The sequence below is a fragment of the Melozone crissalis genome, unplaced genomic scaffold, assembly GCF_028551555.1.
Source record: "Melozone crissalis strain CALT ecotype California unplaced genomic scaffold, PUWL_Pcris_2 ptg000002l_1, whole genome shotgun sequence".
In the NCBI taxonomy this organism is placed as follows: domain Eukaryota; kingdom Metazoa; phylum Chordata; class Aves; order Passeriformes; family Passerellidae; genus Melozone; species Melozone crissalis.
In genome coordinates, this window is record NW_026535780.1 from 23,431,118 (window position 1) to 23,719,475 (window position 288,358).

The following is a 288,358-nucleotide window of genomic DNA, read 5'->3' on the forward strand; positions in this document are numbered from 1 at the left end:
TCCCTGATGGCTGTAGATTCCTTTCCCACATTTTCAATATTTGTACATTTAAATGCATTGGCATTCATGAGATTTGATGAAAATAATTCCATTTAATACAGCATCCAAAGGTAAAGAACACTTCTCTGTAAAGGCGTAGTTTCACATTCCAGCTTACCTTTTCCAATACAGCTAGAGAAAGTGTCTGAAAAATTATATAAGCAATTGTAATTGAAAAATCCTTTGTCTAATATTTTCTTTGAGTGCTGGTCTCTTAGGGCACAGGCAGGTCAACAGGCCCTGACAGAAGACAATACTTATATATGTATTATCTCACACATTCTATGTACAATTTCTCGAGCTGTATGAGAGTCAATTACAGTTATTAGAAAAACACAAAATAATGATGCACATAGCAATGGCAAAACATTGTCTAAATGTTTTCCTTCTCTTAGAAATGGCTTTTCTGGGCCTCAAAGCAAGAAATCAAACACATGATTGCTGGAGAGCATGGAGAGAAAGAATGCTTCGAGCAAGACAAAAGGTAAATGGCATTTGTTTCCATGTCATCCACTGAGCAGGTGGAAAATCCAAAATATCCACTGAAGTGGAAAGGCAAGAGTTGTGTTGTGTCTCTACTTTATTGCTTAAATATTTTCATGCTAATGAACCCCAGATGACAAGCAGTGCAGATAATTCATGAGTGAATTGATTGCTTGTGACCCTTCAACACCAGGGAGGCATCAGCACTGCTTTCTGGAAAGCTCACCATAAGCAATGGAGATTTGCAATCTCCAGAGACCAATAAACACTTTGGCAAAATTTAGGATAAGATATTTCACATAATTAATAGGCAGAGAAAATGTCACCAGCTTCTCACCTACCCAGAAACTTGTCATGAACAGTCAATTTCACATCTTGATTTACTGAAGAAAGGTCCAAAGATTTATTAAGGAATTCTGTATTTCTGCCTCCCCAGAGGAAAACTACTTCTTAAGAAACCAGAGGACAGCATCTTTAGCTAACCACAATTGCAGAACAGCCATTGATTTAGGTTCTGCACAGGAGCAACTGTGGCTGCTTGCTGTTTATCATCCTGCAAAGAACTGATGTCTGTTGCCCTGAGCTACAGAAAAAGGCCAATGAGAATTAATTTGACATCAAAAGAAGAAGAGCCAAGCCATATAAGCCCTCATCAAAGGAGTAAAGCAGACGTGTAATTGGGAGCTCAGAGTGAGTTGGGTCTCTGCTCACTCACCACAACGCTGCAGTGGATGGATATGCCCGTGTACCCAGCCCTGGAGCAACCAGCACAGGGGGTTCCTACCTACCCCCTTCTCGTTTCCTTTCTTCTCACCAAACAGAAGCAATCCAGCCCTTGTGGTGTCTACACTGTTATTCATGGCTTGACTTCCTTGGGGTTCCTTATCAGCGGGAATAATTAGTGTGAACACTAAAAGCCCCTCAGTGGGAATAAAGGGTCAACCCCACGTCCCCTAGCACAGAGCAGAAGCTCATTATCTTGCATGAATTCTCCATAAATTGTGGAAGCATATTCAGCATATGGCCTTGTTCTGCTTTTCTCCCCAAACAGGAGCAAAAACTGTATATTTTTGTTGAAAATTTTCTCATATAAATTTGATTGGAAGTAAGAACATTTTTTTAATGGACTGTGTATTCTGCATCTGTATTTCATGCTTTAAAGAGAAAATGCAGTCATTTCAGTGCAATTGTTTTATTTACACCAGTTTAACCAGAAAATAAATAGCTACAGTAATCTTCTTCTGAGTAAGAAATTGTGCAGTTCACACCAGGAGGGTAATCAGCAATGAAAAAAGTTGTATTTTCCTGACAAAGCTGGTAATTCATGAATGCTTCCATGATGGGCAAGAAACTAAACATTGAAATTACCTCAAGTCACTTCACATGACAAAATAACAATATTTTATTCATCTTCCCCTTTGTCTTTTCACTTCAAACAAATGTAGGCCAGATGATTAACTTGCATTCAAAATCCTGGCCTCAGCAACAGAAGTCCTTACTCCAACTAAGCCCGACACCACGAGGTCTCAGGGATGCATGTTGGTTCTCTTGTAGGGTTTGAAGAGGAAAAATTACTGAAGGAGCTCAGTGAGAGGGAATCTGAATGTCAGTTGTGTCTTGCCATTTGATAAATTTGCTAAAAGAAGGACTTGATTAGACACCACATAATAACAGTTTATGATTGGCAGGCTGAGGAGGAAGCAGGCATGGCCACAGCAGCACTGATGCCCAGTCCCCGTAGCTGTGGTGACCTCTCAGCCCAGCCCCTCACTGCGTACTGCCCATGGAGTGTGTGCCCTGCCACTCCCTTGCTTCTCAAATCACCTTCCAAAACAGCCACTCACCAGATCCTGGTGTCTAATGCTACAAACCCTTCCTGTGACTTTGGAATGGCAGCCAAGCATTTCCTGGGATGCACCAAAGGGACTCCAGACTGGGCAGGAAGGAGAATTCCAGAACCAGAGCTCTGGGGATAGCTCCATGATCATATTTGACTTAATACAGAGGAATGAGAAGTATTCTCTTCTGGGTATTTTCTTTTTTTCTAGAAATTATCTACCTATGAAGGACGTGTGCAGTGAGGCAGGGATTAACTAAAATAACCCACTCAGACCTGTTTAATAATGTGGCCACCCAACAAGAGACTCCTTTTGTTGAAGGCCAGGATGCTGTCCTGCAACAATGAGCAAGGTCAGAAACCTGCAGCTGCCCATGGGAAAGGTGGAAACAGCAAAAAAGGGACACTGTCACCTCCTGTGGCACCTGTCCGTCCTGCACTGCACAGGGACAATTCCTCAAAAGCAGCAACTGTCCAGTTGCCACTGCTGAGGCTTCAGCAGGAGGTGAGCATGGTACCACAGGTGGGAAGGTGCAATGGCCAGGCCAGCACAGAGGCACCAGCACAATGTGGGCACATACCTGACTCCTGAGCCCCAGCATTTTCCAGGGCCTTTCTCAAGGAAGTCTGAATGCTTTACTTTGCTTTCAGCTTTCAGAGAACAGCTTCTAAAAAAAGCCAGAGAAATCAATGTAAGTCGCTCAATGGTACCTCTGGAGTAGCTGTAAAACTAATTCAGCAATATTATAACCTTGAAAATCCACCTTATCTGAAGTGGGATGGGTTATAGCCAACACTTTAATGACTTCAGACATTTCCTTAGTACAGCAGAGAGCAGTACTGCAGAACAGAGCTGGCTCAGGGGTGTATACACTGCCAGTGCCTCACAGCTAAAAAAAGGTTTCCATCTGCTTTGTTAAAATAAGGTTGTTTACTGAAAATGCCTTTGAAACAGAGATGAGGAGTAGTACAAATTGCTCTAGAAAGGAGCACTGCTATTTATAATAAATCTGGATGGAAATAAAGGTGATGACAAATGCTAGTGATTACACTTGAACCATGTGGACAGGTAGAACTGCAATGAGTTTGAATGTCCCTGCAAAGAGCAGTTTTCAGGAAAGAATTTGCTTTGCATCCACAGACCTTAGAATAGCTTTATGACTTAATTTTATTACCATTCTTCAACGGTAGGATATCAAAATCATGGTCCAGAGAAGACCTGGAAGAAGGCAAAGAGTGGCTGTGCAAAGTAAGGTTGTGTGGACACTTTTTGTGTCAGGGCAACCTGAAGAAAAATGCAGTGCTGAGAGGTCCCACCAACACTGATTTTTTAAAGGTTACAAATATCCCAAATGAAAGAAGCTTTGCAAGGCTTGAAACCTGTCCCTTGCACTAGGCCTGGCTGAAGGGCTTGGTTGGGTCAACAAGTGGAAGGTCACTTGTATGGTCCAGGCAGTTGAAACATGCAGTATCAAAGCCAATGAGCTCCTGTGTGCAGCTGTGCAGAAACCCTGCTCCCCACTGCCTGTGACTGAGCACGGAAAACAAGGTGCTAGTACCTAAAAATTGGGCTATGCACTCCCTGAACCTCTCAAAAGCACCTCCCTACCATAACTCCATCTGCATGAGATGTGTAGGAGCTTACAGGGTTTTCATATCCGTACATCCAGATGTCAAAATGCGTTTTAAAAACTGAACCTCTGCCACACTGTAATTAATATCCTTATTAGTGAAATAGCACAGGAACAACTACTGATGAGATTGCAGTGGCTCTGCACAGCTCTCCCACAGGAGGTGCTACTGCATTCTGTATTATGAGGTGCAAGATCCACAAATTTGCAAAACCAGCATCCTGCCCCTGGGAGCACTTAACAAAAGGCTTTAAAGAAGAATCCAGGAAAGTATTTGAAATAAAAACTCAAAAAAATGTTCTGAAGTGTCCTTGCTGTTTTACTCCTACATTTGCCATGCTGCATATCCAACTTGTTTCATGCTTAAGCAAAATAAATTAATCGGTAGGGCTGCAAAGAAAACATTTCTAATTGAAAGATAAATAGACTCCAGAGAAACCTCCTCCAGGAAAGAACTGACAAAATAGGAAATAGCAGCATAGGAGTAACCAACACTTGGGGAATAAAAATAACAGAAACATCAACAGTGTTGTAACAAAAACAACACATCCAAACATTATGTGAATGACACAACCATTCAGAAGTCATCATTTTTTTCATCTATTTAGGAAGAACTAAGATGTAAGCATGCAATGCCTATTTGCAGGGAAGCAAACTGACTCTAACCTAGTTTTAGCAGATGAACATGATACATACCAAATTTTAGATCTGCAACAGTTTAACCAAGGAAAAACAGTTAGTGGCAATTACAAAAAGTGAAGGATTCGCTGCAAGGTTGTTTCTTTCACATTCTCTCTTTCCTGTTCCCCTCCAAAGAGGAAGCATACCACCTTAACTTTATTTTTCCAGACACTGATACTCTCAAGCTTCAAGTCCTGTCAGTGGTTTTTGTACACACCTTGTTAGTTAACAGACCCATTCACACAGATGAAGGATACTGTTCATATTTTGCTGACTTAGAATTCTTCCTGCACATTGCTGAAGCTGTACAAGAGGAGTTGTGATTCCCCACAAGGCTGCCATCAGCACACCCATGGGCAAGGATCCTATAATCAGGACAGTAATCACAGAGGGTCAGCACCTCATCAAAAAAATATCTTTTTAAACTGTATCTTAAAGGAACATATGACAAACATCCAACACACAGCATTTTTCACCAGTCTAGAGCTAGAATAGGATTCTCTGCCAATTTTTGAGTTTCCAGCACCTGCTACGGAAACAGAAAGATTGTTCATAAAACATCTGTGAGAGAAAACTCAGCTTCAGTTTTCAGTTCAGAAAGTCAGAGAAGTCTTCCTTCCTTACCAGTATTTCTGCAGCTATGGCTTTGGGATGTACGCACACTTCAGAAGGAGCATCCACTCTTGTGATAGGAGAAAATGTGCAAATAAAATAAAAAAGAACTAAAAAAGAGATTGGATGACGAAATGAGAGTGACCTATTGGACTAATGACTAATCACAGCATCTATAGCTTAGAAAGGCTGACAGATGTGACGCCAGAGTACTCAGCAGTGTTGGCCAGTGAGCATTGTTTAAAAGTAATACAGGATGTGGTTACCCTTCCTTCTTGTCAGCCAGAGAGTGTTACAAAAGCTGAGTATTTATTACTGCAGAAGAAAGACACTCGATTAAGCAGATAGGGAGTTAAAATTCTCTGACACTAATGACAAACATGTAAACATTTGCAGTGGCAGTATCCTTCAATTCTCATCCTCTACACAGACAGATGCATACATCCACACACACATTTACCTATAGAGGGAAGGCAAGAGATGCCATCACACACTGTATGGTAGAACATGCAGATATACAGGCACAATTAGTGTGTAAATACATTAATTATTTGCAGTTTAAAAACATAAACTGTATGACTGAAAGGGATCAGCTTAGCAAGTCTGCTGCCTTGCACTGCAGCTTCGACCCTGTAAAAATCCTTGTTGCATTGTTAATGGTTTGGGCAGCTTGCTCTGATACTCACCCACTCGCCTCTAGTATCTGCTTTATTTACAACAGCTCATACACAGATGCTCTTGGGCCAGCCTTGTCCTTTCCCAAATAATTGCTGCTCACTGTGATCTCTGATGTCTATTTATGGACATCATCAGTGTCCCTGTTACTTTCTGGTCTCAGTGTGACTGAGCATTTGACTTGATTCCCTCTCTAGGTAAATGTGTGTGTGGATATATGCACATATCTGAGGACATTAATCCAAAATGATTGTTTAGTTGCTTGGTTTTCTTGCTCCTGAGGTGGAAAACAATATCCTCTGCAGACGGTTCAGAACTGAGAGTGAGCTTTATCACTGTCACCAAGCACTGCCTGGGCTCTCATATTGCTCTGCAGGCTGGGATCTCTGGCCAGATTTCATCCCCCACACACCTGAGTGGGAACCATGTGGATGTCAAAGGATGCTTCCCTCCAGCAGAAATGGCATATACTTTTCATAATTATAATAAAGTCATGACTAAACAGATCTTCCATCTAACTTTACAGATAAAAATAATATCTTGAACTCTGTTAGCAGCATTCCCTATAGTCATGTGGTAGAGCTACCTGTGCACTGGGGAAGTAGACAGCAAAGAGTTTTGGCTACAGTTATGCCAAAACATTCACTTTTAGACCAAATTATCTCCTCCTTCCTATTCATACATCAGTTAACTAATAAATACCTTCCTTGTCATGTGCTGATGGTTTTGTTAGCTTCTTTCTATAAGAAACTAAACTTTGTCTATAAGTTGAATAAAAAGAAATAAGTTGTGAGAGATGGGAAGTTCTGTTTTGGGAAGATAATTACTTGAAGTTGACTTTGTGGAAAAAAAACTTAGTTAAAGAGAAGATGCTGTGAGGAAACTTGATAGGGTTCTACCAAAGATTGATGCTTCTGGAAATTACTGTAAACAACAACAACAAAAAAAAAGATTCTCAGGTTTTATAGATGCTTTCACAGTTCAAGAACACTTCTAAAATCTAAAGCAGATGATACGCAAGTCCCCAGGCAGGACTGGGATGGAAATGATTCATACCTGTTGCAGCCACTTGCAGTAGCGTGGTCTGCTGCTGGGCTGCCACCCAGCAGGAACCTTCCCTCAGCTCCTCATTGCTGGCTGCTGCCTGCATGGGAAACAACATTTCTGTGCCAGCGTTATCGTCGGTAGAACCCCGGCCCCAGGTGGGAGGAAGCCCTGGAGCTTGCATTCCCCCGGCTCTGGAGCCTGCATCCTGCCGGACCCCGAGCCTGCACCCCCCGGATCCTGAGCCTGCATCCCCCGGCCCCGGAGTCTGCACCCCCCCGGATCCTGAGCCTGCATCCCCCCGGCCCTGGAGCCTGCATCCCCCCGGAGCCTGCATCCCCCGGAGCCTGCATCCCCCGGCCCCGGAGCCTGCATCCCCCCGAGCCGGAGCCTGCATACCCCCGGAGCCGCCCGGCGCGGGCGGGAGGGCGCTCCGGGACGGACAGGGATGCGCTCTCTGCGGCCCATTAAATCCTTCTGAGACCTTGTTCCCCTGCCGGGAAGAGAGGCACCATTTTTGTCTAATAGATCTGCTTTATCCTGCTGTTTTCTCTCTGGTCCCAGCCTGGCTTCCAGTGAATCAGCAGTGATGTGCACTCTTATCCCCAGGAGCAGGATGCTCACAGTGTTTTGTAACTCATGTGGCTACACTGGCCCTGTGCTGCTCAGGAGCTATTTGCAGAGACAGGAAAGCTAACACAAATCTATGTAGGGCTACAAACATAGGTCTAGTTTATGAAAAACTACAAACAATTTTTCTGCTTGATGCTGTACACAATAGATAAACAGATGCCACTTCTCAGGTGTGGTTATGGAAAGGTGAAAATTCAGGGTTGCAAGTCTTTTCATCAGCAGGCCTCCAACACAGCCTCAGGGGTGACTGCACACTGTCAATTGCTTTTAAAACACAAAATGTAAGAGCTTCTCTTGTCCCCATCAAGAACTCCTGGGAAGAGATTTCCCCTTGCTTTCCACCTTCTGATATACAGTGTGGCATTAGAGAAATATGCTTTTATTTACCTATTTTGACCAGACAAATTTGTCATTCCTGCAGTCATTCTGCATTTCTGCAAATCAGTTGGCAAATCTTTGGCCTTGTGCCTTGATGGCACCGAGGGTGAGCACCCAAGCAGGGAATTTGGGGCCATGGGCATTTGTGTTGGAAACCTCTGTAGTTCTCCTGCAGCTGCAGCAGCTGCAAACAGCAGAGCCAGAGTGCAGCATTGTGCTTTGTGCTGTGCCCCTCTCTCTGCTGGGTGTGCTTTCATCTGCAGCTGTCCTCTTCTTCAGAAACAAGGTCAAAATCAACACAGCAACCTGAGAGCTACCAGCAGAACAGAGCATGGTTTCCCCTACCCTCCCTCCTTATCCACTTTATACCCCTTCTCAAATGGCATTTAATGCTTTTTTTTTTACTTCTTTCAACTTAGTTATCAGGGTCTTTTCTTTAGAAAAGATTCTCTCTAAATAAAAAACCATAGTAGGAAAAAAGGATTACATCTTTTTGTTGCTAAAGAAAATTTTTAGTTCTTAGCTCTAATAATGCCAGGTATCTTCTTTCTGATTTTGCTCAATCAATAGACACAAAAAATTTTCTATTTGAATTAGGAACTTTTTTTTACTTATGGAGGAGAAGCCCAGTCCCAAACTGTAGTAGCACTGATGTAGTGATTATACCTTAAAAAGAGAGAGAATAACAAAAATAATTAAATTCTACAAAAAACTAAAAATCTGGGCCCATTTTCTTTAACACATACTGTTAGCAGCTTGAAGCCTGACTGGATTGGTGGATTGGTCCCTTCCATTAATTTAGGTAAATTTAAGCAACAGTGTGAAGAAGGACATTATGGAATTTTGCCAGTCACAGAGACTGGTAAAAACTTTATTCCCCTAAAGCCATTATTAACTGTTCTTTCTATAATTACTCTTCATCCTTTGGGTGGAAAAAGGATGCATTTTTGACATGTGCAAACATGATTTTATGTACGAGCAGAGAAATCTTTTTCTAGCAAAATAAATTACGATATTGTTTAATTGCTGGAAAAATCAAATTATATATGGCAATAATTGTATACAGCCATTCAGCAATCACAGGTACAGAGAAAAGTAAAATTGCCTGAAAACATTCAGGAAAACATTCACAAAATGCCATTTCACTTAGTGTGTTACAGTCTGCAGTATTAATTATTGAGGTCTGCTTGGGAAAATTCTTGAAAGAATATAAATTGCCTTTTTTTTGTCTACCACAAGAAACAAATTATCATTATCAAAGAGAATTCATTCCCTCTCACATGGCTGCAGTGGCTGCTCATTAAAAATAGCAACCAAAATCAAGCAGTGGAAACCAAGAATAAATTAGAAGATGTCAGGAGCATTTCCAAAGGAGCTTTTAGCCAAGTCTGAAATTGCTTTTATTACATGCACCAGGTCAAGAGCATCTGAGCTTGATGATGCTTCAGCAAAGGCATCAGCAGAGTTCTTCACTGTGGCTGTGCTGGGGTTCCAGGTATGTGCCTGTCCCAGGCTGGGCCAGGCAGGTGGCACGGGCAGCTCTGGGGATGGCACCCAGGCAGGGGCAGGAGGGGATGGGCAGGAGCCTGCATCCCCTCCTCTGTGCAGGAGCCTGCATCCCCTACATCCCCCACATCCCCTACATCCCCTCCCCTGAGCAGGAGCCCACATCCCCCACATCCCCTACATCCCCTCCTCTGTGCAGGAGCCTGCATCCCCTACATCCCCTGCATCCCCCACATCCCCCACATCCCCCACATCCCCCACATCCCCTGCATCCCCTACATCCCCTGCATCCCCCACATCCCCCACATCCCCCACATCCCCCGCATCCCCTACATCCCCTGCATCCCCCACATCCCCCACATCCCCCACATCCCCCACATCCCCCACATCCCCTCCTCTGTGCAGGAGCCCACGTCCCCTCCCCTGTGCACTGATGGCTGATGCACACAGAAGAGAGAACCCCGGGGCTGGAAGGCTCAGCAAGGGCTTCCCTCTGGCACCAGAAGGGCTCAGGCCCCAGCTAAGAATCAACTTCTTAGCCTGGAGAGCTGATGTGGGGAGAGCTAAATGAAATATTCTTGACTAAGAGACTCTGCTTTACAAACTATAAAAGACACATGAGTTATCACAGAGGGAGAAGCTTTTACACACACCCTGAAAGTGTGGGAGATCTCTCCCCAGAGCCTGGACTCAGGTTCTGTGGTCACTTCTCTGGGGATTGGGGGAAAGGATTTGATGTGTGCCCTACCAAACATTGGATGGTAAGGTACATTGAATCCTAAGTTATGTTATTTCTTCACTAGCTGTAACATTAATAGGTACCTTTAACCCCATGCTGTATATATCTACTAGTAGTTTCTCCTTTTTTGGTTTTATTCCTATGTAGAATTAGTTTGTTTTAAGTCTCATGTCTGTGAGTTTTCTGTCTATTAAAGAAATAATTTATTCTATAATAGAATATTCTGTAATATTCCATTATGTAGAATATATGGTATTATATAATACAATTATATATAATTCTAATATAATTAGAATTATAGAATATATAATATTCTACTATTCTATAATAGAATAGAATAGAATATTCTATAATAGACCAAATCATTTATGAAAAACTACAAACAATTTTTCTGCTTGGTGCTGCACACAATGGAAGAACAGATGCCACTTCTCAGGTGTGATTATCAAAAGGTGAAAATTCAGGGTTGCAGCTCTTTTCATCAGCAGGCCTCCAACTCACCCTTAGGGGTGACTGCATACTGTCAATTGCTTTTAAAACAGAAAATGTAAGAGCTTCTCTTGCCCCCATCATGAACTCCTGGGAAGAGATTTCCCCTTGCTTTCCACCTTCTGATTTACAGTGTGGCACTAGACAAATATGCTCTCACTATTAAAGAACTGGTGAATGAGGGTGGGTTTTGGGGTGCTGGCTGCTTCAATAGAGCTACTGCCTGCTGCCAGAGGCCTGGGCAAAAGGCAAAGATTTATCTAAATCCCCACATCCATTCATAACAGGGGAGGATGAGAAAAGACCTCTCTGGGGACCTGAAGCACCACAACTGCATTTCTGAAATACTCCAAATCACACACATTGCATTTTAATAAAAAATACTCATTTCCATAAACAAAAGCAAGAACAGTAATCTGCTACACCAGTAACGCCAACACTTTCCTCCTAACTTCAAGAGATGCATACTGGCATAGGCTCAGACTTTTTTCTGCTAAACTGCAGATACTTCATCTCAAAATGAAAGTCAAGCAACCACATTTTGTACCTCTGATCAGAACCAACTGCTAGACTGACTCCAGTATTACACAGGAACAAGATGTTCTGTCAAAACTATTAATACCAAACCTTTCAGGAAAAGGTGGACTATTTTGGCAGTAAATCCCCATTTCCAGTGGAGAATAGTCCAAAAGGAAGTCAAAGATCTGGGCTCTGAATGCAAAACAAGGACCACTTGTAAACAGTCTAGACGTATTTCCATGAAATGGGGCATTTTTAGAGCTTTTTCTTCCTTCATTCACATACCATCTCATAAAATGCAGTCAATTAAAAGCTTCAAACAACAAGTAAGTATTTTCAAAAAATGTTCCTTACTTAACTAAAGCCAAGAGCTGGGTGTTTTCTAAGCAAAGCAAACTGTGTTACAGCCCTCTGCAGGCACCGAGGCTGCTCCTGCTCCTGCCTAGGAGCTGGGCACTGCTGCAGCACACAGCTGGGGAGTGGGTGCCTGGCTCTGCCACACCAGCAAACTCAGTATGCAGAACCCTGCACAGCCACCCACACCAGACTCTGGGCTCCAAATCCCATTTCTCACCAGCCGAGATGGAGCTGGAGATCAGCAGAAGGTGATAGATTGGAAAAAGGGACTCTGGCAGGTTACACCACCACATGGATTTTTCTGAGCTGTTTAAAGCTCAACCCATGCTTTGGCCATCTGGGCTGCAGGGTGAAGCTAATGGGCTCTTTCAGGTCTGGCATCAGCATCCACCTCAGCTCTGCCAGGTCATTTCTCCTGGGCTGGGAGGGATACAGTGCCCCTCTTGAAGAAAAGAAGTTCAATCTGATGAGGTCTCCACAGCCAACACCTGCACTTGATTTCTGCTTCAAGGGGAGAGGGCAGTAGGGTGCTGCATTTGAACACAAGAGCAGAGCTCAGTCTGAGCATGAACTGTGAGGGAGCTCAGCCAGGCCCTTGTGCAGCCAGCCCTCAGCCATGTCTCCTGTCCCTGCAGGGGCTCATCTCTCTATGGGGTCTCTCAGCCTGCCAGCACATCACAGCTGGCAGAGATTGCAAAATGGTAATGTGTTCTGGACACAAAGGAAGAAAGGTAATTTCTGCTGGTTTCCTTGCTCTCCAGCATCACTAAAGGATAATAAATCCTTAGCATAAAGGAAAATAAATACTGAGAAAATATCTTGTTTTCTGTTTGTAACTGTCCATTATGAAGATGTGGGCACCCACGTGGAGGACTCAGCAAGGTCCTGTTGCAGGTAAACACTGCTCAGGCAGACACAGAAAATGGCAGATGCTGGTTTCTGGCTTGGACAATTTCTTAAAGACAAAATAAACACAAGAATTCTTGGTTTTGCATATTACATCATCAAGTCACCATCCAAGAACCATCAAGTCACCATCAAAACAGAACAGAAGCTTTTAAGAACAAAACTGAGCAAGACTCACATATGTTGTGGTTTAACCCTAGATGGTCACCCACTCCCATACCACTGCTTGCTCCTTCCCCCATGGGATAAAGAACAGGATTGGAAGAATAAGAGTAGATTAAGACATTTTAACAGGGAAAGCAAAAGCCACATGCACAACCAAATCAAAACAAGGCATTCATTCCAAAGAGGTTTCCATGAAGAGCCATCCCCAGGAAAGCAAGGCTTCATCATGGGTAATGGGGGACTTGAGAAGACAAATGACATCACTCTGAGCATCCTCCTCTTCTTCCTTCTTCCCCCAGCCTTGTATGATGAGCATGGTGCCATATGGTATGGGATATCCCCTGGTCAGCTGGGGGCAGCTGTCAGATAGCTGATATTCTCATTATTCTCATTTTGTCTGGTGCATACTACACACAAAAATTGTAATCTGGCTTTGCAACCAATGAGGAGAGCCTGCTCACTAGAGCTGTTTTGAGTAAAGCACTTTTTTAGCACTTCCATTTCCAGCTCATACCCTGCACAGCACTTTTCCATGGTGCCATGCCCAGCACATTGCCAGGACACCAGAAGGAGATTGGCTGCAGACCTACACATTCCACCAGCAGCACAACTCTGCATCCTTTCACCAGTGGGAAACCTTATGTGTTCATTAGGCCTGAAAACCACTCATTCCAGTGCATGGACACCACAGACCTTGAAAAAATTACTCTTCTTAGGTCTCAATATTTACCAAATGCTTCTCACTAGTTGGTTATCTCTTCATCAAAAAAAAAGCTCTGTTCATGCTGTGGACAATCATAATATGTATCGAAACAGAAGAGAGTTGTAACTAATCAAGCCTTGTTCCATGGGTGAGTGTAAAAGCAATTTGTTTTAATTCATTTCGGAGGTCACAGAAGCAATGTGGGATCTCAGCCTCTCAGGGCTGAGGGGCAGAGTGACCGAGACCACCCCTGGGGGGCTCGGGAGTCCTGGAATGTTGCCAGAAATGTCTGGTGGCTGGACTTTGATCCCACATGGGAGATGACATCAGTATGAGGATAGGAGGATTTCACCGGGGTGAATGGTGAAGGGATGAGTTAATTGGAGTGTGAGATAAAGGGTTTAAGATTTCTGTACAGGGGGGTCTAGAGAAGTAAGATGGAGGAATTGGGGCGTGCCCTTCTCCTTCTTCTTCTTCCTCTAGGCCTCCATCTTCTGTGGTGATGTTGGCACTCTGGGATTGGGCATTACTAAAAGAACACTGGTTAATAAGAGTAGAGGGTATTGGAGAAAAATGATAAATATTGTATACGTAACTCCAAGTATAAAGATAGATGACCGCCCCAGGGGCTCTCAGTGTGTGCCCATGGCTGACTGCTGAGCAGAACTCTGTCAGGCCAAGAGAAAATCTTTTAGATAAGCATTTAATAAACACCGAGACCGAGAAAAGATCTGAAGTCCCTTCTCGTCCTTTGGAGCGCGGGCGGCCCAAGGCCACCTTGGGCATTTCCAGACCATCTAAACAGCCGAAAATCCGACAAAGCAAGGCATTAAAGCTCATTTTACAACATTTATATAATATTTGAAGAGCCCCTCTCCTTTTGATTTATCAAGGTTCAGTTTAGCTGTTTGCACTCCCCTTTTTGCAGGAGCACAGCAGCAGCACCAGCACAGCACCGGGGCTGGGGCAGAGCAGGGCACTGCCAGCACCTTCCAGCCCCTCTGCAGGACCTGTCCAGGGGTACCCAAGAAAAACCTGCCTCCTCAGCCTCACCAGGGACAATGAGGAGGGTCTCTCAACACAGAAGGGAAAAGATGTGCCAAGGATCTTGCCAGGATATTGTTTTTCTCTATCTACTCTTCCAGCAGTGGCCAATGTGGGACCTGCCCAGGCTCAGACACGACCCCCAAACATCCTTCTGGTGGTTGAGAACTCTTCTATTTTTGTCCCCATAGCACTAAGCTGCCCATCCCATCTCCCAGTCATGCCTCATCAGCAGCCAAAGCCTGCACCAATTCTCCTGCTCTTGCTGGCTCTCTGACTTAGCTGCATCCCTTCCTCCATCTCTCCTTCTCCCCATCCTCCCCTTCATTACCTCCACAAACCCCTCCAAGCTCCTCATCTCCTTTGGCAGTATAATTATTCAGCTTCCTGCTCATTCCTGTGACCTCTGTCAAGATCAAGCTGGATGAGGCTCAGAGCAAGCTGCTCTCGTGGAAGATGTCCCTGCCAATGGTAGGAGGGTTGGAACTGGACCTTTAAGATCCTCTCCAACCCAAACCATTCCATGATTCTGTGATTTTCCCCCCTTTGCCAACAGCAGTCAGCAACTGAAACCTCCTCACAGGGCTAGGAAAGCACCAGCAATTCACATCACGCCTGACACTGCTGCATGGATGGCTCTTACACATGGCTGTGGGTTTCCATCCATTGCAAGGACAAGGAAAGATAGAGAAGGATTTCACACTAGGGAGGGAGAAGAAAAAGAGGCAGATAGCTCATGAAGCTTGTGCTGCAGTACCACATCCAGTCAGAAGCCCAGTACCAGATGTCTGGAGAAAATGCAGGCACTGAAATCACGAAGCAGCGTGGCTTGGAGGACAAGCTTCCACCCACTCACAGCAGCCAGTGTTAGGAATGAGTGTTTGGATTTCTGCCACCTTTAGCCTTTACTTTCCATTTTAATTTTTACCTTTCACAAGTTGTTCTCCAAATAAGCTCCTTCAGGATTATGCAATGGTTTACCTGTGGCTGGGGACACACCAGTCTGGATGGCAGAAAGCATGCCAGGAAACTCCAGCTCACCCCCTGAGCAGCACAACTCTGCTGCAGCCCTCATTTGTGCAGTACACAGGTTCTCCTGCTCCAGACCTAGCTGCCTCCTCCTTGACTGGGGAGTGTCAGACAGTTTAAGGACATTCAGTAGCACTGTCTTCAGCTTTCATACAACACACCAGGCAAATACCAAGAAGCGCTGCATTGTCACTTATTGCACCTTTCACAATGCTCTGGACATACTAGGAAATTAGGAAAACCAGTGATATACTGTTACCATGCAGGGCTTCAAAATTAGATGTACGTGGACTTGAACACAGGTACAGTTTCTAATTCAACACCCAGTCTTCCACAGTCGTGCCTTTGTGCTGCCCACATTGTGCAATGAGTTTGTGCAGAGCCCACGCTCAGGCCTGGCCCATCTCCACCATCTACGCTGTAGGATGGAAAAGGCAGGGAATTACAGACCAGCACAGCAAGCAGTGTGTTGTAGATTTTGTTTCTTTGGCTGGTGTCAGGAAAGAAAACATGCACCAAACACTCCCTTCTTCCTCTATGGGATGAACCTGCAGCCCTGAACATGTAGGTAAAACCACTGGTCAAAGAGAAGCTTTTAGCCTTTCTACAGAAACCAGTCCTTTTGCAGCTGCTCCTGACTCTTAGAATCACTAGTGCTGGTGGGACCACTGGAAGCCTCAGCTCCATCCCTCTGCTCCCATGAGGACAGGCTGAGGCTGTTGCGGTTGTTCAACCAGGAGAAGAGAAGGCTCCAGGGAGACCTTAGAGCACCTTCAGTGTCTAAAAGAGGGCTTGTAAGAAAGATGGGAACAAATTTTTAGCAGGGCCTCTTGTGACAGGACAAGAGCTATTAGTTTTGAAGTAAAATATAATAGATTCAGACTATAAATAAAGAAGCAATTTTTTATGATCAGGGTGGTGAGGCACTGGAACAGGTTGCTCAGGGAGGTGGTAGGTGCCTCATCCTGGGAAATACTCAAGGTCAGGTTGGACCAGGCTCTTAGCAATCTGAATTAGCTGAAGATGTCTATGCCCATGGCAATAGGGTTGGACTAAATGATGTTTAGAGGCCTCTTCCAGCCCAAAACCACTCCATGATTCTATGATCTGAAGAGGCAGAGGCCATGCTGATGTAGAGCAGGACTCCAGACTTCCTCCCCTGCAGCTGCAGACCACAGAAGCATTGAGGTTTCTCGTCTCAGGGCAGGCTGCATGCCCTAGAGCCTCAGAAACCTGCTTGAGGGCTGTCAAACCTTGTTGCAGGGAACGTGGGAGACAAGTTTATATGGCAAGTGCATGTGCATTGTTCTGGTCCCAAGGCATGGAGCCTGGAAACACAGCTGACTGCCAGGGAAGTAGATCAGAAAAAATGCACTGTCTTATCAAACTGCTTACCTCAATTCAGGCAAAGCTCTCCCAGAACTTGTCAAAATTTTATTTGGTATTTGTCAAACCAAAGGTACCGTGAGTGAGCTAATTCAGAATTAACACAAAATACTAGTAAATATGCTGCAAAGGGAAAATCAGGTGTGGCAGAGGTAGGGGAACCACTTCCTTCTTTCCCCAGGAACCACTTCAGTGCTTTCAGGCATTAATCCTGTTTAATTTTTGACCCACCTTTTCATCTTTTTTGTATTCTTTTAGTAGGGTAATGGAATAGCTACTGGTTATTGAGTGGAAATTTGACTTTGCCGTCCTTTAAATGTTTGTTTTAAATTACAATTAAAGATGCAGAGGAAGACGAAACTCCAGTCCCTTTGGCCAGTCCTTGTGGCTTATTTCCCTGCTGTTAATCACTACACATTGTTTACAATTTCTCAGCCAATTTTCAATCAACAAGAAACTGCAAACTGCTCACATAAAAGCCATTCTGAATTACTTCTGCAAGTGAGATTTCCTCAGATGCCCAGTCAAGCTCAGCTCTTACATAACCAAGCTGAGACTGGTGGATTTATCCTAAGGATGAATTTAAACAAGTGAATCAAATTCCAGAGACTCTGACAAATCCCTGCAATCTGGCATCCCTGGGTGTGGGATGGGTGGCCAAGCCTTGGCAGCTCGAACACACGTGCAGGCAGCTCCCTGGGCTCTCTGTGGCTCCTTTAGAGGGCTGCAGCCATGGCTGGCTGTGACAAATATGGCACCTCATCTCCTTTTGGTCACTCTCCACCTGCTGGGGCAGCTGCCCTGGGCACAGCAGGCACTGCTGCCCCACACCTTCACAGAGCCCAGCTGTGCTGCTGTCAGTGGGAGAGAAGGGCAACACTGCTTCCTGGCGTGCCCAAGGGCTGGTTGTCTTCCTCACCCTGCTGAAAGGAGCCAGCCTCACACCCAGCTGCTGGCCTGTGGTACAAGCTGGTTTGATAATTCTAGCCTGGACTCTGCTGCTGCTCTCAACCTTTCTCCGTTCTCTCCCCATTGCCTCTCCCAATGTTTGGCTTGCAATGTAAAGCAGGGCTACCATATCAACATAACTTTTCAAGAGAATTCTTTTACATCTTGGAAAATGAAGCTCCATGGAAGCATGGAACTTCCATGACCCAACATTGCTCATGAGGCTGTATTTATAGCACTGTTGTTTCCATGGGGCAGATGCTGCCAGGCATATCTTCAGGGCTTCCTTTTCCAGTCTGTTTTTGAGGAGTTTTAGCTAATTTTACAGAGTCTGTTCTGCCCCAGTCTTCTTCCTCCTCCAAAAAAGGCATGCACCTCCTTTAAGCCCACATTTACATAGCTGCTCATGAAGAGGCCAACTGGACCTGTACCTCCCTGCCTGCTCTGAAGCAGGCCTCAAACAAGGTATCCAGCTTCTTGAGAGTGGTGCTATTCCTTTTTTCCTGGGGTCCTTATGCAGCAAGCTTCTTTCCAAAAGTCTTTAAATATTTCTTGTCTTCTGTTGATCTCTCTCATCCTTCTTCCTCACCATTTTTGGCTGACCTTTATATGAACATGTTTGGGAAGGCCTCAGTAGCATGATGGTTTACATCTGGAAGGTATCTAAATATTCCTCTACCTCTGCTACTACTGCTTTTCCCTTTGCAGCATATTTATTAGTATGTTCTTTGCTTTTTGTAGATGTTATAAATTTACCACAATGAATTCACACCATTTCTCTTCACCATTTTCTATCTTTTGTCTTGAGGCATTTTCAGAAGGGAATTCAAAGGTGGGAAGCAGATAACAACTTCATAGTGCGTGTAACACTATTTAGCAGACACAAAGTAAAACAAAGGATTAAAAGTGCCCAGCTCAATGTTACCTAGAAAAAACTTCCTCAAAAATGAAGCCCTAAGATCTTGTAGAGTCAATAGTGAGATTGCCAGAACTGATAATAATCCATCTTCCTCAATAGTTTTAAATCTATTTACAAAATGGTTAATCCAGTTTTAAAGCATTTATTCAAAGCAGGTAAATATTATCACTATCATAGACATTATAAATCTTCTATGAAATCCCTCTTGAGCCCAAAGGAAATATATGGGACACAGAAAGATTAAGTAATTAACCTCAGATCATGAAACTCCCTGGGACTCAGCTACAAACCCATTCTTTCCTGTTAATAAATGATTAAGTCTAATGTGGATGAACTACTGATTTTGTTAATGAAAAATATCTCCTAGTAAGTCACAGAATCTTTCATCATCTGTCTTCCTGTTGTAGAGGGCTTATTTATTTATTCTGGGTTTTTCATATAGTGCCAAACTATTATGGCACTACCCTACTCCTAAATTCTCTCTAATTTTACTTGGAAAATAATTGTTATAGTTCTTAGCTTCTGCTTGATGGACTTTCACATTAATCCTTCACCTGACATTTTCCCTCCTTATCTGTTAAAGACAGAGACCAAAGCACAGTTTTAAATACTCAGATTTAAATATAATTTAAACAATGTATAAATAGAGTACCTACACATCTGGTCATGAGCAAGAACAAAATTTGCCCAATTTTAGGAATTCCAGTTGTTTTGTCCTCTGTGATCAGTAAAAAATGACAAAGATACCTTTGTCATATACTATCAGTAACCCTTCACTATTTGGGCACTCAAAAGACTGATGTGTTACAGTACAGTTAGAGCATATAGAAAAGTTTCAATAAATACAGCTGCAAAGGAAATTAAGGGTAGGAGAGAAAAAAACCCAAGAATCAGTTATCCCAAGAGACTGAGCATCAGAACATGTAATTTCAGTATTTTTAGGATGTAATGTCTAATTTTCTTAATTATAAAGTTGACCTGACTTCATTCAGAATGGCAATTTTCACTTAAAATTTTAGTTCTAAATTAGGGTGTGAGAAAAAGAATTTTAATTTTTGACTGAGTGATGTACTTAAAACCAGTCTAAAGTGATCTTTTAGGTTTCCCTTCTACTAAAAAATGAGGGGGAAGAATTTCTCTACAAATTGGAAAGGAATTACATTTTTCAGCCAGTAGGCTCATGGGTTTTGCTGGGGTGAGGTGGAAGGCAGCAGCTCCAAAACAATAAATCCATCATTTACGAAAATGCTGAGGTCCTGAAGCGACTTGCACCTCTTTCCTTCATTTCAGGAAGGCCCTCTGTGTGCCTGAGCACAGGCTGTTTATTTCTCACTTACCCTTTTGCAAAGAGTGGTTCTCCCAGCCCATCTGCAGTGACAGCCCTGCAGAGTGTGGCAGACTCACCTCTGCCCCCACACAGGCAGCCCACCAGGCCCCCAGATCTGCACTTCATGTCCTCCAGAAGCCTGTGGCATCAGACTGTCACACAGGTCTTTCATCCAGCCACAAATCACTTTTGCTTCTGGTTGAATCACTTCACTTCTTGAGAAGGGAAAGACCCACCTGGACCTGCCCTGGAAGCGCCTCCTTCACCAGCTCAGTTGCCCAGGAGCTTCAGGTAAACCCTCCAAGGACTCACTGCCTTTTTCATTGGCAGACAGTTCAATTACACTTTTTTGACATGGCTTTTCTTCCTTTTCTTCTCCCTTTCAAGCCAGATATTTCATTCCCACAAAATCCAGCTACCTCCACACCTATCCCTGATCCCTTCCTTCCAACAGGGCACCCAACAGATGGATGTCCCCAGATCTCAGATTTTATCTTACTTTTGGTTTTTTTCAGCTTGTATATGGCAAAAGAGATCTCTTTTCCCAGAGGGGAGAGGGAAGGATGGTCAGCTTTCACTCAAGCAGAGCATGAGAGCTCAAAAGCCTACGGGTGCAGGAGTTTCTGCTGACACCATGTCCGGGCTTCAGCTCTTCCACAAGCAAAACCAGAGACAGGGCTCTGCAGCCATGTGCACTGCCCAAAATGAGCCTGTGGTCATGGACAGCTCTGATGTGGTGCATCTGGAACCAGGGTCAGCTCAGGGGAAAGAGGAGCATGGCCAGGGGCTGAATTCCCCCTTGGGAACTCCGCTCCCTCTCCTGGAGCCGCAGGGGCACCCAGCCCTGGTCCCTGCCCGATCCACTTGCCTGGCTGGGCCCCTCCCTGGCCTGGCTCCACACGCTCAGCATCCCACCTGCTCTGGGCCCAGCCAAGCCCTTGGCCTTGCCTGTGTCCAGACAAGCCTCTAGAAAATCTTAAAATTCATGCACCAATCACACCAAATTAAAACACACAGACAAGTCTCCATGGTAACTGTATGGAAAATAATTACTACAGATACCTCTAGCTATGCTTCTATATCTAACAGCAGCAGATTGTTCCCTTCAGGTTTGTTTAATCCAATCACTAGCATATTAATAATAAGCAAAATTAAAAAAAAAAAAACCTTGGAAGATGGTAGAAACAAACATTCTTCGGGAAAAATTTGCACATAGTGAGAGATCACATAACCAGAGAATCTTCTATTAGAAAAAATATGTAAGATTGGAGCAAGTCTTAAGCCTCATGCATTTTTTAAAAGATGCACTCATTACATATCATTACACAGCTCACAATTAGAAAAAGAAGTGGTTCCAAAGTCGAATTCTTTCCTTGCATAAGTGACCTACTTCAATCAGTTTATTTACTTGTTGAAAAGTACCTGTCATCTTAACATATTGCTCTCTTCTTATGGGAGGATCACTGTAAGGATCACAAGTGTTTTTCTGAACTAATATGCTGTAATCTGCTAGCTTTTTTAAATTCATATATTACATTAGGCCTTATTAGATAAGAAATCTGTCTTCCTCCTACCATGTTCATCCTGCCAATGAGCATCATCCCTGACACTTTATGATAAATCAGGGTTAGACATAAGGAAAGCAGTATTCCGTTGAAATTGCATCAGGAAGTTTAACCCAGCAGCATCTAATTACTCAGATCAAATGGGATATAACATCCTGATTAAGACAATCTGGGACCTCACTACCAATTTCTGTTTAATGGTATCAGTAACAAGACCCATGAGAAAGAAACTCTACATAACAAGAAACAAAAAATCTTCCTGTAGGCTGGAGCAATTGGTTTGAGTTGGTAATTAAACTATTTCCTACTTATTGTTTGGCAGAGTGTTTTGGGATATTTGAACAGCAAATAACTCCACTGTTACTGCTGTCATTGTTAACAAGGCATTTTTCTCATAAGAATTGGGAGGCAGCAAACAAATATTGACAAATAAAGCTTCAAGAGAAACCCAAAGCAGACTGTGGTACCAGGGAGGCAGCTGAAGTGCAGAAAAAATTATGATTATTTCTGATAACATTATGGTTTTGGTATGGGGTTTTTCATATGTAATATATTTTTATTTAAATGGCTGCAATTCCAGCAATCACTCTTAAAAGACCAATATTAACCTCCAAGGCTGTGAAACCCATCCACAGCTCTTCAGCTGGATTTCAGTTTAGTGGAAACTCCAGATTTAATGGCTATTTTTGACACAATGAATCACAGGCACAGAGGATCTGCATTTCTGAAAAAAATAGATCATGTTGTCTGGCATCCAGCAGCTGAAATTTCAGGGGTAATTGTGAAAAGCCAGCCCTAGTCAAGCTCCAAAAAGCTCATGCAGGGATGCAGGGGCTGGGGCCCAGGGCGGCAGGCAGGTCCTGCTCCCAGGACACTTGGTGAGGCACCAGTGGGGCCAGCAGCTCGTGATGGGAATAATCTGGGCTCAGCAGCTCATGATGGGAATAATCTGGGCCCAGAAGCTCATGATGGAAATAATCTGGGCCCAGAAACTCATGATGGGAATAATCTGGGCCCAGCAGCTCATGATGGGAATAATCTGGGCCCAGAAATTGATGATGGGAATAATCTGGGCCCAGCAGTTCATGATGGGAATAGTCTGGGCCCAGCAGCTCATGATGGGAATAATCTGCATGGGGTCTCCCATCCAAACACTCAGTGTAGCCTTCCTCTTACCCACAGGTGCCTTTTTAAATCACTCTCCTGACCAAGTCAAGGAAATGGGAACACACACTGGTGCTTTACCAGGCCGCTTTTGGTACATTTGCAAATATGCATTTGTGCTGGAAAAATGCCCTGTTTACATTATAAAGAGTAGTCCCTTAATGAAGCACTTTCTTAAAATATCTCCTTGTACTGACATGTTACTTTAAGCTGTCTCATTTCCTCACTTTAATTACTTTGTCATAAGGAGCTTTGCTTGCAGGAATTATATTGGAGCCCTTGACTACAATATTACCAAACTCAAAATCTGTGGTTCATAGCCACACTTTCTTTGGGCATTGAAGCAGCATCGCTGCAACTTGCAGCAACAGACACATGCCATGAGTTCTACAGCACTACAAGCATTTTTCTGCCTCTTCTTAGTTCCTCTGTTCCATTTAGTTCCCCCTGCCCTACCCTTCACCTCATTGCTATACTTCTTGGCTGCTTCCTTGCCAAAGCATCTCTCTCCAGATCTTTCCTTTTCATGGAAAAATTTCTGGTAGCATATTAAAGTCTGTCTTTAGGTCAGGCGCCTCCATGGATTGTGATCTAAGATGTAGTGACAAAAATCAGCAAGATAAATAATTAGCATTATGAGGAACAGCTGAGGGAGCTGGGTTTGTTTAGTCTTGAGAAGAGGAGTCTCAGGAGGACTTCATCACTCTCCACAACTCCCTGAAAGGACGCTGTAGTGAGGTGGGGTCTGGCTCTTCTACTATGCCTGCAGTGAGAGCATGGGAGAAAATGGCCCTGATGTGAGACAGGGGAGATTCACATTAAATAGAAGGAAAAAAAAAATCAGTGTTATGGTGACCAGGCATTGGAATGGGTTGCCCAGGGAGATGGTGGAGTCACCATCCCTGGAGGTGTTCAAGAGGTGTCTGGATCTGGATGTGGCTCTGGGTGATGGGGTTTAGGGGTTACAGTGACAGTGCTGGGTGGGCAGCTGGACTGGATGATCCCAAAGGTGTATTCCAACACTGATGATTCTGTGATTCACTGCTAGCATCAGTATGAACTCTCTGCTGCAGTATTATGCACTGGCATTTCTGCAAACTCAGCTGTGCAACCTAACCTCTACCCATCCTCTTCCACATCCCTTGGTGTGAGAACTGACAGCAGAGCTCATGAGAGGAACCATGGCAAAATGTCAGAGTCTGTGGAGATGTGACACCAAAGCACACAGAGCTGTGCTCCCCCTGTGCCCCTGCAGTGTGGGTGAGGGCAGCAGTGCCTGTCTCTCTGCAGCAGCTCCTCCCTTCCTGCCCTGTGAGCACAGCTCTGGGCTGGGCACTGGGAAGGAGAAGGCTCAGGAGCCTCTGCTCTCCTGGCCCTGCAGCACAAGCTGTGCTGCTCCCAGCAGCTGCTGGCCAGGAGCTCTGAAGGTCCCACGAGGACAGTGGCTGAGCGTTGCTGGGGCTGTGCAACTCCTGATTTTGGGTAAGGGGTGACAGAGAGAACTATCAGCACCCCCAAATCTGGCACTGTGCCTTCCCCCACAGAGATAGGCAGAAGCACATAACAGCAAGAAATTGGCTGGAGGTGGGGCAAGGAAGCAGAACAGAGAAGAACCCCAAACACTTATCCACATATGCTGCAACCTCTCAAATCCTTCTCATCCAAATGCTTTTGTCTAACTGAGGAACTTGTTAGGTAAGCCAGTATAAGCATACCTTTCTCTTTTTCTTCAGATTCTTTTTCTTCTTTGTCCTCCCATCATTATCATGAAGGATCTGGAGGCTTTCTAACTCTTGTGGGTACAAATTCCACCACTTGGTATAACCAGTAGACTACCCCTAGCTAAGGAACTCCAGCTGCTGTATTTTTACACAAAGATATCTTTCCTGGAATGTTATTGTTCTGTAAATACCACTGTGTTAGCCTTTTAAAAAGAAAAAGTGAGAGGGAAAATCAGCAGCATAATTACTGAGAGCGGTATCATCAACCAAAGAGCACAGATAACAGAGATGAAGGATTATGACTCAAATTATGACCCTCACTTCATTGGAGAGTTAAGTTTTTCTGTTTGACATAATTCAACAAGTTAAACTTTTTCAGTATGGGGCAAAGTATTCTAAATAATATGATCTTCTCAGTAAAATTTTAAAAAGTTAAGGAGAAAAGGTCCTCATCAAAGTGTTCATTGATGTGGCAAAACCAGTTTTTTTAAATAAATAAAACTAGCAATTCAGTGGAGAATTATTTATTATCTCTAGCATTCAAACTCACACTGGTGCTATCATCATGTGCATGTACAGGTGGCATAATAAATACATAAATAGATATAATAAAACTAAAAAAAATTAAAATTACAATATTATAATAAATAACAAAATATAAAAGGAAATGGGCTCACATTTTATGATGGGACAACAGTTATTTCAGTCATGTTTCAATGTAGAAAATGCAAAGACTTCTGCTTCACCAGTTATAATGCCACAAGACTGTAATTAATATATTCCAACTGTAGATCTGCAAAGGTACAATTAAAGCAGAAAAATGTATTTAACTCATACAAAATCTGGACAGAGCATGTTCATTCTTATCAGTATTTAATTAAAGATGAATCAGGTCATTAAAACAACTGGCAGCCCATTCTATACTGGCGTTGTTCTATTTCTTTTTAAATATTTGAAAGGCTTTTACTCCTTAAAAGACTTATTTTTTTTTTTAGAAATAAAAGCCAAACTAATTTCTTGGCTGTCTTGACATGGTGATGACAGCTCTATAAACTGGTGTAATTATAGAAAACTGAGTTCTGATGTTTGATTTTGAACATATCATTGCAAAGGAATATTATGGAACAGTTTTTGGAAGCTGACTTGCCGAGGCTGGGGGTGTGTGTTTGCCTCGCTGGTGCCCCACAGGCCACCAAAGATCAAACCCGAGGATGCTCCTGGGGCTGTCATTGAGGAGGGTGGCCCAGACCCCCCTTGCTGTAGGAGCCTTTGGGCTGCACACACAGAGACCCATTGGTGTGGAAGCCCCTGGCCAGGCTGGGTCTGCAGCCCGTGCTCCCCTGTGGCTCTCAGCAAACAGCTGGGTGCTGCCATTCGTGGCACTGGCTGGGGAAGCGAGGCTCAGTTTGGGCACAGAACACCATCTGATGCATCCCAGCAAACACAGGCAAGTGCAGAACATCAGAGCTGTTGTTCAATTTGGGCAAAGTCTGTTCTAACTAAAATGAAATTGGTATGAATAATTTACCACTCTAGAGATATATAAAATGATAGCCTTTTCTTCCCCATAGTGTTTAAGAAAATCTAATTTCTTTTAGCACAAGAAATCAGGGAGTTAATTAAACCCATCCCTCACTCCACTGTGAAAGTTAAAACAGACCCTAATGTTAAATAAATGTACTGAGAATTGCCAGTCTTTGATTTTGGACAGCATGCCTCTTGTAATTAAATTATGTCCTAACATAATCAGGTTACTTTTTGCCTCTTACTGAGATTTTAGGGACATCAAACACCCTTTCAGTAACAGGATTGCTGTACTGGATCCATTTCACCCACCTAATTAGGCAAAGTTGTGCTTGGGCTGACAGGGATGGGGTGCTTAAGCTTCCTCCTCCTTCTCTGCATGTTGAGAGCACTGCCAGGGCAGTTCCAGCACTGCCTGCCCCACTTCTGAGGTCAGTGGTATTTCTGGGGACTGGCTTCAGAAGCTGAAGAAAGCCAGTACCCCATGCCTCTCCTTCAGAAGCATCTTCTGCAGAGAAAGTGCACCGTGTGCAGTGTCGAGGATGTGGAGGAGTCATTACAGTGCCAAAATATTACTGCCCTGCTAAGTGGATGTGAAAGATCCCTGCCAGGAGATTTAGATCATCAGAGACTGCCCTAAAATGAACTTGAGAGAGCACTTCTGCAGTACTCTAATACTAACAGGATTTATAAATTTATTTTTAAAAATCCTTCTGCATGAAAAAATCCCCACTGCCTTAGCGACGGCGTGTCAAGAAACCATCCTCCAGCTCCCAGGTCTCAGCCTCACTGCTGAGAAAGGAGTTTTGCAGGAATACAGAGTCAATAATCCCAGCAAAAAATGAGGTTGTTTGCTTTTTTTTCTATAGGAACAACAGGAAAGAAAGAGGAAGAATTTGAGAAGAGGAATATGGGAAAGCAACCATAGCTGTCATTTAAAGCAAAATTCAAAGTAATAAATAACACAAACACTAAGCTGAATACCTGTGTTGGTGGAGGTAAATATGTTTGCAGAAAATGGAATATGCCATCATACATAATAGCATATTAAAAGCATAAATGCCTTTTTCTCACATTTTAAAAATAGTGAATATAAGTACAGTGCCTTCATGGCAAGAGGAACTGTATCTCCTCAGCACTACTGACAATCCAACAGGCATACAGATTCCATTCCAGTGCTTTTCCACTCCATCTGCCCTTCATCCCCCCAGCTGTGGATGTGTGCTGAGCCAGAGTGTGGTGCAGAGAACAGCCCAAACTTCCCCTTAGAAGAGACCAGGCTTTGTGACCAAGCCTGTCCTTTGTCCCCATTGCCAGTACTGCCAGCTCCTGCTCTGTTACCCCAGTTTGCAGAGGGAGGGTGGGGGTCTGCAGAGGCCATACCCACCACAGCCACTTTGTATAAATCCTAAAGGTGCTGTCAGAGCATCCCTCAAGCCCTATAATTGCACTCTTACAGAATGCAACGTCATCTAAATCATTCAGTGGCTGCCAGGGTGAATTCCTCCGCCCTGGGCTGCAGGAGCACTGCCACACACCGTGCTCACTTTACAGCAGTGCTGGGGTGAGACAAGGCAACCCATTGACAGTGCCTTGACACACTTGGCTCCTCCAAAACACCACTGATCAAGCAAGGATGTTCTCTTTTTTTTAGCTAACAGATACATGCAGTCTTTGCTCCACTGATTAGGACTATTCCTATTTCTCAGCTAGGCATCTTGTCTTCATCATGAGCTTGGCTCCATTCAATTTCCACTGCTGAAGTTGTCCTCATGTCACAGCCAGTCCAGGCTTGGGACCGAGTGTACACTTCTCTACAGACCCAGTTCACATGAATTCTATTATTAAAATCATCAGGGATTCCCAAGAAACCAACAAGCTCTGCCTGAACACAGATTTCTTGTTTTAATAGAGATTGAACTTTCTTCTCTCAGGCACCAGTGGCAGACAGTACAGTTAAAATAAATACCTTTGTCAAGGAGAGAGAGAAAGGTCAGCAGTGCAGACCTCCACCCCTGAAAGCGGTGGCAGGCACAAAGACCAACTGCCATATAATTGGGAAAAACCAGTGTGTCTCCCTCAAAGTGTGTTTTACATGAACAGGTAAAAGAAATGCAGTATACTTAGGGAGAAAGGGATGGGGCACAGAAAAAACAACTGATTTAAAAAGGTTTTAAAGCAGAAAAAAAGGTGGTGCCTTCTGTTGTCTGTTCAAAGTTTCCTTGTAAGACTATTCACCTACCTTATGTAAAAAGCATTTGTAAAGAGTTCAAAAGTTTCCACAAAGATCCCTACAAATCTAATTCTTGCCTAGATGAAGAAGCAGTTTAAAGCTTCTTTCAGTCTATTCATTTTCTTGAAGTAGATCCAGATTAAAAACAATCCCTCTAAGGAAAAAAGAAAATCCGAGCACCTATTAAATCTATTCCCTCCAATAAATCTCTGTATCTGTATCAGGTGTCCTTGGTTCCCATAATCCCCATACTTCAGCCTACCATTCAATAATTTTATTACATGGTAACTTCCTAAGAGATTAAATGAAGATTTATTCTTTGACCCATATTCCTCTGTGCAGAAGTGTTCAGTTTCTGATGCTCTCCTGAGGCTGAATGGAGGTCAAAGCAGCTGCAACTGACCCTGCACACATTTAACTCATACAAGGACTCTGCTCTAATGTTTGCTAACTATGTGCACTGACAGTCAGTGTGAGTCACCTGAAGGACAGCTGCCCAAGGTTTTCAATCCTTTGAACAGTGCAGCCTTGTGTCGCTGCACAGGGGCAGTTTCCAGTGATGCTCAGTGCCGCAGCTGCAGATGCCCAGCAGCATCCCCTGCCGGGGCCACCCCGGCACAAAGGCTGCTGCCTTTGCACTTGCTTAGCACCTAGCACTAATCTGTCTTGCTGTAAACCCCCCTCAGCTCATTCTGCAGAGGCACTTTTACCTAGTCTGCTGGCCAATATTCAAAATATATGGCCATTGTGGAGCTGGTAATAACTAGGAACAGCTTGTTGGTGGCAATTGGCACTGTAGAAATGAAATAATTTACATCCATTTAATTTTTTTTATTGTCCCATGCTAAATATTCTTATATTAATTATTCTAATATTTGAATGTGATAGCTCATTTTTTGAAATTACTTGTACAAAGCTAATGTCAAAATAGTTCAGGTCAATTCTCTTTATTTCCAAATAAATATTTAGATATTTTTCCATTTTATTCACCCTGAGAATTCAGGGGACAGTAAGCAACAAATTATTTTACAACGGGCACAATTGCTCTTATTTTGTCTCATCAGTCTTCATACCAATTAAATTGACCTTATCCTGAGCAGCAAGCTCTGAAAACCTGGGCTGCTGTATACTCAGAAATACAGAGAATTTTAATTAGCCATGACATACCCAGCAGTATCTGTCTGCTGGCATGAAGGAAGCTGCCTAGCAACAATGCAAAGGAATCCTCCAATAACCCCAGTGGATCACAAAGAGTCTGTTAAAAATGGTAATCTCTCTCACAGACAAGAAGAGATGGTTTCAATTAAGGACAGCAATTCTCAACTTGTTATTTATATGCAGTGAACTAAAATAACATTCATGTAATATAAATACAATATGAAAAGGCCATGCAAAATTACTTAGAGATTTAATTTACAATACTTAATTTGATTTTCACATCTGTAAGCCTTTTGTTTTGCTTAACAGCAAAAACATTTCAGCTAGGTTAGACCTACACTGAAGCTTATACAAGACAGAAATCTCAGCAAATAGAGCTGGAATGGGCTTAAGAAGCTGTTTAGTCCATCCACAAGCACCAGATTAGGATAAATTATATATAAACCATTCCTATCAATAACACTTTACTTGTTTCCCAAAACCTGCAAACCTAAGCAGTAGACAGCTTCCCTTGGCACTCTGCTCAGTTTTCTGACTCCCAAAAATTAGAAAATGTTGGGAAATCTCTAACATTAATAGAAAAGAATAGATTAGAACAGAACAGAACAGAATATGTTGGAAAGGACCCTAAAGGTCACCTATTTCCAACCTCCCCTGACCAAGGGGAGGGACACTTTCCAGTGGACCAGGTTGCTCAAAGCCCCATCCAGCCTGACGTTGATCACTTCCACAAATGGAGCATCCACAACTTCTCTGGACAATTTGTTCAGTGCCTCACCATCCTCACAGTAAAAAATTTCTTCTCACAGGAAACCTCCCTTCCTCCAATCCTGCTGGCTGCAGTGGAGCAGACATAAAGAAAAATACACACTCTTAGGAATTTCTGATGTGCTTGGAAATGGCTATCATGTATCAATCTTCTATCAGACAAACAACTCCAGCACTGCTCAGGCTTTCCTTAGATAGCTCATACATCTGTACTGGCCTGCTTCCTATTTCTTTTGGGTCCTTTCTCCAACTCTTTATGCTCCTTCTTGCCTTGCATGTTGAGTAAAAGCACCTTCCCAATCCACATTAGCAGAGATAGCTCTAAGTCTGTGGCCATCACTTCTCCAGGCATTGCAGGACACTGAGGACCTTTCCCTCTCTTTCTCTCTTTTTCTCTTTCTCTTTCTCTTTCTCTTTCTCTTTCTCTTTCTCTTCCTCTTTCTCTTTTTCTCTTTCTCTTTTTCTCTTTCTCTTTCTCTCCTCCTGTGGGTTCACGTCCCTTTTGTGGCTGATGCTGTTCTTGTCACTGATCAATCCTCACCTCTGGCCTTTCATGCAGAAAACGGCACCAGCAGAAGAACAGGAGCTAGCAAGGCTGGAGTTGCCCACCCAGGCAGGACCCTCCCCTTGTGTGAGATCCCATTTCTCCCCAGCAAAGGGCAAATGTGGGGCTGGAGGCAGCAAGACCCTGAGTGTGCTTTTGTCTCCAGCCCTGCGGTCCCGCCGGGTCAGGCAATGGAATGTGCCCAGACCAGGAGTGTTGAGGCCAGGTTCGCATCCACTCCAGCCAGTTTATCTCTGGATAAAGCCCTGCTCCCTTGCAGATGGAAGCCCTGGGATTCCAATGGGATGTGTCCTCCCTGCTTCAGTCCAACAAAGCACCAGGATACCATGGCAGCTCCCAGCTGCCCTGGGCAGCGATGGCTGTGGGCAGGAGCACCCATACACAGATATTGGTTTGTCCAAAAGACTAACTCTTTAAAGAATTACAATTGAATGCCTTTAGAGATTGCATCCTGGCAAAACAAAGTCCCTAGTCCCTCCTCAGGAACAATGAATCACTTTTTTTTTTTGATTAAACAATAAAAGGACTCAGAGTCTTCCAGTGGATTAGCATAAACCTTTATCCTAACTTGGCAGAGCTGGAAGTAACAAGGAAAAGAGTCCAAGAAAGGAATAAATAATAGAGAATCTCAGTTCCTGGGGTTAAAACACTGGGAAAAGGTTTGCTGCTCAACACAAGCTGTCAACTCCAGTCGTTAGAAGCACACACTTTTTAATTCAGAACACAATTCCAAATAAACTACTTTAATGTTGTTGACCAGATGTTTACATTTTGTTTATATTTTTAACAGTCACCTGACAACAATTAATTCAGTGCTTTTTAGAGGGATGTCACTGTGTAAAATCTTGCTATTGGGGTAATCATGAATGGACTTCACTGTTGAGTTTCATAAACTGGGACTCTTCTAGACCCTTCAGAGCATGTGCATACTTACTGTGCACGTGCAAAGTCTGCATTAGCACAAAAACTTAACTTTCATATATATATATATATATATATATTAGGTGTTCTTCCAAAACATACCAAATAAATGAATGTATAGAATGTATACACATATAAACATAATTCTATATTTCAGTCACTTTAGGTAGTTAATGTTCATTTTAAAAATGTCTGTTTTCCTTTTTACTTATTTATGGGCCTGATTTTTTAGCTCATTAATTTTATTCCTCTGTTCTTGCTGGGAGTGCAGTTTTGATTGTGGCCCACTCTAGAAGCAGTGAGAAAATGTGATCATTCTCAAAGGTCTCAGCCAAAAGCTCTGTATCTCACATTTATCAATCAAGTCCAAACCTTTAAATTTTACAAAAGGCAAAACTTTTTTACCTGTCACTTTCATTTCTTCCCTTCAGGAAGCTATAGCTTGGTGTGCTAACTCTCAGCCTTTGTACTAACCAAAATGGGTATTTTAGGCTTTTAATACAACTTAAGCAATGGGCTGCAGACTCATTTCTTGTATCTGTGTATTTATTCCAGCAAGGGGAAGCTCTATACTCAGGGGCATTCCTTTTGTTGCTGGCAACATAATAACATTTGCTTAATTGTGTTTTATTAATGTTAATATGCCCACAGGCTCAGACTCTGCCTGTACATTTTTGTAAATTGAATTAAAGGCAAAATGAATCAGAGTTAAAAGACAGCTGATTAATTTTATTCACTTGCTTAAGGGGGTTTAAGCCAAATGGTTGGCACATCTATTTTTCTTTAGAGAACAGACTCTATAGCCACAGGGCTAAGAGAAACATGTCAGTAAGCCATTTTCATTGCCATGTGTCAGGGAGAGCTATTTAAAGCATGAAAAGAAGGGGGCATTAGGGAGAGGTGCTTACCCCCTGCTCTGTACAAATGGCAAGGTTATAGAGCCGTGGTCTCTCCTGCCTGCTGCTGAGATCTGAGGGCTTCCATAATGCATTTTTTAATGAAGTTCTCAGAACAGCCCCCAGAGCCTGCTGCTTGAGACAGGCAAGGACACAGGCATAGCACAAACCCAATAAAAAGAGGTGCTCCAGTCCACACAAAATCCAGCTTATTAGCAGGTCTGCCTCAATAATAGTGTAACTTAAAGACTTTTGTTGCACTGTTTAATAGGCTTTCAGCTAGTCACAGTAGAAATCAGTTCTTGAGACAGATTTCTCATTTGGAAAAAAAAAATGATTCATTAGAGATGCCTCCACTGGATGTGTATTTATACAAAGCCTGGGCTGAAATATCAACATAGATGTGGGGCTGTTCAGTAGGAACCCTACTCCATTTGCCAGATGTTCAGAAGGGTCTGGCCTGAAGAGATCCTGTACAAAAAATATGTTGGGCTTTCTGGTAACCCTCCTTTTAATGATTCCTTCACAACTTCCTATTCAAAACTGATGAGTCAGAAAAGACAGCAAGGCAAAAATCGCAAAGGAAAAGGGATAGTTAAAATATATGCAAAAGTGAATGGCTCAAGCCCCTCTGTGTCCAGAGAAGCTACAGGAGATGTCCCTTATCATGGCTGGGAGATCATATCAGGGTCAGGATCTGAATATTTTTCTATCTGTTCTGTCAGCAAGGAAGTTGAAGTGAAAACCCCTAATTCATATGGGAAGGATTTCCACTCTTCCGGCTGCCATGAGTGAGATGGGCTGGAGAAGGGTCCCAGGCAGCAATAAACCATCTTCTCCACGTGGCCATGGCCAGTGCTCTGTGTAAGTACTCAGATCACCTTACACCTTCCCTCTTGGTTCATCCTGGTGTCTCAAGTGGTTCCCACCTCCTCTTCCCACAGCTAATGACATTTGAATAATGAAAATGACCCAGGAGGATGAATTGTAAAATTTATGGGAGTAGAGTAAGTTGTTAATAACCAAACAACCTGTGAGGAGTTTTACAGGCTTTTTCCCATTCTGTGTTCCAGACAAACAAGACATATTCCAGTGGGTTTTGCATGCTGCATGCACTTGGCAAATAGTCTGCTTCATCCCAGCCCATGAGGGACCTCCATGTGCCACCAGGCATAATGAGCAGAGGGATTATGCTTTGCTCAAGTCAACAGCCACACTGAAATGTGGGAAATCTGTGGCACAGCTTTGCAGCTGAGGGTGGCAAGTTCCTCTCTTTTGGTCTCTGTGTGTGTGTCACCCACACAATATCCTGGTGGAATTTGTGACACCACTTGGATAATCACAGTGTCCACCAAGCTCTCAAATAAGATCTCTGGCCACTAGCAAGACATGGGTGGTCGCATCATCCTGGCCATCCACACCATTCCATGGACCCCTCACACATCCAGAGGAATATGAGGTTAGCTGAACTGCAGCCCAGAGCTCTTCACTTTACACCCCCACTCCCACTCCCTGTGCTGCCTCTTATCTTTCACTGCTCTATCTCTATTGCAATGTTCAGCCTCCTGTTGGTGAGCAAGAGGGATCCCCACCAGCACAAGCAGGGTCAGGGCTGTCTCACAAAGAGGTTTTGTTTGCAGGGCTACTGTGGCATTGGTCAGAGTATTTTTTGCTTTCCCTTCATTGTGAAGGAAACAAATTTTGCTTCTGTATACAGAGATTTTCTCCCAGACTTGTAGTATTTTGTCCTGGCCTCTCCTGCTCAAATAATTGCAGGACAGCTAAGGATCTGGAACTGCTTGCTCTTTCCCTTCAGAAATGGGAAAAAAGAATACAAGTGCATGCACATGGCTTTGGTTTCTCTAACTTAGCATAATGTCTATTTTAGTCTCTGAGTATCTATTCTGTAAATAGGGAAAAGTGGACTTGCTTAGGGGTCAGTCACTTCTGAAGTGCTCATTTTCTATTAAAATATCCAGCTAGGCATTTTTAAAGAGTAAACAGAGCAGAAATAAGATTTTTATTCTTCAGCACAGAGCAACATACTATGGAGAGGGCTGAAAGCTATGAATTTGCATGCTGGGATTGGTGTTTATGGTGGTGACTTTAAACTATGTTGCAACACTTGAGTGCTTTACTGATTTGAATATCTCTGATAGGAGTGCTTGCTCATCAGAGAATTCTATTGAGAGTGAGGAAGCATGCAGCTTGATGGCAAATTCAAAATATTGAACAGTGACACAGAAAATACAACATATTCAAAACATTGTTAATACCTAAGCTTTCAAAATACTTCATAGTTAAGGAAACTTTTGGGGAGCTCTGATTTCTGATGAAAAATATCAATAAATTGAGTTTTAAACCACTAAACTATTATGTTGCTCTTTAAATGTCAAATTTAAAGTAATTTTAGTGTAAAGGGAGTGAGATGGGTTCCTTGCCTCATTTTTTTGGGGTTCCTTGCCGCACTTTTTTTTCCCATTGAAAGTATCTGAAGTGGTGTAAGATGTGAAATGCATCTTGCTTAAGCATACATGCTGGAGTAAGATGCATTACATATACATACACCTTACTTAAGCATGCTCACTAGGATGCACAGTGGAACTTTGACACATAAAAATGATAGCGTGAAGTATTCCATGATTCCATGAAATTAAATGCAGGAGTGTCAGGCTCTGAATGAAAGAAAGATGCAGCTGTCAGTCACGTTCCTGTCCTGGCAGGATGGAAAACCTTTGGAGCCCGTCCCAGCTGGGTGGGGAGCTGACCCTCTCCCTTCTGCCCTTGAGGCTGCAGCAACACAGCGACCTCCCAGAGCCAGGCAGGGCTCCCAACACCCACACAGAGATTGGGGTTTCAGGATGGCTGCTGCTCCCAGGAGACACAGATGCTTTTTAGCATTCTTCCTTGCTCCAGGCTGGGGGAGGCAGGGATGGAACAGGAGGAATAGCACTTTGCAGAGAGCTCCTCCTTTCAGCTCCTTACATCCTTTGGCACTAATGCAGGTTTTTTCTCTATAAAATACAGCACAGAATTAAGACTTATGATGACAAAACCCCTATTTTTAAAACTACATCAGAGGCGGTCACTTTTCAGACAGCTCTGGGCAAGCACAGCTGCTCTCTGGGGCCTCTGGCTGGTGGGCCAGGTGGAGCCAGGGTGTAAGCAGGCACTGCTCCTTTGATCTCAGCAAGTGATGCTCTTCCTCCTACTCGTGCTGAGCCTGGCCTGGAGTGCCCAAAGCCCTGTAGGAGCCCATCAGCAGCCTGAGAACTTCTCAGGTCCTGCTGGAGACCCCTGAGGATTCATTCACAGGGGGAGCCTCTCTTCTGAGCTTGTCCTGTCAGGAGGAGAGGAATGGCTGTCATTTAAAAATAGAAATAAAGTTTCTACACATCCTGGGCACACAGCCCCCATTTGCTTACTTAAATTTCTTCCAGCTGAAGAGGCAGTGCCCCCAACAGCTCCTGACTGGTAGGAACCTTGTGCTGAGGAGGTCGTGCAAGCTTTGGTGATGTTCAGAAAGATGCTTTGAAACTAGAACAGATGTGCTGTCTCGTAGATGCCCCCTTTGCAAAGGGAAAAATGTGTCTTGACAGGACTGCTGTGCACACCTACAGTGCAAATGCTGCCCAAAGAAAGCACAAAGCATGTGCATGTGTGTGAGGAGCCCACCTCACCTGCAAAGCACTGCCACACTCCTCACTGGATCACACCACAGCAGCCAGCCATGCCCTCTGGAAGGGCCTGCCCTATGCAGGACAGATGTTGCTTACAGCAAAGGCTTTAAATAAAAGCAATCAGCAAAACAACTGACTCCCTGCATTGGCATTAACTGAACTGCAGTCTTGACTAGGAGTTATCCAGTCTCACAAGACCTTGCTGTTTGTAGTTGAGTGCTGGGGATAGAAGAGATGCTTTGCTCCTCCTGTGCCCTCAACCACTGTGGTGCACCATTGGAGGGACATGAGAAACAGTGCAAGATCCAGCTTCAGATGTGCATGTCTGCATAACGTGCTAGAAGCGTCTCTAATGAAATGTCAAGAAAGGGTCTCTGAGTACCGTAAGAACTACAAATGGAGTACAAGTTTCCTTCAGCTAATTTACCAAGGTCTAGACATGATTTGGGAGATCATTTTTACTGTAACCTTCAGCTGCAAATCACATTATTAATATGCTGTAACATGTGATCTCATAAATTTCCTGGAAAAAACTTTGGTCTACTCTGAAAAGCACCTCATCCTCTTTTAATATTGTAAAATATATTTCACACTGTTCTTTTTAAGACTAAGACTCAAAAATTAGATTTTACTTTTATCAACAAACCCTAGGCTTTAGTAACATATTATTATCCTCACAAAGTAACTGTGTACATACATATTTTAACAGGTCAGTTATGCCAGTTACTTAAATGAAATACAACTGTAATTACTGAAAAACATACATTTAGATTTTCAAAATATAGCAGACTCAGGACAACATCTCAATATTGTTATGAATAATCTGTTGATTTATTGACTACAGTATATCTTGTTGACTTTCAACCACAAACTGGTAAGAAGGAGTTTCAGAGGTCAGGAGCAGTTCTCACTGTTTTGCTAAATGTCAGAGAGAGTCTAGTTCATGTTTGTCACTGGAAAACACCTCTTCAGAAGTGATGATTAGATTCCACAGTGACCTGTGCTGGCTGTTGGAGGAAAACCTCTCATCTGAAATACCCTTGACCTTGTACAAGAATGGCAGGCAGCAAGAAACTGAACTAGTTCTTCTATGCTTCGCCTCTCCTTGCATACAAAATCCTAGGTTGCCATCTTCTCTGAAAATCCCTCTTAGCAGTGGATTAATGTTATGGGGAAGTAAAGAATTAAATTACCTGCTTCAGTTTGAAGTCTGACAGAATATTTACTCAAAACATGTATTCAGCTCCAGGATTTCCTCCTTGTTTTATTCAACCTTGCACAGCTTTCAGTCTTTAGACAAGACCTTCATCTTAGAGTGAGAATGGGTTTAGGACACATCCTCACATACCAGTTTTCTCCCTGGGTTTTTAGCCAGGTACAAGTCTTTCCCACACCCCTGAGAATTTCCTGTGATGCTTCAACAACTCAATGCGCCAGGATAATTACCTGGTTTGGATTCTTTTCAGTGTTATTGGCAGCTTCCATTTATCTTCAGGTACTTCTCTCTCTTGGGCATGCTAAAATGGAGCTACTGTTTGGCCAGAAAATAAACATTTCAAATTATTGATCTGATCATTTAACACAGCTTGACCAACCATTGCAAGGAAACTCTCCCTGTCTTTTGTCACAGGCAGGTTCAAAGTCATGCATGTGCTGCTTTAGCCCTGCTACATTGCATCCAGCCATAGGCACTGTCAGTCACAGCTCACACTAAAACGTGCAGAAGAATGATGAAAATGGTTTCTTACCAGCACTGGAGCAAGCCCAGACTGCTGGCAAAAGATCATGGAACAGGCAAACAGGGAACATGGAACAGCCCCTGCTCCTGCTGCTGGAGGGCTGCACAAATGAACCCCATCATCTGCCCCTCATGGCAGCAGACACAAAGAAAGGTTGATCCTGCAAAAGGCACAGCCAAGGCAGGGTGCTGCTGGGAACAGAGGCTGGAGCCCTCAGCAAAGCCTCTTCTGGGCTACCAACCTCTTCCACAGCACAGGTCAGCCAAGTGCTTGCTGCTTGCTGCATTTCAGTCTCACTGTGATTTGGCACTCAAAAAGAGAGGAGCAACCAACAGTGTGAAGACCAAACTGCAGTTTGGATCTGCCAGAGATGGAGCTCAGTCTTGTGAAGTGTTGAGGATGTGTAATCTGTGCTACAGTCAGCTGGATTCATGGAAGTTCAGCATCTGCTTTTAAGGATGTAATCAACCACAAAATAAGTACTTAACTAGACAAATCCAATGTGTTAGCTGGTGTCCCAGCTGGTGGTACACCATTTACCTTAAATGATGCTCTGGATATATTGCCCTGTTCTAGCAGGGTAACATTAATCTGACACAGAAAACTCCATGTGGGAATTTTGGCCTTTAACCAAACTCAAGTACTTTTCCCAAACGTTGTCTGAAAGAATCTGATTCCAAGTGTAGGAAGAAAGCATTTTTGTCAACAGCCTGTTCACAGACAGGGTTCTCCATGAGTTTCACTCAGGTTAAAAATTCTCCATGTAGTAATAATTGTGAAAAGGATACAAGTTCTTGAATGGATTCTTAGAGATAGGTGTAAAAGCCCAGAAGGACCTACTGACTAAATAACACCCCAGCTCTGTGACATGGGGCTGTTCAGCCCAGCAGGGCACTGAGTGCTGCCAAGAGTCATCATAATTAACTGTTTCATTAACAGCCAGCAGATGAAACACAGAGGGAGTCAGGTATCATTTTGAAGGCAAAACCAGATGATGTTTCAGAGAGAGAAGCACAGTGTGTTAGCAGATGGTTTGAGCTGAAATTCCAGAAAGGATACACAGATGTGATGTCTGAGTCAGAGAAAGGGCAATGTTTTCCACCACACCTCCAGCTCTGTCCCACAGTAGCTGTCAGTAGAGACTTGGCCAGTTCCACCAGCAGGTAGTTACCCAAGATAGGGTTCTCACATACATTACATCAGAGGAAAATCAAAATCCCATCCCATGAAGAGGCTTGAGCCCATAGGAACAGCTTAAATCACCTCTGCATGGTACAGGTAGGTAATCAAGTACCACTTAAGAGAGGGTGAAATCCTGGCCTAATAAAGAGAAAGACTTTATTTCTCACCAAACACCAAATCTCTGTGGTTAAAAGCTTATGAGACAATATACATGTCTTTGGCTCCAAAAAAGCTGCAGATTTGATATACACAAACTCTTCCTGTCTGTAGCACTCTGATTCCTATGAACTAATGCCTGTCATTAAGGCACAAAAAGCCCCCAGACTACAGTTTTCACAATTCTTTGTTGATTTCATAAAGAAAGCAATGGGTTTGGTAGGTGCCTTAGGAAGCAGAGCTGAATGATGGAGTGACACTTATGTGGGTTAACAAGGATGTCACCCACAGGAGAAGTGCAATAAGCTATGGAATGCACTGCCATTCACTCCTTCCCATCATCTCTCATTCCTGATTGAGTGTCACACAGGAAGAGCATCCCTGATGTTCATAATCTAAACCTGATTGTTGAGGCCATGCATCAGATTGATTCTGCAGCTCAGAAGAGGCAGGGCTGGCTGCCAGGCAGGATTCCTGCTGGGATAAAGCAGAGCTCATCTCCAGCCTGCTTTGTCTCGCTGCCCCTCCATCCCTGCTCTGAGACCTGGCAGAGGCTCTACTCTTCCCAAAATCACTCTTCACATTTCTTCCCAGCTGGACAACGTGCCATGTGAAGTGACCATAGAGAATGAACCTGTTGAGGATTCTGCTGCTTAAAAATAGTGCAAACTCAGGCAGGTATGTTCTCTGCTATTTGGCTCTCTGACATGTAATTTTCTTTTGCTTGAACTGTGGATTCAGACAGATTTGGTCTGATCAGATTCTCATTTTGGGTAAGATATTCTTCAGTCTCCTCTATTTTATTTCCTTATGCTTAAATGAGGAACTGTAATTTGAATTTTTCCCATGTTATATCTATTAATAATATTTTCCTCTCAACCTCTCTGCCCCCTGATCACACACATATGCTTTGCAAAAGCCTCATAACATCTTTATTTTTTGCCATGGAAGCATACTACCAAACAGCAAAAGGAAGCTTTCCCTTGCATTTTCGCTTCCACACTAAAATCCTTTTAAAAAAATCCAGAAATAATAATTTTCCTTTTTTCCTTTGTGTTCAGTGGTGTCAAAACAATGACTATGTACCTCGGGGACAGTGGAGCTCTGTGACAGAAAATAGGCAGAAAATGGTATTTGGAACCTTTTAAACTGAAATCCCCAATCCTCAGCAGTACTGAAGGTTAAGCTGCTTTGAGAGTCACTTGGCAGATACAGTAGCTGAAAATACTCTATATGGAAAGATGTTAATTAACTTTTCCAGAAAGATGCTACCTTGCAGGCACTGCTTTGTCATTGCCAGCTAAGGACAGTTCCCTGCCTGGCTCTGGGGACCATACGCAGGGAAAGAAGCTGCCTGTGGGCACGCAGGAGTGTGAGAGGGAAGAGAAGGAGCCAGGCACCCGCAGCTCCCACAGCCAGAGCACACCTCACCCTGGCTCCTTGCGGCTCTGTGAGCCCAGGAGGCACCAGGGCAGGCACCAACCAGTGGATGCTTCTCAGTCCATTGGTCTTGTCATAGGGAAAAGCAGAAGGGAGTGGGAGGTCGGGAAAAGACAGGAAAGAGGAGAGAGATGCACTGGTGGATTCATTTCTCTCTTCTGCAGATATGTTCTTTACAAGCAGACATGGGGAAACAGAAGCACGAACATCTCACCTCAGTGCTGGGTGAAGTTGATTATCAAGAAATACAGCAGGAAGTCACCCATTTTTAAAGAAATATATCTCTCAGGCCCAGAAAAACTAAGAATTTGTCAGAGCTCTGGGTCAGTAGGTGAGTAACTGCCCTTTGCTGCTAGCTCTGCTTTTGCATTCCTGCCCACGACTGTTAGTACTACACTGCTTTTACATATTCATACATTAACAGATGTGGAGGCTGAATATGGAAATGTAGAAGTTAGGAAATAAAAATTATGTTTGAATTGGCTCTGAAACAATTTTATTTATCATTTTTGTATAAAACCTTCCCCATTGTATGAAAGAAAGAAAGAAAGAAAGAAAGAAAGAAAGAAAGAAAGAAAGAAAGAAAGAAAGAAAGAAACTTTAAAAAACATTAACTTACAGTTCAGAGAACCATACACAGACACTTGGATAATATACAACATATATAATTTTAGAATCCAGCCAGGGTCCACTCCAGGAAGAAACAGCTGAAAAACAAACTCATGTGTGACTGGATACCACCACTACCTGTAGGCATCCACTGATATTTTTAGCAGTAACTAATGAAAGCCTACCCTTGATGCTGCTGCACAGAGCAGGCTCCTTACCTGGCCTCAGAGGCACGAGGAGCACGGCTGTCAGGAGCTGCCAAGGCAATTTGCTTGATGCAGAGTGAATGTTACACCCTGCATGCACAGCCACACACACACAGAGAGCTCCTCAGGCTCAGCTGCAGCCAGGATCAGGGGCAAACTTGCTTGAAATATATTTATTTTGATTAAGGGATTTCATTTTGCAGTACCCCCACTCATCTTTTTGTCATATCATCCCACAGACCCTGCTCCTGGTCCATTCAATCCAACAGCCTTTCTCCTGGAAGAGGTCAGCATCAGACCCAGGGGCAGGTGGGCATGCCCTGCTGTGAGGGGCACTTGCAGTGCTGCAGCAGCTGGGTGGGGACAGGACATGCCAGAGCTTACACTGAATTGCATTTGTCACACGTTTGTCAAAACAGGCAAACACAGTGTTTGCTATGACTTCATGGCGGCTATTCAATACAATATTCAAAGCTTCATTTAGGAGGAAAACAAGAGCCAAGGGAAGCTCTGGGATTTCCCACTTCCCTTCTGCTCTGTTGTCCATACACTGTGAACACTCTGTCTCAACTGTATAAACCAAGTACAGATACTTGTCATCAACAGCACAATGCTACAAACATAACCACAGTTAGATTGGGTTCTGTATTTCTTATCACTTTTTTGGACATATAATGCCTTGTCATGCTCCATTTCATGTAGGTCAGATGTTGTTTGCCTCTCCTTGTGACCTGTTCTTCTATGCATCCTTACTAAGTCCTTTTTCATGCAACTCACATTTGAAAAGTCCAGTCTGGTTCCACAGAAATTTCTCCAGTCTTTTAAATAATTTTCACCACCTCCAATGTCCAGAAGAGTTTGGCATGTTTTTTCTTGAGGACAACTAGAACTGAAACAAATATTTTAGGTGAAGGTGTCCCATTAATTCATGGGTTGGCATGGTGATGTGGATATTTTTAAAAACTCTTTTGAATTTAGAATTTTCCTTACTTTTCCAATCTTTCTTTGTTCATCAAGAACAAAATCCAGTCCAGTCCTACTGGTGGCAGTATTTATAAACTATAAAATCCCTACTGATGTGCAGTCCTACGCATTTTCATGCCCACATCATGGTTAGTAACTTCTGGGAGAGTGGTATTTCCCTACCCAAAGCCTTTTGGTGCACTCAGATTGTCCTTCCTCCCAAGAGGATATGAAAGTAAATTTTGTACTATACTAACAAAGGCTTTTGAACAAAAGGGAGGACACATGAAAAGTCCATCATAACCCTTCTTTATAGAGATTTAAAGGACATTGTTTTCTTTTCTTCTCTTAAAATGTTACCAGAAATTTAAAATCAAAATAACTTTCAAATGCTTTATGTTTCAGTTTGCCAGATTTTAGAATAAAAAATATCACAATCACATGGTGACCCTTGCAGATAAGGGCAAGTTTACACTGAAGCATCAAAATTAATAGAGATTTCTCTTTAAGAACATTTTTGCCTAACTGGTATTTTGATAGGACTTGCAGACAATTCTTTGTGCTATAAAATGCCCACAAATTACCATGTGCCTAAGCCAGCTTCAGAATAATTGGTGAGATTCAGAGATCAGCAAGATGAAAACTTGAGGTCCATTTGCACATGTCAAAAAATAATCTCATGTGTCTGGACATTTAGTAATGTGTGTTCTCTGCAACTGCTTCTGTGGAGAGAGGAGGGCAACTGAGATAGAAGCTTTACAGAGACCCTGAAATGCTTCACCTTTCTTGGGAGGCTCTACTTGGAAGCTGTCACAATAAAATCTGAAACTCTTCCTACATTTAAATTGGGGCAGACAGTAGTTACAGCATCAGGAATATTGAAATGTTGAGATTTGAGCACAAATACATAAACTCTGGGGTGTTTTCATTACGAAATCACTGGAAGGAATCACTGCACTTTTATGAAATTATGGAGTAAAACTGTGAGTGTTTCTTATGTTATTTACTAATTTTGGTGAAGTGATGAATGCCTGGAAGTCTTATTAAAATGATGGCAGTTTAGACTTCTAAGCATGACTCAGGAACTTTTCATAAAAAACAGCTGGAGCAATCCCAAAGACAGTTTCTGTTGATAATAGCAAGAGTTCAGTCAAAGATTTAATGAAAAACAGTGGGAACAGGTAAAATGTCATCTTTGAGTCCATAATTTCTTTTTCAGAACAAACAGACCTAAAACCTTGATATCAGGCAGCAGATAGCTATAATCAGAAAAAAAATCTGAAAACCACTTGCCTCTGCTAAAATGTTAAAAAAACCAGATACATACCTCAGTTTGGATGCGCCACCCACTCTTAGGGACTGGGTTGAAATAGTAATGATGGCAACATCTCCTGATTTTGATTCAGGTGACCATTTCAAGTTTAATCCAATTCTATACACAAGTTTTAATCAGAGTTGCTACTACACACCAAAAATACCCACTTTCCTATCTTTCCCATTAGCCATCACCTTCCCTGTAGTGCAGAGACAAGAATCCCCATTTCAGGAACAGCCCACATTCATGTGCAGACTGAAATCTTCCAGCAGATCCTGCTTCTAGATTTGCCCTGATGCCAATGAACTTTTTCTGTCTGCACCTCAATCCTACTGAAATTCCTGCCAAGGCCTTATGTCCACTCCATCTGAAACAGTAACCTGAAAGGAAACGACCACAAGGACCTGCACAGGCCAATGTGAAACAGCATTTAATCTTTAGCAATCAGGATAAGCTGTGACCAAGAGCTGCAAAGGGTAGAGGTGAAGACAGGCAGGAAAAAGTCAAGAAAACCAGCGGCAGAAGGAAAAGCTACTCTGCACAGCAGGCCCACAGTTTGCAGGTCTGTTCCTTAGGGGAACACGTGTCTCTTCTGGCAAACTCCATGAGCTCCTAACCATGCTGCTTAAAATTTTTGCACATCTCCAATAGGAACATCTTAGTACCAGACTTCCCACTCCAGCATGTATCCAACATTCTGTCCAGTAAAACTCTGCCTTGCTGTGTTTTTCTATAAATATGACCAGAATTACCCTTTTATTTTTCTGTTTGCCTGAAATAAGGCTCCAGAGCAACCTGGTCCTGCAAGCAGGATCCTCACAAGCTGTTCTTTACCATCCTTCCCCCTGCATCCTCTGTCCACCACCCACAGTCTCTTCTCTCCCCTCAGTCTGTCTCTTGGCAATAAATCACTCCCTGTGTCAGCCTGTGAAGCAGCTTTACAGAGGGTGAACAGAGCCAGCAGCACCATCACCCCCTGCAGAAACAGGAATGGTGCTGGAAGAATTGCTGCTGCCATGCACTGGTAGGGCTCACAGGGCTCTCTACTCCCCCATTTCTGGCTTTCTGATGTGGTGCCCTGAGCAGCCCCTGCAGGGGAGGGGAGATGCCTGACCATCCACAAACTGGGACAGTGCACAGAGACAGCCAGAGCTTTTGCTGTGCTGGAACAGAAGGTTCCTGCAAAAGCAGTGGTCAATGGCCACTTCTGTAAAAAGCATCCAAGAAGATGCCCATGGGAACTGGTAAGTGAGTGTGGCAGCCAGCAGCAGATCCCTCAATGTGTGAAAAACAACAGCCAAAAAAAAAGAACATAAAGGAACCAAGAAATTATGTGCAGTGAAAGACACCAAGGCATGCAAAACTAATGTTAATTTAATGGAGGAAAGCACAAAGAAAAAGAAGACCTGGAAGAGGAGGTTGACAGCACAAATTGTCAAAGACGCACAGGACAGAGTGGAAAGATACAGCACAGAAAGACAAGGAGCAAGGAGGAAAGTAGAAGTAGTAAATGGGCAAGTGTGTGGTGTGGTGCAAAGAGAAAACATCTTGAGCACAGTAACCAAGGGCCAGAACCATGTAAGAACTGGTGCTCAAACTGGGATAATCTCAGCTCTCCCTGAGACCAAATAAGCTGTCTTGTATGGTGGGGAGGGACAGTGGGACAAAAAGTTGTGTAATAGGGACAGGTCAGCCTTACTCTAGCTCATGGCATTGAAGCTTTGAGAACCATTTCCAAGAGAAATTGTGCAGTGCAGGAGAGGAATCACTTACATTTATGAACTCACAACACATGCTGCAAGCCAGGCAGCACAGTAAGCAGCTTATCAGAATAGACATCAGCCTGTTTAAGATCTGCTCTTCACTGGTTTGTCAGATCCCAGAGAGAATGGGAACTTAGTCCACACTGCAGTGGAAAACACTGACTTCATCAGCCACTGTTTTTTCAATTATCCAGCAGCACTTTGCCTCTAGCAAATACAATTTTTTCCACAGAGAGGGTTGGGGAAATGCACCAACTGAACAGAAATTACAGCCTAGGTCCCCTGAATTTGGGGACTGATCAAGCAGTTAAATTGCAATGTTTGGCAGCTTCTCAAAAAATAGTTTAGTATCTCTTCCACAGAATGAAAATCTCTCACTGTAGCTTTCTGGGCACAAGGAAACCTTGAAAAATACTGCCACCAAATATTAGACCAAGCACAACTGCATCCCAAGATGACAGCTGAGCACCAGGAAGCCAGCCAAGAACTTGGCCTGTTCCAAGTGCAACGTGTCATCAGTGGTCTTTGCATCACTCTCCACCTTGGTCTGCATCCCTCTTGTTCACAACACCAAACCTGTCTTCCCTGCAGTGGCTAGAAGGGGTCCATAGTGCATCACCAAGTGTTAGGTGTGAAGCTGAGGCTCAGTGGCAAGAACAGGCAGCTGGACATGGAGCAGCAAGGCCAAGCAGCAGGAAAGGATATGTTGGAGAGTAGGATGTAGGGCAGTGTGAGAATCTGGCCATGGTGCTGTACCTTCAGAGCTCAGTACATGAAATAAGTATGGAATAAGTATCTATGGCAGAGGATGGTTTGGTCTTGCTGGACCTTTGCAGCTCTTCCTTTGGAGCAGGGCACAGTGAGCCACTGTCCAAGGGCAGAGCCAAAGTCTGCTGACAGGACTTCTGGTGTTTGCAGCGGTGTCAGTGGGACACAGGTCTGGGTTGCTCCATGGCAGGTCTCTGCTTCACCAGTTACTGGCCTAAAAAGGCTGTCTCATGCTCCTGACCCCACAGAGGCAGACTTGCTGGAGCTGCTGTGTTAAGAGTTTGATTTTCAGACCTCTGGGTCTTCCAGTCAGATGAGACAGTCCTGCTCATCTTGTTTGTTTATCAAGTGCATTGCCCAAAGGTTGCTTATCAGGGTGCGGATTTCAGATAATTTTTTGCAAGATCCGATGGCTCCAAGATGTTTCTGTGAAGATCTGCTTGTGTCAGCTGTATTGTATTATTTTTTCTTTTTTCCCCTATCCAATACCTGAGATGGATGTATCTGCCTTCGAGCAGGGAGTGGGGCTGTTCATTCCCACAGAACTCCTGCTGTTACTTGCACAACAGGGCTCAAAGTGAAGAGGCAGCTCTAGCAGACAGATCTTAAATCAAGCACTCCTCAATCCACAGTAGTTCAGATAGTAAACTGCTGCTGATCACTCCAATCAGCCATATCCAAGAAGAGTTCAAATGGGAAGAGGTGCAGGAAAAAAGCTACCAGAATTGTCAGGGGACATTAAGAAAGATGTCCTTGCTCTGCCTCTAACTAAGCAAAAGCTGAAAGGTGATAGGAGAGATTTTATAAACATCCCTCGAGGAAGGGGAATACCAGGGAGTTAAAAGAGCTATTCAAACTGGAAGACAGCCTTGGAACAAGAACAAATGGTTATAAATGGGCCTCAAATAGTTCTAGGATGGAAACTGAGTTTTCAACGATATCAGTCATGAGGATCTGGCACCAGCAAGACTGAGGTAAAGTACCTAATCTCACAGCCTAAATGTTTAGGAAAATGCCTTCTGTCCTTAATTCATTCCAACAATTTAAACTCAAGGAAATCAAGAGGAGGAAGATTAGGCTCTTCCTCTAAATCTGTTGGGGGAAAAGTCCAATGATCCTCAAACAACATAAATGAAGCTAGTCTCTGACAAATGGCATGCACTGGCATCCTCTGTCACAAGGCAGAAATAAAAGAGGCTGTGGCCATCAGCTCTTCACGCTCATGAGTGTGAAGAGCCATCAGATGCAGATATTTCCCCAGTGGGGAGAAAAAAAAGCTCAGCCTGAGCCACATGAAATGGCCAAGCACTTTCCATTCACATTCAAAGCAGAACAGAAACAGCCCTGAAATATCTACATGTGAGGTGGAAAGCAGATAACTATCACTCCTTTTATCCATGGTGCAAAGTCTTTGAAAGAGAACACAGCTGCAAGATGCCCACAGTAAGACTGGCAGAGATGGCACCACGTTTGCCAAGTTGCACACAGGGTAGCAGAGCATGGCCAAAACACCTCAGTGAGGTCTTGTGCTGGCCAGAGCCTCAGGGCAGACCTAGCTCACCTGTGCTTTCAAACAGGCACACTGAAATGCCTCTGACATCTGCAGGAATGACTCATCAGGAGGCAAAATCATGAACTAGAGCCAGGCAAACAGTTGCTGTCTGTAAACAAAAACAGCAACAAGCAAATAATCAGAATTGATGGAAGTAAAATGTTAAATAACTAAGACCAGAAAACAAATTTCCCCCAGTCCATTCTGTCTTGGTGAAGAAAGTCTTCTGTTTTCTGCCCATCAGCAGTTTAGTCTGCATGGTCCCCTAGGAAGGCCCCCTCCTTTCCACCATCCCAGAGGCCAAGACATGGTCCTCTCTTCCCCAAGTCCCTTGGTCCATCCATGCACTTGAGTTCCCTGTTTGCTCGTTCTCTCCACTCCTCTCTGCCCTGTCCTAAATTACTCACACTCCTCCCAGCTGAGGCACAGCTTTCCATCCCCAGGCATGGAAACTCAGCCTGTTCAGTCAGGCTGTGGTAAATAGACATTCCTCTCTTCTTACCTGCCATGCCTTTTTAAATAAAATGTGTAGCACACACTGTCCTTGTCCACAGGTAGGTGTGAACATTCCTAACCTCTTTGTAGCTCACATTTACTAACACAAAGATTTATTCCCTCCAGCACATAATCTTCCTTGATCAAAGAAACTTAAAGGGCAATATCAAGTAATGTGACTGCAGATCCAGAACTTGTTTGGCATTTGTTGTATTCAATTTCTTTTTTCATAGTTACATTCATAATTTCAGGCTTAACTATTTTTGTAAAGTCTAAATCTTTTTTCGCCCCAAGAATAATAAGCTTGTATGAAGATCCTCAATACTGCTTCCAGTCCTTCTGCCAACTGTTCTTGAATTTGCCTTCATTCTTTGTAAATATTTGAAGGGCAGCTATCTCTTTGTAAACAAAACACTAGGCTTTTCCTGTGTGCCTTGGCTAGGATACTGTGTTTGCAAATGTAGCTAAGCTTCTTCTTTATGACTATAAAATACCCTCAATATTCATTTTTCTGCTGATAAACAAGTTTTTTATACTGGGAAGCACATCAGAAAGACAATGTCAAACCCCCAATCCAAAGTAGCATCTTTTCACAGTATCATAGAATGATTTATATTGGGAAAGACCTTTAAGATCATCAAGTACAACTGTTAAGCCAACACTGACAAATCTGCCAACAGATCATGTCCCCAGATGCCATATCCACACATTTTTTGGATACCTCAAGGGATGGTGACTCAAACACTTCCCTGAACAACCTTCAGGTGATTGGTAACATTTTCTATGAAGAAATTTTTCCCTAAGCCTTCCCTGGTGCAACTTGAGGCCATTTCCTCCTGTCCTATGCCTGTTACCTGGGAGAAAAGACTGATCCCCCCCTGGCTACAGCCTCCTCTCAGGCAGCTGTAGGCAGCAAAAAGGTCATCCCAAGCTTCTTTTTCCCCAGGCTAAACACCACCAGCTCCCTCTGCGACTCCTCAGGGAACTGGTGCTCCAGACCCTTCACCAGCTCCATTGACCTTCTCTGGACTCACTTCAGCACCTCAATGTCTTTCTTTGTAGTGAGGGGCCCAAAAGTGAACAGCAGATTCCAGGGGTCTGTGTGTATATATGACAACCTTAGAATATACTCAAATGTATCTGTGCTTCTCTTGGTAGGAGCTTGAGTTCCACACACCTCTGGGACCAATCCTTTCCCTGCAGGGTCTCCAAACTAAAGACATCAATCTGAACTTCTCCCCAGGATAGAACATCTCTATTTCATCCCAGAATGGAGCAACAGTTTTATGATGTTCTTTCTGATAGCATCTTTCTGATAGCTGAAACAAACAAAAAGCTTCCTTGGAAACCAAGATCAGATTTTTAACATAGTCATCTGGACACTTTGTTAGGACACTTTTGTCATCCCTTCTGCTGCTCCAGATTTGAATTGTCTGATGAGAGGCTAAAGAACATCAATGTTTCAAATGGGCTTTTTATTTCCAGCCAGTAATGCACCTGTCAGTCTTCTTTGCATTTACCCTGTCTTCCACCTTCATCAAATTCAGTACCATCTGCAGTCAGCACCCACTGGGTTCTGCACCACTTCTTGGGCAGCATTCCACTGAAAATACTGAATGGAAAATGTCCTTGTAAATATTTTGAAGGGGGAAAAGTGGAGTCTGTGCAAACAGAGGTGTGGCACAATAAAGTTTTTTGTTGTTTTGGTTTAGTTTGTTTTGTTTCTTAAACACTACTGTTTGATAATTAATTTGTGAGTGCACAGAATGGTCAACATTAGGAGCTTTTTGTATGGAAAGATGTTTAATCAACAGTTCTGGATTTTTAGTTTTACTGAATGCATATGAGCTACAGGGAAAACCTCACAAACAGGACAGCAGACATTAAATTTTATTGTAGTAGCTTTGACTCATTACCATCTAGGGAAGGGGAGATGCTTAATCTAAGAACACAAATTCATTTATTTTATATTACCATTCAAACTGGAAAACTCCTTTGGAGTACCAAGATTATTATCACACTCCCAGAGCACATATAAATGTCACTTTCTGAAAGTCAAAGTTGAAACTGCAAACCACAAAAACCTAATATTGTTACCACAACATTTATTACAGTCACATACCTTTATATTCTAGCTCTTGCTGTTACACTATAAGTTTGCTACTTCCTAAACATCTGCTGTGTGTTCAAGACACAAAAGAAGATGAGGTGTCTGCCTTGGGGGGAAGCTGTACACATAATAAATCACATTAGGAATAGAAAGGGAGCACATTTAAGTCTGGTTATGAGGCAAAAGAAGACCCTGCTGTATTTTAACTGTTTGGTTATAATCCACTGTATAAACACTATTTTGGAATAAAAGTTAACAGAGGAAGTTATTCCAGAATGCTTTTGAGAAATGGGTATTCATAAACAGGCAGCATGTCAGTTCACTTCTGCAATCTGTTTTTCAGTGTTTGTGTGTGTCTATGTGCATATCAAAGGAAAATGAGACTTTGTTTTTGATATAGGACATCCAGAGAGAATAGGAACTCAGAATGGGATCCAAAACCTGAACTCAGAAGGCCATTAACACCCTGCATGTTGTTCCCTGAAAGCTGATACATAAATATTTTTAATTCCTGTACCAAATATCAAGGCTTATAGGTGATGACAGAAAATTTAAAATAAAATTCTGAAGCATGGAAAGTTTGGAAATGTCGCAAGTGCTTTAAAAGTGCTGCTCCTTGTTGCGAGACAGGTAACAGTTAAATGCTTTTTTCATGTAGTGATTAAGAGTCTCCCTGTCACCCATCTTTATGTAATCCTACCAATACACAGTGGTGGGCTGCCAGCACAGAAGCACATAAATCACTGCTACAATGCTGGGAGAGCAAATCTGAAGTGTGTGGGAAGAAGTGCTGTGGAAAATGTGTCCCACAGACAAGCAAAGAAGGCAGTGTGAGAAGGGGGAGACAGGCTAACATTACCAGTGCCCCAGAATGCCAGAACATGCTGTTGGAATCCCATCCAGCTTCTGCAGCATGGGAAGGGGGTAGACAATAGTGCAAAGGGCATTTCTTCATGGTTAAGATCTGCTTTTAATAACAGCTACTTTGTCAAACCAAAAAGAAAGTAAATGGCAAGCAATTTGCTTAAGGCTGGAGTTAGGAGAAAACTTTCACCTACCCAGATGGAGTTACATAAGGCTTCATGTTTTTTCAGATCACTTGTCAGCTCCAGAAAACAAATATTATTTAGAAAGGTCCTACTTGCCCTCACTATTAAGTTCAGGGTTTCAGATTCTGGAACCACAGTGCCACACAGCCTGTGCCTCTCCTAAGGTGGATGCCCAAGCATTCATTCCCCAAATTAGTGGAAGGAGGTGGGAATGGATGACTGTTTTCTGTCTTTGGGTGGCACATCCTTCAGCTGTGCCACAGCCTCCATGCAGGTCCCCTCCCTGTTCCCCTGCTCTCACTGAATAGCAGGGGATCTGATCTGCCTTGTGACAAAGGTCCCCTCATGTGTGTCACCTGCTATTTGTACCTCCTAGAATGCACCAAGGTGCTCCCTCACAAAGCTGCAACACACCCGCCAGGGAGGTTTGCAGCATCCCATTTTCTGTGAGAAGGAGGAGGTACCCCTGCCCAGGCCCAGGCCTACATCTTCCTTCATTTCCCCAGACCAGCTGCACAGTTGCTTCAGGCTCCATCAGGGAAAGGAAAAAGCTTCACTCAAAGGCTGTTGTTATCATTGCAATGAAACATTTTTGAGCTGGCAGAGCAGCTGTGTGGTGGTCCTCGCTTCCCACTTTTCAAAACATTCTCTCTCACTTGTTTCTACCTCAAAGTGTGGATGTTTCTCAATGACTGCCTGTGGGGAGGGAAGCCACAGCCAAGGCAAGGTCAGCTCCTTTCCTGGCATGAGTTTCAGTGAGGTGGGGATGGTGCACAACCCATGTGTTCATCCCAGCACCCCCTGCATGGAGATTCTCTCTTTCCACCATATTTTGCACTAGGAGGAACTCCTGCTTGGCTCCTGCATGTGACCCGTATCAGGCTGCTCTCCAGAGGGGCTGGGAGACTGGCCAGCAGCACTGCAGAGACAAAGGGGCACTTCAAATCTGGAGACAAAGCTGACTTCTAAAGGCTTCTGTTGCTGTGTGTGGTGTATTTAGCAGGCTCCAAACCACCATGGGAACTTCTGTGGCTGTTTGTCATGCCTGCTTCTCATGATGGATTGCTGGAAGACGGAAGACACAATAAACTCAAGGAAGGATATTTGCATTTCTTAAAATGCAAATTCTTTTATGCTATGGCATAAAATGTAAATTCTGTTAACATTTCACATATTAAACTATGTTTTTTGCTTGAGTATCTTAACATTTGGAGATCTGGCTGTGAACAATGTCATGAAGCTCCCACTGTGGAAATTTCTTGGCTGGGGAACTCCTGTCTGTGGTTTATATGGGATGTCTCTGCCAGGAACAACAGCAGGTTCTTGAGATCAGCAGCTGTTTACTGAAGGTGGATCACCTTGGGAAAATCAAGCTGGAAAAGGGAAAGGACAGAAGGAAAGCAGAAAAACTCCCAAGAGCAAAATGAAGAGATTGAAAGACAGGGTGAGAATAGGAAGTAGGAAGACTGAGCAAGAAGCTGTTAGCACAGAAAAGAGTGAGCAGAAAAGACAAATAACAATCTGCTTGTGTACCTACCCAGAGACAGAGGGACTTCCAAGGGAAGGGCAAGTTCTACCTGCAGGGCACTGCACTGCGGAGGGTGTCTTGCCCTGGGTGCTCTACCTGCTCTGTCTCCCCAGAAAAGCAATCTCCAGAGGTTCAGAAGCTCTGCACAAAGCTGCTTCATCTGCTCACAAATCACAGTTTGACTGCAAAATCTGTTTGAGTGGGCATTTGTCTTCCTTTGATAATCCTTCATCTCCTTCAGGACTGAACTTCCAGAGGGAGAGGACACAAGGCCAACAACAAAGGGTTCGTTCGGATGATGGCCTCTCCAATCAAGGGAAAGACTGTCATCATGGAGTGGTGTGGCTCTTCACAGGTAGAAATTCCTCAGTCAGAGCTGATTTATGTTCCTGGGTCTGAGGTGTGGAATTCTTTTCTCTGCTCATTGTTACACTCTCAAAAAACCCCCCAAAATAGTATTTAGGATGTTTGATGTGGAAAACATCTTCATCTGTAAGGTTGTAAAGCAAGAGTTCATGCATTAGTATGGCGTCATGGGAAAACTCTTGCTTAGATCTGTTCCCTATGTGTTATTATAACTGGAACCTATTTCTCTGCTAAGCTTCAAATTACATTTCAAGCAATAAGGGTTTGTAGGTAAGTAGAGAAAACCATTAACAGAGGCAGCAGCTACAGAATATGCAGCTTTTTTATATATAAAGTGTGGCCCATGCATGGGCAAGTCAGACAGCTGCAGCGTTAGCACCCAAACTCTTGTATAAAAAGGAAAAATTGCAGGTTTACTGAGAAAAGGAGAGAGAAAAAGAAGCCTACAGTTTTGGCATGGAGCTCTGTTTTGTTCCTGCTCCCCCTGTCCTGGGTGGAAGGATGGAGGAGTCAGTGGCACAGCACAACCTTCCCTGTCCCCACTGCACCCCTGTCAGTCCCTGAAAATGCCGTGGGAGGAGGATGCTGGAAAGCCAAGAATGAGTCTGAGGACACAGAGAACTAATAGTACAGGAAATTTCCTGGAAAGCATGAAGCAAACACTTGAAGAAAAGCAGAGTTGCCTCCCACTCTCAGCAACTGTATCTCACCCTGCATTGTCTTTAATCATTACTCAGGAACTATGACATGCAATAATCTACTTCCTCAGCTTCATTTGGCATTTGCATGACAGAGCCTTATCAAAATGGAACTACCGGGACTGCAAAACAAACACTTAATTAAAGCTGAATGTTTCTAATTAAATCCAGTAGGATGAACACATTACAATGAATGTCATTTCCAATAGTGTCCCTAGAATGACAAAACAAAGCTGCTGAGTGGCACACCCCACAGAGCAGCACCCCTCATGTGCCCGTGGTGCTTTCCCCCTGGAAAAGCTGCTGGCACACCACGGGCAGCACGGGCTCCCTCCCAGGGCAGCGCCCTGCAGCCCCACGGCAGTGTGGGGGCCATGGTCACAGATGGCACTGGGCCATCTGGGCAAGACAAAACTGCAGGAGCAAAGAGGAAGAACAGGGAAGTAAAGCAAAGATGCCTTGCAGCTCCAGCTGAATTCAGCAGGGATGTCAGTGGGAAGCCAGCCTGACTCCAGCAATCAGGGTGTTTTGGCAAAAGGGGCAGGGGACAGCAGTTAAGGTTACCTCAGTGGCCTTGTGCAAGGGGCAGAGATGGGAACAGAGCAAGGCCTTTGGGGAGTTTCCTTCAGAAATCCTTCCAGAAAAATACCTGAAATTAGGTTTTCCAAAAAAACATTCTCAAAAATCCATTTCCAAAAATCACATTCTGTTCATGGGGTACCGATGGCTTGAGTCAGCTTTAGGAGAAGTGAGTTAGTGGTGAGGAGCCAATAACAGGATGATAGTTTCTGTCTGAAACAGCCTAAATGCTCTCAATTCCCAAAGGATCTCAACAGAGCACACTTGAAGCTGACTTCCTTCAGCAGAAAATTACATATTTTCAAGAAAACCAGCAAAAGGTGGCAGGTGCTCCCCTAGGAGCAGTATTAGGTCACTTGTAATTATGGAGAAATTCATTCTGGGCAGTCTAAATTTGAGATGCTTTTTCTCCTCTGTCCCTGTTGATTCCTCTGTCCTTTTCATTGTGTGGAATTGTTCTGTGTAGAAAATTGCCTGTCCTTTTCTCCTGCTCCAAGGCTTCTTCTGGCAATGGCCAACAGAAAATGGATCCCAGCCATCATGGCTAGAGCATGTGGGCAGAGCACTGTCTGTGCTGATGAGAGGAGCCAGATGTCTTGAGCAGTGCCGTCTGTGACATTTATCCCTAAGACTTGTGGTTTGTGATGAACCAAACACTGACAGGCATGGCCAGGGGACCCAGAAGGACTGCTGAGGCAGATGGGTCGTTCGCCATAACCCATGGGGAAAGCCAAGGAAGGCAAGGCTGGGCAGCTTATTCAGAATGTTCTTCAGACACAAACCACACAGTGGCGATGAGTTAACTTCTTACATTCTGGGGGGTTTGTTTTGCACTCCTGTGAGGAAAAAGTAAAAGAATTTTAAAATATTGTGAAGGAAGGCTTGTTTGAGACTGCCTAAGGTGACACATTGGGTTTCACTGCCTGGGATGATGGTGGGATCCAGCATCGAAGCCTGGATCAAGTACAGGCTTGGCTATTACATAAGGATTGACAGAAGTGTGATTTGTGCTGCCTTAGCCAACAGGAATGACTGGGGTGGTCTTCTGAGGACCCTCCAGTGCTATTCTTCCATGTCTCACAATTGTTATTTCTGTCCCTTTTGCCCAGTTACAGTAATGAAAATCCTACTCCTGAGTGTTGACTTAAGCTGCCATATTTCCTGTGCCATATCTGAACAGCATTAAAATCAAGCCTCTGCTGATCACAGACTGGCCAGCATATCAGTGGGACTCTGCTGTGTTTGTACTGCAGAAAAGACTTGCAGCAAGGTATTTATAGGAAGTCCATATGTAGAGGAATATTGTTACACACTGGAAACAGATTGCAGTCCAGAGCAAAACAAAACCTGGAGAAATAGTCATTATTCACACAATCAATACATATATAGCATAATCACCCACAAGGCTGTCAAATGAGGCCAAACCCTGCTGCATTTTTGGCAATCAGTAGGCAGTGAAGCCACGTGTCCCTAGCAGGAAGACAGGATTTGTTCTGCAACAGCACTTGGGGTCAGCATGGGATAAGCCTGATGGGAACTGGGCTACCTTCAACACTTTCCAAGGTCCTCTCCCAGGACATGTTGATCCATAACTTTAATGAGCCATGGCAAATCTGGGGAGCAATAATGAAGTTTAATCCCCACACAGATGCCTTCACAGAATGGTTGAGGTGGGAAGGGATCTCTGGAAGTGTCGTGGTCCCAGACCCTGCTTGGCCCACCCAGAGCAGACTGCCCTGCACCATGTCCAGCTGAGCTATTATTTCTCATATCTTTAATAACAAAATTTATTTTTTTCTTAAATTTAGGTAATGTGCTAAACCAATCAAAACATCTGGGGAAGATGTGCAGTGATGAAGACTTAACAAGATTAAAGTGCTATAAATACTTTTTTTTAATCTGGTCACATAGAAGACATCAGAAAGCATCTGATAGGCAGCAAATCAAACAAAAAGGTACAGACACATACGCAAATACACAAATGCATAAAACATGAAGGGTGGGAGGAATGCCTTAAATACCATACAAAACTTATTTCATTGAGCAGCAACTCAAAACATCATTGATGCAACACTGCAAGAGTTGGGCCTCATTTCTCCGCAGATGGGTTTGACCATCCTTTGATCTTTACCTTGCTCCAGATCACTCTCTTTCAGACTGACAGGCTGCTGCTTATTTGGAAAGAGAAAGAACTCCAAGATACTTTCATGAGGGATGCCTTGTGAACACTGTGGGATGTTGCAGGGTCTTGGCCCACACCATGAAATACTCTCCCAAACAAGCCCCAAATGTGGGAGTTAGTGCTGTCCCAGCAGGTGCTGTGGCTGCAGCCCTGCTCCAAGGGTGGGATGATAACAGTGCAAGACCAGGCTGCCCCATTCAACTTGATCTTGGAACAGCTAAAAACCATGGGCGCATTTAATTTAGTATTGTAGATGTGGCCTGGAAGTCTAAGATGGAATGGATGATTTTCACAAAACCAAAAGATTTATGCAGCAACACAGTGAAAAATGTCCACCACAGGATCAAGAAAAGTGAGAATTTCTGTGTTTATTTAACCTGAGTAGTTAAACATAAGGTGTCTAGAAAATCAAATAAGGCTTTCAAGAAAAATGAGATCATACAGCAAGAAGGTTTTTCTGGACTTCATATGAAGCAAACCCTAAAGGGTTCAAAACACACATTCTTTATGTCACAAGGACCAGGTTTTTGATTATTTACCTTGTGCTGACACATTTGAAGAGCTTCTCAGTGGCTGCTGAAGGGGCTGTTACCCCACTCCATGCAGTGCCACTACACCCTGGCTCTCAGCTAAACATCCTCTGCACAGCACCACAGTGCAGCATCAGTGACTGACCCATGCTGCATGTGCACAGACTGCCAAAGCTGAAATTTGACTCATTGTATAATTTGTTTTAGGAGGCACAAACCTGCTTGTAATGAAAATTTAATGTTCTTTGAATCATGCTCCATTGAAGTTTATAGAAGTCTTCATGGTCATGACCTTTATTAGCAAAGTAACTGGTACACCCCCAGTTATTTAGAGCCAGCTGGAATTATCTTGATGAGTTTTCTTGGCTATTTAGAGCCAGTCAGAATTATCTTCATGAGTCTTCTTGTTAGGAGTTCTCAAACAATCTTATCTTCTCTATACAACAAGAGCAGTTCAAAAGACCAAAATAGGTCTCTATCAACCCACAAATTCCAATTACACATTTTATGGGTTTGGACATTGCCTTTAGACTAAGCTATTGAATAATATACTGGCAAATTGCAGTGATAATCCTACAAATGTGTTCAAAATTATTTTCTTTTACATATTACTTTCTGCCCAGGTTATTTCCTTCAAAATACAAGGTCCGATATTTTTCTCCTGTTTCACAGGATTTTATTGCAGTCTAAGACTGTTTATCTTTCCTGTCATCTATTTTCACCTCAGAACATTGCTGAGAACAAAAAACTTTTGTTTTTTAAGATAGCAATTGACAGATAAGAGCTTTAATATAATACAACCACAGAATTATTAGTTTTGGGCACGACAGCATCAGCAATGACACATTCTTGTCCAGCAGGGTTGTTACAGACCCATTGGAAACCTGGGAAACCTAGATTTAATCCTTTGAAACTGTATCTGAGGCGTGCCTTCCTGAACCTCTCTAAATTTCCTGATGGTAACTAAAGCTCAGACCAACACTAAACTGTTGAATTACATTTCTGGAAAATTCCAATCTTTTTGCCATAATTTACAGATGAAGTTACATTTCAACTAATGCAGTTTTACTTTAAAATACAGGGTTTAGCCTGTTTGTAAGATATTTCAAAACTATTTAGATAAAAGGGATAATATAAATAAACATTTTTACTCAGATTAACCATTGGATTTTCCTTTAGGTATATGCTTGTTCACAAACAAGTCAGAATTCTATGGCCTTTTAAGAAAGATGCTGAAGAAAATTACTTCATATTTTGGTTGTCCCATGGTCTGTGCAATACATTTTTACACTAACATCAAAAAGATGGGACTCTTGGAAGATGAACCATAACAACTTTGAAATTTGCTTCACGTGAGCAGAAAATTCTTTTGAAGTCTGATGAGAAATTAAATTCTGGATGTTAATGCAATTCCATCCTGTTATCCAGTACACACAGTTCTTCAAAACTTAATCAAGAACAGGCATTGAATTTTTTTAAATGGATGTTATTTATTAAAAATTAAATTGAGATTATGCTTTAAGTTACAGTGGTTTTGCTACCCACCATGAAAAGAGCTATAGCTCCTTGATACACTTTATTTTACCTAATACATTTTTCACATTGCTTGTTCTATGTGAATGGTAACAAGGATGACCCTAAAAGCAAAACTAAACTGCCTTGTCCCAGCCTAAAGGCAGTGAGGAAATTTCCAGCTGAGATTGTCAATTCCTCACAGTTGGAGACAACTTTCACTTGCCTGAGACCCTTTTCAATTTACTAAAGAAAATTCACTCCTGCAAACATCCCAACAACATCAGCCTACCTGTGCCTGGCCATGGTGCCTTCCTGGTGCAAGGGGTGGAGCTGGGAAGGAAAAGGGACGCACAGCAATGGGAAAGACATTGTTTGCAAAAAGGACACTTCAGAGGGAAAGAAGGTACACTGAGACTGTAATAACAAACATCTGAGAGCTCAAATACATTACTAAATTTGCAGTTTCATAATACGACTCAGCAGTAATGCATGTGGTCTTTTAAAAGAGCTGGGATTGATTTTTTTATATGAATGGAAGTTCCATATGGAAGAAATCAATCCCTTCCAGTGACATCCCCAGCATCCATCACCTTCTCCCCAGCTTACACTGGTGTAACAAGAGGTTGCCAGGTCCCAGCTGATGTCTCTTACAGACATTTATTTTCTCCTGCTAGAGTATATAGATCACTAACATCTCCACCTTCCAAGAAGGTGGGAGGACTTGGAGCTTTATTCCTTAGATGGATGTAACAATAGGAAGTAGGGACAGCTAACTCATCACTTGCAAAGGATGTCCCAGTTCCCCTCCCAGCCACAGAGGAGCAAACCAGAACATGGGAGCCACTGAAGAAACTGTGCTAAAAGGTAGGGAGAAAGATCAAGAGCAGTGAGAGCTGTTCCTAACACCACAATGTAAGACACACTTGGCACATGAAAAGATCAGATACATCAGATCAGATCAGGCTTCTTGGCACTGAAGACCACGTAAACTAAAATAAATTCCCTGAGCACTTTGCACCAAGCAGAGGCAAATCTGTCACCCCAAGAGGTTGGTTTGACAGACCAGATAAGGCAGATGTGACAGAGCTAATGAACCAAGATGTGAAGCTGGTAACTGGAGAGGGAGGCCTGGCCTTGAGTGGGCCCAGCTTAGAAAACCAAAAGGAAGTTTCATGCTGATTTGGTTTTCCTCTTTCTTGGAAAGCCTCCTTTGCTTTGCAAGGCAGAGAGGACAAACCCATCTCCAGAACAATAATCTACCTCCCAAGCAAAGCAGGAGATAAGTGTGGTAGAAAGTGGCTTCCTCCAGGTACTACTCCCTGAGAGACATGAGTCTGCACTCAAGATTTGGTGCTCCTCAGAAGGGACCTGCAGCTGGGCATCTACTGTGGGAAAAGCTCACTCACCAATAAAGTTGGAAAAAGACAAAAGTTGTCAAAGGAAGACTATTTATCAATATAAACAAGTCAGCTGAGTCAGGTGCCTCTCACTGAGGAGGCACACCTCCCCTCAAAATGCACAAACTTTTGTGCCCTTCCCTGGCCATGGGGGTCCCTGTCCCTTTTTTCCTTGGGCTGGGTACTCAGGAATTCACATCCAACCATCCGCTGTGCTCAGACCAACACCTTCTTCCTTTTTCCCTTCTCTCCCCAGCAGCCAGCATCACTTCCTCCCCTTTCCTCCCCCTCATTCTCATGAGGCCTGGCCTTGTGCTAGTTACACCTTTGCGAAGGTGACATGAGCACGTGTTCTTGTGGGTAGTTACAATGGCTGAAGCAAAACATTATTTTATCCCTCACATCTACCAAGTGTTTTCTCAGCTGTGATCGCCTTGATTGAAGAAGTAGAATGAACCATTTCTACTTCTGGAGGTTCTTCATGATGAACTAATAATTTCAACGATAGACATTCATCATCTGCTCCAACTTCCAGTATGACTGGCCAAAACTGCTCCCAGGAGGACTCAAATCAGGTCCAGTACCTTGTGGTTTAACCCAAATTGTTCCTCAGGAAGCCACTTTCACATTTGAAAGGCAAATTTAGTGCTGAGCCAATGCCAGACATATGGGTTGTATGTCCCTGTGTGTACAGGGGATGAAACTTCAGGTACTATCCTGTGTCCATGTGCAGGGTTCAGCCTTCCAGCATGGATCCTGCTCCTGTCAGCCACACCAGCACCTTTCCAGCTGCTGCTCTGCACCAGAGCCTGCTGGGCAGAGACAGAAAAACTGCCATGGGTTGTGGGGGTGCAGGGGGGAAGGCTGTAGGGGCAGGCTGTCTCATGGCCCCAGAAGAAGAGAAGGAGAATGCACATGCTAAACAAATGATGGCAATGCAGTGGCTGCAAAGCAGCCATGGCTGAAGTTACCTGTTGCGCTTGGTATCTGCAGCTCCTACTCAGCAGTGTGCTTGGGAAACCTTTCATGATTCACCTCTGGAACTTTTAACACAGAAAGTGTGACTGAACTGCTCCCTCAGGCCATTTTCAGGAAAGGCAAAATTTACCCAGGGGACCTCAAGTACTCTGAAAACTCTACAGTTTCTGCTTTCTTCTGACTTTAGTGTTAGATAACACAGGTCCTGCAGCAAAACCAGGAAATTTATAGGGTCAAACTTGCTGTGCATCCACCAATGTCCCAGTCCCCATGACATTTTTCTTAGCTTGGAGCCGGAGTCCTGTGCCATGAACATCATCTGGAACTACAGCCTGAGTGTTACCAGAAGTCCAGAAGGATATTGTGTATCCCAAGGGAACACATTTAAGTGAAATCTTCCTCTGATTTCTTCACATAACAGATTCCATGAATTTTGTTAATCAACAGCCTAAACTTGTGTGGCTGACACTCTGTGGGTTTGGAAGAGAGCTGCAAGGATATGAGGAAGGTGTAAATTAAGCTAGGTCACATCAAGATTATTCTAATTTACTTCTTCCAGCGCTTGCAGAGTTGGCTTCCACCCCACTCCAGCTTCTGCCTCAAGCACCGCAGCTCATAACTTACACTAATTAGACCCCTAAAGCAAGATGCATGCTAATGTGTAGGCAGAAATACAAATACAATTTTACTGCATTACAGAATGACTGCCCAGCAGCCATGCTCCATTCTACCTTACAGCCCAGTGCCCTGCAAAACCAAAAGTGGTGCATGGAACACCCCAGTGCTATGGCACCAGTGCCAATCTGCTTCCTCAGGGAGCTTCTCTGGGCAAAAAGCAAGTGCTTCAGTGGCACAACAGCAGGAAAGAATGGTCAGCACCCACCCCAGGGGCCATCAGGATTAGGGGCTGGTTTTCACCCAGGGCAGGAGCAGAAAGCCCTGCTCAAGGGGATGAAGGGAGGGAAGGAGACACCAGGTTTCTTGGTGGCATTTCCCTCCCATGGGCACAACTCATCCCTGAGCAGGAGGAGCCACTGGCACCCGGGAGCAGCTGGCATCCACTTCCACGTGGGAGGATGCCACATCATGCAGGCCAGTGGCTCCAGGAAAAACAACTCATCAATCACTAATGGAGAGCCACAGGAGATGCTCCTACCATGGAGGAGTGGATGCTAAAGAACAGCTGAGCAGGGGGCTGTGGTTTATTTTTAATTTTGTAAAGTATATTTGCCTTCCACATGATTCTCTCATTCTTCCTCTCCCAGCACATGTAAATAGAGACAGTGAATGGCACATTCAGGTGCCAAGAGACTGTGCCAGAGCAAGAGCTGCTGCAGATCACTGGTCTCACAGACCCACCTGCGCTCCACAGAGACATCTTCCTTTTCCTCACACCCAGGGCAAGGTCAAGCAGGAGAGTCTGCAGGGCAGCCCCACAGGCACCTTTCAGCCCGTGCTGCTTATCTTGGCTGACAGATCCATGCACAGCACGGTCCCAGGCCACCACACATTTGGGCACTGAGGAAAACCTCTGGATGCAAAACCCCTCCCTGGGTAGAATCATGTTTCACTCCTGGAAAGTTTATTGGCTAATCTACAAATGCTCTCAAATAAAGTTTATGAGCCTGTAAATGCTCCCTGCCATGAAATGGTCCCGGGAGCCAAGGATAACCTGTGTGGGCTTTCCCACAGCCCTTAAACAGGAGCAGTGCTGGGATGTGGCACAGGCTGCTCCAAGGGGCCACAGGGAGGGAAGCTATGAACAGGGAGGCTGAGCTCCTCACTACAAGCATCACCAGCTGCCTTCAGCCACCACTGCTGGGGTGGCACCCAGGCCAGCTGGCAGCTGGGGTGTCCCACATGGATGGGCACTGCCCTGGAGGTATTTGATGTCCCTGAACCAAAATCTACCACCCTCTCATGATCTCATGTTCTTGCCTTTCATTGCAAAATCCAGGCAGCTGTGATTAAATTAGGACAGCTGCTGCTGACAATTAATTAGCTTTGGATAAGGTCTTCAGAGTGGTCACTGGGAAACTAATGAATGCTGCTTAAGCCAGCACTGTAAAGTGCCCCTGGCAATCTCTGCCAGACCTCACCCTGCCAGGAGGCACCAGGCAGTCAAACAAGGGGCCCTGCTGGCTTCTGCTTGCAGGGCTGGGGCCCCACCAGCCCAGCACAGCACAAGAGCTGGCACTCTCTGCCAATGGGCTGCAGTTCATAGGTTTCTCTGTTTGTTTTCACTGGATGCTTGTTCCAGTGCAGTCTGAAACACCACTGGCCCTCAGGGAAGGTGAACACCTGTCCAGCATGGCACAGACTCCATTCTAACTCACACCTCACCTGTGTGTAAGCATTGCTTTAGGCAGAAAGAGCAGAGAATGGGACTCTATAGGTGCTTAGCACACCAGGCTCACATCTGTCAGGCACTGACTGGGTGCAGTGCTTCCAGTGGCTCCCCATGACACTGAAAGAGGCCAGTCTTGAACTGGATGTTAGGAGGAAATTGTTCACTGTGAGGGTGGTGAGGCAGTGGAACAGGGTGCCAAGAGAAGCAACCTGGAAGTGTTCAAGGCCAGGCTGAATGAGGCTTTGAGCCATCTGGGTTAGTGGAAGGTGTCCCAGCTCACAGCAGGGGAATTAGAGCTAGATTCTCTTTAAGATCCCTTCCAACCCAAACTATTCTGTGCTTCTGTGCTTCTGTACTCACCAGTATCCTGTGTAAGGATCTGCCTTCCCATCTTTGAGGTCTATGGAAAATGTTCCTCACCCCAGCCCCAGCCCTCCATCTGCACAAGCAGTATTTGTGTTGAACACCACTAATGCATGTCAACTGTGGTAAACTTCCATTCTTCAGCCTCACAAGCTAAAGTACCTGTTTGGAGGGAAAAATTGCCTTCCTACTTCTGGCCAAACCACTGACTTTTTGTGTGGGCAATGTGAGACTAACCAGACCCTGTTAATTTGGACCTACACTCAGTAGCAACAGGGAAATGAATTAGTATGACACAAATGAAAAAGAAGTGGCAGCAATTGGTCTCTGTTTTATGGATTTTGGGAAACACCATTTGAGCTTAAAATACAGTCAGCATGTGCCAGTGCTGCTAATTCCATCTAATGGATGTGGAAGAGAAAGATTTGTTTATGCAGGTATCCCATCACAAGGTACAGCAGCACCAAGAGTAAATGTAGGTTAATTTTCGAAGTAACAGAAGAGATTTAACACACGTCTCAAGAACCTCATGTTTTTAAAGTATGCACATCTAATGGGCCTAAGGTGAATAAAATCAGCCAGTGGGGAGGGAGAAAAAGAAAAAATCAAGACAGCTAAAAATACAATTATTTTAAATAATAATTTTAATTTTTTTTTAATTTTTAATTATACAGAGGAATTCTTATCCAGTGAGTTAGTGTTGCAGTAGGCCATGCCCTGCTGTGAGAATCCCTGCAATTATCTCAGCAGCATGCAATGTTTCCCCACGAGTTTGTCTGGCCCCAGGGCCTATGGAGAGTCATAAAACTTCCTGCCTGCACCAGATGCAGGATGTGCATCCCATCTGGCCACTACCCTACAGCCTCACAGCTCAAGAGCTATGAGGGGTTACAAGCAGGAAGATTCATCACCTTGTCCCTCTGTCTGGCTGCAGGGCTTGTGGCATTGGCATTGGCCAGCTGCTGTCCTTTCAAAAGTGCTCCAAAGGCAGCTGACATCCTCACTCTGCCCTCAAACCCTGCTCAGTGTGGGAGAAGTTGGGAAAACACTTTTTGGCTTTACACCCTGCTCTGCTAACAAGGAATTAAGCAAACTGGACCAACTTCATGGAAGGGGCTTCTAACATCAGGAACCTTGGAGAAACAAACCAAGCAATGCCTTTTTTCCATGATGATGTTAATCCAAAACCAAGGCACGTGGTAGTGGCTGTAGGAGCCCCCCAGGCACCATCCCATCAGCCCACATAGGGATGACTGAGCAAGGAGCCAGGCAGCTCTGTCAGGGCTTATCATAACACCTGTCTCTGAAGCCAGCAATTGCACACACTGTGAATGAAGTGTTGTAATAAAAACATTCAGTTCTCCAGTCAGTCTAATAAGCTGTAATCTAAATCTATTTCCCTTCAAATGGAAAGAACAAGGAAAACAATAACTGATAGGCAAGCCTCTTCTCACGGGGCAGAAATGCTTGCTATAACAACTTCCAACTGGCACTCCTCTGCACCATGGGTTTTATCACTGCCCTGGGACCCTGCAACCAAGATTAGAACAGCCTCTCTTCACTAACCTGGCTTACATTCATTAATGGAAACTCTTCTCCATACCTAGCCAAGAGGAACTCAACTGCTGAGGTAAACTTTAAAGATGCTTCCCTGCTTTCCTGGAGCCTCATTTAATGCCCATTCTCCCCTTTAGTCCCTGCAACCCAGATTTCCTCCCACCTGGAGAGCTGAGATGCCAGAGAGAGAAGCAGGTATTGGGGGAGTTTCTGGGCATCAAAAGATGGTTTAGATGCACCTGGATTCAGGTCTGGTGTAGAGGAGCTGCTCCACAGCTGCTATTTTCCAAAGGACACACCAAGTCCTGCTCCATACTGTGGGGATTAAAGCAAGCCTGAGCTCAGAAAAAGTTAACCCAGTAGCAAAGAAACCAGTAAAGGCCCATAGAAATGTTTTCAAATGCTAGAGACCTAATAATGAAACATTGTGTTCAGTAGAGAACCACACTTGTTCCAAAGCTGTAAATTACCTCCAAAGCTTCCTGCGTCTGCCAGGGCTGGTCCTCATGCACAGGCCCTGCTCTGGGCAAGGATGATCTCCCCACTGAGGGGCTGTGGCTCACAGCAGAGGCATCTCAGTCCTCAGCATCGCTGCTGCCAAGGTCAGAACAGCAACAGCCATGGTGGGGCTGAAACTTCAGGGCTCAGGCCTCCCCAGGTCTGCTCTGGGCTCCTCATGTTTAACACTGGCAGCCAATATTCCCAGAACTTGTGATTTTCCAGGCCCCAAAAGCTACTTCTGCCATGAGTTCCAAGTGAGCAGATGGCAGCACCAGTGTGATTATTCAGTACTATTATTAGATATTTATTAGTTAGCATTTGTGCTGCGCACCACTGGGTTCAATTCCCCAGAGCTGGGTGATGAAGCCCTCAGGGAGGCTCTTGCAGGACGTGAGTGACCACACCAGTCTGTGTATGATGATCACTTTTGTGGCACTGCTGCTGGCATCTGAGCAATGAGCAGTGAATTCACTGCCACTCCCACTGCCACCAGCACAGTTTTTGCTTGTCATACTTTTCCTACCCAAGGCATGTCACTGCTTTCAGGATTCCCCAGCCCTCCCTGAGTGGTCCCAGTCTCTTAGGAGGTGGCTGATGTGCCACAGGAGTCTGCCTTCAATTAACCTCTCAAAACTGCCTGTGAAGCAGCAAGCAGCCCATCCCATCCTGGAGACCCCCATGGCAGAGGCCAGCACTGGTGACCATCATCAGCACACGATGGGCCCTGGACAGGCTGCTTGGAAACAGACCTGCAGACACAGCCCAGCTGCAGAGCCTGGACAACCTCCTGCATGGTAAGGCCACCAGCTGTGAAAAGGATTCTTGCATTTCCTCAAAAAGCAACCCAAGTATAATCTCTTCAGAGCCATGTCTGTGGGCCAAGGAGTCGTGATGGGGAGGCAGACTTTCCCCGAAGCTCTCAAGTTCAGCTTAGGCTGCTCTGCCAGAGGCATTTGTCAGATCAGTAAAAAGTATTTGCATGTTGAGACTTGTTCTTAACACTTCTCTTGGATCTGCCCATTGACAAGAAATAAAAAAACTCCACCAACTCCTTTGGTATCCACCCAGAGCCTCCAGTGTGATTTCGGGAGCCTCTTCACTAAAAGAAGTAACTTATGGATGACCTAAAAGAGGGCCTTGTTTGAGGGGCTTATAAAAACCACACCAGCCTCCTGAGCATGCAGCTCCCTCTGAGCCCAGGCTGGGGCAAGCAAACAAGGTTGAGGTCAGCATCTGCCCCAGTCTGAGAGGCCAGTGCTTCACTGCAGGCCTTTCCCCTGGCTCTGGCACTGCACACTGGGACCAGCAGGAGCCAAGCCCAAGCCAGGCAGGACTTCAGCCTGAGCTGCAGCTGGAAGGGCACAGCAGCACCTGCCAGCCATCACAGAGTGGGCACAGCAGCGAGCAGCAGAGCTGCTTATGGCATCCCAGTGGCCTAATTTGGGTAGGAGTAGGAGTGGAATACGGCATTTAGGAGGCTTTCAAGGATGGCCTTTGAGCAAATCACATCCAGCTGTCACTGGGCTAGCACAGATTTTTTTTCTGACATTTACTGAGCACCAGAGGGACAGAATCCAAAATCGGTCCCTGCTGGTGAAGTCACAGAAGAATCCAAAATAACTTTCCACCAGTCTGTTGATCTCTTTTCATTATCTGCTGGTGAGGACCTCCCCCTGCCTCTGCAGCAAGAGGCATTTAGGCATTTCCCAAAGGAACAGGCAAAGCCTTGGAACAAGCCCCAGAGATGGCCTGTCCCCATGGCAGGAGTCAACAACTCACCCTAAGGCCAGGCAGTTCTCTGTGACAGCTCTCCCAGAGATGCTGCAGCAGATATGGGAGCCATTCCCAGAGTAACAGTAACAAACAGTGCTACAGCATAAAAAAGGATGGATGATACAGATTTGCTCCTGTGAACCCATCAGCGGGTGCTGGCCAAAGCAATAGAAGGAGATTTCCCAGGTAAACCCTGCAGCATATTTGTCAAAAAGGTTCTGCAGGGCAGGAGTCCCCAGTCAGCAGCACTCCACAAGAAGCTGTGATATTGGCAGCACTGCTGCCTGTCATGGAAATCTCATGTCTGTCATTCACAAATCCTTTAATTTCGTTTGAAGGGTCAAAATTCATCAGGGAATTTCCCAGCCTGCCCACATGAGTACACTCAAATAGCCAAATGCCAAAATTACTGTTCAAAGCAGAAATGTGTGCTCCACACTGGCCAAAACCAGCCATTCCTGAGATTTACCTGTATTTCAAGCTGAGAAAACTTCAGCTGAAGTTCGCAGAGCACAGTGCTTCTATGTTCTGGGCAACCCTGGCTGCTAGAGCCAGATTATGTACAATGGGATGGGAGCACTGCCCACCTGTGCCCAGACCACGGGAAGCAGGGCAAGGCAGGAGCTGCTGGCAAACCAGCAATAGCATCTCTTAACAGTGATATTACAGTGCCCACCTTGCCCTATTTGCTAAAAGCTGCCATTCAGCAGCTCCTCCCCTTAGTTGTGCTGGTGTGTATGGTGTGCACACACACATACGTGTGCCAGGCGAGCACACCCGCACACACACACCGGGTCTGGGCACACACGGGAGCATCCCTGCAGCAGCCCCAGGCACAGGAGCAGCCTCCTGGCAAACACAGACCCGGCTGCATGAAATAGCAACGCATCAGCATCGCCAGGGACTGACTCCCAGAAGGAGCGCTAGGTAACAGTGACAGAAACATCAATATTTGCTGACTCAAGGGCTCCACCAGGAGGAAAAAGCAGCCCAGATCATCCCCCTAGGAAGGCCAGAAGGAAGAAGCTCCTCTGGCAGGCTGGGTGACCACGCTTGCTCTTTCAAAGCTTTCATCGCTCAAAGACAAGGACAAGAAATGTGGTGGAAGTGGATCAGCACAGTGTCAGCTGGCCAGGGGCTGGCAGCAGTTCTGAGGGTGCTGCCACACACACAGCATCCTCACCTGCTGCAAAAATCTTACCAGTCCAGAAACACTAAGAAAGAGGTTGCTAACTGCCCTGCCTTCCCCTGTTTTCTTTGATTTCCCAGCAAGGGCTGGGAATACTCACTGACCTACTGCACTGGGCAGTGGTTTCACAGCCAGAGCAGAGCGTTGGGAGCACCATGTCTGCCTGTGGCTCCTGATAACCAACTCAAGGGACTTGCTGGGAGGCACATGTCTGCTTGAATGGAACAATGGGAACTACAGAGGCCACTTTGAAATTAAAAGTGGGGATCCTTCCAATGAGCTACAGCTCCTACTGCAGGCCCTAGAAGGAGGTTTCTACACATCTGACCCTTGCAGATGTTCTTCACCACGAGACAAGCACCTCCAAGGAAGCACCTTCTCTGTCACACTGAAGTCACACACCAGCTTTATTCCAACTCAGGGCACAGAGACCATGTACACTGAAGGGATACTTTGCACCTTCTCCCCCCCCCACACACACCCACCAGGCTTTCTTAAGCTTGATGGCCACAGTGTGAGACACACAGAGCCCTCAGAGGCCCATGGGGTTTCTGCCCAGTGCCCAGTGCTGGGGGAAGAAGCCACCTTCTGCCTGTCTCAAGGAGGCTTCAGGGACAAGACTTTTGAAACGACAGCCCTGACAGTGCCTACAGGAGCAGGTGTGAAGCTGTGCCAGCTCACAGCCAGGTGATCAGAGTTTGGCTTCAGGCAGGTGCCTGGCTGGCCCCAGCTCGGGGCCTGAACCTGATGAAGCTGTGCCCAAGGGCATGATGCTCTTGATATCAGGTACCACCCACTGATAATACATTTTTGGAGTGTTTCTTCACTGAACCTTACAGACACCCAAAAGATTTCTCCTTGTGGCAGAAAAATCCCAATTAAAAACAAAACAAAACAAACAAACACCAAACCCACTTGTTTGCTCACTAGACTGCAAATCTATTTCCAGGAACAAGAAAGAGCAAGTCAAGAGCTCCAAAAAGTGCAAGACAATATATGGAGCACTCACAACTTTCTCCCACAATCCAAAAGCTGTGAATACTGACTTACTCTGTCATATCCCAATTTTATCACTTCGGATTTCACAAGGAAGCATGTAATTTGTAAATGAAGGCATGGGCTTCCCCACACTCAGATTTTATTGAACAACACATATTTTACATACAAATCGAGGGGGAGCCGTTGTACCAGACTTTGGTATCTCACAGACATTTACAGAACCTGAGCACATTGCAGTTTCATATCCGAACACTCTCTATACTCTCATCATAATTCACAACACTCAAAATAAATACTTTTTAGTACTTTCAGTGACATAATAGGTTCCATTACTCCAACAACAGACCCATTTACAGTATTTTCTCCTTCTGCCCTATCAACTCAGAATTTCCAAAAGGCACTGAGTTTTCCCTCTGAGTCCACAGTTCTCTTGCAGTTCCAGGATGTTAGTGAGGGCCACCAGTTCCAGCTTTTCTCTGTATTCTCCATGTTCCACTCTGCTCTCTTCCAAGTACCTTATGTCAAATGATGCAGGCTCTTCTCTAGGAAAAAAAAAAGCTGTTCCATTTCCATGTTCAGTACATACTCCTGATCTTTTACTAAAAAGAGACTAAAAAAACAGAGTGAATTTTGCTGCTTATTTTTACAGCAGGGAGAGTTGTTCACTGGGAACTATGCTAAGGCAGTGGACCTGTTCCAAGGAACTCAGGTACCCAGGACTATGGCTGATCTGGGCTGGCAGGGAAATAACACTTGTGCTACCCCATCACTGGTAACACTGGGCTGTCAGTTTGGCTCATGCCAGGTATATCAAAAGCAGCACAAGATATTTGCAACCGTAAGACTTACAAAAGCTCTTCCACGGAATTATGAATATTATGAAAAATGCTTGGGTTTAATAAAGCAGAACCCTTTGTCTAGCTCTTGTATATTCAGTTCATCTTGGAAAAAAGAGACTATTTATTTGCAGATAAGCCAGGTACAGCTGAATAGCATCCCTCCCACCCCAAGCACCACTGCAGTGCATTAACCACTCTTCAATCACTCCATTCTCTCCATGTGGTATCAAAAAATTACAAACAGTTTTCAGGCACACAATCAAAAACCAAACAGTCCTTTGTAAGATGCTGCTACTCCATACTACTTCTGGTTTGTTTTTTAAATGTTTAATACCTTCTTTCAGAAGCTCTTCTGTGACAATGGTTCCAATGATTCAGATCAGACACACAACCTGATGTACCTGCATACATTACTGGGTGCTTCCTCACAGCCCCAGGAGTCTGTTTGTAGCACCTCAAGGGATAATCCCTTGGAATGACATGCCTTCTCACCCCTTCAGTGCACAAGTGCAACCAAGAAAGGGAGAATATCAAACCACCCAGCATGACAAGGGGAGATGGACAACACCCAGAGCTGGCTGTTTCAGTGTCAGATGATTACAAATACAACTACAGATTGCTTAATAAGGCACTTGATCAGTGAAGCATGGGAAAACAGACAGCACAAGCCAAAGAACTATAGGATGTGGTTTTTCTCCACTGTTAACAGGTGTGCCTTTTCAAGGACCATTCAAAGTCCACTGACCTGTTCAGTAACAGCTGTAACACAAGAATCACATGCATTTGAATTAAATGCCTACCAAGACCCGTCAGTTTTCCAACCTGAGTAAAAATTTTTCAGACAGAATCCAGGTTAATGGGGAGATTACCCATAATTCCCAGGTTTAATAATATTCTATAGTTCAGACCTCATTAAGGTTTCCCCACATTCAATTATTACTGTATCTGCAACAGGATGAAACAGAAGAGCTTTTACTCTATATCAAATCTATAAACATGAAAATAATTTATAGCAACATTTTTACATGGAGTGATACCTCAGCTGGTTTTCAGATTAAAATACCATAACATGAGGTAAATATGCAGTTTGCTTTCTTAAAACACTACCAAAGTCTTAAAAAAGTAGTAGCATCCATTCCATGTCATTTTTAAAGACAGCATTGACAGCAGATGAGTCAAGGGAATCTTAAAAAGGCAATCTTTTTACAAAGCCAGAAGTTCTTACAAATGATCCCCCCTTTTTTTTTTCAAATGACACAGAGAGAAATATATTTACTCCTCTGACAAACAACATGAAAACCCAGGAAAAATATCCCAGCAGACTCTGATTTCCATGAGAAGAAATTAAATCAACTTCACAGCATAAAGGGAGATGAGGAGAGGGAAACAGTCACCATTCATTTGCCAATTTGTCAAAAATCTGCATCCAGAGTAAAGACATTGTCCATTGTTTCTGCCATAACAGCAAAACGTTGATATTCTGAAACCCGCTTCTCAAAGAAATTTGTCTTTCCTTCCAGAGAAATATTCTCCATGAAATCAAAAGGATTTTCTGCATTAAAGACCTGGGGAAGGAAAACACACTGGTGATTCTGACAGGGAAATAATGCTTTAAAAACCCCACCACAAACAAAACTGTCAAACTGTTTCCATCTAGACCACTTCTGGCTGCAATATTCTATAGGATCCATGGACCCCTCTTGAAGCAAATTCAGCACTGCCACTCCCAGGAGTTTGGCCTGTGGTTTAGCTCACTTGTGCAAGGTGCATGTTGTTCTTCAAGCACTGCAGCATCTGAGCACAGCTTACATTTCCCATTACAAACCTGCTGAGCAGCTGAAGGGAAACAAAGGCCTAAATTGTTCTTGCTCTTTTACAGTGAAGCATAGGTATGAATGCTGTGGTTTCAGCTGTCACTCACAGGAAGTCCATGTGCTAAACATGACCTGCTCCCCAGCATGACAAGGGAGTGCTTTGTGCTGACAGTTCCTGTGGGCTGCACTGGCAGGCCAGCATTTGGGGCAACTGCATCTCTTACCTTTGAGAACCCAAGCTCCATCAGTAACCGGTCTGCAACAAATTCAATGTATTGTTTCATCAAAGTGCAATTCATTCCAATCAGACCCACAGGTAATGCCTCAGTTAGAAACTCCTAGGAGTTAAAATACAGATGACATTTAGAGAAATGAAATTTAAGAAAAAAAAAAAAGAGAGAAGACACCTGTATTTCACAGTAACATACTTTGTGATGTTCCAGGCTCCCCAGGAAGTTGTCTAAATAAATAACACGCATCACTAAATTCAACAAGTATCTTCTGTTTTCAGTAACTGTTTGTCTCTTCCTTTATTTTTAGCCTGTTACTCTGGAAAAGGCATAAGATTTTTATCACTGCCCCTCTAATCTGCTTTTCTCCAATCCCCCAGCATAAGCTTCAGTGTAAACTTAAGCTCCAACTTCAATAAACCTACAGACCATACTAGTGGGAGCAGGGATAGATCAAGAAATCACCAGTTTTCCTGGCTTCCAGCCATTACTCCTGGCTTCCAGCCAGAGTGACAGATGAGAGGGCAGTGATTTTTATGAGTGCTGAACGCAGTCATGTGTATATTCAGGCACCAATGCATACCTGTCTCAGTGTTGTGAGACAAAGCAGGGCATTTGTCATCATCACAGTAATTAGATAACAACAGGAAAGAAAGTTAAACTAAAATCCGGCCAAGCACTCAGCCATGCAGAAACTTGTGCCTGCAGAAGGGCATCACTTCACATGAAAGAACCTGACATCAACCACAGGAAAAGCCAGAAGACAGCATGATACTCGTGGCCAGAACAGACCCTGCCTTCTCCTGAGGACAAGCAGAGATGTGAATACAATAGGGAGAGACAAAGATCCTGAAAGGACAGATGTAAACAAACTGCTCTCTAAGAGACAGCTGCAGTTGATTACTGTAGGTCCCTTCCAACTCTAACTATTCTATTCAACATCAAATAAGACAGCTTTTCTTCCTTTCTGTCATTAAGGAGAAAACCAGCTGCCAGCTTCAGCTTGCCCCAGTTGCTTGACAACTAAATTACAAAGTCTCTGACTCTTATTGTCACCATTAAGGAAGAGGGAAGGAACAGTATAATGCATCAGGAATGAAGCCTGAGCCAAGAATCAAACATGGAATCCCAAAAGTTAGAAGTTAATTTGCTTATTTTCACACCTCAGACTGAGCCTGTGCTGCCCACAATGCTGTCACAGCCAGGATTACCTGCTCAATCTCTACAGCATTAACGATGATCTCACACACTCGCTCTTCTGATGGTCTGTTCACTAAATAATGGAACATTAGACAAGCAAAATCACAGTGCAGACCCTGAAATAAGAGAACAACGAAAAACACAGTCAGTTTTCTGCTCTTCCACATAGTTTGCTCTTATTTTCAGGCAGTGTCATTTGGGTTGAAGTTTCCCAGCCTCCTGCTTTTATGAAAGCCTTAATGTTATCACTTGTAGTTTACAATCCAGTAACATCTCAAATCTAACACATGCCACCTGTGCCAAAATAATGTTCAGCACACATGTTTCTCAGGTTAAAACTTTTCTGAGGGCTGCTCTACTGTGAGTGATCCTACACAGAGCCTTGCTGGTCTCTGCCTCCTGTCAGGGATGATTATGCTGAAAGACTTCTACATCAAGATCTGCAAAACTACTTGTGAGTTAAAACAGGCTGTTTACCTGCTCTTTGCTTTGAGATACTTGATTTAAATTCTTTCAGTAGCATTTCTTCCATAGCTTCTCCCAACAGCATTTTCAGAAACGCAGATTCAGATTAAAGTCACCAAATCCAAGATTAACAAATCATCTCTTCCCCAACTAAACTCCCATTCTCATTTCACTCAGCTATCCTACACAGAGCCTAGTAAACTGTGCTCCTTTCCAGGATTTCCAGAAAAGTCTCCCGCCAAGATAAGAAAACATCAGGAGACAAGCAACCCCAGACAGCTGCTCCAAGAGGCACCTCAGCTTCTCTTTAACTTGCTTCAGCCACACCTACCACTGCCAGCCTAAAGGAGCACTGTGCTACCATCTCTCCTCTCAACTGCAAGGTGGTGATTACAGCCAATAAACACCAAAAGGAGACGTCCAGAGCAAAAACCAATCAGAAAGAATTTGGCAGACTATGGGCTGCAAGACAATCTAATACTACCATTAACAAGGGTCAAAACAATGGGGGCTGACCTACTAGAAAGCTGTTCTGCAAAAGACCTGGGAGTCTCAGTAGGTAACAAGGTGACTGAGCCTGCAGCGCTCTTGTGATCAGAAGGGCCAAGGGTATCTCAGGGTGCATTGGGAACCGTGGCCAGCAGGTCAAGGCAGGTGATCCCCTCCCTCTGCCCATCCCTGGTGAGGTCACACCCACACTGCTGCGTCCAGTTCTGGCATCCTCAGTATGGAAGAGACAAGGAGGTACTGGAGAGGGTCCAGCAGAGGTCACAAAAATGATGAGGGGTCTGGAGCATCTTTTAATGAGAAGAGACTGCAGGAGCTGGGCCTGTTTAATCTGGAGAACACTGAGAGGGGATCTCATTGATGCATGTAATTATCTCAAAGGTGGTGTTGTGGTTTAGGAATGGCACTCCCCAGTTCAGTGCCCCTATCAAGACTCTCCCAAACCAGATGCCACTTGCTTGCTCCCTGCCCCCACCAAGACACCCTTGGCTCCCCTTGCCCCTTCCTACTCTGAATGGAAGCACAAAAGGTGAAAATCACAGGATGGGTAAGAACAATTTACTGGAAACAATGAGATAACAAAAGGGATGGTAACAGCAATATGAACAACAAAATGTGTAAGACAAAGAAGCTATTTACATGGAAACCCATGACACATACCCCTGCTTTTCCCAATTACATTTTTTCCCACTGGAAGGAACACCCTTCTTCTCAAAAGCAAGAGAGGGAGTCCCTTCTTTTCCCCACCCCTGTCAATGACCTGAGATGGTACCCAATAACACTAGGGTCTTAGCCACACAGCTTCAGGCTCTACCCCCTCACAGGTACTGTAAAAAATTAACCCTGTCTTTGGCTGAAGCCAGGACAGCTAGGTGCCAAGAGGAGGGTACCAGACTCTTATCAGTGGTGCCCAGAAACAGCATGAGGAGCAATGGCTGTAAACTAAAACACAAGAAGTTGCACCTCAATATGAGAAAGGACTTCTTCACATCAAGTGTGACAGAGCACTGGAACAGGCTGCCCAGGGTGATTGCAGAGCCTCCCTCCCTGGAGACATTTCAAACCCACCTGGACACCTTCTTGTGTCAGCTGCTTCAGGTGACCCTGCCTGGATTTCCAGAGGACCCTTCCAACCCTAACAACATTGTGATTCTGTGAAAACCTTTTTGGAAAGTCTATAAAATCCTTCTGATTAAGGTCATGAAACAGCCCTGAAGTTATGTAATTTGGGAAATATCCTCCCCTCTAGTGACTGCATTAGCTGCCTGCTGCAAGGCTTCCCATGGTCTTATCCAGGGCAGCACCACCAGCAGGATGCAGGACATGCCTGGCTTCTCCATGAACCCATGTGCTCTGCTGACTGGTGCTCCTACCAGCTTTGCACCTTTAAGCATCAGCTCAAGAACAGCCTGGGAGCAGAGCCAGCAGCTCAAAAAACACATTGAGCGTTGATCATTTATCTGTCCAGGTGCATCAAAAAACAGTTTGTAGTTTTCCACTGTGGATTCTTTTTACTGCCAGTGGGTTTCAATGCAGGTGCTCTGTGCACCAAGCTTTAACCTTCATAACAGAACTGCAGTTGGGATTATGCCAGCAGAGGTCAAGAAAATTTTAGTCTTTTGGTGCTTGACTCTGCAGAAAAGTACAGTTACATTCACTCACCTGCAAGTGATCCATGTAACAAACAAATCCTGCCTCACTCAAATGGATCAGTTCATGATGACTCACAAAAGACACAAGGAAGGTGAAGAACTATTTGGTTTTCCTTACTCATCATATCACTTTCTTCAAAAGTGTCTTTTAAAGACATATCATAAGATGTCTCATTTCAAAACAATTTATCTAACCCATGAAAATTACTTCCATTATAAAAAAGCTCTTTACACATTAAGACCAAATCTGCTAAGTTACAACCACTAGCAAGTTTATACTGCATACAAAACTGGTCTTTCTAGTTTTTCAGTGCTGACAGTGATGTAAGCAGTGCAGCGCACAGTCCCCAGCCATAAACAACAGCTGCCAACTTGCAGGGAGAAAGGAAAAAGAAAGAAGGAAGCAGTGCAAAGAAGGGGCACTTGTAAGTGGTCTGTCATATCTGGTGTGCTGACATGCAGCCCCTCACACACCTCACATCCTAGGTTAAGAAGCACTCTCCTCAAAGGCAGATCTGTGGTTGCCCCCTCCCAGGAGATTTTATTGCTGTGCAGCAACACAAGCCCATGGAGAGGAGTGGTATCTGCTGCTTCTGCAGCAACCTGCCACAGCTGCCTTGGTGATGGATGCAGGTGGCTGTCTGCAAGCTCTGGGACCCACAACCAGAAGCAAGTGAGGAGTGGTACTTGGAGCCCACCTGAACCTGCCTGAAGCAGCTGAGGCACAGCCCATCTCAGAGTCACACACTATCCAGGTCCTTGCTCCAGCCAGCCCCCCCTGCAGCTGGGGACCATGCAATTCCACCCCATCCCTTGAGCAGCTGGGCCTTTGCCCCCCTTCACAGCACAGGAAAACAAACATCCCCTTCAATCTAAAAAATCCCTCTTTTGATAATACTATATACATTGGTGTGCTGGTTTTGGCTGGTGTGCTGTTTTGGGGTAGGGTTGGTGTTCTTCAAGTACAGTATGGGTCTGTGTTTTGGATTTGTGCTGAACACAGGGCTGATAACACAGAGATGTTTTTGCCATTGCTGAGCAGGGCTTACACAGAGCCAAGACCTTTTCTGCTTCTTGTATTGCCACCCAGGTGAGGAAGCTGGGAGTGCATGGGAGGTTGGGAGGAGACACAACACCTGTCCAGAGCTAGGACAGGTGACCCAAACTGACCAAAGGGATATTCCAGACCATGTGACATTCAGTATATAAAATGGGGGGAAGAAGGAACAATGAAGGGAGTGGGGTGCCTTTGGAGTAATGCCATTTGCCTTCCCAAGTCACTGTTGCACCTGATGGGGCCCTGCCCTCCTAGAGATGGCTGAACACCTGCCCATGGAAAACACTGAATTAATTCCTTGTTTTGATTTGCTCGTGTGTGTGTGACTGTTGGTTTCCCTATTAAACTGTCTTCACATCAACCCATGAGTTTTCCATCTTTTACCCTTCTGATTCTCTCCCTGATACTACTGGTGGGGGAGTGAGAGAGTGGTTGCATGGGGCTTGATTGCTGGCTGGGGTTAAATCACAATTGGGACACTAGTGTTTATGTTTACTCCCTTTAAAAACAGATATTTCTGCTGAGGGACCCAGTGGCACCCAGGCTTTAAGTTCATCAGTGCTGTTTGCTGGGTATAAAACTGTCTGGATGGCCAGGCCACAAAACATGGTAAGAATTAAAGGCAGTTGGTGGCTGCCACAGGCAGTGCTCCTTAGGGCTCAGTTGTGCTATGTTATGTACACTATATATACATATATATGTATCTAGCCTGAGTGGCCAGTCCTGTTTCATACCTTTATCAGTGGTAAAGTGCATTGAGTGCACCCTCAGTCAGTTTGCAGATGACACCAAGTTTGGTAGGAATGTTCATCTGCTGGAGGCTAGGAAGGCAGAGGGATGTGGACAGGCTGGATCAGTGGACTGAAGACAATGGTGTGAGGTTCCACAAGGCCAAACACCAGGTCCTGCATTTGTGCCACAACAACCCCATGCAGTACTACAGACTTGGACAGAGTGGCTGGAAAGCAGCCCAGTGGAAAAGGACCTGAGGGTGCTGGTTGAGAGAAGCTGAACATGAGCCAGTGTGTGCCCAGGTGGCCAAGAAGGCCAGAAGCATCCTGGCTTGTGTGAGGAATAGCATGGCAAAAGGACCAGGGCAGTGATTGTCCCCTTGGCATTGATGAGGTCGTATCTTGAATCCTGTGCTCAGTTTTGGGCCCCTCACTACAAGAAGGACACTGAGGTGCTGTAGCAAGTCCAGGGAAGGGCAACAAAGCTGGTGAAGGGTCTGGAGCACCAGTCTTAGGAGGACTGGCTGAGGGAGATGGAGGTATTTAGACTGGAGAAAAGGAGGCTCAGGGGAGACCTGAGCTCTCTACAGCTGCCTGAGAGAAGGCTGTAGTGAGGTGTGGGTCACCCTCTTCCAAGCGACAGGACAAGAGGAAATAGCCTCAAGTTGCATCAAGCAGGAGATTAGACTGGATATTACAAAAAACTTCATGAAAATTGCTGTCAAGCATTAGAATAGTCTGTCCAAGGAAGTGGCTGAGTCACCATCCCTGAAGGTATTTAAAAGATACGAATGTCGTACTTTAGGGGCATGGTTTAGCAGGGGACATGGCAGTGGCAGGTTAACAGTTTGATTCAGTGATCTTAAAGGTCTTTTGCAACCAAAATGATTCTATGATTCTGTAATTATTGGTAAAAGTCTGCTTCCTTCCCCCTCCTCTGTCAAGATTATGGGTTCTTCACAAATATAATTCTACCCTTGCCCTGGAAACTCACTTTTCTTCCCAAATAGTGTGTAGGACATGTCACATTACCTCATCTCTGCTAATAAGCTCATTGGAGAAAGTCAATCCAGGCATCAGGCCCCTCTTCTTCAGCCAAAATATAGCAGCAAAGGAACCCGAAAAGAAGATGCCTTCCACTGCAGCAAAGGCAACCACTCTCTCACCTGTTTAACATAACACATTTTTTGTTAGACACAAATTGCTCTATTGCTCATCAGCAAGAGGCACCATTTGCATCAGACAGAGTGATGCTGGAGAAAAGCAATCTCCCTTGCAGCACCAGATGCGTTTTGACCACAACTGTCAGCAGATCCTGATGCACAGTGGGTCTACACACCCCACAGCACTCAGCCATAACAACCCCAGCAGAACTGGAGAACCAGGACACCCACTGAACTGCCACAGGTCAGAAGCAAAACAAGGTAACTGTCCAAAGTGGCCTGGACATTAGTATTCCACTGTCTCTTTCTCCTGAAAGGCAGGAAAGCAGCTGTGTAACTGACAGCCAAAACTGAGAAAAGGGCCAATCTCATAAATTACACTAAAAACCGTACACCACAGTTTCTTCTTGTTTGGAATCTACATAAACCATATTCTTAAAGGAGTGAAAGTCCTTTCACAGAACATAAGTCAAGACACAAATAACTACTTATATTACCCCACCTTCAGTCCAAGGAAAGCAAGGCATTATTGGTCCCAGTTCTCCCTGTTCTCTACATGAATGTATTTCTTGAGACTACAAGACCATCTGACTGTTTAGTGAAGCCACATCCCTCCATGTACACTACTTCAAACAACTTCACAGGCTCATTGTGTATGTTCCGACATGAAGAGCTTTGGCACTAAGTTCTAGTGCCTTTTCCCACTAAGAACTGCACAGAATTTTGTTTTAAAAAATAACCCAAAGTAGCCAGATGTTCTAGTTCCTCTATGAGATACAAACGTCAACTGCTGGCTCATCAGAAGAAATTCAAATTAGGAAAAAGCACAGAGAGCAATACCAACTTACAAGTATCACAGAAGTTATTAAAGAAAGATTTTTTTCTGGCAACACTAAAAATCTTGTAGGCTACTGCTATACAGGAATGGAGAAAGGCTGCTTATAAAATATAGGTTTAATGAAGCAGAAGACTGATTACTTATTTGGATAAAATGCATTAAGCTTGGGGGAAGGGAGCAGGGGGCACACTACTTTTTGAGTCAGGGAACTTTCTGATTCCTGGCACACCCCACACTGCTGGGAGCCAAACAAAGGGATGATCAACGGGTTTCACACACAGCAAGCAAAGTCAGACCAGGGAGGCAGTGGGAACCAGGACAGAACAATGTACAGCTACAAAAAAAGAACCTCTCTCAAACAAGTGCTGTGAACAGATGCTGCAAAAGAACGATGTTCAGATTTATTTTGTTCACCAGGCTGAATCTCTCCATCTCCTTCACTTTCTCAAAATACACAGGATGTTTGCTTTAAAAAATTCACCAGAGTGCACCCATTATGCATTTCAGCTACAGCAAACCCTTCCAAGTCAACACTGTAATGCTGAATGCAGAACATTTCTAAGGATGTCCTGCAGCACATTGATGGAAACTGAGCCACTGTCCCAGCTGTGAAATGAGATGCAAAAACTAGAAACCTGGTCCCAACAGCAAACCAGAAACACCAGAAATAGATGGTTCTCGAATCTTTTTTGTCCAGGCTCAGTCATGCCTCAGTTACAAAAAAACCCATGGATTTCTCTATAGGAACATGAACACAGAAAATACCTGGACTTGCAAAAATTTCAGCTGCCCAGTTCTGAACACTGAGTGAAAAATAAGAACCAACTAGAAGAAATAATCAAAACCAGAAAATAAGGTCTACAAGCAAAAACTGAGGAAACTAGAGTTATTCAGTATAAATTAATACTGGGTATCAGTATAAAGATAAAAAAAGAGCATTTTTCATAACATGATTTCAGGGGGCACTGCCATTACTTTATTTCTCTACCTGAAGATAAAAACATACAAGCTCACCAGAATTTACTTCTAGTTCTTTAGTTAAACCAGAGACCCAGAAGTCACTACATCTGTGGCAAATTTAATTTCTTGTTCCAGGGGTGCAGCTTACTCACAGAAGGTCAGTTTGTGATATGCAATAGAAACAAGTTTATAAAAAGCTACACACCAAAAGTGGATTCTCGGTCTTCAATCCACTTCAGAGCCCAGTCTGCTTTCTTCTTAACACAAGGCATTGTTTCAATAGCATTAAACAAGAAATCCCTATAGAAGAAAACAGAGACAAAACATCACAATAGTGATTTAGGAAAATCTGCCCTGGTTGTCCCTTCCAGCTCCACCAGACAGAGGATCCCATTACGCAAGGCTCTGAAGTGACCCAAGTAAGAGACCACTCCCACCCCAAAGAGGTGATGATCTGTCCTGTCTTTGTCTGGGATAGAGTTCATTTTCTTCCTAGTTGCTTGTACAGTGCTATATCTTATATTTGGAATGAGAATTATGTTGATAACATAGTGATGTTTTAGGTGTGGCTAAGCAGCGTTTACACAAAGTCCAGGACTCTTCAGCTTCTAACCCCATCCCACCAGTGAGCAGGCTGGGGGGAACAGGAAGCTGGGAGGGGACACAGCCAGAAGAGAAGACCCCAAGTGGCCAAAGGAATATTCCATTGATGTCATGCTCAGAATATAAACTAGGGGAAAGCTGGCCAGGGGTCAGTGAGCAACGGCATTGTGCATCACTTGATTATTATTACTACTACTATTATTATTATTATTATTATTATTGTTACTATTATTATTGGTATTATTGTTCTTATTTTTCTGTCCTATCCAGCTGCCTTTACCTCAAACCACCAGTTCCTACTTTTCTCCCCAGTTCTCTCCCACCCCACTGGGCAGGGGCAGGCAGTGAGTGAGCTGCTGTGTGCTGTTAGCTGCCTGCCAGGTTAAACCACAATGTCATCTGTGACAAAAAGGGCAGAGGGAGGCAAATGTACAGAATGCAACATCCCCACGGGCTCAGGGGAGGAAGGCTGTGGACTCAAACATCCCATCCCAGGAGTGCTCACCCATCAGATCACAGTCTCTCTCAGACTTGAAGCCAGCTACTTCAGACTATCCATAGAGCAAAACCTCATCTTGCCCAACTCCACAAAGAAACAGGACAGATCCCTCTGTTCCTATGCTGAAAACCTGAAAGGAAACCTTGCAGTCCTGCCACCATCACCAACACATGATGATGGGAAAGCACTGTGGGAAAGCAATGTCTGCCCAACCATCACCATGGAGTCTCTGAGGGAAAGTGCTGCTTTTCAAATGTGTCCCGTTTGGACTAGGAAGCTCTTCAGACAAAAAAGGTGAAGTCAATCATTCAAAAATAAGCAGTTCAAAAATTGCATTAAAAAGCACTGATGACAAAAAAGGATGCAATACATTGATTGCTGTATATTGGAAACACCACTTTGATCATGAGCACTCAATTTCCTCAGGCAGATGCTTTGCTGATGTAAGAGCAAGCACTGCAGGAGCACCATAACCTCAAGGAGCTCATCCAACCTTTAATATTTCACATACTCCGTGCTTCCAGCAATAAAAGATTTATGCACATATTAACTAACCTTCTGATACTCCCACAATAAGCCTTGGTCAGTAATACCCCTTTCCATTTTGGGGGTAGGACATGCAGGCCTCAAAAGCTTTACGGAACTTTCCCCAATTCCCCAAGAAAGCCAGTATGAAAACAGGAGACAGCTGCCATGCTGCCCTACAACAGTGGCACTGGCTTCAGCCACAGATTTCCCACAGGTTTGTAACACATCCAGGTTTACCTTTTCTTGGGATCTTTGATGTAGGTGTCTATGAGCAAGCTGTACATCTCTGAGTGAACATTCTCAATGAGAATCTGGAAGCCATAGAAACAACGAGCTTCTGGGATCTGCACCTCCTGACTAAAACGTGCCACCTGCCAAAAGCAGAAAGCAGGCAATGAGTACAACAACACAGTCCTGCATGTCACTACTCTGAGCTCAACAGGAGAGACAACAGATCTCTGCTACAGAGACAGGATGGGAGCGGTTCTGTCCTGCTTTGTTCACAGACATGTCAATAGGATAGCTGTGGTGCAGAAGAAAATAAAGCAAGTAAATGCAGAAGTAAATACATTTAAGAGCTGAAGCATAAGGGCACAAAGGGGAAGAACAACAAAATAATGCAGTACTAAACACTTAGTACTGAACAAAGCCTCAGACTTTGTGTTCATTATTAAAAACATAAACAGCATGACATAAGGCATCTTCATGCAATACATACACATAAATACTACATGTTATAAACATTCAAACATTTCAGATTTAAACTGGGCATCTGCAGACAGATACCACTGCTAACCTGTGATGAGATATTCTCCAGCCCAGAACAGATATCAACAGGAAGAATTCCCCACCTTTTTAGCAGCACCCACCTGCAGCCCTAAGAGATTCTAGGGTACTGTTCAGTGAGAACAAACCAGATTTTACCAAAATGAGGGATACATGGCACAGCCATGATCTGTATTCCCTACTCTTCAATTAACATGAGTACAAGAAAAATATGGGGTTATATTCATTCATTCAGAAATGCACATCCCACAGCCAACCAGGGACTGAACTTCAAAACGGTGATGTGATTTGGAGCCCTGATGACCACAGCTGACTCATTTTAACTCAAACACTGTTCCCAGACAAACAAGCTGTTTGTTCCATTTGACAAAGGTGAGATGGAAAGAAAAAAAAGTACACATTAAATCAACCTATGAATTAATGTGAAAAAGCCAAAATGAAAAGTTAATAAGACAATAACATGACTAAATGTTCAAGCCCTCTGTAAGTCTTTCTCACCAGATTTTCATTTACGATTCCATCACTGGCTGCAAAAAATGCCAGAACATGAGAGATAAAGTATTTTTCATCTGCTTTCAGCTTGTTCCAGTGAGGAAGGTCCTTTGACAAATCAACCTAATGAAAAGAAAAAAAGGAAAACATTATTGTCCTTCTGCATTTATCATTCTGTAAAAACAAGCAGCCCAGTCAAGTGACTGAGGCAGAGTTTTGGCATTTGCTTTCAAATCTTTACATGTAGGGAATTTAAATACTTGTGACTGTAAATACAACAGAGACACTGCAATACTGTTGCCTCTCTCTGCAACAGTAACATCATGTACTTGTTTCACAGTTTATACTTTTGTATTTTGGAATAAAAATTGGTGTCTATTGAATAAATAAATGAGATTTTGAAAAGCCTTAGTATCTTTTTGCCACAAGTATGAACACACAACAGTAACCAGAGCTCATTCTGAGACATTTAAACTTTACTTGGAATAAATGCTGATACTCCAAGAAAGCCAAACCCAACTGTGTCAAAAGATGGACTGAGGGGACTTTGCCTTTGGCAGGTGTTCAGCCTCCACGTTGTCAAAGAATGGTGTGGAGCAAATGCTGTGCAACTGTTCTTGTCTATCAGATCAAACCCCAGCCATGAGTGAAAACCACAGCTTCCTTCACATGGGCCTTTTCTGTTTGTTTGTAGGATTTCTGAACCAAAACAGCACTAAAGTAGAGCTAGATGTGAAAAATGCAGAGCACCCACAGATGGTAGAACAGTGTAAGAAGGAACCAGTAACACAGTAAAAGGGAAATGCTGGTAAGTCAGGAATTCAAATGCTTTTTCTTTAACAGTTTAAATGAAGATCTGCTGCAACAGGGCAGCAAGCTGCCCAGCCAGGCAATGAAATACCACCTTCACAAACAGCAGCTCCTCATCATCCCATGATGCTTTCTGTTCTATTTAGAGGCTGCCAGTGCTTTCATCTCACTCCTCGGCAGTTGCAGACCACTGCCCACAAACGAGCTCAGGTCCAGCTAACCAGCAACCTTGGGGAAGAACTTAGAGCTTGCACTGTAACATGGGGCAAGCACCTCACCAGGGCAAGAACCTCACCAGGGCCATCAGGAGTCAGCTAAACACATTTTTAGCAAAATTAACACTGTCTGTCTGGAAATTTAGGTACCTAATATTAATGAACAGCATGAAATTTCCCAAAGCATCTTACATGGGCAAGGAGTCAGTTGCAGGTTCAGAGACCACAGCACGGTAGGAGCTGTCTGACCATGAATCAGAGCAATCTGACTTAGGATTTTTCTATAACCAGAGAAGCACCCCAGGACACAATTCCATCTCATCTAAACCAAGCAAGTAAAACAGCTCTGCTGAATCACCCTGTGAAAGCAGCTTGCTTGATGTGATGAACGATGTGATGAAATTAACTCCAACCTTTGCAACACAGAAGCCAGCAGCAGAGCTAGGAAAGATGTGCCAGGACCCCAGTGGTCTGACTGTCTTTTGCCAACCCACTGGCCCAGGGCTCACCTCTTCTGCAGTCCAAAAGGAGGCCTGAGCCTGCTTATACATCTTCCATATGTCTGGATACTGGATGGGGAAGATGACGAACCGGCGGGGATTTTTTCTGAGTAGAGGTTCTTCATCAAGGTCAGAGCCATCTTCAGCAGCACTCGATGAGCTCTGAAAATAAAGCACAGTTCTGGTTAAAGTTACCACCATTTATTCCTCCTGCTTACACTATCCCAAAGGTGTGGTCTGAAGTTCACCCGTGTCACACAGACCCACCTGGCCCCCCGGGGTCGGTGTCCCCTCGCCCTCCATCAGTGCTCCCGCAGCGCTGCCCGCCCGGTTCTACCAGCACAGCCCTCAGCAAGCGCCCCCTCCCAGGAAGCGCCTGTGTGCCACACACAAAGCCCCGTGTGCCAGAGGCAAAGCCCCGTGTGCCACAGACAAAGCCCTGTGCACACGGGGGAAATCTGCCCGGGGCCACATCAGCCACTGCGGTCCCACACACCGGAGACGCGAGTGAGGTCACGGCACGGTGCTGCAGCTGCCACCAGCACAGCTCCACCCAGCTCACTGCCCAGGTACCTCCCAGCTTTGCTTTATGCTCAGCCATTAGGGCCTGGATGGACTGACTGCCTTAAGAAAGCCAGGAGATGACAGTAACTAATCCCAACTGGCAGAGGACAGCCCTGTGCCACAGTGAGTCTCAGCATGGAGGTTTGTGTATGCAGTCTGCAAGGGCAGCCCACAAAATAGCATGGTCTGGAGACTGCCCTGGAGGCTCTCCCTCAATATGAAGCTAAAGTGCCTCTTCCCAGCAGCTGGCAGCAGGAAAACCTCTGCCTGGAGTCACCCATCCCACACTGATCCTTCTGTGTGGCCTTCCAGAGGACATCTGCACACAGCTCTTCTTCAGAGCTCCAGCCCAGCCAAACTGGGGAGGTGTGGACAGCTGATATTTAGAAAACAGGCTGGTGGAAAGTAGCAGAGAGAGCACTCTCTCTGCTCTTTTGGTCTGAGCAGGGCCTTCACCTCACCTCTGGCTGGAGACATCTGCTCCCAGGATCAGTCCCTGCATCCCTGCAGACATGTCATCAAGCACCTACCAGAAACAACTGCTGTGAAGAGCTGTCAGGACAGCAGGGTGCAAGCTCTGCAGAAGGGCTGGTGACCCACTGATCTCAAGTCCAGCAAGCAGGATGCCTTTCTGGGTTGGCTCCAAGATGCCACTGACACTGCTGGAGAGGATAACTAACCACAGGCAGTATACAAGGTGTTCCATATAATACAGCAGAGAAGGGGAGCTGAAGGTTTTGAACACCATTATTTCTACCTTCCTGGAGGTATCAGGCAGTCTTTTCCCTACCCAGTCTGATTATAACTACTCACATAATAAAAAGCATTCCTTTACTTCAATTTGGAAAATACTCTCAAACAAATAATGCCATTTACATTTAAAAAAAACAAACAAAACCCAAACATCCATGCACATTGCACAACTGGCATAGATACCCCAGATGCCCAGTGAATACATCACTGAAGCACATTCTGGGATACAATTCTACCAATTTATTCTATTTCTAAATACTACTCGATTACATGAGATAGATTTCCCAGCATCATCTTGAGTTTCTGCTGAAGGTCATGAGAGTTGAAGACCTTTTTTATTTCCCAGGCCATAGATGGCTTCAATAACTCACTGGAATTGGGAGAATTTGGAGTCGGCAGGCTCACCACCTTGACTTAGCACACACCTGCTCAGGGAATGGCATCCAGCCAATTCCATCTGGTTTTGCACCATTTGAAAATAGAAACACTGCAAAAGTCCTCCCTGTTATCCCAGCCACTGCTGTCTCACAGACAGCTGGCTGTCCTCCAGGACCCCCAGATCCTTCTCTGCAGAGCTGTTTTCCAACAGGTCACCCCCATCCTGTACTGGTCCCCAGGGTTATTCCTCCCCAGACCTTCCTCCCCATTTGTCATTGCTGAATTTCAGACTATTCCTCTGCCCATCTCCAGCCTGCCCAGGTCCTTCTGAAGGGCTTTACAGCCCTCTGGGGTAGTAGCTGCTCCTCCCAACTTTGTGCCATCAGTGAACTTGCTGAGGAGGCATCTGCCCCTTCATCTTAGTCACTGATGGGTAAGTGAAAGAATACTGGGCCCAGCACTGAACCCTGGGGGACACAACCAGTGACAGCCCTGAAACTAGACCAGTGCTCAATCCACCTCAGCATCCACTCATCCAGCTCACACTTTCTGAGCTTGCCTATGAGGGTACCATGGGAGACATTGGCAAAAGCCTGGCTAAAGCCCATGCAAAATCCACTGCCCTCCCTTGTCCATTCAGCCAATTGTCCAATCACAGAAGGTCATCAGATTGGTTAAGCACAAGTTCCCTTTGGTGAGTCCACAGTGTCTACTCCTGATGACTGTCTTGTCTTCCACTGCAGGATGAACTGTCCCATCATCTTCCCAGGGATTCAGGTGAGGCTGACTGGCCCAAGGTTTTAAAAACTGTACCAGTATTTTGTTAAATAGATGGTTTTGGTTGTTTAGGGTTTTTTAATTTTAAAAAAGGAAAGGACAGTCACAGAGGCTACACCATACTGGAACCTCCTGCATAATCTACATCCCACCTCCCTTATCACCTTCAGAGTGCAGAGGAGTTTCACAGGCAGGCTGCTGTGCAAGGAGCCTTTCACAGGCTCTAAACTGGCAGGAAGGCAGTGGCTACAAGGCAATCCTATCCTCTTTAACTCAATTTCAAGTGTGTGGCACATTCTGATCACTGCTGAGGCTTCTGAGCAGTCACCACCTCGTGCTGAAGGAGCATAACGCATTTCCTGCCTTGCCTACCTGGATCCAGAGGCACTGGCAGGAGTGTGAGGGGCAGGAGAAGGTAGAAGTCACTAGGTCAACACCACCTTCAATGTGCACCCCAGATCTTTCTCTTAATGCTATGATGGTGCATAAAACAGTGAACACTCACCATAATGACAAAGGGCACTGAGTTTATAAAGTGTTTACATGCTTCGTTCTGTTCAGACAACATGATCTAAATTTGTAAAAGAGCTGAAGCTGGTGGGAACAGGCCAACCCTTGCACCAGCAGGGTCAACCAGATGAGGCTTCAGTATGTCCAAGAATGGAGACTACACAACCTCTATGAGCAACCTGTGCCAGCATCTGACCACTTTCAGAAAAAACAAGTGTCTTCTCACATGTAAATGCAACCTCTTGTACTTCAGTGTGTGACCAATGCCCCTAGTCCCACCACGGGGCACCACTGAGAAGAGCCTGGCTCTGTCTCCTTTATTCCCTCCACTAGGTATTTTCACCCACTCACAGAATCCCCTGGAGTCTTCTCCAGGCTGAACAGTCCCAACACCCACAGCCTCTCTTTGTATAACAGATGCTGAAGTCTCTTAATCATCAGCCCTTTGCTGGGCACACTTCAGTACATCATATCCCAGTTACGCTGCAACTGCGAGAGACAAGCTCTTCTGGTGATGACAATAAACCAAATGGACAACAAAAACTGCTTAGGAGTACTGAAACACCTTCCACTAATTTCAAATTCAGCAAACCAGGAAATAATTAACATATATACACACATACAACCATGACCCCACAGCTACAGCTGCTGGGCTACATGTGCAAGCATCACAGTTACACCAGCTGTAGCCAGGGAAAAAGCTAAAGGTGCTGGCAGAGCCAGCACTGTGATGAGGAACATACACTCAGTGGTCTGTGACCATGAACCCTCTCACACCCTAGTAAAGGCTGCACATGCATCCCACGAGCTCCCAAAGCATCCAGGCCAGCCCTGGGCAGCACAGGCCACGCCAGCAGTGAAACTGGGAAGTCCATCACCATTCCTGGGAGAGATGGTTTGCACTGCACAGCATCCGAGGAGCACAACACCTGCTGGTTCCACATGCTTGAGGGGATCACAGGACTACCATGCACTGCACTAAGAGTACAGCACGTCACTGCTCAGGGAGACACAGTAAGGGGTTCCTTATACTTTTATTTAACATGGCACACCTGGTTTTGGATACTTGAGTGCTGATGAGGCACAAGGGCTCAGGAAGACCACGTGGGTTTCCCTGCCATGATGATCCTTTCTCCTTGAACACCTCAGCCTGGCTTAGCATGGTTATACTGAGAACTCGGCTCAGACGCCTCCCAGGGGCAGCCTCCCTGGTCAGCAGGGCCTGGGAAGCCGGGAGCATCACGAAGACCCACACCTGCCTCCGTGGCGGCTGGAGGCAGGAGGACGAGCTCTACTTTCCCGGCCCCGGCAGGCGCAGAGCCGCCGGGGCGGCAGGGGCGGCACGCCCGGACCCCGTGCCGCAGCCCGCGGCCGCCGCTCGCAGGCCCGCATCTCCCGCAGGTGCTGCCAGCGCTCCCCGGGCCGCGGTGCCCGAGCGCTCCGGCCCAGCTGGGACAAGGGCACGGGGGGACGGGCCCCTGCCCTTTCCAGGGCTGTCCGAAGCAGCGGGTCCCCGGTGCCGGGGTCCCCCCGCGGCGGCCCGGCCGGGCCCGGGGGGGAGGCAGCGCAGCGCAGCGCCCGGCCGGGCGGGGAGGCCGCGGGGCCGGCCGGGCAAGGGCTGCGCTGCCGCCGCCGCTCCCGGAGCCCCCGCTCGGCCCGGCCCGGCCCCGCTCCCCGCTCCGCCCGGCCTTACCCGCTCCGGGCCCGCCGCCTCCTGCGGCGCCGCCGGGCCCCGGCGCTCGCCCATGGCCGGCGGGACTGCTCCGCGAGGGGCGGCGGCGGCGGAGGAAGGGGGAACGGCCATGGCCAAGGCCGCTCCGCCCCGGGGCGGACTCAGCAGTTGTATAACAAAAACAGCCGCAGCGCTGGCCACGCTCCGTGAGGGCCCGTCAGTGGCGGTACGATGGATGCTTGTTTCTCTCCCTTCTTGAGAGCAGAGGGAGCTTCAAAAGATTCGGATGTCCCCTTTCCAGGAAGGTAACTTTCGGTGCTGCTTTAAGAATTCGTGTGCCGTTAAGAATTTTGGGTATTTTTTTTAAAGGCACCTGGCTGCCACAGTGACTGAGACCTCCCCTCTCTCCATCCCCAAGCACGGGAAGGGGGAGTGAGGCCAGCTGCGCTCCTCTGCACTGCATCTGTTTCCTGCGGCTTTTTGATGCCTTGTGAGAGACGTCCAAGCCTCACCAGGGCAGGGGATAAGAAAAGTTCCGTGGTGACATCTGTGACTAAGCACAAAAACAGTTCTGATTTTCTTCCATGGAGTTTTCTGAGGAGCAGAAACACGTGACTGAGCAACTTACTTAAAAGCACAGCAAGAACACATAAGGAGAAAAGGTGGATTCACATCAACAATATCTGCTGTTACCTGAGTACTGTTATTTCTGAGACATCCTTTAAGTTTTATTTCCCAGAAATACCTAGACAAGCTCCTTAATCTTTATGTCCAACAGCTCCACTCATATCAAGTATATGGAGTACGAGGGATTCCAGCTTTTTGTCCAGAGCAATTAGAGGAACACTGACTGATGTAGAGCAGACTGAAATGACCCATTTACAGACAAATTCTACCGCTGTGTGCAATACAGAGCTTGCTGGTGGTTTAAGGGGCAGATGCATGAGTTTGTGGAACCAAAACCAACAAGCAGCAGACTATTCATATTAAATGACATTGACTGGTCTAGCAGTTGTCTTAGCCCCAACTCTCACTGTCCTGGCCCTACTGTTTAGAATTCCCTAAATAAGGAATGCCCTGTCCTGACAGGGATTAAGATCTACTATAAATTAATATAATTAGCAATAGAAAATTGTTCAAGAATTTGGAGATAACTTCTTAAATGCCTGCTCTTATGTTTACTTACATGGTGCCTAAAGATGCACAGAAAAAGAAAAATACTGGAAAGGATTAACCAAACAGCATGTGGCCGTTCTTGCACCTCCACAAAAATCTGCCAACTTCTGTTAGCTTTGTTTTATAAAAATTAAATCATGTACACAACAGTAAAATACAGACAAGCGCATACAAATGGAATACAGCATTATGCACAATTTTGCAAGATTTCGGATTACTCAGCTGTACCTACAATGTCCTGTTTAGAACAAGCTCCTTGACAGGTGGTGGAAGCTGTATTCCTCCCCTAGTTCCTCACTGCTATGGCAGCTGTCCTGCTATGGCAAATGTAGTCTTCACTGCTTCAACCATCCTACCTCCTTCTTCCCTGCTCCAAAAGGTGTTTTTGGGGGAATACTCAGATGCCTTTTAAAATTGGTTATAATTCTAATTCTGTATATGAAAATGCCATTTCAGGTAAGTTGAAGAATTTTCATTTATAAATTTAAGTGAAATCTGCTTTTCAGCTTAGCACTGTTCACTCTCAGAAAATCAATTTGTGAATTATTTCAGTATTCAGTATTTCTAAAGCCTAAAATTTCTTTAAGTCTCCTTGCAGTCTCTGTGCAGAGAAACTTTACCACAGGTTGTGGCAACAATCTGTTTTCCAACATGACTACAGTATTCAAGCATACTCATTTGGTTAGCTGCCACTGCCACTGGACAAAGGAATATTTAAGTTTCACCATGATGGAAAAGTCCTGGAACCCCTGGGAGCAACCAGCTGCCTCTTGTTATGCTAAACAGTCTATTACTGCAATAGCAGTTTGTGGTGATAATTGGAAAAAAGTAGTTTGTGGAAAATACTCTCTGACAGGATTGTGTTTCAAGCAAGACATGAAGTTATCCTCTAAGACAACTCCACAAAAAATCCATTAAAATTTATAAAAAATTAAAAGCCCTCCACACTTCTCAGTTCAGCAAATCTGAAATAGCTGCAAATGAAAGCCACAAAAGCAATTTCCAACTAGCAAAGGATCCATCAGAGCTCCTGATAATGCCAGAAGTCCTGATGGGCAGTGACTGCACTGTGATGGAGGCCACTCTCCAGTTGTGAAGCCTGTTCATGTCCTCCCCACAGAGATCATGTGGAAACTTCCAGCACTGTAAGTTCCAGGCACTCACTGAAGCTTTCCCATGACCCATTCACTGACACATTTTGGAGTGTGGACATGCCTTCTACCTCAGAGTAAGATGATGCCACACATGCTGAAATCCAGCTAATCTGGACATGCAGAATTTTCTATTTGGTTTTAGCAGATCTATTACTAAATAGGCAAACAAAAGAGTTCAGAAAAAAGGTCAAATCCTACAAAGCTTGAAAGAAGGGAATCAGGGCAACTAAACGAGGTATCCACAGTTTGCCTTATGGAGAGGAAATCAGAAAAATCCAAGTGAAGCGAAGAGCATGGTATTTACAGATACACACAGACATGATCCACAGGCTGTGGGACCTATAAAGAGGGAGTTAGGGCACAGCAGTTAGCATAGAAAGGAGGAGGTTAGCCCAAACTTAGTGGTGTTAAGGGTGACCAGGAGCTGTGCTGAATCCCGGCTCTGTCTGAGAAGCAACTGCACAGGAGGCGGTTGGTGGTGGCTGGGCAACTTCCCCCACCTGCACTCCAAGTACCATGGAGAGGTGCAGCCCTGCTCACTACACACTTCCCTTCAGATGCATTGAAGTAAACTTCTGAAAACCAGCAAGTTCTGTATGCTTTGCACAACTGCATACAAGGATAAACCTTGTTTAAGAGTTGAGGAAAATTTCCTTTCCTCTGCCTCCCTGAATGCTGCTCTGCAAGGGTATGGTGTTGGATTCATAAGATTGCCAGTTTCCAGCTTTATCACTGCTTGTTATCTAGGGACCAAATTGCTCACTTGTAGGAAAGAAAAACCACTTCCAAACCACACAGGTGGGAAAGACCACTTGATGACAATTTTTACTTCCTGGAAAATTATCAAAGCTGGAGCAAGTGATTTACCTTGTGTCGGATACAGCTAGCTAAGTAAAAGAAACCAAAGCCAAGAATTAGTCACAGAAATTAGCACTAAAGTATCAAGGTTTCACTAGATTCAGATTAGGACCTACTCTAGTAGTTGGTCATAACATTTTATTAGTAGCTACCTTTATTACCTCTTTCAGCAATGGTGAACAGCTAAGGATTTAGACTATTAAAAAGAGTAAACATTACAGAATTTAACTAGTTTCTCTACCACACTTTAAGTGAACTAACAGAAGGGCTTAAGTCAAAGGGAGAGGAGGTGTATGATTTTAATAAACATTTTTCTTATTAAAATCTTGATATAGTTGAAATATACCATACAGAGGAAAAAAAGCTATTTATAAAGCTACATACATATTTCAAGTCAATGATGACAGTATATATCATTCTAAATTCCCTCTCTGCTTACCAGAATGCCTTGTGTGTGTATATATGGTGAGCTACTGTGCTATCTGCAAAGCTTTTGTCTAGCTATACATTACAGGACTTAAAAAATGCTTAATCTATATACAGAAATATATATACATATAACATATATTTATATGTTATACATACACATACACTTATATACATATACACACAATACATATATATATACACAGTACTTTACATGTATATGTGGCCTTTCATCCAAGGGCCTTGGATAATTCTTAGTACATCAAGCCTCACAAAGCTTTGTGAGGGAGGGAGCTTTATTTTACAGACTGGAGTTTTGATGCTATTCTAAACAGTTTCTTTTGTTGCTTTCTACTAACCTTGCACATTTCAGTTAGAGGCAGTTTTGGTAGTGGAAATAATCTCAGCAGTTTGATAGCCAGGCGTAAGGTAGATGTTGCTTTGTACCTTTGTAATTTATCCTCCTTAGTATAAGAGAACAGCCACACCACTATACTAAAATGCCTCTAGCTAGATTTATCAGGCTGTAGTGCTTTTTCTTTTTAGCATAGTAAAATCAGTTTTGAACTTAAGATACACTGGAGGTCACAACAGGAAATCTAGCTCCAATCCTCATACATTGAAACTATCCTTTTCTAGGATGATCGATTTAGAGGAGGCATTAGTACCTGCAGAAATAATTCTACATCTGTTTATTTATCTGCAGTTTAACTACACAAGCCTGAAACAATCCACCTTATTTAGAAGAGAGGATTTTCAGCATCAATTTGGCAACTGGTGATCAGAATTTGTGGTATCAACTGTACTCCATACCTTTAGCAACTAAAAAAATGAAGAGGCTTTTTTGAAAATCAGATGTAGGTAACTTTTGGTCATCCTACAACTAGGTGACAGAAAGGAAAACCCAGAGGAGCTCTGGCAGAGGTGAGTTCTGCTAGGATTTGGACGGAACATTACTTCAGCTCTTCCCAACAAAAGGGAGAAAAAAAATCATTAACATGGACTAATAGGGTTGGAGAAGCAAGAAAGAAGAACATCACCACCACAGAAGTTCTTATCCCTCAATATTTCAGTCTGCTAAGCTTCATAAATTTAGTTTTACAGCGAAAAAGTAGCTCCTTTCTTCATCAACCAATTTCTAACTCAAAACCTCTCAAGGCTTAGGGAAAGGAAATCCTACATCAAGGTCAAAGACTGCCCTCCCCAAAACTAACCAAGCACTTCAAAAGTGAACGTACAGTAGAACTCACTACAATGAAATTTGAGAATTTTATTCTGACCTAATTGCCTTGAGGTTTTTCAGAACAAGCCACTTTTCCTTCAAACCAATTCTGTTAAAAGGAGGGGTTGCCTGGCCCATTTCTTTCAGGATTCTCTGCTAACTGTAAAATGTGGGCTAAATGTCTTCTGCATGTCAATTTTTCAGCTACAAAATTCAGATTTTTAATGACCAACTATGTTTAGTGTATGCTGTTAGCTAAAGTATAAATGCCTTAATAAATAAAAACTATTGTTTCTTCAGTATGACTTGGTATTTTGTCTGTAATTTCTTTATTAAAAAACTGTAACAAGATACTTAAAAAAAGGCTAGATACAAAAGAAGTTAAGCAGCTCACGAACATTAAAGTTTTCCAAAAAATGTATCTTCAATAATCATGATCTTATAAACATTTTACAGTTACCAGAAAGTGCCCAGGCTGAGTTTACATAGTTAGATAATGTAGTACAAGTGTTGGGTTAGAACTGGTAGTGGAACAATCTCCTGACTGTCTGTTCACTGTAACAAGGATACAAAAATGCTGATTGTGAACTATGAAATACTGTGCATTGGCCTCATCAAATATGTACAGGGGAAAAAAAACCCCACTAAAGGTACAGATTACATGCAAAATATTAGTGATGGTAACTGATGTGCCAGAGTTCAATGCAATAGAACAAAAATTGCAATGGAAGTGGTTTCATAAGTCAGCAATCCCAACTCTGGGATCTGAGCTGTCAGGAACTTTTTACAAGTTCAATATACATGATACACAACTGCAGCCAACCACAAATTAAACACCATTAAAAAAAAAGTTAAAAACACAGAACATACTTAATTTTTTATTTTGAAATTCCCTACTCCCTCTATACAAGAACCTTTGCTGAAACACTTTCCACAAAGGCAGCAGTGAATTTTCAGAACATTTTACATATTCTCCCTCAGCAAAAAGATAAATCACAGTGTAAATTATATTGTTCTGCTGTCATCTTTGGCTGGGGTTAGGCAAAGGAGTTCTTGACTAGCAAACTGTTGCAATCACATATTGCTAGTGCTCCTTAGGCCTTTATGTTACAAATTTAGTACAGGAATGTTTGCATTTAAATCTTTGAAGTACCACCAGGGGTATGACAGCATTAACTTTCATAAACTTTTATAGACAAATGGAAAAATCTACAAAACTTAGCTAGTAATATTACACAGCAATACACACTTTTTATACTCTACACAAAACCAAAATTCTTGGTCTTAATGGCGAGTAACAATTTTTGTTTCAAAATCTGCTTAGAGGAATAGAGTGGGACATAAAGGCGAGAAATGCAAGTGTTTGCTGTTGGAAGATGTTGGTCATCTGGTGGCCTTATTGTGATGGATGGCATAGGCTGGAACCCCTCCTCACTGGCGGGCAATGATGGACTTGAGGTCCAAAAGTAAACCTGAAAAAAGAAGACAGTGTTTAAAATTAAGATTCATACTGCCTACAGACTGTGTAGGGATAGATTAAAAAAGAATTGCACAATCACAGCAAGATTGATAATACTATGTTCTCTTCAATATGCCCAACTAAATTCCACAGTTATTCTACTTTCTTCTCTAGTAGCTTCCTTCACTTCCTTCATCAACTGCTCATGCATAAAACTGATAAAAGCAGCATTCAAAATTATCCTGTATCAACAAATCCCCAGTAAATGGCATGTCCAAATATCCGTCTGGGAAGGTGGTGACTGCCATCAACACAAATTGAATCAGGAACGTCTCACAAACCAGTCAGAGACTACAGGATGTAGTACTGGTACAGACAAAAGGGAGCAACAGAGAGCATTTGGTTTATTATCTCAAGTGTGAAATACTGAGTCACCACCAAGGTGTAAGCATAGACACTCCTTGAAAAACGTGCTCTAGGGTTTGCACTTTTCAGAGTACTCTTTGTTTGCTTTTAGTAGACTGTAAGGGAGAGATAGTACCTTACAGAGTAGGAAGTTAAAAACAAACCATTTTAAGAGGTGTACAATGAATAAAATTTACAGGCAAGTTTTTAAAAATGAAATCCCCCGAAGAGTATCTTATTCTTTCATGCTTCTCATCAGCTTCTCACCCCTAAAGGCCTTGAGAAGGACACGGTATCATTACTGACATTTTACAGAGAGGACACACATACTGCCCTCCGGATACACAGAGGTCAGGTGAGTAGATGATGCATGAAGAGAACTTGACCTCAAAACCCTACCAGTCCAGAACACAGTTGAATAACCACAGTTACTCATCTTAAGAGCAACTGTGCAGAGTGAAACTGTGCTTCTGTAAGAGACCTATGAACAGGGAGAAGAACACACCACGCTTACTTTCAATTACAAGAAGGTCTGGCATTCACACCTGTTGTTTCCAGAACCAAGTCTTACCCAACCCTACTACCCTGCACAAAGTCTCTGCAGGTAGACACAGTTAAGAACAGTATTGACACCACTTATTCCAATTCTTTCTGCATGTTTCCAATGGGAATGGACAACTTACCAGATCTTGTCTTTCTGTCATACTCATCTTCTCAACTATGGACCAAAACCAACGCTTGAATTGCAAAAGCTTCTCAGCATTTTCTCCTGTGTGAAATAACAAGGTGAAATAACAATTCAGCTGCTGCACTGGACAGTAACATTAAGATACCTGTTTTACATGTGCTGCAAGCTGGATCTCAGCTACAATCATATTCGTAAAGTCCTGATACTGGAGATCAGTAATTTCAAACTGAATAGCTTTGAAAGCAAGGCCAACACTGACATAACTCAGTACCCCCACTCAGTACTCCCCACTCAGTACTCAGTACACTCATAATTCAGTACTCCCACTCCTCCCTCCTTACCAAAAATCCCAACTGCAACTAAACACAGTTTAAAAATTATGTAAGAAGTATTAAACTTGCATCCATCACATTTATAGTTCTAGAGAATTTTCACAAGAAAGATATACTACAGTAATACAGTCCATGTATTTAACATCTTATGACAGTCAAGTTGGAAAACATGCCTTCTCCACCCTCATTTAACTGAAGGTAAATATTTTCTAAGGAATGTAAAAAAATATCCCAAGTAATAACTTTATAACAGCTTTCACTGGCTTATTAACTAATGGCAGACTTACTAGTTCAAGTTTAATGCTAGTAACTACTCCACACAGAAAAAACAGTGTTAAGTTATACCTGCAACTCTGTTTATGACTAGGTTATTTCATACCTGATTCATCATTGAAAGAGGTAAAGCTGATTAGCATTTGCACATTTACTTCACCACAGCCATTTACCAAAAGTCTGAAATCTTCTGCTGTCAAATCTTCTAATGAATTCTTTGGAAGTACATCCAGGAGCCCCTTCCTCATTGCCTTAAGTGAAAACAACAAAATGCACATTGTAACCCTGTAACTTTTAAGACTGACTTTAAACACATTACTTAAAATTTTCATGTGAAATTCCCTTTAACTCAAGATTCATTATTCTCTGAGCTGCTCTTTTCTTTTAAAGCTTTATCATCTGAAATGCAAATCTTCTGAAACAAAGAACTGCACCAATTTTTAAACCCTACCTACTAGAGCAAAGAAAGCAGTACTGGCTTGAGCTTGTATTTCACCAGGAGCAGAAGCACATGAACTCTTGTAATGCTAAAATGTGCAGGTATTTTGCTAAGCTGTGCTGAATTTGATGCAATTTAAAAAAAACCCAAAAAATGCATCTTGCATGTTCCTTTTACTTTGCTTCCTCAGACACATGCCAACTCTGCTTCAAAAGTATTACACACACAGACACACATACACATATATTCTATATAAGTAATATCCTGAAAAGATAGGAAATTCCATATTCTAAATGGAGTACTATGAATCAACTTGCTTTAGAAAATCTAAAATCTAACTTGCTTTAGAAAATTTCAAAATGAATACAAGTGTAAGGGTTTTCAACTCTTAAAATAAACAAGAGTCAAATTAGTAATATATGCAGACAGGGAAATCGAGTATCTTAATTCCAGGAACATGGTCTTTCTGTGAGAATTTAGACCTCAGCTGCACAGAGGTAATCTGGCCTGCTGCCCTATCTCAGATGCGCAGCAGGAAACCACAATGAGCACAAGAAACGAAGTTTACATGTAGCATCATGACAGACTGGTCTTCATTAACTGTCTACAAAAATATATTATTCTGTAAGTGTTATTTGACAAGGGCTTAAAAAAATCAAATAATTTTTAATATGGTTTTCTATGTTTCTTGACAGGCTAGTATAAGTGGTTTTATAAATTATTTTTCCTTAGAACAAGGATGCAAACAAACCAAAGGTAATAAATTATTAAGAACAAAGCAGCTGCCAAATACAAAGCCAAAATTACAAGAGGATTTGTGCCATTTGAGCTCAAGAAATAAACACATATATTTAACCAAGGAGACCCACAATAAAATAAATTATCTTTCATTCTATAAAATCAATTACTCACTCAGTCTTCACAGTACTACATAAACAGCTATACAATTACAAAAAAAATTAAATACTTTTAATCAAGCTGTCAAGACTTTAAAGAAACCTGATTAGCAACAGCACAATGAGGAGAATAATTAACTGATGGAAAGATGACAGATGTTTTTTCCCTTCTTTTTCAAAGAACTCCACTAAAGACTTACATGTAGAGGCTGCTCTGCTACTACCAACATTCGGTGTTCTGCATATTTCCGGACATACTCATATACATTCTGAGGAGTGACTGGTATATTTACACCATTGGAAATAAGTTCAACCTATGGCAAAGAAATAAGGAACATTTGAATAGGGGAAGAAGAAAAGGGATATAAAGGAAATGAGATTATTACAACCACCACAGTATGCTGCAGAGCGATTTATTGCTCAATATACCTCCAAACCCAAGTATAATTCACTACTACAAGTTAGTTTTAAAAATTCCCTAGGATTGACTACAGTTACCAGCGTCTATGGTACACTCCAGATCATTTTCAAAGAAAAAGATACAGGCTTCAATATCTAAGAATAAAATGTTTTATCTGCCATCTGAGAAGAGCCTGGATTATGTGCACACTACACCCTGCATATGCTGTCAAACTCTGAAACTAGAGAGCCACAAGTTTAGCTGTGCTTACCTGCCCTCCACCCTCCTCCTTACACAGGTCTATTGCAAAGGCTAAATCCATTGCTGCAAACACTGCATCAGCATCTGTACTCTGGGAGGCAAGGATAAGCTGCCGAAGGCTTTCGTACATAACCGGATCGAAAAAAGCGAAGTCGTGCCAGTTCACCTATAAAAAAAGGAAACAAGTTTGAAACACAACAGGTGTTTAAGAGTGTATACAAAATTATGTGACCTGTGCCAGATCTATGCACTAGCAACAGAGGATACAAACACACAGAAATAAATGCAGTAAACTCCTACTTTCAGTCTGCTTTAGAAGGTACATTGGAATACTGAAAAGAATGCATATTCAACAAGAAAAACTTTAAGAGAATATTTAGAAGGCAAACACTCTTGGAAGACACCAGGAGGTATTTAAAGGCCATTTCTCCCATTAACTCTTTTTCATTAAAGATTATACTAAGTTGGGTAACTGATTATGTGATCAAAAGTGAATTTAAGGAAAGACCAATAGTAACAAACCTTGGTTTAGATTTGCTGGATCAGACAGAACTTACAATGCCATTGACTAATGCATCAAAAGTGCAGTACATGATTAGCTTTTACTGGGCCAGGGTAGCAGTTTTGGTCAAAAGTTTAAGTAATTATTGCTCTGAATTAAATTATACCTACTCCTGAGACAAAATTTTAATTACAAATTAATTCCATGAGCTCTCTCAAATATCCACAAAAATGCCTTTCTGTCAGCTATTGCCTAGTATTTTCTAACACTATGGTTTCTGAGTCTAAGGAAGAAAAAAAGCAGAGACAGTATGTAGTTTCTGAAGAGTTGAAGGCTAACTTATTACAAAATCATTACATCTTGGTCAAATACCTGACTTCTAGTACATCTACTCTGTTCAAAATCTAGGAAATGAAAAAATTAGCAGTCCTCAAATTGAACACCTCCATACAGTTCCAGTATCAGCTCAGCTAGTTGATACATATGTGGTTAGGGGGAAAAGCCCAGTTTTATGGATGAAGTTTTAAGAAATTACAGGAAATCAAAATTTTTATGTTCAACTTACCTTTCTGCCAAGTAGAACTTTGATTACGTGTCTATTTAATGTGATAGGGCATAGTTCATTCTGCAACAAGCACAATCCTAGGATTCTGAAAAAAAAAATTTTTGGAGTTTGTTTTGGTACAGCAGAAATTACACTAGAGATCTTTCAGCAAACTCACATTTAAGAGTTCTTATAATCTAAGAATTAAGCTAGAATCAGCTTTCCAAATGTATTGCTCAGAAATGAAAATCATGGGCATACATAATTTTTAACAAGAAGGATAAAAAATTAAAATTTAACAGGAAAAGAAACTTCAAGTTGACATATGCAAATTGCCCCCTACTTAGGCTCAGTGTGAGAAATAGAGACCATTAAAAATAAATTTTAAAAACCAAGTTTTTTCCAGCTTGGATCATTGGTACTCTCCCTGGTGTTGTGCATGATTGTCTTTTACATTTTTCCAGACTAAGAAGTTAATGGTAGAATACCTGCCAATGTTCCGGAAACAATTCAGCCTTGCTTCTGTGTTTTTACCAGGTCTGGGTGTATAAAATCCTCGTTTTCCAGGCTGGTAGAAAAGTGGTGCATTATCATCCCCATCATCTGTATCATCTAATTCCATATCTACTACACTGCGGCTGGATCCATGGCGCTTTCTGTTCTCCTGGTTTCAAAGTCAGAACAGCAATTAACACACTTCATTCTATTTACTGACACACATCAAGCTATTTGCTACAGGACCCAAAGATTCAGGTTCCATTGGTTAAGAATTCCTGTGGTATTTCCTAATTATGACATTTTATACTTTTGACTAATTATTGTTAATCCTTTCAAAATGAAATGATTAAACAGAACTTTGTCTTGCATGATAAAGCTTCCAATTGCTTCCGGTTTTAAAATCAACTGATAAAACTGAATCTTACATAAATTTTGTGCAACAGGTGATTCATTACCTGCACTTTATCTGAAGAGTCTAGCAATCCAAGATCCAATATACTGTCAGCACCGTTCTCCCTTGAGAAAGGAATAAAAAGGCAGATTTAATTTCACCATCACAGACTCACAGAATGATAGAATAGTTTGGGTTAGAAAGGGACCTTGAAGATCATCTAGTTCCAGCCCCCTTGCTGTGGGCAGGGGTACTTTCCTCTAGAGCAAGGCCCAACCTGGCCTGGATCACCTCCAGAGATCTACGCCTTCTCTAGGTAACCTGTTGCACTACCCTCACAGTAAAGAATTTCTTCTTGTTATCTAAACCTCCTCTCTTTCAGTTTGAAGCCATTCCCCTTGAATTGTCACTACATGCTCTTGTATAAAGTCCCTTGCCATCTTTTTGTTGGTTCCCTTCAGGGACTGGAAGGTCACAATTAGGTCACCCATAAGCTTTCTCTTTTCCATGCTAAAAACCCCAGTTCTCTCAGCCTTTCTTCATAAGACAGGTACTCCATTCTTCTGATCATCTTGGTGACCTCCTCAGGACTTGCTCCAACAGGTCCATGTCCTTCCTGTGCTGGGGACCCCTGAGCTGAGTGCAGCAGTGCAGGTGGGGTCTCTGCAGGCAGAGGGGCAGAATCTTCTCCCTCAACTTGCTGGCCACGCTGTTTGTGATGCAGCCCAGAACACATCTGGTGCATTGCATGGCCAGCTTATGTCCAGTTTCTCATCCACCAGCACCCATCAAGTCCTTCTCAGCAGGGCTGCTCTCAATAAGGAACTGTCATATTCTGAAACCAGTCAGAATAGATTAAACCAAAGCCAAAAAGTCACTTGCCTAAAGAAAAACATCTAGACTATCAAGAAATAAGCTGCATGTATTGGAGTTAGATGTAGAACAGCAGAAGTGCTTTGGCCACAAAATCAGTTCTCACTTTTGATACTTTACCTGCCATGTGCAATAATGAGTTCCATTGCTTCATCAACTCTTGCTCTAAGGGAATCTTCACTAGCTAGTAACAGAAGCAGCTGAGCAGGAGACAATTCCAACAACATTCCTGTGATTTTACTTGCAAATGCCTGGGGATAAAGGAGTGATAGGTCTTACTATTCTCCTCCAGTTCTCTTATTTTCAAATATGATCTTATGAAAGTTTTGGTATTTTAGATAGAGAATGCATTACAAGATACCTCCTAAGCTAAAAACCAAATTAGAGAAACAAAATCTTAACAAAATTAAAAATAAAATAAAATCAGTCTTACACGTTTGAATACTATCAATTATGTTTCAATTATTTCAATTATGGATAAGGAAATAAATTTTTACATTACAAGATGAGAAGAAGAATCAATAAGTGTATTAGGGAAGTCTTACTGGCTGCATTGCTTGCACTCGAGGGTAGAGCCGTTCTCCAAGGGCTTGTCTGTGTGCTGGGAGAGGGTCAGGGTCATCGCTGGGGTTTCCTTCTGATGCTGGTCTAAAAGGCCGTGTGTCAATAGACAGTTGTCTTCTGAAGTCCCTTAAGATAATCAGAGCAGTTTGTACTCAGAGGAAAAATTCAGAAATCCTCTGGAACAATATTATTTGCACACAGATTGATATTAGCATTAGCTTTACTGCTGGAATAGTAGTGTTGCTCATAGCTGCTTGGAGAGAATGAATCAGAAAGAGAGAATCAAAATAAACCAGAGATTTTAGTATTACTTGTGTTTTGGATACAGCAGTCAGACATGCCACCAATGGCAATGTTGTTTCTACACTACCTCACAATTTTATTCTAGTACACAAGTTTTTGTTATTGTTTTACCAGAAGAAACTGATGGCCTGTGGTTGAGACATAACCGATTAATGATACAGTAGGCCTAATAATTCTGTAAAGAATTAAAACTAGAGGCCAAATTTCAACAAATTAACCTGCAAATCACTCCTGAAAGAGACTCTTTTAACTGGAGGAAGTAAAAGTATCTTTCCTGACAATATCCAAGGCAATTACTCTATTTGACAAAATATCTTCATCAAGATAAAGATTATCACTTACCTATCCCTATCTCTCCGAGAACCAGTTCGCAAGCCACTACTTCTCCGCATTTCTCTCTCTCGCTCCCTTTCCCGATCTCTCTCTCCCCTATTTCGCAATCTCTGCATCAGACCTGAAGGGCAAAAAACCTCATAAACTTAAACATCTTTAGATTTCTCTCTCCTACCTAAGTTTCAGCATAAGAAAAACTAAGGTTTGGAAGAGTTTGACAGACATCAATGAGACAGAACCATTTCACTTGAAGCAGTGATTGGGTTCAGCCAAACTTCAGAAAGGACCTGAAGTGTTTGTACCAACTTAAAAATGATAAAATACTTTAAGAGCTTATATATACTTTCAAAACCATTAAAATGTGTTTGTGGCAAGTCAGATGGAGCAGCTGTAAAAAAATATATAAGCTCTTAGTAGCTAAAATCTTGACAATTATTACCTGCTGGAGAGAAGGACACTCAATCTGAGCACACCTAAAGCAGACTGCTGTTACAAGAAAAACAAGAAGTTCCTGTTTCTGAAAGTGTATGGAGGGGGATGAAGCCATTTCCTTGATCCAGAGAACTAATGCATAATTTTTATGGATTCTAGGCTAAACTAACAAGAGACATCACTGGCACAAGGCCAAGTATTTCTATGTAAATAAAGCACCCAAGGTTTTTATTAATATTTTCTGTAGATTAACTGCTGTGCATCACTTACTTGTATGGGTACCCTTGTTGGCATTCTGAATGCAATCTAGATTTGGCAGTTTCTCATTTGACAGAAAAGCCTGTGCAATAGCAGTATAAAAGCTCCGTGCTACGCCGCTGCCTTCTCCAGGCTCATCCTTAAAAGTAACTTTCACTCTGTGTACGGCCATCGGAGTGGTAGCACACCTGCGACCAAAGTGATTGTTCAGCTGCCTCATGGTCTGCTGAATCAGAAGATCTCTGTCTCGATCAACCTAGTAAAAAATAGCAAAAAAAATTCTTTCTTTACCAACTATCATTCTAAGAGACTTTCAGCTTCACAACAGATTTCTGGACACTGCTCCACAGATTCAAAAAACAACAATCAGAGTGGGAAAAACTACAGAGTAATTGCAACATAACTCACAAAGTATGATTTAAGACACCTGCTTGCAGACTCTGAAATACAAATTTTTCTATCAAGTTACTGTAGTAATTCAACTTTTAATGAAAGTTTATTAGAAGATTTTTTTACCTCCAATGTTAAATCTCTTGATTGCTGGTTTCTAAGTTTTTCCATCTCCCTGCGGAATTTCGATTCCTTGACTTCAAAGCCACCTAATTCAGTCAAGATCTAAAAATAATAAAAAAAAAACAAGAACAAACCCCAAAATCAGAATAATTAGAGAGAGTCACAACTTAGCTGTAAGAGGAACTGTCCTTACACTGAGAAATACATACCGATCCAGGCTCTGCTCCAACATCTTCCATGAATACTCTACCAAACAACTCCAAAGAAAGGCGCCAACGTCCCAGCAACATGTCATGAGAAATAACCATGCCCATGAAGCTACACTGGGGCCTGACAGAAAGAAGAAAAAAATGACAGATATGTGGAATCAAGTAAAATTTCAGACACATTTTGTGTACTTCAGCCTTTTCTTAGTCTCTGCATTCAACTAAGTTTTTTATTCCTGATAAACAACGACACAGTACACTAAGTCTGTGCACAAAAGCACATGAAGCTGCTTTGTTTCAGCAGAAACGCAAGTCTTGCTTCCAAAGGGTAATTACTCCAAAAGTATGTAACTTTTGGTGCTATGTGGAATGCACTGTTATTGGTCTCCCATCAACCAAGACCTTAATTGCTTTTAAAATAGCTGTAGTTTGAAGATAGAGCAGTTTAATTCATAACTGCATGAAGTGTGGGCAGCACCACCAGACAGAGATGGCAAGCTGTGGATTCCAACTGCTCAGCCTGGCTACCCAGGACATCACAGCAGGTCTGCAGCAGGAAGTCAGGGAGTAAAGGAATTTGCCTACAATTTGCACAGACCTCTTTGAAGACTGTTCAACTATTCACTTTAGAAGCTACTAATCTAAACTACAAATGTAAACTAAATTAAGCTACCCATTTTAATTTCAAAAATACTTTCCAGACTCCCAACAGCCACTTAGAAGAGCAGCAACATTTCAAATTATAATTTTAAACTCAGCTACCTGAAAGATGTGAGGGGTGGCCCTTCACTTTCTGTCAATCCTATCTCTGCCAACAAGCTGCTTTTCAGTTGTGCTGCAAGATCATGAGCTGAAGGCCCTGGTTTTGAACTCTCAGATTCTTCTGTAGGCACATTTTGTTCTTCCCCTTCCTTCTTCTGCCGATTTTGCATGCTCATAACATTTTTTAAGTTGGCTGCATAAGACATTTTAGTTGGAAGAACCTAAAAGAGAAGTAAAATTTAGCTGCACTTTTAAAGCAGAGTAGAAGCTTTGAAGCACATATATTCGCAGGTGTATACTTTAAATAACACAAAATGAACACTGTAATGGACCTGTTAAAACACAGTGGCCTCAATCATTTCAATAAATACAAAAAAAACCTATTTTCCCCACTGTGTGTTTGCATTTTATATGCTTGCCAATTAATGTTCAGTCTGAAGGAAAGTCAAATCTATTAAATGGACTAAAGGAAGACTTAAATCTTTGTATCAAAAATAATTATATAATTAGCATTCTAAAATTAGCTCAGAATTGTACTGCTGCATTTAAAAATACTACCTGAAAGCTGCTATAAGTCAATAATCATCAAGTTTCTATATTAAGTACACTTTTCATGAAGACTTCAAGTTTTCACAGGCACTGGGCTTTCAAATTACCATTCTGAAAGCTATATAAAATCCTCTCTGAAAACATTAAAGTGTCTTTTTAAGGAATGATGGTTCTAGTTTAAATTACCATATTGTTTAAAATAATAAAGCTTTACATTTACCTCAAGGCAGTTTCTATCCACTGTAACTTCCACTAAGCACTTGCCACTGTTGGCAGAAGACGAGTACAGACCCTGACTGGGCCGGCCGAACAGATCCTCTTTGCGAGCATTTGGCTGAAAAACAACACAAGAGCTCTGGGTCAATAATGCACTTCGGTGAGGAACGAAAAAGCAAACTGCAGTTTTCTTCCAAAACACCATCTCTGATGTCACCTGTAATAGATGTGGCTGGTCTGCCAAGGGGATGGCCTCTGCCAGAGGAACCTCAAAAGGATTGGGTGGAATGCAGCCGAGGAATGTCATAGAGTCTGACCGTCTGAAAAATGGATGGTTTTGGCCAGTCTCTGCTGGGAGGGTGTCATCATCTTTGTCGTTGAGTGTAGCACCTAAATATCAGAGATTTCAAATCAGTTTTCACAGTTAGAAAAAATAAGGATTTAAAATGCCAAAAATTAATATCCTTCCCTCTTAGCCAACTGACTAGAGGAGAACCTCTGCAAATTTAGCACTTCTACAGGATGCTTCTGCAAATGCTGTATCTTTATTAATTTGCTTAGTTATAGTTTTTATTCTTTTTAATATACCTAGCTTTACTGAACATCACTCCTACATTGTATATAGGAGTATTCTACCATTTTCAGCACAGTTTTTCATCAGATCAAAAAGATTAGTTTAACTATGATTCAAATTTTAATATAGAATGGCAGATAAGTAATACTGTAGTTCAGTGAGAAAGAAGATGAAAAGATGGCGCTGAAATGTGAAGCAATGAAATAGGCAATGGTAGAAGAAAACTGGTGAAGTAACAATGCTAAGAAAATCTTACTAAATCCAACTTTACATATACAAGCAGCAAAATTTATTCAAAATCTCAGCTAGCTAAAGGGAAAAAGCACTAAGAAAGTCTGGCATTTTTGTATGCTGTGTTAATTTTTGTATACTAACTTTGATTGGTATCATCATCATTTTCATGTTCTGAATCTTCGTTGTCAAGACCCAGTTCCAAAAGCTCACGAGTTCTTAATAAAAACATCCAAAACAACAACAAGAAAACAGAAGAGAATAAAAAAGAGTCAATCATCTTGAAGAAATTATTTGGCAAAACATCTATATCTGTAGCATAATCAGGAAGTGTGCTTAAGAGTTATACAAAACAAAAACACAACTAAAACTGAAGCACCGTAGAGAACTTCTCATTACGTACTCACTACATCACTCACACAGTTACCCTTAGAGCCACCTACCAACTTTGATCTAACAAGTTAAGATCAAAATCAGCTTTGGGCATTGATGTTTGGTTTTAAACACTGTATCAATATAAAATCCTAGGAATCCTGCATTACTGGAAGAAATATGCAAGTGAATACCACTTCAAAATTTAAAAATAATCTCACTGAGGTAATTCCAGAAGGTAAGTCTGCAAGCTGCACATTAAAAACTTGATCTCACTATATTATACTACTGTTCTGTCAAGAACTTTGGTTACTATTAATTTCTGGCAGTTTATGCATTGTGAAACATGTTCTGAAACTAGATTAAATTGATAAACTGATAACAGACTACTAATATGTAATCTAATGGAAGCAACTGTTTGAACCACTCATTTTTAACTGAAAATGTCTAGACCTTCACAGTTTTAAAAGCATTTCATGCAAATTTCCCAATTCTTTTATGAACAGTTATTTCACAGATTTCAGTACATGTGTTTTTTTTTTTTTTGAAAAGCAGCTTCTGGAAGTATGTAATTGCCTGGAAAAGGGCTAAAGCTGTGGCTATAACTACTCAAATCAGTACAAAAAGTTGATTACTGTACTATATCATTCTTACTTGTGAGGAAACTACTGATGATAACACTCTCTTGGTACACTTTTGAGGTCATAACAAACCTTACATTACCAAGATAAACAGAACACAGTAAGTAACTGTGCAGTCCTATATATATCAATAATATTAATATCTCATATTTTACAGTTACTAAATTTGTAGAGAAAATGTAATGTTAAGCTTGATCTGCAATATTGAAAATTAGGAGCAGAAAGGGGCACAATCTGCATTTAACTGTTGATTAGAACTGCTTGGGTACATCACCTAAAAACCTAGCTAAGAAATGGGAACAGATGCTGTAGACTACCAACGGGTGGACATTTCTATTAGCATTAACTGGCATTTGAAACGAAAAAAAAAAAAAAAAGAAATCTTAAAACAACTTAAAATTAATAAATGCACCTTGTAAAATGTGATAGTTGAAATAGCAACTTTCCAACTCAAGGACATTTTCAGCTATTAATTTCTCTCCTGTGCCTTAAATATCAGATGAGTCTCAAATGCATATAACCAAACAGAAAACAAAATCACAAAGCCCATTACATCACACAATGACACTTTCTCCAATGTCATCTCTAACATGTTTGACAGGTATCTAAGTAAGTTGCTATCATGTCAAATGTAGGTCTCACATCATTAACTGAGAAACTGTCCTGAGTATGTCTTTTAGAGGCACTGCTATGGAGTTAAAAATCCAACTCAAGTTTCAACAGTAGGAAAACATTTTACAGTATAAAGAGAAGTGAATAGGGTACTGCAACAGGCTTATCAAACACAGGTACATTATATACCACTATAGAAATTCTTTCTATAATATGTATGTTACTACACACATTTATGATATGTATGTTACTACACACACCCACACACAGACATCCAGATTAATGCATCTGTTTATGTAAGATGCTGAGGAACAACAGCAATAACTGAAACAAAAGGGCTTTTTTTTTTACGTAGGTTTTGTTTCTAGGAGTCAACCTCAGTACCTTTTCCTTTCCAGCTGAGGAGTATCCAATGTTGTCTGCTGATTCATTGCTTTAATCCAATAAATAAGGGCTTGAAACACATATGCTACATGCTTTAGTGAGCAGACATCCAGAACAGGAAGAACATCCGAGTGCTCATCGTTGTGAGAACGCATCAAGGACAGCGCGTAGTTCAGGAAATCGCCGCGTGCTGACATCATTCCCTGACGGGCACTGAGCAAGGTAGCACGTCTAGTGCAGGAAAAGGATTGAACACAGAGACATCAGGCACCACAGGAGAACACATATTTTATTTATAAGCCCTGTATTTCAAATGTGGATGTAAAATGTCAATGAACTCTACACAAAAACAGTGCTAACAGGCTACAAGCATAGAACAAGCAGGTCAGATGCAGTACATTGTAAACAGTTAATGCTCAAGATGAATCTAGTATGTCAGAATAAACCAAATAGTAGCAACAACACAGGAAGCCAACTTAAATCAAAACAGCAACTGCATTCCAGAGCTGCAGAATAAGATTTCTAAGATGTTTGTGAATAAGATTTGACTATAAAACTGATAATTCATACTGCATGCAGCAATCAAACTATTTTCATACCTTCTTCCTTCAAGTGTTCTCAAGCTGGCTTCCTCACGGGCTGTCATCCTTTCCCTTCTAGCTGAGTTCTGAGAAGCATGGAGAGGATGATTTGGATGCCCAGGATCACCAGCAGATGATAATGCCGAACCGTAACGGAGCTGAGCTTCAGTAGAGTCCATGATACTGACCATCCAATTCCAAGTAGGAATAAGCTTTTCTTCCACATAATTCTATAGAAAATGAGATTTAATTGGTTTTGCAAACAATAGAAGTAGGTGACAAGAATGAAATCTTCCTGATTCCCTACAAACACAGGCTGTAAAACCATGCTCAAGAATTACTGATGATCAGTTTCTGAAAGCTCTCTTGAGATTGCTGATGCACAGTGGTGGTGGTATGCAGCTCTCACTGCTTACCACTTTGATATCTATAAAGCATTCTCACCACTCTCTCTCTTTTGGGCATCTCTTCTACTCCTCCCCACTCAGCATCTCCCAGGTGTGCACAACTTGATGATTTGAGCTTAATTCCTGACTTTCTTGTAGCATTCTTCACCCCTTGCAAATTACTCACTGAAGACAACAAAGTTAAGACCTGCACAGAAAACTATGTCTACACACAAGTCTCACCTCCTAGTCTTATCTTTGCTTCACCTGTTTCCACTACTGGCTCTGCAGTCTGCTTTTCTTATCATCTGCTAACTCCACTGACCTGTTGGATTTTTTTGATCCAACATTAGTCTGCTTTCTTCATTCCTCTGCATTCTGGTCTTCAAAAATATCCCTCACACTTCTAATGTACTAAAATAACAAAATTCTGTCTCAACCTTATTTCTATGTCCAAACGAAACCTCCACTGTTCAAGTTTCCTGTGCTAATACAAAACTCTTGCTGCCTCAGCTGGACAGATCTCCTGTTCACTTTTCCCATTAAAAATCTCCTGAACAAAAAATTATTTTAGCCTCCTCCATAATAAAACTACGCTCTCTTATTTCTTTCCCTGTTTGTTTACCCCAGTGTTTGATCCCAGAATATCTTTCTAACCTTCCTCTCCCAAATCAGAAGTCCTTTCCTGCAGCTGTGTTATACAATTTTACCCAATCACTATGCCCAGGTACAAGTTGATACATACTTTCTAAACACACTGGAGTCCCTCCAATCTTGTCAGTCTCTGAAACTAATGTCTACACATGAAGGGGAAGACTGCTGTCTGACATGTATTTTCTCTACAGATGCATTTTACATAAATTTTCAAAAACAGACAGTCAAGAACACAGTATAAAAAATATGTGCATAACATGGAAATAATGACTGTGTCCCTGAAGGAAAGGAGAGTGAACAGTACATTTACCTGTACAAATCTTTTATTTAATTATTTGGCCCTTACTAACTTTCTTCTTATATAGACTCAACAGTTAATGTCAACTAGAATATGGCAACAGATGTCTAGCAGAAATCCCTAGTCAATTCTCACTTAACTATTAATTACATACCAGTCAGACATTGTTTAAACAAAATCAACATAAGTTCCTTTTTTTGAAAGAATATATGTATATGAAATGCAATCAATTTAATTAAAGAAGTGACCAGAGTTACTTTAGCCCACACTCTCTCTTAACATAAGAAGAGGCTGAGAATGCTGGGAATACTTTAGATTGAAGAAACAAACTCAGGAGGATCTTACCAGTGTGTACAAACACCCGACAAAAAGGTATGAAGTATACAAAGCCTGACTCTTAGTGACACCAAGTGAATATACAAGTGGGCAACAATTGAAATACTTGGTACATCCCTTTAAACTCAAGAAAAATCCTCTTTTACTGTGATAGCTGTCAATTATTTAATAGAGAAGCTGTGGAATCTCCATCCTTGGAGATATTCAAAACCTAAACAGTCAGTCCTGAGCAGCCTGCTACTGTTGACCCTCAAAGAAATTTAGATTAACCAATATGCAGAGGTCACTTTCAATCTCAACAATTCTATAATTTTACCTTAAAAACCCCAGTTGTATTGAAATTACATTTTTTTGATGAACATTTCCATGTTCTTACCTGCAAGTTAACTGCATCTTGGTACGTCAGCTTCACTGCAGCTGGAATCTGGGAGTACACTAAGTGATTGTATTTGGGAATCAGACCCATCAGGTCAGATATCTGCCGTATCACAATACTGTATGCTCTTGCTAAGCTGCTTGCAGATGTCAAATAGCTGCTTGCATTGCTGGCTTCAAGTGCTGCAGCAGCTGCTGCTGCACTTGTACTGATGGTACCACTCCGACGAAGGTTTGAGGGATCAATATAAATCAAGCCCGCTGAACTTGCTAGATATAAAAGATTACATTAATGAACTCATTTAATCTTTGCTGTGTCATTTGTGCGCCGATTGATTTAATGATCAAGATTTACAGAAATAAAAACTTGTAAATATTACTCACATCACAACTGTAACTAGCAAATAATTACCAACTACAGTAAGCACACTCAGCTCTTAACTGCAACAGATCTTTCCCTTTTTTTAAATTCAAAACTAGAACTCTAACAGTCAAGGTAGCTCAGCAGTACGGCAAAGAGATAAGATTTCATCCTTAAGAGAATAAACAGAAGCAGAGGAAGGAACAAAGCCAGAGCTGGCATTCATGCATGCAGTTCACTGAGACTTGCCTGCTGGGGTTGACGTACTGGAGGGGGCTGTGCTGGCAGTCCTCTGGTTCTGGGTGTTGCGTACAGCCCACTGCATGGAACGGGGAGCCTGCGCGGCTCCGTTGGCATGCGAGCTGTTTGTGGTTCGCTCCAGGGGCTCATCAAGCATGAAGGTCTCCTGCTCTATGTCATCACTCTGACTGCTGCTGCTATCAGAGTCACTGGAATCATTTGATTGAGAGTCATCTTCAGAAAAAAATGCTGGAACACTGCTAGCTCCTGTTGAGAAAAATAAGCAATAACTGACAGCTCCACACGTGGGAAAATATACATGTATCATGTCAGCATAGACTTCTTCCATGAGTAATGACACTATACTAAAAAGGTTCAAATACCACTATTGAAAAGGTTCAATAAATTATTATTATAACATACTGCTAATTATATACAGGTGTAATGAAAAAGCAGTATGATTACTTACACTTCAAAATATAAATTAAGAAGTAACTGGATTTAAAAATACTTTAGTGATTCTACCCCTAGGAGAAGAATTCTAAAAATTATGTTTCCAAACTGGGCAGTAAGGTAGTTGCTCTCAAACACCTGTACAATGAGTGCTCAGGTTTTATGTACTGATTTAAACCATAAACTATTGTTTTCAACTACTACACTTGAAAATAAGTGAGACCATTTAATTTCACTACACAAGAGCACATGATAATTTCAAACACATGCAGCTGCTCCAAAAGAGCAAAAAATGTAGGTCACATCTTAATCCATTTCCTTGTCCAAAAAGTCTGCACAATACCTTACTATTAGAGCAAAGGAAAAGCAGGAAATCTAGGGAAGGAGGAGAGTACTTACTCCTAATATCTAAATTTAACCAGCTAGAATAGACCCAAAAAGATGTGGTGTACCTGCTTCTGACCCAGCAGTAGCTGCAGTGACAACACTTCTGCGCCCACTGGCATTGTCCTGGTTACTGTGGTTACTCTCACTGTCACTTTCTGTTTCAGCAGCAGCCAGCAAATCCAACTCCATATCACTGCCTATAAAAACAATGGACAAAGCATCTCATGTTTAGAAGATAAAATTATAATTACTGTGGTGACTCATATAAGTCAGAAACAAACCCCAGACACTCTTACTACAGCAGAAGTTAATGGATATGCAGGGGGGTCATAAAAGCAGTGCAGACACCCAGCAATACCTGGAGCATGTTTTCTTATTTTCCAGTAATTAGCCACCCGCTCTCACTCTGCACTGCACATGTACATTCAACACACAGGAAAAATAAAGGCTTTTAGGATTCAAAATAAGTCACTCCAGCCACAACATTCCACAACTCTTCATACACATGTACTAGGACAATTTACCATACGCTGTTTCAATAGTATTTAAGGAATATCTGAAAACTTAATAAAAACTTATTCAATATACAGCTTCTATTCCAGTTTTAAGCTTTAAGAATTAAATGTTTGAATATTCACCAAATCAGTAAACAGATTTACTATATTGTAAATGGATTGACTGGAAACACAAAGCACAGACAGAAAGAAGATAACTTTTTTTAAATCATAGCTTTGGGCCATCTAACCCCAAACTAAGTAATACAAGATAAGTCATAATAATTTCAAACATTTTCATACAGGATTGATTAATTATGTCTACAAAATATTGAATCATAATTTAGTACTTCGTGATTAGTTTGAGAATTAGCTTGCCAGGATTCAAACTGCTTTTGAGAACACATCTACCATTGTCATGGTTTGACACTGGCCCAACCATCGACAACATTTTACAGTAGTAAATACAAAAGGTAAAATACACTGTTAACCAAGAATATAATAACATCTGATACCTTTGGGAACTTCATATTTTCTCCTCAACCAGAAAAAGTTCATGTAGTTGCCTACTACATGTATTCTCTAATTTTATACATCTCCTTCTGTAAGAAGAACCATCTGGAACCCTTGGATTCTCTCTACTCCTGCAAATCTCCCAAATCATTATCACTGGTGACCCAAAGATGCTTTTCCTTTTGATGCATAGTTTTCTCACTCAAGCAGTAAATGTGGAGGATGTACATTATACATACCATCCTCATCATGTTCATCATGCTGTCCTTCTGCTTCAGCATTTTCTTCACCATGTTCTTCCTGTTCATCATGATGGTCTTCTTCACCTGCCACCCCCTCAACCACCTCAACCTGGAAAGAGATGGCAATATTATGCCAGACTATCTTCAATATCAGAGAATCTATGAGTTTTCCAAAACAGAGTGCAGAGTTTGATTTAAAAAAACCCCATCTTAGAAAGATGAAGATGACCTCAAAATTGAGCTGATATGAACAAAAAATGAACTTGCAGCCACAGTAGTTGTACATGTAGAGTTTACAGTGTTGTGGGGAAAAAATCACAAATAAAACAGCTTTGGATATTAGATTTTAATGCTATAAGGATAAAACTGACTACAAAATCAAAAATTAGCTTCTAAACACTGAAGAGGTATTATCTGCTATCATCTCCTGAAAAACCCTCTAGCTCTCTAACAGAACCTACATAATAGCTGTCATGTGCTGAAAGACTTTAAAACTTTTTTAACAGAGAGAAATAAAATAGAAAACAACAATTACAAAGTTCTATTAAAAATGCTTACAGCACAGTAAGATTTCATGAAGTGCTACTTAATATCTTTTTCAAATCAGATGCATAGACTTCAGATTCAGATGTCAAAGCATGGGCTAATGTATTAGGTCTGCTATATTGAGAAGAAAAAAAGTACAAAAATAAAACTGACCTCTTCTACATCAGCTGAAACAATATCATCCTGTTCTTCATCCCTGCCACGAACTGGTTGTGACTGGCTGATTCGTCTTTGCTGAGGATTCCTTATTATGTAGGATGACTGAGATTGACTAGCACTTAAAAGAAAAATATGTAAAAATAAATCCTCAAAAAAAGTCAATTTGGACCTCTGGTTATCACTTAATGCAAAGCTAACAAAAACTCCAAAATAAAACCGCCTTTAAGAAGTCTTTGAAAAGAACAGATAGTAAGCTTTAACAAGTTTTACCTGCTAGATTGGTCAGATGATGGTCTGGGTGGCAGAGGCTCCACAGAAAACAGTTCTTCACTTCCCTGCATGGCATCTATACTAGTGCTAGCAAGGGTAAAGGGTGCTGTAGGACGTGCAATTCCCATCCTGACTGGAATAATTAGAGATTCTGCTACATTGCACAACTCTTCAACAGCATAAGGCAATAATGCCTGAAATACACGTTTACACTTTCCAATTGGTTGTGGAATAAAATTGCTGGGGGATAAAATACAGAAAGATAAATGTCAAACACCTATTTTTTTTCCCAAAAACTTTGTGGCAATATTAATTGTCCTAATTTTCTTCTCAAAAAATAATTTTTAAGAGATACATGCATTTGTGTGTATAGAAACAATACGCACCTATTCAAGTCAGTGAAAAACATTTTTCATTCAATAATTCAAGACTAAGGCTTGATATCTAAATCTACTACTGACAACCAACCATACACTGTAATTTTAATATGCTTAGAAAAACTATTTCCAAAAACTCATACACTATAAACAAAAAGTTCAGTATGAACATGTAAGTTTAACAAGCATTGCATTAAGAAATTACATGACATACCAGCAGCTATTGTGCATCTTTCCAAGTCTGTCTACAGAATACAAAATAATTCAGATGTTTCTGCCTATTGTTGATTTTTATCAACTCATTATATAGGAAAAAAAAAGTAAATAAAGAAAAAAAACCACCAAAACCAACACACATCTTCGCCACTTACTTTTTCTTTTTGGAGGAAGCCATCTCCACACTAAGAATGACAAAGACTCTTGCCACAGAACGCAGGAATCTCATTGTAACAGCAATAGCTTCTTCTCTGCGGCCCGGTGTATACTTGTTCTGTAATTCCTTCACCAGAGTACCCAGCAAAGTGTCTAACAGCTGAAGAAAGAGGTCATTACAACTCATTAGTTGCATGCAATTTTGAAGCATCAAACAAGAGATTAAGACTCAAAGGAGATCACAGTCATAACAGTATAAATTCACAAAGCCATGATGAACTTGAAGTTACTTTCAAATTAGTTTCCGAACAAATGACCTGAGATACCTTACAATATCCTATTATCCAGAAAGTCTGTGTAAAACATGGCTAAGAGTGCTTACCAAAATGTCTGCTGTACATTTGACAATAAGGCAGTGTGTAAAACAGTCCAAGCGAATAGTTCCACTTTGCTGATTAAGGTAAACTTGCTCTTCAGGCAGAAGATGACCTATTCTACTGCTTGCACTAAGACTTAGAAAAAACAAAAAGAAAAGAAATAAATGTATGTAAGCCAGCAGGTGTCAAGTATCAGATTAAACTTTACATCAACAACTATGTGTAGATACACACGGGTCTTTATTTTCCTGGGAGCCAAACATGATCATGGACTTCAGTGCATTCCAGTCTTGTAAAACACGTTCCAGAGCTAGCTGGGCAAAACGAGGAGGCTCTAAATCATGATCAGGCATATCAGAATCTAGAAAGATAAAACAAACAAAAAAGCCAAGAAAGCATAAGGAAGAGATACTGAAATATGGAATCTGCCATTTATTTCACTGAAGCAGCTCTTACCTTCAGGATTTGCAGTTTTACGATTGCGATCTTCCCTGATTCTAGGTGGTCTGTACTGGCAGTGTTCTACAGTTTGCCTGGCAACTGTCTGTACTAAAAACAACAGCAGATGTTCTCCCCTGTAATGAAAAAATTGTTAGTGGAAATACAATATACCACATATATTTAGGAAATAATTTTTTTAATTCTAATTCTGCCCTAGTCAATGCTAACATGAACTTGCCTGCTATTTGGCATGGTAACAAGATTTGTGGTGGTAAGCAGGCGGTAAAGGAGATCAAGGCGAGCAGACTTTTGCCCAGCAATTAGTGTTTTGCACTTGCACTTTTCCCAGCAATCACAGTAGGCTGTTGGAGATGTTCGTTTGAGCCTACAAGAAATAGAAAAGGTGAACTGCAACACTGTCCAGTAACATGCCAAATCTTTTCTACACATGCTGAGGGTGTTAGTCTACATGCTTAGGTTTCTTTCTGCAGTTTTTTGTTTCTGATAGTAGCAAAATGCCAAAACCTAGCTTAAAAAAGAGAAATACGGGTTTTATATGTGGCAGCACTTGTCGTTTGTCATCCACATTTCCTACACTCATCTTAAGAGGGCAGTTTAACTACACAGCTTTTCATACTGTCTTAGTAAAACTCATCCAAGGTCATTTATTCTTCTCTAAAACAGCCTCCATCCAAGAATGTTAAGCTGAAAATACTCATGACATGCAGTAAAATCTCAGTAACTGTTATGTTGCTGAGAATATCTTTATAATTGTATTTGTTAGCTCATTATAGCTAGGATATTAATGCTGTAACTTTTACACCCTACAACAGTAGCACAGAACACAAGCAGCTTCAAAGCTTTGGGCCAGGTTGATCTGAGATTTCTTGATTGTTTGCTCACTTTTCCCTCTGTTACAGTTGATTTTTAGAAGATTAATATCCTACATTTCTTTCCAAAAATTCCTAAGAATGATCTGTCACCAGGATTCATAAAACACTGAGGGGCACCCAAAATGAAAACACAGCATTATTTAGGTATAATGTTCTCACAATATTATGCACTTTGAGAATTACTCTTTTACTCTAAATACTACAAAATGGAAAGTACAAAACCACTTCAGGTTACTCTTTCAATTCTGACCTATTAAATAAATCTTACACAGTAGATACAAAACTATTTCATTTATCTTCTGTTCTCTAAGTTTGGAACACTTCAAACAATGAAAAAATTTATTAAGCATCAGTAAACAAAGGAAACCACAAAATACTGATTTAATTTTAAGAAATAGAACACAATACTTACTTGCAGTCATGTCCTTTGTGACAGACTCTCGCACATTCTGTGCAACAACAAAGTGATTCCAACAGGCCACATGTTCGGCATTCAAATATATCCTAAAAAAATGGGGGGGGAAATATTATGTGTAATTTTTTCCTTACAGTGCTTGCAATCTCACGCTAGTTCAGGTTACAAAGAAACTGCACTTGTTTAAATTGATGCCTAAACTCAGAAGTAGGTCAGTTCTGGAAAGTGAAACTTAGTTGTTACGTTAGAATATTGAGTGATTTCAAGGAGCCATGTCCATCAAAATTCCTGCCAAAGTTAGCCACAGGGGAAAAGCCACACCAGTAACAACCATGTTGTGAGGAATACAGTCAGCTTTGAGACTACATAGCAGTTTGGGGAGGCAGTACTTACACCAGACTTAAAAGTCACAGAAATTTAAACAATGCAATTAATAATTTAAAAATCAGATTAGTAGACTAACACAATACATGGCTGAAACACATTCCTATTTGCTTAAAAAAAAAAAAAAAAAAAAAAAAGCTTACTTGGTTAATATGTTCTGCACCAGTCCAGGTAAAACTGCATGTATCATTACAACACAAAACATACAAAGGAGAGTCATCTGGATTTGTACCAGAAGGACAAACCATTCCCATAAACACATCATCTTCTTTTTCACTGGAAGTTGCTTCAGCTAAAATATAGAATAACAGTGTTAAAAACAACCCCGCCCAAAAAACCCCAAAAAATATCCAGCAAAAGAATCCATTCTTGGTGGATGCTTGCCATTACAAAATCTCATACAGCATTAGAAGTTTGAATAAAACCTGTTAGAGCTTTTTGAGAAAACTTTCAGCTTGTCACATTATTTCTTATAGAAGCCCCTGCAAATTCCTGACTGAAAAACACAACCATTACCTCTTCCCCAGTTTTAAATTCACTAATACTTTTGTCAATTCAATGAATCACCATTCTGAAGGACTATGAACCATATTATTAAAAGAAGTATTCTTGTCCCACACAAAGTTCTACAGACCTGTGGTATGACAAGGTCTAATGTGCTTAAGTTTTTCCCTAAAGTCAATTTCACATATTTCTCCCAAAAAATTAAATAACAACATTACAAGAGAGTCACAAAATATTTGTTTGTATATAAGCCTTTTCAGGAACAGGATCTAGCTTGGCATATCACTGTATCATAGCAGGTTTTTTGGATTTCAACAAAGAAGTTCCATGTGATACAACTGTGCTACCAAAAAATAGTACCTTAATCCACTTATAAAACAGTGACATGCCAAAAATACTATAAAGAATACAAAAGCAAAAATATTCATAGAAATCTACTGCAATATACAAACTGCAAAAGAGAAAGATAATCCACAATAGCAAAATTTCCAAAACATGCAGCAATCTATAGTGTTAGTAACAACTCTGCACACATGCCGAAGTTTAGAAGGAAGCCCCACACCTGCAGTCACTAAAACTGTTGTACCTTTAGCAATCTTCTGTGCAGTTTCTAGAATTGTAATTGCAGCAGGATATGCCCGGCCACTAACTGCTGACATAAATGGTGTCATGCCTCTCGCATCCCTAGGCAAAAAAACCCCAACAGACAAGTTAAAACACCGAGTTTTTTCATTGTAACAGGAGAAGTAGGATGCAAATACACGAAAACTTAGCACCACTGAGTTTGTGCAAACAGAAAAAACACAGAGTGAATAAGCAGTCTTGTTTATTTTACTCCTCTGAAACAGACATACTTTTAAAGGATGGCAGGACACAACACAGCGTATTCTAACATTCTCAATTTTAACTAACAGGCATAGATGTAACCTTTTTAAAAAGGTTTCTATGTAATTGATTTAAGGTAGTGTAACATTACAAAAGAACTCTCATGAAAATCCTTACTTAGCTGACAGCAATTCTCGAAGATAAGGCTGTAGAACAACACTATCACACAGCAATTTCAGTATGAAATGAGCATTTGCCTTCCGATCCTTCGATTCCACTACAGATGGTTCTGTAGAAGGACCTGCAGCAAGAAAAAAAAATTGCAGAGAAACTGTTTTTCCTTAAAAAATGACTACCTGCTAAAAGCAAGTAGTTCACTGTGGTGAATAACTGGTAACTTGACTATTCAGTGGTTTCAGCAATACTTCAATGAAGTACTGTAAATTTCAGTTCCAAATTATATTTGAAGTAGAGAGGGTAATCCCAATTCCATGCTAATTTCCATAGTTTTACATATTTGTCACTCTCCATGTATATTTTTACATAAACATAGTACAGTGCTTCATTTACTTTCTGCACACTTGAGAGATTCTGCTTCAATCCAATCTTCATCTGTTAAGAGGCATTTTCATATGCAGAAAGTCTGTGCAAGCAAAGACAGCTTTTGAGCTAATTTCCATTCTAAAGCATAATCAAATAAGCAGGATGTCCTCACCTGGTATTGTGGAGGTGCTGGGTCCTTGGCCGGTGCCAGTCGCTGCTGTGGTAAGAGATCCCACAGCGGGGGCCAGGATAAAATCAATGTCACCATCTTTCAGTAAACAGAACAGCAGGATGTATATCAATACATAAAAACATCCCTAACAATATGCTCTTGCTGCAATGTCTAACACACTGCAGGTTTTCTGTATTAACTGGCAATCTTTCCCACAAACGGCCACATTCCTAGGTCTGTAATGTAACTCAGCATTACAAAGCAGACTTCCCAGCAGTTTGACACCAGCATTAAGAACACATATACTGGATTAAAAATCAGCTGTTAAGTCTTCAGTAAACTCTTCAAGTTATCTCAATGAACACTTGTTACCTTAATGGCATTGGACAGATTACAGTGTGAGACTAAAGTAAGTTATTATTCACCTTAAAAGCCATCGATTCTTTATCAAATCTCTCCTTCTACAGTCTAATGTGATATATGAGCAGACTTACCTGGATCCATTGCAGGAGGATCTGGAACCCAGCTGGGAGGAGCTATTGGTGGAGAAACTGGGTCTTGGTGATCACTTGATGAAGCACCAGCTTCATGTCTGCCCAATCCAGCAGCTCTCAAGGATCTTCTCATCATTTCCCTTAATCTCAAACTAAATACAAAACCAAGGCAGAAATATTAACATTTTCATTTATAATTAAAACACATTTAAGAAAAATTTCACATTGAAAAAGGAAATTAAATTCTTCTTATCACTATTTTATTTCAGCCTAAGTAAGAATAAGCCAGGAGGTATTTTTGCTTATATTTTGTTGCACCAGAATGTTTTAGCCCTGGAAGAGGAGTCACTCAGCAACACTTCAAGTCAGATCTGAGCCCAGAACACATCCCTAGGCACCACAGCATTGCCTCTTGCAGACAGCAGCTGCTGGGCATTCTTACTGCTATCTGACATTCTTTTTAGCCCAAGCTCATTGCCAGGAGTGTTAAGCTTTTGCAAGGATTTGCTCTTATTGCTACTGCTTTTTAAAATCTAACTACAAACAGAGGTTAATGAAAGGATAAAAAAATGGGTCTTGATAGAATTTCTTTTTAATGACTGCTTAGAATAAAATGAACCAACTTCAATTCTTCCCCAGTGGTGTTCTGTTGGTCTCACTATTATTCATCTGCTTAAGTGACCATCTCCCTTAGAAATTCTCTTAAAACAAGCCTGGCCACCACCACAGTAGTTCTGTCATACTTAATACTTCTTGGTAAAGAACACCAGAGCTTATCCTCAAATTCCTTTTCTCCACAAGGAGGAACATTTCTACTTCACAACTGACAGACAAAGCATGAACCCCAGAAAAGAGGATTAGTTTAGAAATATCCCACCATTAGTTCTCATATAAAAAAAGGTTCAAAAAAACACTAGAGCTCTAGTTTGGTGCTTAAAGAAGTGAAATCCAATTTTAAGCTAGCAACAGAGGCCAATTCTTAAGCTAGACTGAAGAAAAGAATTAATAACAGATTGGTAATTAATACAGAAATTAGCATTCAGAAAACAAGAAGAAAGCCATTACTCAGTTTACCTCCTGCTGCTTGATGATCCTGCCCTATTTCCTGGACCATTACTTGACACAACAGAGATTGCATTTGCAATAGCTTCCACAGCTGAGAGCCTTTCAGCAAACGTGTTCCTCTCAGAGCGCTCTGCTTCTGAAAAATTAAGAAAATTCAGTGCTAAAATTTTACTTGGGAAAATTATAAGAAAGGAGTATAAAATATGGAACGTCACTATTATTTTTTTCCCATTTAGAGAGACAAACTAGGCTCATATTCAAATTTTTATTTTGGATGAGCTTAACAATGATTCTGAACGAGCTTTCAGCATCATCAACAGACAAGGTCCTATCATGTAAATGATTCTAGACACTTGCTGAGTCAAGGCTTCAAAAAAGCCTTGATAAAAATTATAAAAAACAAAGAAAACAAAATACAAACAAAAACAACTATAAAAAGTACACAAAAACAAATAAAGAAATAAAACCACCAAAACACCAGACCGGGAGAACAAGAAAACAAACCACACTTCACAGTGAGCATCCATGAACAATGCAAATGTGTGGGCTTGTAATATACACACTCCAGGTATGTACCTGCTTAGGAGAGCTATGTTTGGAGTATAAGAAGGCAGTACAATGAGTTTGTATCAGAAAGAACTAGCATTTCTTCTAACTTCTACAACCCTAAGCATCATAACACCTACCAGTTTTACTCATTATGATGACTGAATTTTGTGAAGCATGGTTCAGAATATTAAAGCAAGATACAGATGATTATTTAAAAAAAAAGGTTTTGGTACAAAGTAGACAGAAACTGTGTATTTCTGAACAAAGAAAAGTATTTTCTTAAAGTGATTCTGCTTGTTCTTTCAGGACATGTCTCAAAGTTGCAAGGGCTAGTGCTCTTGCAACTCACTTTCTATTCAAAGGCTTTTCAAACTGAGACTCCCATTCCCTGCTTATTTTCACAAGTGACAGTATTAAGGCCTGGACAGTTCCCTTTTTTCTTTTTTTTTAACAGGAAAGTGCTATTAATACCTTTCATTCAAAGAATGAAAATAATAAGGTAATCTGACAGTGTGTGTCAGCTGTAAGAGTAAGGTTATTATTTAAATATTTCCACTCACCACTACCCTAAATAAAAGAGATCCTTGGTTTTGCTTGTTCACAAGCATGTGCAGGTTTCTTAGACAAAGATCACCAACTACTCAAAGCAGACAACTACTAAACAGTTAGCAGTGAGAGAATACTATTCTTGTGCCCCTAGCTACAAGTTGATTCATAGTTGTAAATGAATTGCCATGGTATTTGTGCTGTACTCCTTTCTCAGACCCACTAGCTCTCATAACTCACAACCCATCACTTCTGGACCTCTCACACAAGGGGTCACAGCTCTGGAGAGCGATCCCTCAAGCAATACAACCACTCTCTGCATCAGAGGTTTCACCTGTCCTGGAGAAAGTGATCTGTAACTGAATTTTCACTGTTCCACTAACAAAGTTAGCATCTGTTTTTGGAGAACCATCAATTCTATATGCTTTGGCTCTAATGGGTGATTTGCTGTTCTGTTGTCTAATGAAATCTCTCCCAGTTCTCCAGGCAAAACCCCTCAGTTTTTATGTGTTCAGTGACATTAGCTGAAATTCAGTATCACAACTTTCTTATGATTTCACATGTTTTGGACATTTCTTTTATAGATGCTTTTCCCAAGATCCCTTCTATTGGCAAGACTGAGGATGTATCAATTCACAGAAGCAGAGCAGCTTTCCCCCAGCTTTTCAGCTCTGGGGCCACTTTTCCTGCAATTCATTTATCATTTATCCAACACTGCAGGAGCTACAGCTAAACTAGGCACAGGATGTGAGAAAGAAGAGAAGGAAAAAAAAGCTTATCCCAGCCCTCAATATTTCCTTTCTGGCACTTAAGAAGAAATCTGTATGAACAAGAGTGAAGAATCTCAAGCAGGTACTAGCTGGGAAGTGGCACTAAATTGTTAAGGAATTTTTAAGAAACATCATGCCTGTATGTCTGGAATTGCAGCCTTTACTTCTAAATCAAACTTCTTTTACATTTTAAGAGACGACCATGTAACGCACAGACATTAACATAAGTCACCACTGCCCTCCAGATGATAAACAGAAAATAAGCTTGTCCTAATACCCATCACTAACAGTTACAGCGGAGGCTAAATGTGACCTGAATCTAAAGACATGAATCTCCTACAAGGACAAGTTTTATGAGGGAGAAAGAGAGAGGCAGAGGAGTGTCACAAGTCTATCAGGTTCATGTTTTTCATTTTCCATAAAGTTAGATTACACCCAAATGAAGTTACTGAAAAAAATGTCAAGGTTGCAAAGACAAGCACTCAAATTAGGAAAAGTCAGATTAAGTTTGCCCATGCATCCTTATTTCAACTTCCTTGTGTGTTTATAGTAACACAATCTTCAGTTACACAGTTTGGTTTTGTTTGTTTATTTTGGTTTGGGTTTTTTGCCTCAGAATGTTTTGTCACCCCAGCAACAAAACCCCTGCCTCAGTCAGTGCACAGGATGGACGACACACTGGAGATGAAGGGTTGTACAGAGAGCAGGCTGTTTATGCCTTGTTTGCTGCAGCCTTAGGGAGGGGTGTAGTAAGGCAGCAACAGCTTGGGAAGGAGAGGAGGAAACACTGTGTTGTGTTTAATGACACTGAACATTGCTCTGGAAAACCAGAACCTATTTGACACATCTATCAGCACACAGAACTTTGTGAAACAAGTTTTTACAGATGATCGTGATACATTTGACTCATTTCTGGACACCTAAAAGGTGCTTGACTCACAGAAATAATTAACATTCACAGCACAACTAAAACTATGATTAATCCAGTCATAGAACTCAGTGTTTTGAAGTAACACCTACTCAAAATCAGGCCCTAGGCTTCTCAAACAGAATGCTCAAAATTAGTTAATAGCTTTGAATACAGAAAAACTTCAAGCTATAATAAAACTCCAAGCAAGAGATGAAAAAGCTGCACATTACCCCCATTTTATAAATAGGGATATGAGGAACAATTAAGGTCTATAAATGACTAAAATTCAATGACAGCACCATACAAAAATCCCACAAGGAAGTTCATTCATTATTCAGTGCAGGGTTTGTATGGTGTGCAAGAGTAAGGAATGGGGCCACACACTGAATGATGAGGATAAAAAGAAATATTGAATAGCTACCCATTCGGTGAGCACCGTCCATCTTGTGCACTGAATGAGGTAGTCCTGTGGAAAAAATAGTATGATGGTGTAATTAAAGACCATTCCACAATGCATGCCCGTGTACAGCACCTGGGTAAACTTAATTCTGCCATTCCCTAATTTTTGAGTGCTTGACTTAGCAACCTTGTTCTGTTAACATGCTTTTTACATAACAGTATTTAACAGACATTTTAAAATTGTGTCAGTAACTGGCATTAACAGGTTTTTCTTCCACATTTCTTAAAACATATCAATGACAAGTAGCATTCCTAATTGAAGCTATTAACATATTCTACAACACTCCAAAATTATTAAATACCATTTCTCATAAATTTTACTAGTGATATAAAGGGGATACTAATGATACAAAGGTAGAAGAATACTTTTTTCATGTATAATTAACTTGTGAATGTCAAAAGTTTTTACAGTCAATTTAAACAGCTTAGTGCTCCTAACTATTGAATTCTTTAAAAATTCTCATAAAACTTTATGAGAGTAATAAAAATGTTGTCTTAGCACCTTTGAAAGGCCAGTGTACATTTTAGGTGCTAAATTTTAATACACCCATACATGAAGAATGCAGCCTTTATTTCGTATTTTCTTGAAAATGCATGAAAATATTAATTTCAAATTATTTTCATTATATTGTTGAGCTCACCCTCTTCCTCTTTTGTTTCCTTGTTGCTGGTTGGAAAGCATACAGACACACAAGCATGCAGGATATTACGGTTTCCATCACATCTGTGACCAAGGAACGTCTGCAGCATCTGCGGATTCTGATCCAAGACAACTGCTTGCTCAAGATTCATCAGGTATTGTCTGCAAGCCTCGTAGTCACATCGAAGAATGTGCTGCATCAATGTTTGTTTCTATATTCAAAAGAATAAAATATTTCAGAAATGTGAAGCACAAGAGGTGGATATAAGCCCCATAAATACTTCTAATTTTCTTCTAATTTTGAAATTAATAGGAAGGTCTTCATCTCCAGCACTGGCTGGAAGTTACTGCAGGAGCTGTTCAGAATATTCATCATCTCAATTATAGCACTGTTAAAAACAGAGTTGTGTGCATTCAGGCACAGACAAGCAAAAGGAACAGAGCAGCAGATGCCATCAGGCTCACAAAAGCATTCCTCTGGCTTCACAGTTGGATTCTTAAGATAGATTACTTGCATTTCATAGCTCCATGTAACGTGGGAAAAGTGATACAACTGAAAAAGCTTAAGGATGTACATGAATGAGTTCTAACCTAGTTCTTTTTAAACATATGATTTATGTGCTGAGAAATAAATGATTAGAAGCTGTTGAAGGTCTGGGAAGCTCACCCCATATAAAACCAGTTTTTCCATAATGATGGAATACTACTGCACTGTGAAATCCATGTCAGTCTAACAGGTACACAGTACCTCCGGGGGGCAGCAGAACACACAGCAGAGCTAACAAACTACTGACAAGATTTTACAAGTATGACATATAAATTCACAGCAGAACTACTCATACAACATCACTGATGAGGACAGAACTCCACAGGTGTTTCAAGTGAAAAAACCTTCACTTTCCTCTCCTAGTTTCCTAGTATATGCTCCAAATAGGTAATTTTAAAATAATAGAAAAAAATAAAGAAGTACTGCATTCTCAGGGACCAACCAAAACAAGTTGCTGGATCTCTGAGAAAAACTGTGCACCCATGACACAAATTAAACTGCATGGTGTTAGCAGATATAAAAACGTAACAATTTCAAAATCAATGCCTAAAAAACCCTACTAATTAAAAGCCCGATAGAGAAGTCAGGCATCCCCCCAAAAAAGGGTCTTTCACTTTACTTGGCAAATTTGTTGGTGTTTTTGTGTTTCTAAGAGAATCTTCAGTTGAAATTAGCTTCTTTCAAGTACTGAAAACATAAATCAGTATCTAAACATGAATCTGCTTTAAGCATAACTTTATAATAGCAAGAGAAAAAAAAAGCACATAATTCCATAGCAGAGAAAATATTTTACCTCAACAGCCATAATGATAATAGCAGCTTTCTTTTTGATGGTCGAGTTAGCAGGAAGATTTGTTAAGGAATGAACACCCATTCCAAGACTACTAATAGGTGGAAGATCAAGCCAGTCAGGGTCTCGTATCCCACCCATACAATCTTTTGCCATTGGATAGATTGTGCCATTTCCATCTCTAAGAATAATAGGTGATTCCTACATTTGGGAAAAAAGTTTCATTATTAGGTCTCCACAATTTATAAATATTATTCCTCCTAAAAGATCCAGTTCTTGACTGACAACAATTACAACAGTCTACCAAAGATTCTCATTTATGTCATTAACTCCTATCATTGGAAATGGTGTAACATAAAATAGGAAATTCCCTTTTGCAAATGCCTGAAACATGTTTAACATAATAAATATTACTAGAAATATCTTCCTTCTGATAATCATTTATTGATTAAAATTACCAGTGAAAAAAACAGTAACTACACTTTTAGCTTAGTTAAATGCTTCAAGTAAAGTTGAATATATTGAAATGAAACATTAAAATTCAATTATTTTGCAAAAACTGTTTCTTTTAATTATCCTAAAGAAAGTATAAAACATTTGTGGAAGAGTTGAACAAAACCTCAATCATTTTTAGTGAATCTGTACTTTCAGTCAATTACAGACTAATTTTTTTATTTTGCTAATATTTCCATTTATTCTCAAGAGTGGATTTATATCTGACCCAGCTCCAAGATATAGCTAGATCACATTCCAAAACACAGCTAGATAACAAGTTGATACTAATCCAAGAACCATTCTGTCACCTTTTTTCTCCCCTTTTTTACATTCAAGGTAGAGTTTAATAAGATGTGCTTAGGTAAGTTGTTTGCTATTGCCCTTATGCCACCAAAATATTAAAGGTAGCGGCAAGTTTTTCATAACTTGTTTGAAAAACTATTTCTTTGCCATATTTTGGAGAAGCCTTACAGAAGGCTGTACCATCTCATTCAAATATGACAGATGTGCAGTGAGGTTAAATGATTGAGACACAAAATCACAAACCTGTCCAGCTGTAAAAATAGCAACACTTCTCTCATTCTGACCCAGGAATGCAATGCTGCTAGTAGGGAAATTATTTTCCTGTTCAGCCTTTCCTGTGGCAAGGTCAAATATGCAGTATCGAACCCAGTTCCCAGTTTTCAGAACAGCATGCACTCCTTCAAAAACACATGAAGAAAAAAGTTAATGTTTTATGGATGGCATCCAGCAAAAGAACTCCCAACTGAAGCACTTTCAAGAAAGTACTAATATCAATGGAATCACCTGTTTATGTCACTTTGAAAACAGGTATTTTTCACTTGGATGAGAGACAGGTAATGAAGGAACCAACAGATCTGGACTAACGGGGTAAGTCCTACTTACCTTTTGAATCTACATTTACTGCTAGGATCTCTGTTTTTTCAGGAATACACAGCTTTTTGGGTGTTCTTTGAAAACAGTCAGGAACTTTTGGAGTTCCACCAGTTTTTACAACCTGAAAACAGATGTAGAATTTTAAGCTGCAATTAAGCACACACAGTGCTGACACTTGTAAATACTGATTGTTTCCTCCATGTTTCACAAACACATACCTGCAGTTCATCTATCCTGAGCAGCCTACAGTCTTGGAGGAGAGAAGAGGGATCAGGATCGGAGTTAGAACTGCTCTGACAGTTTGCATTATTGGAGGTGCCTGGAAATTTCACAGCAACATATGCACCATCCACTTTTAGCACCTACAGGCAGAACACATTAGAGTTTTACCAAAAGGCTGAACAGAATCTGATTTGCTTCAAAATAAACCACACATTTTTCAGGGAGAGGAAAAAATTTGCAATATCCAGTGATAAAATTCTATAGCTCTTTGTCATTAGACTTGTCATTTTGCTAAAATTACCGAAATTTGAAAAACTTGGATTTCCCAATGACTTCATAAGCATCCTGACTCATATCCAAGGTCCCTCCATTTCAGCATCCTACATCCAAGAGAAGCCAACATCAACTGACTAGAGAAGCCCCTGCTGGTATTCCCCTGGTCTCTTTACAACTTCCACCTCCTGGAAGACAACTTCATGTTGAATGGCCTGGATAGACCTTTCCCTTATTGAATTGTGCAATCACTTCTGGAAATAAAGATTATTTTTGTGGCAATGAATTCCAAACTTTAGCCAACAATTCAACAACAACAAAGTCTACATTGAGTCTCCTTCGTCAAGTGCCCATTAGATCTTATATTACAAGATAAAGGAAAAAAAACTTCTTTTAGCCCCACTTGAAAATTTTTTGTGCTCTTTCCTCAAAAGGACTGCACACAGTGGAAAAAGAGACCTGTTAGTTTACTGGTCTAGCACCTGTTCTGTACACTCAATGATCAAGTTCTTCACTCAGTCCCTTAGGACTGAAGGATTCACACAAGTGTATCCAGATGTTCTTCGTGTGTGTGTGTGTGTCCGTCTGTCTGTCTGTCTGTCATTCTCTGACCCCTCAAGGAAACAGGAGCTATTCAACTCTACACTGGCACAGGCATTTCCAAGACTGTAAGCATCTATAAAGAGTTGCTGCCATGCATATCTAATCATGTCAAAACAGGCTTCCTTGATACAGGAACTTCTTGTGCTATCACCAAACAGCAAGGCCCTTTGAATTTCCAGCTGACCATAGTTTTCCCAAAACAAAAACAAAGCTAAGGCAGAAGGAGGTGGGGAAAGAAGAGACAATGTTTTAATTATGAGCAGAAATAAGAACTTTGTGTATGCTCTCAGTCTTGATCAAACCTAGATATAAGCAACCATCACTCATTAATAAGCCTTAATTTCTCAACAGTTTCTACACAGAAAGTGCTTAACAAACAAAAGTCTAGATGTAACTAACTTATCTAAAAGGTCTTCAACAATAAAAAGCATGTCTCAAATTTTCAAGATACTGTATGTAAGAAAAAATCCATGTTTTCTGCCAATTTTTCTAGCTAAGTGCAGCTTATCAAGTGCACTAGAGAAAATGATATATTGACAGCCTTAAAGCATTAGCTGTTTTTTTTGTAACAAAGATTACTGTGGACAGAGTTACAGCAGCTGCTCCCTACATGCTGAAACTTCACTCTGGAAGCAGAATTACAAGTTCCAGTAGTAGAGCATCACTAACAGCTGTAAGAATACTACCCAAAAATTTCAAAATTCAGACCTAATCAAAAGATTCACAAACATTAACCATCACCTGGACTATACAAAGGCAGAATTCTTTCAATTGAGAATGGCAAGACAACTCTCTAGAAGAAAACTGTGGCTTAGTAAAAAAAGTTTATTCCATGTACATTTAGATGTTTCTAAGATAATCAGACTACGTTATAGGCCTGTAACTGCATGCCAATGGTTCAATCAGAGCTTCTAGTCCAACATATAGAATCTTTTTATTTTTTTAAATGACTAAATGTTGCTACAAAAACTTTATAAATTTGGGCTGCTTTCTGATGGAAGCACACCTTAAGAAAAGGTACAATTCTCCAGTCTTTAACATAGCTCCATAATTAAAAGGTTTTTACTGCATGCTTTCCGGCTGCTCTTAGTGTTACCAACTACATCATTTCTCACTTATGTTACTTTTGATGTGTTCAGAGAAATGATAACAGTTTTGAAGTGCTGGAACTCTTACGGCATCCGCATGACAAATATTTTTTCTTTCCCATTCGTCAGGAAAACCATGTATCTTTAAAAACTGGAAAATATGCTTATTAAGATTTTGCTAAGAAGATAATCACCTCTTCAAACCTAAAATCAGTTCTTTAGTTAAAGTTACTACTACAGCTGTTGGCTGTTATACAGAAGGAAAATAAAACTATCTCCTGATGTGGTGAGCAATGAGCTTGAGTGAAGCATTTGAATACAACTGGACACAGAAAGCTCCAAAGCAAAGATGTGGCATAATGAGCCAGCACCAAACAAGATAAATATGCAACGTAACCGTTCCTCTTTAATTGAATTTATGCAAGTCTGAGATAATTTTAAAACTCATTACAAAAATAAAATAATAAAATGCAAAACTGAAAGGATTGAGGTGCTTTAGCTTACACAAGTAATGTACTGCTGATACTGCTAATGCAAAACTTTCACCAATTAGAAACAAGCATTTTATATAACTACATTCACAGTGTGTGCCTTACTAGGACTTAATTAAGAGAATTAATTGAATGAAAAAAGCACACAACAAAACGGAAAACTAAAGAATTTTTTCTGAAAAGCAGAATACCTTTTTAGTGCATTTTCAACAACAAGATAACAACACCTGGTCTTTTTAACAGAATAAAAAAATATTTGAGAAACTGAAAGATGAACACAGTTGTTAACTCCTTTATCTTTACTATCAATCCACTTCCACAGTACCTAACACCAGAATGCCACTGGAAATCATTGAATCTTTCCCTCTCCAAAATCACTACATTCTTCCTCAAAACACAGCAGCAGAAGATCAGGGAAAACAAATTTTTAACTTCCTATCCAATCTTCTTTTTGAAATGGAAGAAATTTTAACATCACAGAAAAGGCTTCTATCTCCATCCCAAAGGTAGAAAGAAATATTTCTTCACCTTCAAAGAAATACTGACACAATTTTAAAAAACATTTAACATTGAAAGATTACAAACAGATTCATAATAGGGAGTGGGTAACTGTTCTAGGGCAAGATCCAGTCTGATCTCTTTCAATTTATCCTTATCATTGGAAGGCTTCAATCTCAGACAGGAATCAAAGGAAAACAAACAAAATCAAGTGACTGACTGAAAAAATGCAATACAAAGTAAGAACAAACTACTAAATCCAAATTTATGTTTTACAAAATTCCTAGGAGCTGATAGGCTTTCTGGGTATAGGAACTGCAAAACTGGCAATACACAGGATTCTCACCTGGTTGAGGATAACTTTGATGACCAGAAGCAGTTTGGGGAGGCCTTGGACACTGCCAATGGAAAGCCTCAGACCAAAACGAACCGCAGCTGCCAAAGAAGAAAAAAGCAGCTCCAACCCAGGTTCCCCATCCCTCTGTTCTAGCAGTGGTTTCAGACACCATTTAAGCCATTTCAGAAGAACAGATCCAGAAGCTAATGTGGTGAAGTAGAATATCCCAAAGTGCACAGGATCAACAGAAAAAAGCTTTTATCCCTCTGATACTAGTGAGCAGTAACAAAGGCTTATTTCAGCCATATCTTTTCTCAACAACACTAAAGAACACTCCATCAGACTTCTCACCAGTGCAGACAAGAGATGGGACAAGTGCAAGGCTATTTCATTCCATCAGTCTTTCATCAGGTAGATAATCCTGGAATGATTATCTCTTCCATCTAGTGATGGACGTGGAGGAATAAAGACTTAATTTCATTCCAAGCCATGAAGGATTTAAATTGAAATGAGATTGGAAGGTAATAAATTCCAAGGAGCAAGGAGATGCCTGACTACAAGAGAGAATCTAGCAGACATGCATTCTTAATCTCTTTCCTCAGTGTAAAGACTTTGCACCCTCATCAGACTCTTGGGGCATTCGCTGCTCTGGCATCATATCCACACTTACAAAGCAGTGTGTAAAATGCAGATTGCACAATCTACTGGTATCAGAATGATCACAAACACTTATCTTGGATTTCAGCACACAGGGGAGAGCTGCTACATTACCAATGAAGTGCCCAGAGAGACAGGGGCCCTTTAGTAGTCACCACCTTCTACCTGCCCATCATTCTACAGAACACAGCAAGGGTCATGGAAGGATTTTAAACAGACATTTTTTAGACACTTCATGAAGCTGCTGCATACATCCAAAAGCATGGGGACATAAAATTTCTAGAAACAAAACCATTTCAGGAACACAGGCTGTACATCAATAAATCTCAACCCCTTCCTTTCCTACCTCTAAATTCCACCTCCTGAAGACTAAGTGAAATTTTTTCTATTTGTGTAAAACAAAGAATTATATAAATAATTTTAAAAGACAGCAAACATTTTGACAGAAGCTCATTGCTACCACACTTTATTCATTTTATTTTAAAGAATATAAATGTTTAAACTTTCGGATGCTCTTGCAGGTAAAAGGACAAAAATAATTGCTTTATTCCTCTTACTCCTTCAAATCTGAATCATTACATGCAGCAAGATTTTTTGGCCTCAGAAATCAATTCGTTTAGTGCAATTGACTTCATACTGTGCTCAAAAAATATCCACCAAATTACCAGTGTGTATTTCTCAAAGATGCCCAAGTATCCAAATGCTCCATGACCACGTATTTGACTGAATGACACTTTGAGAGAAGCTAAGTGCTGCTCCACTGACACCACAATTTGTAACATCAAGTTCTTAAAACTCAAAGTTGTTTCAAAGCCTTTCCAATTTTCTGAAACACCAAGGCTAACACGTTCCCAGGTTACACTGCAATAGGATATTCTCGTGCAAGATGCTCATACCACTGAAGCCTCCCATAACAAAACATCAAAGATCTGACCTTTCAGACTGTCAGTCAGTAAAGAGTAGACCATGGAAGACCAAACTAATGTATATCTGGGTGGACTATAAAAGGGTAGAACTTCTTAACTCATGAAGTCCTAAAAGCCCAAACCCACCTAACCATGTTTTTGCAGTCTGAACCTCTGTACACACACATTCAAAAATTACTTATGGATACAATAGTCAGATTATTCAGAATTCAAATCCTCTTTGCGTATAATTCAGCTCACAACAAGCTCAATTACAAACATTACTGTTCCATAATGAACAAGTTATTCTGGAATCCGTAGCAGAAAACTGCCAAGGATAACTCTTCTGCAGACTGAGGTGCCTCTGGTTTTCCTTCTTACAATCACACAGCTGATCCAAATTACAAACAGAATATCTGGCTCAAACTTGTTAATTGCCTTGTAATAAACTGCATTTCTGACTTTAACCTGGACACCACCAGACAAAAAATAGTGGTTGATTTTGTCTGCTGGATTCTACCTAAGCTCTAAAGATTAAGTATTACAAAACTGCAAAAGGAAAAACATGGGTGGCAGTATACAACACTGGAAAAGGACAGCATGCTTTATAAAGGAAAAGAAGCATGTTTGCCATAAATGACTGATCTAGAACAGACTCAGCACCACTGAACTCTGTTCAGAAGACATGCCCCATAATGATTTTAGCACTCCAGTGAAAATGTAAACATAAAAATTCAAGCTCTTTTATACTGATCATAGTAGTTCTTGATGCAATGCACAGACACCTTTGCAACTGTATACAGAAATAGTGGAACAGTCTCTGTACTGAAAATCTTAGGATCTAAAACAAGAAGGACAGAATAAGGACAAGAGGGACTTTCCCAAAGATGGTGTCAGAGGAAAACAATGGAATCAGCAACTTCAACTAGATCTCAAAATTTTATTTTGAGAAATTGAAGTGTTACGATGAGCTAAGTTGCTCCATATTCCCTTTTGCAGAAGTGACCTAAACTTGATAATAAAAATTCATTGTGAGCCTGCTCCTTTCAAAGATACTGCTGAAGGCAAATCTTACACTGCCACACAAGTAAATCCATTAGGGATGCAAGTAAAATAACTCTTACTAACTTCAGCTGTCTTCTGTTGGGCAGTTATTGATCCTCTTCTGATAACATTTTTTTAAATCTTTTATGAATCAAGTAGAAAGCAACCCAATCTCCTCCTTTTGAGGAAAACCTTATCAATTTTCTCATTGCTTTTATTTTTGAAAAGCACACCAGAGAACTGTCTAGAGGACCTAATCCCTCCTAACATCACACAACAGTGCCAAAGCAGAAAAGGGAGTATTTTCCTCTACATGGCTCTTGAGTCAGAGCAAAGGTTTATTACAGAAAAAATGAAAATATTACAAGGATTAAACAAAGGGATTTTCTGGGGTAATAAATCAAATAACTTTTTAATCATATTAATGAAGCGTGTAATTTCTAACAAAAATATTTATGTTCTTTGCTTGCCAGAACATGAGATTCATCCAAATCTTCTACCTCTGTGTGTGTAAAAGTCAGTCATAACAGGTGGAACCCTTCACAATATCACTGGACATGTGGGAGTTATTTCTCAAGACAACAAAATAGTATTTTGGATAAAACCACATCTGTTTTTTGTAATATTGTGGTTCAACTTAAAATACAAGAATTTTTTAAGATTTATCACCTTTTACTCACAACACACCCGCTCTATTATTATCATTACATTATGGACAAATATAAACACAGCTAAAATCATACTCATCAGAAACATTCTCAAGCATCCCTGAAAGTATGATTTTTGTTAACAGCTTACTTAAAAGAAAAACCCTTTCTTCCCCCCTCCCCAAAAACAGTGGGGCAGTGTATTTTAGACAAACCTTGCCAACAGGAACATTCTTAACATCTTCCACAAATACAACTTCCCTCAGAGACCACTGTTCTTCATTCACTTTCTCCTCCTCTTTGGGGGCAGGAGTAGATCGTCGCCGCTCTGACACAGAAAAGTTAGCACCAAAAAGAAAGACTTGATATACTCCATCAAAGCATCAAAATGCAATGTTCAATAAACACCAAACCTTTCCCCCAAAAAGATTATCAGCAGTCAAATGTAGAAATTAACAAGAGGTTAATAAGAATACAACTTTAGGAGTCAGAGCTACCTAACAAGGATATCATGTCACTTTCATGTTTTTCTATGGATTTGGAAACTAATAAAGCCTATATATTAAGCAAAGCAATTTTAAAGATATTTAAGAAAAGTGATTAGAGTACAATATTTTTTTTAAATCTTAAATAATACAGTAACTAGAATACAAAAAATTAAAATACAAGGAACAAGCTCTGTTCTGACATGGCTCACACATACTCATGCTGCAAGTGAAATGGCTGACACTGAGAACATTCAGTCACCCCTGCTACAGTGCTTTGTATCAACCTCACAAAAAGTCTGCTTGCCTACCACATATGGATTACTTGGTAAACTTCTAGAAGAACAGCAAATGAGGCAGAAAATAGCTATTTGGGCTAATGGCAATTGCAGTACAGTTAGATTTGCTGCAGACTTTATCTGAACAGCAACTGTAGAACACTCAGAATCAAATCTAAATACATAACATGGCTAAATTAACACTGACAAGAACCTTTAATCTTCCAAGTTGTGTATATAGTGTAATTAATACTACCAACATATTTAAAGTAAGAAGCAGAGAACTTCTAAGCTAATTGCACAGTTAATTCCAAACACTAGTTCAAAAGTCCAAGCAAAGTTGTAGTCAGTGGAAAATTACAGCTGAATGAGCTGCAAAAGAAATCAATAGTAGAAGATTTCTAGTAAAATAAGTGAGTACTGCAGATCTGAGTAGATGAGATTCTCAGTCACTGACAAGGCCATTTGAGTCATTAGGTCAATGCTGCTTAAAACTGCAGCTTGTGACCAATTAGAAGAATAAGCTGTAGAGAGAAGATTTCTTCAAATGATGGCATTGTAATTGCATTTTATCTATTTATGTGTTTAAATTGAGAGAAAGAAATGCTTAAAGGAGTCCAGTAGCACAAATTCACATGCAGCCTTTCAGGTTTTTAAGCACAACTTGTACTATGAAACCTCCCTGACTGCTTTTGTATGTTAGTAAAGAATGTCTCCTTTTAGACATTTTCTGTTATAGATACAAACTACTGCTTTCTGCACTGACTTTCAACAACAAGGCAAGCTGTTCAACAGCAGCTTAATCTTTAAAGAAGTTTTCCAAAACAAATTCAACTTCCTGGCTGCAAAGAAACTCATTATCACATTGCAACTAAAAATAAATTTATCTTTAGTATTTCCTCTTCATCACCTCCTGAAAGATCCTTTTGATTCTGAGAACTGTTACGCTTGCACAGACACACCTTACATCAAGGAGTCACTGCTTATACATTTATTTAACACTGACAATTCACAGATCATTCAAAGTCTATTACAAAAGCCTTCACCTACACTGCAGTACAGACTGAAAGACCAAAGGATTCTGAAATTAGTACAGAATCACTGTAGAATTGCCTTTTATGGAAACTTCTTATCTACATAATTATTTAAGTTTACTCTGAGCTACACATTACTTACTATATGGCATTGATGCACTGCTTGCTATTGAAGATGCATCACTACAAGTGGAAGCTGGGGACGGTGGAGGACCCATCTCAGTTTTCACTGGTTCCTGTTTGCTTTCAGGTCTAGAATAAAAGTTAGCACTCAGGAATGAAAAAAGAAAAAAGTGGAATTTTTTCTGTGACAGTGGACAAAGCACCAGGGTATCCCAGCATTGTTCCTTTAACAATACCTTAAAGAAGTAACTCCACACTTGCAAACAACCATCCCAACTGACAAGGCTATAAACCTTGAAGCTGGGGATGGTACAATGCTGCTTAATCAGGGATTAGCTTTTTAACATTAACTGAGCATAGACACACTATTACAGAAAATAAGCATGATGAGCTTCATTTGAGCTTTTTTATTAGCTTTATACAGAAACCTGAAACTCCAGAGCTGCTAAACATTCTGAAGCTTTACTTGAAACTGTTTAAATCTGTTTTAAGAAACATGTAAACGGCACTGTCAACTCAAAAGATTTTTTTTTTCAAGCTATGGAGGGGCTGAAAGAGATCTGTTTAATCTCATGAAGAGCCAGGAAACAGCTGGTTCCATTTTCAGCTATTAAAATATAAAATCTTGGAAATCTTATGAAACACTGTAGGGAGGCCTTCATTTAATACTCCTCCTGCATTTCACATGTACATAGTGCTTTCACAGAAGTGAGACACCTTTCCTGCAGTGAGCCTTTCTGCACATCGAGCCAAGTTTACAAGAAACCTAATACCTCATAAAGATCACAAAATCTTCAAAATTACAAAAGTCTGACCCTCCTTTTCCATTATTGCTCCCCAGTTCAGAAGAGTACCACATGAACAATCTATGTCTATGTGCCCATGGTCTCCACACTTACTTGGCCTCGGTAGTTTTGCTGGCCTTCTCCATGTTTTTCAAGCTCTCAGGGGACCGAAGCTGAAACCGACAGCTGTCATTCATGTTCCAAACAGATTCCATTAGCACACCAACTTTAGGAATTCCAGCACTGATTGAAAAAGCAACTGCTCCAGCATGATAGAGAGGGTTATTTCTTAAACACACCTAGAGATAGAAATATTAATTTCTATGAGAAAAATGAATTCTACTGAGGGAAATCATATGTACCTTATTTTCTCATTGGCATATGCAGTAGTCAAAATAGAAAACTTATGGAATCAGGCGAAGAGGAAAGTCAGCATTATGTATGAAAAAAGAAGCTGTTGTGAAATTCACAGCTGAAGGCAACAGCTTTAGCATTGAAACTGTTTAACATACAATATTTAGATGCTCAACTACAAAAGGAACAATCAATCCAATAACAGAGACTCATCACAGTGTCAATTAGAATGGCTCTGCAATCAAAAGAAATGTGCTCCCTGGGAAAGGGCTGCTTTGTCTCATATTAGTTCTAGTACTTATCAAAAAAAATCCTCTGTATCAGTTATTAGTCTTTTTGGTAAAGGTTTCAAACCAAAGATCTATCACACTGCATAAATAAATCAAACCCAGTTATTAATACTGCAGGCATTTAAACGCCTCATCATTTACAAAGCCTTTTGTTCTACAGGGAATTGTATTTCTATACTTACTTTCTCTCACAATATAGTATCAGTAGGTAAGTTAAAATAGAAGTACTTTGCATGAGTACAGCTTGTTCTTCTGTGCAGCAAGTGTCACACTTGTAGAACAGCAACAATACTAATAGGACACAGCCATTTACAGCCATATAATTCAAACATAGTATTTTAATTTCCCATTATTGCTATCACTTTTGTGCATAACTTTTTGTGCTAATAACTTTTGTTGTGTTTTTTTTAAGAGCACGTTGTAAGCTCAGCATATAGCACGGTGAAAGTGCCACTGGTGACAGCTGTACTTGCCTGGGTTCCAACAGTTATGTTTGGCATAGAGGAGATACCAGCACTAGACTTCGGCTTTTTATTTTTCGCTCTGGCCTTTTCTAGCATTTTCTTCCTTTGGCTGAAAGGAACTACACCCCTGTGGAAAAATGCATGTTATTTTTAAAAGGCTGTGAAAGAAAAGCTTTGTTCAGAACTTTGAACAGTTTATTCCTTCTGCTTAATGTAATCATGAGCAAACATTCAAGTGTGTGTGCCACCTTCTCCAAAATCTCAAAGCACTGCAGAAATGCCATCTTTTTCCATATGTACCCCACCTTTCGAATTCATCCCGACTACCCCAATTTACACAGAGGAGGAGGCAGAGCACATGACTTATTTCATTGTCAAATGTCTTTGCTTCCAGCCTGAAGTGCTGCAAAACCTCTGTTACAAGTGGTATACTCCAGTCACAGCTTTCAAGATGAACTTAAGGATTTATTTCCTACAAATAGTGATAATTTCCAGAATTTGCAACCTCTGGGGAACATGATTTTTGTTTCTAAATTCTAAAAGCCTCACTTCCTCTCTGGGTACATGGCTGAAGGTGTCTGGGGCTCTTACAACTTCCACTGCAAGAGGGGGGAAAACCCCACTTCTTTTGTAATTGGATCCGCTTGGTTTAGCTGAAAATCATGCCTGCATACACAGCTAAGCATGCTTATTATTTTGATACTTCATGTTCCAGTCAGTGGCTTATGCAGTTAGAAGCTTTGATTCAAGAAGCTCCTTCATGTTAAGTAAAATGTAAAAAGCATCAGCCCTGTGAAACAGTGGAAATTGAAATCCTGTCTCATGTACTACAGATCACTGTAACTCAGGGTATCAATAGTAACAAAAGCTCCTGTCTGCATCAATCTAGTAACATAAAATCACCACGGCTGACATTCAACCACAAAAAGACACATTACATCATAAACTGCTTCCAAAGACTGCATGTAAACACAAATAAGTATTATTGTACTTGGCACAGATTATTCCAGTAAGTATGGAAGGTTCAATAGCCAAGTATCTCCAATGCTACAGCTTAGCAGTATCTCTACAAAGAGTAATTAAAGTGTGCCATGTCAGCCATGGAATAATGAAAGAGCCAAGAACCAGAAGTGTACAAGTACAGCTTCAAGTCTACTTAAATATTTTCCAGAGTTAGTAGAATTTAATGAGAAAGCTGTTTCATACAATTAATTTTCAATGCTCTCATTTCCAGCTCATCATTGAGTATTGAGCTCATCCATGCCTCAAAGCCACTTGAACTTTAAGCATGATACATAATGCAATGACTCCTGACACACTGAAAAATAATGCATGCTGACAATGCATTAGTATTACTCAATTAATTCCCTTAAATTAGAAACTCATTTCAGAGCCCTTTGGAAGTATTATTTTTGAGGGTTCATTTTCTGCTTTGTTTTGTCTGCGGTTTTTTGGTGTAAGCCTCTTAATCACGAAGCTATTAGTTAAAATGTTTTAACTAACATTTCATATTTTATGAAAGGGTCTGAAAGGGTTATATTTTAACAACAAACTCCAGAGGGAGTATTTGATGTTATTTCTCCCTTCTTTAAGATTTAGACCACAAACTAACAGATCAAATCTTCTAACAGAGCCAGACAGAGGAACATGGACCTCATATGTGGGTACGTTTGTTCCATATTTATCATCTGAATGACCCAAAAGGCACAGAGATTACTCTCTAATCCTGTGTAGTACTGATACATCTGAATGCTGAAGCACTTACACACATCTCCTAAAAGAATGACCTTACTCTGTTAAAGATGTTATAATTGGAAGCTTTAGGCATTAAAAAAGAGAAGAAATATATTTTATAAAGGGAACCAAAGATCAACAATGGTGGCTCAGCAGTTTTGCAACACTCCTCAGAGCCAGAGACATGAAGACATCCAGAGCATCCACACTGTTGTACACAACCAAAGTATTCACTTACCACCAATACAAGTTGTTCTCTAGCTGAGCACACGTGTAAAGAGCACAACAATGTAGAGAAACAATCCGCTCTCCCTGAAGCTCTGAGTATGTCTGTGCAGTGTGTTCTAATTTAGAGGCTACGGAGCTTAAAGTTTCATCTACCCATGTAGCAACCTAGGGGAGAGGGAAAGAAAGGAACAGAGAGGGTAGAGGGGAAAAAAAAAGAAAAAGAAAAGTTGCACATCAGTTGCATCTTTAATGTAATATTTACTGGGTTTGGAATGGGGGGAAAAAAGGTATCACAAAACAAAGAAACAATTATACCCTTCAGAAATTTATCCCCTACCATCTTTCTTTCCCCAGAAGAGAGCTTTCCAGATTAGTTATCCCCTCTATTTCCAGTCCTCAACCTTAACAAAAAAGGTTGAAAACAAAGGAGAAACCTGTCAAAGTATATGGATGTGTGGGTGTCTTTACCAAATCAATTTCAAGTTCACGCTAACTGGGCTGAAAAGCATATTTAGCTAACTTACTTTACATCACTGAAAGCTTCAATGTCCTTAGTTTTTCTACTAAATCTCTACAGAACATTAACAAGCTTCTCTATTCTCAAACCAGAGTCAGTTTCTACTGTAAGAGCAAAAAGTCAAGTGCTTCATATCATCAGGCAACCTTTTCACTGTTTCAGCTCTAAATCTGATAGATAGCTTTTTTTAAAACTTTTTGCATTTCATGGGCAGGAAAGGAAAGGAATGAGCAAATGAACTGAGTACTTTCTGGTGCAGATGAAGCTCAAGAAACAACTTCTCTACAATATACTGCAAGCAATTGAAAAAACCCAGCTTTGTCAAATTCAGCAACCAGCAAATATTTCATACCTTGTTATTTTCCGTGGCAACAGTTGCTCTAATACTATTTGCAGAAAGGAGCACAATCTTTTCATTGGTTAACCCCAAGAACATAGCTCGTGGATGATGTAGTGAAGGATTCTTTAGAAACAAAAAAGTATTTTAGATATTCAAAGCATATAAATAATTCTGAAGGGGAATATTTAAAGCTATACAGTACCTGTGCATTTCTGTAAGGCTCTGATTCACTCCATTTCCACTGGTAGAGTTCTCCTTTACTGCTAACTGCTACGAGCTCAGAATATAGAGCTCCAATAGAAATAAACTTTGTTCCATCCTACAAACACAGAAATACAAAATCTAAGACAATGATATTATAAATATATCTATAAATGCAAAATATCAACTTGGAATTGGTTTTTTTTCAGAGCACACATGAATGCTGAACTTGAAAATAAAGATATCTCCTGACTGTCTCAAGATTATCCTGCCCCCTGACACAAAACATCATTGTTTCTGATGAAGTGAGGGAATAAAGAAAGATATTATTTCCAAGACCTTTATCAATAGCATATACATGGCAATTAACTTGGACAGTTTATTAAGCGCTTACATGGTGCTTTGAGAACACAACACAGCCCATAAAATTAGAGATGAGAAGATCTCTTGACTTGCAACATTGAAAAAAAAATTCTGCTGGAAATTCTGGCTGTTCGAAATTAACAAAAAAGCAACATAATTCCACTATTTCATTACTAAGTATAGTCAGGAAAGTATCTTCCAAGCTATCCAAGAAATCAATTATCAAATTCACTGCTTTGTCAATTAACTCTTATCTTTCACTTCTGAAAGTAGTAACTGCAAACAACATCAAGTTTTTAAAAAATCAGTATGCTATATCTCAATAATGCATCACTATAACCTGACATGCTGGGGAAGTTTCTAATTATTGGCTATTCCTCTTGCCCTTTCCTCCTTTTTAACATTTTATCAAAACTCACCTGGTATTTTTCTACTATTTATATGGCATCAGTTTGTTCATTTGCTTCATCCTGTACCTACAGGGACCTCAGTGGTCCGATTTCCTCCCTCTGAGATTGGGTTTTGTATCAAGGCAACTATACAATGTTACAACCTCACCTCTGCAAATTCCTGCTCCTCCTTGCATTGAAACCGATCTCAAGCTACAGAGAATTGGAATGATTTCACAAAATATTAAATTCTGTTTACTGAGAAACATTTGTAACATTTCACTGCTCCTCAGCAAGTGCAGCTATAGGACAAACATGCTCTTTCTGAAGTTCCTTACTACTAATAACTCAAATTTTTCTTCCACTTACAGCTTCACAAAAATTTTTTTAAAAACCCAACTTAAACTAGCATAAAATCAAATGCTGTCTTCTACAGCTACAGATCTGAAAGATGATATCTGGTCTTCTCTGCAGTGGTTATCTCCCCAGATCAGTGTCTTTAACTGACTCTCAGATTACAATTCACCACGTTTAAGTACTTCAGCCATCTGAGGGGAAACTGAACTCAGTCAGCTATTTAAAAAGTCCCACTATCTAGTACATTTACCTGTCCTCTAAATCAGCAGACTTTTCACCACAGAAGTTTAAAAGTGGAAACACTTTTAGTTTTGTAAGGCTGGATTTACACTATTTTTTTACAGTTTTCATGCCCAGAATGCACATTCCAAAAGGTGTGAATGTGTCCTTGAGTGACACAGGATTCATTCAGTACAGCTCTTACCAAATGCTCACCAGTATTTCTGGGAAAAAGAAAAGCAGCAGGAGGAAAAGACAGAAGCAATCACAAGCAATTTTCTTTTATACCCTGATAAGAGTCTCTATAATTGGTTAAATCATTAGAGAACTATTTTGTTCTGGAGGGCATCTACCAACATAGCAAAGAAGTAACACAACTACTAATCCACATCATGATTATTAATACATGCTATGACATAAACATTGCACATTCTGAGAAAGAACTGTCATCAGAACCTACTGTAGTCTAATGAGATGCATTAGACCTCATCAGCATAGATGAATCTTCAGAAGTTAGCTGGCCTAATGCCTCACAATTAAGTATGGAAGGCAATTAATTTTTGCTCCAAGACACTCTCATTTTGACTTTTCATCTTGCTAACAGATCTTTTAAAAACAAACAGCTTTGTACCAGAAGCTGAATACTAGAGAGACCTGCTAATGAAATTTTTTCATTCCCTTCCATCAAAATACTAGCAGTTGTGACCTAAGTGCTTCAGGATCAATGCTGCATTCACCTCCAGAGGGCCATTCAACCAACTGCCCAAAGATGCACAAACAACACAACAGCTCTGTTTCTGTAAACCTGAGACTCGTGTTCAACAACAAATTCTGATTGCAGACCCGAAAAATTAACACATATGAAGATGATGCAGACTACTGGCAAAATCTTAGTATCTCAAGCAGAATGCACCTACTTGAAAAAACTAAAGGTTTGGTTTGCAACTAAATTACAGTCAAGCAGGAAAAGAGAGACCAGCCATACTTGCCTTTACTACACTACCCTTACATGTGGCACAAGGTTGATACAGTGCAAGGGCAGACTGACAATGCCACAGAGTAACAAATATTCTGATATTTGAAATATCAGAAGAATGTACTCACTGATTTGGATTCCTGAGCAGTTGATGATGTTTATTTGGTGGAGAAAATGCAGTACCTGAGCAACATGTCTATACACTGTCAGCCTCAGATTGCTGGTGAAACTGATGCACTTGGGAGCACTATCAGCTTTCTAAAAATTTCACCCCTGCCTTCCAGGTTGGTACTTCACCTCCCGCAAACAAAAGTTAAGCACCCTCATCACAGCCTTCTACAGACTTCTGTCCCAAATGCTAAAGGTCCAAATAATGAAAAACAAAGGAAAAATATTTGCAAACATGACTGGTTCTTTTGTAGTGGTTTCCTGTGTGCTTTCATTTTTCCAAAGTGGAAGAGACATCCGAACTGACCTCTCTGCTAAACCATCTCTCCCAGGACTTTCCCCTTGAAGAATTTCTGTTGAAAAATACTACCAACAAAAATTCATACTGGATTTACAGCAGGAGAAGACACAGAACCATTTCTTATGAATGTTCAACTGAAAGAAATGACGCAAAATTAAATTACTTTTGAATACAAATGGAAAGCCTTTCCAGTTAGACACCTTGATTTATCTGGAAGCCCAGAAGCTGGGGTTTATATGAGTGCATATGCAAACAGGTAAGTGGGAAGCAGTTCAGTATATTAAGTGCACAGGAATACAGTCAAATATCACAGCAAAACAAACAAAAAAACCCACACTAGTAACAATGGCCATAGTAACGTTACCAAAACAAAGATGATGAGTCAGTATTCCAAATCTAAACTGCATTTATTCATTGATGTTAAATTCCTGGAATGTCTCTCTACCAAGCTACATTTTCTCATTCTAAGCTAGGGGGACGAAAGCTGCCAACTTTCACTGACAGAGAAGTTCAATGTTACTAGATAAAGAAAAACAAAACAAAACCAAACAAACAACAAACCCAAAACAAACAAAGGGAAAACACTTTAGACATAAAAGATCTGGTAAAGACCAACTACTAGACAAACATTCTTTTTAGGTCTCTTAATTTCTCAGTCTGAATGCCCAGAAGAAGACAATTGCATCTGAAGTCTTGCTGCTGTTAGCAGAAATAAGCCTCTATATTCACCTCTGTTTTCAAGCTTTCTATCTAGATTTAGTCCGAAATGAACAGAGACACAGAGAAAGAAAGTGTGACAGATCAAAAAAGGACCCTCACAGATCCCATGGACAGACAGAAATGGGAACACTAGAGCAAGTCAATAAAATGTGGTCTACTAAACATAGATGATCACTTCCATTCTTAGGAAGCCCTTTGGTTTGGTTAGTTGGTTTAGGTTTTATTTTATTTAGGTTTTTAAATACTCATCTCGCCAAACATTTAGGTAGTTCACAAAGACAATGACCACAGGTATTCAAGTACCAACATATAGCTGGTATTTCTACTACTTTTATCTCCTGCAGTTATTATTTCTTGCCTTGAAAATGGAATTAAGGTTATAAAGAAAAACAGCTAATCAAAGCCAAAAGACTTTGAAGGAGCAACCAAGTTACTGATAAACTCAAAACACAATTGCAAGTAAATGCAAATTTTTACTACTGTGGTTTAAAAGCCCAATGCATTCAAACTGAAAGTATCTCCAGGAATAATAATGCTTAACAAAAAACATTTCTTTGATGAAGCATAGTTTAGATTGTTTCATGAGTTCCCTACTGCCAATGCTTTGAGCACCTAAATAAATATAAGAAAGAAACAGAAAACCCTAAGCCTTATGATCTACAGCAGTATCTTGAAAATACACAGAGAAGAAAATTAAAACAGTAGTAACAGAAGGGCAGTTAGAAGGGTGTCAATAATTATGTGTAATTTAACTATGTGCATAATAAGGAATATGCTTTATTACATTCTCTCACAAAACTAAAATGTCATAGTCAAAAAGGCAACTCAGGGTATTTATTCAGAAAAAAAAAATAAACAGATCAATTGCTCAGCGTGCAAATAATAGATTAAAGAATTCCATACCTTATCTGGCCACCACTGCAAGTCTTCTCCTAAAGAAACAGGACTTTGAACAGGTGTATTCTTCTTGTCCAGGTTTGGTTCCCCTTCCTTACTTGTTGAGCCTCTTTCATTATCAAATGAGGCTCCATCAAGCCACCTTCGTTCACGCAAACGTAAAACGGACTCACGTTCACGCAACAGCTCAGAGTCTCTCTCTAAGGGAAGAAGGAGAACTGGTATGCAATTGGGTCACACCAGTGGGATAAAAGTAAGCCACTCTCTAGTAAAGACCCTTCAGGATGCAACTAACAGCAGTTTAATCTACTCACACAGATTAAAAACATACTCCTGACATGCAACATTCAACATTTTAACGCTTTCAAGAATACGTACTTTGGAGTCACTAAACATAAAATAGGCTAGAAATAAAGGCTTACAGTTTTTTGCACTATGAAAATGCTAGAGAAATTTCACTTACATCATAAGAGGCCAAATACATTTAACGTTTCTATTTAAAGTTTTCTAGTACAATATGCAGTTCTGCAGTTTTATCAATGTAGTTACAATAACAGAAGAATCTTAAATCTATACAGTCTGCCAGATAGCTTTATGCAAACCAAAAAAGAGTATTTATTAGAGAGTTTCATAGCAACTTTCTCAGAAAAAACAGTAATTTGAAAAGGTTAAAGAAAGAAAGCATTAAAAAAAGCTCTCATACATATTTGATAATCCAACCCCTTTCGTTTAAAGCAATATACTATAGGACTGGATTTAATAAATCGAAGTGTATCTGCTTTGAGTAGATTAAATGAAAACTTTTCAAGAGTCAGACAAGTTTTTAAAAGGATCCTGACAGAAAAATGTTCTTACCAAAATGCTTCCCCTCCAACTACCCTATAAACGGTCTAAAGCCAGTACTCTGCAGTTTGCTCATGCAAAAAAATTTTTTATATCAGGTAATCAAACTAACTTTCCACAAGTCAACTACACATGGAAAACAAGGACTATGAAAATCGTGGTAACATCTTATACAGAACAACCTGTTCCACAGAATAACCTTAGGAAAGGAAAAAAAAGGAGGAATTTAGAAGGAGTTATGTCAGATGCTGAATATTCGCACATGCACATAAATGTATTTAACCTATGAAGTACCTCACTTATGCTCACAAAAATCAACTGGAACTACCTATACTGATGAGATGATGCAGTTATTATCTCATAGTTTCAATGGATTACAACAAGTCTTGGGTCTTTTGCTGTATTAGACAAATGGGAAAGTTTTTACATAAGCCAAACACGACAGCCTGTCTTACAGATGTATTTCATATAAGTACTGTACTTACTTTCTAACAAACATCACACTGGCCCTTGACTAATAATTTTGTAACAGGAACTTACATATTCAGCAATTAATATATTAAAACATGTTCATGAAAGGCAACAAAACTGTACTAAATAAACAATCACATCAGAGGCTGGATTAACAGTTTGGAAATACTCTAGGTATTTCTGGCAACAGCCTCAAAAAGCTAAGGAATTGTTCCATGGTCTGTTATAAATTTTTCAAATGTATAATGCTTAAAAGAAAAAATGCCCTAACACTGCTCAAGGAGCTTTTTTTATCACCTGCCAATAGTTCTCCTTATCCAACTATAAAAATCCTTCAAAAAGTAAAATTCAGATTTCTTCTGCCTCCTTGTTATCTAAAGTTCCTCATTCCGTAAAGGTAACTTCTGTAATGGAACAACTAAGGAAACATGAAGAACAGCGTACAAAGAGCAACCCAAAAGAAAGAAAGAAAGAAGAAGAAGAAGAGGAGGAAGAAGAAAAAGAAGAAGAAAAAAAGGAAGCATTAAGAATGCTGCATGTCATCGATTATTACTAATTTTTGAGCCAAATTATACATTTATATGGTAATCTATGTTAGTAGGTACATACACTACAGTTTAAAATAAACTTGACATGCAATAATTTTATAACGCTTTACAATGATCAACAATTATATTTTTAATATATGACTACCAACGTTCTTGCAGAACTTACCTGCTAAGAGTCAAAATTCATAAAAATTTTGATGAGCAGCAATCTACTTGTCTACTCTATATTTGACAACACAGCACAGTCTACTTTCACATTAAATCAGCATCTAAACCACCAGTGTCTACTATCACTAGCTTTTCCCACAGCAAACTACATATTACAAAGAAAAAAGGTGCAAAATTACCTCTGGATGAGCCTAGCCTGGAAAGTGATGAGCGCCGAAAGGATGGATAACCAAAGTAACTAATATCTTCTGAAAACATAGCATCAGCATCAATAATGACACTTGGGTGAGCAGAATGTATGTCAGCATCCAGAAGAGACATAAGATCCTCTATAAGAGGAGACAAGGGTCTTAAGTGAATAATCAGCTACTTAAAACATCAGCTAGAGAGACCATCACTAAACAAATATCAAAACAAAAAAAAAAATCCTATCTATTAATTGAATTTCTGCTCTTCAGATTCACCAGTGCAAACTCATGTGCCTCCTATGCAACCACATTTACAATCAAGCTTGGTGAACTAGTGAACAAAACCAGCTTCCCTGCAAGAACTGCTCTGTCACTTACCTAACTACATTTCCCAAACAAGACTTTCTCAAAACATATTGTTCTGTATCCCAGAAATTCAAACTTTTGACTGTCACTTGAAAGAACTAAAGGCACTAAAGTAAGATGGAGACATATACACACATGTGCACACACACTCATGCATGCGATGCAGAACTCCCAGGATGACCTAGAATGGAGGGAGGACAGAGCTGACAGAGAAAGGCAGCTTTCACACAGCCACGTCTTTGATGCCAAAGACTGCACCTTTCCCCATGCAATGTCTCTTTCAGAGAATGATGTACTCATTTAATTCACAAGCCAGCAACTTGCAGCTCTCAATACAAATCTTTAAATGGTAGCTACACGAACAACAACAGTTATCTGGAAAAAGCACAATGTTGTAATACCATGCAGTTTAAAAAGAAGACCTAACCAAACCTAAAGGTTGAACTTCAATACTGTGAGTACCCTCGCTTCTGTGCAGGAAAACTTGAGTTTCCCTGGAGTAATGATAATCATTAAAATGCAAAAGAATCTCCTTCCAGTAACTAACCTAAAGCTTCTAACCACACACAAAAGAGGCTACTGGAAATTCATGTGACTCATTGAAGGCCAGCAATATGGACTGTCAAGACAACTGAACCTGACTACCATCTTACCACAAAAGGTCAGTCCTACTTCCCTCCTCCTTTATCCCTGTGGCAGGCACCTCCCTGGGACAAGGGGGGATTTCTAAATCTAACTAGTGCATTCACCTGGCTTGAAACACAAGGTTTAGAAGTAAGGTGAGGATGGATCTTCAGACTGACTTAATGGAGTAATCAGAGCCCCAAATGTGGAGCTTCGCATGCTGCAAAGCTGACCAGACCCTACTGCTTCCTGCCAAAGGAAATAGTTCTGCCCTTCCCAAACCTTCAAGCAAATCTGACTTCAAAAAACAAAACAAAACAAAACAAAAACAAAAAAAAAAAAAAAAAAATCAGGCTCCCCAAATTAGGTTTTACTAGCCCATACAGGCCCAAAAATCTCATCCCCAGGCAAGGGAATGGCAGGACAGTGACTTCTGGCAGCAAGACAACTTCATCAGCTTAAACCACCCACAAATCCCATGTGAGGCTATACAGAGACTCCCTTCAGGAAACCTGGCAGCAGCACGATTCCTGCACATCCAGTTCTCAGCCTCTATCTCATAGGCATAAAAGGAAACAGTGGCTAGAAAACAAGCATTCTTGACAGCAGAATCTGATTATTACGGGTCTTTTTCTCAGTGTCTGGAATGAAATGGAGGGAGGAACCCAAAGTAGAGGGTATCAAAAAACTGAAAGGAGCCAGAAGTCTGCTCTTAGAGATGGTCTTAATTCACTTAAAACTTTCACATGCCTGCACATCAGAATATTCATCCTTGTATTTCTAAACTCTCATCTACAGGAAATGTAACACATACCACCAAACGTCCACAGAAAAATAGCACTGCAAACCAGCAAGCACAGTGGGTTCAAGGCAAGACCTACATAAATGTTTTTTGCATTAATTAAGTAATCCACTCAAGTGTAGGCTGTGCTTCTAAAAGCACACCATTTGGGACTCCATAGTTCATACAGTACACTTTACAAAATCATCCATGACAGGCTGCTTGGAGATCTTAGAAAGAAAATTCACATTTGGCAAACAGGCTTTATCTAAAACAGTTCAGATCACTCAGAGTACCCTTACCCTGCCTGCTACTGGCTTTTCACAACTATAAACCTGCAGTACACCTCACCTTCAGCATCAACCTGTAAGTAACAGACTTTCAGAGCTGGGAACACAGATGAGATTCTGCTGTATTTCCCAATATTGACATATTGCTCCCTCCTCCCACAACCATCTTTTCCTAGGTAAGCTCCAACCCCTCCATACTCTAGGCAACTAGTTCTGATATCTTCTGGTCAGTGTCCAGGAAAAAAAACTGCAATGAACTTTGATCTCTTTCTAGGAACCAAATTGCCCAGTACAGAAAAGAACTTTCTGCCCTCATTCAAAACAGACAATACTGGATTTTTTAAGGTAAGCTACGTGAGAAATCCTCTCGACAGAAAACACACACTAACTTGTAACACACACATACACACACACCTTCCACCAGGTCAGGCATCTTGAGTTTAGCTGTGTTTCCAAAAAAAAAAAGTAAAAATTCAAGTATCAGACGTAAGAACCAAAACTATGTGGCTTTGGGCTAAATACGCATTAAGATGAGTAACGAAATGAAGCCTTTTCTTACCCTCTTATTTCAGCTTCAAATCAGATTTTAATTTTCTTCCAGTATTTCTGAAAGAGATCCCCCTTCTTCCATTTTCTATATCAGCAAAGAAAGGTGCTAAAACCAGTAGGGATAGGAGCCAAATCCACTCCCCTTCAAACATCACTGGAATTTTTTTAGCGCTGTGAAAACACAGATACTGCAAGGCTACATCCAGTTTAAGAATCCAGAGTTTAAAAAAAAAAGAAACAAAACAAAACCAAAAAAAAACCCAAAAAAACATTCTCTATGTCTTTATTTTCCTGCTCTTCAGACAAATCCCGTGGGATTATATCATTCATCTTGTGCAGTGTTAGACCAGAAGCAGACTGTTCCCTTCACATCTAGGTGTGATACTTCTGATGAACCTATTTTTGTAAGAAAATATCTATGATTCACTACTAAATACCGAAGAAAATTGGAAGGAAAAAGATATCCAGTTCAGAGGAAAAAAACAAAACATCAAATAGCATTATCACCGGATTAATTAACTGAAGGTGTTGCTTAGATCAATTCTGATCTCAAGTAGAGCTCCCTTTAAACCTTCTCCCTTAAGGGTGCAATCATAAGCTCTCTCCCTTCTTCTCAGCTGCACACTTTTATGAAATATTCAAGTATTCAATGTGTTCAGTACCTCCTCCTCTTTCAAGTTTGGATTAAATTGGCAAAACTGTGACAGTGAAGGGAGAGAAACATTTGTTTTGGTTTCCTAGGAAACTAGACTAAAACAGAACTCCAGAATTCATTCTTGATAAGATAATATTTATTCAAAATATTACCCAACTTATTACCCAACTTGAAGTTCACAAAAACAGAGAGGAAAAAAAACCAACCCAACAACAAAGAAAACCAAGCCACAACAACAAAACCACAAAAACCCCCAACCCCATTATCTAATTGTTTTCCCTAAAGGCAAACCACTGAGCTGATCCTACACTAGGCTGTAGTTCCCATTCCCCTCCCTGGAAGCCAGCACAGGAAGCCTTGCTGCAACATCAGCCCATCTCTCCTCTGCAAAGCAGCCTGGATGTTGTCAAACCCACACTTCACAAGTCCCACCAGTGAGAACCCATTGTACCATGCACAAGTTACTGAGCAAATATGCACTTCTCTGAACTGCACAAACAACAAAAACTCTTAACATCTACAGCATCTCTATCCCAACCATTAACAGAACATAAAGCCTACAAGAACCCTCTAATACAGCCTGGTATGAGCCTCATAGAGGCTGTCGAGTCTTTCCTATGATAAATGAACTTGTTCTATATATTTTTACCTTGATTATTCTCCTTATGTATTTGTTATGAAACAAATGAACCCACAGTCCTCTCTCCTAACTATCACAGAACAAAAGAAACAGGACTAGATTAGAAAAGCCAAAAATCAAAGTACACTGGGACCCAAAAATAAATATTTAAGAGACACTCATTGACAGCAATCTGTACAGAAAAGTAACATTCTGCTCTTCACTTAAGACATTTTGAGAATTCAGGAAGGATTGAAACATGTTCTTTGCTACCTCGAAAAAAAGTCAGATGCATAATAAAGTTTACAATACTAATAATATATGATCCATTAAACAAGAGTATATTAATTTCACAGTACTTGGAAAGTATCTCAGCTTATTAATGATTTATTTTTTTTAATTACATGTAAAGTGCTTTAAAAAATTTCTCTAGCTTGGAAAGCTTAGAAAACTAACCCCTAAATTTAAGGGTCACAAAGCATCAGACATGCAAAAGGCAGAAAGACAAAATTAACATATGCTTTTAATTGAAATGCAAGAGCCTCAAAAGTCCAGAGGCAAATTCTGTCTTCACGCTGGCTTTTTTTGTGCTTGAAATGAAAATCAAAAAGCCTTAAAGCATAATTTGGCATAATTTTAAAAAAGGTTCTTTATCTTTCAGAACAATAAAAAAGCTTAACAATTGAATGCATATAGCATGTATCAGTTATCCACAGTTTTCTCTGATGATGTTATATTTCCAAAGGGGCACCCAGATGGGAGACGGCAAGTGAAAGCAGGAAGACTGCAAAGTTTCTAGAGCAAAAATACTTTTTAAAAGAGCTATAGACAACCTTCTCTGGCCATTTTGGTTTTCCTGAAAACTAGCTTGTATGGTCATGTGACACAGGCAAAGTTGCTAATTTTTACAATTCAATGTTTCAATAGAAACAGCACTGCCTAGTGTTCAGCTAGATTTCTGATCAGTTTCAAACTGATCATACCAAACTAATTAATTTCTGTGCAACAAACTGGTTTTCACCCGTAAAACTTAGGAGAGACAAGGCATGCACATTCTACAAATCAGAAATTACATCTCCAAAGAGTGGCGTTAAGACAGATCAAATGTCACTTCAGCCATCATTTCCATATATTTTCCCATAAAAACTGAGAAAAAAATAACCCAATTTCTCTGTGGGGTAAAACAAGGAAAAAACCTAATTTTAGGACATTGCAATCCCTTACAGGAAATTTACTCTGAACAGGGAAGAAGATTTAAAGATTAAGCCAAGGAGAAAATTTTTCTCTGGACATCCAGTGAGGACAAGGAAACTCTGCATATCACTTTAACCCATCTCAAATAGATGAGACTCAGACTGTAGTAGAGGCACCTTCAAATAAATGTTACCAGTCACAGGTTGTCAGACAGTCCCTATTAATTGATCCTTAGAATCACAAGAGGTACTTGGAGAACAGCTGATGCTGTTGAAGGCTGGTTAGTATGGTTAAAAGCACTAATTTACAGGAGAAGTTCCTAACTGTGATTTATCTTCCGAAGGTCAATTCTGGAGGAATGCATTTGAGTATCCTTAAGACTGAGAAGTGCTTTGAACACTTTGAAACTTCTGAGATTTAACTTCCTCCAGTGCGTCTGTCTAATCCTATTAAGCTGATCACCAAAAAATAAGACTGAGATTAAAGATTTTTCACCCCTTTCACCAAAAGAGTCTTGATTCTACAGCAAAATAAAGATGTCTGACAGATGCAACTAAAACTAAAAGAAGCAAAATGAAATGCAAAGTTTTTGTTGCAGAAATTAAAAAAAACTCATTCTCTAATCACATGACTGACAAGCTAAAGATGGACGAAGCCCATGAACCTTCCTGGTGAACCAGATGAGCAGAAAGAAAAAACCAAAATACAACCATTTATTAGAAAAATATCAAAACATCATTTTGACACACAGAAGAAAAGCTACTATGTAGTCAGGTTCAGATGTGTTCTGTTCGCGCAGTGCAACTAACACAACCCTGGATTTGGCTGCTATGTTTTCCAATCTGTTCACTCAGCAAGAAAAGACTGCCTAAATTATTTAGCCAATGTAAAAGAAGATTCAAAGTCTTTTATAAAAAGCAATTTTATGGGACAGGCAGTATTTCAAAAACAGCTGCACTTACATTACAGGATTTTGCCATTATAGCCAGAACAGCATTTATAAGGGGAACCTGAGATGAAGACTAAATTCTCGATCTAACTGTAACCACTGTAAAGTGTTTTGCCCTCTATTAAGGCTTCTTAATTTTAGAAAAGCACGTAATTTTTGCTCTAAAAACTTTTATGAATATTAAGAATATATGTTAGTAGTAAAAAACATGCAAGTCACTAGAAAGTTTTAGAATTAGCTTTTATGAGCAAGCCACACAGCAGACTCTGCATCTCACTGAGCAGCAAAATAGACGAAAGTAATGCCAGTGTTACAAAGCCTGGGATCCTAAAAAACCCCGTAACTTTCATGCCCCTCAACAAACACTATCAACAGTTATTCTTCAGTGGCTACTCTAATCCCTCAAGACATCCCAGTCCATCTTCTGTTTTATACATCTTTAGACTTTGTTCCTATAAGCAACAATTGTCTTCGCTGTGTACCTTGCACAGCACAGAACTCACTGTCAGTACTTAAATACAGAAAAATAAGAACATGTTGGTGATTTTTTATCAGAAGTTGCAGGATACAAACCTCCAGGAAGATATGATTCACTTGCTGTGTCATCCCCATCATCTCCATCTTCATCATCACGACTCAACAAATTATTTACAGCAAGGTTTACATCAAGATTTGTTCGTTGGAGTTCTCGAATAATAATACTTCTGGACTTCCCTTGTAAAACAACTTGTGCCTAGAAGAGCAGAGTGAATTGGTTACTGGCCATTCTCAGATCAGCAACCCCTATTCATAAGAAAATGCTAAAGTCTAAAGAAAGTCTAATAAGAATCAAAAGTCAATAACAGTACATACAGACAAAGGCTCCTATCAATTTTTCACAGTATCATGTATTTGATATCCAGCCTTCTCTCAGCTCCAGTTAGGTCACTGAACCCCAAATTTGTCACTACATTTTCTAACAGAATCTTAGAATCTACTTCTTGGAATGTTTAATGCTGCAGTTAAATAATAAGTATAATCTGGTTTTGAGAGTTTCTGCATGTTTCTATAAAAGTGTTTGAACTTAGTATGTCAATCAACAGTGTTTGCAATCAATTGCTGTGCCAAAACTACACTTCAATCCCTTTTACACTGGTTTCTCTTTCCACTGTCCTTCAAACAAAACCACTTTAATGACTCTATTTTCCTCATCATTCTGTTTCTAAAGGCTTATCATCAGCAGTTTCTGCAACACTGAAGTTTTTATTAACAAAGTCCAAATGTAGATAAAACCTCCCAAACATCAAGTGCAACGAATTTACAAAAAAAGAGAGAAACTCTGATTTATTCCACTGACCCTAGGACTCAGAGCACTTTGTTTTTCCAGACTAGCCTCTACCAAATGTCAGAGATTATAAGAGTTTTGAAAGATCAGAAACAAAAAAATGTAAGAAACAAGTACTGAGTACTTTAACAACAGAGTAAAAATAAGGCACCAAATAAAATGGTCTGCTGGCAAGCAAAAAAAAGAAAAATTCTAATAGCACACAAAGGTAAATTTTTTGTCATAAACTTCTATGCCAGAAGTTTACAGATTTTTGAGACTTCCTAGAGTCTACAGAACGATCTGCTAAGATCTTTCCCATTGTTCTGCTTTCAAGTTAGCTCAAAAATGTTTCAGACGCCTTCTATTTTGAAGGTAAACAAAGTACGCTATTTAAAAATAAAATTAAACAAAGAAGGCAAAATATCACAGCAAGGGAAGTAAAGCAGATTATCTTTTGCCTAGCAACTAACTTCTGTATTTCAAATGTCAACCAGGAACTAGTTCTAATCTAATAGTTAAAATGCATTAGTTGTCACATATTTTGAACATATTCTTTTCTTCAAATATAGAAGAAAATGTTTTAATAGGCTGAAGTGCCTCTTCAGACTTTAGTGCATTAAAAGACAAAAGCAGAGCAATATGTACCCAACATTCATGAAAGTCACATTTATAAAAAATTAAGCAGAGGTGTCCATGAAGAAAAATTATCAGTATTTTCAAGAGAATAAATAAATTTTCTGTCTTTCATTTACATCTGAAATGGATCATTCTTTCTATCAAACACAAAAAAAAAGTCAATCTGCTTTCCTTCATTACATTCCTTCAAGAAACTTAACATTTGATATTATTCTCAAATATCTGATTCTCTCGCTAAATCTCCTCCCTGCAATCAAACACAGCCCTCCACATCTACATTAAACATATACCTTGTCTTGGGTGACGTTTGGAAATGAAAATTCTAATTCCAATCCAAAAGTCTATCACTTCCACTACGTACTTAAGAATAAAACCAAGTCAGATAAGGAAAGTCAATTTCTTCAATTGCATGCCATTACTCCTTGGAGAACAGGTACTACTACAACACATTCTGGTACACACGCTCTGAGAAGCTCTGCAAGTTTTTGGCAACAAGCAGTTTCTAGTTCACACACCTGTGAAATTAGTTCCTCTGGAATGACTGATGCTGGAATCACTGGCTGTGGCTGACTCCCCAGCAGTCCAGATCCTCTGTCACGTCCTGTGCGTATGACTCTGGTCTGCCTTCGAGAGTCTCGAGCTCCAGCAGATGATCTACCAGAAGATCCTCCTCCACTTCCACCAACCCCTGAACTCCAGCGACTTCTACAAGATTTAGATTATTTGTTTTTTTAATACAGCAGCATACCTTGGGGACTACTTCAAACATCTTTAGTTTTATTACTAATAACTTACTAACACCCTCTGAAAAATACCGCAGCTTGATTTCACAGACAAACGCTATAATAGTAACTCTCAAAGCTAGAAAGAACAAGAACATCAGGAAATTTATAAAGTTCTGAAATATGCAGAAGAAATTTAAAAAAGGACTCCAGCTGGAACTTGCATTCTTTCCTACTCATATAGCTGCGTGGATGTACACATACATGAACACATAAAAGGATCAATTCCCAGATTTTCTAAAAGCAGCAGTAGCAGCAGCATAACATTTAGCACTTATCTGTCAATTTCCTGCTCTAAAAGCACACGTGCACCAACTTCACTGTCAATGGCTCTGACAGAACATCACTATGCTTAGGTGGATCTTCTAAAGATTCTGATACTTGATTTACATTAAGAAATTGGCTAAGATTATACTAGAAAAATCAAGTAATCTTCTCTACAGCAAAAGAAATCTTACACTAGATAGTTCTCTGATCCTCAGGAATAGTTTAAAAGAGATACTCTACTTTTTATATATTCCTATTGCAGAAATCAACAACTGCACACATTGCAAAAACATGCCTTAACTCACTGAACAGTTTCTTTGTTTCTACAAATCAGCATCAAAATAAGGCAACAAAAAGACAGTGATTTGTAGAAATAGACATCTCACCTTCATTACAATTATCCACTAATAATTATCACCACAGAACTGTGTCAATTGAATCTGCTCTGAATTTAAGACAAGATAATCTGCTGCCATGAAAGACAAGAGACTCTAGCTTGTTCTTCAAGGTTAGCTAAGCTTCATCTTGTAATACACCTTAAAGGTTACTGGATATGCTATTACTGCTACTTAATAATCTGTATCAGCAGACCCTTCGTGCTACCAACCACTTGAAGTCTCAAACTCCTTTCAAAAAATACATTTAAAATCAGACATGAAAATAAAGACACGTTCTCTGAAACAGTATCTAATAAATTTACATTAAAAGTCTATCAAAAGCTATTAAAAGCCAATTATGTAAGAATACTTGTCTTGCATTGTATGCCTTCAGTTGATTACTAGCACCCTTTTTTAATTGAGTTTTCTTTTTCCTCCTGACAAGCCCCTGCAATCACAGAGTAACTCGAGTGTCTTGCTTAAGACAAGGCTCTGTCAGACATCTACATTTTCAGAATTCTAGCTAGCGACCACAGACAATGACAAGACAAAAAGCAGTTCAATTATGTCTTTAGGAGAAGTCTTGTCTCAAGAGTTAGAAACAGAATTCTAAAAAATAAAAAAATACTACTGAAAACAGAAAAAAGAAAGAAAAAATACTAAAGAATGTGACATTTTAAATAAAATGAGCCACCTAAACTGTTCCAAAGGTGGGAAGGTGGCTGAGAGGAAAAGAACTGGGGTGAGGGGAAGTCAAATTCTACCTATAGAGCAACTTTGAATTCAACACACTGCAGGGAGGTGTGGGGTTAAAGAAAAAGTTCTATATTAGATATTAATACTCACTACAGATTTCTACTTTAAGTTATAAACTATCAATGGCATCATTCAGACATCTAACAGTTAAAACCATTTCTATTTGTGTAACAATCCAAATATTCCCTGTGAGTCCTACCTGGCCCTGTTAAGGCAAATAACTTTGCTATTAAAGCCATCTAAACCTAAAATAAATATTAATATAGAATAGAAATCTTTCTCATTTCTGTTCACCTACTAGTTTACCACATCTCTCTACTATGCAGCAGCATGCTGGCAATTTTCCAAATCCAGTTACCCTCTCTAATGGCTCTACAGTTTGAATGGGTTTAGATTCAATTTATTAAGATAATTACTCCCTCCATTTAACAGACTAGCTATAATGCCTACTGATATTCTACTGGCTCAGTGACTTTCAACTACCTACTTCTGAGACATTCAAGAGAAGACATTAGGAACACTTCAGGGTTAATCTCTAAGATTCAAATAATTTTAACACATTATGCTTAGCTAAGAATAAAGAGGGGGAAAAAAGTGTTACATGTCCCACAATAAGTTCTTGAACATGACAATACTAGTTTGTCTTTGATGTTTAACACATGGATTTTTAGGTTCAGATGCATAATGATTTCAGAAAAAAAAATGGGAAGGTTATGGGTTATTCTTCATGCAACTAAGGCCCAAATGCAATTAGTTGATTTGGTAATAAAAAACCAAAAAAATTTCTGGAAAATCGTGGAAAATATGTAGTTCCTTCCTCTTAACAAATCATTCACATGCAGAAACCACAGTTCTTATTACTGTAGTCAGTAAAATTAGGAAGCAGCATAGTTAGACATGTCTTACAAAAACACATAACAAAGAGATCACTGTCATTATGGAATGTAAATCACATTTCTATAAAAAGGGACACCATCAATTTAAAGGTAATGACAAGAAATCTGGATCTATACGGTACATTTTGCCTACAGTACAATTTTAAAGGTTCTGAGAAAGAACCTTTTCCAAATGTTCCTTTTTCATTACTATGTATAGGACCCTGGCTATCAAAACACCATTTATGACTTGGGGCAAGGGAGTGGAAGGCACAAAACAATGGAGCCCATAATGAAGGTTCTTCCTGCACAAATGCACTCATTTCACTGTATGCTCCTGGCCTATCATGGTTTAAATTGATAGTGTCCCTCTAAAAGACTGTTTTTCAAAAATCAAGGAACTAAAAAAACATTCAAAAGAAGACAACACAGCCCAAACCAAGTTATTCTTCACACATATATGAAAAATTCTCTGTATCCTATGTGCTGAAGGGTCACTTAAATGTCTGTTATTTTAACCAAGTCAATCAAGTTTTTTTTTGTTATACCCTACCTACACAACTGCTGTGGTTATACGTTTCCTTAGACATACTGCATACAACTTATATATGTGTATACACATATACTCAAATATGGAACAAACAGATTGCAGCCTCAATCCTATCAAAACTTACCCAAGGGTGTTGCCTGCCAGTCTGCCCAGAGTTTCAGAACCAGACAGAAACCATGGGGAGTCACTAGTCCTGCCTGGCCTGGATGTCCTTCCTGCCCCTGAGCCACTGCTCAACTTTGAACTGAAAGTAAAAGATGGTAAATCAGTCACAAAACAATCCCAAATGGGTTAAGAACAAAACCTGGAATCCCAGGTTGAAATTCTCAGGGACTTAGTCTGGTAACATACCAGCTTAAGCAACACCCTTGGGGAATATTCCAAACTAATCTAACTGTATATTAAGAAGTACACTGGAAAAAGAAAGTGGAAAGCATGCCTAACAGACCTTATGTACATCAGCAATCCATAATAGCACAGATGCAAATACATATTAAGCTAATTAGTGATTGGAGTTAGCCACTGTGCTAAATTTTCTATTAGTGTATATGTACAAATTGTAATCACCAGGTGTTCTATCTATAAACCTGAGCCTGAGTATGGTACTTCAAATATTAAGTGGTTTAAATTCAAATGTGAACCATTAATTAGTCCTGTTAAGGGGGACTTACCTGGACTAAGGACCACAGATCTAGAAAGTGAGCCTTGCCAGATGGGACTACTTTCAGAGTGGATTCTACATTAAGCTTAACAGTTTAATACAGCTTCTTTCTTAAGGATTATTTTTGGAGTAGCTTGTTTCTTCAAGTTAAAGAGAGCCTGTCTCACTTCTTTCAGAATTACATATACTATTTCTTCCTACACCAGTTTGTCAAGCTAGGCTGTTTGGCTGCATCACCATAACCACTGTGTCTCTACTGAAAGTACCCATTCCAAAATCTACTTTGAAAACAAACAAATAAAAACAAAACCAGAAAAGCAGCTGAGCTGCTTATTGAGTTCAAAAAATATCTTAGAAGAAAGGCATTCCTTACCCATCACTATTCTCAGGTTTACCCAATTCCAATCTGTCTGGTTGAACTGAAAAACCAATCCTGCAGACTCTACCATCCTGTATTTAGAAAAAGAAAAGCAAGTGTTCAAAACTGAAATGTAAGTCAAGTTTACCCAAAAAATTAAACCATGAGTCCCTCAGTTATTGAAGAGTATTCATCATTTTAATGTTAAAATAACTAATTTAACTGTATGGTTTCAAGTTTGTTATCTGAGAAGATTTCAGGAACTTACCTCCAGAAGAAATGCAGCGTGATTTGGTCCCACCACACACTGTTTAATAGTGGCCTGTTCCAATACATTCAAAGGCGGGTGGCTGAAAATAAAAAGTGAGAATTTATAGTGTTTTAGAACTTTTGAAGTCTGGGAAAAAAAAATCAACATGAAAGGAAAAATGTGCAGTGGTGGCTACAAATACAAAAGAAACTTTCAAAAATTACTAAACATGCATTAATTGAAGCACACAGCACAAAAAATCCAGGGAAAAGATCTTAAAAGATGATAGTTTTCACTTAATCTGATCAGCAATAAACAACAGGGTTTATACCTCATATTAACAAGTCATTCTGTAATGAAGATTTTAATAATACAATTTATCATAACTGAGAACCCCTCATTTTCTTCCTGTGTTATCTGAAGCATGTCTGGACTTCAGTATCAGTAGCACTGAGGATTTCTAAGGCTCCATCACCTATTGTAAAATCTTCTGCTTCTTGTTGCTGTTAGAAAAAATGTACTTTCCTAAATTATTTACAGCAGCATATGATAGGCCTTACCTGTTTAAATTGTATTTGTTCAGCTTCTCTGAAACTTCCCTTAATCTGAAACAGAAAGAAACCAAGCTGTTATTTGATTATATACTCCACAGTCCACAACATCCACTCACACAGCATATTTATGATGTTATGGGAACAACTTACCACCACATTTATTGAAGTTTAATACAAATACTACTTGGTGCTGGGAGGCTGTTTTACTTTGGAGTTTAACCCTTGCCACAGAACCAAAGTTGGCTTGCATTTCTGTGTGTTGTGCAAGTCACTATCAAAAAACACTACTCTTGCCTTGTTACAACCATTTACAATTTCATGCACAAAATAAACATAAAAAGCAATGACCAGGAACTGTAGATATACTTGTATTTCCTTGTATAAGATTGAATACAGTATCCCAGAGGAGAAAGGATTATAATCTTCTAGGAAATCCAAGTATGTGGCACGTGAGAGCCAAAAATACGACAGTATATTCCCCAAAACAGAAAACACAAAGAAATAGATGAACAAAAGTCAACAGCAAAAGGGACAAAAACAAATTCTGTCTAACAGAAGAAACCAGAGAAACATCACTATTTTATAGGGTTATGTAGAACATTACCTTTACTAAAGGTAGACAACGTTTCCAAAAGCTCAAAATATCAGAGCACAAGAAAGGGCCAACCCATATACCACTCCTGCTTACGGGATACTGCCTCCAAAACCAGAAAGCAACAGAGTGATTTCTGAGGTAACTTCCAATCCACTGAGGAAAGATCCTCTGTGGGCAGCAAAGACACTGGAGTACTATCAGGGAAGCATGTCAATTAAAGCTTTCTTCACAAAGAAGACAAGCAACCTGAAAAACCCCCCAAAGAGCTTCCAATTATAGTCAGAAAACTTGCATTTTATCAAGATATAAAACCAAGACTAATTCTGTAAAAATTGTGTAAGGTCTTCTAAATAAGATTAAAAAAATCTCAGCTTTGGTACTATGTTCATCCTAGCATAAATCAGTAACATGTTTCTAAACCTAGCAAAAAGACAGGCACACCAGCACTGTCTTCCTCTGAATCCATGCCTTAAAATCCTCCATTTTTACTTGCTTCATTTCAGTTTCTACACACAGACTATGGACATCAGACTTCAGCTACTGGCAAACCCTGAGCACGAGAAAGAAAACAGACTAGAGGTCCAAACAGGGAAATCTTAACATTAGCAACAGTGTTTAACTCCAAAGTACTTGTCCTAAGGGGAAAAAAAAAGAAAATAAATTTCTAAATCTGTATAAGAAACAAGGTATTTTATACTGATACAAGTAACTTCCAAGCCCAAGAAGAGGGAGAAGTGAAAAGAAGACAGCAGGACAGAATTGAACGTTTTAGAATTGCCTTTTGCTATCCAAGCCAAGCTGCCAATCTGTAAGTAGGCGATTTCACACTCCCAATTTCCAGCCACAGCTACTTCACACAGGCCAAGAGTACATAGGCAGACAAGGTTTCTGTGAAGATAACCCACAAAAGCAAGAGAAAACACAAACTTCCCAAGCTGTGCAAAAGGTACCTCACAAGAGTGAACTACTGTGGGAGACTATGGAATGAACCCCGAGTTGAACAGCACACACTCCTCACCTTATCATACGGTTTTATACAGCAAGCAGGGATTGCTGTGTGATATCTGACAAGTTAAACATCCCTGAAGTTCCATGTCTTGAGTTTATCACCTAACAATTTCCCACAGGAATCCTGAGCAGTTTCCCATTAACATTTCTCTCCTGGCAAGCAGGAGTAATAATTACAGAATAGGAAAACCTACCTTTAAATTCATTGCACTGCCTTCAAGAAAAGCTGATGGCAAAAAAGTAGCACTTTATTGGAGATGGTTACTAGACTAGTCTATGAGAAACATTTAAAGCTTCCTTACTGAGCCTGGGTCACAAGACCATCATATTCCTTTTATACTTGTAAAAAATGAAATAATAGGAAAGAAATATGCTCAGAAAGCTAAAACTTGAATAGGCAATGAATCCATGAGCAACATCAATCTCAAGAGAGCAGGTCTATCTGCAACAAGCACAAACCAAAAGAGATCTAATACTGCTGAAAAAAGGCTGTTGTCAATCTTTAACAGGAGGGAACAGAGAAAGCTATAAGTAACAATGCTGAAAGTACTAAACTCTTTTATGGAAAGAAAAATAAAAGTAAAAACTATCTCATGCCTCAACCATCTCCTATGCAACTGCTGTAACAGAAAAATTATCAAGTACTGCTCATATGCTCCTATAAGTCCACGAGGACTTGAATTTGATGCAGAACACCACTGGAGCTGTTCCTGCTGAGCTGCTGTTCCACCCTCATTCCTCTCCTTTCTTGTGCTGGCATCAGCATTCACATGAACACCAATCACAAAACCAAACCAGCAGGAAAACAAGAACAAAGCAGAAAGATGTGTTTGTATACTCTCTATGGAGAGTCTCTCTGTGAAAATAAAAACTTGGAATCATTTCCTGCAGCAATCTAAGCCTTTCTACCTGCACAGTTGCAGGGTATTGTACCACTGACCCTCTGAAGGGAAAAGCTTATTTAAGATCAGGTTAATCTTAATTATACAGTGCAGTAATTTCAACTGATGGTACTCTGGAGGAAGAGGTAAATGCAGAGATGATTTAGTCAATTCTCACATCAAGGTCATAAGACCTTTCTGTGGTAAATGAAATCTCCAATATAAATGCCTTGACAGACTACACTTCAAAAAGGTCTCATTAAAGGCAATTAAACTACTTCAAAGGGCAAAGTTAGAAGCAACAAGCTTTTTCAGCACAAATATTTTTGAAGAAATACACTAGCTTGGCAACACTTTTAGACAAAAAGTTTAGTGATGATGGCTTCTATCAAGACACACATTCTTTAAATATTATTAGTGAAATTAATCCAAAAATAGTTGTGAGGAAAATAAATTCAGTTTGTCCAAGACAAGGAGAGATTTCTTTTATTGCAAGTTTTGAAGCTCCTATTTCTAGTCTCTAGAAACTGATCAGAATAGAAGAGATCTATGCTCACACTAAGCAACCAAAAAGGCTCTAGGTCAGGACTACACAGCTCAGATTTCTAACATGGCACTTTTATTCATCACAAGACATTACTTTTCTCAAAGAAGATTTCTATTTCCAGACAAGTTTATCTCAGGAGCCATCCTTCCACCATATCTGGTTTTACAAAAGCAAGTTAGGCTCAAAAATGCAAAAGAGTGACAGAGAAACTCAATTTCAAAATACTGAAGGTAAGAGTTGCAGAGGAAGAAAAGGTACTTTTTTTAAAAACCAACCAGATAAACAAAACATAAACCAGCCAAACAAAAACCACACAGGCACACACAGAGAGAACCAACCAACCAAAAAAAAAAAAAAAAAAAAAATCTCAAAACCCTAAAACCCCCAAAACCAGCTTGGTATGATGAACAACTTCAAGCAGGGAAAAAAGAAATAAAGCTACTTCAGACCTGGTAGATTTTTTTAAGTGATCTTTAAAACAACTTAATATGTCAATGACATCTGTATGCCAGCAAACACGGCACTTCCACACCAGAGCAGGCAGAAGTATTCAAGTACCACTACAATGCTTTTCCAAGGGAAGGCCAACACTAATACTAATAAAAATAACAAGCAGATAGCCAAGGGGACACACCCATATGACACAATCCATTTAAGCACTGGAGAACAGTATCACATACCTATCAACACTTAAAAGGTGAATACAAGCTTCATCCCTGTCCCTGATCCTCAAGTGCTCCGAGCACAGTGAGCCAGAGCCAGGGCAGCCCCTCTGGGCCAGTTCACAGGACCTGGCCCAGCAGAGCTGCTCAGCCTCCAGATCAAGGACCTCTCTCACCTGCCTGTCTGAATCACATGGAAATGAGCTCCTGTGCCACTCTATCAGTGGCACAAAAAGTCTCAAAAATGCAGAAAATGGACGCCAATGAAAAGCTTAAGCAAATACATTTGTTTCCTAATCCCAGGATAACACTCTGACACTAGATACTGTCATTGATGCAAAGTCACACCCAGCTATGTTCTGTGCCACAATACAGCATGCAAAAGGATCCTGACCCTGACTGCCATCTCAAACATCAGAGAGCAGCTTCCAAGGAGGCAGCCTTCCACAGCTACACCTTTCTACTGCTGGAATAAATGAAGATTTAGAGTGTGCTTTAAATCATTCTGGGTAGAAAGGGGGAAGAATCCATAAAATCAAATGCTAAAGTGCCACACAAAAGCAGGCAATAAGATTATCTGTAAAAATAAAGTAATGCACATTAAAAAAAAAAAAAAGAAATCCCAAGCAGAAGTACAAAATGACAGGCTCCAAAGTAACCCATACTGCTCATCAGGGCAGTGGGATAATGTGTTTAGACTATAATACACAGATCACTGAAATGAACTAGATGAACTAGATGACAAAGAAACCCATTGCTCTACTCAGTTAGTACTCAGGGGAACCATGATACTTACACTGTGTCCTCTCTACATTTCAAGAATTATAAATTAGGACTATTTGGTTATTATGTACTAAACCAACACCTGCTGCTCAGGAAATCCCCAGGGTGCAAATTCTTAGAAGTTGGAAAAGCATCACTGTATGTTTGCCCTATTCTAACACCGTTCTCCTGTTAATCTAGCACTGGTCTCTGTCAGCAGAAAACAAGAGGAAAATAAGATGGACTTCTTGTCTGACTTGAACAGATGTTCTTTTATTTCATAGTATCAGCCAACACAGGTTTACAAAACACGGCTCCTAAACTTTATTTCCTATTTTGCAGGATTGTCAGTTTGGTTGATAAAGGTAGTTCTTATCACTTCACAGTCCTCTCTGGAGCAATGGTAACATACTGTGCTGAACCTGCAGTAGAATGCTAATGGAAAAGACCAAACAATGTCCTGAAAACAGCTTTCTGTCACTGAACAGTCTTCAGATAATACAGTGATTGTAGAATGAAAATTCTCCAACAGTAGACCATTACTATTTAATAACAACACTGATATAGACAATGACCTAAGTTCGGTATCAGACAGCCCACAAAAAGGTTAAAGCATGACAAGAAAAATTAGCAAAAATAGAACATGTATTTTAGTTCCAGTTTTAAGGAAAGAAGGCAGATTTTGTATCACTGTACAGAAGAGCAAGGGGAGAGCAGTGTACATTGTCTAGCAAGGCTTACAGTGCTGTGTTCCACAAAATCCTCACATAGAAGCTGGTGACTGATGTTCAGGCTGGATGAGCAGACAGTGAGGTGAACCAAAAACTGTCTGAACATCTGGGTCCAGAAGATGGTGATTAGTGTCAGCAGGTCTGGCTGGAGGCCAGTGACAAGCTGCGTGCCCCAGGTCAGTACTGGGTCCAGTCCTGCTCAACACCTTCATTAACAATGCAGATGATGGGGCAGTGGGTACCCTCAGCTGATGGCACCCAACTGCAGGACATCGCTGCCATCCAGAGCACGGCGAGCTCATGAGAGCCAAGGGGAGGCAAGGCACAAACCCCTGCACCTCAGCAGGAACAACCACATGCCAGAGACTGTCCAGCTGGAGAACAGCATGGCAGAAAAGGACCTGGAAGTCCTGGTGGTCACCAGGTTGAACATGAGCCAACATGCCCTGCAGCAAAGAAGGTAAACAGCATTCTGGCTGCAATAGAGAAAGTGCTGCCAGCACGCTGAGGCACACACAATCCTTGTCTTTATTCACAACTCATGAGGCCACATCTGGATTTCTGGACTCCCCACTACAAGAGAGACATGAGCATCCTGGAGAGAGTCTAGCAAAGGGACATGAAAATGATTAAGGGACTAGAGCATCTCTCACAAGAGGAAAGGCTGAGAGAGTTGGGACTTCAACATGGGGAAGACAAAGCTCTGGAGGGAATCTTCTCAACATATATGAACACCTAAAGCAAAGGCAGTAAAGGGGACAGAGCCAGGCTCCTTCCAATGGCACCCAGTGACAGGACCAGAGGCAGCAGACACATACCAAAACACAGGAGGTCCTGTCTCAACATCAGGAAACACTCTCTTTGCTGTGAGGGTGACCAATAACTCACACAGGCTGCTCAGGGAGGTTGTAGAGTCCCAACCCTTGAGAGTTATTGAAAACCCACCTGAACACAGTCCTGGGCAACCAGCTGTAAATGGCCTTGCCTAGTAATGGGACTAGATGACATTCAGAGGTCCCTTTCTGTAATTGATATTGAGGACTTAATGCTTTCAGGATGTGATCTCCATCTATTTGACTTGAAGGCACAGCAGCAAAAGGAGGGGACTTGCCATTGAAAAGATGGGAGCTCCTGTTTTGCTGCATAGAATCCCTCTATAGTCAGTGACACAGGAAAAAAGTTACACCAATGAGTCAGGAAAGTGTCAGAGAGTTACACATTCAGTAAAAAAAAAATCATAGGTACTTAAATATCCAGCTGGAAGTACTCTGTTTCTTTAGCAGGAACAGCAGCTCCAGGGGCAGACACCTGTAGAATTTGTGCAATGCCTCTATCTAGTGATGAATTCTTAAGCTGGGTGACTGGTTCCTCTAACTCAGAAACTACTTATACCCTTTCTTTAGATTTCAGTGACACTCAAAACAACCCCCTCTGAATAAAAAAAAAAAAAAAAAAAAGACAGAACCATAACCCCACACCACAGTGCAGAGGATGGCCATAGCCTAGCTCAAGGGGAATACAAAGTCAATCATGCTTTTTAAATAAGCAAATAGCCATAAACCATGAAACAGCATGGCACCACTTCAGCTAACAATCTGAATACAAACAGGAAGAAATCACAAATGGTATGATCCTGACAGGACTGCCACAGAGGAGTTAACATCATGCCTACATGTTATTTAGCACTTTATCTAGAGGATTTGGTAGTGAAGTATATCTGTAGCTACAAGTTGCCTAAACACCTAATGTCATTTCTGGGGGGAAAAAAAGAAAAATACACTACAGGAGAATGAGTCAGGTTCAATTTGAGGTCCTTCTATGGCAGTAGATTTCCAAAAGTATAGTTTGCAAATCCAGACAGAAATCTGTTCTCTAGTGCAGAATGCATCAAATCATCATTTTGTGGTCCCACATTCTGTTCAACCGCACAAAGTCCTTGCAGCTGTTTTGTTTAACATTTAGCAGAAGACCATTTCTTCAGCCAGAACCCCAGAGCTAAACAACTGGATTAACCACCTCAGTTGGGTGAGTTCTGACTCTTAAAACAACTAAGGTTGTAAGCTATTCAACTATCCATCATTTTAGGAAGTATATCCTCTTGTAATAATAAAACACAAATAATGGGAATTTAGAACCCCACGCTTCTAAATTCAAGGATACTTGAAAAATGCACACATGATAAGAGCATGAGCAGTGTTACTACACTGAACAACAAAAAAATGCTAGCTATCGAAACACAGCTAGGAAGCTGTATACTTGTTTAACTAGAATGAGTGAAAATTAAAAGACCCCATTAAGGCAAAGAAAAGAAAAAATCCCATTTTTACAGTCAGAACAGTGCTGTAGTGATTCCATTAAAAAATGCTATCAAAATAAAAATCCAGTCACTGAAAATCACAGAACCTCTTTGTGTCCCACTGTGATAAGATTGTTGATGTTCCTTCAGGAGTTCATGATGAGGCACCAGGGAGGCTGTGAATTTACCAGCATACCAACTTAAACCTGGAGAGCCAGGTTCTGGTCTCAGCTGAGGCTACTGCAGAAACCCAAATCATCTCTTCACCATTTTCCTTTGCTCTAAGCTTTTGGGAGCTGTGATCACTTTTTATGCAAAGTTGGAAAATGCTCTTTGATTAGAGCATTCAATTGCTATAAAAATATTTTTTAAAATAAGAACTGCCATATTGTTAAATGCTCAGTGTCTTCACTAGAGAAAAGCAACTGTATGTTTTGTACAAGTGATTTTATTAAAAACAAGAACTGAATTCTAATTGCTTTGCTATGAAGTCCAACAACCTTATTCTCATTCTGAATTAGTTTTAGCAACAGGGAAAGATCACTTAGCATGTCCAGTCCTTTACTTGCCAACTCTTCCCATTGCAAGCCCTGAAATATTCAACAAAACTCTGATATCACAGTGTTATCTGCATGTCACTTTTGCAAACTTGCTAAAAACTGCCTTTTAAATACCAGTGCTCCTCTTCACTTTGAAGAGTGCTTTGTCTTCCACTAAAAACACAACTTCAAACCCTTTCTCTCAGACTGCATCTTTGATTTAGGAATGGACTGAGGCCTGGAATAAAGAGTAGAGAGCATGCACCACGCCAGAAAAACAAGCAGCCAAATCACTTTGTCTGATGCACAGTGCAGGCAAAGTAAGAAACCCCAGCTTCTGAGGTGCACAGCTCATCCCAATACTTTTTTGCACTGCCAAAAAAAAAAAATTCTTTTTGCCATCTGCCTGTACCCCAGCCATGAAACCCCAGGTGCTTCCCTCAGTGTAACTAACCAGTGTTTTGGTTCCCCCAGAAGAAGCAGCACACCGAGTACCTGCTGCATCACATTTTGCCTAGGGCCACAGTATTTCTGGTAACAATCTTGCCAGATACAGATTCTGCACCACAAGAGAAAAAAATAAACTTTAGCCATTCCAGCAAAACAGCCTGTTAGTCCTGAGCCTTCCCATGAGGAACAGGGCACTCCTTGCCAGATCACCTCCTGCCTACCCAATCTGCCCCACAATGACAAGATGTAATGATACATCTCATTTGAAGGTTTAATTAAGTACCTTTAAATTACAGCTCTAGAGACAGATACATTTTGTCAAAGTCAGTGAACTGTGTATACCATGACTTAAAAAAATTGAAAAATGAGAGAAGAAAAACTGCTGTTAATAATATACTGTGTTCAAAGCAGAAGAATTCCAACAACCTAAGAAAGATCTTCATTAAAGATCAGACAACAATAACTCATGCTAAAAAAATATGAAATAGATTAAAAGCCATAAATTCTCTTTAGAAGAATGTATCTTGATATTTACTAGAGAGAAAAAAATACAGCTCTGACCATTTTTAGGCTGGATAGAGAATAGCAAGAATTAAATAGAATAAATGAAAGAATAAATACAGAGACACATTTAAAAAAATTAATTTTGCAAAATGAACAAAAAATTAAAATGATACCATCTTTACTGAAGGAAGTGACAAACTCCAATGGCTTCAAGCAAAAGCAGAGTATGGTGTACATTCAAATTATTCCCATAGGCAAATACTTATTCTCCAGTTAAGTTTTTGGAAAAACACTGTAACACAAATATTTGTTTATGTAGAGTCAATGTCAGACTCTACCCTGACACATGGTACCCAGTGAAATTAGAATTTTCAGTAGAATCCAGAGATGCCAACCAAGATTCATTTCAGAACTCCCTACCTATATAGAGTTCTGTATCAGAATTCACTACCTGTATAGAGAGATAATTCATCCCAAAGGTGAAAAAGGTGAGAGGTTGAGGAAACATAACAGATAATAGACAATGAAACACAATGAAAGATGGTAAGCAAATTTTAAAAATGCTGTTTTATCACAGGTTTGGATTCAAGTAGTCAACTACTACTTCTATAGAACATAGAAAAAAAAAAAAAAGACAAAATTAGCATCCAGTTTAACTACTCGCTGCAGAAAGTAACACCAGCAGGACCTGGGTACAGAGCAGTTTCTGGGCTAGCTCCTAATGAACAGACAAACTACAGCTGCATGGTTATTATCACCCTCAGCTACTTGAGATATTTTGAACTGATTCCTCTGACAAACAAAAAACACACTCTCTCAAATGTGGATTATTTTTGGGGCTTTTTTTTGCTGAAAATAAATTTTTTAAGATTACTAAAATCTCCAGCAGCCTTGGTACCTTATCTGCTGCATTACACCACTCCTGCCACAAACTAAACTGGCAGACCCCATGGCTGGCAATAAAACAATGATAGCAAGAAATCCCAACACAGCTAGTGTCCAAAATAGTACTAATCATGGAAATGTTTTCCAAGTTTTTATTCTGCACTCTTTCATAAACGCCTTAATGTAAAAACTAAATCAGAAAGACAGACCAAAATATCTTCAGGCATCTTTTCTGATAAAAGGCAATAACCAGTTTAATGATCAAAAGCTGTCCAAAACAACATTACAGAAAATACATGTTTCATCTCCCCTGTAGATAAAAGCAATTTGAGAAATCACCTCAACAGCAACTGGCCTGGGATTACAAAAACCAGCCAGTTAGACAAACTGATAGATGCTACACCAAAAATCATTTTTAGAACTGCAACAAAATGATCAAGTTGGGATGTTAAATATTCACTGTACCAACATGGATTGCTGCTGTAAAACACACTGCACTTTAAAGTGCAGCAGCTGGGATTTGCTGAGAGACTGGGTGAAACATATTTAGTATGAGAAATTCCCCTGACAAGTGCTGGGTGTAGCAGTGAGACTTGTGAGATGAAGATGAAATTTTCAAAGACAGCAAATGGAATGGTTACATCACTCCTCACCTGGAACCAAAGTGCAGTTTTAGGTGTAAATGCAGACAACCAGTGCTCCCACCTTAAACCTTTCTGTTTAGGTTTAAGTATGTTTCAACTGCTTAGAATTGTCACACTTCATGCCTTTGTATCAGTGAGTATGTGTTCTCTCTCCTATCAAACTAAAACATTCTTTAAATTGAAGCAAAATACTAATTTCCCTAGAGGGGAAGGGTAAGAGAAAAGAAAGCAATGTTGGTGACCTGCAATTTTAAGCACAGAAAGACTTTTAGAAATAGATCACAGAGTTTATTGTCAAAATAGTTCTATGCCAGAAAGAGCAAATACGATCTGAAGTTTGGATAATTATTCCTGTAATGGAGTAACTAATGCTGTGTCATCCTCACTTAAACTGTCAAGCTTAAAGGTTTGGACAAAACACATGTGTGCACTGTGAAAATTAGGTTTGTGCATTTATTTCAACATCTTTTTTCTCCAAATTTTTCCTCCCAATTTAAAATCCTCTACCTACTGCAACCAGGCCTTGTCCTCACCTTTTCTCTGGGGCACACACAGATGCCAACTACTGCAGTCTCCTATGTGGAGTTGTTGCTAAGAACCAAATCCTTAGTGGACTTCAATGAACTCAAGGTTTAAAAAAAAATCCATACAACTGAAAAGCACAAGTAGTTTTTCTGTATATGTTTTTTCCTGCATAAATGGCTGTTGATGCAAAGAAAGACAAAACAGCAGCTTTTACACTAAGTATCTTGCAAAAGTAACTGCAAATTAGATTGCTGCTAGTGCAATCACTAAAACAAAATACCTTGAACCCCCTTCTCTTCTTCATATAAGTTTCAAATATATAATGTCACCTGTTGAAGTCACAAATTATTACTTGTGCCAGGAATGTGAAAAGGCAGCTACAACACCTTGCAGTTTGCCAAGCTTAGGTACATCCTTGGTTGTTTTTCCTCAAGTGTCAAGTCATTTTTCATGTAAGTATAATTGTGTACTGAACAGTTATCTACTTTAGATAGTTTAAGAAAGAAAGTGTCACACCCTTCACATTTATTTTTTGACTGAATCAAAAATGTGACCAAGATCCTACATGGAAATCAGAATATTTCATAAATACATAGTATACCAAAATTACCTCAAATGCATGTCATTGTTTATAGTTTTTAACTTTTACAAATATTTAGTCTATAAATGTTGTTGACTTAAAATGCTGTTCTCTGACAGCTTTGACTTGCAGTGCCAACCTTAATATACAGCTACTAATATCTTAGTCAATTTATTATTGGTCCAACAAATATGCTCAAACCTTACATATCCGATTTGAGAAGGAAAAAGAAAGCAACATTTGTGCCCCAATTACTATTTTACCAAATTCCTTGTGACAGGTCACAACTACTCTCAGCCCAGATCACATTCACAGTACAGTTTCACATTACAGTAGCCAAAATAAACTTGCTGCTTTCAAAATGGAAGGAACTCAACCCTGCTTCCTCTTTCCCGTTCTTCACTACCAACTCTCCCTCCTGCAGCACTTTTCAAAATATTCTGATGTGCACCCAACCAGGAGATAAACCAGTTCAACTTCTTAATGCACTAAATTATCTTTACTTCACTTTACCAGGGCTATCTTTGTATCATTTCAGCAACTGAAGTCAGTTTCCTCCGGGATCAGAAACTTACAGTTAGTGCAATGTGAGAGGCGGGGAAAACAAACCTCCGCCTTCAGAGGAGAGCAATTACTTTGACTTACAACATCTCACCAAAGTTTCAGCAAGAACATTCGCAGACAATTACATACGTACTCTCTAAAGAGCAGCATCTGGGGTGTAGCACGCAGCTGTAATCACAAGAGGACCCTGGCAGAGCAAAGTCCAAAAAGGCCTAGAATACCGGCCTATGTAAAAGTAACCTTCCACATTCAACCAGACATGAAATAACACTGTACATTCTGATGCTTATTACTGTTCCTAAATAACAATACTAAGATCAAATGTTAATGCACTGCTGCACATATGAATCCTGTAACAGTCTATATTACTATAGTGGTGGTGCAAATCATTTGAGGCAGCCAAACCATTTGATATTTTAAAAAGTGTTTCCATCTAAGAGTGTGATGATAATAATAATGTCACGACAGTCATACCGTTCCCTTCTTCTCTTCTGAAAGAGCACAATCTAAATTTGGCTATGCTTTCAAGAAATTAATCCTAAAACCAAGTTCAACACGTTGCCTGTTCCTGAAGTTTATCAAGCAGCTGTAACTTGGGGACTTCAACTAATACATCAGTTATGGCTTCCCAGTAATTAAACCACCTATTCCTGTTTGAGGTGGGCTACCTGCACTTTTGCTAAGTAGATTAAGAACAGTTTAAAGCACACCAAAGTAAATCACTTAAGAGATAAAAGAAGTACTGTATTATCTGCACAAAACTTGCAGATTCTCTATTTAAGAACACATCTGTCAATCCTTTCTTTTCCCCAACTCGGGGCAGCAATGCAGATCACACACATCAGTACCAGCAGAGAAGTTTGTGCTCAGGCTGCCTTCCTGTGCAAAGAGGACAGGGACTCCCCCAGACGCAGCAGAGGGGTTCAGGCCGTGCAGTACCACGTTAACAGGAACACTTCCATCCTCAGGAGCTCTCTCCCTCGCTGGGCACGGCTGCTGCACACGTGTGGGACCAGGGCAGCAGCTCCACATCCCTGCTGGCTCCCTGCACTGCCACACCACACCCTACGCCAGCTCCTTCCAGCAACATCTGCTTGAGATTTTTAACAGATTTGCTCATCAGTAAATGCAAGGGGGGTGGTGTTTGCCAGGGCAGCAGCCACAAATCCACAGATCACTTGCACAGTACCTTAAATTGATGTGCAGATTAAAAAGGTAGGTTCTTGCTAGCTATTTTTTCCACATAAATTCAGAGAGCGCAAACAATGCAGGCAATGCAAAGTACACAACTTAAATTTTCAGTTCAGGCACGGCCTAAAGTAAGTAACATTTAAATAACAGAGACAGGCACTGAATGTATTATTAAGGGAAAACAAAGTCATGTAAAGAACGAGATCATCCTTTCTTCCCCCAAAGCTGACTCTACATACAGACTCACTGAAGCTTCAAATTAACTTTTCTCAGGTGTGCTACTGGTTTCAAAGATGTCACTGCCAGAAAACTTAAAACATGACACTTCTAAAATTCATATTCAGAATACCCTCTGTTTAACCAAATTCATTACATCTCATCTTCAGGAGAGAAAAGACCACATTAACATTGTGTCAATGACCACTTCAAAAATTACATCTCACTCTATGCTAAGACTTAAATGGTTTAGCTGACAAGAACTTTTTTAGTACAAGGTAAAAACAAAGTCAAAGCTTTGAGATAAATCCTGTCAGTGAAGGTTAGTTCATTTATGGAAAGCCATTTCTGTAAGGTGAAAGACTCCCCTTCTCCTTCCCAGAGAAGCAAGTTAAACTACTCCTGTGAGGTTTCATAACAGCCAAGAAAAGGCTACTTGTCATGGTTACACCCACTTCCTCACCCAATATAAAATTAAGAAATATACTAAGAATTTACTCAGATTAACTTATCTATGAAACTGTGTCAAACTTCCTTCACAAAGCACAAAGTCTCCCACCCTGAAAGAGGTGGATAATTGACAAAATATACCTAACAACCATTGCAACAGAAGCTGGACACCTCTTTTTCAAATACTGAAGCCATTAATTATTTACATCCCAAGTACCCTATGGAGTCGTTTCTCAAACTGCAGGCCATACTGAATTTTTCTCCCGTTAAACTCCTCTTATTCAATTTGCAGACAACACACAGCTTGGGGAAAAAATTCCAAGTTACCTGTCCTCCTTAATAAACTTACTAGAAAAACCTTAATTACCTCAGTTCATCCTAAACAAAAGCTTAGCCTAGTATCTATTTCAAAAGATGAATCCTAATACAACTACAAAATTAAGTATGACCTTGTCCTCTGTGAACTCTCTTCAGTGTCACAGCTCCCAGACACGAGTGTTTCAGCTTATTCAAGAGAAGACTAATAATTACCATCAGGGTGCAATATTAACCTACATTTTCAAAAACACTAGCCAAGAAGTATTTTCAGATGATGAGTAGATGTGCTCAGGAGTCCTCTGATTATTTGTGGTTCTACAGCTACTTTCTCCTCTTTTCTTTGAAGTGTTTTGCCATTCTCACAGTTGCTGCATGAGTAAGTGTGATAACAAATTACACAGAAAACCTAATAAGAACTGTAGAACAGAATGGCAGAAAATGCACCAAACCAAACGGGAAAGAACTACTTCCTCACATTTTTTCGACTACTTAAGAGCAGGGCAACACTTCAGGTGAAGGATGGTTTCCAAAAACCACTGCCTTTACACATCTACACTGGTTATTAAGCATAATGCATTAAATACTTAATTACAAAATTCAACAGTGTCCTGGATCCTGAATACATGGAACTGCAGCGATAAATGCGTTGGGTTTTAAGTGATTACTCCTCAGGAGCAGAACACAAATCCACTACTGAAAGCATACAATACAGAAATATGACCCCAAATTCTGATTTTGAGAAACAACTATCCTTCAGAATACGGACAGAAAAAAACCCTGAGTGACCACTGGCTGCAGCACAGACTCAAAAAAGCCCATAAAGTGAGAGAGAAAAGAACCAGCACAGAGACACGAGATGTTCCAAGATCCTAACTTCTGTGTGTATGAGAATTTATTAAGCTATCTAGATCTTGATCAACATTGACAGAATAGTAATAAGCAGCAATGCTACTGATAAAATTGAACTGGCATTTCCAACACATATGTGTGTGCCTCAACACTATTTATGAATCATTCTGATTTCACTGCATTACAAGTTCTGATACACAGTGACTGCACTTTTAGTAAAATTACATTTATGAAGTCGAAATTTCTGACTTGCAGCTCAGATCAAGGAGTCACTTGATTTTTCAGAACAGTCACTATTTAACAGCACTGCTGCAGCTTTCTCCATATATTAATTACCACCCATTTTGAAGCTTCCTGTATCAAAAAGTAGGTGTAAGAGCTGCTGCTATTGTAAGAAAAAAAATTTAAAAAACAATAAAGCAATATGAAGACTCAAAGGGACTGGTATTTTATATAAATATGTCCACACAAGAGGTAACATTAAAGAAAAAACAGATGAGCTCTCTCACTTGGAGCAAAGTGTGATAATTACATGCTAAATGTTTTCTAAGGGCCTATCAACATAAAAAGAAAAAAAAAAACCCACTGGGGTCCTTTCAAGTTCAAAGGCCTAGATCGTACTCCAAACCAAAAGAGTGCAAGCAGTAAGTCTTAATACAGCATCATCTCTCAGTTTGTCACTCTAAAGGAAGATGGTCTATGCCAAATTTGAATGCAGTACCTATGGAGAAAGCAAATCAATTCTGTAAGAATGGCTAGACCTCCTAGGAAGTAGGATTCTGTAAAATGCATTATCAGGCTATGGGAAAAAAGTACAGTCCACACTAACACACTTCAGGTTTTAGATTTGTTTTATCTTTTCCCTGTATAAACATACAGACTATGTAGTCAGGCAGAATTTCTGTCTTCAAAACTACCTATTTTCCTCATTGTACACACTCAAACCTCACCTGCTCTAAGAGGCATCTCAGCAAAGACTGCTCCAGGAAAAGTGACCTAACTACAAACGACTGTGAAGCGACCTGGACCCTGACCTACGGTAGTATCAAAACCAGGAGAGTATAACCAAGAGCTCATGCTTTTTAGGACTTAAAAATACTTAAATATTGTTCAGAATCATTAAATAGCATTTATCTTTAGTGTAGAAACACTTTAGGTTTCTATCCAGTGATGATTAAACATCACGATTTATTCACACATAAATTTGTGAGAAATTAAAGATTAAGTTTTTAAGAATTCCTGTAAAAAAGAGCAGAAGTAAAATTTGCAAGCTATTACACACACCATTAGCAATTGCTACAGAAGAAATATTTGACAGCCACACAGATCTGTCAAATAAACGTCAAGCAGTGAAGAAAATTTGGTTCATGGATTCATTTTCTCTCAAAGCACTCCAGTTTCTCCCCAGTTTCCCCGCAATTTCTCTCCCCCAATCCTACATAAAGTTAGCTGCGTGGTTTCCAGGCTGGCAGCCGTCATCCCCATCTCAGCCAAGCCGCACACCACCAGTGATTCGGAGATCGGGCCTCCTTTTGTATGGAGCACCGGGTGCGAGAGCAGGGCAGGCAGCGCACACCGGCGCTGCGTGTGACAGCGCTGCCGCCTTTATCGCCGCTCCCGTCATTCTCTCTCACACCGCGATCCCCCATCCGCATTGTCTGCCTCGCTCCATCCCTCATTAACACGGACACGTTCTCGCTCCTCCGCCAGGGATCCCCGGGAACCCGCTCCCTCGGCCAGGGAAGCCCCTTCCTCGGCCGGACGCCGGGATTTCCCTGGCCGGCCGGAGCCCCCGCCGGGCCCGCGGCGAAAGCGCGGCCCCCCAGCCCCGCGCGGGGCGAAGCCGGCGGCGCCGGGGGCCGGGAGAGGCCGCTCGGAGCGGGACGCGCCGGGACCCGGCGGAACCGCGGCCCGGCGGGGGGGGTCGGGCCGGCCCCGCTGCCCCGGGCCCCTCCCCTCGCCCCCGGGGGGCCCCTCCCCTCCGCCCCCCCTCACCGGTCGTTGAGCTGGTCCTCGGTGCCCGGCAGCGGGTGCACCACGAAGTGGATCGAGGTCATGTTCCGCGCCGGTGCCCCCCCCGGCGGCGGCGGGAGGCGGGCGGGCGGGGGCCGGGCACACAATGGGGGCGGCGGGGGAGGGGGCTCTCGGCCTCCGTCCCTCCCCCGGGGTGGTTCGGGGCCGCCCGGCGGAGTCTAGGGCGCTCGGCGGCCGCGGCGCTGCGGGCGCGGGGCGGGGCGGAACGGCCGCAACGGCGCCGCTCGGAGCTGGGCCCGCGCCGCGCTCACGCACGCGCCGCCATCTTGGCTTCCAGCGGGCCCTTCTCCCTCCCCCCTCCCCCGCCCTCCGTGCGCCGCGACGGGGAAGGGGCGGGGCTCGACCGGCGCGCTCGGCGGCGCGCGTGCAAGCCTCGTGCTGACTGGCGCGCGCGGCTCCCTCCCCTGCCACTAAGCGCGCCGCCGATTGGCCCGGTGCGTCGCCCTCGCGGCGGGCAGCGATGACGTCATTGCGCAAGAGGGACGTAAAGCATCACGTGCCTCCCCCGTTCTCTTCCCCCCCCCCCGCCCTCCCCCCCCAGAGTGGCTCCCCGGCGGGCGGCGCGCGCGGCTTCCCCTGAGGCGCGGGGCGGGAGCGGAGCCGGAGCCGCTTCCTCTGGGCCGGGGAGGAAGCGGGGGCGGCGGCGTGTGGGGCCGCGATGTGCCGGCCCCAGGGGTGCCCTGTGGGGGGCACAGGGATTTCCCCCGATGCCCGCAGGTGCTTCAAGCCCAGCGCCCGTCGGCACCCGCTCTCCGCGGCCGGCTCTGTCCTTTCCAATTGCGTTTCTTGCGTTTCTGGTCAGCCTTCCCTGCAGCAGCCGGGATTTTTCACGGTTTTTCAGGGAGGTTCCCAGAATCATTAGGGTTGGAAGGGACCTCTGGAGATGATCCAGTCCAAGCCCTCTGCCAAGGCAGGGGCATCTGGAGCAGGTGACACAGGAACGTGGCCAGGTGGCTTTGGAATGTCTCCAGAGGGAGCGAAATCCCTGGGCAGCCCCACAGCAATTCCACTGCTCTGCCACTGCATAAAGCAGCTCTACCTTACATTGGGGTGGAACTTGTTTGTCACTTGTGTTTCTGGCCTTTAGTCCTCGTCCTATCGCTAGGCACCAGCAAAAGGAGTCTGGCACCATCCTCTTGACACATTCCTTTAAGATATAAATATCTTTGATGCGGTCCCTCTTCAATCTTCTCCAGGCTAAGCAGTGGGTTGGTGGTATATAAGAATAAAAAGAGCTGCCACGCTGTGAAACTCCCGCTGCCTCTGGCCTTGCATGCCCTCCCTCTGGACAGGCTTCAACCGATCCACACCTTGCCAATGGAGCTGCTTTGAACAAATTAACATCTCAATGTACCGAAGCTTGAGTAGCAAAGTCAATAAAACAGCCATTTGTTTCTATAGAAACTAAACACCTTAGCAGGGATTGTACCAAGCATTGATTTTGGTGATTTTTTTTTTTTAACTGGAATTTACTGCTTTTGCAGCCTGCTCTTGCTTGTTTTCAGGAAATCAGAATTTTGGAAAACTGACTTGGAATTTTTTAGCGTGTGAGGAATGATGGTAATCACATGATAGCGGTGGCAAAAAACCTCTGGAAGCTAGTTCAGTGAGTTAGAATTGATTTCTGTGTCTGTACAATCCTGAACACTAAAAATCTCAGTTTGTTTCCCCACTTTCAGACCTTAAGAAACTTTGTAACTTCCCATCTTCCACTCCCCTTTCTTCCTAGGCTCTTTTTCCAGTTCAGCTGCAAGGAGCTAATCCAAGAATAGGCTGATGCAGCTGCTTGCTGCCCAGAGATTTGGGGAGTTTGTGAAGGTTTTTTCCAAACTATCATTAACATGAGGAAATGTCATAGAGAGAAGAAATACTCAATTGATGCATTCCAGATTTCTTAGATGAAGTTTCCCCATATGTTCTGTTCTCAAGTGGCACTGATACTCGAATGCCTTCAAGAATACAAATAAGTAATTTAGCTTATCCTGGGAAGGAAATACTAACAGATTTCTGGAATCTACAAGGCATGGAATAGTACTCATTCTGTTTGGTAGTGAGACAGTGAAGTAGCTGTGCATTTAAAAACTAGGGGGTTCATGTTTACCTTTTTACATTTTTTTCCCTGTTAGGACAGAGCATAGAGTTTATTTATTATTTAGTTCTGTGTTTGACTGTACCTAAGTTTGTTAGGTTTTTTCTAACTTTTTTTTTTCCCTGAAATCAGTCTTTATGTTTTCCCTGAAAATATTTGTGGTGTTTATGGCAGTGATTCTCATGAGGTATGTTGACTTCAGTTATTTTATCAGAATCACTTGCATGTTTTGATAAGCACCTGAAAAGCCTTGCTCCTCAATTTGATTTTTTTTTTTCCCAGACAAAAAAATAAGTATTTCCCTTTGGCAGTCATTTCTTTTTTCCATTGAACAGTAGGAAGATGAGTCATGTGAATTCCCACAGAGCCCTTCTGAATGCTGTCAGGGATTTTTGGTAGGTTTTGGGAAGTTGCAGATAATTATGTTTGGTTTTCTGTTCAAGATGTAGTTCTCCAAAGCCCTTACATTTCCAAATGCAATGACTTCTTCATTGGAATGCTTCAAGGGGATGAGTGTAAGGAAGAGATTTCCATTGCTCTCTCCTTTCAACCATTAACACACAGCCTTTAAAAGCTGATGGGTTATGGAAACCTGCTAGATACAGGAAAGGAGTTGGGAAAGCCCTAAGGGGGTGCACATCTGTTAGGCCTCAGCATTCTGCTGCTGGCCATTTCCAAGCAATCCTTTTCTGTAGCTTTATTTACGTTGTGTCTAAACCCCACTTTTAGCATTGCTTGTGGCTTTGCCAATGCAAACACTCAGTGTGACCAAAATTGAAAAAAAAAATTAAAATTAATTCCACTGGAACTTTTATTCAGAGCCAGAATAACCTGGAGTAGTGCAAGTGTCAGCTCTTGTTCACAGGAAGTTTACACTGCTGTCTAAAATGGCAGTGAAGCACAGGTGAGAGGACACAAAGCCAAGTGCTCAGCTGGTGATGTTATTCTGACAGGAGTTTGGAATATGGAAGAAGTTCCAGCTCGGGGATTTCAGGCTGCATCTTACTGGTTGACTTTTGCATTACCAGGAAGAGGCAAGCATTGAACTGCTTTGGCCACTTGTTTTTGGAAGATAATTACAGCTTGATGGCCCTTTGATTATCTGAATTTGACTTCAATAGAATTGCTTTCTGATTGCAGAACTACTCATTCTTACAACTTGTGTTTTTTAAGAACTTCAAAATAGAAGATTTATCTGAAGTTCTCTCGATTGCCCCAGTCTTGGATGTGAGCATCCAATACTGAAATGATATTTTAAATTCATGTTTGCCAAGTCATGAAAAAATCCTTAAGAACCAAGCCAGATTTTTTTCTTTACAAAATATATCTTTGAGACAACCCTGTATGTCTTGGCCTAAGAGATTTGGCTGCCTACATTGCGCAGCTCCTCCATGTGTAGATGGTGCTATTTTCAGGTGTACAGGTAAAGCAGCAGCTTCCTCATGAAGGTGCAGCTATAAATACACCAACACCCAACCAGCAGAGCAAGTTTCTTGCTGATAGATTTTCTGTGCAAGAGTTTTGTCAACTTGGAAATACCATACAAAATAACTCCTGTGGGATCACTGCTGTCACGTCTGAAATTCAGTTTTGATGAGATTCAGTGTTTCTTGAGGGTTTCAGACTGGTAGAAGCACAGTTTGGCAAGGATCTCTGGAGGTCATTTTATCCAGCCTCCTGCTCCACAAATGTTCAGTTCCAGTGGATCAGGAGCTTCTGAATAACATTCCCTGGGACAGATTTATTCCCAGCTTCTTGCTAGGCAGCCACTGCAGGCCTGGCGGGTTCCACAGGAGTCTGTTCGTTCTGAGGGGAGGGGACCTGCTGAAGATGGGAGGCTTGGGGTAAGAGACTGCAGCGGACTTTGCTCTGTAAACAGTAGGAGCAGATGCCAGCAGGTGTACCACAGGCCCATGGCTGTGGCTGATGGGACCTGCAGAAGTCAGGGAAGAGGCCCTGAGTTGAAGTGAAGGCTTCAGGCAGTGAAGGAGAGCTCCAGAGTGCCCTTTCCAGGCTGTTAACTCCACATGTCCACAGAGATGACATCAGGCTGGCACCATAAGATTGTATTTTGCTCTGGAAGAAATGAGGCCAGCATTCCTAGAAATGTCAGGCAAGAATGCTGTGCAGAAAACTGCAGTTTCTAGATTGTTCCCAAGGCTGAAAAGAAGTTCCTAAAATGAGCAGCAAAGTACATGACAAGGTTTCCATCGCCTTGTGTCACAGACTGAAGCAAGGTAGTTCTTTCATAGCAGAGCTGATGAAAACTCATTTTCCATGGAACTTTTCTTGCACTGGGATTTTCAATGTCTAATAGTGCACGCATCATTTCTCTCTGTCCTCAGATTCTTCAGAAACTAAAAAGATCTGAGCTCTGCTTTGATCTTTATCTTTCCCCTAGCTGGAGGACTAGGTGGTTCTCCTGCTGCCTCTCCAATGCTTAGGTCAATGAAGCTAGCAGAAATCTCTGAGACCAGAAATTTGTGTCAAAATTTGGCTGAGACTCAGATATTCAGAAGTGAAAATGGTGAGCTTTGACACACGGCCTGGACTGAAATACATTGTTTAAAATCGGACAGTTCTGGAGGTGCCTGATTTCTCTTCTCCTCCCTAGTCTGATCTACTCTGCATTTCCTCTCTTCAGCCATGCAGTGAAGGACTCCAGGGACTGAAATTAGGATTCTGCAAGAAATTTAGCCTCCAAGAAAGCTGGAGAGGGGCTTTCTACAAAGGCACATATAATGGCTTTGCACTGGAAGGGAGCAGATTTAGGTGAAAGATAAGGCAGAAATTATTCAGTGTGAAGGTGGGGGTGCACTGGAGCAGGCTGCCTGGAGAAGCTGTGGATGTCTCACCCCTGGAAGCATTCAAGGCTGGATGGGTATTTGAGAAACCTGGTCTAGTGGGAGGTATCTCTGCCCATGGCAGGGATTTTGGAACTAGATGTTCTTTAATGTCCTTTCCAACCCAAATAACTCAAGGAACCCATGCTCCGTTTGTCCTTTCTTTACAGTATGGTTTGTGTTCTTTGTTTAGGGATGTTGGCACAACATGTCTGGGATCAAGTAAGGTCTCTGCCCAGTATTCAGTGGAGTTTGTAGATCCACCAGAACTTGGTGGCCTGAGATTTGACACTCACTTGACATTGCTTCTCACCATGGCTGTAGCCCCTTACTTGCATCTTTCTCTTCCAGCTCCCAGAGAGAGACCTCTGAATATCTGTTCCTTCTGACTGGGCATCCAGGAATCTCTTCTTGTCCAGGCCCCACCACAAAGTTTACATGATCACTTCCTTATGTGTAGACCAGCCCTGGGCACTGACAAATGCAGCTAAGTGTGACAAGAGGAGCTCACCAGACACCCTGGGCACTGTGCAGGAGCTGAGGGAGGAGAGGCTGAGGGCAGCCCCTTGTGTGACTGTCCCTGTAAGGGGGGCACAGCTGGCATGGTGGGAATATCTCTGAGACTTTGTCACCTGGGCAGGTGTTCCTGTGCAGGCAGCTGTAAAACAGAATTGTGTTCTTTTGTGTCAGAGCAGCTTCCTTTAAGTTCCTGCTAAGGAAAGACAGAATTTGTTGGAACTTCGGCAACTTTAAGATGGGTATATGTTCCTGGGGGTTTTCTGGGTTCCCTAGGGAATTGCCTTCTCCTTCTTATCTGTCTGCAGGCTGTCAAGGGAGTCCAGGTGATTAACTAGGACTGGGGTTTTTTTATTTTCCTCTTAGTTTCATTTGATTGGGTTAGCTGCTCTTGTCTTAACTATATTTACCTTCAAAGATGGCAGTTTTGAAAAAAAAAGAATCATGATTATAAAATGTGTGGGTGAAATGCATTCACAGCAATGGTTCTGTGTGGCCTTGATTCAGGTACTGCCTTCTAAAATTATTGCAGAGTAAATTTGTTTCTGGCAGGGAAAGGAGTGGAGACCTTCCAGGCCAAAAGCAAGTGAATTATTCCATGGACTCTAGTGGGGCCAGGATTTACCTTTCAGCATACATACTTTCAGCCATACATACTTTTTAGCTGCTCTTCCTCTGTCATTAAATAGCCATTTGTCATGGATGGCTATTTATAATATAGGAAGAAACAGTAGATAGTTCTTGGGTTTTAATTCCCTTTGAAAAAAATATTAAAAATGAAACATTTCCAGAGAAGTTCAGTGTAGCACAAAGCAGTGGGTGCCAAGTCCCCAGCCATCCCCATTTTGAGGGTGGTTTTGTTGGCCAGCTCTAACTGTTCCTCATGGACTGAACATCCACAGCTTTCCCAGAGATAACGAGGCACTTTGGGAGCAGAGTTTCCCATTTGGTTTTACCCCAAAGGAGGCCACGTGTTGTGCTCTCGGGCTGCTCCACAACATCAAACAGAAGAGGTGAGAGGAAGCTGAGTTGTGAGCCCAGACTGCTGATTTGAACAATAGCACAGGCACACAGACAGAAAACCTGTCTGTGAAATAGCTGCTTGTGAAATGGCTCCAAAGCAGCCCCCGTTTACAGCTGGCACTTGAAGCAAACCAGAGGCTGTGTCATTTGAGAAGTGGCTTATAAACAGCCAGAACAGTTCAGGAGAAATTTGGCCTGGCAAAAGGAGTGTACACAGAGGCTGCAAATCCACCATCCCTTCTGAAATATCTCTGCCATATTTCAGCAGTTGGAGGTTCCCATCAGGAGGTGCAGGCGAAGTGTCAAACACAGCCCATTCTCTTTAAAGGATGAGTTTTGCTTCCAGGGATGATTGCACCTTCTGCTAAAAATCTTATGAGCTTTTTTCTTCTTTGTTTTCCCCCTTTCAATCACTAAGGACATTCACATAGAACAGGATGGTTGTTTTTTGCTGTTCTTCCATGTCCCTATAGCATCTTCCCTAGATGAGGACACAGTTGCAGTGAGTCTTGCAACCAGTCACAGAAGTGATTAAATGTAAAAAAAAAATTAGATGTTAAATTCATGTGAAAAGAGGTAGCTCTAACATTTGGGAATCCCACAAAACAGGGTTTTTATGGTCATGGTGCTTCAGTACTACTGAAAGGCAGAAAAAAAACTGCAGTAGAGACAGTGGTCAATAGGAAATGCAGCACACAAAGATTGTGCTGGGAACTGCTTTGGCAGTCAACATTTAGCTTCACTGAAACCAATGGAGGAAAAAATATTAATAAATAGTGTGAAAGTTTTTTCTTCCATTGCAGTTAAGAGGAAAGGCACACAGTTAACTGATGGCTGAGCATTTTATTGTGAATAACAGCAATTGCAACACTGCCTGCATATGTGCTGGTGAGCATATTTCTGTAGGCAGGTAGTTGACATGAAACTGCAGGCAGATTTGCACATTCAGAATTACTTGCTACTAACTGAACATACAGGTAGTTTCACTTGCCTTTTCCTGTGAACTGGGACTTTAATTATTGGGGCTTAAATATTTAATATATTGTCTATTTTTTAACAAAAGTGTCAAGTAAAAGGTTTAGGTATTGCAAAATGGGAAAGGAGAAGAAATATGGCCCTAAGTCATCTTTGAAACATTTTCATGAAAACTGTAATGCCACTAGAATCTGAAGGAGGGCAGTCAGTATATTATCACTTGCAGGAAACTACAAAGATTGAATTTGCCAGGTAAGCCAGGTATAAACTTGTTAGGATTTGGCAGATCTGTTCACTCATGATTACGTACTCACACTTGGCCTTTACCCCGGTACACTTTGTACAACCTACCTAGACCCAGCTAAATTTGCCTGAAGTTTTCCCTGTCATCCTCCCTGCCTTCCAGCTGGCAGGGAACTCCTTGGCTGCTCCTCTGGGCAGAATGCCTGCTGGGCACACTGCTGATGTCCATTGGGAAATGTCTTCTTGTGTCACCTAGCTTTTGGGACTACTGAGGCAAGAGCATAAATACATTGGTTTGGGATGTCCCATTTAGAAATGCTGTTCAATTTTCATGCACAAGCTACAGGCTTTTGCCTGAGGAATGTACAGAAGTTTATAGTATGTAAGGCACTAGGGCAGGAGTTCAAATAGGCTTCAGTCATAATGACAGACAGCTTATCTATTTGGCTTTCTATTTCCTAGGATTTATTCTGCTGTTCTGATAAGCTATGATTTAAAACACACTGAAGTGCCAGTGCAGGCTAACATCCCCTTTTCCTACACTGAAACACATCATGGAGAGTAAAGACACTGTGCTTTGTATGTCTCCCAGCATGAGGGAGACCATAACTGAGAGGTACGGGGCTCTGCCCACAAAGACCACCTCACAGGCTGTCAGCTGAATTTGGAGTGGGAATCAGATCCAGAAAACAGATACCTGAATTTTGGTGTCTAATCTCCCACACTGGAGACTTAGTTATGGCAATCAGTGAGCTGGGAGTGTGATTCATCTGAGGAAATGTAGGTATCCATCCTCTGTTAAGCTGAATCCCTCCTGGCAGTGGGAGGTGGGACACGGAGCTCATCGTGTGTCCACACCTCTGAGTACACAGCTCCAGCCTGGAAGCCCATCCCTGGTAAGGATGTGCTGATGACAGGGATTCAGTCTCCAGCTGCTGCGTTGTTTCTGCAGTTTAATGAGAGGGGTGGGCTGGGCCCCCCCGGCAAAGGATGGAGCTGCAGAGCCCTCTGGAGAGCCAGAGAGTCTGAGCGTGTGTAGGCAAGCTTCATCCCCTCTGTGAGGGGTGGGTGAGCACATTAGACCTTATTTAGGAAGTCAAAATGGCACTCAAGGCTGTGCAATAAAGAAACAACATCTTTCTGTTAAAATTATTTTTACAACCTCTATTGTCGAGTTCAGACAAATAGACTTAACCAAGCCTTCTTAGCATATGAAACATTAGTATCTACAGTGTCTGAACCTATGTTTTAGATTTTATTTTCCAGACAAAAGAGTAATTTAAAATTATGCAAATGAGCTGCCAAAGCAAGGCATTATGCAGATTTGTGAGGCAGGCAGCAGAGTGTTAACCCTTGGTGCTGCAGCTTGCTGCAGAGGGAGCGCTGCTGCTTCAGCTCTGCGTGAATTCCTTCCAGCCCTTGTGCTCTTGAATTACAACGCTCCTGTGGCAGGGTCTGAGGTGTGAGGCTCGCCCCCTGCACACCCCCAGTGCCAAGTGGATTTAGGTGGATGGAAGAGCTGTGTTTGCTGCATTGTTCACCTCAGACTCCTGCCCAGTGAAATAAACAAGGGCCAGGAGACTTCTTCTCCTTTTTAATGCCTTTATTAAAAGTGATCAGCTCAGGATTGGGTGGCTCAACGGGTCTGCAGTCTCCGTCGTCTTCCCGGGCGACTCAGAGGAGGAGGATATGCGCAGCTCTGTCCACAAGAGGCAGAGCTGGGGGAATGTAGTCCTCGTGGGAGTCTTTAGGGCGTGATTCCCCGTCAGATGTTGCCCCACGAGCTCAGTCGGCCTGGTCTCACCGCCGGGGTCGTCTCTCTTGGTCAGGGCGAGAGGGTCCGAAGGTGTTCCACGTCTCTGCAGGCTCAGCATTCGGCTCCTCACGTCCAGACATCACTCCAGTCTCTCAATTCTTAGGTGGCTCGTTGTTTTGGGGTTTTCTCCGTACAGCGGGGGACCCATGCTGCATTGTGGTCTTGGAGTCACTTTGCATAGCCCCCCCCACCTTCTCAGGTCTCTTCTACTGTTCGGGAAGGTTCCCACCCTTCTGGGAAAGGTACAACTTGGCCTCGGGCGAGGCTCTGCTACAAAAGGAGCGATTAGCCACAACGACTCGTGATTACAATAACAAAACACGAAGAACTTCAGCAGCTACCCGGGTCTGGCTGCCTTTTTGTAACTTTTTCTCACAAAAAAAATATTACCCGAATTTTGTTCATAACACCCAGCACAAGCTGTACACAAACCTGGTCTGGGCATCTCAGAAAAGACAAGTCTCGTAACTGTCATCTGTGGTTTCATACGGGTTGTTTCCAGAATATTTGAAGTGACTGTCATGGGAGAAATATTAAATTGCTTTTCAAATGCCAGCACTGCAGTAACACTTTAAAAACAATTGACACTGTCAGCTATAAGTCCTCTAGCTTGCTGGCCTGGCTTGTATACACAAGATGCACTAGAAGCCTCGACTTTCTGTAGAGGAAGGCTATTAAAAGAACTCCATGTTGTGCTAATTTGTAGGTTCAATGGCTCATTATCCTACCCAGCTATAAAGGTGGTGAGAATAACTCTCAGTCAGGAACAGATGGGTTTTGATAGAAATCCAAGGTCTGATCTGCTCTGGAAGTTTGCCCTGGTCTCTGCAGCTGATGCCAACAGCTGACATAGCCACATTGGTGCAAGCACTAGTGCTGAGCAACAAATCCAGTATTTTATAGAGTAAAGTTTGGCAAATGGCAAGAGCAGGCAAATCCCCAACATGCACGAGGATGTAAGTGCAGCTGATCCCTCGTGGAGGTGCCTGATGATGGGTTAAAATAGTGGCAGCCAAGCCCAGGGAAAGAGAGAGAGAGTGTTCACATTGGGCAGTTTTGGAAGGCCTGGGTTTGTGCCTCAGTCATGCTCGTGTGGGATGCCATGCCCTGGGAATATTGGATTTGTTCAGCATCAGGCAGGGGTGGATCCTGGGGAGAGCAGGAGGGACTCTGGCTTCAGTATGGGAGGACTTGAATCCACATTTCCTCCTGCACTCCAGTTCATGGAATCATGCAATAGAATCATACAGTGCTAGTTATTCATGGCTCTCTGTGAGAGCTTACAGAGCAGTGCAGGTTTCAAGGAAAACACCAGAATATGTATTTCTGTAGTGGATTACTTCAGGAACCAACGTCTCAGTGCTGCTCCAGGACACAGAAGTAATCTGGGTTTCTTTCTTGCACCCTCTTACACCCAAACCCTTTAAAGTTTTCTCCACTCACCAAATTGCTCCCTCACTTTCTTTTTAGTTAAAGATGTCATTTTAAGCTGCCTGTCAGAAGCTGCCTGTCTCAACCAGCAATACTGAATAAACACTTCAATACATTCAAACCTGGACACTATTGGTGAGTTTACAGGCTTAAAACCTATGACCATTTTCAAACTGGATACACATGTGTGCACACAAAGGTTATCTCAGTTTAGCTACTTTGGTTTTGCTTGTCCTTAAGAGCATTTTTGACTCAAAAATGTGATGTGTCTCATGTATTTGGAAAGAGTTGTCCAAAGCACATGATCAACATCTGTTGGTTTTGATATGCCAGAGGAGCTATGTAAGAGATGCAGAGATCAGAGAATACATTGCTGCTGTGTATATTTGTTTTTAAACTTGAATTCTCTGTTTTGAATTTGGAGTTTATCTATTGCTCCGTTTTTCTATTTAAGCAATGGGCTGAAGGAAATTTAAAAAAAAAAAGCTTGAAACCCACTTACATTGGTTCATGTTTTGTTAGTTTTGGAGGAAAAGAATATAAGGATAGAAAGCTGAAAAGGATATAAATCAGACACTGCTGCTGTACTGCCAATGCCTGGCCAGCTTAAAAGAACTAAACTACTTTAAATAGGCAGAAACACTGTTTTATGATGGCAAACAACATAACTGAGCACTAAGACCTTGGAAGGAAGTTGCTACAAAACCTCTATGGTGCTCTGGAAAAGTTTTGCAGCACAGGCACCTATAAGAGAGTTGTCACCACCTGCCAGCCTGGCATTTCCTAAAAGCAGGGGTGTAAAATTGTAGCACACCTTGATTTATATAAATGCAGCACCAGGAAAGGCCTTACAGCTCATTTTAGGTCAGTGCAGCTTCAGGGGACTGTAAGCTGCTCCCAGAACCATCTCTGAAGACTCAACACTAAGGTCTTGTCCACAGTAACGCTGAAACTCTGACTTCTGTGTCCAGACAAGGTCTGCCCCGACTGCACTCATCTTAATTAGGTTCTTAGCAAAGATCTTTGCTTCTGTGAGCTCCAACCTTGCCCATGCTGAGATTTCAAGAAGGTAAACTGTAAGCTAGACTAGCCCTCTGCAGGCACAGCCACGGAGTCACTTTGCTTCTGCACTGACCTGCATGGTGGCTTTGCCAGCAGAGATTTCCTGCAGGCACATGCCAGCTCAGGTGGGTTCTCTGCATGGGGATGCTTCAGAAAGCTGAGGTGCATCAATCAAAAATGTTACAACTGCAGGTCCACAATGTCAGCCTGCACATGCTAAAACCCCGATTTCATACCAAGGAGTTGTAATTGTGATGAAATCTTAAGGATGGTATCTTAATCCTTATAACACTTGATTTCTTTTGTATGGCTACTTCATAGTTTAACCATTTAAGCCCATTTCTATGAGGAAACTGGTAGGTAAAAGATTGAGGAATCAGCAGGGACCAGGTTTTTCTTTCATCATGAAGTCATCTGTCAGTGCAGCTCATGACTGGAATTAAGACAGGCAATGTCTATCAGGGGTTGCTAAGGATTGCTTGTCTGCACACTTCCTTGGTAGCATTTTGCAAAAATGGGTGATGTGAGGTACAGTGATGGAGGAATGGCTGCTGTGAGCACAATGACCAGAGCTGTGAAATTTCTAGGCTGTGAAATTCCCTTTGTGTGGGAACCCCCTGAAGGTGTGTCACCAGCAAACTCCTGTCCTTCATTCTGCACTCCTCCCTGCCCACCTGGTGAAACATCTTGCTACAAGCCATTAGCACTCAAAAGGTGCACAAGGGGATTTCCTGCTCCTTCAAAGATAAGCAATAAATTAGGAGAAATAAGAAATACATGTTAAACCTGAGGACACTCCTTCAAAGAAAGATTCCTTTTATAACAACAGGGTTCATTCCACAACAAAGAAGGTACTCCAGAGAAGATGTGATGCTGATATGAAATACTGATACATGAAGTATGGCTCTTACAGGATCTTCCATTCTGGTCTATCTAGTTTGTTGACACATAAAAAAGATCCAGATCTTCAGTTTAACTTAAATAAAAATCTCTTAGGAAATGTTTTTTTACACGGCATATAATTAATGTATGGAATCAGCACAGTATGTTCCTGACAGGTATAGACTAGCTCTGTACTTGATGGTCTAGCAGCCTTTTGAGCTGTGTCCCTGTGAGATGCTGTGGGAGGGAGGGCTCAAAACACTGTGTAAGGCCAGGAGCTCAGCTGTTAATTTAAAGAAAAGCCTTTAGTTTCTGGATCAAGAAAACTGTAAGAGCTATAGTAACATCTGGAGCTTTCTTGGTTCAAAGAAGGTTTTTCTGCATTTCAGAAAGGATTATGTGCATGCACAGAAAGCAGTTCCAGTGGTGTTACTGGAGCAAGGTCTCATCCAAAAACTCAGATTCCTTGGTGACTCAGAAAGTAGCACCCACTTCACAGGCTTTTACAGTAGTGACATCCACACCTGAGGGAGTTCCCTGCACCTTCCTTATGGCAGGTAAGGAAAACGAGGAGCAAACAGACTCATCTGGATAGCTGATGATGGGAATAGCCATGTCCTAGCAGCACCCCTCTCCTTTGTCAGCTGCAGTGAAAATTTAGAGGGAAGTGGATGTGTTTGGAAGAGGTTTGAAGAGGTTGGAGCCCATCAAGGTGCCTGCTGACTGCAGCTGGGGAGCCTTCAGCTTTCCCTGCTCTGAAGGCAGAGCCAGCCCAGATGGGGTGGGGAGATGCAGGTTCCCCTTGTGCTGGGTGACTGAAGCAGGCACCCTTGCAGCTGTGCTGTCCATCCTGCCCCTCTGGTAGGCACAGCTGCCCCGAAGCAAGGATGTGCTCCTCCCATGAATCATCTCCTCAGCCACACCAGTTAATGTGTCACTACATCTCTTGCTGTCTGTGCTCACCACAGCCATGGGCCTAAGACTGGTGCAGAGCAGGCAGGACCTGGGCAGGTCTTGCTCAGATGCAGGACAGCTGAGTAGTGAGGAGAAACAGGAAAGGCAAGTCCAAAGGCTGGTGTGACACAAAGGAAAAGGTGATGCAGTAACACCAAGTGAGCAGGCACAGCCCTGTGCAGCCTACTGGTGTCCACTGGAGCCTCCCATCAGGACATGCTATGGCAGCACCATGGCTCCAGCTGGAAATGAGAAGGGGTCTTCCCCAAAGTATCCAGCACAGGCAGGACTGATAGAGGCAGGATTCTGGAGCACACCTAAGCCTTGCTCATCACCACAACATCCTTGTGCACAGGTCATTGCCTCTTCCAAAGCAGCAGCCCTCACAGACCTGAGCCTGGGAGGTGCAAAGCATCTGAGCCATCTCAGAGATCAGTGCTTCTGAAATCGGGTGTGATTGTTACGGTTCATCAAAGCTCAGGCTTAACTTTAAACTCCTCTGTCATACAAGTAGTTACTGTCTGACCCTGTCTCACACCCTAGCAGTGTTGCCAAAGGAGGAGGGAAAGAATTGAAATTTTACACCGTGGCATATGGAGTGATTCAGAATTCTTCTAAAATGGAGATGGTGAGAATGTTTTTGTCAGGTCTTTGATCCCTTTCAAAAATAGAACCCCCTGGATGCGATTAGAGAGGGCTCATGCTGTGAGCTGGAGTTTTTGTAATCACTGCTGACTGGAAGTGCCTGTCAATCTGATTTGTGCATTTTTCCAGTCTGTTTTATAATACAATCAAATTGCTGTTCCCACATTGTAAGACACACTTCACAAGTTTCTTGGGAGAGGACACCAAGCTCCAAGGCTAATTCATTTTTCCTCTCAAAAAAGAATTTTTCCATCTTGTCTTCTTACACTATTTAATTTTATAATTACTCACAGAGGCTAAAAATTGATTCAACAAGCCTTGGGTAATGTCCAGGTGTTCTCCAGATTGGAAACCAGCAACTGAAAAGAGAAAAAATACAGAAGAAAAGACAAATTTTTTTCAAAATTGAGGAACTTTTTATTTCACGGTGCTTAAGTGGTTAAACAACTCTTGTAGAGTGGCACATCAGGATGTATTTCCAGGTAGATGTTCACATCCCTGTAAGGGGCCCTAAACCACTGCAGAAACAAGATAACAGAAGCCCTTGGAATTTAGCCACCAGCCTTATTTACCTCTGCTCTGAGGATACTGTAGATAAAACCTCTGAGACCCTAGGATAGATTTACAGAAGAAAGCAAGGCTGGCACATCCTGTTTCACCATGCTTAGTGCCGTGAGGTAGGACCTGTAAGCTCACAGCTCATTCTTCTGGGCCACTGCTGTTGCTGCAGCTTGCCAAGGAGATCCTCACTGCAAACAAGAACTGCTCATCCCCCTTTAAAGCAGGGAAGAATGAAAAGGAAGGCAAAATAGGATTGGGGTTTTCTTGTCAGCACAAGAGCCCATGCCTTGTTCCATCTGTGTGGAGAAAAGCTGTCACAGAAATGATGGGAAGCTGGTGGTGGTACCTGGCTGCCAAAGGAAGACACTGCCTGGAGTGTACAGCTGATGTTGATGAATGGCATAAATTTAATTGGTAAATAATTTCTAATTCAAGCTGACTTTTTTTTTCTTCCTAGCAGAACAGACAAGAGTGGAAATGTTTCACATAATCACTGATTTCACTGAAGCTTTGACAGCATTATCAAGGGCTTTTCATATTTTTGGTTTTATATGAATCCCATAAAACATCCAAACACCAGGATGTAAACAAAAGACTTCAAGAAGCTTAGTTTTGATATTTCTGTTACATTCCAAATTTGGAATGAAAGTAGGTATGAAATAATCACCTCTCCCAGGAAAATGTGACATCTCACACAGCTCTGACCATTCTTGCATAAGTCTCAAGGATCTCTGCTGATGGACAAGTCTCCCCCTGCACTCAGTGATGCTGCAAAACGTCCAGCACACCTGCCACTAAGGGAATTCTCATTCACATCCTCCTGGATGCTCCGAGTCACCTTCCAGGCCAGCAGCACCAATTGCCAATACCATCTTTTGGGAGAGTACCTTCTGAAGCACACTGATGGAAAGGTAAAGGTCTGCTGTTACTGCTCAAATAACATGAACACATCTCTGACAAGTGGGAAGGCCTTACATTCATCTTTTAGAAGAGAAAACAAAAAACACACGCAAACTGTTTTCTTTTGAAGAGAACATGGATGTTGAAGAAATGAGAGAGTTCTTGTTAAAAGAGAGCTCTCTCATATTGCACTAGTGCCTTAGGCTGCAATGCAAGATGGAACTGAAAGTATGTATTCTGTTATCATCTGTTAAAGCCAGGTAGGGCAGTGCTCTTTGTCTTCCCCACCATCCTCCCTCCAGGGGGATAGCTTCTGTTAATGGGCCATTGAGTGCCACTGCATGACTGACAAAATCACATCATCCCATTGTGAGATGCTCTGCCTAGGGAGAAGAGCCAAGCATTCCTAACTGGATATAACCCGAGATTTAGAACACCACCTTCAGCCTTTTCCACAGGATTCCCAGAGGAAGACTGAACCGTCTGCACCACCACTGGACCTTCAGAGAACTGTACCCTGCTTCTGCAGAATCCCTGCTTCAACAGAACTGCATTTGTCACTCCAGGGGACTGCAGCCACCATTTAATCAGACTGCTACCAACACCCTGACCAACAGGGTGTCAGGTTATATTCTGACTCTGTCAGTAGTTTTTTTTTGGTTGGTTGGTTTTTTTGTACTACTGCATTTTGATTTTAATTTTCCTAATAAAGAACTGTTATTCCTATTCCCACATCTTTGCCTGAGACCAAATTAATTTCAAAATTATAATAATTTGCAGGGAGGGGGTTTACATTTTCCATTTCAAGGTAGACTCTTTCCTTAGCAGACACCTGTCTTTTCAAACTGAGACAACTAGCACATTGATTTCTACTCCTGCAGCAAAACTGTGTTTCTTCTGTAGAGGACTCTCCTGGACAGAAGCAGATGTCAGACTATTGGCTAACATAGAATGCAGATTTTGTAGCAAATAACTTTTTGTTTGCACTTAGGTGGACAAGATACCTACAATGGAAGAACAAGAGCCAGTAGATACATTACACACTGAACTCCACAGGCACCAGCGGCTCTTGGCACTTGCTCACAGATGTGGGTTTGTACCCGGGGTGTTGTACATGGCTGGCTAATACCACTTACCTTGTTCATACCTCTGAGGACTGGAAAGCACAAATAATGACCATTTTCAGCTGCTCCACAATTTACATCTCTTCTGGGTGCTCAGTTAGCTGAGATATTTGCACTAAATGGGAACAGTAGGAATATAGTAATGTTGGCTGAAAACAAAAGCTGAAACGAGGGGATTTTCAGAGCAGCTTTAGGGCCTGAAAACTGCTGCAGTCTTCCTCGTTTTGTTACAGAAAGGTGTTAAGGAGTCCTAGAAATTACTCTGGTGGTGACAGACAGAAAAAAAATCGATTTATCAGCAGGCTGCTCCCCTTAAGCATTGCAGCAGCTTTCAGATACTACCTTTGGGAAGAGGGACTGGCTTGATGGAGGGAGTGAGGAGCTCTCCCACAGCATCACTCCGCGTGCAGGGTGGCAAGCAGCTGCTGCAAGGCCAGCAGTCTGCACTGCCCCACCAGTGCAGGAGCAATGGCAGGGCTGGCAAGGCCAGGCCCTCGTGTGAATTAGCACCACTGGCATTCCACTGATGGGCTTCTGCTCTCCATGGCATGGTGCTGCAGGGTGTTTTAGTCAAGATCCCGTGTGCACATGGGACAAAGCATCTTTAGTAATGATGCTGGGTAGTGTGGTGCCCTGAAGTATGCTGGGGAAAGACCTGTCACTGCTTTAATTACATTCAAACAGGCACAGCTAGAGTGAATAATACCATGAGCAGGTGAGGAATTGATTAACCAGTTTGCTGCTAAAGGGAAGGGTACCCTCTTCCTTTTCTTCCACCTGGCCTGTTTAGAGCAGACCTTGTTAGGGAGAAGGACATTTATTCACTTAGGTGTAACAAAATATAGTCCTGCCTCTCAGATCCCCACCACTGTGTGCCAGTGGGAGAGCAGGAGTGGGAGAGAGCCCAGGATAATGCAGGAATGTTATTTAGTAGGAAGACATGTTAGGACAGCACTAGGAAAACAAGGAAAATAAAATTCTTTTTTTAAAAATGTTGACTAAGAGTCAGTGTGTCTGAGCAGCAGCTTGAGGAGTCAGTGCAAAATATTTGATTAATCATTTTAATTTGAATTGAAGGAATTCAACTGCTCCATTATGAGTTTCAAGTGGAGAAAGAATTCCTTGAGGAAAGATATAAAAAGCAGTTATTGATATAGCATAAGTATTTTTTCCTATGAAGGTTAAAGAGTGTTAAATATGTTAGTAAAACCAAAAGAATATCAAAGGATGTCTTGATTACATCAACAGTGTGTTGGCAATCCAGAAATACCATTCCACAGGTTCATACTGGAAGTCAATGCCACTCCTAGGAGCAGGAGGCTGATCTGGAGCCTGACACCTGGGTCTGCTCCAAGCCTTTCAGCAATACTTGGCTGGACCTAAGGGCACAGTTAGATGGCTAATTGCTTCTGTTCCATATGGAAATGAGAGGAGGAGGAAATGATCATTATTATCCACTTGAGCACATGCTTACCTGAGTGCAGTGTGTGGCTACAGTGCTCTGTATGCAATTGCACTCTCGTTAAACAACACCTGGATTTCTCCTGAGGGTTGGTCCAGACTCAGCTTCAAGTGATATCCTTATACCCCACTCAAGAAGGTGATTGGGGTGTTGGTAGATTCTGCCTGATACCTGTAAATCAGTGCTTCACACACTGTCAAAACCTGGTATTGAAAATATGTTTAACACACTCTGAATTGATCTGTTTTTACTGAACTTGATGTGCTCTTGCTCAAAAGAGACCAAGAGAAACTTTGAAGGAATGGTTAATTCAGGAATTGTGTTTGAAAGGGCAAAGAAGATAGCAGTGCTTCCAGCCCTGGGAGTTAGATTTTGGGGTTTTTGAGGTTTAGGGTTGGGTGTTTTGTTTGGTCAGGTTGTGGGGGGTGTTTTTTGAGGACATTTTTTAGGAGCTTTTTCTTGAGTTTCACATGGAGTATCTTCAAATCCATCTCTGTGGACTCCCCAGGAAATTCACTGGGCTCTGTGAATTCAGTGGTCTCAGAGTGGAGAGGTCCCTGGCTCTGTGCTGTGAACAAGGGGAGAGAGTTACACCTGACAGCAAGCAATGAAGGACATCTGCCAGATTCCATTCTGCTTTTACGTTTGAGGAACTTCCCAGCTTCATGGGTATCAGGAAAACCTTGACAGCCAGGGATGCCTAAGGAGCCAAACAATCTATACTGTGTTTGACTTGTCTGTGTTGAGCTGTTGTCTTTGAGGTCACTGTGGGAGCAGGTTCAAGACAACCTGTGAGACTGACAAGGGCTGGATCAGACATGGATACTGTAGTACATGTACTCCTTCATTCTCCTCCTCATGCCAGGTCAGAGCTGACTGTGCAGACTCCCTGGGACTGCAGCAGATACAAAACAGGAGGATTTCCTATTCCATTGATTAGTAAAGACAATTTCAAAGCAGCACTTGCAAGTTAGGCTCATTAGTGGACTCCCTTGCTTAACATCCCCAAACATGGTGCTTGGTCTTCATAGAAGTCAAAATTTACCTTGGCTGCACTGGGCAGGGACTTGTTAAAGCTGAAACCACAGTGGTGTTACCCTGCTGATTCTCCATGTCCCAGTAACATGCAGCATCCACATACCAGATGCCACCAGCAACTCCACATTGTATTTACAGCACCAGCTGACTTGCAGTGAAAGAGAAACACCAAGAATTCCTCTCTACCAGAAGGGGTACTGGAACTACCCCACCAGCAGCTGCAGTAACACACTGTGTGCCAGAAGTCCGTCCTTCCCCTAGGGAAATGGAGCTGAGTTGGTTCTTGAAATGACAGACAGCACACCCTCAAGGTGGAGTTGAGCTGTACTCAAAACAATTCTTATTCGTCCATCTACCTTCCAGGAAGTGTTTGGTGCTCCTTTCAAGTGGGGCCAGCTAGGCAGACCCACAGAAATGTGAGTGCCACTTCCTTGTGCTTGAGAATCACCAGCCCCACAGTGGCAACATTGTCCAAGTCACATGCACGAGGTTGCTTATTCCTCTAGTGTGGGCCCATAATTACCCCTCTGTGCCCAGAAGGGCAGGCAAGCTGTGCCACAGCTCACAGGAAATAATTACAGAGCAGCTCACCTTCCTGCAGTACAACTCTCTTCCTGATACGTCCCAGAGGCAGCAGCAGCAGGATTACTCACAGTGGGTGATGTTTCCCAGCCTGATCCTCATGCCCTGGCTCAGCCATCCATCCCATCCCACCCTCCTCTGAGGCTGCTCCAGCCCAGGACAGCACGTTGATGTTGATGCAGGGGAGCCGGGGAGGAAGTGGAGGACACAGCTGTGGCTGTGGGAAGCAGCCTATCAAGAAATGCTTGTTTAACACATGGCAGATCAGCCTGCCTCAGGAGTGAGCTGTTTCTGTAAATCAAATAGCTTCTCATGAGTAAGGAGCCCAGCCCTTTATTACAGTCACATATTTTCAGAAATCGCTGTAATTCAGGGATTTTTATTGTTAACAGTTTTTGGCTTTCATGTACCAGCCTGAGGTGGGATCTGACTCCTTAGAACTGTTAAGAGCATGGGTTTCTGTGTGCTGCCAGCACCCAAAGGGAGTGAAAGCCTGTCAAGGGATACCAGGCAACCCATCCTCATTTGCCAAAAGAGAGAGATCAGTCCTTCTTCTCTGAATGCTTTTGAGGGCCCCTTTCCTAAAAATGACACCAACAGACTGTAAGCTCTCTGGAGGCACTACTGGAAATGACCACATGTGTCTGAGAACTCTGAAATTAAATTTGTAATACTCAGCTGCTGTAATCTGCAAATAGTGTTAAGCGGTAGAAAGAGGCAGGAATCACCTTCCAAAGCTCTTTCCAAGTACATATGACCAAGAGAGTCACTTGTCAGCCAGAGCAGGTGCCCCCTTCTGCTCAGCCCCTAGGAAGTCACACTGAGGATTACGGCCACGCAGATCTTTATAGAAATTTCATAAAATATAAGATGAAACATAATTATTGTCTAGTCTAGCCACTCATCCATCTCTTATATGTGCAAAGTGAACAATTTGCAGCAGAAGACCAAAAGTTTAAAGTGTGTGGGAGTAACAAAAAACAGCAATAGAAGCATGAAAAAAAGCTCTTTACCAACATTGCTTAGTTGCTGCAGTAATGGAAAACAAGGCTACAAATTACTTTCAGAGCTCTATATTTGCATTGTTTTAAAAGCTACAGCCCTTTTTTCAGAGCATTACAAAAACATCCTGCCTGCAGATAGGCTTTTATGTTTTTTAAACACTGCTTGCAAACACAAGTGCAGGTATGTGGCTGGTGTGAGAGACCCCTTGGGGATGAGGAGCTCCACACCGGGGTGTTTTGGGAAGTCTCTATAAACCAGTGTTGTCATCCCTGGATTAATTAATTCCACAGTGGGCACAGTGTTTCATCCAACTGCAGGATTTCCTGGGAGGTTTTGGGACGCAGCGAGACAAGGCAAAGCACACTGCTCCCAAGGCAATGCAAGCCAACAGCACTGCTGGGTGCTGCCCTTCTGCCCGTGATGATGATGGGAAAGGGGGCAGTGGAGGAGAGCAGAGCTTGGCCAGCACCTGCTTGGTTGATTTGTGTCCACACACACCTGCTTATCCTGTGTATGGTATGTGATGATGTCCCCCCAGGGTTGTTTGGCCTGCAGGTCCCTCTGCTCAGTGCTCTGCTTGCAGCCCATGCTGATGCTCCCCTGCTCTGGGGACAGTCTCCCTGGATGAGCATGCCTGTGGGGAAAAGCTCACATCCCTTGGCATAAACATGCATCCCAAAGGAGCCAGCAACCCACTGCCTGCAGACCCTCCTCAATCTCCTGTGGGGCACATGGCAAATCCTCAACACCCCAGTTTCATGTACCAGGAAGGTTTATCTTCAAGTTATTTTTTGAGTTGTTGCTTTCCCTGCAGAAGTTTTGTTTTGATACACACCCTTGTGTTCAGCATCTTTGCTCTGCAGGGCACTTGTGGTCCCTACTCGTGTATCAGAAGGGAGACTGAGCTTGATTAGAGTGATCAGCTCAGTTCAAGTGATCTGCTCCAGACCTCATCTCTTCAGACTGGGCTTGGCAAACAAAACCCCCCCCAGGAAATGAAGGGTTCAGGCTCAGCAGGCAAGAGAGACCTCCTGAAGGACTCTTTCATGTAGAGCTGAAGAGAATAGAGCGTGTCAGAGTTTTAAAGACAAAGTAGTGCCATCAGAGGGGGGTGCAGGCTCCACACAGGAGGGACCCTTCACATGTTGTCAGCCTTTGAAATCCGCTTTTAAATAAAAGATTTGTCTTCAGACCAAAAAAGTGATGCCCTTTATGAGTAATAAAGCACAAAGCAATTTATTACTTTTTATGGATGAGGCTACCATTCAATATAAAATAATATAAAATATAAAAATATAAAATAATATGGCTCTTTTGATTTTTTGACAAGCCAAATTCATATTTCACCTTGGGAAAATAACACATCATCTGGCTTGCCACTGGGCAGATGCCTGAGAGACAAGGGTGTTGGTGCTGCTGAGCCTGGAATTAACTTTTGTGTCACAGGCCAGCCTCAGGGAGTATGTTTCATGTCTTGGCTCCAGCACTTGTCAGAGGTGATGGGATGGAAGCTGATGGTCAGGATCATTGGTGGGAATTTTGGGCAGGCACACTGAAGCAACACTGTGTGCAAAATTGCATGCAAGTTGTGCCCCCCAATGCCCATGAGGGCTCTGCAGCCCAGCCACTGCACATATGCCCTGCTGCCGTGTCCATCCCCGGCCTGTCCCTGCTGCCGTGTCCGTCCCCGGCCTGTCCCTGCCGTGTTTGTCCCTGCCATGTCCCTGCTGTGTCTGTCCCTGCCATGTCCCTGCCGTGTCTGTCCCTGCCATGTCCCTGCCGTGTCCATCCCCAGCCTGTCCCTGCCGTGTCCCTGCCGTGTCCATCCCCGGCCTGTCCCTGCCGTGTACATCCCCAGCCTGTCCCTGCTGCCGTGTCCATCCCCAGCCTGTCCCTGCTGCCGTGTCCAGCCCTGCCATGTCCCTGCCGTGCCCATCCCCGGCCTGTCCCTGCCGTGTACATCCCTGGCCTGTCCCTGCCGTGTCCATCCATAGCCTGTCCCTGCCGTGCCCATCCCCGGCCTGTCCTTGCCGTGCCCATCCCCGGCCTGTCCCTGCCGTGTCCATCCATAGCCTGTCCCTGCCGCCGTGTCCATCCCCGGCCTGTCCCTGCCGTGTCCAGCCCTGCCATGTCCCTGCCGCCGTGTCCATCCCCAGCCTGTCCCTGCCGTGTCCATCCCCAGCCTGTCCCTGCTGCCGTGTCCGTCCCCGGCCTGTCCCTGCCGTGTCTGTCCCTGCCATGTCCCTGCCGTGTCCATCCCCAGCCTGTCCCTGCCGTGTCTGTCCCTGCCATGTCCCTGCCGTGTCCATCCCCGGCCTGTCCCTGCCGTGTACATCCCCAGCCTGTCCCTGCTGCCGTGTCCATCCCCAGCCTGTCCCTGCCGTGTCTGTCCCTGCCATGTCCCTGCCGTGTCCATCCCCGGCCTGTCCCTGCCGTGTACATCCCCAGCCTGTCCCTGCTGCCGTGTCCATCCCCAGCCTGTCCCTGCCGTGCCCATCCCCGGCCTGTCCCTGCCGTGTCCATCCCGGGCCGGGCCGGCCGCTGCAGGCCCTGGGCTGAGCGCGGGCCCGGCCGTTGTTGCCATGGTGACGGCAGAACGGTGGCGGCCGGGCCCGCGGAGCCGTGAGGCAGCGCCGGGAGGCCGCGGCAACAACGGCAGCGCTGCCCCAGGCTCGGCAGCAGATGAAGCTCTCGGGGCACTCCAGATCGCTCTTGCCCTGACACACTTCCAGCCTGACAATGGCGCACTGTTACTTGCAGGAGGACAGCATGCAGAACCTGCGGCAAATCAACAGGCAGATGAGGCTGCTGGACCTGCGGCTGCAGCTGCTCCGGGACAGGCTGTGCACGGCCCGCATGAACCGCTGCGTCCTCTCCTGCTGCTCCCTGCCCAGCCCCTGCTTCCGGAGACGGTGCGTCGCTGTGAAAAACGACAGGTAAGAGAGAGCTGCCTGCTTTCCACTGACACTGGCTGCCTTTAGGGTAGGATGAAGGGAGGTCGGACATTGCTGTCGGGAGCAAAGGTTGGTACAGGTAACTAGGGTGGGAGCGAAATAGCCATTTTGGAGAAATAAATTGAAAGGGATACGGGAAAGTAAAGATCCACCTCTTGTTTTAATTCCAGAACGAAAAGACTTGGCATGATGCTGAACTCGTGCAGTGGTCAGAACTTGGCTTTGATCGATGTGAAGGGTTTTGACCCCAAAGACATCACGGTGACGGTGAAGGACGGGAAGGTGACGGTGTCAGCGGAGCGCAAGATGGAGTGCAACACCCCCCTGGCAAAGACCAGTAACTACAAAAGGTTCGTGAAGGAATTCTGCCTGCCGCCAGGGGTGTGTGACCAGGAGGTGACATACTCCGTGGAATCCAAGTGCCTCCCACCACCCAAGTGCTGCCCACCACCCAAGTGCTACCCTTACCTCTGCCCTTAATGAGCTGCAGCAGGAAACCAAACCAGCCGGGCCATTCCTTTGCATCAAGCCTTCTCTTCATGACATTTGGATCTGTGTCAGAGCTTCTCTTACTTCTTCCATTAAAGAAAGCAGCATACTGAGCAGGTTGTGTGAGCCTCATTTTGAAGGGGTTTGGTGGGCAAAAAGGGGAGTGCCATCAGGAAAACACAGATGTTTTTGGGCATACATGACCGGTCACTTGCTGGGTACTGAAGGCAGGGCTAGAGGTGGTGGATTCAGGGCATACAATCTCATGGATTTTAAAGGCTGAGAGGCACCACTTCTGATCAGTCACATTTCTGTAAGGACACTTCTCTCAATCCAACCTCTTCCATTTGAGCCCTTGGGTATTTCTAGGAGGAAAATCTTGAAACACCTTGAGGGGTGGAGCTTTCTCCCCAAAAGATCAAGCCGTACCTTTTGTTCCCTTGGCTTGGTTCTTGCGCAGAGTGCCTGGTTGGGAAAAGCTGTGGAAGGACAGAGAGCTTTTTCTTAGAAGAGTTGGGATTAGGGTAGAACTCAACACCTGAGGAGGGAATGACACCATTTCCTGCTGAATCAATGGCTCCAAAATAATAAGAAAACATTTTTCATGTTGGGAGAGGGGGAGAATTGTCATATAATTGCTTGAAGGTGATTTTAATTTTGCTGCCCTAGGTTCAGCACTTGGGTATGCACTCCTGTGGGAAGTAGCATTACTTCCCACTGCAGAAAGGAGTGTAACAGAACATACCTGCATTTACCAGCCACCTGGGCCAGCATCTCCCCAGTGAGCACCACCTGCTTCAGGCTTCATGAGCCCCTGGGGCTGGAGGGAGGAAGGCTGCCTCCTCTTCATGTCATGCACTCCCCTGCAGCAGACTTTCCTAACAGGGAGCTCAATGTTTTAGGCTGTGCTGGCACAGAATCTGCTGTTCCCTAACCTGCCAGGGGAGAGGGTGAGCACCTGTGGGCTGCTGCTGTGCAGGTGTGCTGCCCAGCTGAAACTCTTCAGAGTGGAGTGCTGTCCCTGCCATTAGCCTGCTTGAGAAATGCAGTTGGTGGCTGTCACCTATGGGGACCCTGACTCCTAAAGGACCCTCACACCAACTGGATCAATGTGTCTCAGTGCATCCAAGGGGTCCCCAGTGCCAAAAGCACCCACTCACTGCTGCAGCAGGGAATATTCCCCTGGAAACACTCACACCTGAAGAAAACAAAGCCAGTGGTTTATGTACAGCCTGCAAACAGACAGGCTCACTTTCACAGCTGACTTTCACCTCATGAGGGTGGTGAATCACAGGGGATGGGTTACAGAGCCCTGAGTCCATGGCTGGGGGAGGCCCTTGGCTCCATCACCACCTGCTCCTGTCCTCTGGGTGGGAGGGAGCTCCTTCAGTCAGACATGTTACACGCAGATCAGCTGAGGATCAGTTTAGCTTGGCTATAAACAGCTTGGTGATTTAACTGTGGTGCAAGAAATTAACTGCTTCTGGGATACTTTCAGCATCCAGCTACCACTTGAAATAACATGTGTTAATAAATGTTAAACTTTATAGGCTTAGTGTATAGCTGGGTCAATATAGAACCACACAACCATGGAATAGTTTTGGAAGGTGACTTTGTCTAATGCCCCTACCATGACCAGGAACATCTTCCAGGCTGCTCAAGTACCCATCCAACCTGGGCTCTGGGCAACCTGTTACAGTGTCTAACCCCCATCATAATAAAAATAAAATGTTCCTTATATCACATTTAAATCTAATCTTTTTCCATTTAAAACTGCTTCTCCAGTCACTACAGGCCTTGGTGTCAAGTGTCTCTTCATCATTCTTACAGACATTCCTAATATACTGAAAGGGTGCCCATGCACAGGTAGTTTGATCCTGCTGGTGTTGGCCAAGGATGGTTAAACCTAAGCCACCCCTCTCACCTGGGAGGCTGCAAGGGAGCCTCCAGTGAGAGCACACAGCAGGGATAGGGACTGGGGATGGACTGGGAAAGACCAGCTTCCTACAAAGCAACCCACCAAGTAATAAAACCAAAACCCCTTTGTGACAGGACTTTTGCCCTTTGTAATGATTTCTACAGAAGCTGTCTAAGCATGCAGAAGGGAAACATATTTCAACACCTCCCCTCTACCCGTGACTTGCAGAACACATCGAGTCCCACAGCAATCACAGGGCTGGCTACGGCTGCTCTTATCCTTATTGCTCATCCTTTAACACATGCTCTTCACACGCTGTTCCTGAATTAGGCTCCTCGTGCTCCTGAAACTAAATTTCACTCTTGAGCACTTATTGACAGATATGACTTTCTGAGGAAAATTCTGAATTCATATTACATCCTGTGAGTTGCTAGTCTAGGCTAGTAGGAGCATCTTGGAGACCTTTCTGTAATAGAAGCAAATCACTGAAATAGTCCCTTGGTTTTGTTAATACCTACATGCTGTTAACAATTTGGAACTTAGCCCAAAATCTATAATAAACATATACTGAGAGTTTTCAAGGAGAGAATACCTTTGGAAAGCCAATATTAACCCAGCAAGCTGTATCATCTCCCATAAAAAAAATCATTTACCACTAGGTGGCAGATACTATTTTTCAAAATTTACCACCATGCAACTCTTCTATTCAAAGCAAACACACTGAGGGTGGTGTCACAAAGCAATAAGGCTGGCAGACACTGGAGCTGGTGGTTTTTTCTGTAACACTAATAACAAGTGAAGAGGAGGACAAGAGATAGAGCTGTTTTGTGATCCTGGGTGTGCAAGAGCTCTCAGGACAGACCACCTGTTGACAGACCACCATCACATTAGGTTTCTACTCTGGATTGTATTGACCTTTGATCCTGCAGCTCTCCCCCATGGAGCTAAGGCTCCTGTTTAAGGCCACTTTCATTTCCTTCAGCATCCTGTCTGCCACAGTTATCAGCCCAACAGGGGCTTCAGTGGTTCATGTATTTTTCAGTATGTTGTTGCAACAAATTATTTTTGGGGCCAATCTTGACCATCCTCACGCAGCAGATACTCTCTCTGAACTCCCTAGCACAAGGAAGATATCAGAGAGGGCGAATTGGCTCTGTAGTTCTAAATGTTAGTGCATTCTTGAACTCTAGTCTTATGGGGGGCATTTATAAATAGCCAAGGAATTTGTAACAAGAGGTCATCTGAGGATGCTAAATCCAGACCTTTCCTCAGGCATCAATTTCTAGGGGTTTTCCTGCAGCCAGGCAGTGCTCTGCTGTGCTCTACACAGGTTTAGGCTGTGTTGAACTGTTGTTTCTCTCCCTGCTATTGAAAACTTGGGGAGAGCAGTGCCTTCATGAGAAGGTGAAAAGATCCCATCTTTCCTCTCCCCCTGTGCCTCGGTGCCCACTGCTCCTGAGAGCACAGCACTGCTCGGGCAGGGGGCTGCTGCTCCCAGTGGGCAGTGCCTACTTGGCAGGGCTCTTTCTGCCAAGGACTAAATTAAATGCCTGTCACAGGGGCCAGCTCCACTCCTCACACCTCCTGTCCTCATCCTCGAGCAGCAGCATGACCAGGCTTTGGGCATCACCCCAGCCAGGTGGGGCTGGTGCAGCTGCCCTCCACTGCACCTCCTCATGAGGTGAGAAGCTTCATCCATCCATTGTGTTTGTGCTTAAAGTTAAATTTAACCATTGACCTTGCTAAGCTGTTTGGCATCTTAGTTTCTTAGGTAAATTTTCCAAGCCTGTTTTCCATCATCTCCCCTGGAGAAAGCCCTAAGAGTTTATAAGAGAGAGCAGGACCCATGTTTTCAACTCTGCCTTTGTTCCAAAGACTCCATAGATTTGTTGTCATTCTGGACTCTGCATTTGCCACCTCATTAATAACCCTGCACTGAATTTAGGTGAGGAGTAAGCTGATCCTTCCAGCACGCTTGGCATGACTCTCGTGAAGCTGCCACCTCCACAAGCATGGGACACTGGCCCTTGCTTGTCCTCTTTAACCCTACAGGTCCTTTCCCTGGTCTCTGGAATGAAAAGGAAGTTTTCCATCTCTGTCTGTCTTCTAATTCCCTCTGCCATCCCATTTGTGCCCTCCAATTGCTATAGCTCAGGCCTTTCTTTTGACAAGTGATGTGTGAGGGTTTGCTTCTTCTCTTGAAACCCCACTCTACATGAACCAAGTTTTGCTGTCCTGGAGGTTATCCTTTCAATTGCCCTGCTATGTGGTGTGAAATGCTCTCCATGCAATTGTGTTTCTCAATTTCAACATCAATTATAAATAACAGCAGGTCCCTCCTGCACTCTCTGGTTGCTTGTGCTGGTTCCTATCTTGGGGTGTTACATGGAGTCTTTAAAGGCCTGCAAGTGACAACAATGCTAGAATTAAAAAATCTGAAAACTAAAAATCATCAGCACCCACACCTCACTAGAACAGGTTTTAACTTGCTATAAAAATAAAATACAGTCTCCTCTCTTTTGCTTGTTTGGGTTTAGGGGTTTTTTGCAGAAAAGCCTGCAAAAGGGAGAGCTGCCAGGGCTCTGTTTCACAGTCACACGAGTGCATGTGGCACTTCACAACATGTCAAAAGAGAAAACAAAATCCTCTCTCTGCCGAGGTCTGGCCCAAAGCCCTGGAGGGTCCTGGGTCTCGAAGGGAGGAGCAGGGCCCGCAGCGGCCACAGCAGCCTGGCCTGTCCCCTCCCGCGCCCCGGCCCCGGGGCTGCCACCAGCCCCCGCCTGCCTGTGCCTGTGGGACACAGGGCCGTGCTCCTGCCGCCGCAGAGCCTGGAACACCACCCAGGGCAGCTGGCTATGGCCCAGGAGGCGCCTCCAGGAGAGTGTGAGCAGAAGTCAGTGGGTAGGCACAGGGACCTGGCAGAGTTTGTCACACCCAGGGACGAGCAGCCTGACAGCAGCCATGGCACGGCACTGGAGCCCAGCTTTGGGCAGCCACTGGGACAGACTCTGCAGAGCCCAGCAGCGAGGGAGGGCTCTATCCTCTGGCAGAGCAGAAGAGGGATGGGGAAGTGGAGAGGCTGGGGTCACAGCAAAGTGCTCTGAAGACACTCAGACCTGAGCACAGCCACTCAGAACAACTCCAAGGTGCTTCAGAGCCATTGCCTCCTGCTCGGCCAGCTGTAACAGAAATGCCAAGCTGTGACCACCATTGCTTTGTGTCTTGGCTTTTCCCTCTCTTCTGGAAACCTGCTGGAAATGTTTAAATATGAGCAGAATCTGCAGGATGCAAAAGAGATGACTGCAGTAGGAGATGTGGAGAACAAATTTGGCATAAGGACCTCATGCAAACAAATAATTAAAATCAGTGAGCATCTTTTGGTAGAGAGGCAGCAGAAGAAAAGGAAACCAGCACTGTAGCAGGTAGTAACAGCTGGTTGTAGCAGCTAAAAGTCATGCAGCCTTGGTGAGGTTTTACTGACTCCAAATTCAGTAAGGCTCCAGGACATTGAAAAGAGATGAATAAATTTAAATTCCAGCACTTTGAGCCCACTCATGCCATGTCTTGAGCACTTTGTATTCCCACGAAATCCTCCTCCGGACAACAACAACACACAGCAGAACTTCACCATTACTGTGAACACCTACACAGTTAGCACCCTTGGAGAAACACAGAGATGTTTACATGACCAGGACACAGAGCTAAGAGGAAAACTCAATCATCTGGGGGAAAGTGTCAAAATCCCACCTTGTCTGACCAGGTACCTGCCCATTCTCGGCTGCTTGGTGTGCCTGGTGAGCCAGGCACTCAGCTTGAAATCCTGGGCTGGCACCCAAAGAGATTTATGGATGGTAGTGCACCAGTGTAATGTAATCCTCACCTCAATATTTAAAAACAGCCCAAGGGACTGACCTACATAAACTCCAAGCCATCCAGTCTGGCCTGGGTGCCCAGCTAGCAGGAGATTTCAAATGTGGTGGAGCTGACTCCATGACAATATGGTAGGTTTCTTCTAGGAGACGTATGCAAAGTGTGCACAGAGGATGACACTTCATATTGGATTAAAGCACCAAAACAACCTGAAGGATGGAAGCACTCACTGTTTACTCTTCAGAGCAGCTACTAAAGGAGGAGGAGCAATGCTTGTACTGTAGTACTATTCAGCCATTTATATGTGCTTGCTTCATCTGGAAAGCAGAGGAAAAGCAAGTCCTGACATGGCAGAGGATTGCAGCAGGCAGGGAGGAGCAGCAGTAAATAGGTCAGCAACCACTGGCCAGACAGTGCCCTGGGGCTGGGCAGCCTTGCTGGCTCCCAGCAAAGCACAAGCTGCTGGCTCCCTGCAGGCAGGGTCCTGCTGCCTGCAGCTTGAGCCCTGTCCTCATGGGAGCTCCTGCAAACTGGCTCTTGTCCTCCTGGCCCCCAGGCAGGCACAGCGCAGGGGTGTGAGTTCTGCTCCCTCAGTGCTGAGCTCCTTCAGCACCAGCCCACCCAAGGACATTATTAGTGAGAAGAACAAGTTTCCTGCTCCTGGGTCCCCGCTTTGTGTGTTTGCAGGGTTGAATACCACAGCAGGACCCCATTCTTCTCCCAGGGTGCCTGCAGCCTGCTGTGGAAGTGGGATCAACCACCTCAATCCCACCACATGCACCCAGAGCCCTTGCAGAGAGGATATAGTGAGGACAAATGTGCCAGCTGTGTTTGGGGAGAATTTTCTAAAGCACAAACAAACCTTTAAAGAGATGTTCCATCACCCTGACAGCAAGTGGAGAGGACTGAGCCAAAAGCCAATGCAGGTCTTGATGTCAGCATGAGCACAAGGGAACCAGAGCACAGGGGACACCCTGCAAGGGATGCAGCTAGATGTTCTGCAGACCTGGTTCATTTTGCATGAACCCTTGAGCTGTACAGGAGAAAACACACACACACAGCTCTCCAGGGCTGCACACCCTCTGCTGAGCCCCCAGCCTGGGCCTCAGGGCCATGTGCTGCCAGGGAGCAGGAAAGCCAGTGCAGCAGAGCTTGGCTCCAGCCAGGAGATGGTAAGGTTTAGATTTAGGTAAAATCTGGTCTAAAAGAGGCCATTTAAAAATGAGCTCATGGAGCACCGTGCAGCTGGGGAGAGGGGAAATGCCTTGCCTCTTGGTGTCAGCAGCAGCAGGCAGCTCTGCAGGCAGCACAACCAAAACTTGCCCTCTAATAGCCTCTATGATAGGAATTTATCAGTAATAATGGACTGTAATAGACTGTCCCCGTCTGCTGGGAACCCCAATGCAAAAGCTGCACCTTGTTTGCAGCCAGATCATTGTGCCTCCTGCTCTGTGCCAGGAGCAGCTGGGCCTCTGCTGTGCCATGTCCACAGCTACAGGAGTCACCCAGGATGAGAAGCAGTGCTGCCTAAGGACAGTGCTGGGGCCTTTCTGGTTTTCTGCTCATCTCTCTGGCAATGTTTTACTGACAGAACAAGGATAAGGTTGGCCAACGGTGTCATAAAAAAAAAAATCAGAATAGAATTCCCATAGATAAAATAAACACAGGCTTGAGGACATTGTGCTGGGAGATGCTGCCCCCTTAGACTGCCTGAGAACCATGTCCAGCACCCAACTGTTTTGGCAGAAAGCTTCTGTGTCTGAGAGTCAGCACAGTATGGTACAGAGAGTGCTCAAGTCTGTACTTCATCTGAGTGAAAAAACCATGGAAATATATTAAAAGAGTAAAGAATAAAGGTTCCAAACAACATCAGAAGGAATCAGAGTGAGGGGCAAATTTAAAGTAAGAGCATTAAACTGCATGTTAGGAGGAAAGCTGACTTTGGAGCAATGCAAACAGGAAAATAGTGGGCATGGCTACATAAATAGCCTGCCCCAAAACCAAGGAGAGGCACAGGCTTTGGAATATGGCTGACGTACCAAAAGCTTTGGTGGCATTTCCCCCTGCTGGTGGTGTGTCATGCAATATTGGATTCCTCTTGACAAAAACTGGGGTAGAGCCCAAGATTCAGCTCAACCCAGGGACAGGCAGCTGAGATGTAATGGTCTGAAGCACAGTGTGCTGAACAGATGGCCTGATGTGCCTGCTGGTCTGAAAGGCTCATTAGCTTCTACAGAGCATCCTGGGGAAGTCTCACCACAGGGTGCAGGAAGGAGCTCCTGCACCTCCCCTGCCAATGACAGCAGCAGCTTGAATCCCAGCACATTTTGTATTCTGTAAGGGAAATTTTGTCTTTCAAATCAGAAATAGATGAAATTACCAGTTAAACACTCACATTCTTGCACAACAGGTATCTTCATACAAGAAAGTTTAATTGGTTCTTTGTCTGTAAATCTTGTACATCTTGTAGTGCTCCAAGAAAGCCTCTGGTTTATCCAGGATTTGAATTTTGGTCCTTAATCTCTTTTCTTCCAGCAATATTGGGTCAGTCCTAGCCCATCATGTTTTGGAGATGTAAAGGTGAGGCTTGGCATCTGTGCAGGAGTGTCTCCTGACAACACCCAGAGACCTGACTTCATCTGTGCCATCATGGGGCTGGCTTGGAAGTGAAACATTCCCCCCTCCCACCCACTTTCTTCCCCCTCAGGGAGACCCAGACTTTCCACTCAAATTCAGGTGCCTTTCTAGGCCTCAGTTTATCCTTTCTGACCTATTAACAGCTTTCTGTCCATTAGCCTCTTTGAATTCCAATTAGAGATGAAATTCAGTTTGCTCCCCATGATTCATGTGGGAAGGCCCATGAGATCCGGCAGAAACAGCAGCTCATCACTTACATTTACTATGCCAGAGGACAGCATGACAAATCACAAGTAGGGAGATGAGCTGACCTATAATAATATAACATTTTTAGAATATTCCTTTTATTTTTACAGAAGGAAAGGTAACTGAATGCGTTTGAAGACCCCAAGGCTCTGTCCCTTGCTTAGCATTAGCATCAATCTCTCTGACATTATTTGTGCTAGTTTTCTCCTGGGTATAGAGGTTTAACTGGATTTCAAACATTATCAAGAAGACTTAAAAGGTAAAGGCCAGATATTTTTATGTTCACTTGCTGAAAAGGTTTTTATTCCATCTCCCTGACCGTGATTATAGACACACCACTTCTTGCTCCTTGAAAACAGTCTTAAATTCACAACTGCTTACAAAGCCATATAAAAGCAATTTATTGCACATCACTGAACACCCTCAAGAGGCCCGAGGCAGCATTAACATTTTAAAGGAAGTGCTGGTAAATCCTTTTGCACATACCCCACCTGTTCTTTTGTTCCTACACCACATAAATGCTTGCCAGGAGGTTCCCAGCTCCACACCAAGGGCTGAGGACAGAGGGGACATGGTTACAAATCCATCCATGCTGACCTCATAAGGCTGGGTTCTTCTGACCAGATAAACCTTGGCTCCTGTCACCTCCAGGTGGGATAGGGACCCCAGGCTGGGGCAGGTGGCATTCAGAGGACAAGACATTCATGCTGCCAAAGAGACTCTCCAGCAGGTTTTAAGACACATTTCAGCTGAAATAAAAGTGACCATCACCAGTGTCATTGGCTGGGCAAAGAAATAAACTTAAAATTTCCAAATAAAGAAAAATAAAGAACAAAAGCAAGTCACACAGGCTGGTGTTTCCCACAAATTCATTGTATTTTCCACCAGCAAATGCCACAGTAATTTAATTTCAAAACACCAAATTAGTTGGGCTTTAAAATCAACAAAGCAGTAGCAAAAGAGTTTCATATGAGCTAATATAGATAGTGCAGATTGAAAGTCACTTGGCACCAGAGAGAAGTAAGGGAATTGCTCAATTTTTGGCCACAGTTCTAAGGGGTTGTAAAAGTTACATAAGCGAACGGATTTGTTATTTTATCAACTGACATTCCTTTTGATCAAACTTTCTCTTCCCCTTTTTTGCTTGTTTATTTTAGGACATTCACTCCTGGTACAGAAGGGCATCAGTTGCTGTTCATGGTCTGCTCTTGGCACAGAGAAGCCGCAGTTTGGATCTTGGATGCTGGCATATTTTACAGAAAAGAAGCATTCAAAAACATCTGCAGCACTAAATTATTTTCTGTTTAATTTATGGGTCTAAAAGGAAAAAAAAAATTGTCTTTTCCCTGGGCCACTGCTGCGCCTGGCTCCAATTTCTGCTCTGCAGGGAGCCAGACTGCAGCAGGCTGAAGGCAGCTGCCCACGCCGCAGCGACATGCTCGCTCAGCACACCGAGAGCACCCTCGTGTCAGGGAGCACCAGAACTTCCATGTGATGTCAGGGAGCACCAGGAACATCCAGGTGGTGTCAGGGAGCACCAGGAACACTCACGTGGTGTCAGGGAGCACCAGGAACATCCATGTGATGTCAGGGAGCACCAGGAACACCCATATGGTGTCAGGGAGCACCAGGAACATCCAGGTGGTGCCAGAGAGCACCAGGAACATCCATGTGATGTCAGGGAGCACCAGGCTCACCACGGCCTCCTCACCAACTCCAGTGTTTGCCCAGAAGCACGGCCTTTTGTCACATTCTGCTCCCAGCTCAGGTCTCCCAGGATTTGAAGATGTCTTGGACAGGGCTGAAATTCTTGGAGTGGTGGTTTCAGCCTATGCTGAGCACTAAGTCCAGCCAGCTAAAATAATTTTCTCTCCAAAGCTCCACTGCAGGTGCTGGCAGGGCCCTTTCTGCAGCAACATCTCAGTATCACACACAGAGGAGGCTGCACATTTGGTTCTGGGCCACCTCCTGCCCCAAAAGGACCACTGCTCAGGGAAGCCCACCTGCTGACAGTAGCCAAGCCTAGATCAATTCTCCATAGCAGGAAGGGCAGAGCTGGGCAAGAAAAACCCACAGCAGGGAATGGGCAAAGCCTTCCTGACTGCAGCCTTGGGTGAGCATCTCTCCTGTGTTTGCCATTTAGGAGCATCTACACCAGGTGCTCAGGAGGGTGCTGTGGCTGAGGGGTTGGGCTCTCTTCCACCACCCGAAGCTGACCTTTCCAGGGGTGCTGTGACCAATGCCAGGAGAGAGCAAGCTTGTCCTCCTCACTCTGCTGCTCCAGCAGCTCTGGCATTTACCTGGGCAGTGCAATCCATGGGCTGGGGTGCGGGCAGGCGCACAGGAATGTCCCAGGCTCTCCCCCTGGGCAGGATGTGGCTGTTCCCCACGCTGCTCACCACTGACCTAGCCCAGCCAGCTCAGATCCCAAGTGCCTGGCACTGGGGCCAGCATGTCCCCACACCAGTTCCTGCTGATAAATCATAGAATGGTTTGGGGAAGAGGGACCTTTAAGTCCCTCTGGTCCCAACCCTACTGCCATGGATCTGGTTGCTCAGGGCCCTGTCCCACATGGCCTTGAACACTTCCAGAGCACCCACAATGTCTCTGGGCAACCTGTGCTGGGCAGCCTCAGCATCTTCAGGCTCAGCACCAGGAGCTGCAAACTGCAGGTGGAGCAACCTGGGCTGTTCACTGGGAGAGGGGAGCCCTTGCTGTGGGGCTGCTCTGGAGGTACCCACATCCCCACGGGTGGCACCACTTGCTGAACATCCTCCTGCTGTGCTGGTTTAGCTTTCTTCCAGCAGTGCAATGGCAGAGAGAACAGTGTCACTGTGTGAAGATCTGTTTCTATCTTTTACTAGCACAGACTTTACTACAGAACTAACTTCCTAAAATCAGGTTTCCATATAGTTACCAGTGCTCTTTATACCTGTGGGGGTCAACCATAGCTTAGAAGCTTCCTCTGTTCCTTTGTAAACTTTCCTAAAGGCCCTCATTGTATTTATGATCCCCTAAATGCCCTTGGAAACACCAGGAGAATGATAAGAATCAGGCTGGAGGCTTTTTGTCAGCTTTGACTAATGAAAACCCCATTGCATGAAACAAAATGCTGTGTCCATGTCCCAGACACCAAGGTCTTGGGATGGAGGACTTCATAGTTTATGGCTTCATTTCCAAATCAGTATATTCAGATTCAGAAAAGGGGGGGGGTGGGAATTTAGTTACTTTGGTTTGGTTGGTTGGTTTGTTTGTTTAAAAAAAAATCTTAAAGCAGCTACAGGGATTGAAAAATGAACCTCCCATATTTCTCAGTAAAGAAGGATTTTTTTGGCTAGTTACTGAGTTACCTGAAGCACTGCCATCAGCATAGGAACCATTTAGAATTTAATCAGATCAGCCCAATCTGCTGAGAACTGCAATTTGCCTTTCTAATGCCAAAATAAAAATTGATAGAAGCAGGTTTTCCCTGTTTTCCTCCTGAATTGCACACCGGGCTGTCACAGGGCAGCAGACGGGGAGGGGCAGCCGCCTGCAGCGCGGCTCAGTCTCCGGGAGGAGCTCTGGGCTCCGGGGACCCTTTCTGAGCAGGACCTGTCCTGTCCCACCTCGGTGGCTCCTGGGGATGACACACAGGCAGAGGCAGCTCCAGCAAGGATGGGGAGCAAAGCCTTGGCAGCACAGAATGTCTCCTGCTTTGCAGGGATGTTGTGTGTTACAAACTCCTCTTGGCTCCTTTTTGCTTAATTTTAGGACTACTTGGAGGAAGGAGAAATAAATTACCTCAGGACAGGAAAAAAGGGAAAAAAAAATAGAAGACATTGCCAAGATGAAGCTCCCAGCTGCAGGTTCTGCAGGTCCTGCAGGTCTTGCCCCAAAGGGGGTTGCAGGTGATGTTACAGGAGCCACAGGCACAGCTTTCCCAGCTCAGCCATGGCAGAAAAACTTCCTCTGCTTTTGCTGGTCTCCACTCCCTTCTTGACAGGCACATCCAGCCCTTCCTCCCCATCCTTCCCTGTGCCAGGGACATGCAACATTCCTGTGAAAGGGTCTTAGATCCCTGCTTGAAGAGTTCATGCCCTTGATTTCAAAACTCTGAAAGGGGAAAAAGAAAGAACAGCTACAAAAACAGCCCCTGAACGATTGATTACTCCCTGCAGGTCATTCCCGAGTGTGTGACAGTCAGGAGCAGGGACGGGATGGCACTGAGCTGCCACCCTGCAGCACAGCGCTGGCCTTGGCCTCTGCTGGATATGGACACAGCAGAGCAGGAGATCCTGCAGCCCTGGCCTGGAACTGAGATCCTGCAGCCCTGGAGCTGAGATCCTGCAGCCCTGGCCTGGCTTGGAGCTGAGACCCTGCAGCCCTCACCCTGGCCTGGAGCTGAGATCCTGCAGCCCCATCCCTTGCCTGGAGCTGAGATCCTGCAGCCCTGGCCTGGAGCTGAGACCCTGCAGCCCCATCCCTGGCCTGGAGCTGAGATCCTGCAGCCCCATTCCTCGCCTGGAGCTGAGATACTGCAGCCCCATTCCTCGCCTGGAGCTGAGATCCTGCAGCCCCATCCGTGGCCTGGAGCTGAGATCCTGCAGCCCCATCCCTGGCCTGGAGCTGAGATCCTGCAGCCCCATCCCTGGCCTGGAGCTGAGGTCCTGCAGCCCCATTCCTCGCCTGGAGCTGAGATCCTGCAGCCCTGGCCTGGAGCTGAGACCCTGCAGCCCTGGCCTGGCCTGGCCCTTGCTGCTCTCTCCCCCCGGGGTCTGACTCAACGAGAGGAATGTGTGAGGAATGCCAGCACACTGCACTTAAGAATGGGAAGAAAACAGCAAAAGGAAAACATTACTTGGGCTTATTTTTTTGTGGGAAGCTCAAAAAAAAGCCCTGATTAGAGAGGGAAGACAAGCTACAACTAAATTTGTCATTTTTACGGCTTTTACACTTTGCATAGTCCTAGAGTAGCATATTTTTGAACCCCATGAGCCACAACTCCAAACTATCAGTGTGCCAGGAGACAACCTGCCCTACCCATACCCTGTGCTCCCTCAGGGACCCATTGCAATTCCCACCCCAGCCTCTCACTCTTCAGTCTTCCTCCAGTCCCTCCCTTCAGGGCAGCAAACCTCATGTACCACCAGCAGAGCCCTGGCACCCCCAGCAGCTCCCTGGCCACAGAGAAAAACAACTTTCCCAGGCATTCTTCTGGAAAAGGCTGTGAGAAGATCAGAGAAAAGAATGAGAAGCAATTCTTAACTTACTACACCTGGTATTGTGAACATGTGGAATGTGTTATGGGGATTTGTTTAGCAAAGGGTGTTTTTTTAATTAGCCAATGGTGACAAGTGTTTTGATTGAAGGACTAATTAGGTCAACCTGTAACAAACAAAGGTATAAAAGCCTGGGTTTCTTAATAAAAAATATTTTAATAAAAATATTCAGCCTTCTATAAAAGCATGGAGTCTATGTAATTTATTACCTGGTCCTGGCCCATTACACTGACACCCTCCTCCTCTGTAGCTCCCTTTGCTGCACCACAGTGGCCAGAACAGCTGGGGCTGAGGCTGCTGTGTCCAGCCAGCCCCCACTGCTCACAGCACAGGTGCTGCCCAGTGGAACACATTGTCCAACACATTCTGCAACAGCCCTCCCCTGACTGCTGCCTCCTCCCAGGAGTTCTCCCCCGTTGCTCAAGCCTTGGCAGCCCCTGTGACATGCTCCCCCTGCTCAGGCAGGTTTATGAGGCCTTAGAAGACACATGGTGTGTCCTACACAAATGATGTGTCCTGTAGGAAAGCTGTACCTTTCAGGAACCTCTCAGCAAGCAGCTGTGCAAGTGCTGCTTCAGAATGGAATGTCAGGAATAAACAATTTTGGACATTCTTAGGCAAAAAAAAAGTGGGTACACACACACACACACACACAGAGTTCTGTATGTTTCTCTCTGAAACACAAGGTAGTTCAGTCCTGGCTCTGGTATACTGGGAGTACAAAAAGGGAGAGCTTAAAGGAGATCCACCACAGATTTAATTATCTTCTTGTGGCCTCAGGATCAGGAGGGTTTTCCTAGATGTCCTTAGAAACTGGATGCAAAGGAAATAGCATGGCATAGTGGCATTCCAAGGCTGCCCAGCCAGGAGGAAGCCAAGGCCAGAGACCTGGGTGAGCCCAGCTGGCTCCACGGGGGCACGTCCTGGGCTGCTCTGGAAATGCCTTGTCAGAGGGGTGCTCAGTTCCACAGGTCAGCAGGTCAGGCAGCAAGTGCCCACACCTGGAACACTCTGGCAGTGGTGCCTGCTCTCTGGGGGATCCAGAAGGGTGCCAGAGCAAGGGGGACTTTCAGGAAGAGGTTTTTGCACCAACTACTGTCCTAGCAAAAGCCAAAGACTCTTCATCTTGCACAGTTTCGGGTCACATCCAGTAAATTTGTGTGGTTAATTTTGTGGTATCCAGCATAGCCCTGGGGCTTCCCCCATCCTACCCGAGCCGCAGAACCCCATTTCATATCTCACAGCAATTAAACAGAAAGCAGTTGACACTGCAGAGCTGCATTTGTTTCTGCAAGAGCAAGGTTTGTGCTGAGTATCGTATGGAGCTTGTTGCCATGGGAAATATCTGTGTTTGTCAAAACTTTAAAATCCAACCCAGCGTATCAAGGCATCCCACTTCCACTTGTGCACCCACAAAGCTGGGGACAAATTACAATGGTGGCAAATCAACTGTGCAGAGGATAGGAGATTAAATTTGCTCAATACACGTTGAAGACAGAAGAAAGTAGGGAGCAGCAAGGAAAACAGAAAGGAGAACATCAGTGTGTAAACAAAAAGTACCAGGGAAAAAACAGCCCAAAGGCAAAAGGATTCATTAACAGCAACAATTTATTTTACTTTGGTGACCCTTAGAGAGAGTCTTGTGATGTCGAGCCCAGCCCTGAAATGACACTGCAGTCAGTGCTCAGGGTTACAAAGTGCCCCTGTAACTCGGGCATTAATTACACTCACAGTGGCACGGCCTCAGCTGTGGTTCTGGTGCAGGTGGGTGTGGGGCTGGCCCCAAACCTCTGCTCCTCCTGCCCGGTTCTCTCCTCCCCCCAGCCCCACTCCTGAGGTACCAATACACCAATACCATCTGTACCCATGCAGAGGCTCACCATGGGGAGGGCAAAGTGCACCTCCCTCTCCCCAGTCAATCTACACCCAGCAGAGGAAAACAGAAGGGAAATGGAAACCACCCTTTGCCCTTGAGCCCAAGCAGTGCTTGGCCCTCCTGACTCCTCTCCGACACAGCACAGGCAATCCCCTCTGCCGAGCACAGCCAGTGCAGGTGCCAGTAAGGCAAGAACCGAAGATTTCACAGAGTAACTACCAGAGGCTCAGAGCTCCAGACAGGAAGGTGAGTCCAGGGGAAAGACACCCAGAACCACATACAGCCATCCAAATACTGACACTGAGAGGTGTCTCCAGCCTGCAGACACCTCGGGCTGTCCCACCTGGCACTAAACTGGAGCAGCAGATATTGTAACATCTAAAACCTGCTTTGAAGCTGCCAAACCCTGCAAGCCCTGCTGAGCCTCTGTGGAGTAAGGCAGTGCCTTCCCAAGAGCTCTAAACCAACACAGCCTGCATGCTGCAACAATGCAAGCAAAAAAATGACATTTATTTACAGCCTATTTGAGCCAACCAACATTAGCAAGATGCAGAAATAAAGCAGGTCAGTTCCTTACTGGGAGTAAGTAATAAAAAATAATTTTCACTGAAATAATTTAAGAAAACAACACCTTTCAGGTCAATTAAAATTTGCTTTAGCATTGAAATGGTCTTCAACATAGGCTGAAGTTCTTTCAGGAGGCAGGGTCTGTATTTTTTGGACATGATGTGATGAACACAAGACAGCACTGTCGTACTGCTGAGGAATTCTCCTCCTCCCCAGCAGCAGCACTGAAAAATTAAATCTGTTAATCCTTTGTTGCAGAGCTTCTATTGGTGGTGGTGGTAAAAGCCACTGAAATAGTCTCACAGGAACACATTTTGTCTTGCTACCTACTAACACCAAAAATACTGTAAGTACATCAAATTGGGTTTGTCTTTTTGTTCCTTAAAGGCTGTAGCTAACAAGGGCAGCCAACTTTCTTAACTATGGCAAAAAACTAACTTTGCCCAGTCAGGCATCACTTTGATTTCCCTTTAGAAACACACTGATCTGGGTGGTTTCTTTCGAGATACAGCAGGTGAGGAGCTGCGCACAGCTTACACCGCTCACTCACCAGACTGCTGCTGCCCATTCAAAGCCTGAAGTGGGTCAAACAGCACTGACCATATTTTTACCTTGAGTGCACTCAGTCAAGAGACACTGTCACCTAAACACTCAAGATGTGTCCTCCTTCTTCCCCAGATCCTGTGCTTTATGAAACTAGAACCTAAATAAACTCCTAAAGGTATTAATCTCATTAGGTGTGCAGGTGTCCACAAACTGGGGCGTGCTGAACATCAGCACCCAGCCATGTCCTGAATCAGAGCTGTAGATCACACTGGATCAAGCCAGCAGCACATAATCCGTATCTAAAGTGATAAAGAAAGCTTGTCACCTTCTGGTCCCCCTGTCCTGTTTAAGCACCTCTTTGACCGCGCCATGACATGGTTTTGTGACAGGCTTTTGGGTTTTGACACAGTGCCAGAAGCAGGGATGATGTGAGCGTAGGCAGGGATGTGAGGGCAGAGCTGTGTCAGCCACCAGACTGCCCCGTGCTCAGGGCCCCTCTGCACCCAAAGCATGAGGCGTTCCTGCAGCCCAACCCCTTCCCACAGGTACGGATCTTGTTCTGCCAGTGGGACTTTGGAGCTCTCAGATGCTCTTTGCCTCCCGGCAATGGGTCCTTCCCTCCGACCCTGCCCAGCTGTATTCCAGAACAGCTACAACTGTCCAGAATTTAAGTGTCAAAAGGCCAAGGAATGTGTATATCACACACAAATATCTGCGGTGTCAGGAGGCCGTGCCACGTTGTGCCCTTGGCGTCTGCTCGGGCGGTGCTTGCCGGAGGTGCAGTTCTCGTTGCTTTCTGCTGCCCAGGCTCCTGCCAGGCAGCGCTATCTCCTGTCTGTGGGATCCCGCCTTGCACACGCACTGCTGCCCTTGCCAGCCGTGCCAGCCCCGCACAATTGCTGCCAAAGGGCTCTTTGGGTCGGGTTTTCTTCCCGCCCGCGGCACCTCCGCAGCCCTCCCTGTGGTACTCTAGTGCGAGCTGAGGAGCCGAGCTGCAGGGGCTGGGCTACAGAGAGCTTTCGGCTCGGGCCCGGGGCCTCCCGGCGGAGGAGGAGGAGGACGAGGAGGAGGAGATGGAATCCCCTCCAGCCTCCTCCGCCGCCGCTCCAGCGGAGCGCGACGCCTGCGCGGCCGCGGCGGTGACTCACACGGGGGTACTGGGGTGGGGACACACACAAGGGTACCGGGAGGGGACACACGGGGGTACCGGGAGGGGATTCACATGGTGGTACTGGGCCGTGACACACGGGGGTACCGGGCTGCGCTCGCCGGGAGCCGCCTCGGCACTCGCAGCCCACGACTGTGCCGTGGCGCTGGGGACCCGGCTTCCCGATGTCCCTCCGCTCCCATGGATGCCGCCGGGCTGCCCGATGTCCCTCCGCTCCCATGGATGCCGCCGGACTGCCCGATGTCCCTCCCCTCCCCTCCATGGATGCAGCCCGGCTGCCCGATGTCCCTCCCCTCCATGGATGCAGCCCGGCTGCCCGGCCGTGCCCCTCGGGGCAGACCGCGGAGCTCTCCCGCAGCAGGCGGTGGCTCTGCGGGCGCCTCCATCCCTGCGGCGCCGATGAATCCTCTCGGAAAATCCGTGTACGCCCTGGCAGCGCTTGCCTTCCCTCCCTCCCTCCCTCCCTCCCGGGAGGTTTGCCGTCTGGCGCCTGGGAATATGCTGTCCCACAAGAGAAGTTGGAATCACCGTCCAGATCTAACTGCATCTAGAATATATTTCCTTTCTTTCTTTTACATTTTATAAATAGTCCAGCCTTCCTACAGCTTTTTTCCTGGCCTGGTGACTCATCATCGACTCATCATACTTGTTGCTTCACTTAAATAGGGCATTGAAAAGTCCCTTGCTTAAATGGGGGGGGAATCCCCAGCTGCAGATTACCAACTGACCACTTCATCCTGAAAGACCTGAAGTAATTCCTGCTGTCCCACGGCTGGGAGGTTCGTGCTGAGATGAATCAGTGCGAGGCAGAGCAATGCTATCTGGGCCAGCCAGTCTGTGAGTGCTCCTCCTTTCTGCCTGCCCTGCTTCCCTCTGGGTACTTCCAGACAGTAGCAATTTCTTTCTTTTCCTTAGCTCAACGGCTGGCATTTTTGACTCGTGTACTGCATTGAGAATTTCGCATGGATGCCACAGTTTTCCCTTTATTTCAAAAATTTGCATGACTGTCTTGCCAGCATGGTTTCCTAGCAAAAGCACATGGAGGTTTCACACCACCCTCCTGAGCAGCATCAGCTTTGCTGGCAGCCTGGGAAGCTCCCGGGACACCTCAGCTGCAGCCAGGTGAGGAGGTGAGGACCCAAAGACACTAACTAACATCTCCCAGGCTTCAGGAGAAGAAGAGCCCCCAGTTTTGGATGGCTGGGGGTTTGGAGGTGCCAGTGCTGGAAGGGAAGGTGAGCCCATGAGTCAGGGCCAGTGAGGGATGCAGCCAGCAGCATCAATGAGAGGTTCAAGCCGCTCCAGTGCCCCCAGCAAGGCTGCCATGCCATGGAGCTGCTTCTGGTTTCCCACGCCCCAAGCCCTGCTCTGGGCTGCAGGAGCTGGTGAAGAACTAGGAGCAGAGTGGTGCCACAAGGTGGGGTGACAGGGTGACTGTCACCTGCGGGTGGAAGGAATGTGGTACCAGTGGGAAACCCAATTCCCTGTGGTGGGAGTTCTGGTAAGGTGCCCCACGGCCCAAGGGTGGGGTAGCCCCTCCTCCCAGGACTGCATTCAGCCACTTGCAGGTAGGAACAGGGGCTCTCATCTCCAGGAAGGCAGGAATGCTGACATCTCAGAGCACCTGCATGGCACTGTGAGGGCAGGTCATGGTGGAGAGAAGAAAAGGAAATAAAACCGCTTATGCTCAACCAAGAGCATTAGAGGCAGCTACTCCCTAAACCTGCATAGCAACCAGATGCCAGCAGCAGCGCAGCACACTCAGCTGCAAACAGGGGAATCCCTTTGGTTTTCCTTGCCCTCAGTTCTGCTTTTGCAGCCCCTACTGCCTCAGTCAGGATTACCTGAGGAATCCTGATTACAGCTGATAAGAGTTCTGTCTTCATTGGGCTGATTGCACAGCTTGTTTGAAGATGGCTGCTCTGTCCTCTTGTTATGCTGTGCCTCCCAAACGCCTTTTTATTTAGCAGCTGTTCCTCTGCTGTGCAGCGACTGGTGATGTTACATCACGGCTGATGGGTGCTCAGGGGACTTGCTTTGTTTGCTGGATGGCAGTTTCGTTCACGTTTTGATAACCCTGCATTTTAGGCCATTAAGGTACTCTCTGTACCCTGTTTTTCTTTCATTCCAGGCAGGTTGCATGCGATACTCTCTCTTTTGATTTAGGGGAGGTGAGGGTTGCTCTTTCCAAGTGACTGCCAGGCAATTAAGCACTAAAGGCTCTGTTTCACGAGCAGAAGGGTTTTAACTGCCTGAGGTTGTTGCTCACAATAAGAACCCCATGCCAGTTTCCTGGCTATCCCCGAGAAGATCCCAGCCTTCACCATTAAACAAAGACAATTGTATGGAATTCAGCCCGGATGGCAATAAAGAGAAGTTTGTGAAGGCTTTTGTTGTTTTGTTAGTTTGTTAGTTTTTTTTTTTAAGGTAGACTTGACAAATGTCAAATCCTCTTGCATGTGTTGGAAGCAGTCAGGAGATGAGGTGGGCAGAGAGGAGACTCTGTATGTCCTAGCTATTCAAAGCCACTTAAGTTTTGCTGAGGCTCTGGGGAATACTTGGCTAAGGCAGGGTGTGCTTGTGCCTCTCCACAGCTGTTAGTGCAAGGGCAGTCCCCACCACAGCTGTGTACATTTCTTTAGGAAGTTGTTGCCATGCAAGTACCTTGACATCCACCAAAACCTTCTGAGTAGTTGAAATGAAGTCATGATAATAGCAGAATTTTTTTTTCCTCAGACAACTGTGACTTTCAGAGTAGGCTACACAATGAAGTATGAAGTTTCATCAAAACTGTGTTCTCCTAAAAAAGCTTCTGAATTATTTAATGCATTTTATATGATGATTACCTGGTTTATATCACAGCACAGGAAGTGAGTTAGCAAGTTTATCTCCTGTCTTCTGATTAATATAACAAGATAGCTAAAGATGTGTTTTGCTCTTGTTCTCTTACTGCCAAAGTATCCCATTTTCTTTTGGGCACAACAGAAAGCATTCCAGATCCCTATATCCCGACACATGGAAGCTCTGTATGACAAGCTCTGTGTTAAATTACATTCTAAGACCCAAACCCAATTGTTCTAGCTGAATATTACTCTCCCTGACCACACGTTCCAGGAGAAGCGAAGTGTCCTGCAGAAAATATGCGATACAGAACTAAAAGCTTGAGCCCATAATGCTCATATTCATTCATCATTTCTCTTGACCTGATTTTGTGCTCCAGCTTTTCCGACAGATTGTTTCCTTGGTTATCCAAGTTTGTTGCCAAAGCAGACAAATGAATCATCCATTTACAGTAAAAGTGGGGAACTGCCAAGGGAATACCTGATGTCGCTGCATGTGGCATGCAAGTCTCAGGCCAGCTGATGATCAAGTCCTCCCTCTCAGCTCTTTGGGCACAAGCCCCATCTGCACTGTGGCACCCACCCTGCACAGAGGCTGAGGACAGCCTGTGCCAGGATGACAGGACTGACTGGTTAAGGGTGTCTCGAAATAGCACTGCTGAGTGGTAAAGCTCAGGAGGAAAAGCCTCAGAGAACTGCACTCACCAGGAAGGAGGGGTAGACAGGCTGCCCTGGTTCCTGTCTCAGCTGCATCTGGGGGTCCAGACAAGCTGACCCAGCTCAGGACCCTTCTTCTTTTAAAATACATATTAGTTCACTCATAGAGCATCTAAGTCTCCCATAAATACTCCTGCTGTAATGGAAATCATTCTTTTCCAAACCACAAGGAAAAATGCCTGCTTTTTCCAGCCTTCTCTCCATCCTCTCTGGAGACTGAAATCCCTGAACACTCACAGAATGCTCAGGACATATGCAGGGTACCCTGGCACTGCAGTTCCCTACTGCTGATCCGTTTGGGTGGGATAAGCAGACCTCAAGCCCCCTAACCTATCCTGCTGATGCCAGTCCTGTGGCTGGAATGTGCTACACCCAGGGCAGGCAGGCACCCTCAGCCTCCCTCTCCTGCTCTCCCCTAAGGGAGAGGACACCGAGCATGGGGTGGTATTGCTTTGCTGTGGACACAGGGGCTAGCTCCCTCCTTTCCCAGGACAGTTTGTTGTGACACCCCCACTGCTCTTCCCCGCTGCAAGCTGAGACACGGAACGTGTCTCACTCCAGCTCCTGTAACCCTTGTCAGCCCTGCAGCATCAACTTTTCTGTGTGTGCATCACTCCAGAGTGCAGTGCTAAACTGCAAGCTGGAGGGTTTATCAATACTTCCAAAATCTTCTACCAAGAATGTATGCTATCTCTTGGTTCCCTTTGGATTAACTCCCCAGAGCCACATGCCTGCACAGCAAATGACAGCCGTGGCCACGCTGGCAAGCCCTGCCACAGCCAGTGCCAGCCCGTGTTGGCATCCAAGCACTAATTGTGGGCTTGGTTTGTATTTCTGTTTGGCTTCATCACTGAACCCAAACAGGAGGAAAAAATACGAGGTGTGCCTTTGTTTTACACACAGGAATAAGGAGGTTCTAATTATTCACAGCAATCTGTAGAAAATCCATAAAAATCAATCTTCCTACTATGTAGCCAAATTTGATTGCACAATAAAGCTAGCATTGAAAAGGTGTCTAATAATGCCCTTTCAACTACATTTTTCAGGTTAACCTTGGATTAAACCCCAAAATAGCTGATGTAATTTCCAGCTGGCTTTCCCAGTTAAGCTTTAAAAATGGTATGAGGTAAATTCACAACTATGACTCTGTCTTCAGCTGGAACCAGCCAGAAGTGCACTTCTTGCTGTTAAGTTCTGTATTTAGAGGGAGAAGCTGTATTTTATTTAGCTCACAGCATGCCAGGAACAAGCTTCCCTCAGCAGCCTCCCAGCAGTGCAGCCAGTGGGTGGTCCCAGGGCACAGCCCCTGCATACCTCCAGAGTGCGTTGCTACTCAAAAAGCACCAGCAGCTGCTTTTCCTTCAGAAAACACAGGCAGTGGAGATCACGGCATGGAAACCCACTTTCTTCCTCTGTTATTGCATGGCAGCATGAGGGTGCTTGCCTGGAAAGTCAGATTTATGTCCAGCTCCATGCTTAGAGAGAGGGGCTTCAAAGCGCACCGCAAGCACTGCTGAGGAGAGGGACAGTGACACTGCACGGGCACAGTACCAGTGGGGAGGTGGCACCTTCTGTATGTGACAGTGACACTGCACGGGCACAGTACCAGTGGGGAGGTGGCACCTTCTGTACGCTCTTCTGCAGGGCTGCAGCAGAAAACGGCACTCAAGGATCAGCATGACAGGAGAGCTGGTGAGGGGATCTCATTCCTAGTCCAGTGACTACTTGCAAATATGGAAAGGTCTCAGATCCAGAGCTGTTGAAATATTTTATCTCATGGCCATGAAATGAGAAATACCATGAAGCAAGATGGTGGAATGGGACTCACATCTCACATTTCTGAGGAAGGAGCCTCTCTTTTGCATTGGGCTGTGATGGCATATCCCACCTGGAACGAGAAGGGCAATGACTCAGAGGCTCCCTACGCAGGGCCCTGTGCCACACAGCATAAGGCAAGGAGTACCCAAACCCACAGCAGGGAAGGGCACTGAGTCAGCATCCGTGGGATTGGGAAATGTGGGGATCCCTGCGTGCAGGGATTGAGTGGGAGGCAGAGGAGCCCACATGAGCAGTGCCAATGGCCACCGCTGGCACACAGGGCAGCAGCCAGAGAAGCCAGACTGCCCAGCCATTGCCCAGCCTCTGCCCTGAGAACCCCAATTCCCTGCTCTCCTCCTGCCAGGGGACTCCTGCAGCGACATCTGTAATAGGGCAGGCAAGCCCCCAGCCTGGAGCCCATCTCGGTGCCAGCACCTCTGCCCAGTGACCCTGGGGAGGGCCACAAGGGACCCAGATCCCACACTGTGGGGTGGCAGCCACCACCCCGGCCTGACAGCCAGGCCATCAGGAACACAAGCTGGTTCCTTCCTGGGGAAGCCAGTGCAATCACCAACGTAAAGGAAATACTTTTCAACAGAGTCATAGTGGCCCACATAGGCATGATTAGCTTTGGGTGCTGAAGAAAAGCAGGAGGATGAAAAGCTGGGACAAAAAACCCAAAATCAATCCAAAAGAAATGCACAGTAGTAAGCACAGACTTGAAACTCCATTCCTGTGGGCTTTATAGTGCTTTAAAAATATTTAAAAATTAAGAGATAGTGTTCCATTGGTCAGGACAATTTTATTTTGAGGTTATTTTCCTTGCAAAGGGGTAAGTTCCACTATGAATTAAAAAAAAGGTCAATATTACAGAAAATTGGTTTATTGTAAACAAAGTATAAAGTACAACGTAAGAAATGTGCAAATCTTTAAAGTAGTCACAAAAAGCAGATCTAATACACTATTTTCAAACCATTCACTTTCTGATATGTGTCCTCAACATAATATGATAAAATACAAATAGTGAAAATAGATGCATTGTCACAAAAGCCGGTTTAAATTCTAGGCTGGTCTTTACTGCCTTGTTTTCTTCTCTGAATCACAACTTTCTAATTTAATACAATATATAATATATCCCTTTCAATTTTAGCATAAACTGCCTTTCAAAGAATAACACAATCAAGAAGCCTAAGATTCTTGGTTTTCCTCTTTAATCAACCAGAGTAGTTTACAGCTACCAAGTTTGTCTTCAAGGTGCCTGTTATCCGCTCATGACAAGCGCAGTGAGGAGGTGGAAAGCAAACCATAAGCAACACAAAAGCAGAAGCATCATGCGATGCCCAGCTACAACCAGCTGTAACAATCACAAGGTTTGCCAAAGCAGCTGGGAAAACATGACAAGCTAGTAACGATTCAGAAATGTTCCTGCCCTTTGGCTGCCCATGCACTGCCCCTGCATGCCCATCCCAAGCCCCTCTGGACACAGCAGTGTAAAGCTGGGTGTGTTAACCACCTCATGCAGAAGGAGATGTCCAAAGTCTCCAGGAGTCCAGCACCAAATAATCGATTACGATGGGGCTGGAGAACAGTTAGGAGAAAAAGACTCCTACCAAGCAAAGGTGGCAGAAGTAGCAAAACAGATTTAGATTATCTTACGCAGGTGGGTCCTGGGCTTCCAAGCCTGTGCCTGAACATTGCCGCTGTCCTTATCTGTGCCTACTGAAGACAGACAACTGAGAGCTAGAACTGGAGTTGGTCTCAGGCATGAGCAGCAAACCCTCAGAAACACTTGCATGGGACTGGATCTAGAGCATACACAAGTGATTTGCAAAATTGAAAACTGGCACAATGTGGCTGCTCTGCTCTAGAGCCTTCCCTTTCTTTCTCTCCTCACCAGTGCAAAAGACAGTCGCTATTCCAGTCAGCCACTGGTTCTCCCAGCAGCATTTTTTGTGACTGAGCGCAGGCTGCCTTTGCCTCTCCGTACTGCTGTCAGCAGCCAGTGCGGGAGAACCACAGACCGGGAGAAAAAGCCTTTTTTCAGCCAGCCCATCCCAGCAACAACAGTTAATTCCACCGTCTTCAGATCAAGTCCTTTCACTGGGCGGTCGCAGAGGCTGGTGGCACGGCCACATCACTGAGCTTGCTCACTTCCATCTGCCAGTTGGGTAATTTCTTCGCTGACAAGTGGCGGCGCGCGTGCTTCGTGAGGTGGTCGCTGCGCATGAAGCGCCGCTCGCACATCGGGCAGGCAAACTTCTTCTCGCCGGTGTGCGTCCTGCGGTGCCGAGACAGTTCATCAGAGCGGGCAAACCTCCTCTCGCAGCCCTTCCAGCTGCAACTGAACGGCTTTTCTCCTGGAAGGGATAAAGTACAAAGGGAAAAACCCAGTGAGTACTGAGCAATAAACACCGCTGCCTGAACTAGCAGGATTTCACTTAATTGGCTGGAAAGTTTCTGTTAAGGCATCTGAGCCAAAAATCTAAGTAAGCATTATACACACAAAATGTGGAAAATTGTTTATATACTAACATTTAAACATGCTGATTCGCTATCTCCAAGGCTAAGTAGTATGGGTAAGGGATTAAAAAGGGTTAAAGGTTAAAACCTCTCCAGAACCAAATTGTTTGAAATGCTCTTCACATCTCAAGACAGCTGATTTTAACACTCAGCTCCGTGTAAACTGCGGATAATGATGACTCAGCACGCCCAAAACTCCCCTCTGAAGCGCAGCCTGCAGTGATGCTTTATGTAACTGAGCAGAAGTGCACTCTGAGCCTCTGAGAAAATACATGGAAGTCTTTCTGCTACTGCAGTTAAGGGCTGAGCCTGGAGAAGTTACTCTAGAATAACCAAGGCAGGAATAGTTTGGAGTGGATTCTCACATCCTCTCATAAAACAATCTCCAAGTTTCACCCACTTCTGGCAAAGGCATTCCTGAGGAAAAGCCTACTGAGGCATCTTTAACTCTGGAAAGCATACTCCTTGTTGGGCAAGGCCTTGCTTCCACAGATGCATTACTGAACACCTTCTGACCCAAAGTGAGTCCAGCACAAACAAAGTGCTGAGTCAACTTCCCCTCAGGGAGACTTCCCGTCAGAGATCAGGCAGCTTTATAGTGCACGCTGGCAAAAAGAGTGTTTCTTTGCTGGCCCACCATTTGTTCAATAAACAGACCCAGAAATTGCTACAACTATAACAAGCTGTATACACAACCACAGTTTTGTACATTAGATTTTAGCATGCAGCAGCAGTAACCAACCTGTGTGCGTTCTGACATGAGCCTTCAAATGGGAGCTCTTGAAGTACGTTTTCCCACATCCTGGGTAGCTGCAAATGTGACTTCTTATTCTTGAAGAATCAGCCTGAGGAGTGGTTTTTGCTGTAGAAGGTACAAAGCCAGGAGCGGGGGCAATGGGAGAGAGTCTCGTGCCGTTTGGACTAACAATGGGAGCCTTTGTGCCCGGCACGACTGGCTGGGGCACAACAAACATGACGGCACCCTTGGGAACCTGGGTGCCCATGAAGACCATGGGCTGACAGAGGGCGGGCTGCTGGCTGGGCGCGGCGCCGGGCACCACGGCCGTCACAACGCCGTTGTTCGCGGGCAGCGGCACCATCTGGCAAATCACCGGCACAGGGGGGGCCCCGCTGCCTGGGGCAGGGGACGGCGGTGCCGCCCCCGCTGGCTGCTCCGCTGGCTCAGGAACAGGCTCCTCCTTGCTCACCGAGGGCTTTGTCAAGGGCACGGGAGCAGCAGCTGGCTCTGCAGTTCTTCCCTCTGCCTCGGACAGTTCGCTGGCCTCAGCGCTGGCTGCACTCGGCGCCTCGGCGGAGCACACTGAGGGCTCCTCCTTGGCCTTCGGCCTCCTGTTTGCTGCCCTCCAAGCACTGTCCTGGTACTGGAGCACACTGGCTGCTCTCACAGGGCAGGTTTTGTGGTCACAGAGCTGGGCATCAGCCGTGTGGCGGATTACACTCGTCACTCGAGCTTTCAGAGGCCTGGCTGCTGGAGACCTCTCTGCTTCTCTCTGAGGTGTGGCCACAGGAGGCTTGGCAGCCTCGGGCAGCGCCTTGCCCAGAGGATGGATCACCTGCGACATCTCCAAGTCAGAAGGGCTGTAGGGAGGGGTCAGGCACTGTGAGGGAGAGAGAGACACAGTTAGGGGGGGATGCTAACACGACATCACCACATTAACTGTTAAAAACAAGAACACACACACACAAATTGGAAAACTTACAAATGCTGGTATGGCATTGAAGTCTGCTACTCCAGGAAGCAAAGCCTCGTCACTTTCTTCTGACATGTCAGATGCAGGAGTTATAGGTCTCATTTCTGCATGTTTCTTGAGGTCTGATTTCCAGTTGCAACTCATAGAAATAAGGGCTTCTACAGCCTCATAATCACTTTTTTCAGGTGTATTGTTCCAGAAATACTTCATATCTCTCTGTTTTTCAGTCATCATCTCCATTTCTTACTCCTGTTTTGGTTAGACAAAAGAAGAGAAACTTTAAACCTGATGCTAAGTTTGAGTATTTTGCAGCTGCCTGTAAGAAGGCATTGCTAAAAACAAAAGGGGCAATGTGAACAAGGTAAATACATTTCGTGTACCTGTATTTTCCTGCCTTTCTTATTTATGTAATATTTTTTCTGAAGCTGCTAGCGAGGAAATCTGACCATGACATGAAAATTATATAATTATTTGAGACAAAAGAACTACTCTGGATCTTAAGTATGTTGAAGTTATTCCACACTGCAAGAGCTGTGTCTGAGAACTTAAGAAAAATCTTCACACCCCCCCAAAAAAGTAAATCAGAGCTTCCTCCACCATCCCACCCTCCTTCTATTTTTGCTTTGGAAACACACAGCCCTCGGGACTGTGCTTATTTTGGCATATGAGAAAGGACGGCATTTGGGCTGATTCACATTTTCTTCGAAAGGTATTAGCAACAAAAAACGTTCTAGAAAATACTCAAAGGATCTCTCTCACACACACACACGTACGTGCAAGGGAAATCACCTGCTTGGAGAACCAGGACACACGTACACAGACACACGTACACTGACACACGTCCGCACCCCCACACTGTTCATTACCCGCCCGGCCCTCACGCAGGGCTGTGGGCGGGGCTCAGGCGCGGGCCCCGCCCCCGGCTGTTGGGCGCGCGCCACCCTCACCTCAGCGCACCCCGTCGGCCGCCCCCGCGCGCACCGCCCCCGTCCTCCCCTATTGGTTTCCCCAGAGCCGCGCCGGGCGCCCATTGGTCCGCACCGAGCAAGGCGCGGCCCGGGGCGGGGCACCTGAACAAAGCGTGATCGGGCGCCGCCGCGCGCCGACCTTTCCCCCAGTTCCCCCGCGCGGCGCCCCCGCCTCCGGCGCGCGGCGGCGGCCGGCTGTGAGGGCGGGCGGGGGAAGGAGCCCGGGCGGGAGGAGCCGTCACCGCGGGCGGGGGCCGAGCTGGGGTCAGCGCCGCCACACCCGATGCCTCCCGCCGCGGGGGAAGGGAAGGGAAGCGAAGCGGCGACCCTGCGGGAAGCGGGTTACGGGGGCGACGGTCGGCTCTTCCCGCAGCGCCGCTCCGCTTCCCTGCCGCCGCGCCGCCCACCCCGCGTGGCGCCGGGATCCCCCCGGCTTTCTCCTCCTCCCTCACCGCTGCCACCCGGTACATGCAGCCCCCGAGGCCAGCGCCCGCATCTGGTCGGGCACGCAGGCACAAGAGGCTGCATGGCGCCGGACCAGCGCTGCCAACAGGTTCTCGGCGGCTCCTGTTCCTCCCGCGGCTTCTCTCGCCGGCTTGCCCCGCGGAGGGCTCTCCACGCGGGCGGCGCTCCTACAGCCCACCCCAGCAGCTCCAGTCCCCCACCGCGACTCAGCCCCTCCAGCCGCTGCCCTAGCCCGACCTCCCGCCCACCGTCCCTCCTCTCAGGGGGTCGCTCCCGCACGTGCTCCAGGGATCCCCATGCCGCACCACCCCCGGGGACTCCCTCCGTCCCAGCCGCCCGGACCCCCGGGATGCCCGGTTCGCTCACCGGAGGAGCCGAGCTCGCCCCAAGGTGCCGCCGCCGCTCTCCCGGTTTTCCTCTTTTTGTTCGCCGCTCCCCACTCGGGCGGCGGCGCCCCCGGGCCCGCGCGCGGGGGGGTGGGCGGGGCCCCGGCCGCCCGCCGGCCAATCGCCGGCAAAGGTGTGTGGGGCGGCGGCCAATGGGCGCCGGGCTGCCGCGCGTGATCGGCGGCCGCGCGGCGGCGTGGCCGGAGTGTCAGCGCGGCGTGTCCCCGGCGGCGGCTGAGTCAGGGCGGCCGCCCCCGCCCCCCCGCCGTGCCCTTCCCTCCCCGGCATCCGTGTGGGAGCGGCGGGGGCGGCCCGGCGCTTCCTCCTGCATGAGGTCACACGGCGGCAGGGGAGGGAGCCGCCTCCCCGGTGCGGCTCCCCGCAGGGCTGAGGTGAAGCGGGGCCGCGGGCGGGGGATGGGGGGGAGAGAGCGGCGCGGTCGTTCCGACCTCTTCGGGCCTTTCTGGCCCGTGCCCGTGGCTGGGCGCGCCCGGGGGAGCCGCTGCTGTGTCCCGCCAGCACCCTCGGGGTGGGGGAGGTCGCTGCCACGCGTCGGGACCACCCCGGTGTGCACCGGCACTGCCCGTGCCAGCCCCGGGCGCCGCTGCTGGCGGGAGCCGAGGCAGAGGCAGCGTGAGGAGAGCCCGGGCGGGCCGGTCCCGCGGGGCTCGGCCGTGTCTGCCCGCGCTGCCTCCGCGGCCGCTGCCGCCCGGCGGCTCGAACAGCTGCGGCTTAGCGGGGTCACTGCTGATCGCGGTACCCCGCGGGCTGCGGCGCGCCTGCAGGGCGGGAGCCGTGTGAGCCGCTCTGCTCCATGCAGCGTTTAGGGCGGGCTCTTTCCCGTCAGAAAGCTGTAATGAGAGTTGAAAGAGCGACTGTGTGTGTCAGGAGCTGAGAAGCCAGATCCAGGCCAGGCTGCAGCTGTGACTGCTGTTGGGCTCTAGAAATGCTTAGATGCTTCATTATGGTTCAATTTCTTTCCTCCTGCTTATTTAGCCTCACTTAAGAGATTTCCCCTCCTTCTTCTCTTCCTAAGCAGTCCAGCATTGTTTGCGTTTTCTTTCTTTTTTTTTTTTTTTCTTTTTAACACCTTCTTTGCCTTAGTCTTCCACAGTAAGACCAGTTATCCTCAGGCCAGTGGGCCTCCTGAGCTGGTAGACAGGGACAGGGAGCAGAATGGACACCCTTCAGTCTAAGGGGAAGCAGTCAGAGACCTGCTGTGCCACTTAGATGCTTACGAGTCCATGGGACTGGATTGAACTCATCCTAGGGTGATGAGGGAGCTGGTGGAAAAGTTCACCAAGCCTCTCTTCATCATTTATCATCAGTCCTGGCTAACCAGGGAGGTCCCACATGACTAGAAGCTGGCGACACCCATCATCCACAGGAGGGCCCAGAAGGTGGATCCAGAGAACTGCAGGCCTGTCAGCCTAACCTCAGTGCCCAGCAAGGTTATGAACCAGATCATCTTGAGGGCAGTCGCTTGACACATACAAGACAGCCACGGGATCAGTCCCAGCCAGGATAGTTTAGCAAAGCCAGGTCCTGCCTTACCAACCTGATTGCCATTTTATGACCAGGTGATCTGCCTAGTAGATAAGGGGAAGGTTGTGGATGTAATCTACCTGGACTTCAGGAAAGCTTTTGACTCCATGTCCCATAGCATGCTCCTGAAAAAGCTGGCAGCCCATGGCTTGGAGAGGCAAGCTCTTCTCTGGATTGAAAACTGGCTGGATGGCCAGGCCCAGAGAGTGGTGGTGAATGGTGCTACATCCATTTGGCAACCAGTCACCAGTGGTGTCCCCCAGGGATGAGTGTTGGGCCCAGTCCTGTTTCATGTCTTCACTGATGATCTGCATGAGGGAATCCAATAAATTTGTGGATGCCACCAAGTTGGGTGAGTGTCAGTCTGCTGTGGAGTAGGAATTCCCTGCAGAGGGATCTGGACAAGCTGAATCCATGGCCCAAAGCCAGTGGTAGGGAGTTCAATAAGGAGAATTGCTTGGTCCTACACTTTTGTCCATATAACCCCATGCAGCACTACCTGCTGTGGGCAGCGTCTGGAAAGCTGTGCAGAAGAAAAGGACCTGGTGGTGCTGCTCAACAGCTACTGAACATCATCCAGTGTGTGTGCCCAGGTGCCCAAGAAGGCCTGTGGCATCCTGGCCTGCATCAGCAATAGTGTGGCCAGCAGGAGCAGGGCAGGGTCCCTCCCCATGTACTCAGCACTGGTGAGGCCACACCTTGAGTGCTGTGTGCAGTTCAAGGCTCCTCAATTCAGGAAGGACATGGAGCTGCGGGAGAGAGTCCGAAGGAGGACAGCTGAGCTGATGTAGGGTCTGGAGCACCAGTCTTGTGAGGAGCAGCTGAGGGAACTTGGGGTGTTTAGCCTGGAGAAAAGGAGGGTTGGGAGTGACCTTATCACTCTGTAACTCCCTGAGGAGAAGTTGTAGCCAGGTGGGGGTTGAGCTCTTTTCCCAGGCAGCAAGCAGCAGGATGAGTATTCAGCCTCAAGTTGCCTCAGGGGCAGTTTAGGTCGGACATTAGGAGGAATTTCTTCACTTAAAGGGTGATTAGGCACTGCAGTGGGCTGCCCAGGGAGGTCCTGGAGTCATCCCTGGGGGTGTTTAAGGAAAGGCTGGAGGTGGCACTCAGTGCTGTGGCCCAGTTGGCATGGTGGTGTTCAGTCAAAGGTCTCAGATGCCTTTTCAAACCTAATTGTTCTGTGATTATGTCATTCTTCCTGTCCTTCCCCTTTTCAATGGTGTCACGCTCCTATTCTTTCATTCTGCTTAATTCTTCCCCATGTCAGCCAATCCCAATTGGCAGAAGGGGTCTGGCAGCAGGTGATGTGTTCCTGTAACCTGCTGGAACACAAGGAAACAAGAAACATCCAGAGAGTTTAGTTATGCCTGAAAGAGAAAAAAAGACCCAAAACAAAGAACAAACAAACAAAAAACACAAAACAAACAAACAAACAAAACCACAAAAAACCCAAACCAACCTGCAAGAAATGAGCAGTTGCTCCAGCCTGAAGATAAAAAAGGATATAAATATTGCAGAACCTGACCATAGATGTAAGTAATTTAAAGTAATACTTGATAATTTCACACACATGTATTGACAAGAGTGGTAAAGTGGTCATTTTATTCCCAGGAATACACTTTTAAATTTTACTTATTTATTTATTTATTTATTTATTGCTTTAATTCCAGTATTTCAGCTGATACATTGTATAGGTGGAGTCTCTGTTATTTGGCTTCACCAGTGGTACCCCAGACACATCTGATGGGATGTGCTCTCCTCTGTGCCCCCTTGCACCAGGCTGCCAGTGGTGGGATCCCTTTCTCCTTGCTCCTACAGCTGCCACAATTGGCACCTGAAGGAAAGCCATAGAGGGAAACCTGCATCTCCATCCCCTGTCCCTGCTGTGCAGCCTGGGGATCTGCCTGACTTTCTGACAGGTATTATAAGATCCCTGCGGTGCCTGCAGGGAAACACATTGGCTTGACTGCCTTATCTAGAGGGAATTGCCAAAAGAGAATTCACTTCAGGATGATCCAAACTCCTTTCACTACTAGCAGCAAATAGTTGTTTGCAAATCACTCCATTGGATCCCACATCTCTGGGTGGAGAAAGGAGAGTGTGTTTACTGTGTGTTTCACACTGAAAGCAACGGGGAAAAATGTTGATAAAATGGTTGCTTGGCTCCCAGAACATGCTGTCCTTTGCCTGACGGTGCTACTGTCACACAGGGCACAGCTGGGGAGAGAGCTCCTGCCTCACAAATGCATCTGCCCTGGCTGAAATAAAGGTTGTGGAACAAATACTCAGTAGTTCTTGGTGAAATTCTGTGTTTGCTGTTTATGGCAAGTTCTGTCGTTGTTGTGATTGCAAGTTGTTTTATTTAAAACATTCCAAAATCTCATTTGAAACAAATTATTGCCACTAAAACTAAATCTGTAAAAATTGCACCAGCCAATGTAATAAATCCACTCACAAAACTAATAGTTTCTCTGTACATTCAGAAAATTGTCACTTTTTCACTCTTATTTGCATGTAATGCATATATACAAATATTTTACTGATACATAAAGAACTTTAGTGTTAAAAATCTAGTTTACAACATGAAGAGAAGTCTGTAACATGAACTACTGTCACAATTTTTGGTTTGCTTGCTATGGCAACATGTTGAAGGTGTGTGCTGGACTGTTGGAAGAAGTTACAGTGATTCCACAGTAATCTTCTATAAGTGAAGTGCTCTTTGGAGGGAATGCAATTATTTTAATGTATAAAATGGAAAGGTGAAATTAGCATAGTGATGTTTAAGCTTGATCATGTGCATGTCAGATTTGTCATAAGGGTGACTTTCATCTTTGTAAATACTTTGGAGTTTTGTCCATATCTGTTTGTTTATGTGATGTGAAGTGAGTTAGGATCCAACACTGACAAGTACTTCTTGACTCTGCTATGGTGTGACCACGAGAAAATAAAAGGCTGACCTGCAATGGCAGCTCATGCTTCAGGTGGCCTGTTCTGTTTTGTTCTCTTCCCACTCTTACTTCTCTCTGCCCTGTCCTTGCTTTACCTCCTTGCCCATCCTCCTCTTGGCTTCCCAGAAAGCCATTTCAGCTCTTTGTTGCTGTGGGTGCTGCAGGATCGCCCTTGCTGCCCTGGCACCCCTTTCAGCAGTGATTCTCCACAGGTCCTCTTGGCTTGCCTGTCCCAGCTACCAATCTCATGTGCCCCTGGCACACACCGTGTTTCTTAATACCCCTTAGGGCACCTTCCCTTCCATGATGTCTGTACTGCTTTTGCTCCATGAAAGCCTCTCCCTGTGGCCATTCCCAGTAAGCTGCACTTGCCAGAGCCTGCTCTGCATCACTTTTGGCCATTCAGATCCTGCTGCCTCCTCCACCATTTCTGGGTCCTCCCTAATGTATTCCTCCTCCACTGACACCTCCAGCCGCTGATGTTTCCAGCCCTGCCTCCCCAACTGCCCTCTTTGCTTCTTTAAACCATCTTGTTTCAACTTTAATTTCCAGAGCAGCCCTCTGCAGCCACGCCTCTCCTCAGTCTGCTTGTCTGGTTGCTCAGGCAGCCTCTTGCTCATTGTGCCCTGTGGGAGATCCTTCTCACCCCCGGGCTCTGTTCCCACCATGTCAATGCTTGTCTGCTGCTGCTGCCATCCAGGTGCAGGGCCTGCAAGTGTTGTGTTGTGCACTGACCAGCTGCAGTCAAAATACACAGAAAGACTGGGCTTGGACTGGTAGGTCAAAAACCTGTTGTACTTCCCTTCCTTTAGGCCAGATCTCCAGATGAGTTCTGGGTTTGGCAGGGACTATAGGCTCTGGAAAAGAGACTGCCTGGTGGTGTGGGGGATTGGGATGCAGGTGGGGTGAAGGACTTTGTGAGAGGGTGGAGAGGGGGTTTGCTGTGCCTGTCCTCCCCAGGCAGGCTCGACTGTCATCTCAGTGGCATGTCCTGTGGCTGTGTTGGTAGCAGCTGGCCTTGGCTCAGGAAAGAGCAGTCCTCAGAAGTGAGGAGACATATCAGTTTCTTGACTCCCACAGTCCACAGGAATTTGGTGTCCCCCCAGAGACCTCCAGTCCCTTCTAAATGCACAGTCTGGAGCCCTGTGTGTGTGTTCATACACTGTATCTTCTCCCCCTGCTCTGTGCTCTGCCTTTGAATTACAGAGCAGAACTGTCAAAACCACCTCTCCCAAAAATAATCTCTTGCTTCAGAGGCTGGAAAATGTGACAGCTCATTTTCATATGCAGAACGATGCAGTGGGTGTCTGAAAGCAGCTGAGGCTGAGGGGGTGGCCGAGGACAGGCAGCTCTGAAATGGCAGCTGGGAACATGAGAGGAAGGACGGAAGGAAGGGAGCAAATGAAGAACGGGGAGGGGGCGGAAGGAGGGCCGGAGGCAGCAGACAGCAAGTCCAGGCCATGAGAGGGTTGTACCATGGGGCTGTTCTTTTCCCCCTGTCCTTCTACTGCTCCCGTTCAGTTATTGAATTAGAAAAGTATCTCTGCTGCTACTGACAGCAATTGCCAAGCTTGATATATCAGATAACTGGGGAGAGGGAGCATACAGCCAGCAACAAGACAGCTTGGTGCTTTTTTTGTCTCCTTTTTCCTTCTTCTTCATGCCCCATTTTCCTCACATATCCTAACCTTAAGAAAAATCTGTTTCATCCTGGTTCTTCAATTGCTGATTGGAATACCAAGTGAAAAACAGAACTTGTCATTAAGATTTCAGTTTATGGGTTTCACTGTGCTTTACCAGTCTGATTGCCAGATGGAGCAAATCCTGTTTGCCTGGCAGTGCCGTGTTCCTCCCCAGCTCTGTGTGATACTCACCCTGGTTTCTGTGTACGTGCATTTTACAGATTATTGCTCATGGCCCTTTGTCTCTGGAGCATTTGTGGCCATGCCTGAGTCACTGCAGTTCCAGTCCTGCTGTGCCTGCTCAGTGGAAGGATTCAGAGGCTGTCAGCAGTGTTGATGTTTGCACTGCTGCCATAGGAGACAGCCTCATGGGATCAGGGGAAACCCCAAATATCCCTGGTGAAGCCAAAGGGCAGGTGAGAGAAACTTCTTTTTGGCAAGTGAGCTGTTTCCAGTGAAGTTGATCTTCTCTGGCAGCACTGGAAGCAGCTAAAGGATCACTGTCAATTCACAAGTATTTTCCCTTCAGTTTCCCAGAGAAGCTGGGAATGTGGTTTTATGCCACCCAGGAGGAAATGTGTGTTTCTTTAGGAAGATGTTTAGGATTTTGACTGTTAAGCACTTGTTGGTTATTATGTATGCCTCTTACACTACATCTTAAGTTTAAATTTCCAGAAGACCCACTTGTCCATCCTGCAGGTCATAGAATGGTTTGAGTTGAAAGGGACCTTAAAGATCATCTGTTTTCAACTGCCCTGCCAGGGAGGGGCAGGGACACCTTCCCCTAGACCAGGTTGCTCAAAGCCCCATCCAGCTTGGCTGTGAACCCTTCCAGGGATAGAGTACCTTATTTTTCTAATTGAAAAGCTAAATTGTCATGGGATTGGGACAATAAATTAGAAAAGAAAATTGGGAACACAGCTAGTAATGTACTGGCCAGCTTTCTAACTGGTCTGGGGGCTGAGGCTAAGTCAGGTGAAACTACAGTCTCCTGAATCTCACCCCTCACGTCAGAAAAACAACTTTGTTATCTGTGGCTTATCTTGGCTTTGGCATGCAAAATTAAGAAGGTGTTTTAAGTTGTTCCTTTATCTCTTTGATTTCTACCTACAAATAAGCAAGAGACATTTTCCACTTCTCATGTCAGGACATCAAGGCGTATTTTTTACTTCTGATGAGTACATATTTCACATAAGACTGTAGGACAGATGGCTATTTTAGTCAGCACAGAAAGAACCCAGGTAAGTAAATGATTGCTTCAATACACACTAAAAATTGTGAGAGGTTTTATACTCAACTGTTTCAGTGCAGGATTAGGTGGTATGCCAACAAGAACTTTCCTTGGGTCTTGCAGCTCTGTTTCTTCTGAGGACACTGTACAGGATGGTTGGTCCTGCACAGCTACAGCCCTGCTTCCATCTGTCTTTTTGGAAGGTGAACCAAAACAGGAGTCTGGTCAGCTCAAACCAGCCAAGTCACATACTCACTGGGTGTCTCGACCCAAGAAATCCTGGAAGTCCAGTGGCAATCAGGAATTAATATTGGAATGATTTGTTAATTCCTTCAGTGCTTACTATTTCCCTTCCCATGGTGTGACCATGTGTTTATTTTTGTTTAGTATCTTGTGTGATCTTTCTTCACTTGTGCAATGCTGGTGGGTTTGTTGATAACCTCCAGTGAAGTGCAACACTGCTGTGTCACATGGAGTTTGTCATTTCACAACAATACAGGTACCTTTGGAGAGCTGTGGAAGAGTGAGGCAAAGTGACATTGCTTTTGTTGCAGACAGAGCTTGGAAAATATCAGAAAACACAACAGAGAGTGTTTTCTGCTTGAGAGGATAACATACAGGTCTGTACATTTCACCACTCGGAAAGGCATATTTAATATATTTCGAGTTTTCTCAGTGTCATGATTGATTTATCTATTAAGTATAAAACTTAAATGATCGATTTGAATTTGTGCTATCAAAAATCAGTTACTTAGAAGCTGAACTGTCAGCCAGTAAAATGAGAAGCAGACAGCCTGTAAGCATTGCTGAATAAGCTTGTGTAGCTAACAAAGCCACCTGTTCCTGCTATGATCAAATAAATGTTTTTCCCAATGGAAGTGTTAGAAACACATTTGTGTCCTTTTCCTGCCAAAACAGAATTTGCTTATTACACTGTGACCTAAAGGCTGCTTCATTTTAAGATGATCTGATGGGCTAAATCCTAAATTGCCATCGTAAAGGTATGAAGGAGATGAGGTGGTGGTGGTTTGGCACGTAGCACTATAATATAAAAGTCAGCAGGGACACTTTGCCTTTTTTCCTAACAGGAATTTCCAGACCTCCCACTATAGGTATTGTCCTGGCTTGGCTGGTATAGAGTTAATTTTCTTCCCAGAAGCTGGTACAGTGCTGTGTTATGGATTCAGTATGAGAATAACATTGATAGCATGCTGATGTTTTAGTTGTTGCCAAGTAGTGCTTCCCCTAAGTCAAGGACTTCTCTGTTTCCCATGCTCTGCCTGGAGGGAGCACAGCCAGGACAGCTGAACCAAACTGGCCAAAGGGATATTCCAGACCATAGAATGTCATACTCCCACACCATGTGGGACCTGAGCATGGCATAAATGGTGTGGAACAAGGGGTGGAGAAGGTGCTGGCATTGGCTGCAGTAGAGTTAATTTTCTTTGTGGTAGCAGGTTTGGCCTGTGGTTGGGATTTGTCCTGAAAACAGTGTTGATAACACAGGAACGTTTTCATTATCACTGAGCAGCACTAATACAGAGTCAAAGCCTTTTCTGCCTCTCACCTCATGCCCCCAGTGAGGAGGCTGGAGGAACACAGAGAGCTGGGATAGCTGATATATATCCCAGCTATATATCCCAGAGGGATATCCCACGCCCTATGGATCATGCTCAGCATATTAACGTGGGGGAAGAAGGAAGGGGAGGATGTTTGGAGCAATGACGTTTGTCTTCCAAAGTCACCATTCCATGTGATGGAGCCTTGCTTTCCTGAGGATGGCTAAACATCTGGCTGTCCATGGAGAGGGGTGAATGAATTCCAAATTCCTTGGTTTGCTTTGTTTGTGTTCCTATTAGACTGTCTTTATCTCAGTCCCTGAATTTTCTCATTTTTCTGATTCTTTTCCCATCCCATTGCCAGGGAATAAGCAAGTGGCTGTGTGGTGCTTCGTTGCTGGCAGGGCTTTAGCCATTACATGTATTTTGATAGAAGTCATGGGATCTAAGGATCTTCTTTCCTTTAAATCTACCTTTAATTATTTTTGGCCTATTGATTAATTTAATCTTCATATGACAAATGAGATAGAGATGTTAATAGCTCCCACAGTGTTAATTTATGAATGTAATACCCAAACCCACTGTGTACCTCTTAGTTTATATTCAAACAAACAATCTCTAGATAGGAAAATTAAAGTGAAAAAGGGCAGGTAGCATGCCCTTCATCTGATACAGACTGAACTGCATCCAGTTTGGCCCCCTGAAGCTGATACACTCCTCCTGTATGTGTCACAGGCCTTGAGCTCTCCCATGTCCTGCTGCTGTCTCTTGCCAAATTCCTGGCTCACATACCACACCCTTGGCATCATGGTACAAAACACATCACTGACATGCTGTTAAGCCACCCACTTGCCATTAGTAATTGATTTCCTTATTTTTCTTAAGATTTCACAGGAATTAAGGCAAGGGGCACACTTGTGAGACCTGTGGAGATCAAGGCCTTGTGTTTCATTTAAAGACACATCATAAGAGCCACACCTTTGCTGCTCACATAGTCTCTTAGCAGCAATATAAGGACTAAGCAATTCTACTTTAAATCTTTAAAACAAGAGCCTTTGTGAAAGTCAGATTTGGTGTTCCTCAGTGCAAGTATCTCCACTGTGAGCTCAGCTGGCATGTGGGGCTGCAAGGACATAGATCCCTCTTTATTCTCCCAATGCACAATGTGCAGGGATGGTGTTGGCTTGGTCAGAGACTACAGGGAGGGAACCCTGTCAGTGGGGTTGCCCTCATGACCAGAAAAACTTGCCCAAAGATTTTCATCAGTCTGCAAGATCCTAGGTGTAGCTGGGATCCCAGGTGTAGCAGGTTATGCATACCAAACCCTGCATGGCTGCCAGCATCCATCTGCTCCCTGAATTCTCCTCTGTGTGTCTCACTTGGCTCTTGCAGCTCAATTTTGGGAACACACACTTCATTCCTGCAGCTCTGCATGGGACATACACACTTTGGTCTTGCAGCTCATTGTTGGAGAGTCACCTCACTCCCACAGCTCATCCTTGGTCCTACAGACATCCCACTCTATGGGAGCCACAGTATCCTGATTTTGGCTGGTATACAGTTAATTTTCTTCCCAGGAGCTGGTACAATTCTATGTTTTCAACTTAGGATAAGAATAATGTTGATAACACACTGGTGGTTTAGTTTTTGCTAGTAGGGCTTGCAAAAAATCAAGGGGTTTTCAGCTTTCTGTGTTGTGCTAATGAGGAGTTGCACAAGAAGCAGCAGGGAGCACAGCCAGGACAGCTGATCTGAACTGGCCAAAGGGATATTCCAGACCTCAGAATACCACATAACTGTGGAGAATTGTCTGGAAGCTGCCAGTCACTGCCCAGGGGTGGGATGGGTAATGGACAGGGGTGGTAAGCTGTTGCACTATGCATCACTTGTCTTTCTTGGGTTTATTTATAGCTCTTTTTGTTCCCTCCCATTACTATTACTATTATTATTATTATTATTAATAATAATAATAATACTAATACTAATAATAATAATAATAAACAACTGTTGTTATCTCAACTAAAGTGTTTTACCTTTTTTTCCAATTCTCTTCCTCATCCCACAGGGTGGGGGGAGCAGTGAGCAAACAGCTACGTGGTCCTTAGTTGCCAGCTGAGACAAACAGTAAGAAGAAGAGGAACAGTGTGAGCCTTGTTTGAGGTGACATGCACAGTGGCATCCTGACCTAATGGAAGCTTTTCTAGAAGAGGGACTGTCTTGTCTATAGTAGAGAGGATACATTTTTCCAAATGGATTTGTGGTGCAAACTGGGTCCATGTAGCTGGTTATGGTACCACAACTCTGCAGGGCCTGTGAGTGATGTGTTGGCATTAAAGGGCTGGCAAGCAGCCTTCTGAAGAGCTCATCAGCCTGAGCCTGCCTCTGACTGCTGTTGCCTGGTCCAAAGTCTCCTCTCCACGAGGGGAGGAAGGGACAGTGGATAAGGTCAGTGTCTGAACGGGTGTAGATATGTGGGCACACATGTGTTGCAAAACAGCCATGGAAGGCTCTTGAGCATGGAGAGAACACAGGCATGGGAAGGCAAGGAGGCCTGGGCAGGTGGGCCCTGTGCTGACCTGTTCCCCTTCATCTTCTCTGTAGGTACAAATCATCTGCTCCAAAGGATCCTTGTTGTCTGCAGCAGAGAACTGAGCCAGTTTGCAGTGTTTGACCCTGGGCCCACGATAATTCTTGGGTTTCAACAGCAAAGTGTATATAAGTGTACCCAGAGTCACTATGGGTTGAGTTCATTTAAGATTAGGTGTTTATAACACAAGCATCTGGTTTGTATTGTCAGTGAAGTGCTAATAAATATAAACCACCAGGTTCAAGCAAGTTATGTTTTTCCCTGATGTGGAATGAACTACATTCGGAGCTCTGTTGACTCCATCTCCCTGATGATAATGGAAACCTGGGCAGCAGCCTCAGTGGGGGACTCTGCAAAGCAGGTGGGGTGAGGTGGATCCCACCACAAGCCCACAAGAACCATCAGCTGGGCAGAGCAGAGTCCCATGCAGGTACAGTGGGAGCAGGTCCAGGTTGTGTGCTGGCTGTTGGCGTGCAGGTGTTCACATCCACCTCTGCAGCTCAAACATAGCACACACCACCCTTTGCTGCCAGGGGACCTGGGGAAAAACTGAGGGGAGAGAGGAGACACTGTGATGGGCACTCAGATTTAGAGAAGTTGAAAAGGCTGAGGGACTTGCAAGGGCACCAAGGAAGCAGAGAAGAAGGTATGGTGTATCTATTGAGATGGGGCACATAGAGGAGAGTTTCAGATCCTGTAGTTAACCAGGTCTCACAGAGCAGCTGCCTCAGGGGAAGCTTGGTTACCTTTATCCTGCACCAGAAGCCTCCACTGTGCCCATTCCCCCTGGATGTGCTGCACAGCATGGCAGCTGTCATTGCAGCTTTGCTCTGCTGAAGGGCAGTGGCTCTGTTCCTCAAGGTTTTTCAGGAACGCGCTTGTCCATTGTGAATCTCTTCTTTGGTCCCTGGCTCTGTCTCTTTGGGTGAAGCTGAAGGACTGATGTAAAAAGCTTCGTGATCCCTTTGGTTATCAGTTCAGTTTTCACAAGTATATTTTGTATTGAAAAATAATTTTAAAAGTCAGGAGACAGCCTGTGTGTAAGTAGCTCCATTCTCCCAGGAGAGAGTTGACATTAATTTCTCGCTACTTCCAGGAACGTTTGATTTTGTAAAATGCTTTTTTTTTTCTTTCAACATTTCCCTAGTATCTTCCTGTTTCTGAGTTAGCTTAAGGTGGGTTTTGAAGGTAAGCTCTATTTCTACACAAAGAGAATTGACTGAAAATGGACTGATGTGTTCATTTACATCACAAACTTTCAGGAAGCCTTTTCACAGGTGCTGTTGAAAAGTTACTGTTTTGCAGTAGTGGAAGGACAAAATGATTCTTGCAAAATACTGTTTCATCTCCCTTTTTTCAGGTACTGAAAATGCAGATATTGGACAGAAATAAAGAGGGTGTGATTCTGCAGCTCTTGATGCCAGTGCAGTGAACTGGCATCAAGAGTAAAGAGCAAGGACTAAAAGGCAATGGGAAAGAGATGTCTACCAGAAGAAAGCTTGCATCTAGTTGTTAGTTTCCAGAAGCTAACAAGATGCTTTGGTTAGTTTAAAGATGCCTTAGTTAGTTTTGAGAAGTTTTCAAGATGGTTCTGAAGACCATCTTCATATATTTGATGGCGCCAGATGTAAAAAAAACCCACTGATGTTGTAATGTCTGTGTGTACACATGTGTTTGTTTTGCAGCTAGAACAGTTTTAACTATCAGAAAACTGTTACATCCTGCTCTGTGCAGTCAGGGTCATGCACTCACCAGGAACAGTCCTCAGAGCCCCCCAAAAAAGGGCATTCCCAGCATCAGTGTGGGTGTGGGAGGAAGAGAAAGCAGCAAGTGAGGGTCAGGGGGTTCTTGTGCCTGCAAAAGGCTTTGTCAGATAAAGTGAGTCACATTTTCCACACTTTTATTCTGCTGGTGTGTTCATTCTTCAGCTGCACAAACCTGGATGCCCTGGTGGTGGATGCCGCTCTCAAGGGTCCTGCTCACAATCAGTGAGCACTGTCTGGAACCAGTGCTGCAACATGAGTACAGGAAAAAAGGAGAAAGGTGGAAGCCCTTTGGGTTCCTTTGTCCTCAGGAAGCTTTACAGTTAACCTCAAATTCAGGTCAGTCTCATGAGACAGTGAATGATCTAAGCTGTAATTTATCTGGAACGTGTAATATCCGTAACAATTCTCCAGAAAGTTTGGCCTGCTGTTTGAGCTTCAGGTTCCCAAGACTTCCTGCTTCTGGTGAAGTCCTGGGAACTCCTAAAGCTGGTGTGACACCTCCTTTTCCTCCACCCCAGTGTTTTGTGTCCTGTGTGAGCTGCATTGTCACATATTGTCACCCTGTCACAGTTTGGGTCTGTTTCCATAGGCTCAGTTAATTAAAAGCTCAGATGTCATTTAAAAGCAACTGGAGGAGTTGCTGTCATAGAAAAATCAGTGTTGTACCATCCTGGTCAGCACACCCATGGAGGGCAAAGCTGAGACACTAAAGTACATGTATGTGAAATAAAGCCATGTCTGGAAAGCATTTCCTAAATTAAAGAAGGACAGCATAGCAACCCATGCTGAAGGAAGCTTTTTGGATCCAAATTAGGATGACAGAGATGATACAGCAAAGATGTTTTCAGGTGCAGATCTACGAGTGAGCCTGCATGCACAGACCCCTCTCCTCTCTTTGGGATGACTTTTATTGGCACAGTATCTGACCAGCCCAAATTCAAGTGGTCTGTGGGTCTGTTTGGTTACTGAAGAGCTATGTGGCAACTCTGGGTGAATGCCCTTGGATAATCCTGCTGACACTGGGTGTTGGAGAGCTTGAGGTTTTAGAAATTTTGGATCAAACTTACTCTTGTTAAATAAACAATGAGTATTGATTGGATCATATGAGCACTCTTTCAAATACCGCAACTCTCCAGAGTTCATTTTTATGCATTTATACTCTCAGAATGCTTTGAATTGCTTGTTTTGGTCTATGCTAGATCTTTACTCGTGAAGATCTATATACTTTTATATGCATGGACCTGTGCACACAGATAGGATGATTTTCAAGGCTGCTTAATGATTAAAACTTTATTTGTTTTAATTGGAGACTTGAATCCCTTAGGTAGATTTGAAAATCTTAGCCATAATTCTTTGCTTATCTTAGTATATTGGGTTAAGACCTTTTCCATGTTAAAATAATTTCTAAGTGCTCTTTTCTTGCTGCCATGAAATAAAAATGTGTTTTAGTGGAATTTTAAGAGCCATTTGTTTTTCTAGACATATCAGTTTATTTTACTCATTTGCTGTTTCATTTACTGAGGAAGCTCTTAAATCACACTCTGTTTATATTTTGTACTGAGCAGAGTAGCAAAGGGTTTGTCTGGACTAAACCCACACATCTATAAAGGCCTTTTATTATCATTATTTGTACAGCTTAAATGTCCTGGAAAGGTTTTCTCATCTTAAATCTCCCAGCAGTACAGTTACATATCTGGCCTCAGATGTATGTCAGGAGAGCAGCACACGGCCCTGCCAAGTGCAACACCGCGCACGCAGACCGGAGCTGTGTGCAGCGCTGGGAAGAGAGCGAGGATGGAATCTGTAAACAGAGCAGAGTAGGTGAAAGGCTGCAGGGGCTCTGTTTACACCGTGCGAGCGGGAAGTGCTCGTGTGGCACGGGCGGCTCTGTCCGGGCAGCAAGAGGAAAGCACAGCCTGTCTCGGTGCTGCTTCCCCAGGTGGCTCGTTACGCCACGCTCCATATCTGGCAAGGTGCTGCTTGAAGCCTGGAGGAGCCTCAGCCACAGGGTCTTCCTTCCTTCCTTCCTTCCTTCCTTCCTTCCTTCCTTCCTTCCTTCCTTCCTTCCTTCCTTCCTTCCTTCCTTCCTTCCTTCCATCCATCCATCCATCCATCCATCCCAGTGCCTTCCCAGCTGCTCTGCTGCAAGGAAAACCCTGGCCCGCAGCCCAGGGGAGGCCAGTGCCAGCAGTGGAAGTGACTGTGGGCAGTGGACACAGGGCTCCTTGCTCTGTCAGCGGGGCTGCCCAGCGCGGCTCCAGGCTGCACAGGGTGGGTGATGCCTTTCTGAGCTGCCTGCATGATGAGATGGGCTGGGGCACTGCGGAGTGCTGGAGCAGGCCCAAGTGTGGGGAAAACCAGCCCATCCCCAGACCTGACCTGGATCTCATTGCCAATCTTTTGGGTGTCACTCTGTTGGGTCTGACTTCTAGTTTAGGGCAACATTTTCCTCTTTCACTCCCACCAAGGAGAGGATTTCCTTGGGAGTACCACGTTGAAATAAACACAACTTGGGAATTTGCTTATTCTCAGAGTGAGCATGGGACTGACTGGCTGTGCTTTAAGCACACCCAAAAGAAGATGTAACTCAGGAGTTTTAGACTGGTTTTTAAACATTACTTTGCCTTACCTGTACATGTTGAAATGCCATGGACCTCAGATTTGGGGTTGTCTGCAACTGATGGATATGCTGTAGGTGTTTTGTTAAAGAAAATACTCACTAGTCCCCAGCAATTTATCAAAGGTGCTTCCCTCCCCATTTCCTCTCCAGCCCCAAGAACAAGAGCTGACAAGACTCCAAGCCCTGGCAGGACCACATGCCCTGTGGCTGTCCCTGTGACTGAAAGGGCTGAGAACTTCCATGGAGCACCAGCACCTTCTCCTGCACTCCTTTTTGTTTTTTTAATTGTAGCCTGGCATGTGGAGCCGCTGGCACTCAGGAGGGGAGCCTGTGGCTGTCCCTGATGTCTGTGGCCCCTGCCAGGGCTTGCTTGGCCAGGCTCAGAGTGTGCCTCCTTTGCACACTCGCAGACACACTCTGGTTTGACTCTGGTTGAGCAGGAGTGGCCACAGAGCAGGCTGGAGGCATCAGCCCCATCACCAGGGCCCTGGTCCCTCTTGCCTGCAGCAAGAGCAGCCCCATGTTCTGCCAGGGGCATGAGGAGTGGCCAGCAGCTCCTCTCTGCTCCAGGTGAGAGGGCTGAAAGCACCTACAGCACATGCAGGGAGTGACAGCTCATGGCTGCATCATCATCATCCTTCAGTTACTCATCTACAAGCCATGCCAGCTCGGGAGAGGCCTGAGGAGCTCACTGAGTGCCAGTAGCTGGGTGTGCCCACTGCTCATCATGCCTTGGGGGGGATAATTGCCTGCAGGGAACGAGCCATGAGTGGACACCGACCTGCACGGGGACCCAGCAGGGGTGGACGGTCACCCAGGGCCCGATGACCAGCACAGCTGAGACCAAAGATCATCACTGGACCCAGAGATGTGTGCGAGGCATGTGAAGAGCAGGTGCACAGACTGTGAAGGTATGAAACCTCGGGGATCTCTTTGTGGGGGTTCCCTCCCCAGAGGCACCCGCTCAAGCTGTTGTTGCTGCACCACAATTAAAGTATTTTAATAAAGGAGCCAGGTGTTTGAAATTCTGCTACGGGAAAGGCAGGGTGGGGACAGTGACCGTGTCAGTGGTGTGTGATTGGAGTCAGGTGGGGCACCTGGCAGTTCACTGGAGCTGCCCACTTTGGGTGATGTGAGTGAGACTCCCAGAGTGGCTCCCAAATGGACAGAGAAACTTCCTTAACAGTGAGGCAGGCATACTACCATGTCATCCTCCTCCTTTGCTGTTTTTCCATGGGCACAGGACAGCCTGTGCACCATCCAAAAGGACCTTTAGGAGATCTGTTGTGAAATCTCACAACCACTGATTTTAAAACATCCACAGAAGCCACAATCATTTAATAAGCTGTCTCCTGATCTGGTCCTGCCATTTGTAGACAGTACTACAGACACTCTGTGTGAATTACAGACTAGATACCAAGCCAAACACTGTGCTTCCATCTGGAGCATTACAGTTCTGCTTCTTGCTTTTATCAGTTTGTTCAACTGGGCAAGGGAGCCTAGTGCAGAAATTGATTTTCTTTGGAAAAAAATTAGCAATCTACTTAAAGCTGAAACAATGCCTTGTGACTAGCTGTCGGGGCCTTCAGCTGGTCTGACTGTAGCTTATTCCAGACCATGATGCCTTATATGTTATGGTGCATGTCCTCAGCTTCACCTTTCCATCGTGCATCTTATCTGAAACCCTGCTCCTGGGACTTGCAATCATTCATTTGGAATTAAAACAAAACAAATCACCTTAGATCTCATTTATTTGGGAAGCTGGGAACTGTACTGGGTAAAGAAACAGCTTTTGGTTTGTTGAATACCCTGGGGACATGCTGCAGAAAGCCCAGCATGCTGTGTGTGCAAAACATGCACAGTGTGGAAATAGAAGCTTACAAGACAATGTTTTAAGGTGAAATTGCTGCAGTATGAGACAAACCCCAGAAGCTCGAAGGGACAACATCAGTCTGAGTTTGAGGGATTGTTAGTAGTCACTGGAGAGGCAATAGAAAGTCACAGGTAGAAAGAAAATGGGGTCATATGGAAAGAGGCAGGTGGAGCAAGCCCAGCTGCACCCTCTCCAAGCCCAGAGCAGCATGTTGGGCAGATGGGCTCAGTCTGTGCCACAGGGAGCCTGCACCAGCTCCTAGGAAACCCAGTGCTGCTGGGGGCAGGGGCTGTGATGCACTGCAGAGAGCTGTGGTGTGACAGGGTGTGACAGTGGCACCATATCCCCTCCCTCCTCTCCCTGCTAGCCATGCCACATCCAGAGTGGTCTCCTGCCCTGTCCTGCCAGGTGCAAGGCTCTGGCTGGCGGGTGTGGAGGATGCCAGTGCCTCGGCAGCCTGGCACACAGCTTGGCTGTGGCTGCAGTGTGGCCCTGGTGTGGCATGTAGGCTGTCTGCATTCCTGCACCTGGGGCTTGTGGCCACCATATCATCTGAGTGCTTTAGTCCTGTGTGACTGCACAATAGGGCACTTGGCATGTGAGACAGAGATCTCTAAAACTTCTCTAATTCTGGTGTCCTCCAGGGTTTTGCACTGGAGCAGGACTCATCCTTGCCAAGGTGCATCCAATGTAACCAGTCTGATAGTTTAATAGGTTTAATGTCAAAGAAACTCCCTGCTCTGAGCTGGAGGTGTTACCTCATGGTTGCCAGAGACTGCTTGGGCCAGCAGCAGCAGCAGCTTTGTGTGCTGAGCCTGGAGCCACAGCCCTACGTGCCTGCAGCCAGGTGAGAGGCACCAGAAGGTTGTCCAGAGCACCAGGATCTGGAGCCTATGGTGAGCCTATCTGGAGGCTATGTGTGAGCCATGGGCTGCAAGGCTGCTGTGGGCTTTATGTGCCTGCCACTTCATTGCCAGGCTACAGGTGACTCCCCTTATCTTGGCTTTGAGGTTTGAGATGACTGAACCCCACAGAAATGCCCAAGCAGGCGGCATTCTCCAAGGCCTTAGGCTCAGGGGAGAGCAGCTGCATGCCAGCCATGCAGGCAGAGCAGCAGTGGCCCGTGGAGTGGGTGCATGCCGTGGGTGCAGTGGGGCTGGGGCTGTGGGTACCTGCTGCCGCTGGAGAGGGGCTCCAGCCCTTTGGCAGCACCAGCGATGCGAGAGCCCCTGCTCCAGGGACATTGCAAAACGCATTTGGCAGAAGCAGAAGCACAGCGTGATAAATGTGCTAAGCTAAACTAGCTTTGCTTTGTGGATTGTTTTTTTCTCACAAGCCACCAAACAAACCCCACTTTGGGGCCTCGGCAGAAGCTGGGAATGGCTCTTCTGTTTCTGCCTTTCCCCTGCTTGTCCATTCCCCACTTGTTCAGCTCCTTGCAGGATCTCACAGGGCCTCCACAGCTGCTGCAGCAGCACTGTGGAAAAATGCACTGTGGCTCTGTGGGACTCAGCTTGATGGTCCCAAGGGATGGAGGGCTAGGACTGCCAGGGGAACAGCAGCCGAGCCAGCGGCCACAGCCTGGCATGCTGGAGCCTGAGGAGGAGTGGTCCTCCTTGTGGGGCTGCCCATGCAGTAGAGACTCCCTAAAGCCATCTAGAGAGTGTTTTAAGTGCAAACATTGCGAAGCATTGCCTGGCCTTCCTCTAGCTAGCAGGGAAAAAAACAAGAATACCCTGGAAAGCTATTCTGGTCTTGCACGATTCTCAAGTGGAAAATTTCATCTGAACTGATTTCAGCTGGCGGGGTTAAGGGAGGTGAGGCCCAGCTGCCGCTGGCTCTGCAGCACGGACGGACGGACGGACAGACGGACGGCTCCACAGGAGCCCGTGCCTGCCACGCGGGCAGGGCTGGGTCTGGCGGCGCCTCCGGTGGGGAGGAAGGAAACCAGAGCCCAGGGGAGCGCAGGGCTGGGATGCAGCCCCCAAACGGCGGGGCCGCTGCCGCCGCTGTTCCCGCTCCCCGCCAGGGAATGAACCGCGCCGGCTCTCCGGGTGCTCAGGGCTGCCTTTCCACCCTGTCCCGTCTCCTCTCCGCAGTCACTGCCCTCGGTGCAGCGGCAGGGACGCTGGGTGCGGTGTCTGGCGGGGCTAATCCCTGTCGTGCAGGAATAACATGGGCCATGTCACCAGCCCTGCTGACGGCACAGCCCTTAGCGCCGGCCTTGAAACCGTGCCAGGGGAGCTCGCCCGGGGCCAGGGACCGCGGCCTGGAGCCGGCGGGGGCGAGCGCCTCCCGGCCAAGCCCAGCTGGAGAAGGGAGCGTCCGCTCCTCATCCTTCCCCTCAGTGCTGATATCCCAGGATCAGGCTCTTTAAAACCTAGGGCGGGCTGGGAACTTGCTGTTCAAGTGTTCGTTGTTGGAAAGGAGTAGTAATTTGTCGAAATTGCAACTTCTAATGGGAATGTTCGTATGTGTAAGGGAGACAGAGTCCCCTGGTCCTGTGCCCTGGAGTATCTCCCACCTTCCCCTCTGTCTGGCACTAGTGTGGGTAGGTCAGTCCCCATTCTCACACAGAAAGGCTTTGGATCCTCACTCAGACAGCTCAAAAGAATGGCTTTTCCAGCCAGCCCTGCCCACAGCACCTGCCAGCACAGCTCCAGCCGTGTGGGCCAGCAGCGCTCAGCCAGGGCGGTGGTGCAGCACAAACTGCAAAGGGGGTTTGCGATCCGCTGTCAGACTCACCGGGTGATTCTGTGGGGAAGAGGGCCCGGCAGGTCTTAGGTTCAACTGCGGGCTCTGGGCAGGTTCAGCCATTAGGTCAGACCAGGCTGCCCAGGGCTGCGTCCCGTCGGGGCTAGGAAAGGCTGCAGGAAAGGATCCCGACAGCCTGTCTGTGCAGCCCTTGGCACTGCCTCCCGCATCCAGAGGCTTTCCCCGTTCGCAGCTCCAGGGGCATTTAAGGAGCGCGTTAGAGCGTGACGTGGCGGCTCGCAGCGTGTGGCGGGGATTCCCCGGCGCCGCCGGGACGCGGGAGCGGCGGGGCAGGGCCCGGGCGGAAGCGGGGCTGGGCCCGGGCGGGAGCGGGGCTGGGCCCGGCCTGGAGCGGGGCAGGGCCCGGGCGGGAGCGGGGCAGGGCCCGGGCGGGGGCGGGGCAGGGCCCGGCCTGGAGCGGGGCAGGGCCCGGGCGGGAGCGGGGCAGGGCCGTTCCCTCCGCTCCGCTTCCCCCCGCAGCGGCTCCGGGCGGGCGCGGGAGCTCCCTGCTGGCCACAGCTCCCGCGGCCGCCGGGGGAAGGAGAGGGGCCGCTGCTTCAGGGGCTGCTTCCGAACGGCACTACTCGCACTGGAGTTCGCTGCGTGTTGCTGGTGCTCCAAAGGGGAGTTACTGTGAGGAGGGTGCCCACCGTGGAGCCCAGCACTGCTGCCCAGAACATCCCTCGGCCATCCCAGCTGCAGCAAGCGACTGACAAGTGACCTGTAGTGCACAGCTTCTCCTTGCTTCATCACCTTCCACCCGGGGATTTCCACTGGAAAGGTGTAATAAGCTGCTGACACGCATAGCTAAGTGGTTTGCTTAAGGGTATGAAGAAGAGAATTCAGAGAGGAGGTAGTTGAGCAAAACATAGTCAGGATCTAAAGGCAAAATCTAAGCTTGAATTCTCTCCCCTGTTTGACTGATACGAAGGAGTTGCTGTATTGACATGGCACAGTAGGACAGGACACGATGCACATGTGACAGATTGAGCTCTGCATTACTGCCTACTGCAGCATTCAAGCATTTCAAGAGAACATTAAAATAAAGGATTATATTTAACAGAACTTATGGGAAGCAGCCGGCTGAAGACAGGGGGGATCAGCAGGGAGTCCCTGCTGCCACATCCAAACTCAGGCTGACAAACACAATTAGCTTTGTCCTGTGAGCCAAGAGGGTAATCCTGTCAATGCCCCTAATTCAGCTCTGAGACTGAGTTGCAAATAGATGGAAATACAGAGGGAAACAAGCTTGCAAATAAAGTGAATATGCATGTTACTCCAAGTATAAGGACTGTAATAGGAAGGGTCCCCACCCTTCCCACATCTGTGAAAGGACCAGCTCTTAGGAAATAGCCCTGGAGTCCTGGGTTAGAGAGACCTTCACCCCGCAGCCCCTCTGGCAGTGCTACAGACACCCCCACTCCCCTCAGCAATGGACACAACAGATCATGCTTTTCCCTAAAACTCAGGGCAAGTACTTTACTTCCAGCAAAAGGAAAAATTAGGTAACATCTGACACACTCCTGCAGTACATGTGGCAGCCACAGATATTTTCTCCTTCAATTATGATCAGGCCAGTTAAGCCATCTTTGGTACAGACCCTGTTCCTTCTCCTGGCTTCTTGCAGCAGTCAGCTGGTACTGCCAGCACCCACTGAACCCCTCCTGCAGGCAGCCACTGCCACCCTTGCTGGCATCCAGGCTGCTTCCTAGGGCTGCATTTGCTTTCCAGCTGTTGCCCAAGGCCTTAGCAAAGCCCTGAAAGCATTGCCCCTCCTCTCCTCACAGAAGAGGAGACTCACAAGGTACAGTCCTGGTTCAGCAAGATCAGGCTGGACCAGAACAAGGGCAGTTGCCTGGCTGTCAAAGATTAAAAGCTGTTTTCTAGCCCAAGTATTTTTTGGGGCGTGTTGTCTGTGGTTGGGCGGCAGGTTTTCTTTTAGTTTGGTTTTAGGTGTTTTTTTGTGGTTTTTTTTTTGTTTAATTAAAAGAACCCCAAAGGTTCAAACCTGAGACACAGACAATTCCACACACCCCTCCCGCCCCAAAAAAAGCAGAAACAAGAGTACATAGGAAGCAGCAAAATATTCAGTGGTGGATCCAGGGCACCCATTTTTATTCTGATCCAATGTAAGCCAGTTGTGCAGCTGCTTGGGCACACAATGAAAAGTTGGAACCATTTCCTCCTGGTTCCTAAGAAGTAACTGGCAACACCAGTACCACAGCCCTGGATCTTCCTTAGGAAATGCAGGCAGGCTGCAGGGCTGGGCCAGGGAAGCGTCCAGGCCATGCAGGAGCATGGCAGCACACGGGAGCAGCGTGTGCCGGCCGTGTCAGACACCCCTGCTCCTGCCACAGCCTTGGCAGCAGGAGGGGCTGCAGCTGTGCAGCGAGCACAGCAGGGCTACAGCACCTCCAGGTACTCTACAGAAACCATCCAGCTTCCACAGCTGGTAAAAATTCCCAACTGCAGTTACAACATAAACAGTAGCACGCAGCAAATCAACTGAAATACATACTGTGTTCAGACTCCAGGTTGGCTTTAATGGCAGACTGTCTTCAAGTACAGCAAGTATTTCTGCTCTGACCACTGCTGCATTTATAGAGAAATTGTTTTCTACTTCTCTGTAAGTTAACATAAAACAACTTTTAAAGACTATATGACAGAATCCTGTTTGATTATCTAACCTTAGGCAGCTGTAGTTGCATTTAGTCAAAAACCACACAGCAGTCTGTCTTGTCTAGAAAGACCTCAACAGTAAATGGAAGAGCTTATCACTGCTTGACATGGGTCAGCTAGTAACTTCAGGTTAAAAAAAACCAGAAAACCAAAACCAAACCAAACCACACATTCCCCCTTTAATTTACTCCCTTTTCACTTGTACATTTAATTACAGTAATCAGTGTTTCTTAAGACTGTGCCTCTAACACATAAGCCATTTTTTATCTCCTAACTGGCCTGTAAAACTGTTCTGACAAATCCAAACTGAGAATTTACTTGCAAGTAAAAGTTCATTAAGTTTCATAAAGCCTTTCCTTTACAGAGTCAGAAAATAAAATTTCCTCCTAGCTGGCACTCATGTGAAGTACACTTGCAGCCAAAGGGTATAAATTTTACCTCCAACTAAAGGGTTCAAAAAGTCCCTTCTAGTGGTAGGATCCAGGCCTCAGTGCATTATTTCAAAACCCTAAAAGCCCCTTCTCCTCCTCCCCCCAGTCTTCAAGTAGGGAAAGTTAAAGTGAGAAAGCAAGCAAAGGACCTTGAAGAAATTGAGAGGCTGCAGTAACACAATAAATAAATTCTCTGACCAGTTCAAGCAGTTCATTACTCAATGCACATATACTTGCAGCAGTCTGATTTACCTTTACATTATGGATACAGAAATGAAGTCCAGTGCAAGAGAGCATTTGAGGTTTCTGTAGTCTTGTGCAGCCCTACCCTAGAATCAGCACTATACAGAACTAAAGTTGAAAGTTAAGACTTTTCAAACAAACACTATTAAAAAAGGAGCCAAAGGTTCTGTGACAACATGCAGAATTGGACTAACCCATGCTGCCTCAGGGCACTGCATGCACACAAGCTGGGACAACCTCTCCGTGCACACCCATGCCTAGTGCAGGTTAGCTGGTTGGTGTGAAGAACTGAATCTAAGGTCATGCTCTAAAAACACACCACAAATTGCCTTTTAGCCTTCCAGGAACTTACATGACTTTTCACTTCATACAGATTTATCAGTCTTAAAATTTTCACTGTTTAACACAAAGCCAAACCAATGGCTTGAGAAAAGAAAGCTTCTCAAATCAATCACATATACACCTACTTTATAGCTATCTGCCTAGCTCCTCCCAAAGTTCGCCTGAAAAACAGTAAAATCTACACAAAGTTTTATTGCAATCATACAAGGGATACATCACGGGTCAAATACAACAAATACTATGATGCAATTTTACATTTATTAAACTACAGTTCAAAGCACAAATTTACACATTCTAAATACACTAAAACATCTAATGAAGTCACACTGGTCTCCCACTGACATTTGATATATCTGGGCGAAAGACAATAACTTTACAAGACTTTTCTAACAGGAATCCTTAGTATAAAAACTGTGTACTTGTATGTAAACTGTTGAAGAACCCAAGTGATGGGTTTCCATCTCCACTAAGTCATCCATTTTGTTGCATATTTAACGCTCAGGGGTTGAATGAACTTGATTTTAAATTTGGACACCATTAACTAACCCTCCCACCCCCCACTGAATTGTAGCTGTAGCTTGTTTTGCCTGGTCCCCATTACTATTACTATTTTTTCAAGTTTTGAAGAGAATGAATTGAATTGAAGATTGTTCCATTTCTTCCGGATTGGAATGTTGACCAGACAAACTACAGACTTGCAACTGCAGGTCTAACTGAAGCGTTAATGCCTGTTTAAGCTGCAGTGGAAAAGCGTTCTTCCGGGCTCAGCTGAATGCACGAAGGCACAAAGAAGAAGTTCTTCATCAATGTGTCTGAAGCAATTCCAGCATCTTGCATCTCATCCCTGCAGCAGAAAAGGTCAAGAGATGTAACAGCAGGTTTTCAGGTTCAATTTCCCTTCAGACAGCAGGTGCCACGCAGTATGTGCGGCCAACTGCCCCCGCATGGCTTGGCCTGGCTCAGCAGAGGGAGCCCAGCTGTGCCAGTGCCTGGCACCCACAGAAATGCTGCCACTCGCCAGGCTGGGAGCACAGGGCCCTGCCTGGGTGCAGGAATGGGATACCACACTCCCCATCACCACAAGAGCATCACTGCCCTTCCCTCCCACGGTGGTGCCAACACTGCACACAAGCTGTGGATATGTGTATTAGGAAAGCTCAAAGGTTGATGTTAAACAGCTTTTGTTAAGCCAGTACAAGACTTGACAACTGTCACTGAACACACAGGTGAGATCACTCAGGTATTCTGCTTTCCTTTGTCAGCCCTAAAGCAAAGTAGGCATTTTATCAGAGATCTCAGTTTAGTCTCATCAGTAAAACAACAGAGACCAAAAAAAAAAAAATCCACAAACTAAAAAGGCACATTCTTGCACTCAGCATTTCTCTGTATTTGCCACTGAATGGAATTCATAAGTGCACACTCCTGAAGGAAGCAAAAGCAACCTTGCCACTACCAAGACAGTTTCCTTACCAGTCACTGAAAGACATCATGTAGTAAATCAGTGGCCTCTGATAGTCGTTAAAGGTGGACTGTTCACCCAAGGTACCAGAACCCATATTGTCAAAGATCAGCCAATCTCCCACGCTCAACTCAGGAAGAAGACAATTTTCCACAATTTGATCAAGCTCATCACAGGATGGACCCCAAAGGCTGCTTGCAAACAGAGGCTCATCTTCCTTGTATTTCTGTATGGAAATGATTGAGGCAATTCAGGCTTCAGTTTATTGAACAAGAATTTTCAACTATACAGAAGGTTTATTTAATAAATAATATGCAATTATATATGTATGAAGTGTTAAATATATATTCAATAGACAAGGATAGAAAGGACTACCTCTGAAGAATATACAAGGACTCACCTTGTGAACCTCTGGGATAGTATTCAGTTTCTCAGACAATTTACTTGCAAAAGAACCATAAACACCATCATTTATGTAATATGTAAATACTGGTTCATCCTCATTCCTGGTTTGCTCCACTGGAAGTAAAAAAAGAAGTTGTCTTGCATGCATGTTTTGTCATAAGCAGTCCTTTTGCAATCTAACTTAAGTCAGCTGCTGTCTCCTGACAAGGGGGTTCCATATATACTAGAATAGGAGAATTACAAGCAGAGTAATCTGTATGAGACCAGATTATAAATTCAGTTATAACATTAAGTGACAGGCTTAATAAAATTAATACTTTCAGTAATAACCACTGCTAAGAATATAAATCCAGAGAAGCAGGGAAGTAGCTTGCTTTGTGACATGATTTTTTGTGTTCTAACACAGAACCTTCTAACACACCATCTGTGATGCACCCAATATAGGTTTAACCTAGTAAGGATACAGGAAGTGCCACACAAAAGTACCTGTGAGACACACAGATAACCTATGGTCAGAATCCAGAAGGCATACTGCAGTGTAAGAATTAGGGGATGCACTAAACATATAAACAAACTAGTCAATCCCAACTAACAGAGGGCAGTTACCTGTACTGAGACATAACACAGAAAACAAATCTAACCCTTACCTCCAGAAGGAAGAAGTTTATCATACTCAACAGTCTTCTTTGCAATGACATTCACTGCCAGTGTAAATGCAGATGAAACATAATAACATCCAGGCTCTGCAATCACATTAACACCAGATTCCTTAGGAAAGTAGACATCCAGCAATGGCCTGATGACATGATTAACCTAGGAAATTGAAGTCAGAGGTAAGGCCAATGAACTCAGCTTACAGATGTATCACATACACACTTCCAGTCAGCACACCAAATGCTTACTCTGCCCCTCCAATCTCTGAGAAATGCCTTTACCAGAGGTCCACAATTTATAAAAAAAACCATGTAAGAAAACTGGTCATTCTGCTGAACACTGAAGATTGAGAACCATGAGTCTGAGTACTACACAGTCTCTTTTCACAACTGATGCTCAAAAGCTGTGGTAGACTCACAAGTGCACCAGTAACTTCAATGCCCATCCAGCACATCAGATAATGTAATTACATATGAACCCACAAGAATGGGTAAAGGACCTTTTCATGATCAGTTCTGAATAGTATCATAGAAACAGAATTATTTAATACTAATGTTCGTATATTAGGACAGATATGTCAAGATTAACAGATATTTTGGATGCATAACAGAACCATTAGAATTGAGAGAAAAGCCCTGATTGCTGTTAGCAACTCCTCACTTCCACTGTGCTGAATTCATGGAGCCTGTGTTTAAGACAACATACCAGTGTAAACTGGGTATCCTGTTCTATGTGCCACTTCATACTAAAGGTGGCATTTAGGCCAAGTCAGAGGCCAGCCAAATCAAGACCTCTAGCATTCTGTTCCTAAGCAAAATACTGGAAATTTTCATCCAGTAGCAACAGGGTTTATGATCCAAAGCATGCTAAGGCACCCTGCCCCAAACCATGCAAGAGTCACTGGCTGGACAACAACAGTCAAGAAAAACCTTGAATTATTACTGCTAAGGCTGCTTCAGATAGCAATTTAATCTCTAGCACACTTAAATGAGCATTCAGCCCAGATGAACAGGATTAAAAAGAAGTCACGATCACCTCCAAGAAGGGATTACACCATCCATCAATCAAGAACATAAACCCAACAAGTGAGATCTTGAGTTACAGTCTAACATGGAACTTAACTATGTTTCAGCTATCAATTCAAGCTGCAGTTTGAAGGGTAAACACTTCAATTTCTTCAAAAGTAAGAGTTTCAATTTCCAACACATTGCATACCTCTTCCAGCTGAAGTTCTGAACCTGTGAAGCCCCCACCAATATCCAACATGTTCATCTTAAAGCCAAACTCTTCCTAAAATGCATAGGCAGAATGTAAGTACACGAACAACAGTAAATGCAAAAAGATTTTCTTGCTCCTTACTGGGTTGTTTTCTGTGTATTTAAGCTTTTGAAACTATTTAGCTGAGTACATCTAATGAGGGAGTAAGGGCATAGTGCAGCTCCATTAAATCTAGAAGCAAAGCACTGGGATGTCAATAGAGGCTGGTTACACAATTCTCTGCAAGCCCCACAGCAATGTCAACTCCCATCTTGTGGCTTTTGTTATATTCAGACAGTGTTTGCTGAACAGGTGGTGTATTCTGACAAAATTTTAGGATTCCACAAATTTTGTGACAAGACCACTGCAACAAATTTGCACAAAGATCAGTGAGATCCTCAGTTTTATTGCCCCCACATGTTACCAGCCATAGCTAAGGCACTGCAGTAAGAAGAGTAAAAGGACTTGCAGTCTTCTCTGTTTAGTTTACAAACTCCTCATACCACAACAGATGCCAGCATACAATTGTTCAACCTCAATGTAACCTAAAAGCACCAGTTGTGTATTTACAGGACTGAGATTTGAATATCAAAAAGGCTTGACCCAAAGTGGGAAACTAATTTAAACAGCATGTAAGGCTACTGCCTATCAGTGGGACAGCATTCATTACCATAATTAGGACAAAGTTGGTTTTACTTCTATCACACATCACAAAGCAGTATTTAGTCCCTTACTAAAAGTTCAATTTCCAAGGATTTTTTGGAAAGAATGTAGTGGGCTTGCTAATATAATTGGACTAGAATGGCTCCTCTACTGTAGCAATTGCATGTGAGTATAGAGGTACTTACAGCCATGTCAAACACACACCGAGCATCAGACAGAGCATGAATGTATGTCTGCAGATCCTTGCAAGAGCCTGAAACATGAAATCTGAAAGAAATAAAAATACAGTAAATACACTGAACCGTGCAGCTTTCAGACCACACAAATAATTTCATCATATAAAACAGCAAGAGAAGCAATTCATTCCCAAGTGCCCCAAAACAAGCTTAAATGATAATACACAGCAACTGTGCAAAGAAGCTCAGACCACCACTGCCTGCTATTGAATTTGTACTTGAGAATTGTCTTCCTCTTAATCCTAAGAATGTCCCACAATATTCTCATCTTTGAGAAACAACAGATTTACTGAATTTTTCAGTCTTCACTATCAAAGTGGCTGAAAGTTGTTCTTCAGTAGTGCCAAAGCTGCAGAGAAGTACTGATGCCTACCAAAAGCTCCTGAATCCCCTCTTGTTCCTTGTCCAAGAGATTCAAGTACTGCCATATGCACTTAGTCACTGAGGTGCTAAAACAAGTGCCAGCATTCCCATGGGATTCCTCAAGAGGCATATGGTCCACTGGTTCTAGACAGACCATACACACACCCGAGCCACAGTGTTCTCTACTCCAAGTCTACTCCTTTAAGGAATGCCATCCTGAGGCAAAGGTCACTTTTCAAACTTACTTGCATGAATCCATGTGTAGATTTAAAAATTATCTAAATAAAAAATAATGCACAAGAGGCACGTGATTTTATAAAAATTGGTTAAGATACTATATGAAGAGGAATGTTTTTTTCAGTAGTATCTATTTTTTAAAGATATTTGCAGTTTATGCTTTAACATCCATTTCAAGCAGATACACAACAAAACATCTGTGGTTTAAAACATCAAAATCTGGCTTAACATTTTTTTATTGTCTTGATGACCCATTTATTCGCTTGGTTGCTTTCCTAAAACAGTTATGAACATGTGATGGATTTGCAGCTGAAGGTAGACAGAGCAGACTTGTGCATGCATTTTTCTCAGACACAGTAAAATATCCATCAAGCTTACAGGTAAAATACCACAGATCTGTACAAATTTGGAACTCTAGGATTCATTCCTACCATCTGCAAGCCAACAACTTATCTGAGTCCTGATATGATCAAAGAGTGACATAGAACCTTAACTCTTACAAAATTTGACCCCATGTTCATCTTGTTCAAACTATCCAACCTATTCCATGCTGTACTAGCACTTCTGTTATGACGTTTATTGCTGGAAAAATACACATCAAGTTACCACAGAAGTTCAAGAGTACAGTTAGAGAATAGGAGAGGCTTCTAAACTTAGTTTTCATGCTGACAGAAGGACTTATGAGACTTCATTTCCTATTGTTTTGATGCCTGTAATAGTTACTTTGTTTCATACTAGTTTGAGCTTGCAAGCAAAAGCTCATGATTCTAAATCAATATGATATTGTTTGTCTAGGGTTTTTGTTGATTTTTTTAAAACCCTGTAAAATAGTATCACCAGGGAAAAATCCTTTTCTCTTTTACATCTTAAGTACCTCATCTTAAATATCACAAATATCTACTCTTTTACATCTTAAGTACCTCACCTCATATCACAAATATCTACTCAGCCAGCAGAGGACAATGAAGTTACTCACTTGACACCAACTATTTGGACTCCCAGCTCCTTAGCACATTCCATAAGGTGCCTACAGTTCTTCAGGGTGGTGCCAAACTTCATATTCATCTCCTCACCAGCAGTAATGTCTTCTGTGGCAATGTGCAGTAAGAGCCTAAGAGAAGGGGAAGATGATTGGGGCAGTTGGTTTACATCATCAGCACATGTGAAGCCTGAAGATTGTCAGAAGTGTGTTGATTATGTTGTCAGTACTCCAGCTCCATCGATGGATGAATCAAGGCAACCTAATAATAACAATCCTGTACAGAGAAAAAACTAGCAATTAGGGGCTAAAACATGGAGCCAACAAGGACAAGGGATTTCGAAATGCAGCAACTAAGACTCTTGCAGCAGCAAGAGTCTGTTGAGTGCTGTAATAAAAAATAATGTTACCTTCTAATAAAGCATAGTTCCTCATAACATCAGTAAGACTAAAATGATTTTTCCCATCTCTGTATCCCTCCCCAGCCCAGAGGTTCCCCTTCAGTCAGACATGTATCAGATTTAGTTAAGCTCAGCATCCAGGCTGAAAGCAAGCACACCCTGGCCATATCACATAACCTCCCCTTGTGGCTGAGCACATGGACTCAGGATGAGGGGGTAGGGTGGTCAGACCATTCCCTGCCCCTTCTTCCAGGACACTGTGGAGCACAGAGGCAGCAGGTACCATTTCTTACATTCTTATGCAGTGGAACACCTTCCTCTGTCTGGTCAAAGCCTCATTTTGGGTAGGTTTGGCAAACTGCAGTGCCAATGCTGACCTGTCTCTAAGTTAAAGTAACATTTGAGGGGCAAAGGCACAGTCACATCCAAACCTCTAGAGACATACCCCCAAAACCACCCAAATTCAAACTGCTGTCCACTGAGAAAGCCACACCCCCATAAGATCAAGTAATTAGTCATCTAGTAAACTAAACAGAGGTGCTGTCATGGCATACATGCAGACTGGGCAGAGCACACTGGAGATAACCAGGATGGGGAGTGTAAATGAGTGGAGGAAACTCTGCACATGGAGTGAAACAGCTCTTTACAAGACAGGCAACAAACAGAACTCAGCCTGGCCACTACAGTTGGCCTAACATCTACCATGACTTCTACAAGTACTTTCCAAATGTTTCCTGGTGTGTTTAGCATGCATTTTATAAAGAGCAAAAGGTCCTAAGTTCTCAAACAGGTTGCCCTGCAAACCTTGTTAATTTATACCATTTCATCTTGAGAAACTGATGAGCATTTTCTTTCCTGCTTCTCACTAGCACAGAAAATTGTGTTCAAAAAATCTGCAGTCAAACAATAGTCTGTGAAGCATTTGGAAAAATGTGCTAACTGAAGCAAAAAACTGTTACAAGTCAAACTCTTTAAAATGTAATAGAAAAATTCAAATCCATACTATGATTTGTAACCTCATATTAAGATTAGTCAAAACCCCTCCTTAAGACATCCAATGTTAAACTGACAAATTGTTATAGCAGCATTTATGTGAATCAAGGTATTTTCAAGCAAAACCCACTAAATCTGACTTCTAGAAATCTAAGAGGTTGTTAGAATCATGGAAATAAATCAACATAAAAACTAACAAAACTCTAAAGGCACCAGTGAATAACTGGTAAAACACTAATGGTTTAACAGTCAGCTTTAGCATTGCCAAGGCTTTCGAATCCATTCAGTATACCAGGGCCAGCAGTTACAGAAAAGTTTACTTATCATGCATAACATTTTTGCACAGAAACTTCTCTCCAGTATGCAAAGCACAGACAGACTTCCATGAGGATGAAGTATAATCACCAGCAACAGCAATATTAAATCTTGAGTCTTGAACAAAGAAAAAAAACTCTCTCAAATACCACCACCCCCCAAAAAAAGCACCAAAACAAGTCACAGTTTTGGGAGACGACACAATACTTTAATCATGACTGTTCAGAACCAAGGAATTTGTTAAGGATATCAGGAATTCAGTTTCTCCAATGACATTTATGGAAAGCTATATCTTCATTCACTGCAAAGCACTGTAACATTCTCTTCATTCTGGCTCCATATTTCTTAAATGCATGGCCCAAAGCTAAAGCATTCATATGTGAGGGATGTGATGTGAAATGACAGGAGTGCCAGTCAGTCCAAGAGACCATTATACATTGCCAGCAATAAAGTTGCCATATTTAACAGCTAGATTATCAGCTTTGACCACTTTTCTACAGAGAGCAGCTGAACTAATACCAAAGTGACTGAAAAAATTTTTCACTGTTTTAATTATGTAGAAATGCCTGTAGGTGTATGTAATAGACCTGCAGAGTGTGCCCAAACCCCAGGTGGGATCCAATGCACATGGTCATTTGCTGGTAGCTCAGCCCTGACTTCAGCCAGAGCCACTAATATCCAAATACAACTCCCTGGAAGATAACACTGAAGCCAAAACAGAGCAGGAGGAAGATGTTATTTGCAGGTGATGAAATACCAGCCTCCTGAGCTTTAATCCCTGAAATTTTTACATGAAGATTGCCCTAAAAAAATAACTTTCTCCCAAGATTTTTCCCAAACCAAGGGCCATTGTATTAGGAAGCCAAGACTCAGTAGGAAAAGATGCAAAAAAGCTATTTTCAAAGGAGACAGAAGAAGAAGAGATACAAGTGATTTGTACTAAAGAAGCCATGTACTTTGCTTGCAACTCAAGCCACCCAGAACACAGGCAAAAATTTCCCCCCACATTAAAAGCAAAACTAGGATTTTGACACTTACTTGGCATTTGGATGGTTACGTGAAATTTTCTTCAGCTCAATGTCATTGTCACAAGTCATGATGTTTATCCCAGCTTTTGCTGCATACTTGATCTGAGAGGCTTGCTTGCAAGGGTTTGTGTAGATGATGTTTTCAGGAGAAATGCCCAGGTCTTGTACCAATGCCATTTCAGACTGAAAAGCAGGAGCATACCAGAGTTTGACAAAGTGCACAGCATCATCTTTCCTGAATTTTTATTAGATGTGCTCTATTATCCCACTAAAGTGAAAACTACCTACTGCTCCTAGGGCAGAAGTACAGATTTTCAACAGCCAGTTACAAATGAATTCACAGTTCAAATTTTATTTATAAACATGGCACCTGGCACCAAAGAGATGAATTTACACCAGCAGACATATGAAAGAAAATAAGGCACACAGGCAAGGAAAACTTACTTTACTGGAACATGCAAAACCAACACCAAGGGTCCCCAGAATTTCGAGTACACCTGGAGTAGAATTGCATTTTACAGGGTAAAATGGCTTTATTGGTGCCATCACGTTCTGCCATTGCATGTTATTCCTTACAAGCTTTCCAAGATCTCCAACATAAAATGCCTTTTTTCCAGTCTGCAAAAGGAAGAATAGGAAAATAAAATGTCTGAACTTGTAGGTTTGCTGTCAAGACAAACAATCCCAAGTCTTAAAGAACTATGTACCTTTTTTTTACCCTGGTCTTAAGTTTTAGATTTGACCTTGAATAATGTTTTTCTGTTCAACTAGCAATTTGAACTAGTTTAAAAAAACCAAAGGGAATACCTACCACTTCAGAGATATTATGAATGCTATTGACAATATTCTGAGATTCCTGAATAAAAGATGCTACTCAAATGCCAAATGCTGATTTTATAAAAAACACAGATTAAGTTACACACTTTTTTCAACTTTTTATTTTCAGAAGTCTGCAGCTATTTATGGGAAGAAGATCCACTGGGATGAAAGCTTCCACAGTCTCAATGAATTTATAACTTATTATAAATGGAATAAAATCTGATGCACTAATATTATTTTAACATCTAATAGCTTGTTTTACTGAAAATTTGTCTGATGGTATTTTAGTTCAGGCAGTCAAGTTTGAGACTGTTCTCCACATCTTGTGAAGAATGAAGTTCAAAGGAATTTTAAGAACTAGACTTCATGTTAAAGGTGACAGAATCAAGTACACAATCTTTAAGAAAATGCACAGACTTTTCTGGAATGTTAAGTTCTGCACATCTGTTACAATATAGTCTTTCTCACTATGGAGTCATGATGCAGGTGTAGTGGATCAAACTGCAAACAGATCATTCCAGATTTGTCCATCATGTGCACTCAGTAAAAGTACTGTAGGTGAATGCCCTATTGTAAATCAATTAAAGACCATCACAAAACACATGATGGATCTGAATCAAGACTGTACATCAAATGTCAATTCTAGCACTTGACTTTTGCAGATCTGAAACTCTACATGTTGTGACTTATTTTATACAAAGTCTTTATTTCTGTTTAAAAAACACAAATAGAAATTCCATCGGGTGGAAGCATACTGACCCCCTGTACGGGTCACCAGCAGGATTGGGATCTGGAGCTTTAGATCCATGGCACAGGCCTCTACCCCTTGAGCTAAAGGAGTAAATGAAAGCAGCAGGAGGCAGCTATCCTCTGTGAGCCAGCCAGTGGTTGGAGACATGACATGTTGCCAGTAGTTTACCTATTTATTTGCTAGACAGAAAAAGAATATTAGGAATCAGGATTTGGGAATCCTACACCTGAGTTCAGAAGGCCATGGAATTTAGCTATTTGATTGACCACTTGCACATGAATATTAGTTCTGATAAACCAAGGGAAAAGTGAGCAACTCACAGGTATGGCATATGAAGAACACAGGATTTGCTTAATGGAACATTTTTAAAGTTTGCTCTTTCTACAATTTTGTCTACAGAACAAAAGCTACATCTTCCTGCCTCCTAAGAAATGAGTGAAGCCTTATTCAAAAAATGACTACTGTATACACAGAATTATTCAACTTTCTTTCCAGTTGGCTGCTAAACTTCAGTAGCTTTTACAGTTTTTCTTGAAGGAGAGAACCTCACAATGTGCTTGTACCAGAGTTTCCACAGGGGAGAAGGGTAACAGGAAGATGTATGAATATTAACCATGATGGCCCACAAAAAATTTAAACATGGCTTTAAACAGGCTCACATAAACGTTTTTCAGAACTCTGCCATATTTTAAAGGAAATAACAACAAAAAGGTTCTAACTGAATATATCCACTTGGATAATTTTAGGTGCTTGTTCTAAACCCCAATGCTAATAAAATCTCTTCAAACAGTGAGATAGGAACCTGTATTTAATTACATCAGCCAGACTACTTTCCTGATAGTCACACTCAGGGCAGTAAGAGCTGATGCCCAAATTTCCCCAACAGAATTCTGCCCAAGGCAAGAAAACAGCAAAGCAGCAGAATTAGAAGAGGAAACTACTTTTTATAAATAAGGTGAGTGAGGCTTAGCTGACTGTTTCTTTGTTGCTGTCAGCTCATCAGCTCTAAAACACTTTGACCTAGTTTGAAGACTTAGGGAACTAAATCAAAAGATCTGGAAAGCAAACTTACATGAGTATGTTCATAAATGCAGTTGTCAATAACATCTGCAAGAGTTGCTCCTTCATCCAACAGACCAATGGAGTAATTTGCATCCTCAAGAAATCCTTTCATCTCAGCCGTATTCCACAAAGCCGACAGTCATAAACCAAGAAACACAAGGGATGGGCTTCCAAGCCTTAAATCCGGGTCCTTAAATTATGCAACAAACTGCAGAAAGAAGACATGTGTCAATGGAAAAAGAGGCACAAAGCACACCATGCTGCTGTTTAAAAATCAGCTTTCTACACCTGATGTCCTACAAACAGTAACACACCGTCTACAAAGACCAAAGAGGTTTTTACTCTGCTTGCCCTGCATTTGGCAGAGACATGGATAGAACAATTCCACTGAAGCCAAGAATAAAACAGAAGCTGGGTACTTTAAATCTGACACTAACTTCCAGAAAGAACTGATGCAAGGCTGTTCTTGAAAAGAATTCCAGACTGTATGCACACTGATCTGCACTGAGTTTATGCAAACGATGAAAATACTGCAAGTGCAGCATAATTGTACAAATGCCTCGGTTCTTTTCAAATAAAGCATCTTAAGTAATGCTAGCATTCAAATGTGCAACTGGAAGACTGCCTGTAACAGAACATTCCTGAATTTGTTGTAGAAAACTTGTACCTTGTTGATTAAATGTTAGCAGTGATGTATTTGTACTAATGTTCTAGTTCTTTTGATGCTCATTTATAAGCACTGCATTTATACATTGTATTTATTAGACATTTATTTTGTTGTTCTGTTCATAATGTTGCCTACAACACTTAAAACTGTTAATTGCAAAAGAGAGGTTAATATAAAGAAGCCACTAGGCTAGAAGTAACTTAAAAAGTTATAATCTTAGCATGTAGAATTGTTATTAAAATAAAGTAATAGTTACAGTCTAACTTTATTTGCATCTTGCTCATCCTCAGCTCTTCACTGCAAATTAGCTTGGTAGTTAGTAGTTTATACAGTGTTTCCCAAAATATAAATCAACAAAGTCAAAACACTGAAAATACTGTTAAATATAGTCTTAGAATGCAGACTGACTAATCTCAAGTAAAAACCAGCAGAAAATTACCAACAGCTGACTATATACCTTCATTTGCTTTACTTGATGAATAGAACAATCTGCAGTTCACATTCCATTAGAGTTGTGGGTCTTGTTTAAAAACAGCTTCTTAGCTAACATCAACCCACTGACCACATTTTTGTTTCAACTGTCATCTTTATGACTAACACAAGATTGATCAAAACCAGCTAGCTAACTAGATTGCTTCTCTAAATGAAGACCTAAGACTTTTTTAATATCTCAACAGAAGTTGCATAGTACTTGTAAAAAAAGTGATGGTTGTTTTCTAAAGCCACCTGCACTTAGATTTACAATAGCAGAACTATTTTTCTAATTAAAAGTATTTCTAGAAACCACAACCATTATAGCTGAAAGCCAAAAATACTTCATTAAGACTATATAAATTAAGATAATTTTGGCTTCAAATTATCACAGGGCCATGGTATTAACTCAGTCTCATGTTTCATCCACCACCTCCATACAGTAAAAAAAACTTCACAATTTGCAACATAGGTTTGGTTAATGTTGTTAACAATAGGAACAAAGTTACTTTGCTGTAGTTTAATACTACCACAACTAAGCAGCAGTTGCTCCTGCTTGTCATTATGCCAAATAATGGGAAAGGAGCCAGCAGGGTTTTTAATATGCTTTCTGCACAACTCAAACATGCCCCCTATGTTTGTTGCAAGAGGAATTTACTGCTAGGTGAGCTAAGTCAGTGGTAGCAAGAATATTCAGTTCTGTTCAGAAGCTGAATGATAAAGACAAGTAGAGCAGATAAGAAATAGTTGTCTCACACATATATAGTGAGTCCTATGATTATTTAAGGGAATCCTGAAGATCCAAATCACAGAAGAGCAAGATAATTATCACATTGATGTAAGGATTTAATGAGTTATAAAAACAATGACTAGGTGGTAGACTATAACAACCAGAAAAGTCTTTAGTCAGTCATATCTCAGAATGAGACTAATAGCTAAACCTCCTTAAAAAAATACCACCACTGAACAAAAGAAGCTTGTGAACTAAGTTTGCCTTAGAATCAGTCCAACAAAGATGGACACTACAGTCATCTTCATAAAATATCCTTGGTTTTCAGAGGCAGAGGACCAAAAAGCTGAGTTATCTTTTCCCCCCCAAGAAATAAATGCTGGCATCAGCTTTTTACTGAAACATTTTAAGGAATTACTGTGTATATAACAGTGCTACTTAGCTAGATTTTTAAATTTTGGTTGAGGTTTTTTTTCATGCTACAAGCCACTTCCTACACTCTACAGCTTGCAGACAGTCCAGAGTCCCTTCCACCCCAGATCTACCCTACTGGAAGGCCTCAGCACACCCAGTGGAACCAGTCACAGCCCTGAATGATTTTTACACTCACCAGACACACATAGCTAATTGCTTGTACATTGTATTTCAAATGAAGCAGCCCAATCTAACCAACTACACACTTTTCCTCTCTGAGTGTGGATGTTCATCTGAGTTACAGTGGAGTAGATTTAAGCTAATTGTTTAGTAGTCTTAAAAGAAAGGCTTTTTTTCCATAGTTAATGACTGTGGTGTCCACAGCTTTCAGACAGAAGGTGCGGAAGTATACTTTCCTTCAAAAGCTGCCCCTTTAATTTTGGGGAGACTCAGCTCACATAAAGCATGGGGGGAGGACTCTAACACCAACTCCCAAAGCCACCACCAACAAAAAGAACAATTATCTAGTAAGTTAATTTTGATAAAGGTTATTTCCTAAACAAGACTTGTCTCCTGCTCATTCATCAAAAAGCATTTTATGGCCAAGAGGCAGGTACCAAAAGGAATATATGCCAGTACAGATTCAATGACAATGGCAACAAACCATAAACAACCTGATATATCCTCTCCCAGCATGCTAAACAGTGACTGCTTTTTCTAAGCACATCCAAGACATGGAAGCTTCTCCTTTTAACAAAATTAATCTAGTAGAAAAAAAGCTAATGTTTGACTACAGTCCAATGTCCCCTTTTTGGAATAAATCACATCTCTTCAGTCTTGAAAGGAAGAATATTCTGCAAAGAAAAAACAAATTCCTAGAAGCACTGCTACAGCACCACTACAAGACAGTGGCTAGACAAACAATTCTTTAAGGGGTTAATACCTCACAGTAGGATTTGGGACTCTGCTGTCACCTTATTCTGTCTTGACTGGTTCCCTCCTGAGGGGGGTGAGGAGAATCAGTGATAAAATTTGCAGAAGGAAATCTAAATGATGGTTTAGGACTTTTTTGATGTCTGTAAGATGAGCCAGAACTCATTAGAGCACAGAGCTCACTCCTTGCTGGAAATGCTGACTTACTGCAAGTCATTATTTGACAGACTTGGTGTGGTAACACCACCCATTCTCACACCTGAAATGTTAGTCTGCACAATGCTCCAGGACATATATTTTAAGTCAAACAAAAGCTGTCAAGTGGTATGAGACTTCTACATAGGCATGTAATTGCTTTCTTTGAAGTAAGCATTACATCCTCAGGCTCTTTAACACAATGGCTTCCCAGATGAAGAACTCAAAGATAAAAGTGTACCTATTTAAACACTGCAATTACTGCAGACATCTGGAATAAAAGAAAATTAAAATTCTCTGAACAGAGTCTAAACACATGCTTGTCACATATAAGCATCCACAACACATACAAATTTCTTTTCTTTACCTTGTCCAAACTAGGTATTGTTTGGCCTAAGAAAAGAACTTTAAAAACTCCAAACACCTATAGGTTTGGGTCTTTCATTAAAAACTTCCTCTGCAAAAAAGGTCTCTGCAAATGAAATAGGCTCCAAATAATGCCTCTCAACCACATCTTATTAAACAAAAGTATTTATGATCAATAAAAATTATGCTGATGCAAAAATCAAAAAGAGCTAAAACCAAATTATTTTCTCATTCCTTGCAATACTGGTTCTTCAGGGGTAACAAATCAAAATAAGAAATTTTGTCACTGTCATCAGCAATTCAGTACAGAACAAGTATAGTAGAAAAGTATATATATTATATATATATTCCCTATACATGAGTCCTCTGCTTTCAGTGCAGGGAATACCTACTTACAATGGGAGTATCTTTTAAAAAAAAATCCAAGACACCATTTCACCAACTTGAATTGAGTTATCTGAACACCACCACTAACCAGCTGATGGAAATGCTGAAACTGGAGTCTTTTTTCGCATTACTCAAGTTACCTCTCAGCACAAATCCACTGAAGGTCGTAAGTAGGATACCTGTACAGCTTAGGTCAGTTGCAGCCTACTCTGTTCTCTCAGCAGCATTGCACACAGTTAAGCGAGCAGTGTAAGAAGAACAATTCTGCTGAAGCAAGCAACTGGGATAGAAACTGAAAAAACAATGGCCCATCCAGCATCTTGTACAGGAACAAAAACCTCCTTCTGCATTCCTCAAGTCTGAATACATTATTCAGACCCAAGAAGCTCACAGAGCTTACAAAAGAATGGTTACTCTTCTGAGTGCACATATACTTCCGTGGCAGCAGACCAGCACTTCTCTTTTACAACAGTGCAAACACTCACTTCCCTATTCCAGCTCCTCACTTGCTCAGCCAGTGTTAGTGCTTGGCCTCCCCACTGCCCCCACAACTCCCAGCCCTCCTGTTCCCCAGCTGCCACCAGCTCCATCTACACTAAGCTATGAACTTCCAGCCCTCCTGTTCCCCAGCTGACACCAGCTCCATCTACACTAAGTTACTAAGGCCTTCAAATTAGTGACTCCAGATAGCTACTGCTTCCACTTGGCATAGACAGGCCTTGCTAATACATCAGACTTCCAGCATTTCTGCCCAATCAGATGGGGCAATAAATAGAAGAGATTTTAAAGGAGCAAGACTTCAGGCCATAGTTGCTGGACTGCTCAGGGAGTGAGAGCTTGAAGAGCAGACAAAACTAAACCCCAAGTCTTCCCCTGCCAGTGTAACAGAAGGAAAAAGTGAGATGGAGAAAATGATAAAAAGGAAGTGAGTTTAATGGAAATGTAAGTACACCTTCAGACAGAAGATTTTTATTTAATTCCACTGGAACATTAACATATAACATTACAGTTACATTTAAAAGCTCACTTGACCTTTTTCCCATTAAATCACTTTGCAAGTTGAACAAGACAAAGTACCAATTAGCTCTTTAACTTGCATGCTAGCTGCATTTGAGGCAATGACCTGTGCTTCAGCACACCAAAACAGGTGCAGATTTCCTGGCAAACACCACTGCTACCTACATCACCACTACATTCAATATTGAATCATTTCTATTTGTGTACAGTACATAATTGCTGAACACTAAATAGATCCAACCTCAAAATAAATACACATTATCTGAATATTCAGCTGCAAATGAAGCAAATCCAGTGGCGTTTCCATTCTAGGGCAATTTATACCTTGTATCATTTGTCACAGCACAGGAGTCTACCAGTTAGAGAAGGAATATTTCAAAGAAGGTACCAGAACAGCCTTCATCTCAAGAGTAAGAACTTCTGTCACAGCCAAAATTCTCTTCAGTTTTAGAAATTAAGATGCATGTATAGTACCTTAAGATTGTATACTTTATTCACTCCTTCTAACAATTCTTCTGCCTTTCCTAGCTTTTCACTATTTTACTTTATTCCTGTTCAAATGCAAAATGTCATGCAAGAGTTCTAGCCACATACAAGAGCAAACCAAAACAAACTGGAGAGGCAATTTTCTCAGCTATTTTCCTTATAAAATCCACACCTCAAACATAACAGTGATATTCAGAAAATTCTCAGTGTTAACTGAATTTACTCGACTAGAGTATTCAACTACAAAGAACCAGATATTTGCAGTTAATTCAGTAAGTTTCAAACAAAACAAATAACAACCTCTGGAGATAAAGCCAAAAGTCAGGATAAACCAAGCTCATCCTGTGCCTCAGCAATTGTGGTATTTTCAAAGAACAAGTTTATCTACATTAAGTACCTTATTAGGATGCATACTAACACAACTGGCATTTGGAATCTTTGTGGTCTTTAAAAAGGACCTGGCTCACTAAGATGTACTTAACCACTTGCAAGTTCTACATTAAAAAGCACTCCATAATTTATAGGTAGTAAGCCAAACAAAAATGCCTTCAGCTAGACAGGAAAAAAGTAATACAGTACAAATAATGTATAAAGTCAGCTTGAATGCATTTGTAATATCTGAGTTAAGACTATTGTTAAAAACCACATAAAACTATTTTAAGTTAACAGAACATGATAGCCACATACATTTCAGAGTTTTCTGTGCTCCTTAAGATCAGCTATGTGCATTCATTTGTTTTCCATTATCAAGGTCCTGTTTTCCTTTAATATCTATTTGCCACTTCAAAATATAAAGGCATTTATAGCTGGTACACATTTTCCATCCAACATTAAATTCCACCTTCTACTGTAACCCCACTACAACTATTTGTGGAAATGGATAGTAATTAACAAATAATGGAGACAGGCATTTGGGAAGGCACACCCTTCATGATCAGCCTGAGTTATTGTTCACAATAGCAAATCTTAACTATTTCAGTATAAACTACTCAAACTATACCGTACTTAGCAAGTCATGAGTTGATGTTAACAGTCATGCAGACCAATTCTTGACTTCAGAATTATCACTGAGACTGAAGTTACAGCATTTTATTTCAGGATTTCTGCAGCCAACACCCCTAATTCAGAAAAGTAGCTTTATTTACCAAGTTTACTGCAGAATTTCATCAGATAATTGCACTGAGAAATGTGTTAGGTGAGTAAAATGCTTAGTTTAGTCCCCCTCGCCATCCTGAATGAAAGTCCTCTGTAATTTTGTTAATCTACACCAAGACCTTGCTTATCAAAAAACAAGCTGTATTTTTGCAAGTGCTTATCCTCCTGCATACAGATGAAGAGAGACTTACATGGACAAGTTAGGAGATGGAACCCTACTATCATCAGCTAGGTTCCCAAGGTGGCTCAGCGTTGAAGTCGAACTGCTCTCTATAAAGCACTTCTCCTAAGCCCTCTGGATAGTTGTAAACTTGATCAGAGATTTTGCCCTGTAGGGAGAAAAATGCACACAAAAATAAATTTCATAGCCAGAACAGAATAAAAGCTTTATAATAAAACATGTAACAAATGCCTTTTCAGTAGTGCTTTTAAGGAGGCTTGCAACACCCCACCATGAAAGTCTATAATCACACACCCAGTTTTCAAGAGTTAATATAAACTCTGAGCCAGAGCAAGGCAGATGTACAAAGAACTGCTAAAACACATGAGACTGCTTATTTTACTTATCTTTCACAGTCTGAATGAGAAGAGTTTCAAAATTAATGGCAAAGATCTCTACATGATCCTACTGTAGGGTAAGCATGCCTTAACACTGGATTACTCTCCCAGAAGTGTTTTTAACCCTGTAACCACTGCATTCTTCCCCTCCCCACTTCCTTTCTATTTTAGAATTCCTTTGCCACGTTCCTACTCCCTCTAATGTGAATGAACATGGCATGTGGGTGAAAAATAGTGCTTTATATAGTGAAACTGAACACCACACAGACAAATCCAGAAATGAGCAAGACAGTAAAAACAAAGTAACTTATGCTTGCCTTTAGGAATGAGGAAACATTTCAGCTGGCCCTTAAAGACTATTACACACATCAGCAAAGCAGCATTTTAAAGTACAAGGCTAGGTTACTCAAGGTAAAGCACTCACACAAACAGAACAATGAGCATAAAAGCAGTCAAGGAAACATTTATTAGGCCTGTTGAGAAGCTATTCCTCCTAAAAGCAACAATAATTTTCATTCAATTAAATACACTACCAAATTGGTCACATGTAAACCCAACATACAATAAAGTTTCTACAAATTCACTGTGATATATGGCATGAAACACAGAACATACCAACCTATTTTAAAAATGAATCTTTGCTACTTCCATTATTTAAGCAATACTACATGGATTGACTACAAAAGCCTGACTTCTGGGAATCACCCAACACAAGATCATGGCCATGTTAGTTAAACTCCTGAAATACACATTTCCACTTAATTCTTGCGACTGGAAAACTAAATTAGTGCACTCCATGAAGTACTGCAGAACACACAGAGGTAATGCAACTTGAGGGTAACTGTTTCACAGCAACTCCCACCGAGCAATCCCTGCAGCTTTACCACATAAATTAGCATTTACTAGCATGCAACATTAAAAACAAACCTCGATGCTTCAAAATTGAGATATTATGGAATTTTGCCAGCTAGAATTAATGCATATGTATTACATTTAAGCTTATCCTTTTCTTTCACTAAAGCAAGAAGTTAGTAACATTTAGTTCTGCACACAACAGGAAGGTGTGGCCAACATTTAAAATTAACTGGTAGTTACACTACTTCCTATTGCTGTTCTGATACATACAAATTTTCCAGTGACAGGAATTAAGTTTACCTTCCTAGCCAAACAAGTCATTAAACACAAGTGCTTCTAGGTAGAGCACACAACCTTCAGTGCAAAACTTAAAATGCAATGCTTCAGTCAAATAACACCTGCAATATTATGCCAATAAATATTCTCCCATGTCTCAAGGAGGAAAGTTTACAATGAAAATTCCTGTGGAGCAGGAATGAAATCCAACAATTTTCTGTAGAAATAGTTAACTCTGAATTGTGCCAAGTTCTGTCTTTCAGAACTTCTCCAAAATGGTATTTATGTAAAGGATCTCCACAAACATATGCAAAATAGTCTGACCGCTCTTTCTGTGCAGCTTTGCCACTTCTAAACATTCAGAGGAAAATGGAACAATTTGAGCCTTTCCAATTGCAGTCACTTTAGTCTATTTTAACCAGCAGAAAGGGATTTTGCTGTTGAGTGGCAGAGCTGGGCTACCACTTTAAGTACAAATGTGTTAGATGTCCATAACCCCTATGGGCAAACGCAGTTTTACAAAAATTGCATGTGTTATCAACCACAATGAAGCATTCCTTGTTTAAGGGTTTTAAAGTGGGTATAAAAGTATTCTTTGCTAAGCACCGAGCTTTGAGTTGTGGGAATAGTTAGCAAGGTAGCTTTGCCTTTTAATATTCAAGTGGCACCTATATGCACGTGTTTATCTCTCATCTGTTGGTATACCCTACTAGCAGGTTCCTGAGGTTTGACTGCAGCTCAAGCAAAAACAGGCACAACTCACCTGAGGACCCAAATCACCCCCCAGCTGTCAGAACACCCGCACCCCTGCAGAAAGCCCAAAAGTGCCCAGCAGGGCTGGGCTTTTTCCAGTTCACTGGCCCCTCTCACCTCCCTATGTGTGATAACAACAGGCCTACAAAACCAGGCATCAATCCATTTTCTTGAAAAAAAAAAATAAAATCCACTGCATGTTTCTGAGAAGAGACCCTTTAGTGGCTTGAGCAAAAATATCCATTAACTAAACCCTAAAAATCTAGCATTACAATGACCTTGCACATTTATACCAAGTGACAGACTCCAAGGCACCAACTTACTCTGGTTCCCAGAAAAAACCTAGGTATTTCTGAGTTACAGTAAGCCTCTTCCAGTGCAGGGAGAGGACACTGTGGCAAGGGGATCCCTGGGGGGGAGCAGGTCCTGAAGGAAGCACAGGTCCCTGAGGAGTTCTCCATGAACCACACTCTTGCTCCTGTGATACGTCAACAGCATCTAGAGCTGAAATCTACCATTATACCTCAATTAGCGCACTACACGATTAAGCCTGCTTCTAGGAAGGGACAGTCTTAATTCTCTTCCAGAGCACTCTGTCTCCCCTTTAACTTGGAGAGCTGGAATCGTTTCCAGCAGCACTGCTGCCATCACACACCTGCAGCAGCCTTCCAGGGAGCAGAGAGAGGCATGAGCTGCGGGTCCAGGGGCCGCCTGCAGTGCTGAAAGGCAGTAATCCTGCCTCTGGCCTCCAGTAAAACTGTGCCCACAGGAGAAACATTCCCACAGCTGCTCACCAGCAAACAACACCCTCCCCCTCCCAAAGAGCCTCCTTTTTCTGGGGTTTAACAGCTTCCCCTGGAGCTCAATGCCCAGCGGGAGGGATGGGGGGAGCAGGCCGGGGGTCTCGGCCTAGAGGAGGCAGCGAAGGGAGCTCGCCACAGCCAGAGGCACACGGGGAAGGGGCTGCCTTGTCACAGGCATCAGCCACAGCAGCAGCAGCATTGTTCACACGGTGACAGGAAGGAAAGAACTAGACTGGACCAGTCCAGACTGGAACAAACCCCTCCTACCATCACCATTATTCACAACCCCCACCTCCCCCCCAACACCACTGCCTCCCATGTTTATCCAAGGAAGAATAATGGGCAAGTGCAGCGTCTTCAGAGACAAAAATCCGGCAGCTGGGGAGGGCAGAAGAAGTAGGGCAGGACTACCCCCAATCCACTCACACACAAGAGACCCAATCACGCGTCTGACTAGATGGTAGGCATTTCTGCACTGTTTTATTGGCCTTCACACCGTGTTTTCATTCAGGGTGGCTACAACCGACTGGGACTACACAATTGTATCCTGGTTAGTCACCAGAGACTGCTGCAGAGGTCTGAAATGCAGCGCTTCTCCTGCCTACAGGCACAAGGAAGCCTGTACACAGGCACAAGGATTTAGTACTGCAGGGGATGCCTTCAGAAAGGCTCAAAAGGTTTAAGCTCACTTTCTTGCCTCTTCACCACAACCAGGTAACCCCCAGCACACACAGGCATCTTCATGGGCTCAGACTGATGACTGGAAAAGATCTGCAGCACTGTCCAGTACTCAGCCATACCGGCATCCTCTTCAGCCACATCACAACCTGCACTTGCACCGTCCCACTTCTGCATGCATGAGCCCGCTTGCTCACCGTGCCTTCAGCTCTCCTACCACCACAACAGACACCTCTACTGATCTCCCATCACTATAACTCTGCTGACCTCCTACCAAACAGGGAACAGCACTGCAGGCAACATGCACACACTTTGGCTACCCCAACATTCAGGTGCACACACTTTACACACAATAATTCAGCTGGCAGCTGAAACAGAATCTCTTCTCCATACTTTCCAAAAGCCGCTAGTACACCAGTGGCCAAATGGACCAAAATATGTTGGCAGAGACAGCCAAGCCAAGAAGGTTGAGCTCAACCAAGAGACCTCCAAAAGGACCAGCGGCACCAAACCTGCTACAGCTACACTAAGGGTCGGACCAAGGGGAAGGGTAAAGGGTGTACCCGTGAAATGACCACAGAACTACTCCCCGGGCAAAGTGCTAATGGGAGGGAAGGCTTCCCCTCCACATGCCGGGTGACCGCACGGCCCTTCAGCGCGCAGGCAGACCCGGAAAGCGTCACTTGTGCAATGCCCTTACGGCTCGGGCGTTGCTCTGACAGCCGGCGCTGCCGCCCCGCTCCTCGGCGTGGCCCCTGCTGACCATGCCGAGGGGACAGGTGAGGAGGCCTCGTGCAGCTCAGGTGAGGGGAAAAGTGGAGCATGGCAGCGGGAGCCCGGATGGATAATCACGCTCACAGAAGCACAACATGGCCCCTGAGAAGCAGGCGAGGAGACGCCGCGGCCATGCTACCAGCACTTCTGCCTCTGCCCCCGTCAGGCTGCCCGCGCTGAAGCCTGTCACACACGGCTGTCCCCGGGGGCTCGGGGGAGCGCACGGCGTGTGGGTCACACGCGTGAAGGGAGCCTGCAGCACCCGCACTGCAGCCCGTACTGCCAGCCCAGGCTGCTGCCACAGGGCATCGGGCAGCCCCTCGCCCTGAGGGATCCAGGCGAGGACGCCCCTCGGCCCCCACTCCCAGGCAGGGGCGCCCTGCGAGAGGCAGCAGCGCCCGGTGGGCGCGGGTCTTCAGCCGCGGGCACTGCCCCAGCTGCGAGGGGGAAGACACCGTACAGCCCCCCTCCGCAGGAATCCGCCATGTTAGGGCGGTCGCCGAGCCCCCGCCGGCCGCGAAGCCGGCGGTCCCGCCGCCCTTCCGCGTCCCGAGGACTGCGGGAGAGAGGTACCGGCGGCACCGCCGCAGCGTTCACCCCGGTGCCCGGCCTCCGCTCCCGCCCCGTCACCGCTCGCACGCAGCGCTGTCCGCCATGTTAGCGCGGCGGCCGTTGACCCTCCGCCCGCCGCCGCCGCCACCCTCGGGCGCGGGGGTCCCGCTGCCCGCCCGCTCGGCCCCCGCACTGCGGCCCCGCACCGCCCGGCGCGCCGGGGGACGGGGGGAGCTCCGGCTCTGACTCATTCCGCCGTTCTCCATATGCCGCTGCCGATGGCAGCCGCTCTCGCCCCACGCCGGCGGGCGGAGAAAGGGCAGCGGGAGGAACTGGCCCCAACCCCAAACCTCCCCGGCAGTCACCGCCACGGTACTGCCCGCCAGCTGCCCCTCCGCCCTTTCCGGGCACCACGACCACTGCTGCCCGTCCGTCCCTGCGCTGCCCCGAGCCCCAGGCCTGGGCAGAGGGAAGCCCCTAAACGCTACCACCCGCCGCCGGTGACCACGGACCCTCCGGCCCGGTTCGGAGCTCGGGGTGGGCGTCGCCACTATTTCCCTCCCTCACTCCCACCACCACCCCCACGGGCGGCGAGAGCCCCAGGACTCCCGCTCCGGTACTCACGTGAGATAACGGCCCGAAAGATTTGGTAAATCGTCTTCTCTTTTTAGGCGGAATTTTTAAAGAGGGATGTGGGAACCTACAGCAGAAATACAGGCGGCGGCAGCGGCGCCTTCCAGGGCCATAGGCTGCGGGGGCGGCCGGCGGGGAAAGCGCAGCGCAGCGCTGGGACCAGAGGGCACAGGCGAAGAGAGACAGAGCCGGAGCGGGCCGGGGGCTGCGGTAGCGGCGAGCGGAGACGGGAGCGCGGCTGATGAGCGGGGAGCGAGCGAGCGGATGCACGGAGCAAGAAGAAGGGGCTGTCGCCGGCAGCGATTTTATAGAGCGGGCGAGGCGGGGCGGGACCCGGGCCGTCGTCACCGCACCGGGGGCGGGATCCGCCGCCTTCCCCCGCCGCGGCAGCCGGGGCGCCCTGGGCCGGGGCAGTGAGGCTGCTGTGTCCCCGGCGGGGATGGCGTGTGTCCCCCTGGCGGGGATGGCGTGTCCGCGGCGGGCCGCCCGCCCTGGCTGGCACCGAGAGCGCTGCAGGAGCGGTCAGGTCTTTGGTTAGTTCCTGACATGAGCCAGGGCAGGGACACCGTCAGCATCCCGCCGCGATCCCGGGCAGGTGGTTACCATACGTGTCTTCACACGGCATCTGGGATCTGTGCTTCTGTCATGGCTTCCGCTAACTCGAGACCTATTCTGTGTCACTACAGCTTTGAGCAGGTGGAAAAAGAACGCAGGGTTCAATGTTCAGCCAGAGGCCTCGTTCACCGAGTTAATAACAGCCTGACAGCTCGCCTTGATTCCCTGGGCATTGATAAGCTGCTCATAATGCTCAGCAGAGGAAATTAATTACACCGCATAGCTGGCAGCCTCAGTCTCCCAGCAATTTCAGGCCTTCAAGAATCCTTTAAGTAAATACATGAATTGAAGCCTTTAGCTGTCCCGTAGAATTCACACAGTTTCACTGAAGCTCTGGGACATCTTCAGCACACCTCAAAGCCTTGACTTCTCTCTCAAGGCCCTTATGAGGGCGCATTGCTCAGCTGCAAGTAGAAAAGAGCCACCCAGAGATGAGGTGCCTCAGTTAAAAGTCACAAAACTGTTTCATGGTGGAGCTGTGGATGAACCCTTATCTACCAGACTGGCTCTGCTACGTCAATTTTACTAAACCTCACAGAGCTGCTTTTAAAAAAAAATTCATTCCAACAATCACAATTTTTTCCAGATACTAAAATATGTAGGGATGCAGTTCACTGAAACCCACCAAAAGATACACTTGTTCCCAAAAGTACTTTTTCCTCTCAGGGCACATTTATGTTCTTTTTAAAAGGTATGTTAGTACAGTTTGCATTTATTCCCAAAGCAAATTTGGGTTTGTTTAGTTACATAGCAGAGAGAATTTAGAAAAGGAGTGAATAGACACACACCTGTCATATCTTAAGTAAAAGGATGGGACTGAGATTCCACAGCACACAGAGATGGAGTTTGTTTACTCTTTTCATCTGTTATCATGTTCTATTTTGCAAATAATTTTAAATGAGGAGGAAGAGAACTGAGAAATATATGCAGTCTCATTATCATGTCTCCTTTTTTGTGGTAAAAGCACTAGTAGGTTATAGATGAAGTTAGTTAAAGCAGGTACATTGATTAGAAAGTCAGAAAACCCTCTTATATACACTTGCAACAAACCCTGTATTGAAGACCAAAAATTCAGCTTTACAGTTTACAATGCTGTTTATTCAGGTGTGTTCTGTATTATACCCTTCATCAGGGACTTACTTGTATTTTGAGTTCCCATTCCAGAATGCAAGTGCAGGATGAAGGATCAGATCATATTAAAAAACAAAACCAAACCAACCAACCAACCAACCAACAAACAAAAAAAAACCAAACCAGAAAAAGCTATAGAGAGACAGGAAGAGAAATTTGAGCAGAGCTTGGTTATGGTACAGTAATTGTGAATTATTAACAGGCAAAGAAAGGAGGAAGGGATAGAGGGGAGGACAAAGGTTATAGTGATATATACAGAAGAGCAACCCAGAAAGCTGCATTCATTAGAAAGGTAGATTTTTCAAAACGCATCTTTGGAAGGGATATAAACTAGGAAAAGGACTTGACTAGTTTGGAGATATTACTATGTATTTTATATATGTTGTTAGAGTCTCCCATTGGTAATACTCAAAGATATCCCAGTGAGATATGAGTGATCTCATTGGCACATGTTACTGCCACATTCATCTTCCCAGGAGAGTTTTTGTTTTGGTAGGTAGGGGATGTTTTTAATATTCTTATTGGGAGTAAGAAAACAGATGGATTAAGAGGAGTGCATAGTCACGTAGGACTGGAAAAAGAACTTCAGTTTGATATGCAATTAATTGGGGGATCTGTCAACTATTTTAAAAATGCATGGAGGGAGGGAGGATTTCCTGCTCATGAAGGAAGCAACACTTGAAAACAGAAACATAAACTTCATCCTCTCAAATCTACCGGGCAAAGAAGAGTGGCACAGTGTTAGGGAGAGTACAAGACAGAACTGTGTAGTCACCTTACACAAAATGAGAAAAAATGATGGATGAATGCTTTATACAGTGCTTCTGCTACTACAGATGATATTAATGCAGAACTAGAAAACTGATGCCATAGCTCAATGTATATGTACATATTTTAGCAGTCCTGTTTTGTCTGGAGAGGCAAAATATAAAAAAAAGCGTACATAAAATTTCCTTCTGCCTCATTTCTCTGCACTCAGTTTTAATACTTGGATTCCTAACATTGTATGGCTCCATATCCACATTTCATAGGTTAAGTAGAGTAAAAATTTACATTTTCTGCTCCAAAGAGAGAAAGTGAACAAAGCACAAAATGCATCTCCAGCTCTAAGTTTCCTTTACTTCCAACTGTGAGGCACTTCTACCATTTTTGGAGGTTTTTTTGCCTCCACACTTTTTTTTGAGTATGGTTCACAGTTGGATGCAGACAAAATCAGGTGTTATCCCTATGACGCAGATAAACCGGAGCAGGAAAGACATCCTTCCCCTCCTCATCTTTTGGAGTGCAAAAAATACTCACTAATGAGGCAACCCAGTGGCCAGGAGCTCCAGATTGGTTTGGACAGATGTCTGAGGGCTGCCCAGCCTGATGACCTTCCCTGCTAATCCCAAGTATTTCCTTCTCTTAAGGATGTCTTCCTAAGGGCTCCTTTCTCCTCTGGTTCTCCCATTTCCTCTCCCTCTATCGCCGCTCATCAGCAGCAGGGTCGGATTCCACTCCTGCAGTGAGAGAATGAGATTATTTCCTCCTCCATCTCCTCTTCCTCTTCCCCCACTGCTGCCAACTCCTGCAGCGGTCAGTGTTTTTTTCTTAAAGCCTCAGGTGCAGGAATTACGTGATTATGCAGGAATTTCATCTTCCACTGAAAATAAAATGTTCCTAGCTACTGCAAACTCAGTGCAACAGAAGACAAATACAAATAATGATCCACCTCCCAAACTAGGGAAAAGGTTGCCTCAATTTCTGAATGCCTGGACTTGAGAGTCTGTTCCCTGTTCCATCTCCTTTTACATGTGGTGTCACTCGGTATGGTTGACACTGGGTATAGTTAAAAATCTGTTGCCATCCAGCTGGAGCACTCAGCTCTTGGGGTGGGAGGAAAGAATCAGTCCAAAGTGCATTTTTGTCTGAGCTGCTCAGGGCAGGAACGCCCGTGCACAGGGAAGAGTTACGAGAAAAAGAAAATGAAGGCTGTGATAGCTCTGGATCCCTCACACCAACAATGACATAGAAACACTAGAACTTCAGTAGTTCCTCTTTTTAGTAAAATAATCTGTATAAATAGGACCTTGTAGAAATAGTATCAATTGATACTCTGATCTTCAGACCTCTTTTGATACTGCATACTTTGGAGCTATTAGTGTTCCAGCCAGTTGACAGAAATGCTGATAACCAGTTGGAGGATTATTCATAATTATTAAAAGCTCAGAGGCAATGGGAGGAAAGACATCTCTGCCTTAACTCACAGGGACAGTCACCTTTCACCTATATTTACTGTTTTTCTGAATCAAAACAACTGGGGCAAAAATAGGGTTCCACTTTTCCATTGGTTTCAGAAGAGTGTAATTTCCATGGAGAATAGATACAGAATAGATCTCATACTCAAACCAAGTAGTTTACACAAAGTTAATGGAAACATCAGCTCAAAGGACTACATAGAGACATCACAAGCAATTAAAATTAAATTTGGGTTGTTTTACAAGGTCAAATAAAAAGAGGGAAAGAGCAAGAGAAAAGTCAGTCTCAGTTTAGAAGTATTCAGTGATTTACCATAAGCTGATTGCAGTTCAATGCTAGAACAATGTCAGCACCAAAAAATATAGACTGGATGGGCAGAAACTGAGAGAAAAGAACCAGCCAGAAACCGAGTATCACATCACATCACATCACATCACATCACATCACATCACATCACATCACATCACATCACATCACTCTCTCACCAGTGGGACTGGGAGAGAATCAGAAGGGTAAAAGCTGGAGAACTCCTGAGTTGAGATAAAGACAGTTGACCAGGTAAAGCAAAAGCCACTCACACAAGTAAAGCAAAACAAGAAAAGAATGAATCACTGCTTCCCGGGGGCAGGCAGGTGTTCAGCCATGTCCAGGACAGCAAGGCTCCATCAGATGTAACAGTTACTTGGGAAGACAAATG

The 288,358-nt window shown here is 43.4% G+C and overlaps 5 protein-coding genes across 17 annotated transcripts; 1 reads left to right on the plus strand and 4 right to left on the minus strand.

Moving 5' to 3' along the window:
- Positions 1-70,204: 70,204 nt before the first annotated feature.
- RRM2B (ribonucleotide reductase regulatory TP53 inducible subunit M2B) lies at positions 70,205-90,910 on the minus strand. 2 transcript variants are annotated; one of them, XM_054269713.1, is made up of 10 exons: positions 90,662-90,910; positions 85,996-86,148; positions 84,468-84,584; positions 83,421-83,554; positions 81,759-81,853; positions 79,625-79,758; positions 74,192-74,296; positions 72,975-73,088; positions 72,331-72,501; positions 70,205-70,639 (listed from the first exon to the last, which is right to left on the minus strand). In XM_054269713.1, the coding sequence occupies exons 1-9, from the start codon at positions 90,770-90,772 to the stop codon at positions 72,349-72,351; spliced, it is 1,116 nt and encodes a 371-aa protein (XP_054125688.1). In that variant the 5' UTR covers positions 90,773-90,910; the 3' UTR covers positions 70,205-70,639; positions 72,331-72,348. The 2 variants fall into 2 exon arrangements, with proteins under 2 accessions (XP_054125688.1, XP_054125678.1); XM_054269703.1 differs by having other exon boundaries at positions 70,205-72,501.
- Positions 90,911-94,102: 3,192 nt separating this feature from the next.
- On the minus strand, positions 94,103-181,018 carry UBR5 (ubiquitin protein ligase E3 component n-recognin 5). Of its 12 annotated transcripts, none has more exons than XM_054269635.1 (60): positions 180,945-181,018; positions 163,759-163,803; positions 163,217-163,298; positions 162,964-163,040; positions 162,054-162,173; positions 158,838-159,027; positions 156,954-157,113; positions 150,345-150,494; positions 148,142-148,335; positions 143,747-143,863; positions 143,557-143,667; positions 142,698-142,852; positions 140,735-140,852; positions 139,732-139,916; positions 138,852-138,961; positions 137,128-137,240; positions 130,366-130,509; positions 130,157-130,268; positions 129,797-129,951; positions 128,759-128,956; positions 127,420-127,630; positions 126,741-126,785; positions 123,554-123,680; positions 122,480-122,631; positions 121,986-122,081; positions 121,448-121,571; positions 121,032-121,129; positions 120,085-120,233; positions 119,555-119,646; positions 118,488-118,634; positions 118,265-118,383; positions 118,043-118,169; positions 117,814-117,943; positions 117,431-117,591; positions 116,683-116,922; positions 116,407-116,530; positions 115,705-115,816; positions 114,524-114,655; positions 113,628-113,885; positions 113,019-113,287; positions 110,987-111,198; positions 110,388-110,618; positions 108,523-108,596; positions 107,791-107,963; positions 107,578-107,691; positions 106,809-107,029; positions 106,050-106,170; positions 105,844-105,942; positions 105,340-105,583; positions 104,647-104,758; positions 103,983-104,127; positions 103,558-103,688; positions 102,629-102,689; positions 102,164-102,339; positions 101,697-101,781; positions 100,640-100,795; positions 100,169-100,282; positions 98,740-98,884; positions 98,024-98,109; positions 94,103-96,948 (listed from the first exon to the last, which is right to left on the minus strand). In XM_054269635.1, the coding sequence occupies exons 1-60, from the start codon at positions 181,004-181,006 to the stop codon at positions 96,736-96,738; spliced, it is 8,424 nt and encodes a 2,807-aa protein (XP_054125610.1). In that variant the 5' UTR covers positions 181,007-181,018; the 3' UTR covers positions 94,103-96,735. The 12 variants fall into 12 exon arrangements, with proteins under 12 accessions (XP_054125610.1, XP_054125603.1, XP_054125625.1 ...); XM_054269628.1 differs by having other exon boundaries at positions 121,008-121,129; XM_054269650.1 differs by having other exon boundaries at positions 121,008-121,129; positions 121,986-122,030; positions 148,142-148,353.
- A 23,716-nt stretch (positions 181,019-204,734) lies between these two features.
- Positions 204,735-205,691, plus strand: ODF1 (outer dense fiber of sperm tails 1). The gene is made up of 2 exons (XM_054295703.1): positions 204,735-205,070; positions 205,259-205,691. The coding sequence occupies exons 1-2, from the start codon at positions 204,874-204,876 to the stop codon at positions 205,566-205,568; spliced, it is 507 nt and encodes a 168-aa protein (XP_054151678.1). The 5' UTR covers positions 204,735-204,873; the 3' UTR covers positions 205,569-205,691.
- Positions 205,692-229,823: 24,132 nt separating this feature from the next.
- KLF10 (KLF transcription factor 10) lies at positions 229,824-235,156 on the minus strand. Its single transcript, XM_054280425.1, has 4 exons — positions 235,073-235,156; positions 233,283-233,522; positions 232,304-233,180; positions 229,824-231,398 (listed from the first exon to the last, which is right to left on the minus strand). The coding sequence occupies exons 2-4, from the start codon at positions 233,511-233,513 to the stop codon at positions 231,139-231,141; spliced, it is 1,368 nt and encodes a 455-aa protein (XP_054136400.1). The 5' UTR covers positions 233,514-233,522; positions 235,073-235,156; the 3' UTR covers positions 229,824-231,138.
- Positions 235,157-258,179: 23,023 nt separating this feature from the next.
- On the minus strand, positions 258,180-283,969 carry AZIN1 (antizyme inhibitor 1). Its single transcript, XM_054273834.1, has 12 exons — positions 283,669-283,969; positions 277,987-278,124; positions 270,985-271,182; positions 268,787-268,960; positions 268,353-268,525; positions 265,603-265,737; positions 263,976-264,057; positions 263,086-263,160; positions 261,864-262,029; positions 261,212-261,330; positions 260,823-261,037; positions 258,180-260,196 (listed from the first exon to the last, which is right to left on the minus strand). The coding sequence occupies exons 3-12, from the start codon at positions 271,084-271,086 to the stop codon at positions 260,085-260,087; spliced, it is 1,353 nt and encodes a 450-aa protein (XP_054129809.1). The 5' UTR covers positions 271,087-271,182; positions 277,987-278,124; positions 283,669-283,969; the 3' UTR covers positions 258,180-260,084.
- Between the last annotated feature and the right edge of the window lie 4,389 nt (positions 283,970-288,358).

Excerpts from the sequence above, each read along its gene's own strand:
- RRM2B (XM_054269713.1), bottom strand. The coding sequence starts at position 90,772 with ATGGCCGTTCCCCCTTCCTCCGCCGCCGCCGCCCCTCGCGGAGCAGTC. Across the intron at positions 84,585-85,995 it reads CCTTTTGGACTGCAGAAGAG|GTTGATTTGTCAAAGGACCT; the intron begins GTGAGCCCTGGG and ends TCTTTTCATTAG. Across the intron at positions 74,297-79,624 it reads AGCTTATTAGCAGAGATGAG|GGTCTGCACTGTGATTTTGC; the intron begins GTAATGTGACAT and ends CTCTTATTTCAG.
- UBR5 (XM_054269604.1), bottom strand. The coding sequence starts at position 181,006 with ATGACCTCGATCCACTTCGTGGTGCACCCGCTGCCGGGCACCGAGGAC. Across the intron at positions 163,804-180,944 it reads GAGGACCAGCTCAACGACCG|ATTAAGGGAAGTTTCAGAGA; the intron begins GTGAGGGGGGGC and ends TTTCTGTTTCAG. Across the intron at positions 104,759-105,339 it reads CAACAAGGGTACCCATACAA|GTCTGATGCAGAGATTGCGA; the intron begins GTAAGTGATGCA and ends TTTGCCCTTCAG.
- ODF1 (XM_054295703.1), top strand. The coding sequence starts at position 204,874 with ATGGCGCACTGTTACTTGCAGGAGGACAGCATGCAGAACCTGCGGCAA. Across the intron at positions 205,071-205,258 it reads GTCGCTGTGAAAAACGACAG|AACGAAAAGACTTGGCATGA; the intron begins GTAAGAGAGAGC and ends TTTTAATTCCAG.
- KLF10 (XM_054280425.1), bottom strand. The coding sequence starts at position 233,513 with ATGGAGATGATGACTGAAAAACAGAGAGATATGAAGTATTTCTGGAAC. Across the intron at positions 233,181-233,282 it reads TCAATGCCATACCAGCATTT|TGCCTGACCCCTCCCTACAG; the intron begins GTAAGTTTTCCA and ends TCTCCCTCACAG. Across the intron at positions 231,399-232,303 it reads TCATGTCAGAACGCACACAG|GAGAAAAGCCGTTCAGTTGC; the intron begins GTTGGTTACTGC and ends TATCCCTTCCAG.
- AZIN1 (XM_054273834.1), bottom strand. The coding sequence starts at position 271,086 with ATGAAAGGATTTCTTGAGGATGCAAATTACTCCATTGGTCTGTTGGAT. Across the intron at positions 263,161-263,975 it reads GGTGTGTGTTTGACATGGCT|GAAGAGTTTGGCTTTAAGAT; the intron begins GTAAGTACCTCT and ends TATGCATTTTAG. Across the intron at positions 262,030-263,085 it reads CAGAACTTCAGCTGGAAGAG|GTTAATCATGTCATCAGGCC; the intron begins GTATGCAATGTG and ends TCAATTTCCTAG.